The 277541-nt window shown below is 31.3% G+C and overlaps 23 protein-coding genes, 1 long non-coding RNA gene and 1 pseudogene across 40 annotated transcripts; 12 read left to right on the forward strand and 13 right to left on the reverse strand.

Annotated features, from left to right (window-relative positions):
• The first annotated feature begins 8272 nt into the window (after positions 1-8272).
• LOC112716641 (uncharacterized) lies at positions 8273-9215 on the forward strand. Its single transcript, XM_025768592.3, has one exon. The coding sequence runs from the start codon at positions 8378-8380 to the stop codon at positions 9014-9016; it is 639 nt and encodes a 212-aa protein (XP_025624377.1). The 5' UTR covers positions 8273-8377; the 3' UTR covers positions 9017-9215.
• A 4225-nt stretch (positions 9216-13440) lies between these two features.
• On the forward strand, positions 13441-16704 carry LOC112716642 (probable galacturonosyltransferase 9). The gene is made up of 3 exons (XM_025768593.3): positions 13441-14113; positions 14411-15628; positions 16062-16704. Exons 1-3 carry the CDS (start codon positions 13961-13963, stop codon positions 16335-16337), a joined length of 1647 nt encoding a protein of 548 aa, XP_025624378.1. The 5' UTR covers positions 13441-13960; the 3' UTR covers positions 16338-16704.
• A 44-nt stretch (positions 16705-16748) lies between these two features.
• On the forward strand, positions 16749-20150 carry LOC112716643 (cytochrome c-type biogenesis CcmH-like mitochondrial protein). Its single transcript, XM_025768594.3, has 4 exons — positions 16749-17665; positions 18266-18454; positions 19457-19588; positions 19706-20150. Exons 2-4 carry the CDS (start codon positions 18311-18313, stop codon positions 19907-19909), a joined length of 480 nt encoding a protein of 159 aa, XP_025624379.1. The 5' UTR covers positions 16749-17665; positions 18266-18310; the 3' UTR covers positions 19910-20150.
• A 3850-nt stretch (positions 20151-24000) lies between these two features.
• LOC112716644 (plastidic glucose transporter 4) lies at positions 24001-31039 on the forward strand. Its single transcript, XM_025768595.3, has 14 exons — positions 24001-24489; positions 24584-24850; positions 25872-25986; positions 26151-26218; positions 26766-26898; positions 26985-27084; positions 27191-27303; positions 27746-27839; positions 28196-28349; positions 28890-29036; positions 29118-29191; positions 29813-29901; positions 30023-30137; positions 30432-31039. The coding sequence occupies exons 2-14, from the start codon at positions 24589-24591 to the stop codon at positions 30612-30614; spliced, it is 1647 nt and encodes a 548-aa protein (XP_025624380.1). The 5' UTR covers positions 24001-24489; positions 24584-24588; the 3' UTR covers positions 30615-31039.
• Positions 31040-31893: 854 nt separating this feature from the next.
• LOC112716645 (uncharacterized) lies at positions 31894-33947 on the reverse strand. Of its 2 annotated transcripts, none has more exons than XM_025768596.2 (4): positions 33705-33947; positions 33494-33554; positions 33122-33320; positions 31894-32315 (listed from the first exon to the last, which is right to left on the reverse strand). In XM_025768596.2, exons 1-4 carry the CDS (start codon positions 33816-33818, stop codon positions 32273-32275), a joined length of 417 nt encoding a protein of 138 aa, XP_025624381.1. In that variant the 5' UTR covers positions 33819-33947; the 3' UTR covers positions 31894-32272. The 2 variants fall into 2 exon arrangements, with proteins under 2 accessions (XP_025624381.1, XP_072061596.1); XM_072205495.1 differs by having other exon boundaries at positions 33701-33892.
• A 1001-nt stretch (positions 33948-34948) lies between these two features.
• LOC112716647 (6-phosphogluconate dehydrogenase, decarboxylating 2) lies at positions 34949-37462 on the forward strand. Its single transcript, XM_025768597.3, has 2 exons — positions 34949-35307; positions 35899-37462. Exon 2 carries the CDS (start codon positions 35909-35911, stop codon positions 37367-37369), a length of 1461 nt encoding a protein of 486 aa, XP_025624382.1. The 5' UTR covers positions 34949-35307; positions 35899-35908; the 3' UTR covers positions 37370-37462.
• Positions 37463-38342: 880 nt separating this feature from the next.
• LOC112716648 (caffeoylshikimate esterase) lies at positions 38343-45717 on the reverse strand. Of its 2 annotated transcripts, none has more exons than XM_025768598.3 (9): positions 45416-45717; positions 45035-45243; positions 44278-44307; positions 44051-44177; positions 43811-43957; positions 42801-42931; positions 42568-42705; positions 42334-42432; positions 38343-38678 (listed from the first exon to the last, which is right to left on the reverse strand). In XM_025768598.3, the coding sequence occupies exons 1-9, from the start codon at positions 45459-45461 to the stop codon at positions 38457-38459; spliced, it is 1149 nt and encodes a 382-aa protein (XP_025624383.1). In that variant the 5' UTR covers positions 45462-45717; the 3' UTR covers positions 38343-38456. The 2 variants fall into 2 exon arrangements, with proteins under 2 accessions (XP_025624383.1, XP_025624384.1); XM_025768599.3 differs by having other exon boundaries at positions 45323-45417.
• Positions 45718-54666: 8949 nt separating this feature from the next.
• Positions 54667-58087, reverse strand: LOC112716649 (putative calcium-transporting ATPase 13, plasma membrane-type; annotated as a pseudogene).
• Positions 58088-73549: 15462 nt separating this feature from the next.
• On the forward strand, positions 73550-79207 carry LOC112716650 (uncharacterized). Of its 2 annotated transcripts, XM_025768600.3 has the most exons (13): positions 73550-73832; positions 74001-74205; positions 74325-75257; positions 75925-76037; positions 76139-76258; positions 76366-76453; positions 76845-76936; positions 77033-77137; positions 77864-77973; positions 78096-78183; positions 78267-78302; positions 78416-78512; positions 78874-79207. In XM_025768600.3, the coding sequence occupies exons 3-12, from the start codon at positions 74411-74413 to the stop codon at positions 78497-78499; spliced, it is 1683 nt and encodes a 560-aa protein (XP_025624385.1). In that variant the 5' UTR covers positions 73550-73832; positions 74001-74205; positions 74325-74410; the 3' UTR covers positions 78500-78512; positions 78874-79207. The 2 variants fall into 2 exon arrangements, with proteins under 2 accessions (XP_025624385.1, XP_025624386.1); XM_025768601.3 differs by lacking the exon at positions 74001-74205 and having other exon boundaries at positions 73600-73832.
• A 1490-nt stretch (positions 79208-80697) lies between these two features.
• Positions 80698-82317, reverse strand: LOC112717986 (uncharacterized). The gene is made up of 3 exons (XM_025769901.1): positions 81990-82317; positions 81763-81896; positions 80698-80766 (listed from the first exon to the last, which is right to left on the reverse strand). Exons 1-3 carry the CDS (start codon positions 82315-82317, stop codon positions 80698-80700), a joined length of 531 nt encoding a protein of 176 aa, XP_025625686.1.
• Positions 82318-109683: 27366 nt separating this feature from the next.
• On the forward strand, positions 109684-112955 carry LOC112717988 (zinc finger protein CONSTANS-LIKE 2-like). The gene is made up of 3 exons (XM_072205497.1): positions 109684-110433; positions 110913-111133; positions 112302-112955. The coding sequence occupies exons 1-3, from the start codon at positions 109830-109832 to the stop codon at positions 112656-112658; spliced, it is 1182 nt and encodes a 393-aa protein (XP_072061598.1). The 5' UTR covers positions 109684-109829; the 3' UTR covers positions 112659-112955.
• A 9744-nt stretch (positions 112956-122699) lies between these two features.
• LOC112716652 (protein NSP-INTERACTING KINASE 1) lies at positions 122700-127254 on the reverse strand. Its single transcript, XM_025768602.3, has 10 exons — positions 126976-127254; positions 126766-126898; positions 126603-126674; positions 126340-126483; positions 126143-126214; positions 125961-126020; positions 125741-125838; positions 125475-125624; positions 124448-125169; positions 122700-123319 (listed from the first exon to the last, which is right to left on the reverse strand). The coding sequence occupies exons 1-10, from the start codon at positions 127205-127207 to the stop codon at positions 122993-122995; spliced, it is 2010 nt and encodes a 669-aa protein (XP_025624387.1). The 5' UTR covers positions 127208-127254; the 3' UTR covers positions 122700-122992.
• Positions 127255-151433: 24179 nt separating this feature from the next.
• LOC112716653 (uncharacterized) lies at positions 151434-160151 on the forward strand. 9 transcript variants are annotated; one of them, XM_072205498.1, is made up of 12 exons: positions 151437-151909; positions 152910-153056; positions 153403-153671; positions 154239-154321; positions 154403-156620; positions 156760-156871; positions 156993-157075; positions 157539-157783; positions 158463-158549; positions 158646-158745; positions 159274-159484; positions 159580-160151. In XM_072205498.1, the coding sequence occupies exons 3-12, from the start codon at positions 153582-153584 to the stop codon at positions 159750-159752; spliced, it is 3402 nt and encodes a 1133-aa protein (XP_072061599.1). In that variant the 5' UTR covers positions 151437-151909; positions 152910-153056; positions 153403-153581; the 3' UTR covers positions 159753-160151. The 9 variants fall into 9 exon arrangements, 8 of the variants coding, with proteins under 8 accessions (XP_025624390.1, XP_072061599.1, XP_025624388.1 ...); XM_025768609.3 differs by having other exon boundaries at positions 151577-151909; positions 153573-153671; XM_025768605.3 differs by having other exon boundaries at positions 151434-151909; positions 154239-156620.
• Positions 160152-160905: 754 nt separating this feature from the next.
• Positions 160906-166819, forward strand: LOC112716655 (peroxisome biogenesis factor 10). 4 transcript variants are annotated; one of them, XM_025768613.3, is made up of 13 exons: positions 160906-161120; positions 161501-161580; positions 161735-161961; positions 162115-162146; positions 162608-162697; positions 163268-163362; positions 163481-163679; positions 163940-164009; positions 164100-164178; positions 164822-164955; positions 165166-165257; positions 166266-166345; positions 166443-166819. In XM_025768613.3, exons 1-13 carry the CDS (start codon positions 160944-160946, stop codon positions 166543-166545), a joined length of 1458 nt encoding a protein of 485 aa, XP_025624398.1. In that variant the 5' UTR covers positions 160906-160943; the 3' UTR covers positions 166546-166819. The 4 variants fall into 4 exon arrangements, with proteins under 4 accessions (XP_025624398.1, XP_029145641.1, XP_025624399.1 ...); XM_029289808.2 differs by having other exon boundaries at positions 161508-161580; XM_025768614.3 differs by lacking the exon at positions 161501-161580 and having other exon boundaries at positions 161713-161961.
• A 2047-nt stretch (positions 166820-168866) lies between these two features.
• LOC112716656 (uncharacterized) lies at positions 168867-170325 on the reverse strand. The gene is made up of 3 exons (XM_025768616.2): positions 170199-170325; positions 169529-169597; positions 168867-169144 (listed from the first exon to the last, which is right to left on the reverse strand). The coding sequence occupies exons 1-3, from the start codon at positions 170250-170252 to the stop codon at positions 169070-169072; spliced, it is 198 nt and encodes a 65-aa protein (XP_025624401.1). The 5' UTR covers positions 170253-170325; the 3' UTR covers positions 168867-169069.
• An 864-nt stretch (positions 170326-171189) lies between these two features.
• LOC112716657 (beta-glucosidase 12) lies at positions 171190-174614 on the reverse strand. Its single transcript, XM_025768617.3, has 12 exons — positions 174228-174614; positions 173700-173769; positions 173406-173540; positions 173108-173185; positions 172951-173038; positions 172593-172848; positions 172395-172510; positions 172071-172288; positions 171946-171977; positions 171747-171849; positions 171556-171664; positions 171190-171463 (listed from the first exon to the last, which is right to left on the reverse strand). Exons 1-12 carry the CDS (start codon positions 174393-174395, stop codon positions 171289-171291), a joined length of 1548 nt encoding a protein of 515 aa, XP_025624402.1. The 5' UTR covers positions 174396-174614; the 3' UTR covers positions 171190-171288.
• Positions 174615-179512: 4898 nt separating this feature from the next.
• LOC112717990 (cyanogenic beta-glucosidase-like) lies at positions 179513-187182 on the reverse strand. Its single transcript, XM_072205500.1, has 13 exons — positions 186809-187182; positions 185907-185976; positions 184808-184866; positions 184440-184515; positions 184272-184349; positions 183410-183497; positions 183065-183320; positions 181991-182106; positions 180980-181197; positions 180439-180470; positions 180146-180248; positions 179947-180055; positions 179513-179866 (listed from the first exon to the last, which is right to left on the reverse strand). The coding sequence occupies exons 1-13, from the start codon at positions 186983-186985 to the stop codon at positions 179665-179667; spliced, it is 1584 nt and encodes a 527-aa protein (XP_072061601.1). The 5' UTR covers positions 186986-187182; the 3' UTR covers positions 179513-179664.
• A 1736-nt stretch (positions 187183-188918) lies between these two features.
• Positions 188919-193681, reverse strand: LOC112716658 (uncharacterized). Its single transcript, XM_025768618.2, has 9 exons — positions 193473-193681; positions 192286-192505; positions 191961-192162; positions 190789-190959; positions 190592-190708; positions 190236-190433; positions 190099-190158; positions 189917-190015; positions 188919-189418 (listed from the first exon to the last, which is right to left on the reverse strand). Exons 2-9 carry the CDS (start codon positions 192423-192425, stop codon positions 189314-189316), a joined length of 1092 nt encoding a protein of 363 aa, XP_025624403.1. The 5' UTR covers positions 192426-192505; positions 193473-193681; the 3' UTR covers positions 188919-189313.
• Positions 193682-196836: 3155 nt separating this feature from the next.
• On the reverse strand, positions 196837-212522 carry LOC112717991 (uncharacterized). Its single transcript, XM_072205501.1, has 8 exons — positions 212398-212522; positions 212219-212306; positions 202859-205587; positions 202014-202781; positions 200953-201573; positions 199687-200187; positions 198240-198995; positions 196837-197640 (listed from the first exon to the last, which is right to left on the reverse strand). The coding sequence occupies exons 3-8, from the start codon at positions 205580-205582 to the stop codon at positions 196954-196956; spliced, it is 6057 nt and encodes a 2018-aa protein (XP_072061602.1). The 5' UTR covers positions 205583-205587; positions 212219-212306; positions 212398-212522; the 3' UTR covers positions 196837-196953.
• Positions 212523-215149: 2627 nt separating this feature from the next.
• LOC112716660 (omega-amidase, chloroplastic) lies at positions 215150-224821 on the forward strand. Its single transcript, XM_025768619.3, has 11 exons — positions 215150-215401; positions 220796-221113; positions 221189-221305; positions 221629-221853; positions 222082-222175; positions 222443-222517; positions 222743-222821; positions 223235-223250; positions 223965-224045; positions 224382-224464; positions 224556-224821. The coding sequence occupies exons 2-11, from the start codon at positions 220883-220885 to the stop codon at positions 224632-224634; spliced, it is 1080 nt and encodes a 359-aa protein (XP_025624404.1). The 5' UTR covers positions 215150-215401; positions 220796-220882; the 3' UTR covers positions 224635-224821.
• Positions 224822-224907: 86 nt separating this feature from the next.
• Positions 224908-225757, reverse strand: LOC140175908 (uncharacterized). Its single transcript, XR_011866949.1, has 2 exons — positions 225677-225757; positions 224908-225354 (listed from the first exon to the last, which is right to left on the reverse strand). It is a non-coding gene; the product is annotated as an uncharacterized lncRNA (long non-coding RNA).
• A 3779-nt stretch (positions 225758-229536) lies between these two features.
• LOC112716661 (proline dehydrogenase 2, mitochondrial) lies at positions 229537-232807 on the forward strand. The gene is made up of 4 exons (XM_025768620.2): positions 229537-230478; positions 231487-232132; positions 232233-232473; positions 232605-232807. Exons 1-4 carry the CDS (start codon positions 229894-229896, stop codon positions 232642-232644), a joined length of 1512 nt encoding a protein of 503 aa, XP_025624405.1. The 5' UTR covers positions 229537-229893; the 3' UTR covers positions 232645-232807.
• A 19782-nt stretch (positions 232808-252589) lies between these two features.
• Positions 252590-257000, reverse strand: LOC112716662 (probable inactive ATP-dependent zinc metalloprotease FTSHI 3, chloroplastic). Of its 2 annotated transcripts, XM_025768621.3 has the most exons (5): positions 256649-257000; positions 255409-256576; positions 254398-254721; positions 253756-254056; positions 252590-252949 (listed from the first exon to the last, which is right to left on the reverse strand). In XM_025768621.3, the coding sequence occupies exons 2-5, from the start codon at positions 256513-256515 to the stop codon at positions 252747-252749; spliced, it is 1935 nt and encodes a 644-aa protein (XP_025624406.1). In that variant the 5' UTR covers positions 256516-256576; positions 256649-257000; the 3' UTR covers positions 252590-252746. The 2 variants fall into 2 exon arrangements, with proteins under 2 accessions (XP_025624406.1, XP_072061603.1); XM_072205502.1 differs by having other exon boundaries at positions 255409-256990.
• A 5154-nt stretch (positions 257001-262154) lies between these two features.
• LOC112716663 (uncharacterized) lies at positions 262155-265224 on the reverse strand. 2 transcript variants are annotated; one of them, XM_025768622.3, is made up of 5 exons: positions 265022-265224; positions 264516-264691; positions 263947-264045; positions 263689-263840; positions 262155-262769 (listed from the first exon to the last, which is right to left on the reverse strand). In XM_025768622.3, the coding sequence occupies exons 2-5, from the start codon at positions 264684-264686 to the stop codon at positions 262382-262384; spliced, it is 810 nt and encodes a 269-aa protein (XP_025624407.1). In that variant the 5' UTR covers positions 264687-264691; positions 265022-265224; the 3' UTR covers positions 262155-262381. The 2 variants fall into 2 exon arrangements, with proteins under 2 accessions (XP_025624407.1, XP_072061604.1); XM_072205503.1 differs by having other exon boundaries at positions 264809-265123.
• A 7346-nt stretch (positions 265225-272570) lies between these two features.
• Positions 272571-275058, forward strand: LOC112716664 (uncharacterized). Its single transcript, XM_025768624.3, has 2 exons — positions 272571-273037; positions 274159-275058. Exons 1-2 carry the CDS (start codon positions 272721-272723, stop codon positions 275024-275026), a joined length of 1185 nt encoding a protein of 394 aa, XP_025624409.1. The 5' UTR covers positions 272571-272720; the 3' UTR covers positions 275027-275058.
• Positions 275059-277541: the final 2483 nt, after the last annotated feature.

Here is a 277541-nt window from a genome sequence, read left to right on the forward strand (position 1 = left end):
CCTAGAGTCTCTACCCAAGCATTGTGCCATATCGTGACCATAACGTGCACAAGAGTTACAAATTAAATTTAAACTTTCATACTCCACTACATGAGTTACGCCTTCCATAATTATATGCTTGATCACTGGCAGTCCTAAATTTATTTGAACACATACTCGGGCATATCGTCCTCTCTCAGCCAACTTAGTGGCTAAGTCCACTTTGATGGGAACTCCTATTGCAGAAGCAATACGCATCATGGCTTGTTTATGATAGCACCAGATTGAGAGCCCCGAAATCCGAACCCATATAAGTGTAGACCCGAAGGATTCCTCACATGGCCAAAAATCTATATCCCACGGTTTTACAGCAACATAGTGTCCCTCAATCAACCACGGGCCACCAAGCATGACCTTCTCACGATCTTCACCTGCATTGAATTTTACCATGAAGTACCCAAACCCCACATCAAGCAGATCAAAGCCACCTTTGATGCGCCAAACCATCCGAAGCTTGTGTGAAAGAGCTGTGTAACTATAATTTTTATCAAGAACCTTTATCACCAAAGCTTCTCGATAAGGCTCTGCCAAACAAAGCTTGGCTTCTTCAGTGAAGTTTACACATGGAGGTTGGGATCGCCCTGCTTGCCCACCACTGTCGCTATACTATCCCCAGATAGAGATCCTGCAAGTGCAAAAGCTTTCGATTTCTCTGGACCAATGACTTTATCTCTAAAGGAGATCTTTGTAGACTTTGAAAAACCCTCCCGTGAAAAACCCGCCCTGGCACCGGATGCACCCCCACCCATACTCTCCCCTTATCTCTTCCGACGGCATGGCCGCCATCTTCACTGTGTTTCGCCCTCAAACACTCGTTCCCACTCTCTTCTTCTCTCATTCTCTCTGAGTACAGAGTACGTATTCTTTATTTAATTTGTGTTTAGATATACAAAATATGTTTTTTTTATTCAAATTAAATAAATATAAAAATACGTTAATTTTCAAAATATGCGGAAAAAAATACTTTCAAAAATATTTATGGGTCATTTTATAGCCACGGCATTTACTAAATGGATTTGCACTCGGCTCTAAGCATGCTGAACACAAAATGACCTACAAATTAAACTGAGACTATATATTGTTTCTGATTGTAAAAGGAGTACACTAGTGCAGCTAAACAAGTTCTAACAATATAACTTAACAAGTAATAATTCGACAATTAATTTATATAAATATAAATAAAGGAATATTTATGTTTAGATAAAATAAAATAAAAAATCCAAAATTAATATCGAAAAACAAAATCCAAATTTTGGAATTTTAGTAAAAATTTATAAATGTCAGTGACTTCTTAAAATTAATTGAAAATAATATTTTAATTTATTGATATTCAAGAAATCCATCAATGATTTTTTAAAATAATCATTTTAAAAAAAATTCTTATTGTTAGAGATATAATAAAAACAGCTACACATACAAGCTTTTTTAGCATACAAGTTCATATAAGTTGGTTCAAATCCAACAAAAATAACCTTTAGTTTAGATCGTGTGTAAACATGCGTTTTCTCAACTCTTGAATAGCGCAAAAACCATTATGACAAACAGTTCTTCTTCCTCAATTAAAATCTCTCAAAAATCTCTCAAAATCGCCACGAAAAGTGAAGGAAGTTTTGAAGCTGAATTCGAAAAGAATTATGAGAAAATAAAATGAGAAGATGAAGAAGAAGAAGCAATAGAAGATGAAGAAGATGAAGAGGAAGAGTTTTAAATTATATAGAACTTATCAGTACAAAAATATCGAAAATTCTTAAATAATACATATAAATATCCTAGTTTTACACTGGAATTTTTTACTGCAAATATACAAAAATATTTTCTTTAATTTAATGCTGCATTTTTTCTCTTCTTCTTTCTTTTCTTTATTTATTTCTTTCTTTTCTTTATTTCTTTCTTTCTTTTGGTTGAATAAATGTAAATTTATCCTCTTTCAAGTAATTTTGCAGCATTATGTGTTTTTTTTTTTTGCTTTTATTCTTGTTAAGAGAGCAAAACAAGAAGAAACTTGAGAAGGTAAAACAAGAAGGAAAAAATTAAAAAAAAAAAGAAGAAGAAGATGGTGATGATGATGGAGAAAAAGAAGAAGGAACAGCAGAAGATGAGGAGGAAGAAGAGGAAGAGCTTTGAATTGTGCAGAATTTATCAGTACAAAAATAACGAAAATTCTTAAACAATACACATAAATATCTTAGTTTTACACCAAAATTGATGGCAAATACACAAAAATATTTTATTTAATGCTGTATTTTTTTTCTTATTTTTTTCCTTATTTCTTTCTTTTTTTTAGTTGAATGAATGAATGTAAGTTCATCATCTTTCAAGTAATTTTATAGCATTATGTGTTTTTTCTTCTTCTTTGTTTGATTTTTTTGTTTTTATTCTTGTTAAAAGAGTAAAAAAAGAATAAACTTGAGAAAATAAAATAAGAAGAAAAAGATGAATAAGAAAAAAAGAAGAAGAAGATGGTAGGTGATGATGATGAAAAAAGAAGCAGAAGATGAGGAAGATTTTTAAATTATGTAAAACTTATCAGTACACATACACCGAAAATTCTTAACAATACACATAAATATCTTAGTTTTATACCAAAATTTGCTGCAAATACACAAAAACGTTTCCTTTAATGCTATATTTTTTCTTATTTCTTTCTTTCTTTTAGTTGAATGAATGTATGTTTATCATCTTCCAAGTAATTTTGTAGCATTATGTGTTTTTTCTTCTTTTTCTTTGTTTGATTTTATGTTTTGTTTTTATTCTTATTAAGAGAGAAAAATAAGAAGAAACTTGAGAAGGTAAAACAAGAAGAAAACGATGAATAAGAAAAAAAAAGAAGACGATGATGATAATAATGAAAAAGAAAAAGAAGAAACAACAAAAGAGTAGAAGAGAGAGAATAAGAGTTTTGAATTATGTAAAACTTATCATACTATGATATCATAGAGAGTTTCTATGATAAAAAAAAAATTTAGAGTCCGATCATTGTTATTCTTAAAAAGAAAATAGCATAACATAAATAAAAAAAATGTATGCAAAAATTTAAATAAATTTAAAAGAATTTATTATATTAAAGGAGTGTGTTAAAAGATAAAATCATTAATCAAAGGACGTTGACATAGAATTTTTAAGAATTTAAATAATATATCGCTGTAATGCTCAAGTAGTCTTGAGTGTTAAGTCTAGAGTTATACATACATCAAAGATCAAAATAAACAAAAGCTAAGGACAACTCTTTCTTTTTTTTTCCTCTGCTTTGCTTTAGTGTAAAAAGACTTGTCCACATTCAAATTTTTTACATTTAGACGGATCCAGAAATTTTAAGGGACTAAAAATTAAAATATTATGTAATTAAATATAATATTATATATTTAATAATATATATAATCATAATTATTTATTTTTTAATAAAAAAATACTAAAAAGTATTTGTTATATCAAAAGTTATCTTAGTTTTTATAATTTTTTATTTTGGATTTGATAAAATATAAAAATTATCTATTTTTTAATTAATTTACTTTGTTGAGTATTATTATGACAGTAAATTGTATTTTTATATTTCATATCATAAAGATATGTTATAAAATAATATAAATAATTTCTAATAATTTTGTTATATGCATTTAAAATATATTCATGAATAAAATATATAAAATATAATCGTTTTAATAAATCACTTAATATATTATAATTTTAATATCATGAAAAAATAAATAAATTTTAAAATAATTTACTTTTATATATGTACTATAATATATATATATATATATATATATATATATATATATATAAAGATTTTTTAGTTATTATAAATATTAAAGTATTTTTATATGATAATAGATATCTTTTTCAATTTAAGAATTATTATTTGTTTTTTAATTTAATAATTTAATAATTTAATTATTTATATAAGATAATTATTTACTTTATTTTTAAATAAAAAATAAGATTATATTATATATAATAATTTTATATACTTAAAATTATTAATTTTTTTTTAAAAAATTGGAAGACCAAAACCTATACTTGTCCCCTTAAATCCGTCTTGTAGACTACCGCCACCAATTTAATTAAAAGAGAGTGATATCACCACTCTTATAATTATTACAATGCTATTCTTTTTTTGTTTGATTTTTTAAAATTAACTTTTATCATTATTATTTTATTTTTCATAATGAAGAGATTGCGAGAGTAATTTGGGAATAACATATAATAAACAAAAAACAAGTGACAATATCACACTCCTAATTAAAAGATTTTTAAAAAATAACGATATTCATTAGGATGAGCCAAATTGAAGAGGAAATTATAGATTTTGAAAATTCGTGCAATTTAATCATTTGGTGGTGATCATGAGGTGACTCTTTTGTTGTTTGAAGAGGTGTTACTGTCAAAATATTTTACAAATTATTACAACAATCATACACATAATCACAGTAATAAATCATAATCATGCCTCTATTTCATTTAGATGACAAATATGTCACGAAAACAAAAACAGAAGCTAATAGAAGTAAGAGCCATAAATATATTATTTATCTTTGTTGAATGAATAATAATTTCAAATTTAAATATTGGGTATGAAAAAATGATACGGAAAGAATCAAATTATGTAACAATCTCAAGTGTTGGAATAGTATTATCTAAAGTATTAGTCGAAAATTGTTTTTGTTCTCAACTTTTTTGTTGCATACAAAATATTCGTAAGATTTAATTTAATTTTAAAATTATCTTTATTTTAGAGACGAAAATCATATAGACAGAAACAGAAGTAGAGGTAGATTGTGGACAATTTCTTTTTTTCTTCTCTTTTTTTCTTTTTCATTTTTTTCTTCACAGAAGCAGAAATACTCTTTCTCTTATTTTTTCTTTTTTTTTTATTTTATATTTTTTATTATGAATAATTTAATCCAAAATTTTAATATTCAATAAAAATGACGATTTATGTGAAAAAAATATTAGAAACAAAAATAATTTTTGATTTATACCTTAAATACTAAAACCGTAATTAACCTTTATATATATATCATAAGAATTCTCTTCTAAAAGAAAAATCGTACCACTAACTTATTTTCGAAACACCTAATTTTTTTCTTTTTTCTTTTTTAAAAAAAAAGCTATATCACAATTTACCATCTTTTCAGTCATAACTTATTGTATCGTTTTATTAATAATAATCAAAAAAGGTCAATTTTTATTTGTCTGGAAACCATACCATAGAGGATGATGAAACAATGCAATTAATCAGGTGATGTTCTAATGAACATTATATAATTATTTTTATATAAAAAATGTTTTTTTAATTATTAGATAGTAAATTATAGTTGTAAAAACTAAACTGGACTGATTGGTTCGATTGGAAAATCGGTGAATCAAATTTTATATCGATTCGATCTAGTATTTAAACCGTACAAGAAATCGAACCGGTCAAATTCGGTATAAATCGGTGCGAACTGTCAAACTCGGTGAGACGGTCCGACCGAACCGCTTGGGAGTGAAAATATTTTTAAAATGTTTAAGGTAGGGTTCGAGACGGTCCGACCGAACCGCTTGAGAGTGAAAATATTTCTAAAATGCTTAAGGTAGGGTTCGAACCACTGCCCTCAAAAAAAATAAAACACTCCACAACTACAAGACTACTTTGTTTCCTATTGAAATTTTTGTAAATTATAATACATATAGATATTTTCTATCAATTAGTTTATTTTTATTTAATTTATTTTAATTTTAATTATAAACTCACTTATTTTTTTATAATTATATAATATATATTAATATTATTTTTTTAAAAATACTTGTAGTATATAATAGTATAAAAGATATAAACTAATTAATAAATTATTAAAATTTAAAAATAATAGTTATTTTAATATAAAATAAAATAAAAATATTTATGATAGAATAAAAATAATAAAATATTTATTGATCATGTTTCATATTGTTTTAAAATAACTTGATATTTTTAAAATGTTAGTAAAAATATGTATTTTAAATTTTAATTTTAAACTTTTGACTATTTTTTTTATTTACATAGGATCGGATCAACCAGTTCAAGCAGTAACCCAACGATTAAACCAGTGACTCAATAATCTGACCGGTTCAATCACCAGTTCAATTCTGACAACTATATAATAAATTATAAAATTTAATTTTAATATATCATAAAAATATACGATTAAATAAATAAATTATATTTTAAATAAATATTTTTATAAAAAAAAATATTTTTGACATCTTTATTAAAATATATATCATTAATTAAACCTATTTCACTTTTCAGCATATCTGTAAAATAAACACACAGTACATTGCTTGAAGCATTAAGCATTTCTGACACATAATGATTGGCCTGACATGGAGACTAATTAAATATTTAATTAATTAATTTAGATGTTTAATTTTTTTCCCACACTAAAAGCAGTCATTCCCACATCCTAAACAGACTCTGATTAGTACTCAAGTACCTAACCCTTCAAAAAGGAACCAAAAAAAAAAACCTAAGAAGTGATTGCTGATGAAAGATTTGTCTTCTCTATTTTTAACCCCTTATATACATATTATTATTATTAGTAGTAGTAATATTATTATTGTATTTTTGGAGGTCCCATAACAAGTGACCCTTGAGTCATCAAATTCTTAACCTTTCTTTATTTTTCTCTCTTAAATTATGAATTTACAAATGACAATTCCCTTTCACATCCTGCTATTTTTCTTCCTCCAATTTCTTATGTCATTGAAATAATGAATACTGTCCAAAAGATAATCATTTTGGACATACAAAGTGAGGAATTTAAAAAATTTTGACACTAAAATCAAAATGTATATAATATAATAATAAAATATTTTTTATAATAATTTAATATAATGAGTCTAATTTAATAACATAACTGAGATAAATAAATAAAATTATCGTGTACTGCTAAAAAAAATTTCAAATTCTAGTGGAGTATTTATCCCATTAACATAGCAGATGAATTTGTCCATGGACACTAAACATCCTTTCAATTTAATAATATAATGAAAAAAAAACTTGTTGAACTCCAAATTATTTTTTTTCTTGTGCTTGCTTTCAAAGAAACAGTCCTACAATAGTTTTATTAATTATTATATGCTCTCCATGATATGAAATGCCTTTGTATATCTCTAAATGATGTAAGCATAATTTTCTCCAAAATGATTATCCACAAACCCAAGTTGCTCTCCACCTTTGTGTCACTCACTCACTCACTTGTGTGCTATCATCATGTCATTCACACATGACATGTTACATCATAAAGCATGTATGTTATATGTGCACATGCATGCATGGGGAACTATATGTCTTTTGATCTTTATTATTAATTTTTTTAAAATAATTATTAGGTGATCAATATTTGTTTTTATATTTGATATGGACTTTAAGTTAAAATTAGCCAACTCTACATTTTCTCTACTAAAAATATTGTTCTTAGCATTCTCCATTTTTTTAAGGACAAATGATATTTGTATTTTTTTAATATTTTTTAATGATATAAACTATCATTTTCGTTTTTTAACTCTCACTTGTGTTGTTATTGTTTAATTTTATCACTCAAAATATATAAAAAAAATGTAATGAAAAGTGTCACCTAAACATTGCTTTTTTTTTTACTAGACACCATACACTACACATTACACTTTGTTTCTCCTTTTAGTGTTTATAACTTGGTACCCCACGAAAAAAATGAGTTCAATAAAAAAAACATTTTTAAAAGATATTCTTACACAAATATAAATTTATACCGTAAATATAAATTCCACCAACTTTAATTATTCAACACATTCTTATTTAATTTATTTATAGGATCTTATTAATAAATTTAATTTTGATGCGCTGTTAGTGTAAGTAATTTTATATGTGTATTTAATTACGTGACATTACATCAATAAAAATGACTACCTTTTACATTGATTACGTGAATAATCATCCAAAAAAATGAATGCACGACTGAGTGACTATTACACTATGAGTGCATCAAAATTAAGCTTCTTATTAATTATACCTACTTTATTCAACACTATTTTCCAGCATATAAAATTGTAAATATCATCATCATCATCATCTTCATGGCATCCAATCAATAATTATAATCTAAATAATAATAAATAATAACCTTTTAACATACAAAACACCAACAATTTGTTACAACACAGTAGAGCTAAGTAGGTCCAATAATGTACCACATTTTCTCTCCCTATATAATACCTAACCTTCCCACTCTTTCTTTCTCCACAAATTAAATCCCTTCCTTGTTTTCTTCCAAATAAATCCCTTTCATTTTCTCTCATTGCTAAAACTACTCATTATTCAAATCCCTAAATTAAAACCATGCAAGAAGAACCCAGAGAAGTTGTTACAAGCTTCAATTACTTACTCCCAAATAATAATATTAATAACACAAACCCATCTCCATACCCTCTTAACTACACTACAATTCAAAACAATAACAACTACACTCCCACGACAAGATTTTGCAACCAAATATACGCGAATTTCCCAAATTACCCTCACCACCAGCAAATGTTCTCCTCCGACTTCAGTCCTCAGTCGTCCTACTCATACATAAGCATGAGTAGTAATTCGACTTCGGACGAAGCGGAGGAGCAGCAACTGAGCCTCATCAACGAGAGGAAGCACCGGAGGATGATATCGAACCGCGAGTCGGCTCGAAGATCGAGGATGAGAAAGCAAAGGCACCTTGATGAGCTGTGGTCACAAGTGGTTTGGCTGAGGAACGAGAACCACCAGCTGATGGAGAAGCTCAACCATGTCTCGGAGTGCCATGAACAAGTTCTTCAAGAGAATGCTCAGCTCAAAGAAGAAGCTTCCGAGCTTCGACAGATGCTTAGTGACATGAAGATTCATAGCCCTAATCATCTTCCTCCTCCTCCATTATTGGAAGAAGATGTTCCTAATTCTTGCGCCTCAAACCAATCTCTTTCAAGTTCTATGGACCTTGTTGCTTGATTTCATTCACTACCTTCCAATTTGTGACTTCTATAATATCATAGTCACATTGCGATTGTTAATTACTCCTTCGCTCTCATAATCCTAGTTTATAATTAATTTATTTTGCTTTAATTAGATCTTGTATCCAAAATTAAAGTAACTCTCCTTGTGAAATAATAGAGATAATGCTTGTTTTTGCAAAAAATTGCAACACAAATTATACTCCTCCAATTTTAAAATAAGTGCCTTTTTATTTAGATATATTAATTTTTTTAACTAACTCAAAAATGTTAAATTGTCATTAAATCATTATATTAAAAGTTTAATATTTTTCAGATGTAGAGTTCTAATATTATATATTTTATAAAATTATTCATCTCAAAAATTTAAATTAACAAAAAAATATTATAAATAATTATATCTCTATCTATATTGTCAGAGACTTATTTTAAAGTACCAATAATATTGTAGTTTTCATGGTAGTTTTTTTTTTTTTGATTTTCTTCTTTGATTAAACTTCTTGTGGACAGCATGGTATTGAGTTTGAGTATTTAGTAATTTCTAAAAATGGTGTAATCCATAAACATGCTGGTTTAATGGTTAGCAGTACTAAGTTGTTGGTCACTAATAATAATCAGAGTCAGAAACAGCATCATGATTCTCTGGCCCGGAAAACAATGTACAAAGCTCTCATGACCTCATCTTCCAGTAATTAACAGAGAATTGAGGGAAAAATAAATAAATTAAATAAAGGAAAGAGAGAGAGAAAGGAAAAAGAAAAAGGATTCCATAAAGATGATAATAATATCATGTTATAAAGAAAAGGAAAATTATTGTTGTTGAATTGATGTGGCTTTCATTTCAATATCTTCTACACATTTTTTTTCTCACTCTTTTAAATTTTGTTATAGATTAAATTTTCCACTTCTAAATTAAATTAATAATCATTAATGTTGTTTACATATTTAAATAATATTCTTACTTTTAAACACCTCATTTAGAATTGATTAAACTCTCCATGATGACCTTTCAAATACTTTCTTTTCTACTTTTTTCTTTTATTGGAGAAGTTCTCATCAAATTCTAATTTAATTTGTCTTTTCATCCAAATAAATTATTATAATATTGTTACAAAATATACTCATTCTAATAACTTATTTAAAACAGGATAAAATAGTAAAAATAAAAATAGAATTAACTATCAATTTAATATCTAAAAGATTTAATAGCTGATAAAAAGATACTTAAAAATGTTATTGACAAAATAACACTCTCAATGATTTAAAAATATAACAAAAATAATCAATAATTATTATATTTTTGAATGTAGTACAAAAAAACTTTAATATTAACAAACAACTTATTTATTTTATTTAAATTTTTGTGACAACATTTGAATACATATTTAGAAGCAAAATTTGATCTTTAGTTTTTTTTTATTTTCAAAAAATATTATCATTAAAAAACTTTTTTAAAAAATTTATCTGACATAAAATTATCAAATTTTAAAGATAAAAAGATATTATTCTTTTAATAATTATTCCAAAAATTTGCAAAAACATCTTATCTCTAGAATCATTTTTTAGATATAATATTTAATATTTAGTTCTTTTTGTCGCATTTTTAAATTATTTGAGGGACTTATTTGTCGTTAATATTTTTAAAATTTTTTTGTCAACAATATAAACTTTTGGGTATCATTTTAATAATTTACTCAAAAAAAATTATATGATAAACTTTCCATTATATTGATCTCCTTCTCATCTATTTTAAATGTATGAATAAAAAACTTACGTACCATGCCTTTGTGAAAATATCATGCCAAAAGAAATGTATGTGACTGTGAGGAGGAAATAATAAAATCTTTCTTTTCAATAAACTAATAAGATTTAAGTAGTAATTAATTATTCTAGTGGAATTGCATTGTGGGGAGAATTGGACAAGACATAGAGTGATAAAATAAAAGGGAGTCTATAGTGGTCATTAGTTGATGATAGAAAAGTTTCCACAAAAAGAAAAACATTTAGACAAGCCATCCCCTAGAATTCTTAGTACTAATTTATCTTTATACCCCTTTTATTTTAGGAGCTACCTTGACTACATATTATTGGAAAATAACTGCATATTTGATTATTTATTACCTCCCCCATGTAGTTTTGACATTAAAACCAAATTAAAATAATTGGTTTAATTAGAAAAAACAAAATTAACTGTACACAAAAGTATTTTGTTAACTAAATTGGTGAAAAAGTCCATCTTAATTTACAGTTATAAAACACATGAATAATAATAAACATAATTAAAATTTAAATAGTAAAAACTTATCAATCAAATTGAGCCTTAATTACCTCTTTTGAAAATTATATGTAAAAATTACACAATAATATAACAACAACAATAACTACTGTGTATTTTAAATTTATTATATATAAAAAAAAATAATATTGTCATTTCTATCTTCAATAATATAATGTTACTCTTTTTTATAAATTCATACAAATATATAATATAAAAGAATTATGTGTAAAATATTATTATAAAAAATAAAAATGACAATATCATTTTTCATATATACTCCATAATATTTGAACCGACACATTTTATATACTATTTCCCACATCCTAGCTATAGCAAATGCAAAGGTTCATAGTTAGGCGAATAAACTATCACTTTTTATTATGAAAATTTTGAGCATCGACGATTCTAATTATAAAATATGCAAATTAATTCAATACTTATCAAAGGTTTGATTGGTTAGATAAAACTGTTCAAAATATTTGATAAAGTATCAAATAATTTACATAATTTTTTTATTGTTTTATTGAATTAATCCCATCTTTGAAGGATATTGAATTAGTTTATATATATATAATATAATTAAAATTATCAGCCTTAATATCCTCCATAATTATGCGTCCAAAATTCAGATTCTATGTTCTTTATTTGTTTTTCTCCATCTAGACAATGCAAAAACATGCTCTGTGGCATTGCATTATATTATAATATCGTTTAACTCCTTGAGATGACCTCCCCTTGAAACTAAACTTGGTGTTATTGTTGTGGTCATCATCACCTTCTTCTTATTATTCTTCTTATTATTATTATTATTATTTGTCCATAAAAAATAGTCTGTTATTTAAATTAGTCTAAAAAAATTTTTAAACTATATTAATATTTAAAAAATACAACTATAAATTAATTGATCTTTTTATTATTTAAATGATGATATGTTATATTAAGTATTAGGTATTACGTGGCACAAAGATATAATATATTAATATCACGTATTACAAAATAATTGATTGTTACCGTGACTCCGTGAGATATCAACCCAGTTGAGTATCAACTCTTACTATTTTTTTTTCTGGTCTAGAGTACCAACTCTTATTGGTCATTATGTACTCGGACCAGGAGAGAGAGTAGGGTTTTTTACCCAATAGGCTGCAATTTCGGTCCTCACATAGTCACATCCAATGTTGCCATCTGGTTGTTTTTGGTCATTATGTTGACAAATTGCGTTCCGTTATTGTTTTGGAGTGGTAACCCATTGGGCTCTAGCCCAAGTTTGCAAACATAATTATCAATTCCCAAGTTTGAAAAGGGCCGAAAATATAACCAACTTGGGTTGGTCGAGTGATCAGCTCACTTGTCCGCTTAAGTAAGTGTCGAGAGTTTGAATCATGTCTTATGCATGCAACAATTTATTGGCCAGCAGTAAACCCTTAAATAAAGCTCAGATCCGCGACGGATTAATCCTTAACTTGTCGGGTTAGAGGATACCGTACCGTTTAGATAAACAAAAAAAGGGGCCGAAAATATAAATTTTGAGCGCGGTCTCAATTGCTTACAAGTTACAACGGATCAATTTAATACTCCCGTGCTATTGAACCTTAACTCAAGTGGTATATGTTCTCCTTTTTTATTAAGAAATATATTATCTAGTGTAAACTTGAAAAAAAAAAGATATTATGTGTGTGGGTATAGTGTGTGAGTGTGTAATTTAGGATTGGAAATGGTCTAATTCATCGACCCAAAAAAAAAAATAAAAGCCTAAAAAAATTTCAAAAATATCCTTAAATCGTAATAAATAAATGTCGAGAGTTTAAATCTTAATAATTTATTAGTCAACCATAAATTTTTAAATAGGACTGATTAATCTTTGATTTGGCCGAGTGAGAGATACCGGAAGAAAAAAAAACCTAAAAGGTATTTAACCAAGAACAAAAAGTGTCTAAATTCTAAACCCAACTTATCTTCCGTTCTTATGGCACTCACTCAGCGCCATCAAATCTACGGAACCAAATTGATTTTGGAAAATAATTGATTATTATTATTATCACCGACACGGATGAATCAACGTCAAAGGTTTATTGTTCGGGATCAACGCACCAAAAGCAATCTACATAACTAAATAAACTATACTAGATGTATATATGCATAATATATAAATAAATAATTGATTTTTTGTAATAGCACTAACTAAAGAAATATGGAAGAAATAAACCCCAAAGCTAAGTCCCAAACAAATAAATAGGAAAGTCAAAATTAGGAAATAATCCATGATCTCTAACAAGGTATGTGGTTGAGCCAGGAAAAATATTAAATAAAATAATTTATTTGTTTTTGATTAATTTTTTTATTATGAAACATTTTGCAAGTGAAATACCCAGTTTTTGGAAGTAGCAGTCAGAACACACATTCACATTCAGAATCATTACTAACTCCACAAAATCACATAACACACTTCCATTCCCCGCAATTAATGTTGCTACCAAAATTCAACAGAAATAGTTGAGAAGAATTCTTCTAACACACTCACGCAGATTCTTTTCTTCTTCTTCTTCTTCTTCTTTGGATCTGACACTGACAGTGAAATTAACAAATTTTTCTGCGGCATAAGAAGCCTCTTTTCCTTCGATTGATAAAACCTCAAGATCCAAAGAGGGCTCTGTTCCTGATCCAATGGCGGTTGCGGTGAGAGGAACCAGAGGTGGATCTAGCTTCCGAAGCTTCTTCTCCTTCCGGATCTTCATCTCTGCAATGTTCTTTCTCCTCTTCGTTGCAACTCTTTCAGTTCTCTTCACCACCAATCCCTCCACAACACCTGATGAATCTGTAAGTTCCTCTTATGCTTTCTTCATTGGATTTTATGTGTACCAAAAAAAAGGATTTTGATCATATAAAAGCATAATCGACATTTTATGATGTACAAATATTGTGTTTGCTTCATATAGTGCTGTCTGAAAGTTCTTATATATGTGACTGATTTTTTTTTAATCATGAAATTGCCGTATTTGTGTGTTTTATTGAATACTCGAATTGGTGTCTGTGCAGCGTAGTTGAATTGGTAAGTTAATTACATGATGTAAGGATTTAAAATTTGTGTTCCTTTTGTTTATTTTTGTTTTACAGACTCTTCCCACGACTGGTAATGCATATGTGCATAGAACGTTTTTGGCATTGAAATCTGACCCTCTTAGGACCAGAGTGGATTTGATACACCAGCAAGCTAGAGATCACATAACCCTAGTGAATGCCTATGCTGCTTATGCAAGGAAGCTCAAGCTTGACATTTCTAGGCAGTTGAAGATGTTTGATGAATTGGCGCAGAATTTCTCGGATATTTCTTTGAGGCCGACATACCGAGCTTCGCTGTTTGATACGGATGGTCCTATTGATGAGGATGTGTTGAGGCAGTTTGAGAAAGAGGTTAAGGATAGAGTGAAGATTGCACGGATGATGATTGTTGAGGCGAAGGAGAATTATGATAATCAGTTGAAGATTCAGAAGTTGAAGGATACTATATTTGCGGTTCACGAGTCGCTTAACAAGGCCAAGAAGAATGGGGCCTTGGCCAGCTTGATATCTGCCAGATCGGTTCCCAAGAGCTTGCATTGTTTGGCAATGAGATTAATGGGAGAGCAGATTTCTAATCCGGAGAAATATCGGGATGAGGGTCCTAAGCCGGAGTTTGAAGATCCCAGTTTGTATCATTATGCAATATTTTCAGATAATGTGATAGCTGTCTCAGTGGTGGTGAGATCGGTGGTGAAGAATGCAGCAGAGCCATGGAAGCATGTTTTTCATGTAGTATCGAACAGGATGAATGTTGCGGCGATGAAGGTTTGGTTTAAGATGAGGCCAGTAGAAGGAGGAGCATATTTGGAGGTGAAAGCCGTAGAAGAATTCACTTTCTTAAATTCATCATATGTCCCTGTGTTGAAGCAGCGAGACTTAGCAAACATGCAGAAGTCTAATCAAGCTGAAAACACAACAAATGACATGAAAACTAGCAATAAGTACCTGTCCATGTTGGATTACCTTCGGTTTTATTTGCCGGAGATGTACCCTAAATTGCATAAAATCTTACTTTTGGATGATGATGTTGTGGTTCAAAAAGACTTGACAGGTTTGTGGAAGATCGATTTGGATGGGAAAGTGAATGGTGCCGTAGAGATCTGTTTTGGCTCTTTCCACCGATTCTCTCATTACTTAAATTTCTCTCATCCTTCAATCAAGGATAACTTCAATCCAAAAGCTTGTGCTTGGTCCTATGGTGTGAATATATTCAATCTTGATGCTTGGAGGCGTGAAAAATGCACGGATAATTACCATTACTGGCAAAGCATGGTAAATTTCTTCTGCCTTAAGTTATCTGTGCAACTTTTAACTTCTCTAATATGTGCTATTACTTTTTGCTGCTATAGGATTCTATGTCAATACTTTGACAAATACATGGGTTAATGTTTTCAGCTGAAAAAATTCCCTGAACAGTGCTTGAGCTCCCCTTTATACAATACATATGATGCACAAATACTTTTAGTCACATATGCATGCCATATGTATATCGTATATGTATATGTAATCTTGTATCAAATGCTGCTGCCTTAAATTTCTTTAACTTGTGACTAAGTTTTTTCTTTTATAAAATTTCCATATTTTTTCGGTGTATCATATTTGAGACTCGTATTCGTATTTGTCCAACATTGTACAATACTAATAGGTTACTATAACTGTGGTGCTGACTATTGTATTTAAATTTTTGGTCTAAATCTGTCATCAGAATGAGGACCAAACTTTGTGGAAATCAGGGACCCTTGCGCCTGGTTTGATCACCTTCTACTCCACAACCAAGTCATTGGACAAATCCTGGCATGTGCTAGGGCTAGGATACAATCCTAGTATCAGCATGGACGAGATCAACAATGCGGCTGTCATCCATTACAATGGAAACATGAAACCATGGCTCGACATTGCTTTGAATCAATACAAGAATCTCTGGACTAAATATGTTGACAATGACATGGAGTTTGTGCAGATGTGTAATTTTGGCCTGTAATTGAGATCAACACTGCAACAGTGCATTGGTGCTGTTATTATATGATATACTTGAAACCAAGTGTTCATTGTATTGGGGTTATCAAGTTAAATATACCCTTTTCACAGAGAAGTTCTGTGTTGTCATCAAGTTTATATTCTAATGGGAATTCTGTCTGAGAATTTATTGTTCATAGTTTTCAGATGGTAACCAATAATTTTGAATTGGAAAATGTACACGTAGTCACACCCCCTTTCTCTCTTTTCTTCTATAGTTTGGAGCATATTTAGTATTTGTTCAATTGCTGAAGGTAATGTAATGACTATGATTAACTAGAAGATATTACTGTTTTATCCATTAATATACCACTGTATTCTGTTCTTTTTCATGTTTCTGGGCATATATTCTTTTTTTGGTGAAAAGTGTATAATGTTTTTTTTTGTTTGGCTTGGAATTTAGATATTGTTGTCAACCATCTCATGACAGAAATAAAAAGATAGTACAGAGCATAACAGAATACTTACTATTGTTTGTGTGTTGATAACACCAATCGATGTATATAGCTCATTCGAAATGAAGTTAAAAGGGACTTTTCTACTACTTCACTGGATGAGGAATCTGTAAGAGGCTTTCTAATATTCAAGTCAATATGAGAAATGTATTATACCAGGAAAATAATTAAAATAATTTAGAGTTTATCATTTGCTGAGAGATAAAAGATTATTTGTATAGCAATTAGATTATAGATTATAAATGACATTGATATTATTTTTATTTAGTTATTAAAATCCTCGATTATCATGAATAATATCAATGAGTTGTAACTCAAATAGTATAGTCTCTTCGTCATTTTTTAAAAATCTTGGATTTGAATTTCACTCTTAATTTAAAAAAAAAAGTTATCAAAGAGTTATACCTCAGGTAATGTAACCGATCACACACATTTCATTGCAATGAAGAAATTTTCAATGCAGCAAACAAACTCCAACGGCATATGCATCTCAAACCGGACCTTCTGGTCAAACCAGAAACCAAAGCTCGGTCGGTTCAATTAGATGGCAGGACCCTTCAAAGTTCAAACTGAAAACTAGAGTTAGACCGGAGAAACGGTTCAGTAAAACCGGAACCCTAGCCCTCCAAGCTCTCCAGTCTCCACTTCTTCTCCTCACCCCTCTCTCTCCCACTCCTCTTCTCAGTCTCCCGCCGCCGCCGTTCTTCCCTTCCTCCTCCAGCCGCCGTTCTTCCCTTCCTCCTCCAGCCGCCGCGTCCCTATACTTCGCCCTCCGTCGCATCTCGTCACTCCGCCATACGTCGCTTCTCTTTCTTCAGCTGGCGCCGTCCCTTCACTGGTTAGTATTCTTCTTGTTTTTTTTTCTGCTGTTTTTCCCACCGAATCTAGTTGCTTCTGGAAATTTTTGTCCCCTCCTTGCGAATTTTGGATTCCATCGTCACTTCCTTCAAATGTTTCTGTAATTTTTTCTTATGTTGCCTCTGTAGTTCTGTTAATTTAATTTGTTGTTTCTTCTGTGGCTTATGATATTCTTAATTTGGTATGTTAAAGTTTTGTTGTTGTTGTTGTTGTTGATGATGATGATGATGTTATGTTATGAGCTTATTGATTTGATTTGGTATGGTATGGTTGCTGTTGCTAGTCTGAATGGTCCAGTTTCAGAACCTTGGTTTAAACAAGGGTGAATTGAATGAAGAAGATGAACTTTCTGATATTTGCATTAAGGATCAACTCATTACTTCCAATTGAAATAGGATCCATATAGGGAAAAACTCATGCCGTTTGTCAGTAAATGAGAGGCATCTCGAAACATCTCGGGTCGAAATATGGCTTTATAAAAGTGAATTGCAAAGCTCAATATGCTAGCAGTAGTGAATTGCAACTATTTAACACACTAAGTAGATGGGGTATGGTTACTAAGTTTTAACGGATTTTGCAGCTGCATTTTCACATTAATATTACTAGCTTTGTCCGGTAGCTTTGAATGGCGAGTGACGATGATCCAGTGAAGAAGAACCAAATTGTAGAGGCGAGAGCAAGAAGCATCAGTCACAATGTAAGGTGTACAGAGTGTGGGAGTCAATCCATTGAAGAATCTCAAGCAGACGTTGCAATTCTGCTCAGAAAGGTACCTCTACTCTATTGTTTCTTCTAAGTCCCTTACCATTTCAACTTTTTTCTTTGAAAAAAGAAAACAATATTTGATTTGAATGTCCTTTTTATAGTCTAAACAGTTTATTATGAACTTTGTTCAAAAGATACCATTTATTGATGAATGCAGAATGAATGAATTACAACAATAGAATTAGACACACATCATGGTGCAGGAGCATATATGAGTTGTGTTTGTATTGTTTGTTATTTGTAATAGAATAAGTTGGTTTTTCTATCTATTATAAGAAGTTCCACGTTCTCTAGTTTACAAAGATTCTCCCTCCCCAGCTCCCCTACTAGTGTAAATAAACCCATGTACTCTTTTGCTTGACAAATTTAATTGAAATGTGATCCTAACAAACTTCTAAGTTCTAAAAGTCTCCAAAGTTGAAATAATTAGAAAAAGGGAACATGAATTATTAGGATTGAGATGATTTTTTGGTTTCAGGAGACTAAAAATATGTCTCTAAACAAGCCTAATGGCCAAACTTTGTTAATTGTTATGATATTATCTCATCTGATGAGTTATCAATGCTCAATTTGTCTATATTGCTTATGAATGGACTATTTCTGTGTTATGGATATAGTTAATCTTTTTAATTCTTATTTCGGCTTTGTTTCTAATTTTCAAAAAATTTCCCTATCCATGTACGCCTAATAGTGTCTTTAAGAAAATAAACAATTTTGAAACTTCGTATCGAAATACATAAGATCCTTTCATCCCCCTTAATTTTGTTTCCTTCCTTGCCAATTATTCAAACTACTGTCTAAGGGAAGTTAAGGAAATCAAACAGCGTATACCAGGCTGCTTCCTATTAGATTCCTCGAGTTTGAAATAACTGTTTCTGTAACATGTTTCGGAAGATCATTGTCCTTCCATACATTTATGCTGTATAATATAAAATAAACATGCTTGCTAGAAGCCTTAGGAAACAAATTGTTGTGCTATGATGTAAACACCGGAACTATATTGTAGTTAATTCGAGATGAAATTCGGTCCGGAAAGTCTGACAAGGAGATCTACAAGAAACTCGAGGATGATTTTGGCGAGACTGTACTTTATGCACCAAAGTTTGATATGCAAACAGCAGCTTTGTGGTTATCACCGGTAAGAAAAATATTTTCAGATGATGAAAAACACTTGAACTTCTTGATTTAATTTTTAGTTTTTCACGATAATGTAGTTGAATATGTGCTGAGTCCAGAAATGTTTGCTTTCAAATAGGTGCTATTTGCAGGTGCAGCTGCTGGAGTATGGGCTTACAGTAAGCATAGACAAAAGACTAATGTTCATATCATGGCTTTGAATCTTGTTAGAGGCATTCCATTGACTCCAAGAGAGAAGGAAACCATGCTTGATGTTCTTACACCGCCTCCTTCTCAGGTAGCAAGAACTTCTTCGTGGTGGCGGAGATGGCGAGGTCAATGATCCCGTTGATTATATCATCCTGTAATGGCTCTAATCCTTGCTTGGGTAACTTGGTGAATTTTATGGATAGAAAGAAATAAAATATCAAGTTGAAGAGAAAATTTGATGTAATTTATTAAGGTAGAATCAGTAATTCATTTCCAAGACAATGTTATTAGTGGCATTTACATAGACTATGATGTATTGTCAAATATTTTAATAGTGTTTTACTATTAAAAAAGTTATAAGGGGAATTGTAGCACTTTTTTTTTTTTGTTCTTTGCTTTTTATGTTTTTAATAATATTGAAATAAAATCAGGTAAAAGTATAAGACATTATATTCTGAAAAATAAATAACTTTGTGTAACAGATCTATAACAAATTAGAAATAGAGAAGAGTAAAAGAGGAAATGGAGAAGAAAGGTGTTGAGAATGAAAAGATTTTTTAGAAATATATTGAATGAAAAAAAATAATTATTTTATTGGTCATTATATTTTTATTAAATTTGTAATTAATTTTTTATATATTTTTTAATTAAATTTTTATACTGTTTTTAATTTTATAATAATATTTTTTTAAAATAAAAAATATTAAAATTAATTAAATATTTTTTTATAAATTAAAAATATCTATAATTAAGAATCTAATTAAATTTTTGTCTACATATTTTTTTAAAAAAAATATTTTATTAATTTTAATATTTTTAATATAAAAAAGATTTAATTATAAAATTAAAAATTATGTAAAGACTAAAGACTAATTAAAAAATAAAAAAAATAATAGTTATAGTTGACCAGTTGAAAAATGGGGACCAGTACATGTGAATGGTATAGAAAAGAGTCACCAAAAAAAAAAAAAAGAATGGTATAGAAAAGGACAGTAAGGGCAGAGGATCCAATCCAATGTCACGAGTGGCGACATCAAAACGCAACCTCATTCCTTAATTCCATAATATGATCTAATCCACACTTCCCAAGTCACTTACTTCCACTTTCTCTCTTATCTACTTTCATTTTGTTCAAAGCACTCTTGATGATGATGATGATTATATTTTGTGTTCTTTCTTCAAAATAGAAAATTTAAATTTAAGAATAAAGTTAGGAACTAAAAGTATATCAATCAAAATTCAGCTAAATATCTTTGGATAAATTTAAAATTTTTACGAATTAATATATATGGATGTTTCTTCTACTAAGTATTAGAATGTTTCTTTTTCATATTAAATGGATGTTCTTTTATATATTTTTTGAATTTGTAATTGTTAGAAGTGGATAGATTAATGTGAGAAAAAAAAGAAAGGTTTTTATAGGTTTTAATTAGATTTATTTAATCAATTTAAAATTTTTTAAATTTTAAATTTAAAAAATTTAAAATTAATTAATTATTAATATAAATTAATATAATTTTATTTAATTTTTTGCTGATAAGCTTTTGGTTCCTTATACTTTTCCTAAATTTAATTGGCAAAACTTAAAGAGAGTTAAGGATGAGAAAATTCAACACACAATCTTTACTGATTTGGCTTATATTGGTTTAGATCCAATACTTAATAACCTTTAAAATTATTCATTTTACTTTTACCAACTGCAAGATGTTTTTAGTCAAAGCTTTCTCAAATTTCTTTATTTGTTAGTTGTTACCATATTGTCACTTAGACCTTAGCATTCTCAAATATTATTTTCTTAACGTAGCTGATGTACAAAGTGAGTCAGTCCAGTTAAGGTGTCAACTGAGTGTTGTTGTTGTTGTTTTTTTTTTTTATTTACGTTAGTTGACTTTAACAACTCCAGTTTTTAGTTTTAGTTTTAGATTTTAAGTTTCTAAAATTGATTTCTTTTTTATTTTTTCCAAACGTAAGTATATTATTTTAAGAAATAAATCGAAGGTCTTTTAATGTGAGTTTCATAAATCTATAGACTTTTTTAAATAATTGAAAGAAGAATGTTATATAATCAGTAAATAGGGCAATTTACTTATTTAAATAAAATGGACGAATCTTTTACCCAAATGTGCAAAACAGATAGTTGTTACGTGCATGTGCAAAAACCTTATTCTATGTAATCCGTGACAACTAATCACGGATTCTAAAATGCACATAATCTGTGGCTGGCTGGGACGGTTTATGGGGAAATTTTGTTGCATGTAAACCGTGGAAGGTTCCAGCGGTTTATGTAGGGACGTGGAAGGCATAAACCGTGGTAGGCTACCACGGTTTATGAAGAAGGTGCACTGGCCATAAACCCTTGTGGGTTACAACGGTTTATGAAGGTTCAGTTATGGCCAGAAAACCTTGTAGGTTCCCACGATTTACAATGACGGGAATTCTATATATGTGTGGGTCATTCAAGCTCCATAAGAGATCATTCTCACAATGGCAAGTGAGGAAGAGAATTTTCTTGCCTTAGTGCATTGCTCTGAGAAAATTAAAAAAAGCAAAAGCTATGGTGTGAAGTTTACTGACAGAGAACCACTGAGTATTTTTATCAGTTCGTCCATGAGTTTGTCAGATTTGAAGAACAGCATCTTGCAGAAGCTTGGCGTGTTGGGTAGCAAGTGGGTGAAGAAACTATTCTACAAGATTCCCATCGCAGTTGTCTCGACCGGTGTTCAGTATGATACCTTTGCGGTTAAGGCTGATGAAGATATTAGGGTTTTGTTCTATTGTGTAAGGAGTTTTCCAGAGATCAGAATCCATGAGTTGTTCGCGAAGTTGGAGGTTGGTGTCGATAGTTCTGGGGCATCCGCTCCAATTCCTAGCCCTACTGACGCGGGTGGTGCATCTAGTTCGATGCCTGCGGTCAGACCGTATCTTCCGCCAGTTCAATCACATTCATTCGCGGCTGATTTAGAGCGAACGGAGGTTGTTGGTTCTGTACCTTTGGAGAATGCAGCAGTCTTTGAGCCTCCTCACGTTGTGGGTACCGGCGGTGGCCTGTTACCTTATATGGAAGACTTTGGTGGATCTGATCAAGTAGAGAATGCAATGTGTGACGATGACTCTGACCAGGAGCCTGTTGATATCGTAGGTGACAGCGACGATGACACAGGTGCCGATCCACATGCGCAGCATCGGCCTTCAAGTTCAGCAGTACCCTCCACACTTCTCAGCACTACCCTCCACACTTCTCATCGGCCTACCACGCCCCCTTCATAAACCGCTGGAACCTCCCACGGTTTACACGCAACAAAATTTTCCCATAAACCGTCCTAGCCAACCACGGTTTATGTGCATTTCATAAACCGTGGTTGGTTGCCACGGATTACATAGAATAGGGTTTTTGCACATGCACGTAACAACTATCTGTTTTGCACATTTGGGTAAAGGATTCATACATTTTATTTAAATAAGTAAATTATCCCAGTAAATATTATTATTTTTGATCGGTAATAATTTATGTCTATATTTATAAATGTTTTGTACATAATAAATATATAATTTATATTTATATTTATCAGAATTTTACACACATAAATCAATACAATTTGTATATAAATTTTTTAAAATTTACACGCATAAATTAATAAAATTTATTTATTAAAAATAATTTAATATTTATACTGATCAAGTAATAACTAAAAATATTAAAAGTTGCTGGTCCTCAAAAGTTTCTCTAATTAAAAAATAAGATATTGTTTGCTCAATAATTTTATTAATTTTGCAACACTTAGCAAAACATTAAATAACACTCGGTGAAATTTTTGATGTATTATTTTCTATATTATCATAAAAACTTATATCCAAAAAGTTGTTTAACAATACCAATGTGATTATTATTTCACTAGTGTAAAATAATGCCAATAAAGAAACATAATTAGGAAATTAGTTGGACGGGTCTCTGGATCTCTCTTCGAAACGATTAACAAATTCAAAAACTCGATATTAGGTTACCATGCGAAAACGGACTAATAACTTTTAATATTATGGTCTAATATTTAAATTTAAATTTAAATATTTATCTTATCTTATCTTAGTTAAATAAGATAAGATAATTATTACCAATTATATAAAAAGAGTATGATAGTGTCTTTTAATAACTTTTAATAATCTGATTATTGTTTCGAATCACAAATCTCCAATACATTATAGTATTATACAACTCGTATCAAAAATCTCGTAAGTTTCTGATCCATCACACAACCCAAAATATTTATAAAAATTGTAATTTTTCCTTGTATGTCTCATTTAAATTTAAAATTTTTATGTTGATTCCATCCCTTTTTTTTTTCCCAATACCGTCTATAGTTAGAAAAAATAAGGAATAGAGAACATATTTATACTTTAAAATATATATGTCATTATTTTTTTAATAAATATGATGGATACTCCTCTTCATGGTTTTCAGTATTTGGAATGAAGATATAATAATTAGCATATCAAAATAATCATCTAAAAACACTTTAAAGTACACCAAAATTATTATTAATAATAATTAATTCACAATCTTCGCCATTGTTGTATGCGGTCCTTCCGAAGCTCCAATCTTCCATCGAAGAACAGAGCTCAGTCTCTTTCTCTCTGTTTCTTACTTTGTGGAACACAACCCACACTAACAACACAAAAATCTTCCTCACCCTTTCAATCTGCACTCTCTTTCACACGGTAATAATTCATCTCGAGCCATTCTCTTTTTTCTATTAATATATTTAATGTGTATTTTTTGGTTTAATTTTCTGTTTATTGGAATTTTGATCAGTTACCATGCAAGCATCAAGTTTTGCCTTTAAAGGAACCAGTGCCACTATAAGGGTTCAAAAGCAGAATTCTTTGGTGGATTTTGGAAGCTTGAGAAATGGGAGTGGTGTGAGATTTAGAAGAGTATGCATGCCTAATAGTAGTAATTGCTTTGGCTTAAGGCTTGGTTCTGTTACTGTGGAAACTCACCTGGATAGAGCTTCACTTGGTTTTAATCACATGCTTGGGTATCCTGCTAAGACTAGATCACTCAGGGTTCATGCTTCTGGTTTGTATGCTGTTTCTAGTGGCTTTAATTTGTTGGATTTATTGATTATTGTGATTTTTTTATTAACTACATTTACCAAAGATTTGAAATATGATTGAGTCATGTATGGAGGAGCCATGATTTATTTGCTCGATGCCTGCTTTCATGGTGAGATTGTTTGTTTATCATTTTATTGTTGTTTTGTATTGAACATTTGAACTGCAATGTTGTTCTCTGATAATTCTCTGCTTATCTCTGTGTACATGTTATCCGTGTTACTCTCTCTCTCTGTCTCTCTCTCTGTCTCTCTGTCTCTCTGTCTCTGTGTGTGTGTGTGTGTGGGAATGAAATTCTTTTGATAAGTGGTAGGGGGTCATAATGTATGAAGTAAAGCATTGATTTGTTAAATAGGTGGTGAATTTCAATGTGGTTGTAAATTTTTATAGCTAGACAAGTCTATACTCTTTTTTTGGTTAAGGCTGGATACAGGTTATGTGTGTGTGGCTGTAGAGTTTCCTTGTCAAGATCTTGGATGACCTCTTAATGAGGTTGTGGCGTAGGAGATGGAGTGGGAGATAGGTGATGTTAAATTGGGATGGGCACCATTTTTGAGGCTTGAAATCTGCCATGATTTTTGCATGTCTCAGACACGTATCAACTGGTCTGTTAGGAACATTGGTTTTGAAGAATTAATTTTCTTTTGAAAAATATAGGTTTTGAAAGTGTATATTATAGTATCCATTCATCCTTATTATTGTTTTTAGCTCTTGGTGGCTCTCAAAGTCCTGGTGTCATCTCATGATTCATGAATGTGTATCATTTGAATATGCTTACATTGCCCAATGTGCAGTTGCATAGGCATTAATTTATTGAGTTAATTCTGAAAACACTCCTTTTAGTGTTGGAAGTTTCTTTTACATGTCTAATATTTTCAAAGTCTTAGGCCGCTTTCCAAGGTTCAGCAGCTTTCTGTGTGAATCTGGCGCTTCTGGCTTTCTGATATATTAATATGCTCATAATAGTAAGTAAAATTGAGTTGCAGATGGAGGTGTCGAGGATGTTGTCCCCACCGTTCCTCAGGGGAAATCTTCTGGAACTGTTCTGCCCTATGTTGGTGTTGCTTGCCTCGGAGCCATTTTATTTGGTTATCATCTTGGGTATGGATTGCCTCTTTACAGTATCTGTTTATGTTTATAACCATCTAAGTTATGTCAACAATGTTGTGCCTGCAACACATTGTTGGATTCTATTGTTATATCACTGTTTTTCATTAGATAGTATCTTTATGTTGCAAACTTCTAACAATGCCTTGTTTGGGTAGGGTGGTGAATGGTGCTCTAGAATACATGGCAAAGGATCTTGGAATAGTTGAAAATACTGTTTTACAAGGTACATTTTAGTTCTTTTTATATATAGTTTTAAACTACTTTGAAATGTTTATTTTATGAGCAATGAAAAGGGAGTGGATATTGCAACTAACAGTGTCACTCCCAATTTGGGAGATACTACCCTCAATGCAAAGTACATCTATACCTAAAACTTATCAAATTGGAGTGACATTATCAATTTGGGAGTGGTTTTATCCACTCCCCAATGAAAACTGTACATTTCTATGAAAATACCATATATTTACATAAAAGAAAGGAGAATAGTTTCTCCTATTTTTTAACTCTGCTCTTATATTTTTATGTTAGTGTGTGTAGCCATCAAAGTTCTCATATTACTTTCTGTCCATGTTATGACCCTGTTATACAAACAAAATGAAAGGGTGCAGAAACATAAGTAAAAAACGGTTTATTATTTTTGTTAGCATGTGAATTTGTATGCCTCATGTTTTCATCTTTTGGTTATAAAGTATATTAGCTTTGCTTGTATTATTGTATAGTCCCGATAGTAGTTTTCTCTTGATTTTCATGGGTGGAAAATCCTTGAGCAGGTTGGATTGTCAGCACTCTCCTAGCTGGTGCAACTGTTGGTTCCTTTACCGGTGGAACATTGGCTGACAAATTTGGTAGAACTAGGACTTTTCAGTTAGATGCAATCCCACTAGCAATTGGAGCATTTCTTTGGTATGTTAATTGTTCTTTAGGACAAGGTTTTATCTTTTGTATAATGTGCTATGTATCTGATGTTTTGAGCTATGCTATACTTACAGTGCTACAGCCCAAAGTGTTCAGACAATGATCATTGGTCGGTTGCTTGCTGGTATTGGAATTGGGGTCACATCTGCTATTGTACCACTATACATATCTGAGGTTGTGACCTTTGAAATTACTCTTACATTTGTCAACATTTTTAAATGTTTATGTATTTATGTGAGCCTTGTGACAATGTTTACATATATATATATATAATGGGCAGATTTCACCAACAGAAATTCGTGGAGCTCTTGGATCTGTTAATCAACTTTTTATTTGTATTGGGATTCTTCTGGCTCTGGTGGCTGGGTTACCTCTGGCAGGAAACCCTATATGGTATTGAGTTGTTTCATCATAAAGCTTTTTATTTATTTGGGAATTTTTCACCACTACCATTGTGAGCTGTTTATTTCTCCTGATGAATCATATCATTCAGATGCTGTAGCATGTATGTTGGAGATGCAAATTAATGTATTCAGTGTAAATAACTTTGGAAGCAAAATTCTTAGTTCTATTATTTTCTTCTATTCAGTGTGACGACTGGGAAAACTTGTGCCTTTTTTTGAATTGAGAAACAAATAGATTAACAAGACCATCTTTCCTTTGTGATTTTCCTACTGTTCTTTTCCTTTTCAAAGAGAAATCTTCGAGGATGTTTTCAATTTCTTATTTTCAACTTGAGTTAATAGACAAACTTTGATACACAGTCACTTATTGGCAAGTTTTTCTACCTTCTCCAACTGACTCAATTTTATTGGTTTTTTTTTTTTTTTTCCAGGTGGAGGACTATGTTTGGCATTGCAATTGTTCCATCAGTTCTGTTAGCACTTGGAATGGCAATTTCTCCGGAGAGTCCCCGATGGCTTTTTCAGGTTGTCCTGCAATTAAGTGTTATCTTATGTCGTGGCCTCGTGGGAGTAATAAGTTTATCTGACAAATTGCCATTGAAAAAAAAACAGAAGCTGCTGCTTTTGGATCTATCAATGAGTTTTGTCAAGTATTCTACTCGTGAACCTTCCATATAGTTGTTTTAAATATACTAAAGACATTATCAATTGCTTTTTACTATAAAACTGGGTTGGAAAAGTAAGAATTTTGATACTTGTGTTTGGTAATTTTAATTCATCAGAACATGAATATTTTACTCTTTATGATATTTGTTAGTTAAGATTTGATGCAATGAATTTTATGGTAGTTTTTTGAGAAAATTCCATTTATTATTTTACAGCAAGGAAAAATAGCTGAAGCTGAAAAGGCTATCAAAACACTATATGGGAAAGAAAGAGTTGCTGCAGTTATGCGTGACTTAACAGCAGCAACTCAAGGTTCTTCTGAACCTGAAGCAGGGTGGTTTGATCTGTTTAGTAGCAGATATTGGAAAGGTACCAAAAAGCTTATGTTGATGACTAATCTAGTTTTAATAACCCCATTAAAAAAATTCTTTCAATGTCATATAAAGAATTGCTATTATATCATCCCTACTTCAGTTAATTTTATCTGCTTGTTATCATTTGTGCTAAGCTTCATCATTTGAAGGCTTTGTCAAAAATATTCCTTATTTCAAGGGGGTCCATCTAGTCCTATATACATAAACATAATTATTGTGATTTGTGATAATTTTATCTTGAATATGTTTTTTGAAAGCCAATTCTCTTGTTTCGATATAAACCCATAGCATTGTCAGATTTTATAACCCAAGAGACTACCTTTAATGTTCTGACTTCACTGAGGCATGCCCGTTGTACGTAAAATATTTGTGTGAAGTGTGAACTGTGAAGTGTTATATCTTAGTGATAATCATCCAACAGTTTATGTTTTTTCTTTCACTGCTGAATTTCCTTTGGTTTACTCTGGAGTCTGGTGTTGATGAATGCTTTCTTACATAAAATGGTGTTGTAATTCCCTAAAATGTCTTATCTCAGTTGTGAGCGTTGGGGCCGCACTTTTCTTGTTCCAGCAGATGGCTGGAATAAATGCTGTCGTCTATTATTCAACTTCTGTGTTTCGCAGTGCCGGAATCGCTTCTGATGTTGCAGCAAGTGCCCTAGTTGGTGCATCAAATGTTTTTGGTTAGTATTTTTAATATTAGTTAGCTTTGTGCAATATGCATGGCATGATACTTTTTATGATTGATGTTTATTTTGTTGCAGGAACTGCTATTGCTTCCTCCTTGATGGACAAACAAGGAAGGAAAAGTCTCCTTATCACAAGTTTTACTGGGATGGTACTAGTTATTTTCTGCATGCATCCAGACCTAAAGCATAAAAACATAATATATTAACTATAGATTGGTGATATGCTGGAATATCACAAGCTTGAATGTAAAATGTGATTTTCGTGGCCCTAATGCTCTCTGGCTAAACTTTCTTGGGTTAAAAGACATTTCTTGCACTTTTATTGTGTGTGACAATAGGGCTTATATACTTTACCCTTTAAATTACCATGATTAGTTAAAACCCATCTCCTTTTGGCTTTCAACTCAGCCATGATATCCCAAAGGCATGCATGCCAAATTATGGATGTAAGTAGCACTGGGTACATCAGTGTTTCCATAGTACTTTAAATTATCTGAATGCTAATTTTCCTTTTTCTATATATGAATAGTTTTTACCTAGTCTTCGTCTACGTTAACATGCCGATACTATTGGGTTTAAACCATAGGTATCCTCCTATTGGAGGCAATCCTATTTGAGCATTTGGTATCCCATAGGGGGAATGGTTCTCCCAGCACCAATTTTTTTATACCCAAGAGCACTGGTTAAGGGGAAGGTGTATCTTCTATTCCAATTAACCATGTGTCCGTTACTACTGGCTTTACTAATTAACCAATTTTTCTTTCTCACAGGCTGCTTCTATGTTGCTTCTTTCCCTGTCTTTTACTTGGAAGGTCCTTGCGCCATACTCAGGCACACTTGCAGTCCTTGGGACTGTTCTGTAAGTCATTTGAACATCTGAAAGATTTAAACCTCAATTAACATATGGCTATGTCCTATTGTTCTCTCTATAATTTAGTCTTTCCATTTCTGTTGACTCTGCGATCTACGAATTTAACCAGCTATGTCCTATCCTTCTCCCTTGGTGCTGGTCCTGTGCCTGCCTTGCTTCTACCAGAGATATTTGCTTCTAGAATCAGAGCCAAAGCAGTTTCTTTGTCATTAGGCACACACTGGGTGAGTGATTTTGCATAGCAGTCTAAACTCTAATGTTTTACGCGTAACTCCTGTATACATCTTGCTATCATTTTATGTCTACATATTCATATTGATTTGCCTGATACTATAATTGAAGAAACTTACTTAGGAAATAGGTTGATTATTCTACCTCAAAAATTTTGGATCTATTTCTTTCTATGTGATACCCTGATTGGTATGACTTATTTTGCATTTTTATTGTTGTACAGCCTTTCTTGGTTGCCTAAATATTTTTCTGATAACGAAAGTTGGATTATTTTCTTGTCCTATCAGATCTCCAACTTTGTCATCGGCCTCTACTTTTTGAGTGTGGTGAACAAGTTTGGCATCAGCTCTGTTTACTTGGGGTTCTCGGGCGTTTGCATTCTCGCTGTCTTGTACATAGCAGGTAACGTGGTGGAAACAAAGGGTCGATCTTTGGAGGAAATAGAACGTGCCCTCAGTCCGACGAATTGAAAATCTTCCATAAGGTGCATGTGGTCATAATTACAATGCTGCTCATGGAATTGTTTTGCCTTTAGAACTGATGCTAGCTTTCTTTACTCAATGGTCATCATCTTGCCTGGCGAGCCGGTCGGCTGCTAGTAGTTTATTGTTGCCAAGTTTCAGTCGTGAAAATATGGGAATGATATGTGAGCTATGGTCAAGCGTCTGTACTTTGTATCTATTTTGGAACTGAAATTTTGTCTAGAATGTATGTTTGGTAGATATTGTCAAGAACCTTCTCAGTTTCTCGCTTCAATTTATCAGGGTTGAATAAGATTCCTCTAGCCTTTAGAGTTTCCTTTGATGTAATAAGCCATGATGTTGGCACTAATTGTACACTTCTCTTTCTGGAAGCAATAAGTTTAGAGGTTTCTTGGATTTCCAAGTTTATCAAACTCTCAAGTTCAGACCCTGAATCAAGTTTACGTGTTAAATTCAATAATTCAAATTTACCGAAAATCCATAACTTCAGGTAACCTTTTGAGTTAGATAAGAAACTACTCCAACTTTCCCTTTGCATTTGAATGAGGATGTTTTCAAATAAGTCCCTAAGGAATTTCGTATTGGATGATTTTGTCCCTTGAAAAATTTTATTACGTCGAGGTCCTTGAACTTCACAAAAATAAGATATATAAGTTTCTATCTTAGTCAATTCCGTTGTTTTCACTTAGACAAATAAGTCCTCAAAAATGTGATAAAAGGACTTTTATATCTTACTTTTATAAAGTTTAGGAACCTCAATGTAATAATTTTTTTTTGGAAATGAAAACGTCTTATTCAAAATTTCTTAAGGACCTATTTAAGTATATACTCCATTTGAATATATTGATATAAGAATGTACACAAAATAATAGTAACAGATCAAAGAAATAAAAATGATATGCCAAAAGATTGTAGTGTTTGAACTCTGATCAACCAAATAAACCTAAAGTTGCCAAATAGCAATTTAATCTGTAGTCTGAGATCCACTCCACTTGATAAAGGGATTCAGTTAACTAGCTTATACTACTGTTTACCAAGATTTAGCCATCAAGGTATTTTAAAGGTTTACAATTTCTCATTTCAGATTAATCATAAAGCATCTGAATCTGTAGGGGTTGTTAGATTCATCACTCAAGTATCTGAATTTTTGGAGGTATAAAATTTGCACTACAAGTTTTCTATTCCGGTCTCCTTTTATCAAAATTCATCTGACAAACAATCCCTTAGTGGACAATGCTCCTGCACAATGATAATCTAGTAGTATGGATTTTGGAGTAAACAGGTTATGTAAGATTAGCAGAGATGTTGTATAATCCTTTACAGAACTTCAGCATGACATTGATGTGTTCATGGGTACATTATACAATGTCAGATCATATGCTAATATAACTAGTTATAATTCCTTATAAGGTAATTAGCTCTGTCATCTATCTTCTTTACAAGCTATAACGAATCCAGCTTTGTCAACTTATCAAGCCTCCAAACATGAAATTTTGATTTTCCCTTTATCCTACTATTCTGTTTTCTGCATGCACAGCACAACATGAGCACTTACTTACAGGTCTTTTTACCAAATACTCAACCCATGTTTAAATATTTTGAAGAAATTCCATGGAATCCTCCTCACAGCAGTTCCATGGTGATATCTACATGTTGGACTTCCTCTCCCACCTTTCCTTGGTGTCAAGCCTACAAATATCAATAACAGACACCAACTAAGATTCTGAACTGTTCAAGTATCACAAATAAAACTACATGTTCTGAACACAATTATAGCAATTTTTTTTGGTTTGAAACAACCCATAAACACAAACAAAAATTGTCTTTAACGTTTTGTTTGAAATGAGAAACAAAGGCAGAGATAGTGTGTCACTAGACAAAAAATTCTTGTACTTTCTGTATCTCCAAAAAAGAAGAGGTGATGAAGAGTTGAAGACAGAACACTATGACAAAAATTTCGTGTGTTTTCTGACACTCTCCCACGCCACTACCGAACAAAATACAAATGTAATTTGTGTCTCTTTCTCTTAAATCTGATGCTTCTGAATATTGTTTTACAGAAATTAACAGTCACTCAATAACCTGATTTGATTAATATTGGACTACATGAATCTGTTATCTTAATTTGATATGAGAGATTTTTAAGAGTATCAATAATAGAATTATTCCCTAGATTACAGTTAATGCTCACTTTGGTCCTTGTAGGTACACATGTGAATCATTTTGGTTTTTGTAGATTTTGATAGGTCAAAACAGTCCTTATGAGTAACACAAGTTAATTCCTCAAGAGACTCCACTGATTTGACCCACATTTGCTACCTACAGAAACTATTTTGATTTATCAAAATTTAAAGGACCAAAATAACTAGTGGGTGTACCTATTACTAAGTACTAACTCTTAAGGATAAAAAGGGGCAAATTGAAACCAAAGAACTGAATGAGTATTACTAAGTACCAATTAAGCTCAATTAACCAAAGTGGAGTTAGAGTTATACCCCCAATGCAACTTTTGTTTCTTTGGTGCAGAAACCAGAGAGGTATTACTATTATCTTTCGAGTCCTTATCATTTTTTCTGGTAGCAAAAGCATCACATTTCAAGGGGCATGATGATTCTTTGACATCAACTTGTAAATCTTCAGTTCCACTTTTTTGGCTTCTTGAATGATCATTACCTTGAGAAGTCTTAGCATCATCTACAAAACCCAAAGGTGGAAGTTAAAAATAACAGAAAATTCAAAATAAGAGTGAAGGATTAACTATTTTTCGCAAGTTACTAACTAAAATTAATTACTCACAAGTCCCTCTCAATTGAAAATAACTAACAAAACAGCACAACACCATGCACATGAAAAATTACAATAGGAACCTTTCAGTTTCGCTTTGAACTTTGATTTGGACTTCAATTGTAAGCGCTTCTTGTGCAGTTCCTATACCATTTGAAAGCAAATACACTGTAAATATCAATGCAAAGGGAAGAAAAACAACCCAGATCCTAGACCGTTGGAAAACGTCAAATTTTCGCAATGGTTTTCGAATGTTGAAAAATCTCAGAAAAGAAAATTAAAGTGAATACCCACACGAAACTTGGATAGCTGATCTTGGGTGACACCTTTGGCGCTGAAATTGGGTCGCAGGCATGGTGATGATGCGATTGCTGCTTCTCTTCTTCGCTCCTCTTCTTCTTTTTCCATGGCTGCCTCTCTTTGCTCTTCCCGTCTCTATTTGAATTTTCGGTCATGCAGGGTCAAGATTAATATTTTTTACCGTGGAAAAAATAAATAAAACAAAATAAATACATTATGAGATTTCCTTTATTTTTTGGTCAATGACACAAAATAAAAGATTTAAATACAAAAAATATAATATAAACCTTATTTTTCTTTTTTTTTTTGGTTTTTAAAATGATTAAAAATACATAATTAATTAACGAGTGGAAACTTAGGTGCAATCGAGTTTACGTGAAGTTGATACTTGAGAGTCGTTAGATGAGTTGACTGATTTGACTAAATTTTCATCTAACACCTCTCAGATATTAACTTCATGTGAAGTCAACTTCTCCTAAGTTTTCACTTTAATTAACAATATCTGCATGTTTTATACAGATGTAATGATAATTTGGTGTAAAAATAGTTTTATGCGAAGATTTACATTAAGTTGTTTTTTATGAAACTTTTTTATACTATAGATAGAGAAATTTAAATCTGCAATCAATTAACTTTTAAATCACTACATCTATTATTATGATCACTGTAATTACAATTTTTACTATTACGTATTTCCGGAAAGACAATCATAATGGCAAAAAGCTATTTTCAACCAAATGTTAAAATAATTTTATTAAAAAAAAGGTAAAAATATAAAACACAACCATCTTAAATTCTTAATACAGTTTAAGAAAAGTTTTTTTTTCGAGTTATCTTTTTTTAAAAGATCTTATTGAGAAGTAAAAGTAATTTTATGTTTGGATATCTTATGTAAAAAGGTCTTTTTATCTATCAATTATGTTTGAGTATAACAATATAAAAGTACCTTTTTGTTTATTTATTACATGAAAAACATCTTTTTTTTTAAGAAAAAAAGATCTTTTAAAAAAAGATGTAAATTACAGCTTCTCAAAAAAGATCTTTTTTTTATTTTACTAGTACTTTTACTTTTACTACTAGAAATTTGACAAATACGTTAAAAAATAAAAAAAGATCTTTTTTTATTAAAAAAATATCATTTTTTTAACAAAATAATGACGTCCAAACATGCACTAAATCTTTCAACTTTTTGTAACACATGCTGAAGCTAAATAAATCATTCTTAATCGATTGGATTTGCAACTTAAAATAGATTTATGAAAGTTGAGGTTGAATGGAATCAAATGATCATGTTATTCATTTGAGCATCTCCACCAACCTAAATTTGTTGATTGGTCGGACAATTTTGACCCCAGCTTATATAAAAAATTCATAATAATTCATATTTTTCTTCAATCATAATTCATAACTAAGAAAGTGGTTGTTCTTTTCTTTCTTTTTTCCAAAAACGTTGCTTGGTGTAGTTGGTACTCACTCACCTCTTTGTCTTGGCATACCAAATTCACCTCTATTTAATATCTTTCTACTTTCTCATTTTCTCCCACATACACCACACCTTAGATTTTCTCTGATTCTATTCGAATTTCAATAAAACCAGGTTTGCATTAAACCTACTCTTTTTCTTTCTTTTTTTTGTTTTTGTTTTTGTATTTTATGTGCACTTTAGTTAGTATATGATTGATTGATGGTAGAAGTGAGTGATCATGATTCATGAACCTATCTTCTTTAGTTTGTGTTGTGGTTTTCTGAGAAATCTATAAGATAGTGTTGTTGATGATCTGGGTTTTACTTCTAGTTTCTCGCTTATCATGCCATTATTATTAATGATGTTGGATCATTTTTTTTTGTGGTACTAGTTTTCATTTTTGCATGCAGCTCTTTCAACTTGGTTGCTGAATAATTTTTGTAAAGAATTAGAAATATTTGAGAAACAAAAAAAAATTGCAGGACTGTTATTCACATATATGTACAAATTTAAGGAAACAAGTACCTTTTCTGGGGATAAAGTAATCTGTTGTGATTCTTGGAACTAGAAGATTCCTCTTTCTCCATACATATTTATTCTTGGAATATGCTTAATCTATTTACACTTTACAGCTCATGTTCTTCAGAAATTAGAACCTCATGCTGTTTTCTTTCTTCTTTTATGATTCTTTTCTGGAGTGAATTATTAACCATCATTGAACAGGAAACAAAAAATGGCTCCACCGAAGACGAGAATAGGGCTTGCAGGGCTTGCTGTAATGGGGCAAAATCTTGCTCTCAACATAGCTGAGAAGGGCTTTCCCATTTCAGTATACAACAGAACCACATCCAAGGTTGATGAGACTGTGGAACGAGCGAAGCAGGAAGGAAATCTTCCTGTTTACGGCTACCATGACCCCGAATCCTTTGTTCAGTCCATTCAGAAGCCTAGGGTCATAATAATGCTGGTTAAGGCCGGTGCACCCGTGGACCAAACCATTAAGACCCTTTCGGGATACTTGGAGAAAGGGGACTGCATCATTGATGGTGGTAATGAATGGTATGAGAACACTGAGAGAAGAGAGAAAGCTATGGCTGAATTAGGCCTTCTCTACCTTGGGATGGGAGTTTCGGGTGGCGAGGAGGGTGCTCGCAATGGTCCCTCTTTGATGCCTGGTGGTTCCTTTGAGGCCTACAAATACATAGAAGACATTCTTCTCAAAGTGGCAGCTCAAGTCCCCGACAGCGGCCCATGTGTGACATATGTTGGTAAAGGTGGATCCGGTAACTTTGTTAAGATGATCCATAATGGAATTGAATATGGTGATATGCAACTAATCGCCGAGGCTTATGATGTGCTAAAATCCGTCGGGAAGTTATCAAATGAGGAACTACAAAATGTCTTTGCAGAATGGAACAGGGGAGAACTCCTGAGCTTCCTGATTGAAATCACTGCAGATATATTTGGAATTAAGGATGATAAAGGAGATGGATATCTGGTTGACAAGGTTCTCGACAAAACCGGCATGAAAGGAACCGGTAAGTGGACTGTCCAGCAAGCTGCTGAGTTATCAGTTGCTACACCCACGATTGAGGCTTCTTTGGATGCTAGGTTCCTTAGTGGATTGAAGGAGGAAAGAGTTGAAGCTGCAAAGGTGTTCAAATCCGGTGGTTTTGGCGATATCTTGAGTGATCAACCAGTAGACAAGCAGAAGCTGATTGATGATGTTAGGAAGGCTCTTTATGCTGCAAAAATCTGTAGTTATGCACAGGGAATGAATCTGATCCGTGCCAAGAGTATCGAAAAGGGTTGGGATTTGAAGTTGGGTGAACTTGCCAGGATCTGGAAAGGTGGTTGCATCATAAGAGCCATATTCTTGGACAGAATAAAAAAGGCATACGACAGGAATGCTAACCTCGCTAACCTCCTCGTGGATCCGGAGTTTGCGAAGGAGATCATCGATCGCCAATCGGCCTGGCGCAGAGTCGTGTGTCTTGCTATCAACTCGGGCATCAGCACGCCCGGTATGTCTGCTAGTCTTGCTTATTTCGACTCCTACAGAAGAGAGAGATTGCCTGCTAATTTAGTGCAAGCTCAGAGGGACTATTTTGGTGCACATACATACGAAAGGACTGACATTGAGGGATCTTTCCATACCGAGTGGTTCAAGCTTGCCAAACAGTCAAGAAGCTAGATTTCTGGTGCTTGTAATGTAATGTAATGCACTGCTTTGTGCTGAGTTCATCATGAATAATTGAATTGAATTGAAGAAGCACTTTCAATTTCACTTTGTCTATGTTAATTGCTTGGGTGTTGTATGATTTGGTGATCCTTCTTCTGAATGTTTATGATTTGTCCCCGTTGGCTAAAGTCTTTTTAGTTTTCAGGAAATAATTATCTTTTTTCTAATTGGTGTTTTTCACCCCTCCATTAGTGATAATTAGCTAGGTGCAAACTGTTTGGGGTAACAAAAACTTGTAGAGAAAATGACAAATTTGAATTTCTGTTTGGCTTGTGATTTGATTCTCAGCTGTCAACATTCAAAGTTCAAATAGTGAATCTCCTTTGAAATATAATCTGTCATTTCCAAGTTGAAATGATGCTGCATCCCTCCACTTTCAAGTTGTTCATCCCTGACAAATCTAAACACTTCTCTTCCTATACAAATATACTTCAACAACTTTCCAAAACAAACGGGTTGAAGGGTCTCCACCACCAAATCTTAGATAGGATTGTTAGTATGTAATCTATGAAAAGAGAAATTCTTCCATATTTCTAGGAAAATTTTTAATCCCAAAACATTATTAGGACACTGAATACTCTAAACCTCATAAAAAAATAATAGCCATTAATTAATTGTATATTTAAATTATTTTTTTGATTAACAAAATAGAGAGATAACCCGTGTTATTTGTTAACAAAGTATTAATGTTTAAATGGTTGTGTATTAAATTATTCTAATCGTACTCCTATCCCATCTCCTACACAAATATTTGTATTTATGTATAAATACATGTATTATTTAACTTATTTTAATGTATATTTTGTATTTCAATATGTATTCTATATATAAGTAATAATTTGGTGGCTGAAAATTTTTGTGTATGCGTAATATGGTTATATTCACATCAAGCATGGAAAATTGACTAAAATTGTGGCTAACCATAGAGAAGCAATACCAATTTTCTGTTTTATTTCTTTTTCTTAAACAATCTGAACATCATTATTCTTTTGAATTTAAGAGAGAGGAAAATAATCAGTATAAATTAACAAGAGGAGGACTATGTACATTTTGAAGAGTGGTCATCAAGCCAAGAAATGATGTCACCAAAGACCTGATTTATTAGTTCATCAGGCTCTCCCTCAAGAAGAGAATGGTAAGCATCCTTGTAAAGTTTCAGTGTCTTGTCTGAACTTTTTGCTTTCTCAAACAAAGCTTTGCTCACTGATGGATCAGTCACAGTATCATTCTCCCCATGAAGGATTAATATTGGCAAAGAGACCTGTAAATTACAGCCATTAAAGGTGAAGATGAATTAATTTCATTGCAGTGCTCTCAACATGAGTAATTCCCGCATGCTCGTGAAGCACATTTAATGCATGCTTCTGGAGTAATAACAGCCATGCATTCTTATTTTAACTAATATAAATGATAATGAGTGGTTATGGACTTATGGTTACTCCTGAAGAACAAATTAAATGTGCTCGAGGAGCATGCAAGTCTTTAATGCTATTGTATGCGGAAAAGAGGATGGAGAGAATGAAATTTCATATCTAAGCAGAGATTCAGTGGATCTAAGATCATTCTCAGTAATATAGTCTTGATGATCAAATATTAGGATAATAAGGCCCTGTTTGGTAATTGTCTTGTAAAAGAACACTGGGAGGCATACCAGTTTGAAAAAGAATACAGATACAAAATCAGATAGAATGTATATGTCTTGAGACAAAATTTGCCTAATATTTTATTCACCCAAAACTAGAAAAGGTAAAATCAGGGACAAATACACAATTTTTCAATCTTATATTTAAATTTTATATACTGAGACACTAACCAAACAGGAAAGAAAATGTTGTAATCAAGCTTATTGACTCATGTGAGGCTGCTAGCTACAGAGTAAGGGGATTTCATTATTGACTCGTGGACCGATGTAATGGTTAAAAAATTTACATGCAAAAGTACAGTTGGCTCTTATCTAGTGAGACGAAGGATTAAAAAGGAGATTGTTGAGTTGTAAGAAACATGGAAATGAATTCATTTGCCATCTTTCCTTTGACTTTTAGAGCAATTTAAACATGTGATAAGAGTAAATAACCCAAGAAACTAAAGTTTCCTTAGAAGAACCTATATCTATATTCAGCTACTCTAAGAAATCAAAGGGTGTTTTGAATACCTAGTTTAGAATTGCTTCACATTTGTTTCAACCATCTAAGTTTCTTAAATATGATTTTTTGCTACTTGCTACATCTCACTGCCACAAATGCTCAAACTTCTGTTTTTGGTATATCAAGGAAAAATAATCCTACTTTGGACAATTATCTTAAAGCATATTCAAAATGAAACCACCAGATAGAGCATAAATTTCTGTTATGAAATAAAAAAAAGGCGAAGAAGAACAAGAGATAAACTAAGTCAAAATATACAGCAAGAAAGTGAGATCAATTGCCATGACTGTTAAACGTAAAAAATTAATATCAAGATCGTTAGGTAGAACATAGTGAAGAGGATATGAATTGGAGTTAAAAAGACAATACAAATTCAAGTAAAATAAAAAAGCTTGCTTTCTACAGAGTAACTATTGCTTTTAGAAAACAGGTATCAGAGCCTGGCAGCAATTTCCATTGCCATAGATAATAAAAGTCATATTACAAATAGAAACATTTTTATTTGATTACCGGATGAAAGGTGAGGAACAAGGAAGCTTCCTAAGACGGGTAGGAGAAGAGGCAAAGTGGGATGGGAATGGAAGCGCGGAAGAGATGTGGAGGGAGATGGCAGAAGTTATTAGAAGAACAGCAAAAGAAAGTTTTGGTGAATCTAAAGGAATAGGACCAAGAGACAAGGAGTCCTGGTGGTGGAATGCGAGTATACAAGAAAAGATAAAGATAAAAAGGGAATGCTTTAAAGAGTGGTCTTTATGCCGCAATGCAAATAATTGGGAAAAATATAAGGCGGCTAAGAAAGAGACAAAAGTGGCTGTAAGTGAAGCAAGAACAAGAGCATATGAGGGTCTCTACCAGTCTTTGGGCATGAAAGAAGGAGAAAAATGTATATATAGAATCGCAAAGAGCCGGGAAAGAAGAACGAGAGATTTGGATCAGGTTAAGTGCATAAAGGATAAGGATGGAGAGGTGTTGGCTCAAGAGGAGAAGATTAATGAAAGGTGGAAGAGCTACTTCTACGAGTTATTTAATGAGGGACAGAAGACTCTTCCGAGCCTTGGTCGATTATGCACAAGGGAAGAAGATCAAAACTTTGACTACTATCGAAGGATTCAAGACTTCGAGGTAAAAGAAGCTCTAATGCAGATGAAAAATGGCAGGGCAGTAGGACCTGATAATATCTCGATTGAGGTTTGGAAGGGTCTTGGAGGAAAAGGCATCAACTGGTTAACCAAGCTTTTTAATGAGATTTTAAGGTCAAAGAAGATGCCTGATGAGTGGAGAAAGAGCACCTTGGTACCTATCTACAAGAATAATGGGGATATACAAAGTTGCGGAAACTATAGAGGGATTAAGCTTATGAGTCATACTATGAAGTTATGGGAAAGGGTGATAGAACGGAGGTTGAGAAAAGAGACACAAGTAACAGATAACCAATTTGGATTTATGCCAGACAGATCTACCACTGAAGCGATATACCTATTAAGAAGGATGATGGAGAGGTATCGTAGTAATAAAAGGGATCTACACATGGTGTTTATTGATTTGGAAAAAGCGTATGATAGGGTACCAAGGGAGGTCTTATGGAAGGTTTTAGCAAAGAGGAGAGTAAAGATCGCATATATTCGGGCAATTAAATACATGTATGATGGGGCCACAACTAGTGTGAAGACTCAAGGTGGTGTGACAGAGGAATTCCCTATTGGTATAGGATTACACCAAGGATCATCCTTAAGTCCATACATTTTCACATTAGTCTTGGAAGTACTCACAGAGCACATCCAAGAGCCTGTGCCATGGTGCATGCTTTTTGCCGATGATATCGTCCTTATGGGAGAGTCAAGGGAAGACCTAAATAAGAAGTTGGAGTTATGGAGAAAAGCTCTAGAAGTGTATGGTCTGCGCATAAGCCGTAGCAAGACGGAATATATGGAATGTAAGTTCAGTCTGAGAAGGGAAAACTCCAATATAGAGGTGAAAATTTGAGAGAACATCCTACGAAAAGTTAAAAGTTTTAAGTATCTTGGGTGCATCATACAGGATAATGGAGAGATTGAACATGATGTAAATCATAGGATTCAAGCAGGTTGGTCAAAATGGCGGAGTGCATCTGGTTTTATATGCGACAAAAAAGTGCCTTTAAAACTTAAATGTAAATTCTATCGCACCGCTATAAGACCGGCTATGCTGTATGGTACGGAGTGTTGGACGGCTAAAGGGGAGCACAAACATAAGCTAAGTGTGGCAGAGATGAAGATGTTGAGATGGATAAGTGGTCATACGCGATTGGATAAAATAAGGAATGAAGATATAAGGGAGAGAGTTGGAGTAGCACCCATTGTGGAAAAGATGGTTGAATCGCGTCTCAGGTGGTTTGGACATGTGAGAAGAAGACCGATAGAACATCCAGTCAAGAGGGTGGATGAGATGGAAGATGGACAGAGGGCGAAAGGCAGAGGAAGACCTAAGAAGACCATCCATGAGGTGGTCAAACGAGATCTACATGTAAACGGTCTCTCTGTAGACAGGATACATGACAGAGCACAATGGCGTCGTTTGATTCATGTAGCCGACCCCACTTAGTAGGACAAGGCTTGGTTGTTGTTGTATATAACAAGACTCCTAGATCAACATTACTCCAACAAAGTAGGGTTCAAGCATGTCATTTATTTTCAACACTAAATAATTTTTTTCCAAATAGTCTACAAGCTAAGGATAGATTTGTTGAGACACTTAAACAACAAAGGCTAGACTGGTTTGAAAGTTGAAACTTACTTCTTCCAAACGATCGTCTATTTCTTGAGTAGTTCTGAGCATTTCTAAAGCAGTCCACAATCGTGGTTTATCCTTGTATGCAATAACATTATACGCTGTCTGTAGTGACATTAAAAAGGTGTCAAGAGATATTAACACATGTATTATGAAGAGAATTGGACAATAATGGAGTCAAAACTAGGAGCAGAAGGAAAGATGACATTAATAAATTATGCTGAATTGCAACATACAAACCTGTTCTTTCTTTTTCAACTCTCTGAAAGCTGCTTCTGCTAAATCCTTTTGTGGAACTAACTTCCTCTTCGGAAAAACATTGGCCATAGCAATCAACATCTGAGTGACCAACTTTGATGGAACCATGTCGTCTGCAATCTACACAGAGCTTCTGGTCAAAGAGAGATCATAACAAAGAGCACCAGAGCTCACCTAGTTGATTAAGCACTCAATAATAATAATAATAAAATTACTTTACACATAGGTGCAACAAGAACAGCACCATCCCAAGCCTTAGGTTGTTTCAGGTGCATCTTTAGTGCAACAGCACCACCCATTGATTGTCCAAATATGAAGGTACGAAGAGAATGAAACTCTGGATTTTCTGCAAAATAATAAATCAAATCTTTTGAATCAAAACTCTCAGTCTCAATGTTTTTAACTTGTTTCCAGCGTAAAATACATATAACAATAAATTTGCAATTTCATAAATAATGAACTCTCATTATTTCCATGGTAAGGCAAACTGTTTCCAGCAAGATATATTTGAAAAAGTTACGTACATGCCTTTGAACTGAAAATGAAACTATTGAAGAGGCTTATAAGTTTTCTTATTAGAAACACAAATCAAAGTTTACCAGTTCACTATTAATTCCTAGTGATTCAGTTTAGACAACTTCAAACTGACAAATACACTTAAGCTACCGCATGAATTGGAAGACATGGTATAGAAGCTTCAGTCAACTAATAAAGATGAATGAAAAACTTCAACCTGATGAATTCGTTTTCACGAAGCTCAAGAATTTTTCTTGGTCCACTTCAAACACAGGTGAGACCCCAGAACTAGCTCCTCCTTCTCAGACCCTCAATTATAGAAAAAAAGGAATCTAAAGTTCCGGGACTCTAAATTTTCGCATTCACTTTGGACTGTTTGATGCTTTAATTCTAATTATGCTATTGCCTAAGACCGCTGCATGAAATGAACCATTAGTTGGCACTCATTCCTTCTTATATCCTCTTTGAACTTTCTACTATTAAGCATTACTTCATACAGAGTAATTTATAATGATAGAACAGAAGTAAATATTATGCCATTCTAATCACTTTACTCTATCCTAAGTACAAAAACCACCAACCAGGAGACAATGATATCATATTTGATCTACTTTCTGAGGAGAAACTAATGGCATCTCAACAGATTTATGACAGCAAAATTAACACCGACTGAAATTCGAGACAGAGCAGATGGTGAGAATTTAATTACCTTTGATTTTGGAGTAATGTTCAATGACATCGTCAACAAGACCATCAAAACTAGGGATATAGCCATGGAGGCCTTGTGAAAGGCCAAATCCAGGATAATCCATAGCAAAGACTCCATATCCAGCTAATGCTATCTTCCTAGCTATGCCTGAAAATAATTTCATGACACATTTGAGTTGCTAATTCACAGCATTAGTGCACTAGTTAATTGCAGATAAATGTTATAATACCAGGAACATGCCTTCAAAGAAAAAAGTGCAGGTGTCTCCATATCCATGACAGAAAAACACTGTTGCTTTTGGCCTGGATACCTCAGGAAGCCAACTCTTACAGAATATTTCAATGCCCCTTGAATTTACCTCGTATGACTGTTAGATTGCATATCAGATAACCATCAATCATCGGATGACAACAACTAAACATGATAAAGACAACAAGCAATGAATTGTATAAAGCCGTTTTTCTCACCTCTTTCATTTTTAGTCCATCACATGGAGTCTGCAAAATAGAAAATAAAGGAATTAGATTATGGTTTTGATAACTAGTTTAAAAAGATTTTCTAAAAAAAATTCATACAATAAATAAACTCAAAACTTTTAGGCTTTCAAAACAAAAATATATATATTCTACATTTAACACCTTAACAAGGGCCTTTAGCGCAATTAGAAGTAAAATTTAACTAACTTTCGCATGACATGGCACTTTGGATGAGGTGATCACTTCACAAAGATGTTCATACCAAAAGCCAAGATTATGTAAATGACAAAAAGAGTAACGAAAAAAATAAGCAGGCCAAAATACTAGAGCTCCATTAGAGTTACATATATTTATATGTATATGAATGAATATCTAACTACCTAGTACTTCCACTGTCTTAATCATCACAAGTTCATTATAGGGGACGCCACAGTTTCTCTTAAATACCTAAAAAAGTTAGACCTTGGCTAATTCCTTCTCACACTTTAAACCATTAATGGAGTGGCCAAACTGCCACATGATACTGTTACTAGTACCAATCACAAAGTCAATGTTTTTATATCCACCTCAACCAAAACTGTCAAATTGAACCAGATCCCAACTACTCCTGTGCCACCCCCAATTAATACCCTCTCAATAAAAATAAACACACATACACACAAGATTTATTACAAATACCTAACAAGAAACAAATTTTTTTTAACAAAGAAATGATTGGATTCATAAGAAAACAAAAGATAGGGGGTACCTTGAAGAGTATATGGTCAATATTAAGCTGAATATCTTTGAAGGCTTCACGGGCACGTCTTCTAGCGGGTGCTTCATCCATGTTAGAATCTGCAATCTTCTGCAATTTAGCATCAACGCCAGGTAGCTGCTGCTTCATGCTGCAAAATAATAACTTATCCTCTTTCCTCTTCTTTCTCTTCCTCTGGATACCAATTACTTCCTTCAATTCTACACCGTTCCAAACACTTCCGATAAATAAATCGTTAACAGAAAGGGGAAAAAACAAATTAAATCAAATTTGACTCACGGCCTAAAAACGGAAATAAAGTTTTTGGGAATGGAATATTATGGTAATTTATTAAATTAAATTTTGCTTTTTCTTAATTTTCAAAGTACCTACCATTCAATTCCGGAGGGTGGCGAAGCTTCGTGGGAGTGAGAGCCATTTGAATTTAAAAATATTTTATTTATTTTTCTTATTGGTGACAACATGGAAGGAGATTCCAAAAAGGAAGGGAAATCTGAGTGACACGGGAAAAAGAAAATGACAGCGAGAATAATAAAAGAGAAAAGATCAAAACAATAGTACAAATTTCATTTACGTATTTAGTATTTACCACCCCTGAGTTCTTTCATATCTACATTTTGGCCCCTCTAGTTTGAAGAATCACATTTCGTCCCTTGCTTTGCGAAAATAGAATGAAACCCCAAACTCGTATAAATTAGTATTTAAATAAAAAAGTTTGATAAATTGACTTTTTAATCTTTAAGAATATTAAATAAATAATTTAATTTCTTACTTATATTATTTTTAGAAATTTGAGATTAATTTGTATGATATTCTAAAATTAAAAATTAATTTATTAATATTCTTTTTAAAGAATAATTTATCTAATACAATTATCATTGAATACCCATTTGTGATATGAAAATAAAAACAAAATATTAATTACTATTAAATTTATAATTTTAAAAATAAAATAAAAATTAGATCTTCGAAAATATTGACTTTGACTAATTTGTCCTTGAAGAAAAAAAATACTAATTAGGTCCTCTAAGATAGTAAACAATAGACATGTATGTCCTTTTGTCAATAAATAGTACGAAACTAAACTGAATTGTCTATGTATTTCATTATTTACAGTAGTGCATGTCCCGTTACTATCACATGAGTAGGAAAACGATATAATTTTGAACAATAAAGCATTTATTATATTTTGAGTTTTCATATATCCTTGATCAACTGCTCTCTATTTATCATAATCCTATTAAAATAAGTGAAGTTTTGCTGAAAAAATTGTTATCTATATAACTATCTTTTATAAATAGACATATCAGAATAATTACCAGTACATATAAGCATCAATGTTAGGTTTTAGTTGATAAATTGACAGAAGAACATCATGTGTCCTTTTTTTGCTATGCTTGAAGACCAAATTAGTACTTTTTTTTCTTTAGGAACTAATTTGTCTAAAGTCGAAATGTTGAGGGACCATCGTTATTTTACTCTAATTTTAATGATATTAGTTTTGATTCTAAATTTAGGAATAATTAAATTTTAACTTTCTCACCTCCTTAACTTATTCAAACAATTTGACTATCTGATGTTTGAATTAAGGTCCTACTTAGAGGACATTTGTACACAAGTTCAAGAACAAAACAGATAGTGCATTTTTTCCCTTTGCACAAGAGCACATTCGATATATGATGCATTATTCATTGCCAAAGTTCAGATACAGATATGTTTCAGATAGACTTAGTCCTCAACATGTTCTAAATTTCTAATAAATTTAAGTGCACATGTTCCAATAAATATAAATTTGTTCTTCCACATGTTCCATAAACCATGCTTCAGCATGTAACATACTTTGAATGCAAATCAAAGTTAGTTACAACATAGGTAGCATTCATAGCCATGTTTGCATTCAGAACAATGAAAACCAAGCAAAACCAATGCTCTATATTCAGAAAATGATATCCATGACTTTCTGAGCTGCCGCAAACAAAATGTTTTGAGCATTATTCAGCAAAATGTTTTCAGGGGACCTTAAAACCACTCAAATATGAAAGGGAAAGAAGAAGCACCATAACAAAAATCATTGTTTCTCTGTTATTTTTCCATTGATTAAACTTGATGAAGGTGTTGTTGGATTAGCTTCACAATCACAAGTGCAACGATTCAAAGAAGCAATTGGTTCAGCTAAGTAGGAAGGGTTTTCATCCCCTGCCATAATCACAAGAATCTTGGGCTCATTATTATCAATAACTACCTTACTAGGCATTATTGTTCCTTTCATTCCTTCTTCACCCTCAGATGATGAATGTAAAGAAGAAGCAACATGCTTTCTGTGGTAGCAAATAAGGATCACCAATGCCACAGAAATAAGAACAAAAAGAAAAGCTATGCCTCCAAAGAGGTACGGAATTGGAGACCTCCATATATTAATTTCACTTGCTAATGATGCATTTTTTATGTGCTTCATTTTCTTTAATTCTCTCTCTATGAGTGAGTTGTGTACTTTGGTTGGTGCAATTATGAAGTGAGGTCGTGGGAGCTGCAATTTATAGCAAAACTTGAACATGTTTATTTACATAAGTACCCTTTGGCCATTGACGGAAGATTCCTTTTATGCTTGCGCAGATGCTGCATGCGCATGTCAAAAGTATTAATGATTTCTGTATCAAAAGTTGTAAGATGATATAGGCACTAAGAACCTGTATTGTACTATTGTTGCTACATTTCTTTTTAACAAAAGAATAAAGTAAAATTTTAAAAATACTTTTAAATTTTATTTTGCTTTAAATATATCTCTGTTGACAACTAAATTTTCAAAAAAGCTTAAGACAAATTCGGCTGTATAATAACAATGCTTGATAATTACGAGCTAGTGATAAAATTTTGTATTTAACTTGTGTTGAAGGTTGTTTTTGTAGAATTATTGAATTGGTTTTAAGTTTCTTGAAAAATTAACTGTCAAGAATATATTTTTTGGTGACCGGGAATAACATAAAGAAAAAGGACCTAAGAGAAATAGTAGGACTCCTTTCTAATAATAATGTCTAAATTATTAGGGGCAGCAACCACTCCAAATACACATGTTTGTTAGTAGTCTTTGTTAGGTACTAGACAAATGACACAGCAAAATATAGAGATGAAAAATTAGAAATTTGTATAAAATATGGAAACAATTGAATAACTTTCTTTGAGAATTACTACTTCTCTCTCTCACAAGGAGACTACAATAACACTCTCTCTTGACAAAAGGAGAACACACTTCTCTCTATATATATAGAAGAAAACTACTCAAAGAAATATTATGTTATTCTCTTTGGATGACTTGATTTAAATGAATTAAAGAAAAACTCAATTTATAGGTGAGTCTCTTCAATATGAACCATCCGTCAATTAGAGGTATATAATTCTTCTCTTTTTCAACCACTAAAATTCTAAGGTTATAAATTAAGATTGTTTATTACCTCTCATTTATTTAGTTATTATTTATTTATATATTTTCTAAAATTAGCTTTACTAATTTTCACAATCTCCCACTTAAAGCTAATTTTGATAAATTTTCAAAATTCATGTTGCTCATGTATTCCATAGGCCGTATGAGAATCTACACCATTCAAACTTTTCTGTGTTGATTGGTTTTGTCATGGCATCTGCTAGGTTATCTTTAGTGTGAATCTTCTGCATATCAACACTTCCTTCTTCTACTACTTCCCGAACAAAGTGATATTGTACTCCAATGTGTTTTGTTCTTGAATGAAAGGCAGGATTCCTTGCAATGTGCAAGGCACTCTGACTATCACAATACACAGAAATCTTCTGTTGTTTGTGCCCGAGTTCTTCTATCAACCTTTGGATCCAAATAGCTTCCTTGCATGCTTGTGTAGCTGCCATATATTCAGCTTCTGTAGTAGATAAAGCTACAACAGTCTGTAATTTAGATAGCCAGCTCACAGCTCCTCCTGCAAGTGTAAACACATAGCCTGTAGTAGATTTTCGTTTATCAAGATCACCTGCAAAGTCTGAGTCGACATATCCATTGACAATGAATTCTGATCCTCCAAACATAATGCAACATTTGAGGTTCCTTTGATGTATCTCAAGATCCTCTTAACAACATTCCAATGCTCTTTACCCGGATCTGCCATAAATCGACTTACCACCGCAACTGCTTGAGCAATATCTGGCCTTGTACAGATCATGGCATACATAAGGCTTCCCATCGCTGATGCATACGGTACTCGAGACATTTCCATCCTCTCTGCTTCACTACTAGGGCACATACTTGAGGATAATTTGAAATTCATAGGAAGTGGGGTTGAAATTGGCTTACATTCTTGCATATTGAAGCGTTGCAAGATTTTCTTCAAATAATTCTTTTGCGATAGCCAAATCTTCCTATCTTTTTTGTCTCGGTGAATTTGCATCCCTAAAATCTTGTTTGCTGGTCCCAAGTCTTTCATATCAAACTCCCTAGCCAACTGTGCCTTCAATTCTTGGATTTGATCTTTGTTGGGACCTACCACCAACATGTCATCCACATACAACAGTAGAATGATGAAATCATTATCACCAGACCTCTTGTAATAAGTACAATGATCTGAACTAAGTCTGTTGTATCCAAGGCTAATAATGAAAGAATCAAATCTCTTGTACCAACACCTTGGCGCCTGCTTTAGACCGTACAGAGATTTAGTTAACCTGCAAACCAAGTTTTCTTTTCCTTGTTCTTCAAAACCTTCTGGTTGGAGCATATATATCTCTTCTTCAAGTTCTCCATGAAGAAAAGCAGTCTTTACATCTAATTGCTCTAGATGTAAATCAAATGCAGCACACATAGCCAAAACTACTCTAATAGTAGTTAGTCTCACCACCGGAGAAAATATTTCATTGAAGTCAATACCTTCTTTCTGAGCATATCCCTTGACAACCAATCTTGCACGATATCGTTCCACCTGATCATTACTATCTCGTTTGATCTTGTAAACCCATTTGTTACCAATGGCTTTCCGACCTGCTGGAAGTTCAACAAGTTTCCAGGTATGGTTCCTATGTAATGCCTCAATTTCTTCTTGCATTGCTGTCATCCACATAGAAGCGTCTGGATTGCGCATAGCCTCCATAAAAGTTGTTGGCTCTCCATCTTCTGTCAAAAGACAATATGCATCATGGTTTGTCAAAACATAATTTGAGTGCCATGATGGTGTTCTTCTTTGTCGAGTGGATCGATGAACTTCTATGTCATTAGCCTCTGCTTCTTGTTCTTCGTGCTGTGGTTCTGCTTCAGAAAGATCACCTTCTCTGCATTTTTCATCTATTTGAACAGTGGTTATCTCTTTAATAGTGCTGTCATTTTCTTGTTCTTTTTGCAATTCATCTTCTGCAAATATCACATCTCTACTGACAACTACCTTGCGGGCAGTGGAATCCCACAGGCGATACCCCTTAACACCGTCAGCATAACCCAAGAATATACATTTTATAGACTTTGGGTCTAGCTTTGTTCTTTCTTGGGAATTGTACATCACGTACACAGGACAACCAAATATATGTAAAGAAGAATAATTAGGTGGCTTACCTTGCCACATCTCCATTGGTGTCTTTAACCCAATTGCAGTTGATGGTGACCGATTTATCACATAACAGGCGGTTTTAACAGCTTCTGCCCAAAAAGACTTGGCTAAACCTGCAGTTTGCAACATAGCTCGTGCTCTTTCTAGGAGAGTCCTATTCATTCGCTCTGCTACACCATTTTGCTGAGGCGTATATGCAACTGTGAATTGTCGTTGAATACCTGCTTGCTTGCAAAATGTTAGAAAATCACCATCAACATATTCTCCTCCATTATCTGTCCTTAAACACTTGATCTTCTTTCCAGATTCAAGTTCTAACTTTGCTTTGAACTCTTTGAACATCGCAAACACGTCTGACTTTTTCTTGATCGGGTACACCCATAGCCTCCTAGAGTAATCATCAATAAATGATACAAGATATTTTGCTCCTCCTAGGGACATCTCTGGTGATTCCCACACATCAGAATGAATCAACTCCAATATGTGCTTGCTCCGAGCAGTTGATCTATCAAACGTCAATCTATGTTGTTTGCTTGTAACGCAGTGCTTACAAAATGGTAAGTTTACCGATTTGAGCCCGGGAATGAGATTACGTTCTACAAGAATCTTCAAGCCTCGTTCTGACATGTGGCCTAGTTTGCAATGCCATATCATCGTCATTTCTTCTTGGCTTGTTGAAGCAACTGATGCCTCAGCCTCTTGCAAAGTATCTCCCATAAGCATGTATAGATTTGCTGCAATCTTTTCTGCTTTTATTACCACAAGAGCTCCTTTAACAACTTTTAAGATCCCACCTTCAATATGGGTCTTACAACCAAGTTCATCCAATTGCCCAATCGACAACAAATTCTTCTTCAAACCTTTCACGTGTCTTACCCCTTGAAGTGAACGAATAGAACCATCAAACATTTTTATTTTGACAGTACCCATTCCAACAATTTCTAAGGCATGATCGTTTCCCATAAACACAGATCCTTCCAAGACAGGTTCATATGTACAAAACCAATCACGATGAGGAGTCATGTGCCATGTTGCTCCTGAATCAACAATCCAAACATCAGTGAGCTGTTTACTGCCTTTAGAACCAATTGTTGCTTCGCCATACAGGATTTCTCCATCATCAGAGGTACTTGCAACACATCCTTGAGAACTTGATCCTTCTGGAACCTTCTCTATACTCTTCTTATTCCAACAATCTTTCTTGAAGTGCCCTCTCTTACCACAATTGTAGCATTTGACCTGCTTCTTACTTTCTGACTTTGGTCTACTTTGACTCCCACTAAAACCACGCTCCATTAATCTCCCTCTTGTCATCAACAAAGCCTTTGCTTGTTTTGAGCTTTCTAATCTATCTTCCTTATTCTTGCGCCTAGATTCTTCTTCAAGAACCGCAGCAGCCATGTCATCAAAAGAAAGATAATCAGTCAAAACATTATTAGTTAAGTTAATGATAAGCTGATCATATGAATCTGGTAGACTTTGAAGTAAGAGCTCTGCACGTTCGTTTTCCGCTATGGTATATTCCAACGATGAGAGTTGGGAAAATAGCGTATTTAGATTGTTGATGTGATCCGTTGCCGATGTGGATTCACTCATTCGAAGAGTATAAAGTCTTCTCTTCAAGAATATCTTGTTGTGAAGTGACTTGACTTCATATAATTTGGTGAGAGCATCCCAAATTTCCTTTGCTGTCTTTTTCTCTGCTACACTTGATAAAACTGAATCAGCTAGTGCCAAGTGTAAGTTTGCAACAGCATTGTTGTCCATCTCCTTCCATTTTTCATCTGTAATTCCAGTGGGTCTACCTTCAATTGCTGTCACGCAATTGTCTTTTCTCATAATGGCTTTTATCTTCAATTTCCATATGGAAAAATTACTCCCACTGAATTTCGGAATTTCATACTTTGCTGCCATTTTTTTTTTAGACGGTAACTCGCAGCGGAGAAAAAAAAATATATTAATCAGCAACCTTTGGCTCTGATACCACTGTTAGGTACCAGACAAATGACACAGCAAAATATAGAGATGAAAAATTAGAAATTTGTATAAAATATGGAAACAATTGAATAACTTTCTTTGAGAATTACTACTTCTCTCTCTCACAAGGAGACTACAATAACACTCTCTCTTGACAAAAGGAGAACACACTTCTCTCTATATATATAGAAGAAAACTACTCAAAGAAATATTATGTTATTCTCTTTGGATGACTTGATTTAAATGAATTAAAGAAAAACTCAATTTATAGGTGAGTCTCTTCAATATGAACCATCCGTCAATTAGAGGTATATAATTCTTCTCTTTTTCAACCACTAAAATTCTAAGGTTATAAATTAAGATTGTTTATTACCTCTCATTTTATTTAGTTATTATTTATTTATATATTTTCTAAAATTAGCTTTACTAATTTTCACAGTCTTAGCCATTAAATCAGCCACTCTATTTGCTGTGCGCTGAATGAGTACTACCGTAACTGTTCAATTACGCTGGAGCATCTCTTTAATTTTGTCAAGCAGATCAAATTCAGTCCTAATTATGCTGATTGTGTCTCGCGAAACAAGAAGAAACGCATCAAGATTATCAGTTTCACATATAACATCTTTGCACTCGCAATCCCAAGCCATAACAAGCCCTTTTCAAATAGCATGAAGCTTTACAACAGAGAACACTAGAAAGAGGCATACTAGCAGAACAACCTTTTATCCAAATTTTCATACTGTCTCTAATAATACACCCAAAACCAGTTTATTGTTCATTTTCAAAAACGCTTGCATCGCAGTTCACTTTATAGACATTCATCGGAAGTGGTTCCCAGTTATATGTCAAGAATACATTTGATATAAATTAAAAATTTTAGAGATAAAATTAAAACAAAATAAAATTTATGAATATTCTTAAAATTTTTTACAAATTTTAGAATAAAAAATTTACTTTACCTAATAAAATTAAAAAAATGCTAAATTTATGCCAAAGTGTTTATCGGGCATCAAACATAGAAGGTCTCATGACAAATACTTTTTAATGCTATGTGTAAATAAAAAATAAATCACCAAATTATTCATTATGTATCTATATATAAATATATATTACTTAATATTTTAATTTATTTTAATTTATAATTTATATCCATAACTAATTTAGTAGTTGATTTTTTATATACTTGTAACATGGTTAGAATATTCCATCAATTTGGCAAACATGAAAGCCAACGGTATTTAACTATTTGGTTAAAACTAGATGCTATGCATAAAGCAACAGTTTCCCTAACCAAAATATTTGCATATGAATTAACAGATAAGGAAAATGTCATCTGATGAACAGGAGTAAGGTGATTGGAAATAATAGATATCAACCTTTCTCAGTAACTTGTGCAGTTTGTAATTTGCCACGAGGAATTAATAATCTCTTGAGAAGTTGAGAGACGAAACCAAAATATCTTTCGGTTATGTTATGCAACAGAATTGAGAATTACAAGTTGAGGTAGCTTGCAAAATCTCTTTCACCATGTGATCCATGTACCACTTATGCACCCACCATAAGTGGTAGACTGTTCTAATGTTGAGAAACTCTGCTTATGGAATCATATTGTTTAATACCTTTGAGAGGTGTGATTTGCGACTTATTTTTACATTTCTAATACTTTGATCTTACCATGGAACATGTAGTTAAGGCATGGGTGTTTATTTTGTGAACAGAACAATTTTTTTCCTTTGCGTACGATGTGAATATTTTATTCAAACTATTTAAAGTAACGTTACATAATTTAAATTGTTTGTTAAAATTTTTGTTAGAATTTTGAATGATAGAAAATGAATTTTATTTTATTTAGGAAGAAAAAAAATATGGTGACAACGTGTTCCAAAGAGTTATATATCCTAAAAGAAAAAGTATAGGTAGAGAAAATACTAAACAATGTGAACAATAGAGATATGGGATGTTCATTTCACTAGGTTGTTTAAAAAAGTTATTGGTTACCTAGCATAACCATCCTAAGATGAGTTAAATTAAACCATTTTACAACCCATTTATCTAAGCAAATTATTTTGGCGGGCAAAACTGAATAACTGATGCTATGAAATGCCATTTTTTTTAATTAAAGAATCAAATGATATACAAGGAAATCTTTATTTAAAAGAATAAAGAATCTATAATAAAATGAAATAAATAAATAGATATAATGATTTAGTTCTTCTTCATTTCTTGATACTCAGGAAATCAAGAAATGGCTTTTCTGGAACTGGAATCATCTTGACAACCCAACCAATTGGCCAAGAAGCAGCACCAAGAAGAATGCAAAGACCCCATTGCCCCCAATTCAGCCTCTCAGTATCAGCAAACTTCTTCAAAAACTCAACCATCACAACTTGGAGTACCACTGTCACACCAATAATCCCCAAGAACAACTTGCTCCTATGTAACCCCTTAAAAACATTCCTCTTCTCCAATTTCCTTGCATTGAACTCATTAAACACTTGGCACATAACAAAAGTGTTAAAAATCAGAGTGTCATTAACCCCTTTAGTAACACCAAAGATAGACTCACCTCTGAACTGAAGAGTCAACAAAACCGCAATTTGGTACAAAGCTTGTGCCATAAGATTCCTCCACATCACGTTTGTTATGAGAGGTTTTGTTCTCCCAACCGGCGGTTTCTCCATTAACTCCAAAGTAGGCTTTTCCGTTGCAAGTGCCAATGCTCCCAACGTGTCCATGATCAAATTCACCCATAAAAGTTGCACTGCCGTGAGAGGAACTTCGCCGGCCGACACCGCCGCCACGAAGTTTATTGCAAGTGCAGCAACATTCACTGTCAATTGGAACTGTATGAACTTCTGAATGTTGTTATAAACACACCTTCCCCACCTCAAAACCGTTACGACGGAGGCGAAATTGTCGTCTAAAATCACAATATCAGAGCTCTCTTTCGCCACCTCTGTGCCTTGGATCCCCATGGAGAGTCCAATGTCAGCTTCCTTCAGTGCCGGCGCGTCGTTCGTGCCGTCCCCTGTCACGGCAACCACGTGACCTTTCTGTTTTAGGCACTCTACCATCAGGAGCTTGTCGAACGGCGAGGATCTCGCCATCACGCATATTTTGTCCACTTTCTCTAACCTTTCCTCCGGCGTGTAGTTGCGAAACTCCTCGCCTTCCACCACCGCGCCATCCATGTCTTGATTTTGTCTCAGATGCCGCATTCTGTTGCTATTGCTCTTGCAGTGAAAACATTGTCCCCTGTGATCATCTTCACATTTACTCCGGCGTTCTGGCAAGACTCCACCGCCGCCTTCACCCCCGGCCGGCACGGATCCTTGATTCCGACTAGTCCTAGTAGAGTCAATCCATTTTCTTTCACCATAGCTTTCTCCTCTCCGTCTTCAACCTCTATCTCTGAATCTGAAACTTCCGTTTGCGCAAAAGCGATACAGCGAAGACTACTAGCTGCCATTCCTTGAATGATGTTCTCGAATTTCCTCATGATTTCGCTGTCAAGATCTTTCAAAATTCCAGAAGCATCGTAGTACTTTGAACACATTTTCAGTACCATTTCAGCAGCGCCTTTCCAGTGCACATTCACCGTGTTGTCCGATTTCCTTCGCAACAAAACTCCGCTCCGTTTCTTCTTCGAGTTGAAGGTCTCAACCTGAATTATGGAGCATCCTTTCGTCAATTCATCCATCTCCATATCCAACTGCAAAACCGCCCAAGAGAGGATCGCTTTCTCGGTAGGACTACCGGAAAACTCGAAATCGGAACCGGAACCGGACTCGGATTTTGACTTGTGAACGCTACCAGTTGTGTTCAAAGCCACTCCTTCTTGGATCAATTGAAGAACAAAAGGCGCAACCGATGAATACGCATTCTCCAACACAGGTTCTAATCCCATCCAAAACTTTGTGACTCTCATTTCGTTGAGTGTGAGTGTTCCTGTTTTATCTGTGCAAATAGTTGTAGCAGAACCCATAGTCTCACACGCTGAGAGCTTCCTCACCATAGCTTGATCCGCCATCATTTTCTTCATGGAATAAGCCAAAGTCAACGTAACCGCCAACGGCAACCCTTCAGGGATTGCAACAACCACAATGGTGACTGCATCCGCCACAACTCCGACGACAGAGTTCATTATATCACTGAACTTAGTCTTGCTCCCGTTGAACTCTTTCACTCCATTTTCATCTTTTGTGTTCCCCGTGAAGTAACGGATAAGAAGAACAACAAGAACAAGAAAAGCAACTGCCAAACCAACCTTCCCAATTGATGAAGTTAGTTTGTTAAGGCGAGCTTGTAACGGCGTTTCCTCGTTAACGTCGCGGCTAATCGAGCTCATCATTTGACCCCATGTAGTCTTCATTCCAACGGAAGTAACCATCATTTTCGCGTAACCGTCAACCACTTTCGTTCCGGAGAACAAGAACGGATTATGAACCTTTCCAACTTCCACATGGTCGCTCTCCCCAGTCATGCTTGATTCGTCGATTCGCAGCGAGTGTCCGTCGACGAATAGCCCGTCGGCGGGTACTTGATCGCCGATCTTCAAGCAAACAACGTCGCCGACGACGATATCATAGATCGAAACCTGTTGCCGCCTTCCGAGTCTCACCACATCGATTTGTATATCGTTGCTGAGCTGAGACAATTTGTCAAACTGTCTATTCTGTCTGAAATTGCTTATGGAAGAGAGAGAAATGACAATGAACACAGCAAGGAAGATGCTTCCACCGTCGTACCAACCTTCTTTGAGTCCATGCTGCTTGATTCCGAAGCCGAGAGAAAGCGCTGCGCAGCACAAAAGGATGAGAATGGTGACATCTTTGAAAGCTTCCAATACGAAATGAACGAAGCTTTTTGAACGTGGCTTTGGGTAAGTGTTGGAGCCGAATATGTGGCGTCTGCGTGACATGTCTTCTGCATGTTCATCGCCTTTGATGCCATGTTCGGTGTCAGTTTCAAGGGATTTAGCTATGCCTTCAATGCCGCCGTGTTTCTTGAGGGTAGCATGGTCTTTTTCTTTGACGATGGTGGTTAGGGTGGTTTGATCAATTGTGAAGGGTTGTTGCGGATTCAAATCAATGACGGTGAATGATGGAGAAGGATTGACCTTCCTTTGTTTGGTTTTGTTGTTGAGAGTGAAGTGTGACGCCAGGGCTCGAGAACAATATATGACTAAGAAAGCAGAGTGCCATTTTTTCTTGGTGTTTGGTGCGTTGAATAATGACTCAATGCGCTCCATGTTTGTGAGTAAACTCATTTAATTGAAGAATGAAACTATTGTTTCCAATGCTTACTTGTTTAGTGTGTGATGGCTAATGAAATTTGGATCATAAACAATTCGGTTTTATAGATATGTGATAGTAGGACTAAGTTACGAAACGCGTTTCCGCTTTACACTCAATTCATGCACTTTTCGTGAATCTCACACGGGTATTAAGTATTAACCGACGTTTATAACTCATTCATTAATGATTTTGAGTCTTGAGATATGTTTTGGCTTTAAACCAAGTAAGAATTCGATTCTTGTTTAGTTACAACAACAATAACTGCCTGAGCGAGAATGCTGACGAAAACAAACACCTCCTGATGACTCATTTCCAAGCAGATGCAATGGCGTGTTCTTTCTGTGTTTGACCATCTACCGTCACGTACACGTCTTCTTTAAACGAAGATTATGTTTTATATTTTCTTAACCATTAAGCGATTATGAAAAACGAACTATATAGCCGAAGCTTAATCTGTTGCTATGATGTTTATATTACTATGAATTATGAAATACATGTGTGTATATATAATTATATATGCTCTCGGGTTTCTGTTCGACTAAGAATTCCTCTTTAGACTGAACTTGTTGCAACTTGCAAGGCAAATTAGATACCATATAAGGATTACACTCTAAACTAAACGCTTAATTTGTAATATTTGACTACTCTTCTATATGTATTATATTTATACGGGGGACAATGACTTTGTTGAATTAACGTATTTTTTCTATTTATATTTATCACTTCTGTGGATATTAATAACTGTACTCCTTCTTTCACAATAATAATTATTAAAATAATATTTTTAATGTGACTAGCTATTTTTCTTGTTATTTTCTTCGAGGGGAATTTCCAATCAATCCGAAAATTCTAAATAAATTAATGAATTAACGTAGCTACTTTCGGAAGAATATGAATACATGCAAAACTAGATAGAAAATCCATAGAAAATTGACCACATTGTTTTGTTTAAAGGAAAAGTATTTTTTTTTTTTGTCTTAAAGTTTGTCAAAAATTTTAAAAAAATTTAAGTTTTATTTTATTTTAATTTTATCTTAAACTTTTTTTATTTATATTAAATATACTCTCAATAACTAAATGTTTAAAATTAAAACTAATCTAACAATAATACATAAAAATTATATTTAATTTATTTGTATTAAGAGTTGTTCTTATAAAATTATGATTGAATTAATCTTAAATTTTTTAAAAAATTAATCGTCAGGATATATTTAATATAAATAAAAAAATTTTAGAATAAAATTAAAATAAAATAAATTTTTATAGATATTTTTAAAATTTTTATCAAACTTTAATCGGATACTTTGGATAGATATGTAAATTTATTCCTTTTACTTTCCTAGTCTTTTCACTGTTTCTATAACAAAAATTGTACGACAAATTTTTAAAGAGAATTGACAAGTACAAGTGATAAAGACTCAAAACTCAAAACTCAAAACGTATTTAAAAAGTATATGAGCTAATCCTTCTTGTCGCTGCTATGGTTCTTTTGGGAGGCTATTATTGGTGTAGAACCCAACCAAAACTTTAATAATAATAATAATAATAATAATAATAATAAGAGTAAAGTATATTTTTTATTCTTAAAATTTGACAAAAATTTTAAAAATATTTTTAAATTTTATTTTATTTTAATTTTATCTCAAAAATTTTTTATTTGCATAAGATATATCTCTAACGGTTAATTTTTTAAAAATTTTAAGATCAATTCAATAATAATTTTATAAAAAAACTATCAATACAAGTAAATCAAGCATAATTTTCATATATTATTATTAAATTGGTCTTAAATTTCTTAAAAATTTAGCCATCAAAATTATATTTGATGCAAATCAAAAAATTTTGAGACAAAATTAAAACAAAATAAAATTTAAAAATATTTTTAAAATTTTTATCAAATTTTAAAAACAAAAAATATATTTCACCCTAATAATAATAATGATGATGATGTCCCAAAAAAATTATTATTAGCCAGATCATCACATAAAATTATCCATGGCAGTTAGTTGAAGGTTGGAAACAAGTAGTCTCAAGAGAGATCCAACATTCAATTATCTTGACAATATTATGTTATATGTAGGTAAAAAATAAGTAATTTAATTAATTATTTGAATATATTTAAAATATATAATATATATTAAAAAATTGAAAAATATATATTTATATATAAATATATAATTATTTATTTAATAATTAATTTTTTGTAATATATATACCATTTGTTTATATTGACGGGAATAATTTTGACACAGATAGTTAGATAGTCTCAATCGAGTGTTAAATTAATTGATGATACTTTTTATATTGTAATTTAAGAACAAATTCCTTTTAAGTAGTTTGATTCGAAGAATCCATTTGAATTAGTGAAGTGGTGAATTCATTTGTCTATTTAAATAAGTGTTAAAAATTTAAATATTATCTTTTATAAGTAATAATTTATTAACTAAAGAGAAATTCTTAATAAAACTTAGATCTATAACGGATAATCTTTTATTTGTCAGACTCAAAAATACCGTAAACAAAGAAAAAATGTTTGGATTCCAGGTACGGTATGGTACATGGTTACATGGTGAGTGCTAGGGAAACTTCGTAGTAATTAACTAATTATTGATTAAGAAGGAAGGAACGTCGATGGAAAATGAGAATATGAATGCTGGTTGTTAAGTTGCTTTTGTTTTTTCTTTCTTTTTGCTGCTTACTTGCCTTAGCCTTCTCCGGAAAGTAGAGGCGGCAAGAGATGATGATGTTACGAAGAAGGAGCCTCTGCTTTTTTGTGTTTTCTCAGGATTCCGCGTATGTCTACACTTTACTTACTGTTCTAATATCTTCTATTTCTTTTTTTAGTTTAGAGGAAAAAAAAGAAATGGAGAATAACTTTTCTTTAAATATGCTTTTCATATACACCTAAAACTTAAGGTTGGGTCAACAAATATTTCTATAAAGAAATTTAAACTAATTTTTTTAAAAGTTATTATCTTTTTGTTCTTTTAAATAATAGATATTTTCTGAAAATATATAGAAAGTTTTGGATGATAACTATATAAATTATGTATAAATAACAAAAACTGGAAGCGTCCTCAAAAGAAAAAAAAAACAAGAAGAATGCAAATGAGAGAAAGGAAATAAGAATAAATTTTCTGATCTTTTTGGGGTTTTTGGAATACTTGGTTTAGACGTTTTTTTTGTCAGGGTTAAGAAGGTAGGGGTTTTGGGTTAAATGTAGTTGAATATGGTTTGTTCAGTCTTTAGTTTGGGCCTATCTACGATAAGGTAACAACAAAAAAACCACAACAAAAAATATTTATATATTATAATATAATTAAGTTAGGTTGGTCTAGTGATTAGCTCACTAGTATGCTTAAATAACTAAATAAGTATTCCGAGTTTGAATTTAGTTTTGTGCATGTACCAATCCATTAGACAGTGACAAATTCTTAAATAGAGTTCAATACCGCAGAAGAATATCATGAGAAACAAAAAAATATATATTTACTTATAATAAAAATTTAATTATAAATATTATAGTATAAAATTATAAAATTTAAATTAAATAAAATAATCTTGAGATATTTTTTCATAATATCTATTTAACTTTTTTTAAAAATAATGAATAAATTATCTTTTTATGAAATGTTTAGGATCATTAAAAAAAGTTAGTTTGCTTATCATGTCTTGATAAAGACTTCGTTGAAAATTACATCAAGTTTTTTTATACTCTTCACTTTTTCGTGTTCAAAGCATCAAAAGAACATAAATAAAATGAAATTGAAATTGAAATTGAAATGAAAATAAAATGCAAATCCAACAAAATTTATATATAATTGCCTAAACATTAGTCTCTCTAGCAAGTCCAATCAGATCAACGTGCAAAGTGTAAAGTATCATATATAATAGAATAAATGAAACGGAATTACATGAAATGAAATGAGAGCGAATTAGAAAATAAATTAAATTTCCTTGTTAACAAAAGAGCAGAGGAACTTGCAACCAAAAACAATGTGATTGAGTAAGATGGTGAAGTCACCCCGCGATTCAGGGTGTTCTGATTGTTTGTCCAGCACGCTGTGCATCTGCGTTACGGTTCATTCTCTTCAAGCATAATGAGTGAGATTTTGATGTTCCGGTTGGATTGAGTTTGAGTAATTTAAGTTAATCATTATAAGTCAATTTATTTCTTTCAATAATAATGTGACACGTTACAAGAATAATTTACTCTTTAAAATAAAAAAGGTTGAATAGAATTAACTTAACATATAAAAAATTAAGTTAACTATTTATTTTGAAGGAAAAAATCTCTTTTTCACTCACTTTAGTTCATTTTTTGGGTTAAGTATGTATTTAGTTTTTAGAGTAAGGGTTAAAAAAATTTTTCGTCATTAACCTTTTTTTGCTTACAAAATTATTTCTAAGGTTTAATTTAGTTTTAAAAATGTCATTCAGACAAAAATACCCTTCCTCATTCTCTCTTAAAATAAATCAAAAACAAAAACAAAAACACAAGCTAAAGCTGAAGCAACAACAAAACAAGAACAACCAGAAGCAGAAGAACAAGAACAATGAATAATGGAATTAGAAAAAAGAACAACAACAAAAACAACCAGAAATAGAAAAAGAAGAACAATAACAATGGATAATGAAATCAGAAGAATAACAACAACAAAAGATCCAGAAACAGAAGCAACCAAAAACATCAACAAATCCACAAATAAAAAAAATTCAACCATATAATTAACAGAAAAAATAAAAGAATTGGAACCATAAAAAGCACAACGACGAGTGATCGGCGACTGAGCGACGAGGAGGAGTAGAAACGGCAAGTGGCGCGCGACATCCTTTTTTTAGTTAGAGGTATTTTCGGGAATAAAAATTAAAAAATTGGTAAAAAGAACGATTTTAAAATTAAGTTAAATCTTAGAGACGATTTTGTAAGAAAATTTTTTTTTTAACATCTATGTTAGAGATCAAAATTATACTTAATTAACCCTTCATCTTTATCAATATCACTATCACCACAATAGCACACATCACCATCATTGACACTTCCACAAACGACAGCATCTCCGATGTTTTCTTTTTTAAGTAGTAAATCAAATTGCTACTGTTTTATTTTGTAATTTACCAATTATGTTTTACACCATATCAGTATAACCAAAACATCTAAAGGCTATTATTTTTAGGAATGACAATGGATTTTTATAGAAGTGGGATTTTTTTTCGTTTCTGTTTTTGTTTAGTAAAATGTCTTTTATTTATCTTTGCGAGAGAGTCGGATACATACAGATATTCATGGGTATTAAATTTTAAATTTTTTAAAATAAAATGAACACAATTATAATAAAATCTAATACAATTCAAATAAATATATCAAATCAAACATAAATCAACATAATAACCACACATAAAATTTTCAATATATAAATTAAAATGAAATAAATTAGAATTATTAACATAATTTATATATAAGAGTATTTCAATAAATTTTTTTACGAGAATTTTGTTGGTCTCTGTGGAACGGATACTTCAATATCTATTTCGTTCCCATTTATTTGTGGGTTAAATTTCCGTCTTTGTGAAAATTTTACGATCCTGTTAATATTTTTGTTATAGATAATCTTTGCAGATATTGACGAATGTGAATTTCTTTTGTCATCCCTAATATTTCAATTCTTTAATTTATATGTGTGTACGAAAATCACATTGACTTTATAATACAAATTACAAAATCACAATTTAAATTAAAAAAAAAAGAAATTTACATAAAAAAATAATATATGTCCAATACAATTTTTCCACCTTTTGTGTTCTACTTCTTTGGCCGTGTGTTAGATAATTTTTGTCATCAGTATATTTTAAAATAAAATGTGATCAATTTATTCGTTCACCTAAATAAATACGAAGATTTGAATTAATCTTTGTACATATTATAATTCATTATTTATACTAAAATTTAAAAAACTAGCTAGAGTGTAGCCAATTTAGAACTAACTAATTTAAAAATAATTTTTATTTTTAATTTTAAAATTCAAAAAATCAAAATAAATTTTTTTATAATAAACTTATTTTTCAATTAATTGACTCTAAGTTAGCTACACCTAGTTAATTTCCAAAGAGAATCATTGTACTACAGCAATGATGTATAAAGACATCTTCATGTAGCCACGAACCAAGATACTGTGATTTGTGCAATTTTCGCATCGGATTATCCCACACAGGGACAATCTAAATTGCAATCGATGAAAACCTGTTGCTCTAAACGGATTCTTGAGTGTGGCATGTGGACGATGACATAGGCTTGGCCAAGTATGTAGGGTTGCTATCTCCAGCCATTATAACAACAATCTTAGGCTCCGAATCTTCCACTTCCATTCCCGTTGTCTTTGCCGGCGAGGTATTATCGGTAGATGATGAAGAATGTTGTTGATTGTGATAAGAACAAGCTAGAAGCATCAATGCCATTGCAATGAGTCCAAACATGAATGCTAAGCCACCAAACAGGTACGGAGTTGGAGATGAAACGTTTCTCAAACTTGTTGCGCCTCCTCCTGCCGCATCCATTATGGAGTACTTTAATTTCTTGCAAATTGCAATTAAAGACCTCAATTATATGAATTTATTTTATTAAAGAGCATATAATTTTAGTGCTCCGTTGCTTTGCTTTGAGGATGGGTTTTAGTTACTTGTAGCCGTGTTATTGGGATATGGCATAGAAGGAGAAGGGATTTATTTATTTATATATGAATTATTGAATTATAAGGTGACTCACATTTACATTAATGGACCCACTCATGTTGTTTGTTGTTGTTATTCGTTTCTTTGGATAACATAGGCTAATGCTTGAACTCGTCCATAAATAATATATTCTTTCGTGTGTTTTGAAGCATCATATCCCGGGCATCCTCGCCTCTCTTGGAAGTTTCTTCATCATTAGGGTTATCTTTGTATATATATTAAAATCAGTTATCAGTATAAAATATACATTAAAAATTAGAATATAAATATACATTAAAAATAAATTAAATTATATATAAATATATTAGTAACTGATTTTAGTAACTAATTTTAATATATAAATAATTTTTTATGTATATGTTTAAATATATATGAAAAAAATTAACAATTTTAGTTTATATTGGTTATTACTATTTTTGTGGTTAACATTTCAATACCTTTAACTAAATAGTCCAGTATTATATTTTTAGCTAATGTTTTTAAATATTAATAATTAATTATTAATTAAAAAAATTATACTGGTTTGATCTTAGAGCATTGATATATATATTATTTTTGTTCTCTCCTTTTTGCTTTTAATGAAAGTTCTATGTGGCTATCTGTTATTTCATCTTTCACACATGCATTGCATCCCAAAGTCAAAGAAGGCCCCAATCTTGAAACGATTATATAATTTTTATTTTAAGAAAATTGAGAACTATTATAGACTTCTTTGGGAAATAACGTAAATTTGAAATTAGTTATTTTTATTAAAAAATACTTTATAAAAATAAAAAAATAATTATTATATGTTTATGTATATATTATACATATTTCATATATTTTCTAATAACATAATCAACTACCAATAATCAAACTTTTTCTATAATAGAATGATCAAATATTTTGCCACAAAATATTAAAAAAATCAATTTTTTTTCTGGAACATTGAAAATAGTCACAAATAATCATTATTCTATTTTTCTATTTATATATATTATAAATGTAAATAAATCAAGTTTAGTTATAAATATTTTCTTCATCAAAGTGTCTATAAGTCAACGAAAATTAGCAATCATGATATACAAATATCATGTATGCATAGTTAATGCATGGTTAAAACTTTTAAAAAATATTACATGTTTACTTAAAAGAATTACATAATATACAGTTGCGGAGCTTGAAACAAAATTTTGGGACCAGATAGAAGATAATTGTTAAGATATCTTTTATATGGACCCATTTAAGATAAGTTCGTCTAACCCCATCTCTCTAATTTGAGTGATATTGCCTAATTTAAAGCCGTTTTCTAGGGTCTCATTCCAAAGAATTAAGGTCAAACTCATCAGATGCAACTCTTTGAACTTTTAAAAGTTGTATTTCACTTTTTTGTAATTCATTAAAGTAGAAAAACTATCTATATGTGTTGATATTGTAAAAGTTATATATTTTTTATCAATTTATACAAATACAATAATATCAATACTTATTGAATATTCTAATAATTTTTATCGTATAAAAAATTAAATTAAATAAATAGTAAAATATAAAATAATATTAAATTACATAAATAAAAAATACCTAATTTTTTGTATTTAAACTCAAAGGTAGAGAAAATGTTACTTATTGAGTAGAAAATTACGAAATATAAATACATTTAGTTCAGTCCAAATCCAACAAGATTTGAATATTTAGAACTAAAATTTATTGTGCAATAAAAATAAAAAATAAAAATTAAACTTTGATATTTTAAATTATAGTAAAATATTTGAACTAATTAAATTATTTTTTATTTTCTAAAAAATACTACTAATTTTTTAATAAAAATTTAGAAAGCCATAATCCCTTATCTTAACTAAGCTCTGTCCGTGATAATATGCATGTTAATGTTATGATGTTATGTTCAGTTGTTCACTTATCATTTGTGTATTTATCTTTAAGCTGGGCATGCAAAGACAGATATATAATACTATATCCGCTACAAGATGGATCAGTATCTGTATTAATATTGAGGAAATCGTTGAATATCTTCGGTATGCGACTACAATAGGAACTTCGTCCCTTAATTAGTTGCTTGTATAATAAGCTCGATCTCTCTAGCAGATGCTGATCCAAGTCTTTTGCCAACACAAGAAATGTATTTGATATCGTAATATTTGTGTTCTTAAATGATCCATTGCATCATCCACGTAACAACCAACGCCATGCTGGATGTGGAAAGTGGAAACTAAAGAAGGAAATAAATATTTGTTGTATTTTTAAATTATTCAAAAATTATTTTGTCGATAATATTTTTTAGTTCATGTTTAAAAAAGAGATTAAAATTGAGAGACAAAAATTAAAAAGTCTTAGTATTGTGTTTAATTTAAAATAAAAGTAGAGATAAAAATATTTAAAATTACATAAATATCTTTAAATTTAAAATACAACTCTAATCCAAATCTAATTTTATTTTTGTCACTAATCAAATGCAATTGTAACCCAATCCAGTCCCTTTTTTCCTCTCTTCTAAAATTTTAACCGAAAAGGGAAGGAATCCTCCGGTCTTTCCTGCTGTCAATAGCACCGCCAAGGATTCCGAACGAACAAGGTGCATCTGCAAGTCTCCAACGGTTCACAATCGCGCTACCAAGTACTTCTCGAGGTTCGTGTTGTTGCCGCCATTTGCGCGCCTCTAGGTCTACGTAGCCACCATCACTACCGTCTCGGAGCTGTCTCTTTGGTCTCTTCTGTTTTTCTCTGGTCTCCTCTATTTACGGATGCTGTGCAAGTCTGGTAGGTATAAAACGTTGTCATTTTACCTTATTTGAGAAGATGAGAACACAGGGAATAAGAGATGAACTTCGATGGCGACTCACCTACCTAGCGGTGGCTACGACAGCGGCTACGACGGCGGCAACAAAGTGGCTATCCTAGCATTAGCGATGCATAGGCTGCAACTGGAGGTCTTTGAAGAAAGAATGAGAAGATGAAAGAATGATGGGCTAGTAAGAATGAAGTCCTAATTTGATTTATACAAAGGGTAAAGTTAGAATTTCATTCTCCATCTCCAAAAATTTCAGTCTCCTATGTCTCCACTTTTTGAAAGTACTGAAATACTGGAATTTCGGAAACGGAGACTGAAATTTTAGTACCAGTCTCTGGACCAACAACCATAATATTAAGTCTCAATCCCCCAATTTCCGTTCCAATACCTCAAAACAAACGCATTCTGACATATTTTTTTTTTGCAACTAAACCTTTTAGATACTGAATTGATAATTAACTCTTATTTTTCTGTCCAAATCTAAGGTGGTAAACGGTCTGCATCGTTAAAATATGCCAATAAATAAGGTGAATTTGCTTGCTCTACCAAACATGTGGTTGAAAAATTTTACCCCACCTTACAAAATAAAGGTAGGTCTAGGTCAAACAGGATAAATATAGTGGGTAGTGTAAGAATCGGAGATTAACAACCGTTTAAAAATAAAATGAAATAACAATTTATTTGCTCGGAACAAATTTAAAATTTTAAAGGTGAGATTTGAATTCAGTGAATTTTTTTGAGTGAAAAAAATTGCGTAAAAATGCGTACCGGTAAATTAGCTGGCAGTACCGGCTTAAGTCTGTTCGGTACTACATGAGAGTGATAAAACTGTAGAAAAACTTAAGAAAGTATTTAAAATAAAAAATCGGACACTAATCTTAAAAGTTTTAGCCCAAAATTGAACAAAACGAATCTAAAACACTACGCGGTTGGACCGGGCCCAAGTCCAACGTATATAACACACTAAATGAACCCATTTCAGCCACATTAACACTTACAGAGTGAGGGTTGCAGGTGAGTGAGTTGAGAGGAGAAGAAGAAGAAAAATACTATTCACTCTTATCTTTAATTGCTCATAACTTGAGTTACGGTGCTTCGATTTGCATGTCATTTGCAGCCACGCATAGCTCTCGCTGAGCCTGTCATTTTTATCTAACAATTGCTGGTAAGAACTCGAATTTCACACTTCTTTCTTCAGCCCTAAAAGTTTCAAAAATTTGGCTTTACTTGTTGAATAGATTTTGTAATTTTGGTTGTTTATGGGTGATCTAGCATTGGATTATTATTGGATTTTGTCCCAATACTGTCAGATAAGGTAAATTACTTCGAAATTCTTGTGGTTTGGTGTATTTTGAGCCCTATGATTAATGTATGGTAAATTGTATATATGTAGCTTGAATTATTGTGTTTGGGGTGAAGTTGGTGGAATTGGAGTTGGACTTTTGGTGGTGGAGCTTGTCAAACTTATTTGGAGATCGTTTTTCAGTGTTTTGAGTTGCGTGAGAATCGACCAAAGTATGGTTTCGATTTTCTTTATTTAATATGTAATATTTTATGAAACTTAGGCTAGTGGATCCTAGGATAGGATTGAATTGAATGAATGGTTGAATGAATTGTGTTTGTGGTATATGTATTTTGATGAAGATTGAACGTATTGTATGTTTTGGAGCTTGCTTATGATGGTATATTGATAAATAATTATTGTAATGGATTAGAATGGTATGATTGAGGTATGATTGAGGTTTGGATTGGAATTGTTGAGGTTGATGGTTTTAAAGAAGAATTGTTGAAAGAATTGAGAGTATATTTATGGTTTAGATAGTCATATAATTAAGGAATGGTTGAAGAAGGTTTATTATGGCTTTTGGGTTGAATTGAGGTTGTTTGGGCTGTGGAAAACTTGATTTGGCATTGAGAGTTTTAAAAGTTAGAGGTTTTGCAAATTTTTGTATAAACTAATTTTTTTAACTAATTTTGATCAGCTATAATTTGGTCCCAGATCCTCAATATTGATGAAATTTGATTTAAACGAAAGTTGGGTCCGAAAGTTTCGAAGAACAGATGAAAACTATTTTAAACGAAAAAGTTATGCGCGTTCAAAGTTCGGTACAGAAATTTGAATTCCGTAGCGTTTAAAAATTTTCAAGATTTTATGGCATACGTATGCGAACTGTTGCACGCGATGCGGGGACTGGCTGCTGCCAAGCACCCTTATGTATGCGGCACAGGCATGCGTATGCGAAAATGACACTCTTACAAGTATGCGTACGCAGCATGTTGCACTCGACCTGAGTCTCCCTTGCTGTTTTGAGGACTCGCGTACGCAAATGAAGCGTGCGTACGCATGACCCCTGTTTTACTAAAAATTTATCTTCTTGCAATTTCAACTGGTTCTCTAACTTTCTAAACTTCTTTAAATATTGTTTAAGACTCCTAACTAGTAATTAGACTTTGAGGCTAGTGAGGATGGATTGGTAACTTAGACTAGATAATTTCTATTTGAATTTAGAAGACGAAGACTTAGGGTTGCAAAGTTCTGTGGATGGAATGACTTGAGTGGATTGGCAGAGAGTTGAGATGATAATATATTGAGAACTGATGATGAGTTTGAGACTTGGACATGAATGATTGTGATGAGATGAGTAATAATGAACTTGTGCTATGAGCAGTGATCACTGAGATTTATTCTATACTATTGATATATTGAAATTGATGAGTCGTTATGCGCTTGGCAACGACAGTGGTTAATCCTGGTTGTCGAGGTCGCGGCACTGCTGTAAGGAGTAAGGACGATGGTTAATCTTGCTTACGTTGAGATGTGAGGTTTTAGGCTGAGTATTCCGCTCGTATCCTTTCGGGTTTCAAGAGTGTGTCGAGCATTATATCCCTGGATAGTGTGCCGGGTACTATATCCCTGGGGTACCAATTATTCGTGACTGTAAGGCTACATCTCGAGGGGATGTGTCGGGTTAGCAGTTGAAAATCGACAAGTGATATCACGACCAATAGGACAAGCATTTATCATGTGCATCTTCTATATGTTTGTTTGTTTTGCTTAATGCTTACTTGCATCCTGTGCCTAAATGTATAATATACTTACTTGCTTCTTGAAGACTTGCTATAAATGTATACTACTTGTGTTTTACTTGCATGCATTATTTGTATTTTTTCTGCTGAGATTGAGGAGACTTGGTAGGCGGTGGCGATAGGATCTCATGGATGATAGGTTGGTGAAGGTTGTGGGACAGCGGTGTTTATGTTAGTTACAAATTCCTTAAGTTAGTTTGCCCTATTATTGGTTTAAGTTATATATTTCTTTAAGTTTGAATCTTGTATCGGTGTGAAGTTCTAGGATTGTCTTTGGCGTCCCGAAACCTTATATCTTTTCTGTTGGGTACTGTTACCATACTAAGAACCCTTAGTTTTCATACCATATGTTGTTGTTGTTTTTCAAATGCAGGTCGCAACCCATCTCGGTGAGTTTGCGGAACGGTGACGGGGCAGATGATCTCTTTTATCTGTTGGTCTTTTGGTTATTTTGATGTAGTTACAGTCTCTCTTTTGTATATTGCATTAATTGCGTTAGAGGCTTACTTTGAGAGTTAGGATGTTGCTATTTTATTTCAAAAATTCTATTATATTTCTATTTGAGCTAGCTGGCCTAAATTCTGTAGACTGTGACTCGTTTTCTTTTGTATATCATATATATACTTATCTTGATTTCTATATGTATTATGTTATCTCTTGCACCTTTACACCTATAGTTAGTTCGTATGAACATTACGTGCTTTGTATCTCTATTTTTGAGCTTTATTTTTTCATCGGGATTCTAGTATTATTATTTTCTTCTATACATATTAATATATAAGCTTTAGAACTGTCGTAGTACTTTCTTATCTTTTGCTTTACGGCTAGAGATAAAGATTAGAGTGATAGAGTGGTACAGGTAGAGTGATGCTACATGTACACTTGATTTTGGTAACTAAGTCCAACCAAGTTAACCCAACTACAATAAAAATCACTCTAAAAATGAAACGTGTGACACGTGCTCCAATGCTCTATAAGCGCACAATTCAAAGAGCTTGCACTACATATACGAGTATTTCTACACTTTCTGCAGCACACAAATTTTTGAAGTATAACACACACAAATTAGAAAAGTAATATAAACTTAACAATATAACACACAAATTTTTGCACATAAGACACAAATTTTCGAATCATAACACACAAATTTTTGAAGCACAGCACACAAATTTTGCTACAAATTTTGCGACAACAAAATTTATGTGTATATTCTTTTATTGAGTTATGTTACACCGTACCACATCACATGTGTAAATCAAATAAAATGAAATAACACACTCTTTCATTTTCACAGCACACAAGTAATCAAAGCTAATAGCTTGGTAGCTTACACTAATTGACAGATATCATTAAACAAATTCTTGTTTATTATAGCACATAAATATTTAAGCGTATCATATATTTTTGTTTAGCATAGCACACAAATTCACATATATAGCACAAAAATCAGAATCATAGAATAACACTAATTTTTCAAACAACTCAATTAAGAAAACTAAGAACATTATAAATAACCATAATTAAGAAAAAAACAAAAAAAATATACAATAGCACACAAATATCTGAGTATAAAAAAACAACACAAGATAATCGAAATTCGAAGCTAATAGCCTGGTAACTCACACTATTTTGTCAGAAATCATTAAACAAATTCTAGTTCATTACAACACAAATATTTAAACATAGCACATATTTTTGTTCAACATAACATGCAAATTCATACAGATAGCACACAAATATTGAGTATAGAAAAATAATATAAAAGAGCATTTGTACTTTTTCAATTTCACTCAATAAAAAAGATACATTCAATGCACAAAGAAAAAGAAATTAAATAACAACAACAACAAGACGTTGAAAAAGAAAGAAGAAAGAAGGAACATATGGAGGAGGAGAAGGAGGAGGAGGAAAAAGAAGAAGAAGAAGAAGATGGTGGCAGCGGCAGCAGCAACGACGACGATAGTGGTGGTGGCGACGGACAAAGACGAATCCAGAAATCTAAGAGTGGAGAGGTCGAAAATTAAAATTTTATATAATCAGATATAATGTTATATATTTGATAATAAATATAATTATAATTAGATTTTTAATTAAAAAAATTAAAAAATACTTTTAAATAAAAGAATTATCTCAATTTTTATAATTTTTTATATTTTTTTATAATTTTATGTCTAATAAAATATAAAATTATCTATTTTTAAATATTTTGTTAATTAATTTACTTTATTGAGTATTTATGTGACAGTGAATTATATTTTTATGTTTTATATTATTAAAAAATATGATATAAAATAATATAAATTAATTACACTAACAATTTTGTTATGTGAATTTAAAATATATTAAAATATTTTTATATAACAATAAGGATAAAAATTAATTAAAAAATAATAAAAAAATAACTAAATAAAATTAGAAAAAATAATATTATTATAAATAATATTAAATTATTTTTTATATGATTATAGATGTTAAAATTAATTTAAAAAAATATAAAAAAATTCTAAATCAAATAAAAATATATAAAATTTAAACCCTTAATTTATAAATAATATTAAGTAATTTTTTAACATTATTCGTTAATAATATAATAAACTAATAAAGATTTAGATTTGGTAAAATTCTCGCATTATTTAAATAAAAATAAAATATATTTTTTTATTTTTAAAGTTTATCTTTTTTTTTAAATTTTATTTTATTTTAATTTTATCGTAAAAATTTATGATTTGTATATAGTATATTCATGGCGGTTAAATTTTTAAAAAATTTAGAATTAATTCAATAATATTGTTTAATAATTAGAGTCAAAATTTTGTATTTGTTCTACTTATTTATATCGAAGAATATCCTTTTTTTTGGTGATATTAAAAAAAGGTTTGTATATTGTTAAATTAGTCATTAATTTTTAAAAAATTAATTATTAAAAATATATTTAATACAAATAAAAAAATTTAGAATAAAATTTAAATAAAATATAAAACTCACAAATATTTTTAAATTTTTTTAGCAAACTTCATGGTCAAAATTAATACTTTACCTTTTAAATAAATAAAACTTAAAACGACGTTGTTTTAGTGACAGTAATATTTTCTTTTTGGTTTTTACCAAAAGCCCCTTTTTTCTCCTAATCCCCTCTCTCACACAGTCACACTCTATTCCTAAACTCTCAGAAAAACTCTCCGGCCTCCGCTCTTTCTGTGCTCGGCGCCGCCGCTGCTGCTTCTGCTCCTTCCCCTCACGTTCGACGTCGTGTTTGCTAAGTTACTGGTCGGTGGCGATCAGTCTTCGCCTGTTCTTCTCCGCCATTCGCCTCTGCTTCTGCTCCGCCGTTTCTGCCGCTTCCTCTCTCTTTCCTTCGGGTACATTTTCACTCTCCAGCTCCATTATATCTCTTTCAGAATTAGAAATAGCATTTAGTTGTGGCTGTTAGTTTGTTACATGTTTGTCGCTTAGTCTGTTACTCTGTTAGTGTTAGTAATTTGATAATTGATTCTCTGCTATGGCTGTTACTCTGTTGATGATTGTAGGTTGTGGCTACCGAATGATTCTGAGTTGGTTTGAGTGTTGGACATTTTTCAGGATGTCTGAGAATGCACCAGGAAATAGAACTTTTAATTGTTATATCAGAATCTGAACTTAGATTGCTTAATCATGAATTGTTGTAATCTAATTGTGAAGGATTTGAATGCACTGCAGCACAAGAGAACTTCTGTTTTGACTATGTGCTTTGTGGTAACATTGTTAACTTAGACGGCTTATATTTGTGTAAAATTTCTATATGAAATGTTTCTTTCGTAGTACTAATATATATATTTATTTACTTTTTTGTATTTTATAAATATTTAAAACAGGAGGTAAACTCTTATGTTCTACAAGTTGACTCAAGGTGATCTCCGCTAATTTACTTAGAGTTGCAAGTTTGACATCCTTGGGTAGAATGTCTAGTGAGGCAAGCTTAAGGCTTAAGCTCAAGAAAAAGGCTAAGCTAGTTGGAAAAACTTCAAGAAATTCTGGGAGAACTAAAAGAAATGAGGGTTCTTTTGAAGCTAAAAATGGAAATGGTGGATTTACTGGGAAATTGAAGGAAAGGGTGAAGTTCAAAGGAGGTGAAGAAGGATTTGGTGTGAGAAGAAATGTGAGAACTTTGGATTATAGTGGGAAGGACGGTGGAAGGAAGAAGAGAATTTATGGTAAGGAAGAAGAGAAATTAAAAACTAAGGACAGTGGAAGGAAGAAGAGAATTTATGGTAAGGAAGAAGAGAAATTTAAAACTAAGGATAGTGAGGTAGTGGTTGAGAATGGGAAGGTTTTGAATGGCGTAGCAGCATCGAAGAAGAAAGGCTCGTTGAAGAGAGGGAGTGATCGGAAGTTGAAAGATGAAGTTGTTGGACTGAGGAGTTCGACCAATGGGGGGAGGATGTGGGTTCAAGGTAAACAAAGGGACAGTGCCGGGTCTGAAGCAAAGAATTTGAGTCGAAAGGCTATGGGCAAGGAGAGTGTTGTATTGGCTACGAAACTGAAAGGGAATGTGAAGGAGGATGATTATGGTAGTGGTTTATTGAAGAAAAATAGAGAAAAGAAATCTGAAGTGAGCAAGGAGAAAAGCCTAAAGGTTGCATCTCCTCTGAGTTCTGGCAAGAAGAAAGCCCAAGATAAAGCAGGGTTGGAGGGTGATGATGATGCCGAGACACAAGACATTAAGCCAAAGAAGAAGAAAAGGATAATCAAGATTGACCCGAATGATATCTCAAACAAGAGACTAGATGATGGCATTGGTATTGATGGTAGGTAACTTATATTCCTCTCTTTGTATAATATATGCTGTTTGCCTGTTGTTCTTTGTTTTATTTAGATTGCATATTTGCATTAGGATCTCTAAAATTTCCAGTAATATACTGGTGATTAATAAAGGTTTGATAATGATTTTATGTTTCCCTAATGATTTTATGCAACCTCTCCTTTTCCATGAGCATAAATGTCAAACCCAGATTTCCACTACACCCACTTTGTTTTTTTTTTATAGTTTGTACAGTCTTAGTTTTTTTGAAGAACGTGGACATCTATGCCTTCTCCATTGAGGAAAATATTAGGTTTATTACATTTAAACTAAGTATATCCGAGGACTTACACATGAACTAAGAACAACATGCTAGGAATTCAGCGGTGCCAATGAATCAATTATATGTTTGTCCTGAATGAGGTTGAAGGTTGAGACTCCATGCTTAACATCTGCTTTGTGTAGACTGTCTTTGTTTTTGTGTTTCAATCTAGAAGCTACAAAGGAATGATCAAGAAGGTGGAGTTCTATGTTTCTGTTTGGGGCTCAGACCAACTTCCTGTAATATTTGTCTGTGGAACACCCATAATTACTTATTGTTTTTCTCGAATGTGTTTCTATGATTTACATGAGTGCTTTGAGGACTTCCCTTTTGATACCCAAAGTAATTTCAGGAAGTAAAGAAGTGAAGAAAAAAGAATGTGAGGAAGAACATCAGATGTCCAAGAATGCCCAATTCCGTGCGATACAGCCTACCCCTGAAATACTTTCTTTTGTGGAACAAAATGTAATTTGTATGAGTAGGGATATGGTTGTGTTGATTATGTTGTTCATTCATTGTTGCTATGAATGTATTTTGATTGCTTGAACAATGGTTATTATTTGCAGCTTTTGGGGAGGAGACGTTTGATTGACTTAAAAAGGGCAGGCTATAACATAGATCTTTCTGCGCCATTAGACAATATTCCCTTCTCCAGCAGTTCGGAAAGAGAGAGAATTGAAGAAAATGTATGCGACTGCTTAATGCATTTGACATAATATACTTGTAGAATTATTAAAGACACTCATAAGTAGTTTGTTCAACGCTGACATTCGATGCTGATTACCTGCAACAGGCTTTTAGGAATAAATTGGAATTTTTTGCTGCCGCAAAAGCCTCATCATCATTTCCGGCTCCTAATCTGCCAGAGATTGCATTTGCTGGTAGGATTGAGCAAACATCAATTCATCTCTATTTATTTGTCTCTTTGTTTTTCTTGGTTCACTTCTATTATTTTATTGCACTGTTGCATTCAATTGGTTACTAGGTAACTTTTATCTTGTTTCTAGTTCCTTTTCTTATCTGTTTTTATCTTTGCTGTATCTTTGATAAAAAAAACCTTCGACTTTGTAAAGTTGTTTGATGTGCTTATTATTATGTAATTAACTAATTAACTAATTATTATAATAACAACAAAAATTTAACTAAAAGTAATTTGGTTATTCTTATTGAGTGTTGGTGCAATAATAACAAATATTTCAGGGTAGTTCTTAACATAGATGTCTCAAGAGACAAGTACAATGATATTATTTTGATTTATGTTCTTGTTACCAGGAAGGTCAAATGTTGGGAAGTCATCACTTCTTAATGCACTCACTAGACAGTGGGGGGTTGTACGAACGTCAGACAAGCCTGGCCTTACCCAGGTGACTATGCTCTTAAAAGTTGTCATGTATGGCAATTCAAAAGATAGGTATCAAAATTTTGAATATTTTGTTGATCTAATAATGAATTTTATGCAGACAATTAACTTCTTCCAATTGGGAAAGAAGCTTTGTTTAGTTGATTTGCCAGGATATGGATTTGCATATGCAAAAGAAGAAGTCAAAGAAGCTTGGGAAGAGCTTGTAAGTTCACAGATTTTATTTTATCTTTTAGTGTTCATGTCTTAAATCCTCACAAGTGCAATCATACCACACATGCTTGTCTGTTTAGGTCATGGCAGCTAGCATGAGAAATTGATAGAACACTGTTAAGGCAAAACAGAAACAACTCAACAACGAATAGAACTAGAGTAATTTTCTTATTTTAATACTCTGAAGAGATGATCAAAAGCTCCTCAATTCAGGGAAATAAAGAAGAAATGACAAATAGAGATATAGCTGGAATTAGGTAACAAGCTAGAGTATAAAGAAGCTCTAAGCAGTCCAGAACTCAATCCTTTCATAAAACTTAAAATTAAAGTGTACTACCATAAAGGTAACTAGGTACGTCAGATCTGCCCCCTTCTATCTGGGCAATCTGTCCTACTAAGACTCAATTCTTGTTATTTACGGTCGTGACCTCCTATTTTCTCTTTTTTTCTGTCTGTTTTCCTCCAATAAACTTTGTTAAATCCCTTAATTGGCCTTCCTACCATTGGGGTCTTATCAGTGGCCTACCAGTTCATAACTGTTATATTAGTAGGATAAGTAAAATAGACTTATGCGACTGATTTTGTGTGCTCTAAATCTAAACTATAAATGTCTTGCATTCATATGCTGCTTTCAGCTTTACAGTTAAGTGCACCAAGCAGGGTATTGAAATCATGTTTGTCTTTTCCTTGTTATATTAAAAGCACTGGTTAATTGTAGGTGAAGGAGTATGTTTCCACAAGAGTTGGACTCAAACGCGTGTGCCTTTTGATTGACACGAAATGGGGTATGAAGGCAAGAGATTATGAACTGATTGAATTAATGGAAAGGTACAACACACTTGTTCAATTCGTGCCTCACACATAGAAGCATGGCTTAATATGTGTTCATATAACACCAAATGGTACATGTCCATATGCTTAAATTTATTTGATGAGTGATATCAACCCAGATCAAAAACTAAATACCAGATAGTATTAACCAAGACAGACACAGTTTTCCCAATCGATGTGGCACGCCGGGCCACACAAATTGAAGAGGTAATATTCAAAACTATCATTCAGTCTGAAAGTCAATGTTATCCTTTTTGGAGATTGAAAGTTTCTTTTTGGCTTGTCCACAGAGCCTCCTGCAGAACAAGTCTGTAGTTCAGCCTCTGGTAAACTTCTTTCTGCAGATTTCTTCATACTTCTCTCCCCCCCTTTTTTTTTCATATAATATCGTTGGAACTTGGAGGTAAGTTATCTCTTCACTGTCTTTTGTCTATTGCAGATGATGGTAAGCTCAAAATCTGGAGCAGGTATCCGAAGCTTAAGAACAGTTCTTGCCAATATAGCTAGATTTGTCAAAGTATAATACATATCACAAGGTGAATATTTTTATTCTACACACATCATGTTAGGAGAAATTAACGGTTTCTTTTTATTGTTAATGGTTTTCTTAACATGTAGGGCATATGTTAAAATTACAATTAAAAAAGTTTTTATAAAAAAATAAAAATATATAAAGTTTAAGTTTCTAATATATTTATTATGCATTTATTAAAGCAAAAATGTTTAAAAATTTCTACTATATTAATCTTAAGTTAGCTAATGGAAAAATAGAAATTATAGTCCTAAGTGATTAAGAACTTCCTTTAGTGACTTTGGACATTATTATCAGGGGTAAAAGTTAATAATTAAAGCTAGTTGCTCTAATTTGCCATCAGTAACATCTAATTTTGCTTGCAGGCCATGATCTTCTGCTGATGCAGATATTTTAGTCCGAGACTGAGGGGAACCACAAAGGAACAGTTGATTTTTTTTTTACTTTATTTTTTTTTTAGTCTAAGGTGCTGATTTGATTTTCTTCTGATCTCTGGCTAAACCTAATCTTTGTTTTCTGTCGAATGAATTTGTCCAGTCACCTGTCAGAGAATGGTGAGGATGAATTTATCATTTTCAAATTCTGAGAAACGTTTTTGTTCCATAATGTGCATGATTAGAGATTTCAAACTTAGAGAAACAAAATTGTCCAATTCAGATATTGTTGGTGATTAATTTAAAATTTTACTCTTAATCAAAATAACTTCACTAAGCAAAATAGTAATTTACTGCATATGACTAATATGTAAATCACTCCTTTAATTTGAAAATTTAGTTGTTTAAATTTTACATTAATATTCGTGTTTCGCTTTTGCCCTTGTTTTCTCCGTGAACTTTGTTTCTTTTTTCCCCTTATTTTCTTTCCTCTGTAAACCATGCCATCTAGCTTGCACTGTGGTCCTTAAAAATAAATTGCTGCATATTTTTTTTTTATCACTTTGTTGAAAGGAATTTGGTACATGTGAAACAGCGTTCGTAGACACGGAAGGTAGGATAATGTAACGTATCTATAAGGATTGATACGCAACCTTTCGTTATTTCGAGGTCACTTAATATTCACCAACAGTCCAACACAACGTCTGGAGTTTCCGACAACTGCTTGCACCAAAATAATATTGATTCTATTGAGGAAATGTACTTTGATTCCCTTTACGATGGCCTTCACAGTGTTTCCCCTGAAGTTTGAAAATATTATAAATGACAGGAGCAAGTTTTATATCGCATGGAAATTACATTATTGGACAATCTAGTTAACAAGGAAATCAAAAGAAATCATCCGAATATATCGAAGAAAATTGAAAATGTAGTAAAAGAGAAAGAGAAATGAGTCTTTGATATGGAAGGTGAAAATGGTGAAATAGAGAAGAGGAAGATGAAGTCATGAAACTAAACCCTCAGAAAGAGAAATGACTTGGTTTATATTAAGGAGGTCCACTAATTGACTTGGTTTACAAGAAAGGTTCCTTGCGTTGCTTTTCTTGCCCTTCTCTTAGCTTAGCATTGATAAATCACGACCCAGAGCTAGAAATAAAGATGGCAAGAATTCTCGAGACGCCAAGATCTATAATGAGAAATACTGGTTCTTCTAATAAATTAGGTGTTCCTGTGTGGAAGTGAATTCCGGGGTGCTAGTGCTTGAACTTACTTTTTTTGGGAGTGAGAGGAAGGAAGGAACCTCGTCTTCTTGTAAGGACGCGGCGTTGGGCGCTCAAGTTAGTAAGAGTAGAAGATAAATATGAGTTATTCAGAATGAATAACGTACCTCTTTCATGTCAGGAGTGGATATATTTATAGAATTGTTGTGCTACAGACGGTTACTTAGTGAGTCTAATATTGTGGAGCTGTTAGTGGGTGATAACTGCTCTTTAGTGCTCTTCTTTAGAGAGATTTGCGGAGAGATTCCTGTGTTCATCTGAATTGACACGTAGTTATTTGATTTTATAGGATAAATTCGTTAGAAGAGTAAAACATGTACTCTCCATATACTCTTCATATAGTATGTGTGTATTTAGTTTTAACGGGATTCTAATTTATAGTTTTTCCTGAGTCGAATTATAGCTAACCAACAGATCACTAGGCAACTGCAACGGGAGGACAAGAAGCAAGCTTGGTAACAGATTATGTACTAACTACTAAAGATAATAACATTAGAAATAAGTGAAGCAAGGACACCCGATTCGCCGACTTCTTTTAGTTGAATAACTCGGGCAACAACATTTTTTTTGCAGTGCGTAGAGTTTTCGAAGCAGCCGCAAGAGACTAACAGAAGGAATCATGACAAGTCACAAACCAATGTAAGGGATAACAAAAGTAAGATCCGAAATGGCCCAATCCAGAGTACTGCCACATTCGGATGTATGTTTCAAAAAGAGGAAGGCTCTTAGACAGTTTTCAGTATAAAACTCATCTCAGTTTTTATTTATGATCTATTTGTCATAAAAAGTAATTTCACCTCAACTTTTGTGTCATAAACAATAAATAGAAACTCAAAGCATCTTTTTCTTCTCCATTAGGATGAACTAACTTTAGTCCCTATTGTGGTCCTACTTAATTAATTAATTAAAATACTTAAAATTAATGTAATTAATTTTTTTCAATAATATAATTTAAATTTATAAATTTAAAGATAATTCACTATTAAAAGATATTAATATTAAATAAATTCATATATAACAATAATACACAATATATAATTTGGGATTACACTAATTTGTAAAATTACTTAATACAGAAAAAAATATAATTAAGCTCTATAGTTGACGACAAGCATTGTGATTGCCATATGTGTTCAATCAAGTCCTCTTTCAATTGTCTATGCTGCTGTCTATTTCGAAGTTGGGCATTTTTTTGGAGAAATTGATGGTATGGTGGAAAATCTTCTTCTCCCAGCTGAGGTTGTGATAAGCCATTTTCGACATCATCATACTCTAAGCCTTGAGCAAAATTTCCTGCATAAGTGTCTCTTTCATCCTCAACAATCATATTATGCAATATAATACAAGCTCTCATTATGTTGGCAAGCTTCTTCTTTTCCCAAAAGCGAGCTGGACCACGTATAATTGCAAAGCATGTTTGCAACACTCCGAATGCTCGCTCCACATCTTTTCTTTGCCCTTCTTGGTATTGTGCAAATAACTTGCGTTTCTCTCCTTGTGGCTTTGAGATTGATTTGACAAATGTGGCCCATTCAGGATAAATACCATCTGCTAAATAGTATCCCATAGTATAATTATTACCATTAATAGTATAATTTACCTCCGAAACACGGTCATTTAGAATATCATCGAACATTGGAGAACGATCTAACACATTGATATCATTATTTGAACCAGAAACTCCAAAGAACGCATGCCATATCCAAAGGTCTGAAGATACTACAACCTCAAGTACTATGGTTACAATCCCACGATAACCACTCATGTACATACCTTTCCACGCCTTTGGACAATTTTTCTATTGCCAATGCATGCAGTCAATGCTACCCAACATGCCAAGAAAGCCACGACCCTCTGCCATTTGTAGCAGGCGTCGTACGTCATTTGGATTTGGTTTTCGCAAGTATTCGTCCTCGAACGCCGAAATGACAACTTCAACAAATTTTTCCAAGCATTTAATTGTAGTGCTCTCGTCTATGCACACATAATCATCAACAGCATCAGCTGCTACGCCATATGCTAACATCCATATCGCAGCGGTACATTTTTGGAGTGGTGACAAGCCTCTTCTTCCAGCTGCATCAATCCTCTGTTGAAAATACGGATAGACGTTTAAGAGAGCGTCTACTATCCGAAGGAACACATGTCTTCTCATTCAAAATCTCCGTCGAAAAATGTCAGCATTATACACCGGTTTATCTGCAAAGTAATATTGGAAAAGGCAATCATGTCCTGCTTCTCGATCTCTGTTGATCCATCTACAAAGAGTTGGGATAAAGCTTCTATCGATATCTTCTTCTTCTGAATCTTCGAGTAAACACCCATCGATCCAATTATCTATGAGTGTGTTATCTTGCCGTCTTCTTTTGCCATACAAAGCCTCATTAAACATATCATCAAAATTTCTAGCCATATCTAGAAATATAATTTTTAGTTCTCTTTCGAGGTGAGAAACAAGAGTTGAAGTGGAGTTACAGAGTCATTGATAGTTGATATTTGTAAGTGTGTCTGCAATAAGTACCTACTCCTCAATGGCTAGTTTTACAACGGCTACTTAACGGCTAGTTTTGCAATGGTTAGTTTTGCAACGGCTAGTTTTGCAAGGGCTCGTTTTACAACGGCTACTTAATGGTTAGTTTTGCAACGGCTAGTTTTGCAATGGCTAGTTTTGTAACGGTCACTTTCATGAACAATAATGGCACAATAATATAGACTAATTTAAAAAATTACATCAGAAATAAATAAAACAAACTTCATCACATACCAGTAATACGCAATAAAAATAAGAACATACTACATAACTCTACGAATACAAGGAACCATTAAGTAAACCACTTGGCGATTATTTTCTCACATGCAATTTTATGAAGAGCTCATAGTTTTTCACTCATTGTAGACGTATCAGCATTAAGTATTTGCATATCCATTTCCCTTTCCCTTTCCTTGGCCATCCTTTCCATTTCCCTTTCTTTTGCATTTATCTCCATTTCTTTAATATACCTCTGAGTTTTTAATTCTTGTTCTTCCATTTCTTTAATATACCTCTGAGTTTTTAATTCTTGTTCTTTCATTGCCGCTTGAGCTTGTAATTCTTTTTCTTTCATTGCCGCTTGAATTTGTAACTCCTTCTCTTTGATTGCCATAATCTTTGCTCTATGTTCCCTCTCCTCTTCTCTTTTTTTCCCTATCCATTAGTTTCTTTTCTCTAACATTCTTAATATCTTCGATGAGAGATAATTTTTTAACAACCGATGATTTTTTTCGCTAAAATCTTCAGATATTTGTGCTTTTCTCTTACCTTTTCGCTTGCTCTTATTTGATCCTTGTGGGCAAACGGGAGAATCCACACTGGGTTCGTCAGCCAATGGTGTTTCTGGGTTTGATGAGGATGAGTATGCTCCAGTTGCACTAACCTTGGTTCTCTTTGAGCCGTCACTCTGTGTAGGTAGTTGAATTCTCCATTTTTGCTCCAACCTAAGCATGTTTCAATAAGTGAATTTTTGACCATAATTTGTGGAATAAAGTTTATAGGCCAACTCCTTTATATCATCAGCGTTCGAACCACTCCTTATGTTTCGACTAGCTTGATCGTAGCAACCAGCAAATTGTGCAACAGCCTTGTTGATCTTATACCATCGTTTCTTACATGCAACTACCCCCTTGTCATGTCAGAGCAAAATTCTACACAGTAACTATGAATTCAACTCCAAAATATTTTCCCCTTTTGATCGATACCAACTATAGGGTCAGTTGAAACATTTAACCATGCATTGATCAACATCTCATCCTCTTTCTAATGCTAGTGTTGAATACTATCTTGTCTCCGATCTTCAATATCATCATCATTGAGGTCGATAGCATCTAATCCACGAGGGTTGGCAAAATCTGAATATTGCGAATTTGGACTAGATTGTATAGGAGTCTGAGAGGATGGGTTAGAAGAGCCACCAACACCAGATGAGTTATGTCTTGATGCACTGAACTGAGTTAGAAACGGCAAGGAAGTTGGAGTAACATTTTCGATAGAGGGGTTAAATATGGATGAAAATGAAAATGTGGTGTTTGTGAATTTTGATTTTGCGGTTGGAATATAAGAAATTGATTATTATAAGGAGCTTGAAAATTGAAATTAGAAAGATTTTGTGGATTTAGATTTTGAAATGTATTCGGTAGTGTGACGTTTTGATTTGGAACTTGAGAGTTTGAGGTTTGAGATTGTTGGGTATTTAGAATTTGAGAAAAGTTTTGTAAGTAATTGAAGAAAGAGTTGAGTTGGTTTGGATCAATTTTTCCGAACAAAAAATAATATTAGCAGAACTTTGATTTCGTAAACTTGGAAGAAGATGAAGAAGAGTAGTAGAAAGTGTGAAAATAGAAGTGTATCTAAGTGGTATATATAGAGTAGCAAAATATTAATTTATTAATAATAACGGTAACATAGTAACGGCTAGTTTCCAACGGCTAATTTTGCAACGACTAATTTAATATAATAATATAAATAATATTCAACATTAATTATGACATAAATAATTAATATAAATTATTAATTAAATAAAAATTTAATTATTTAATCTAATTAATTATTTTAATTATTAATAAATTAATTACGATTTATTTATTATAATTATTACTAAATTAATTATTATTCAATTATTTAATATAATTATTTATTATTATATAATTATTTAATATAATTAATTAAAATTTTATATAATTATTTATTTAAATAATAACTTGCCATTTGACAAGTTATTATTGGCCATTTCAAAGTTCCTGAGGGCCTGATTCCTCTTAAAAATCGTGTGGGACTTTCTTCTCTTTTTCTCCAACGGTTAGGATCTCTTTTTGTCAGAAAAAATAGAATTAACACTCATGCATTGGAGTTGTTCTTAGATGGAAAGCTGCTTTGGGTCTCATCCATATTGTTTTTCATAACTAAGAAAACAAAAGGCTATATAAGTATAACATTTTAGATTATGACCACCTTTTGGCCTTTATTTCGGTGCCTCAAAGTAAGCTTCTTTGTGACAAGCCAAAGGGAAGTTCAAGATGAAATTGCAAACTAACCTCCTCATATTCCAACAAGAATAACTTGAATTACAAAATTTTAAATGAGGTAATTTTAGTGTCATTAAAAAATAGGTTTCTAAAACTTTTCAACTATAGGTACAACCCTTTTTAATTAAAAATGGATAAATTTATATGCTTATTAAAATAGCTAACGTCTTAGACTAAGATAAAAAGATAAATTAAAGAATTAGGTGATGAGTGTGTTTTCTAGATTTATGGTATTTTTTTACTTGAAAAATTTTTTTACGTTGACTCCAGAGAACCTTAAATCAGAACATTTATGAAATTACAAATTGAAGTTAAATAATACATGCCAAGTATCTAAACACTCTTTTCACTGCAAGCAAGTGCTCTTGACATAGTTGAGACATGAACTGACGTAACTTATTCATCGAAAAGCTAATATCAGGTCGTAAAATGGTTGCATACTGCAATCCCCTCTAATGGAGTGAGATAGGGTTGGATTTTTAAAGGGGGTGCCAGCATTCGGTTGCCCCTTCTTCGTTCTTCTTTTTTCTTTTCCTGTATGCATGTGTTGTATTTAAATTTTAAAAAGTGAATGGTAGTTAGGGTAAAAGGGTTAGGGTCAGGACACTCATTACTTAATTAATAAATCCTAATTTCACGAGTTTTATAGTATGTGCAAAAAAATAACATATATTAATATTAATATATAAGAAGAATTACATCACTGATCATTCCGTGCATCGCACAAATTTCACCCTAGTTGATGATAATTACTAAACAACTATACATTGATTGCAAGTTGTTTAAGGTGAATCCAAGGTGATTTTTCGTGTACTTCTTACCTCGATTAAGGTCGTGTTTAATTTTGGAGTCCACGTAAAAAATCTTTTTCAAGTAAAGAAAAATATCGTAAGCTTAGAAAGCACACTCATCACAATGAGATGGTGTGTAATGCAATAGGTGTTACGGAATTGGAAGAGGTCGAAGAAGAACCTAACCCAAAAGCGAGAGATTTTATCATCTGTTAAAAGTTACTGCAAAATCTTTGTACATCCAAGAAGTAATCTTATATCTTTTTAAGACAAATTTAAAGCTTGACCACTATTTTTCTCATTTTAATTTGCATAACAGTGTTACTCGATCTATCATTATCTAAAATCAATTAATTCCACCTTTCCTAATAAATTTGTTATGGTATATACATATCATAGTGATTTTCCTAATTTTTTAACAATTTATTTTCGATGTCTCAAGCAAGATCAACCTTTCCTCTATTATTATAAACTCTTTTAGTTAAAACATCATGAATTGATGAGCTTATTCTTGAGATGATAGATTGTCTGATAATGGTGTTTGTGATGAGTTTGGTTTCAACCATCCTTGTCTTTTATGTTTTCGCTCCTTTGCATTCCGAAAGTAAGTTAAAATTTTGAAAGCAGGACACCATTTCAGAAATCCAGTTTCCAGTTAAGCATCACACTAGTTGGCACCACGATTAAGTGTGTGTTTGGATTTACGCTGGGCAAACTAGAGTTTGAATAGAATTGATTTTAGATAGAAGTGAGTTTGTGTCAACATGATTTATGTTTGGTAATTTTTACTAAAATTGATTTTGATAAAATAAATATTGTTTGGATAATATTAGTTAAAATCACTTCTAGATAAATAATTAATTAATTACTAAAAAAATATAATATTAAATTATATATTATTTTTTAATATATTTAATTTTTTTATATTTTTTAGTATTTTTTATATAGTATTTTTTTATAGTACTCTATTTTAGTATATTATAATTTTTTATTATTATAATAAAAATTAATATTTATTTATGAAATTAAAAATAACATATAAAAATTGACAACTTTTTAAATATTTTTTTTATAGTAAAAATTAATATTTATTTATTAAATTAAAAATAATATATAAAATAACATATTTTAGTACTCTTTTTAAGTATTCTTAATAATCTTATTTTATTATTATTTTAGACTCTAATTTTTACAAGTTATATTTTTATTATTATTTATAATTAATTTTTTATTTAATTTATCATTTCTAATAAGAACAATAATACGTATTATAAAAAATTAAAATAGTAAACAGTGCACAAAAATTAGAATAATTATTTTAATATTCTCAGTATTTATTTAGAAAAAATTATGAAAAAATTAATAATAACTAGCAATAAACCTAAACGTTGGATGAGTAAACGTAGAAGCTATAATTTCTTGCTTCTAGTGAACAAGCTTTTGGGATGCAGAATCACGTTGGCATTCAAAGAAGAAAAGTTGCCAAACATAAAAAAATAGCGTTCAAAACATTGAAATGTACTTTTATCCTCTTCAACGTGTTTCACAAACACACCCTAAATGTGAACCCCATATTCCCTTTTCACAAGCAAGATGAGCAAGCAAAGCTATAGTCATAATTGTTTTGCAAGCCCCATTTCATCGGCCAAAGTTCCATTCACTCTCTGCATTTTCAAATCTTTTACTCTTGTTCTTTGCATTCTCAATTTTTTTTTTGTTTTTTTCAGTGTTTTCGTTTTCTAAAATCAAACATTGAGAGAAATAACCATTGATTTTTTTCATTTATTTTCATAAAATAATCACTAATGCAAGAGCATATCATCAGAGCAAGGTTTGAGAGGAAGCACAAGTGCTTTGTGAGTATGACCTCTAGTATCACCATGGAGCATGTTGAGTCTCAAAGGGGAAGGAATGATATTCCTTCTCAATGGGAGGCAAGAAAACACATTCTTCAAGTGAGCCTAGAAGTAAGGACTTTAACTTCTTAAAAGAGAGAATTTCTATGTTGAAGAACATTCTATCCTCTATGGATGAGCGCTTACAAAGAATAGAACATGACAAGGAAACCCTTGAGACTCACGTATTGGGAGAACTAGATGCTTTCAAAGAAAGCATGCTCCAAATCAAAGAGAAGCTTGAGAATTTCTTGAAGCTATCTGAGAAAGTTCGAGGAGGCAAAATCTCGACCAACCATTATAAGAGAAACGACAAAGATTGATCTCCCAACGGCAAAGGAGTTCAAGGGCATGAGGGACGCTCGAGAGGTGGAGAACTTCCTATGACAAATGGAGAAGTGGAGAACTTTCTATGACAAATGGAGAGGTATTTTGAAGGCTAAGGGGTGGTCAAAGAAGCAATAAAAGTACGCACTGCAGCTCTTTACCTTTCTGATAATGCTACTTTGTGGTGGAGGAGTAAGTACGTAGATATGGATTACAACATAGCCACATGAAAAGATTTCAAAAGAAAGTTGAAAAGACAATTTTTTTCGAGAATGTGATCTATGAAGCAAGAAAGAAGTTGAGGGAGTTGAAGTACAAGAGTACGATTAGCGACTATGTAAAGGAGTTCACTACTCTCACGCTTTAAATCCCCAATTTAGCATCAGAGGATGCATTGTTCTTCTTCATTGATGGACTCCAACCTTGGGCAAAGCAAGAACTACAAAGAAGGAATGTTAAGAATGTCGATGAGTCCATCGTGGTGGCCGAATAACTCCCTGAGTATCATAGGGGAGACTCTAAACCCAAGTCTTCCTCTAAACCTAGTTCTACTAAAGGTGGGAGAGACAAGGAGAAAAGTTTCTAAACCAAGAAAGAAGGAAAATACTCTTCAAAGAAAGAGTACGATGAAAAGAAGAAGGCTTTTGTGCCCAAAGGAGGATGCTTCATGTGCAAGGAACCACACCAAATAAAGGAATGTCCCAAGCTAGGAACTCTGGCATCTATCGTTGAGGAACAAGAGGCCCAAACTCAAGTAAATGAGTGTGTTTGATCTATCCAACTCATGAATAATGTGAAGGGCAAAGAGGCAAGCACCGCAGAAAAAAAAGGGTTGATGTATGTCAAAGCCTTTATCAATGAAAAATCCATCATGACTATGATCGATACTGGTGCTACACACAACTTTATCATGCCTGATGAAGTAAAGAGGCTTGGGTTGAAGATCACAGAAAAGAATAGCTGGTTCAAACCGTGAATACCAAGGGTGAACCCCTTAAGGGAGTGGCAAAAGGGGTTGAAATGACTCTTGGTTCTTGAAAGGGCCTTGTGAATTTCTCAGTAGCACCCATGGATGATTTCAAAATAGTCATAGGGATCGATTTGCAAAGGAAGGCAAATATAATACCTATGTTATACTACGATATAGTATGTGTCATGGAGAAAGGGTTTCCATGCATGGTCCCTACAATCTCTAAAGTTGGAGGACCACTGATGCTCTTTGCTATACAACTCAAGAAAGGGTTCAAGAAGGGAGAGATTACATATTTGGATCTATTACAAGAGGAGTCAACATCTGAAAGGGAAGACGTTCCTCCTGAAATCAAGAAAGTCCTTGAAGAAAATAAGGATGTGATACCTCCTGAATTGCCAAAACAACTACCACTTAGGAGGAAGGTGGACCACAAGATTGAATTGGAGTAAGGAGTAAAGCCGCCTGCCTCAGCACCTTATAGGATGGCATCGCCAAAACTTGAGGAGTTAAAGAAGCAACTCAAGGATTTGCTAGATGCTAGATTCATCCGTCCATCAAAAGCACCTTATGGTGCACTAGTCTTGTTCCAAAAGAAGCATGATGGTTCGTTGAGACTATGTATTGACTATCGAGCACTTAACAATGTAACCATCAATAACAAATATACCCATTCTTTTGATAGCCGATTTGTTTGATCAACTTGGTAGAGCCAAGTGGTTCTCAAAACTGGATTTAAGGTCAGGATATCACCAAGTGAGAATTGCTGATGGTGATGATCCTCAGACCGCGTGTGTCACGATGTATGGATCGTATGAGAGGTTGGTGATGCGTTTTGGCTTGAACAATGCTCCTGCGAGCTTCTGTACCTTGATGAACGAGATCTTTCGACCTTACCTTGATCAGTTTGTAGTGGTCTACTTAGATGATATTGTTGTCTAGAGCAATACTTTGGAAGAACATGTGGAACACTTACGAACCGTGTTAAAGATCTTATGAGAGAATAACCTATATGTGAAGAATGAAAAGTGTTCCTTTGCAAGGGACAAAGTCTACTTTTTGGGACACATAATTAAAGATGAAACTCTCTGTATGGATCAAGGAAAGGTGAAAGCTATCAAAGAATGGGAGCCGCCAAATAAGGTATCTGAATTGAGATCATTTCTTGAGTTGGCTAATTACTATCGGAGGTTTATCAAGGGATACTCCGCCAAGGCTGCACCATTAACTGATCTTCTCAAGAAGAATCACTCTTGGGAATGGTCAAAGAAGTGTCAAAAGACCTTTGATGAGTTGAAGGCTGCTATCACAAAAGGACCAGTACTAGCACTGCCCAACTACTCAAAGGTGTTTGAAGTCCACACCGATGCATCTAACTACGCTATTGAAGGGGTTATGATGCAAGAAGGACATCATATTGCCTTTGAGAGTTGCAAGTTGAATGATACAGAGAGGCGATACATCGTTCAAGAGAAGGAGATGACCGTAGTGGTGCATTGTCTAAGAACTTGGCGTCACTACTTGCTTGGTTCATACTTCATCGTCAAGACAGACAATGTGGCTACAAGCTACTTCCAAACTCGGAAGAAATTAAGCCCCAAACAAGCTAGGTGGCAAGATTTCTTAGCTGAGTTTGATTTCGAATTTGAATACAATTTCAGGCAAGACTAATGTAGTAGCCGATGCGTTGGGTCGCAGGGCTGAGTTGGTAGCCATTTCCATGGTCGAAGGAGATATTGTGCATACCATCAAAGAAGGGTTGCATCATGATCCATTATCCAAGAAGTTGGTGGAGTTGGCCAGAGAAGATAAGACCAAAAGATTTTGGCTAGAAGACGACATTCTCTACACTAAAGGGAGAAGACTATACGTCCCTAAATGAAAAAATCTAAGAAAAAATTAGTGAGAGAATGCCACGACACCAAGTGGGCTGGTCACCAAGGTCAGCAAAGGACCTTGCCTCTCATTGAATCTTCTTATTATTGGCCTCAAATGAGAGATGAAGTGGAGAGTTATGTGAAGACTTGTCATGTGTGCCAACAAGATAAGATTGAAAACAAGACACCAAGTGGATTGTTGGAACCTCTGCCTCCATCAGAGTGACCGTGAGAAAGTGTCTCTCTAAATTTTATCTATGCCTTACCGAAGTCTGAGGGGTTTTGATTTATTCTCGTGGTAGTGGATCGATTTTCAAAGTATGCTATTTTTATACATGCCCCTACTGACTGCACTGCAGAGGAAGCAGCACGACTATTCTTCAAGAATGTGGTGAAATACTGGGGATTGCCTAAGAGCATCATTAGTGATCGAGATCCACTCTTCATAGGACGACTACGGACAGAGCTGTTCAAATTTCTTGGGTCGGAGCTCATTTTTCAACAAGCTTCCATCCTCAAACCAATGGATATACTGAAAGTGTGAATGCCTTACTCGAGTGTTACTTTAAGCATTTTGTAAGTGCTAATACGAAGGATTGGACAAAATTCCTCGACATTGCTCAGTTCTCATATAATTTGCAAAGGAGAGAGTCCACAGGGAAAAGTCCATTTGCGATTGTGACCAGACAACAGCCACTTACACCACACTCTCTTTTTTCCTCTTACTCAGGGAAGAGCCTTGGAGTTTATCTTATGATTAAGTCATGAAAAGAACAAGAAAATGTCACTCATTCTTACCTCAACAGAGCTGCAAAGAGGATGAAGAAATGGGCAGATAAGAAGAGGAGGCATGCAAGCTATCAAGTGGGAGATAAGATAATGATTAAACTTCTTCCACAATAATTCAAAACCTTTTGCAAGGTTCATAAGGGCCTAATCCGCAAATACGAAGGGCCATTTGAGATCATTGGACGTGTTGGAAAGGTTACTTACAAAATACAACACCCTCCCTCTATGAAGATCCACCCAGTATTCCTTGTGAGTATGCTTAAACCATATCATGAAGGACCAAGATGAACCAAGTAGAGGTGACTCGAGTCGTGCTCTGCCTGTGATGATTAGATCCTTTGATAAAGAAATCAAAGAGATCTTAGCCAATCGTGTCGTGCGACGAAGAGTAGTACCATCAAGTATCCAATACTTGATCAAGTGGAAAGGACTCTCGATAACCGAAGCTAGCTAGGAAGCTCATGAAGATCTGTGGCAATTCCAAGAACACCTAGAACGCTATCATGAACAGAATACGACGAGGACGTCTACGCATTTGGTGGGGGAGAATGTCACGATAAATTTTAGAAAGTTAAATTTAACAGTGTTTGTATAGTTTTCTGTAGTTTTGAGAATGCTCTAAATGGTTCCGAAACATTCTAAAATGTCCTAGAAGGTTCTGGAATATCCTAGAAGGTCATAGAGTATTTTAGAAGAGTGTACATGTATATAGAACTATGAAGAGTAGTATGGAATAATCTAGAAGTATTTAGAAAGTTGTGATATGATGGATATTTGTAATGAAGGTTCTAGATGATTAATCTAGACTGTTGATTAGATTTAATCCTAACTATCCATTGAGGAGGTGGATGGCTATAAATAGGAGGTGAGAGTTAGAGTTTGTGTGTGAGTCATGTGTGAGTCATTTGTAACAAATACTTGAGTAATAAAGTGTTCTTTCCACCAAAGTTCACTTTCTCTTGTGTTCTTAGCTTTCTTGCTAAGTGTTGAGGGTTAGGCTGATTTGGTCTTAACTCAAGAGGTTGAGTAAGTTCGAGTGTCGGCACGGTAGTGTTGGAGTGTGTCCAAAGCCGTGACAATATTCTCAAAATTGGAGAACATATCACGAAAAATATAATATAACTACTTTTGATTTTCATGGACTAAAAATGTTTTTCCTTATCTGATGGCAGAGGACAACAAAGGATTATTCTGTATTATTTTCTTCTATTCTTAGAGACTCCAATGTATGATAAAACAATTAACTCATATCAATTTCTCAAAAAATGAGAAGGATCCTTCTATATCTAGTAGACACGACAAAAACATTCTTTTGCACATTTTCTATTTCATTAAAAAATGCAATCAATCTCAATTTTATTAGGAATAAGAATTTTATGTGAATCTTTATATAAAAAGTTGAGAAAACAACCTTTTTATTGGACAGAAAACATGTATAAGATAGTTCGAAAAACTAAGACTATAGTTAAAGAGATCCCTTGTCTAAGTATATTAGACCCTAAGGTAAGTCTAATTGTCGAGATGGATATCGCTATCCAAAAAGAAAGCTACTGATTACAGATGTCTAAGAGTAAAAATATAAATTTCGGAGACAAAAATATTAGATATTTTCATCAAAAAGCAAATAGTAAAAGAAAAAAGAATAAGATCACGACACTAAAGAATGATGAAGGGGTCTGGATTGAGGACGCAGAGATGTTAAAAAAATATGGGATGGAATACTTCAAAACCCTACTCTAATAATGAAGTTTACCCAAAGAACTTTCTTGAAAGGAAGGTTAATATCCGATAATATTCTAATAGCTCACGAATGTATGCGAATTATCTTAAGTAAAAAAGATCAGGTTTGATAAATGAAATGGCGTGTTGGGACTCTCGGGGTGGTCAGTCCCGGAAAGCCGCACTCGTAATTTGTTAATAGTTTTCAAACAAAAAAATTTTAACATAAAGTACAAGTAGTTTGAAAAAAAATGATCTCAGTCAAAATCCTTTGTCGTTGTTCCGTGTTGACGATAAGGAGAAATAGTATCCCTTTTTTCATATGTCATGATAGCATAAGTAGGCTTACAAGATTAAAATAAAGTAAACAAAAATGAACACAAAGTGTATTCTACACTAGAATTTATATAAATTAAAATTTTCGGTGAAAATGGAAATTAAATATATTTTTCTCGTGTACTTCTCACCCCGATTCATCGTGAAAATAGAGACTTTTGCTTACGTCAAAGATAAGATCTCAAAAAAATTGCTTCATTGAAAGAGGTCTTTTCTCTCGACCAGTGGGCACAAGATTAAAATTTATTTTTCAAGACATGTGATTTTTGATGAAACAGATTTTTCAATATTTCTGTCTTTGACAATAAAATTATAGCTGCAGATACCGTCATTTCTAATGATCTATCCACTCTCACTTTTAACATTTTACCACCACCTCAGAACTCTCTATGCAGCGCCGTAGAAGGGAGTTGGCGGTGGTTGGCTGGCGATAGCATTGATGGCGATGGTGATTTGATGGTGGCAGAAGCGGAGTGGGAGAAAAGTGGTGTTAAACTAATCGTTACTTTTATAGTTTTATTGATGGATAATTTATATATATTCGTGTATAAAAATTAAAAGTTAAATTATTTTGTTACAAGTTATTACAGGTTTTGATGATTGATAAATTTTTAGGTTGATATTTAATATTTAGATTTTTTTTACGGAAATATTTGGTAACCAAAGAAAATCAGTCAAAAACAATCATAACTTGCCTTATTTAGCATTCTTGTTGTTTTTTTTGTTTCCTTAGCATTATCCTTTTTTATTTAACTTTTAAATTTGTATTTTGATAAGATCACATAAATTTAGTTGATGATATTTCACATAGTATTTTAGCCAGTTTCCTCGCCGCCTCCAAAAGATAACTAATTGTGGTGGCTGTACAACCTGAGCATTTACAGATGAGCCAGTTTAATGCTTTAAATCAATCTTAGTTCAAAGTAGAGGAACTTTCTCAAATAATAATCACTTAATAACTAAGATGAAAAAAAATCTTAGAGAAATTAAAGAGTGATCCAATTAAGACTAACACAAAGCATGTGTGTATATATACATAGATAGAGAAAGAGACAAAAAGAAAAGATCTTGAATTTGAAGATGGTGATCCTCCAAAGAAAGGTTCCAAAGATAGGTTGCGAGATTTGTGGCTTCATCAGCTGAATTGAGAGAGTAACCTGAAAGTGAAATACCTTAATTACTCGTCACTATTTATTTCTATTATTACCTTTTTTGTGATTCCACATTTGTATGCGTATGTATATGCAATCCTAATTCTAGTTTCATAATTTATTTTCTTAATACACTCACTCAGCTATCTCTCCCCTCAATCGGATATTTGCACAAAAAACTCAATACTCACAGTGTCTCACCGCACATTTTTTATCCTCTCATTCACATCTGTGCTACTCTTCAGTTTACTGTTGGCTGTTTTATCGTAACGCTCTTCATTATTCTATTGGTTTTTAAATTAGTTGGTTTTTTTAAAAAATTTAATGCTTCAACTTGGTTTCTTAAAAAAAATCAACACGAGTCAAATTAATCATTCTTGTAACTATTTGATAATATTACGATAAAGTTGGAAGTTCCATGAAAAATGAAAATTGCATTTTTTATGATAGAAAAAAAAAATAAAAAAAGGATTAAAGTTATCATATGCAATGGATACTTTTTTTTTTTTTCAAAATATAATTATAATTTTCACTCTTCTCCAAACATCACTCTTCACTAATCTTTAAAATGGACAAAAACAAACATTGTGAAGAGAACATACTTGACTTCTCATACTAAATCATGATGGATATATTTTGAATTTATCTAGGAGAAACAAAAAATTTGCTGTTGGAAGATATCTACTTCATGATAATTATAAAATAGTGCTTTTATTATATGAATTTGTATGTACAGGATCTAAATTAATGGCAGTAGTGGATGGACTGAAAATTATAGTTCATGGCAATGGTAAATGGGCTGAAAATTATAGTTTAGTGCGTGTTAGAGGAAGCACTAGGACCATTGTGAGTCCTTGATTTTTAAAACAACAGAACAACAATTTTTGTAGTGACAATTAGATCATCACAAGTTTAATGGAAACTCAACTTTAAGAAAATAAATTCTAACAATTTTATCCAATAGATTAGACACATTTGAAAAAACTAATCCAAAAGACTTCACTTTCATCTAAAGATCAAAAAAATATTGCAAATTCAAATAATCGTACTAGAAGTATTAGAAGTGAATAAGAGTGTTTTTTGTATGTAGTGAATAATAATAAAATTCTTATTTACAATAATCTTGATATTAATGTCAAAAAGATGATTGTATAGTTAGTATTTGATGTTTTAATGTGTATGATAGAGTAGATAAAAGTAAAAAATCAATAAAAATGTGAGTCATGTATGTTTTATTTTTATTTTTGCTATTCTTATTACAACTCTCTCTTTTCAACTATAAAAAAAAAAACTAAAAAAATTCCCTAACTATTTATGTGCAGTCTTCATGTGACACATCAAGAATGTGATACTAAAAGTTTTCTCATATGTCAACTAATGTTAATGGAACGAACAACTTAACTGACGCAAGTATGTTTTAGAGACTAAATTAAATCATTGAAATTTTTTAAAGATTAAATTAACTTTTAAAATTAAACATTTTAAAAAAATTAAACACCAAGAAAAGGGAATTTCTATTATATAAGGTTAGCAACATACTCTTCACTCAAAGTTGGCATTCCACTTTATATATAACATAGTACATTTAAGATGGGTTGAGTACTGAAATTGTCCCTAAGGTAAGTGGCGAAAATCAAATTCGTCTCCGACGTTTTTTTGCTATTAAAATCATCCTGAACGTTCAGAAACACTTTAAAATCATCCTTCGCTGCTTAAAACAAATATTTTGGACAGTTTTGCCCTTGTAGCCGTTAAGTGTCTGTTGCAGCTTTTAATGAATAAAATAAATTTATTTGTTTATTTATATATTTATATTAAATGGTGGTTTGGGGCGGGTTGGGGTGGGATTAAATCAGAGCTGTAATCCCTAACCAAAGAAGCAGTGCAGGAGATAGGGCTTGCGGAGGTTAGTGAAGCCATGGCTGCCGAGAGCTCACGGTCGTGTCAGAGTAGATCATCTGCTCTGAAAAGGGAGTTTGTGTGTCGGCATGGGGAGAGACCCGTGCTTAGAGTTTCTGGAACGAGGAACAACCCTGGGCGACGATTTTGGGAGTGTGTCTACTATGAGGTCAGTGATTTAAGTTTCTGTAGGTGGGTGATGGCAATGTGTTGTTCGTTCTGGGTGTTGGGAATAATACACCATTCCCCCTTGAGAAAACACCTTTGACAGAGAAATAAAATAGACACAATCACAACACAAGAATTTAACGTGGAAACTCCAATTACCGGAGAAAAAACCACGGCCATTGTCAAATGACAACCAGAGAATATCACTATGTGAAAATTGTTACAACACATAGACTTCTTTCTCTCACCGGCACCCCAGTACACCCACACTCTCTCAAAGCAAATATCTAACTACACCTCACAACACTCTCTAATCAAAGAGTACAGAGGAAAAGAAAAATCAGATACAAGCTTAAAATGTTTCTGACTGGTGCAAAAACAAATGGAGAACTTAGCCTCATATTTATAGCCTAGGCCACCCACTCCATTTGCTATCCTAAGCAATGTGGGACTAATTCAACCAAATCCTAACAATCTCCACCTTGATTGAAATAGTCACACATCTTCAGCTTCCATTGTCAACACCGACAATTCTTTGCTGCCATTGTCTATACCGACAATCATAGTTCATAGAACTATCATACTCCACCATGAAAGTATACTCACTTGGAATTAGACCACTCCAAGCATTTCGCCTTGGTACAGATCGAAACCTTGCTGAAAATTCATGGTGCAACTTCCAAATTGGCTTTTCCTGGAAGTTCTTCAGCCATCGACCTAACTCCGCCACACACCTTGCATCTCAACGCCAACCAATGCCCGTGTGCAATTGTGGACCCGATTGCCACAACTTATCCTTATCCATGGCAGTGCGGTAATACCATGAGGATACTTCTTGTCTTCTAGAGAACATCATCTTCTCTCATAGAGAGAGCAACCAGAGATCTTCTCCTTCAACGCCTTGTGCAAACCTGATTGTATCAACACATCCTTGACTTGTACTTGCCACAAGCCAAAATTGATTCTTCCATCAAATTTCTCTATTGCAAGCTTCACAGCACTTGAATATCCTGACATTGTTGCAACCGTATACTGGAATAGTATAACTCAACTGTAGACCGTGCACTAGGAAGAGTCCCCAGGAAAGAGAGGTGGGTCACAATGGACACACTTAAATACCAAGTCTTTCCTTAGCCAGAACCTTTTCCAAACTGCACTCTCACAGTGTCACACTGCCTTCCAGCAACAACAACAGCAACCAAAGATCAACCTCAAGCCACAGGACAAAATTCTTTTCTGATGTGGAAGGTCAGACTAGACTGCAACCACAGAGCATACTAAGAATAAATCCCACCGAACCGAATCTCTGATACCACTTGTTGGGAATAATACACCATTCTCCCTTGAGAAAACACCTTTGACAGAGAAATAAAATAGACACAATCACAACACAAGAATTTAACGTGGAAACTCCAATTACCGGAGAAAAAACCACGGCCGTTGTCAAATGACAACCAGAGAATATCACTATGTGAAAATTGTTACAACACATAGACTTCTTTCTCTCACCGGCACCCCAGTACACCCACACTCTCTCAAAGCAAATATCTAACTACACCTCACAACACTCTCTAATCAAAGAGTACAGAGGAAAAGAAAAATCAGATACAAGCTTAAAGTGTTTCTGACTGGTGCAAAAACAAATGGAGAACTTAGCCTCATATTTATAGCCTAGGCCACCCACTCCATTTGCTATCCTAAGCAATGTGGGACTAATTCAACCAAATCCTAACACTGGGCACTGACTCTAGTGGGTTGCTGCAGATCCAAGAGGAGTATGATTTCTTCCGATGGGCAGACCCAGAAGCAGACAGTGACGATCCTCATGTTGCAAGGATGAAGAGGAAAGTTGCGGCCATGAAAGCAAAAGTGAGGGACGTTGAGCGGAAGTTCAAGGTTGCTGCAGTGTTGGGGATTTTTGGGTGGGCAGTCCTATTTTGCTTCTTGTGGCAGATTTGGTTTAGTCAGAGACAGGGGGTAGCATGTGTGATGCCATTGAAGTATGGTTAATGAAATTAGGGGAGAATTTATGATGCAGTTTGGATTTGTTTGATTGGGTCTGAGTAATGTAAATTGAGTGTTACTGAGTGTTGAATGAACATGTGGGTTTGGTTGAGGGTTTAGGTGATTAACTATGTGAGTGAAATGATGTCCCTGTAATTTGACAATTAATTGGAGAATAATTTTTTCATGTTAGCCTGCAATTTTTGATTGATGAGTTGTGTTAATGAACTTTACAGCATATGAACCTAAAGGTGGAAATTGATTAAACAGAAGCAGAATAATACTAGCCAGAACACAATTATGGGTAATTGATTAATAAGCATAGTAATATAACACCAAAAGGTGGAAACTTCCGTCACCATGATTTCCATTACATGGACACAGAACAAAATATAGTCTGTAGGCTAAGGAAACAACAACAAAAGCTGGATTCCTAGGATATCCAGAAACATAGAGCAAGACTGTTGCTCACTAAGAAAGTATCACAAACCACTAAATATAAGTTTCAAACAAACCAAAACAAGTGTCACACACATTGAGTCTACTCAATCAAAAGTACATTAATAACAGCACAGAACACAAATCTTCACAATAGTCTAAAGTTTTCCCCAAAGTCTTGGAGGAAGTTTTGCCATGAGTCTCAGCTTTCTTGGAGAAACATGAAGTGGAAATTTGTGGCTGAAGGAGACAGTCCTGGCTGCTTGGCTGGAGCTGGCTGCACCCATCTTCTTTGGTGCTGGTGGTTGCTGTGTCTTGCTTCTGGTGGGCTTTGTCTTGGGCCTAGTTGAGGATGATATGGGCCTGGACCCAGATTGGGTTGAGTTGGGCTTGGATGTTGTGGTGGTTGGTTGGGGCTGAGATGATGATCTAGACCTGGTGGACCTCCTCAGACCCCCACTTTCAGATTGCATAACAGGCTGTGATGAAGCCTTAGAACTGGTTATGGGTCTGCTGGATGAAGCCTTCCTCCCACCTCTGGTTTTCTTCCTACCAAAAACTTTCTACACTGCAGGAAGCTCTTCTTACAAGCAGCTAGACACACACATACCCTTTGAAAGATGCAATAATTGTTTAACCTCTGGTGCTGGTCCTCAACCTCGAAATCAGGGGACCGCTGGACCTTGAGTGTGACTGATGACCTTGGATTAGCCCGTAGCAGCTCCGAGCAGTAGTCAACAATCCTTTTATACTGCTTTTGGTAAGCTCCCTGAATCTCCTCCAATGCAGCTTGTCTGGACCTAGCTGCCATCAAAGTTGTCACTGTCAAATTCCATTTCCTTTGTGCCTTGTTGACCAGATCCTTTATCTTTACCTTAGGGTTACCTTGCACTTTCTTCCTAAAAACCCTACTCAGCCAACCAGTATGGAGTATCCCTACCATATGTGACTGGCCACAAGTATGCTTAAGATTCATTGACCTGAGCTGCCAAGTCTCTTCTTCACTCATTTTTGCTGTGTACAACCAAAACGGACACCCCTTTTGACAAACAGCCCTCACTCTCACCAAGTCCAGCTTCGCATACCTAAGTCCCCTTCTTGTTTGCACTGCATAAGCTGTCACAGTGTCCTTGAATTCCTCCCTTGAAGCATATACAGTTCCAACTTTCCATTTGTAAGTTGTCATGTCTTTCACATCCCTATGTATTGGATACCGACTAGCTTCATGGTTATCATCATCCTCACTGTCCTCTTTCTTCGAACCACCACCAACTTCATATTCCAAATCAACTTCATCACTATTGAACCCTTCCTCATCACTGAAATCACCTCTTGATACCCCTTTTTCCTTTATCAACCCGATTACCATCAGTCCCACCTCCTACTTCATCAAATCCACTCTCATCATCGTACTCCTCTTCACTGTCTATAAACACAACATCATCTGCACTGTCAACCTCATCAGCAGATGAAATGAAATCCTCATCATCGCTATCCTCGTCACTGTTCGATTTGCCCTGCTCCTCAACATACTTATCTCCCTCATCAACCTTCTCCACATTGTCCATTTCTCCCTCCTGACCCAGTTCACCCTGAAATATCACCAACTGCTTCTCATTATGTACCTCTTCATCATTGCCCCTCTCCACCTCCTGATTATGTTCACTCTGGCCTCCAACATCAAGAAACCCTACCTCAGGAAAATCTTCAGCATCATCAATCTTATGGACCACATAGAGCTCAACATGACCACTATTCCCCGCTATTTTACACGTCTCAATGGCATCTCTGTCTCCCTCAAATAACTTCAGATCCTTCTCTAACCATTCAGAATTTGGGTCCTTATACCAAAAACCTGAAATCTTTTTCTTTGTGTATCCAAACTGTCCTACCTCAGCATATGCCTCAAAAAGAGACCAGCAATCCATATCGATATCTTCGATCACTGTCCTTTCTCCACCTATATACTCCAATGTACCATTGTCATATCCAAATCTACCACCATGGTAGACACTCAGGTTAAAGGTTCCCATCACCTAAACCCTGCAAACAAAAATCGCACCCAAATCCCATTTGTAAACTAACGAATACCCATGAGTGATTATGTAGTCCAAGCTCAAAAAAACCGAAACAAATGCGGCACACATACCTGATTCGAGATGGCTGACACGAGAATGAGCTCCTCTCCCACTCTTTCCCACGCAATGCAAATGCAGTGACGATTCTACTTCAAGGGAGCTATCACTCTGTTAGGGCATCATTGAAAGTGAAGGATCAATTTTCCTTGGGTTAACGTTACTAAGAGAAGGAACATCTTTCGCGGGAATATAACCCCAAGCGTCAATTGGGCCAGGGGCAAAATTGGAATTAAAATTTTTTTAATGCGATTGAGGATGATTTTAAAGTGTTTCTGAACATTCGGGATGATTTTAATAGCAAAAAAACGTTGGGGACGAATTTAATTTTCGCCACTTACCTTAGGGACGATTTCAGTACTTAACCTCATTTAAGAATATTTAATTATGATAAGATTACGTATAAAATATCAAGCATGAAAAATAAGAAAAAAGAAAAGCTAGGCGTACGATCATTTTTAATCAAATTTTAAACTAAGTGACAAAAAAAATTAGAAATTTTATTTTTTGTTTTTATTATTTTTCTTTGTTTAATATAGAAATTAACAAAATAACACAAACTATTACAAAAATAAAGTAAAAACTATACAAAAAATAATGCAAAAATTTAGTCGAAACAACACAAAAACTTCAACAAAAATTTATGTATTTTATTTTATTTTTTTTTCTCTTAAACAAACTACCTTTTGGATAAATGTTATGTGACTTTTTCACTAAAGATATTGGTTTTTTAGCATCTCTATTTTCAAATATTTCTTCAAAATATTTTTTCTCAATTTCTTTCTCTTATTCATGTGTCTATAACCTTGATTGTCACCTCTACTATTACCTAATTCAAATTCAAAAATCAAATCTCTCAAAAGTTCTAATTTTCAATTTTGCCAAGTTCAAGAGAAAGAAGAAAACAATATGCTGGAAGAAGAAAATGGAGAAAGAAGAAGTGGTGGTGCCCTTACTTTTTTGTGACTTAGCTAGTATTTACTATTTAGTCATGTAACACAACTCATCAAACAATACCTTAATTCGCATTGGATCTAAGTATCTAACCGTAGCAGGAGTAAAAAGAAAGTATACGAGTTTAAGAGCCATTCTTGTCATTTCAATATCAAGGGGGGAGTAATGAGAATTTTGTCAACACTATTGCATTCAAATTTTTTGTTTCCTTAAATTCCAAACCTAATATAACGTAATTTTTCTAAGAATAAGACCTTTGGACTTCTTAAGATTCTCATTTTGATTTTTAACTTTGAAATTACAAAAATACTCTTCAAAAATCGTATATATACACAAAAAAAAATTGGACTTTAAACTAATTCGAGTTAGTAATTGAGTTGAATATGTAATTAGTCCGATCAAATTTAGTCAAATCAAATGAGTGAATCGATTGAATGCTATAGTATTTCAGACTTTGTTAAATATTAAGCTATTATTTTATTTAGTGTATGTAGTCTATTTTTAAATATATTATATAGGTTTTATTTTTAAATATTTAATTAATTAATTTTAATTGAAGTGGTTCCATTGTGATTTACTAGTTGAATAATTAACCCAATCATATTGTATATATAAAATATGATTATAACAATTAATAATATGTAGAGAAGATATACATGATATATGGAGGGAATGAAATTTTTTTACTTTTTAGTTGATAATGTTATCTTTTATTATATATCATTTTATTATCATTATCGATTATAAAAATTACAATATCAATATCTTATCATCATTAGGGTTGACAATAAATAAAGTAAGATAAGATTTATATTTTACTCTAATTTTATCTTTGAATTTTTTTTAAATTTTATTTAATTTGTAGGTTGAGAATTTTTCAACTTTAATTTTATTCGCATTTTAAAATGATACACTTAATTTTACCTATAACAAATCTTTTTTTTAATTAAACACAATATTTAGTTATTTTATAGTTTATAAATATACTAATAAAATAAAAAAATAACAAAATCATAACAAAAAAAATGAATTCAATTTCCATTAACTTGATTATATATATATATGGGACACGCTACACATCCATGTAACCATGTAATCAAGTTGGCCCAAGCCCAAATAGAGTCACACGCATTAATGGCGAGTGAAGACACGCGCCCGAAAATCCTTCGTTACTTCGCACTCATTATGAAAAAATGTTACTTTTTCCTCAACACAAAACCGCTCATTCTTTTCGAATCTCTTTCAAAATCACTCAAACTTCAATCACGTTCTCTGCGAAAACCATTACTGGAGAATAATCGCGAGAAGATTTGGCAAGAAACAACCAGAAACGAACGAAAACAGCAATAAAGATTCACCTTCCTCCTCCTCCTCATTCTCCTCCTTCTTTTTCGTGTTCCTTCTTCTTCACGTGTTTTCTCCTTATCTTCATTCTTTTGTTGTTATTGCTGCTGTATTTTTTTGTCTTTTTCTCTTTCACTCCTTGGTGAAAAAGCAGTGGAAGTTAAGGAGGAAGAGTTTTGAATTGTGCAGAACAGAAATAAACCGAAATGGCCAACTCAACTGAACCGAATATTATTCATGTGCTGAATAAAACGTCATAAACATTTAATCATCAAGAAAAATATTTCTACATGCACAAGGACTCAATTGAACACACTAACAATCAAGTAAATCAAAATGAGCAACTCCACTAAAGCGAGCAACATTCATGTGCTGAGTAAAACGTCGTAAACATTCAATCATCAAGAATAGCATTTTTCCATGCAAAAGAAGTTAACTGAACACATAACAATCAGGTGAATCGAAATGGTCAACACCACTGAACCGAACACCAATCATGTGCTGAATAAAACATGATAAGCATTCAATCAGTAAGAAAAATATTTCTGCATGCACAAGGACTCAACTGAATACATTAACAATCAAGTGAATTAAAATGAGCAACTCCACTTAACTGAGCAAAATGTTGGTGTTGATTATAACGAAAGAAGAAGAACCTACATGCGCAAATTTAAAAGAAGAAGGAGGAGGAGGACGAGGAGGAGAAATCAGGGGCGATGCTTAGTTCAGACAAGGGGGGCCATGACCCCCCCAAACTTTTATTAAATTAGTAATACTTCTTCAAAAAATAAAAAATAGTTCAATTGGCTCAAATACTTTACTATGACTGTCACAAAAAAATACTTTACTATGACTTAAAATACTAAAGTTCAATCTTCATCTCTTGCTTTTATTGCACAATAATTTTTAGTTTTAAACATTCAAAACATGTTGGATTTGGATTGAACTGAGTGTATTCGTATTTCACAACTCTCTATTCAATAAGCAACACTCATTCTACTTTTGAGTTCAAATATAAAAAATTAGGTATTTTTTATTTATGTAATTTAATATTATTTTATATTTTACTGTTAATTTAATTTAATTTTTTATATGATAAAAAATATTAGAATATTCAATAAGTATTGATATTATTTTATTTATATAAATTGATAAAAAAATTTCAATAAATATTATAAATTTTAATATTTGTCCTTCTAAATTCTTTTTTACATATTTTACAGGATATATATTCAAATTTTTATATAAAATAATCATAAAAAATCAGAATTGATGCATTTTTTAAGAGGAATGCTAATATTCAAGAAGGAAAACATATAACTTTTACAATATTAACACGTGTAGATAGTTCTTCTACTTTAATGAATCACAAAAAAAGTGAGATACAACCTTCAAAAGTTTAAAGAGTTGCATTTGATAAATTTAACCTTAACTTTTTGGAACAAGACCTTGGAAAACGGCTTTAAATTTGACAATATCACCCAAATTAGAGAGATGAGGTTAGACAAACTTATCTTAAATGGGATCCATATCAAAAGCATCTTGACAATTATCTTCTATTTGGCCCCCAAAATTTTGTTTCAAGTTCCGCCACTGCTGGAGAAATACTATTCTTGTTGATTGAAAGTTGATCACCATTTATTCACCACATAAACATTTTTCGGTTCGATAGTCTTTGTGGTTTTGATTCACCAGGTGAATGTTGTTCGGTTCGGTAGCCTCCTTTTACTTTGTTCAGTGTTTAAGATTATTGTGATAGCATACAGCAATCATTTCCTAACTGTCTCAATGTAATAATTTCATTCAACTTATTTGAATTTGAATCATTCATTATTTCCATTTAGAAGTGTAGATTGAAGAAGAAAACGAAGAAGAAGAAGAACGACGGAGCTTATTATGTTGAATTTAATGTATATCAATAATAAAAAATGTGAGCAGAGAAGAAAAACGCGAACAGAGAAGAACGACGAATTTTATTTAATTGAAGAAGAAGAATAAGGAAAACGCAAGAAGAGAACAAGATTTACGTTGAGAAAGGTTTATCACGTAACAAAAGATTTATGTTATATACGTTATATGAGGCGCGTGTATAACAAACGCATAAAGAGGTTGAGGAGGCGTGTCTAATTGAAGTTAGTTAGATAGTTTGGATGAAAAAATTATATGAATGTAGAGCTTATATATATAGTAATTTTAATTACATAATAAAATACGTCAAGAGTGCAAATTAATTGGATAGAATTAGGCCTAAATCCGTAACTTAATTTACTTTGCTTTTGAGTTTTAAGCCTATCCTACTTAACGAATTGAATTGAATACTCTCGCATATAGAGTTAGTATTGTCGTCCCTAATCATCCCGCTGAGCCGCATGTAAGTTGTAACGAATCAACGGCTGTGGACCCGAAGTGACACGTGGCTCCAAAATGTGTAATCAATATATTATGAACAAAAGCCAAAAGGGTTTCACACTTTCCCATCTCTTTAATGATTCCAAAAGCCAAAGAGGAACAAGCTTGGTCCTACCAAGACGATACTCTTATTATACTACACTAGTAGTAGAAAACTAGAAATGATCAAATTAGGAAGAAGTTGAATTTTGAATAAAATAAACTGATAATTTTAAAAAATAACACTTAATTAAATTGGTCTAAAAAAATTAGATTGGATACTTGGATTTTTATTATATTTTTATTTTTTAAAAATATATAAAAATTATTCTTGTTGAACAAATTAATTACTCTATCTCTTTTGTTTAAAATTTTAACATGCGTGTTAAAAAAATAAACTTTTAATAAATTTTATTATTAACAATTAAATCTTACAAAAAGATAAATTAAATAATTCTCTTTTAAAATGCTGTAGAAATTAATTTGTTTATTAATAATTTTAAAATTATTTAAAAAATAAAAATTTATTAAAACTAAAATATTCGATCTAAATTTTTTTATATTAATTTACTGAATAAAAATTTATTAATTCTAATATTTTTGGCATGACAATATCTTAATTATAAAATTTAAAATAGTGCAAAAATTTAATTAAAATTTTTTAAATTACAAATTTAGTAAAATGGTAGAGATTAAAAAAATAATTTAATTTTAATTATTTTGATATAAAAAATTTAAATAGATAAAGTGAACTTAACTTGTGAAAAGCGAAAATACTTAATAAAGTTAGTAAATTAGTCCCCATCAAATCTGTGATAAATAATCTTTCAGTTTATTACCTTAACTTATATAAGATGCTCAACATTGTGGTAGAGAAGTTAATTTTTTTGCAAAGAATTTTTATGAAATAAGGAGGATGGCAATTATGGATTACCATTGGTAAAGTGGGATATTGTCCAAACCCCGGAAAAATTAGAAAGTATGGAAATGGGTGATGTAATCATTTAGAAAACAACTCTCTTGTTCAAGTAGTGGTGGGAATTTTAAAAAAAATTGTCCATTATAAAAAAAAAATTATATACTCATGTAATGATTTGAATCCAAACATTGTTCTTTCTTGTCAGCCCGTGCCAAAAAATGAGGCTCCTAGAAAGATATATGCCAGTTACAGATAAAAGAACAACATGTGAGAGACAATATGATTAGAGGATTATCTTTGGAGGTAGGAAATGGTAGAAAAATTTGCTTTTGGAAAGATAATTGGCTATCATGTGGTATGCTGAAATTAGTCTTTCCAGGACTTTTTTTACTTTCAAATCAAAGCGGATTGATAATAGGAGATTGTGGGTTTTATGATGGGTTAGAGTAGATATGCCATTTTTAATGGAGAAGACAATTATTCCAATGGGAGTTGGAGTTAGCTAATCAACTCCATAGAATCCTTCAGTCAATCATATTAACACATGGAAGAGAGGACCGATTAGTTTTGCAGGATGAACTATTACCGAATGATATTTCAAGTTATAGTTTTACTAGTTGTATTTGAAAGGGTTTGGTTCCACCACGAATTAAGTTGTCACCTGGTTTGTATTAGTGAGAAGAGTCAATACTAAAGAGAGATTATGTAAATTTGGTGTCATTGATCAAAATGATAGTATTTGTATTTTATGTAAATAGAATACCGAGAATGATTACCACTTATTTATTGATTGTGAGCTTACTTGGCAAGTGTGGTGTGCTTAGTTGTGTGCCTATAATAAACCATGGTGTATTATAGGTTCAATTAAATAACATTTTGAGAGTTGGACAGGTGTATCTGTAAGAAAAAAAAGTAGAAGAGAGGAGGAAATAACACGCAGATATATCCTGGTTCAGTTACTAGGTACAATGTAGCCTACATTCAGTTTTCATCACAACAACGATGGAATTTCACTATCTCTTTTTCAAGATTACAAATACCAATGTTTTCTTAGGATCTACCCAATCCTATCTGGGACAACTCCAAATTCTAAACTCAATCTGAATTTGACTAGACCTCAATCTAGCTTTCAATAGAAAAGTGCTAACCCAACTTGTAAGAAAATCCCTACAAGATCATGACACAAAATATAAAGATGTACAAAGAACCTCTGAGACATCTTATGACTTTTTCTCACTGTTTAACTCGCTGTCTTTTACCTCTTATTGGTTTTTTCTTACAAACCTCACCATGACGTGCTTCTGACCCAAGATAGCTTCACGTTCTCCATTGTTGCTTCTTCTATGCTTGAAGTTTTTTTCTTGATTTCTCGGTGAAACATTAAAGAGGAAAGAAACTTTTTATTTTACCTTGACCAAGATAGATTTGTTTCTTGACCGAAGCCCTCCTTTTTTCTTTGATTTAGCAAAATTTCATTTGCCTTTTTTTACAACCTATTTCTTGTATGTGTATTTCATTTCCGTCTTTCTTCTTCTTGAATGAATGATGTGATCGAAGTAAGAGAGAGAAGAGAGAAGAGAGAATAATTTTCAGTAAAACTTTTCCATAAATTAAATCAAATTTATTTTCAAGTTCCAGTTACCAAAAATGATTAGCTTTGCAAAGTGAGACCTTTGATTTTGTGATTACCGTATGGGCTCTTGACGGTTTTAGGCCATTTTGATTTTCTTCCTTTTTAATGTTCAACTACTAATTTTTGAATCAATTTGGTATTAGACTGGACTTATTTTGTGGTCAAATTGGGCTTGTAATAACTGGGCCAAGAGAAAAATTAATTTTTTTCTTTGCACACAAACCAAATTCATTAAACCAACAATTGAAAATATTTTAACAATGTTTGATCATCATATTAATTTTCTAAACTTAACACAAGAGTAGAGTGATATTTGATCTTTTAAATTATTGATAATATTATCTAAAGTGATTAAAAATTAATTTATTTTATCTATCTAATATTTTTGCGTTGATACTCCACTTTGATGTGTTGAATTTTTTATTTCAAAAAAATTTATTTTATTAAAAATATACAAAAACAACCTGTATAAATATATAAATAATGTGCGGGCTAATTTCTAATTTCCACGGACATTTGTTGGCATTCTAGTTGGAGCAAAGCTTACATTGATTCGATTCATTTATTTTACACAACTCAAACTTCAAATATTAGCAAATAAGCACAACTCCACAAGATAGTGCGAAGAACTTTTGTGGACCAATAATCACCCGCCACGTGGCCACCCGGATTCTTCCTCACCACTATTTGGTTCACTACTCCCCTCACTCATCACTCGTCACTCAACACTCAACTCAACTTCCTTTCCCCAAAAACTCTCTCCTTTCCCTACCTTCCTTCAAATTTCTAGCAACCCAAAAAACCAAAGACAACGCGCTCCGTAACTAACTAACTTGCTGAAAACGCACACAAAAACAGTTACAACAGAAAACATGATGAGGGAAGGAACAAACATCAATATTGGCGGGAGTTGCAGCTCCACCAACAACTGGTCACGTGCCTGCGACACGTGCCGCTCTGCACCCTGCGTGGTGTACTGCCGCGCGGACTCTGCCTATCTCTGCTCCGCATGTGACGACAGAGTCCACGCGGCAAACAGGGTGGCGTCGAGGCACGAGCGCGTGTGGGTCTGCGAGGCCTGCGAGCGTGCTCCGGCAGCCTTCCTCTGCAAAGCCGACGCCGCCTCTCTCTGCTCCTCCTGCGACTCCGACATCCACTCCGCCAACCCCCTTGCCGGCCGCCACCACCGCGTCCCCATTCTCCCCATCTCAGGCTGCTCCTCGCTCATCCGAGAAGGAGAACAAAAAGAAGGAGAACCAGAAAGAGAAAATGATCACGTGTTTGAAATTGAAGGTACAATTAATAATCAGAATTATAACCATGGATGTGAAATGGAGGATGAGGAGTGTGAGGGTGATGATGAGGCTGAAGCTGCTTCGTGGTTGTTGCCGCATCCTGTGAGGATGGGTGGTAACGATGAGAGTGATGGGTTCTTGTTTTGTGGTGGCGACGGTGACGGCGATGGTGATGAGTACTGTTGGGAATAAGACACAATTCCCCCTTGAGAAAACACCTTTGACAGAGAAATAAAATAGACACAATCACAACACAAGAATTTAACGTGGAAACTCCAATTACCGGAGAAAAAACCACGGCCGTTGTCAAATGACAACCAGAGAATATCACTATGTGAAAATTGTTACAACACATAGACTTCTTTCTCTCACCGGCACCCCAGTACACCCACACTCTTTCAAAGCAAATATCTAACTACACCTCACAACACTCTCTAATCAAAGAGTACAGAGGAAAAGAAAAATCAGATACAAGCTTAAAGTGTTTCTGACTGGTGCAAAAACAAATGAAGAACTTAGCCTCATATTTATAGCCTAGGCCACCCACTCCATTTGCTATCCTAAGCAATGTAGGACTAATTCAACCAAATCCTAACAAGTACTTGGAGTTTGTGGATTGTGATGACGATAATAATAATAATAATAATAATAATAATAATAATAATAATAATAATAATAATAATAATAATAATAATAATAATAACCAGTTTAGTTGTCTTGATCATGATCAAGATCAAGATATGCTGCATAACTATGGCGGCGATCATAATCAGGGAAACAACCATGACAGCGTGGTTCCGGTTCAGATGCAACAGTGTTTCGAGTTTGACTCCTCTAAAGTTGGTGCTGGATTCAGTTACAATGGTTCTCTTAGTCAAAGTGTAAGTATATTTATACCAAAATTAGTATATATTAAAATATAAAATATATATTAAAAATAAATATAACTGATTTTGATAATTGATTTTAGTATATAAATAACATTTTGATATTTATCACTGTTTATTACGTAATTTTTTCTAATTTTTTTAGTTAAAATTCGTTACTTTACCTTTTCAAAGAATGAGTGTCTAAAAGGTGTAATGTCTAATTTTTCACTTAAAACTATTTAGTTCAAATATAGTTCTATTCTTATTTTTGTAGTAGTCTTAGCAATTTTTACTTGATTGATTAAAGAAACTTTTAACTTCAAAGTTTAAACAAATATATACTATATACATGTATGATTAAATTGAATTCAGGTTTATTATCTAACAAGCTTTCATTCTTTTTCATTCTTACACAAGGATTGAGATGTTGTAGAAATATATGATGTTGTGTCATAAAATGAATTCTATTTTTTATTCAATTATTGCAACGTTGTAGAAATATATTTGAAGTTCTATGATTAGGTACTTTATCTTATGTAGCATATATCTATCTCTACAACGCTTCACTAAAGGGTTGAAGCTTACTGGCTAGAATGTGCAATTTAGTACTTTTCCTCTTTCAGACATGGAAATTAAATGATAATATATAATTTTATATGTTCATGTCCTTGATAGTTGTACTTTGATTTTGCCTTTGTAGAGATAAATTACTTTATTTCTGTTTCTGGAAACACAAAAGGGCAACTTAACTATTTTTGTCCCCTCTATCTTATTAAAAAAAAAAAAAGTAAGAATAAATTCTTTCACCAAGTTTTGTATATGGGAATTGGGAAAGTTAACTAGGAATCCAAAATAAGGGTTATCCAAATATTGTAAAATCTAGATGTGGCTACCATAAAAGAATGCTACCCAAAAAAGGATGTTTTTATCTATTTCATTTGAACATAAATTTTTTTGTTTAAAAAAAATCCAATTTTTAAATTTGTATACTATCTGAATCATGTTCTTAAAATTATAAAAAATATTGTATACATACAAAAATCAACTACCATATATTTATGTATAAAAACAATATTTATAAATTTTTAATGTGTATTTTAACATGTGTTTTATAGAAGTGAGTGATTTAGCAGTTAATTTCATTGAATTGTGATCTCATAAACTTATTATAAAATTTCAGGTTTCAATGTCATCCATGGAAGTTGGAGTTGTACCAGAATCAACGTTGAGTGATGTGTCAATCTCACATTCAAAGCCACAAATAGGAACAAGTGAGCAATTTCCTCCAATGCCTATGCCTTCATCACTTCTAACTCCAATGGACAGAGTAGCCAGAGTTCTAAGATACAAAGAGAAAAAGAAAACAAGAAAGTTTGAGAAGAAAATAAGATATGAATCAAGAAAGGCCTATGCAGAAACCAGGCCACGTATTAAGGGTCGTTTTGCAAAGAGAACAGATGTAGAAGCTGAAGTTGATCAAATGTTATCATCAACCCTAATGTCAGAAGCTGGATATGGCATTGTTCCTTCCTTCTGAAGAAATCTGCTATGTTGGATATTGTTTTTGAGATAGTAGACGCGAAAATTAGTTTGATCTTAGAGACAGAGACACATAGATATAAAATTTGGTATTTTCTGTATTTTTTAAAAGTGAAAACAGAAAATATTCATCTTTATCTTTTTGTCTCTGTATATCTATCTCAAAAAAATCTTGAAAAAGAAAAATAGAAGGCACAACTGATATATTTTTATGTAGTCCAAATAAGTTCGGACAAGTTATATTTTTCAGTTCTATACTCATGTTTATAAATATGATATCCTTATATTAATTTTGCCAACACTTTCTTCTGAACAAAATTTCATGTTCTTTTGCTCTGTATATAAAAAAAAAAATAATAGGACTTCATCCAATTTTCCCATGTTATTTTTGCATTTTTCAATTTTTATTGTATTTTTGAAAATAAAATATTTTATATTTGGTCATCTTTTATTATTAATCCACTTTATGGTTGAGTTTCTTTGATCAATTTTAGTTCACACTTTGAGTTCCACTTTGAAGTTGAAGGACAATTTCTTTTTTTTTTTTTTTTTGGCTTGAATTATAGAGAACATAAACATTTATCTTCTAGTGTAGAAGCACAATACTAGTTTTGTCTAAAATAGGACAACAGAGGCTTTAGTAGGAAAATGTGATTCAACAGATTAGGTTATTACAATTTTTTTTCTAATTAAGTGTTTAGAGTTTATTAATACTCGTCTTAGGTATGGAAGAATTCTAAAATTGTGAATTAGATATCTTACCCATCAAGTGCCTCTAAATTAAAGAATTAGTCGCTATAAAAAAATTACAACAATGGCTTTTATTTTGTATGCTTAATTCAGCATTCTCAATTATGAATAGATATAAAAAGTAATATTACATCCATTACAACATTAACATATTATTATTATTTTATTGGCTTCTTTATCTACTTGCATCATTCTCCCTTCTTTAGTGTGGTATATTATAGGGATGTACATAAAATAATTAAATTATGGTTAATCCATTAAACAATTATAACCACATTTTAGTTAACTAATTTAATAAAAAAAATTTAAAAATTATATCTATATTATTAAAAAATGGTTAATCAAAACTAAATTTAAAAAATTAATTTTTAACTGATTAACAAAAATTAAAATCAAATTTTATGTTGTGTTTAAATTGGTTAACCGATTTTTTTTTTACAAAACTGGATTTTAAATTTTTTTTGAAAATTCTACTTTTTTTGTGTAAACAACCGTTTTTTTAAATCGATTTTTTTTAAATTGGTTTTTATTTTATAACCGATTAAAAATCGATTTTTAAATTTTCTAACCAGTTAATAACCAATTTTATCATATAAAATTAATTTAATTAATTAACCAAATTATAATTTTAATTAACTCAAAAACAGATTTAGTTTTTTATTTAACCAAATTATATACCGCCCTAATATATTACCTAGTAATTTAGAATAATCTAGAATCAACTTCGTTAGGTTAAGAAACAAATTTATTCACTCACTATTTTGTTAAATTTTTTTTTACTCATTTTACTTTTTTTTTTCTCTCTCAACATCATAATCCACGGCCACCCACCAGTTCACCACCACTATACCAATTGTCGTTGTTGTCGACTAGTCACTTGCTGTCAATCATACTAAATACTAAACTCTAAATTCTAAATCTTAAATCTTAAATAATATTATAAATCTTTTAAAAGTTAGAGTGAAGGTTAAAAAGATAATTTTATAATAAAAAATTAATTAATATTCACTACGTATTTTCCAAAGATATATTTGAATGTGGACGATACATTTTAAAATTTGAGAAAATTTAAAATTTTGGGCCATCTAAATACTTTAGTTTACTCTTAACATAGAATTCAATAATATAGTTAAATCAAGCAATGGAGAAGAGGGAGAAGTGCAGAGAGATAAAATACTTGATAATAAAAATATTTATCCGTAAAACCCTAATAATTAAACTTCAATTAGTTAGCCTTTGCTAGAGACTATGTTAATTAGGTCAAAGCTTTTCATATTTCACTGAAGTGAATAAATGGGCATGCCCTTATTGATGATGAGGAATATAATATGTCACGCATAAAATGAGTAAGTAAACTACAAGGAATTATTATTTGGGCATCTTCATTATTAGTACTACTGGATGGTGGAATACATGATTGATGAGTTTGACAAAAAAGAATCAATTGAACCTCCACAACCTGATGATAAGAAAGTTATATGAACTAAATGGTATATGCCATGGATATGGTTGAAAATGCCAAAGGAAAAAAAAAAGATTTCTATGAACTTTTGTTTTTGTGGAATTGAATATTATTTCACAAAAAAGAGTACACTTTCTAGTGGAAGGTAGATGAAGCTGTAGAGAGAAGTCAAACATGTCATGCTTTGTACATACATATATGATGATATGATACATGTTGTAATGTTAGAGTTGACCCTCTTTTGTTTATTGAGATCGAGAGTTATATCGATTTAGTTTTGAGAACTCAATTACTTTAATTTAGTCTCTAAATTTAAAAAAAATGTACCACATTCAGCATATTTTTCATCACCGAAATTTAATATAGTGAGTGACGTGGCTTAGTACGGGGTGAAAATAAGTCAGGTCAGGCCAGGCCGTCTGCCTGTTATTCAGCCTAGTCTAACCGGAAGCTTGTTAAAAGGCTTGTTAATTTTTTTATAAAAATAAAAATATTATTTAAAAAATTTTTTAATAAAAATATTTATATGTAACATGTCATATATTTAATATTTATAAAAAATTTTAAATTTTTAACGTATTTAAAATATACAAAAATATTTATAATAAAATATAATAGATTTAAAATATCTCATAATTTTATTATAATAAATAATTATTTATATATTTAATTATATTTTAACAGGTCTAAGCAGGTCTGACAGGTCAATTAAGACTAATTAATGAACATGAATTTAGCCTATTAACGTATCAAGACTTTTAAAAGAGTCTGAATTTGTGCCTATTTTATAATAGACTAGATCAAATCAAACACAAATTAAATTTCAGACTTCTAATAGACCACCTAACCTTTTTTCTACCCCTATAACTTAGTCCTTACCTCGTCAATCTAGAGGACTAAATTAGAACAATTGATAATGTGATGTATATGATGAAGATGCAAAGAAATTCATTATTAGCACTTTTAATTTGTCACTTTAGATTTATGGTAGGCATGGCATGGGAATATTAGAATGATCTATATCTGAAGTGCAATTCGTTACAAGTTTATTGGCAGTGACCATTTTTCTCCCACTCGGCACAAGATTCATATTTCATGGTTGCAAATTAGGTATCAACCACAGCTAATTAAGGAGTTGGAACTTGGAATATTCTTAATTATTTTTCTTTGTATATACATATTGTACACTTATTTACTACAAATTATTACTCCGTCGAATTTAAATAGTTACTATATTTAACAATAAATATCTTAGTCTTAGAGAGAGAAAAAAAACATTCGATTTTAAGTTGTTAGGAACAGAAGAAGTGAATAATAAAATATTATAAAAGGATATTAAATTTCATAAGAGTAGTGAATTTTATAATACATGAGGCCATTTAATAGTATAATAATGCTCTAGAGTCTTTTTTAAGAGTTCGTATCGTTTAATAAAGGATTATGTTAGGTAATTAATGATTTTTTGAATAATATGAATAATTATGAATAAAATAAAAATATATTATATCTCTAAATTATTTATCTAAATTTTAATATTAGAATAATTATCCATATATCTAGTAAAATGAATATTCAATATATCTATTATTCACATTATTTAGTATTTTTATTGTCTACTTATATTTTTTCTTTAATAAAACATAAAAAAACTAATCGAACGTTTTATAGTAGAATAATAAAATTGATTATGAATTCAATTTTGGTGTTATCAGTGTAAAGAAGTATTAAATGTGCATCTAATTATATAATTTTAATTCATTAAAAAATAATTATTTTTTATATTAATTACGTAAATAATTATCTAAAAAAATAAATATAATCAGATAACGTATGTTTTTATACCGTTTAGTACATCAAAATTAAATTCGTTTATTACAGTAAAATTGTAGGATTCAATCTTCTCAATTGAGTTTAAGGTACTTTATCAGCTCAAACGTATTTTTTAAAAACATAATTAGGCTACAAAATATTCAATCTTAAATTATCATTATTTTATCAGATGTTTTATTTAACATTTATTAACAGTAGAGATATGCACTGCAACCTTGTATGTATATCCCTAGAAATATGAAATCCTTGTCAAAGATATTCGAAAAGTGTAAAGTGTGGGTCATATAGTGGTCCTAAAAGGTAAAAAGCGATGCACTTTTTAACTTTATGGAAGGCATGAGATACAACTAAGTAGAACAAATCATTCATGAGGTTATTGCTTTATACCCATTGTGTGAATGTGATAGAGAGAATGGTATTTTTAAATCTGGAAAAGTGTGGAAGAAAAACACTCTAGCTTGCACTTTTCGCTTTGAATTTCAGGTTTGTAGTGGTTACGAATATTGTGATGATCTATATCTGTAACGTTATTTGCTACATTTTAATGCTTGGAGTAACCATTATCCCTCCCCCACAAAGACCAACATTCTTATCTCTTGGCTCCAAAGTTTGCTTATTAAACACCAATATTAACTTCAATTTTCTACTAAGATTGAATCATCAGATTTCATGCAATAATGCAAACTCTTTTGATGCCATGTGTTTTTTTTTTCTTTTACCCATCATTCACTCATCTTATATATGTCATCTAACCAATTTGGATTGGTCTCGTCTGCTTAATTAAGTGTCAGATGTTCGAATTCTGTCTTGTGCATGCAATAATTCGTTAATCAGCAACAGATTTTTAAATAGAAATCAGATCTACAACGAATTACTCCTTGACTTGTCGAATCAGGAAATACCGTGGACAACAAAAATAAAATCTTATATATGTCATCTTAGGTCCTAACATACATAACTTTGGTTATTACATATGAATATTGTTTTCGTAGTAAAATTTGAATTACATCTTTCTTTAGTCCGATGTAGAATATACAACAATAACAACAACAACAACAAATAAAATCTTATCTCATAAAGTAGAATCAATTACTGAATCAAATGATACCATTAAATTAAATTTTATTATGCATATATCATGTCTACGATAAAACTGAATTTTTATATCTAGATTTTTTTTAATCACCATATATATAATTTTTTAGGTTTTTTTTTTTTACTTTTAATTCGTGTCTATTTTTTATCTCTCTACTTTTTCAATTAGACGTTCTGTCGATCTTCTTCTTGCGTAACTAAATTATCTAAAAGATTTCACTATCTTTTTAACAATAGACCATACTCTAACTTTCTGGCTTATGTCTATATAAATATCTCCTCAAGTCAGATATGGGTTGCAAAAAAATCCTGGCATAGAACATGCTCTAGCAAATGTACTGTGCTTAATATATGTAGTGAATATGGATTTTAGGAGAATGTCCTATAAATTAGGAGAGAATTTAGTCTTTAATTTAGGGAGAATCCTTTGCTATGATTCCTCCTGATTTTATCTTCAAAATCTATGCGGGTGTAATATCTAATATGCTTAATTAAACGAAATATTTGCACTATTTTGTGCTTCAACATTAGCAGAATTAAATAGCTTTCCTTTGAGGTTGAAAATACAAGAGAATATAAATAAGTTAAAGTTTGTTTGTTCGGAAAGAACAAAAAAGGTACAGGGTGGGGTCCTCAAAAGCGCTTGCAATAAGAACAAATAAGAAAGAAAAGTGGTTCACTTCCATGCACTTTCCACTTTAAATTTCTGGTTGTGATAATGGTCTAGGAACATTAGAATAATCATAATCTGCAATGCCATTGGTTACATGTGTTGCTCTGGAACATTCACATTTCATGGCTGCAAAATAAGTGTACGGATATCCACAAAAGGGTTTTTGAATATGTTCTTTCTTCATGTCTTTATATTGCTAAACTGCACAGATACTTCCATAGTTGAGTAACTCATATGATCACTATTTTAGAATTGTGGTATACAAATAACTGATGAGAGACCAAAAAAGAAAAAAAAATTACCTACTAATTAATAATTATGATCTAATATATTGTTATATAGTAAAAGGTAAAAATTTAGATACAGTTAACTTCATGTGAAGTTAATAGTTAAGAGTCCTCAAATAATTTGATAGGTTTCACTAAATTATCATCTAACGGCTATCAGCTATCAACTTCATATGAAATTAAGTGCACCTGAATTTCTACCGTAATAAAATCAACTTGAGTTTAACCTAGTCAGGTAATCACTTTTCTATTTAAATAAGTATTAAAAGTTTGTATATACAGAATTTATTGACTAATGGTATCTCTTAAACAGAATTCAAATTTGTGGAGATTAATCTTTAATAACATATGGTGTTTGAAATTTTTTTATAATATAAACTTTGGAAAAAGTTTGGGAACCAAAATTTTTCAGCCATTAACCAAAACTTTCCATAATTTACTTCATTTATATCATTTAATATCAGTTTTATTTTTTATTCCACTCTCTTATCATTCTACTTATCATCGTTCTTATCAAATCTATTTATTAATGATATTAATTATAAAATCATATCCCTTATTAGGTATTATTGTAATCAATACTTAATATTCTTTTTTATAATTTGATTTATATATATAAATACAATAAAGATTAATAATAATTATATTTAAAAACGATAATTATAATATCAATTACATTAAATAATTGTAATTAATTTTTTGTCCGTTATGATATTTATCATCAATTATTGGATATATGAAACATGAAACCTATCCTAATATATACTTTATATTAATTCAATCATATTCATTCAAAAATCACAAGAATAACACCATTGCAAGCACAATAGTGTATAAGCCAAGAAATTTTACAAGAAATTGTTTTTAACTAGTTTTGATGAGGTATGGTAATAAACCGATTTTTTTTTGTGTTTTTATGTGTATCTATAATTATATTGTACTACTATATTCATACACATAACATTCATACGTTTATATACATAACATCCATAATTACATACAACTAACATCTAAAAATTAAATTCATGTTTGTTAGATATTACAACCATACACGTATCATTTTTTAGTTATTGCATAAGTAACTATTAAGTTAACACAGATATTTTTAAATTTTATTATAATTTAATTTAAAAAAATGTCAAATTCTTAAATTAATTTATTCAATTGATAAATTTACTCATAACATCCATAAATTTATCCACATAACATCTATAATTTCATATTAATAACATCCATAATTTATACTCATAATATTCATAATTTCATACATATGATGTCTATAATTAATAAATTTTTATAATTAATATTATCAAATTTTAAACTATACATCTTATTGTATTCTTCAAATTATCTCATATGTGCACTAGTAGGTCGTGATTTTAATTATTTTAATATTTTTTTAATATCCATATGTATGCTTATTTATTGATTTTAATATGACGAGTTAATAATTATTTTTAAAAAAATATTTTTAAATTTTTGTTTATATTTTATATTTTATTTTTTTTAATAGTCTATATGTAAAATATAAGTTGTATAGTAGAAGTTGTTAAAATTTTTTAATTATTTAACTTTCATAATTTTTGCAGAGAATTATTGCATTTAATGGATAATAATGTGATTGAGAGATGTTAGAGATTTGATTTGAGAGAAACTGAAATTGATTTTAGAAGAACATTAATGACTCTAAATATGCGGCAAAATGATAAGTGATAAGGAGGATAAGTGATAAGCAAGTGACATACACTTTCTTAATTATTTTTTGGCTATCTAGCATTACCTATGAATTATTAATAATTTGATTCTATCGGTTGATGTTAATGTGTACTAGATACATTAAATTAAAAGAAAAGATAAAAATACAAATATAGTTTTTTCTTTGTGTGTTTTATACAGTTTCTTATTAATTAACAAAATTATAAAAAAAAAAGAAACTCTATCAAAGATAATTACGATGAAAATCATAGTATTTAAAATTTTGTTTAACGTTCCACCTAAGTTAATTTTAACATGTCAGACAGAAAAAAAAAACTATAAAAAACCAAAAAAGAAGTTATATTTTGTCTAAAATTTAAACACAATTTCTAATTGAGAGATAATATTCTCCATATTAATATTGTGTTTGAGTATTGAGTAAAAAAGTGTGGTGAGTCAGAGTGGTCCAAAAACGTGGGTGCACTTTTAACTTTTATGAAAGGTGAGATACTAGTTGATCATGGTTAAGTTTCGACAGAAACTATTTTAGTGGAATTTCTTGTCGCATTATCCGGTTGATACCCTTGGACAGTTACTTGCACTCTCACAAAATAAAATATATATATCTTTTTCTTCAATTTTTTTTGTTATTTCAAATGATAAATAAGGAGTTGGTTAAATAAAGGATAATTAATATACTTTAATATACTAAGATCTGGTTTTTTAAAGTAAATTATTTTTTAAAATTATAGTAATTATATTTGGTAAATTAAAATAAAACTGATTTTTAATAAATACAAGTTATAAAAATTGTGTTTGATAAAATTGTTTTTAACATTTAAAATAACTTTAATAGAACTAAATATAATAAAGTGAAAATGAATGATATAGATATGTATCAACACAAAATTATATTAAATTTTTTAACATAAAAAAAAGTACAAACTAACTTTTCAAAGTTTAATGCGAGTTAAATCTCAATTTAGTGAAATTTAGTCTGATGTTTAAAATGATCCCTATAATTTCGTTGGCTCCAATTAGAACTCCAAAATTTATAATTGTGGTTCCAACTTGTCCCTACGATCATCTCCGTCACTAAAATGCTGATTTGATGCAATTACATGATATGGTGGACACTATTTAAACGACGGCGCATTGGTTTCGCGCCCAAACCCTTTGGAAACCATGTCGTTTCATTTTTTTTGTGAGTTAAAACTCTCTTTCTTTCCACTACGACGATCATAAGTTGCCAAACATCAAGAAAACCCTTACACTACGTGATTTCCAAAGGATTTGCGCGCGAAACCAATGCACCGTCGTTTAAGTAGTGTCCACCATGTCATACAATTGCACTAGATTAGCATTCCGGTGACGGAGATGATCGCACAGGCAAACTGAAGCCGCAATTGTAAATTTGGGGGTTCTAATTGGTGTTAACGAAATTATGGAGTCATTTTAAGTATCAGGCCAAATTGAGCTTTAACTCGCTAAATGCACAAACATATTATCGATTTAATTTATCAAATACAAAGTGAGATATTTTCTATATTTTAAAGAAACAATTATCTCTCCAAAATATTTTATCAAATTAGCCAGGTTTAGAAGAAGTGCTAAGAAACTAGAACACACATAATAAATTTGAGAAATGTTAGATCACCAAATCATTTTTTTTCCCCCCACAAAAAAATATCAGTTTCTAGCATTCTCAATAAATTTGCTTGTACCCACTACCCACCAGCCATCCCACATTTTGTTGGTTTGAATAATATCTAACATTGATAGAAAATTTTATTAGAGTTTAGCTAAGATATACCTTAAGAAAAAATTATTAATTAAAAAAATATAAAAAATATACAAGAAAATTATTAATTAAAAAATATAAAAAATATACAAAATTTAAATTTTCAACGTATTTATTAAAATAATAAATTTTAATATTTTTATTGATGATAACCTTAAGTTCTTAACATTTACTCTAACTAAACTCTTAAAATATATTTGTTGTATTGGCCTAGTTTTTACATTTTTTGTTATCCATATTAGTACCTAGTAAAAAAATTAAAAATTGAGAAATTAATCAATGTTAAATTTTTTATTTTCATCATGTATAAGCCTATTATTTGATTAAAAAATTATTAAAGTTTTATTTTTTTTTTATCAAATAAATAACAACCCCTCCTATTACCCATATGCTCGTCATTAATACATGTTAAATTCGATTAATAGATTTAATTACAACATCAAATATGTTGAAAACTTGAAAGTAGTTCATTAATCAATCAATCAATTAAAATTACAACATCAAGCTTTACTGAATGCCTAGTAATACAAAATTTGCACTGCAATTAACATGCAACAATCTTCACTGTACAATTTCTCTAAAATAACAAAGAAAAAAATAGTCATTTCCAAGTTTAAACACTTCTATCATTCATCTAATCTTAGGGGGATTTTAAACAAAGTCAACTAACTATCATATCACCTCCAACTTCATATGATTTCTTTATAAAAAAAAATAAAACATTAAACAGAAAAAATTCTCATCTTGGGCCAGAAAGCTCCATAGCTTGGGCCAACAAAGAAGAGTCATCAGTGAGATCAGAGTAACGATCTGAATAAGAGAACTCATGGGCTTTGTTGGGCTTTGTTGTGTCATGGGCACTTAGTGAGGCTTCCCATTTCTCTGCAAGCCCATCACCTTCAAGCATGCGCACAACCTCAGACATCTTGGGCCTGTGGGCCGGAAGATATTGTGTGCACAATAGAGCTACCTTTACAATTTCCTCAAGCTCAATCCTGTCATAGTTGTTCTTTAGATCCTTGTCTACAAGTAATTCAAGCTTCTTCTCCTTGTGAATTTTGCTTACCTGAATCAATGTCAACAATATATATATATATATATATATATATATATATATATATATATATATATATATATATATATATATATATATATAAGGGATTTTTTTTATTTACAAAGAGTAGTTTTGGTGTGTTATTATTGATAACAATCTTTTTACTAAAGAAGAAATATCAAAGATTTTAAAAAATAGGTAAAAATAGTATTTTTCGCCCTTGATTTTACAGTGATAAATTTATATTTAAATGAGTACATAAAATATAGAGTAAAGTGACAAATAAATTTTTGAGAACTTATATTTCAAACAGATTAGTCTCTAAAAAAAATACAAATTAAGTCTTTTAGGATAACAAACGTGAACAAGTTAGTTCAAATAAAGGCCTTTTACCCTAATCATAGGAGCTAATTTGAAGATAACCTAATTAGGTAACGTTTGGTAGAGAGACAGAGACTGAAAGACTGGGAATGAGAGACAAAGATTCAGAGACAGAGACCGAAAGACTAGGAATGAGAGACAAAGATTCAGAGACAGAGACTGAAATAAATCTCGGTATTCTATTTGGTGCAAAATAGAAGACAGAAATTGAAACAAGAATAAAGTTCTAATTTAATTTGTACAAAGGGTAAAATTGGAATTAATTAATTAAAATGAGGGTATTTTAGGTATAAAATGTTATTAAAGTTTCAATCTCCGTCTCTAAAAATTTCAGTTCCTTGTGTTCTTAATTTTTGGAGATACTTTAATATTGAATACATAGATAGAAATTTTAGTACCAGTCTCTGAACCAACAAACATGATAATGGGTCTCAGTTTTTCCGTCTCTGTCCCAGTACCTCAAAACAAACGCTACTTTAGTTCTTTTTTCAGCACTAATCTGTTCGAAGTATAAATTTTTAAGGGTTTATTTGTCACTTTACTAAAAAATATAATTACAAGTATTTTTCGCAAATAAAATAATAAATTTTTTAACACAATAATGCTATCTATCCAAGTCTTTTTTGTTAATCAAGTCTAACTAAATTGATCTAACATAACAAAAATTAATTATAGTTAACATTATTCTAAGTTTTATTGTTTAACTTGATTTAACTTGATTCATTAAAAGACTTGGAATAAAGAAAGAAAGAAACTCACCCAATCAAGCATAGCACCTTTTTGGTTAGCAGCCTTGCCAAACTCCAAAGCCCTCAAGCCAGTGATCAATTCAAGAAGGAGAATGCCAAATCCAAAGACATCAGTTTTGTCAGAGGACTGGCCTGTGGAGAGATATTCAGGTGCAATGTGGCCCACAGTACCCCTGACAGCAGTTGTGACATGTGTGTCTTTGTGATCCAAAAGCTTTGCCAACCCAAAATCGCCAACAACTGCCTCACAATACTCATCAAGTAATATGTTTGCAGCTTTCACATCCCTGTGGATTATTTTTGGATCACACTGCTCATGAAGGTACAGCAGTCCTCTTCCTGCTCCTAATGCTATTTGCTTCCTTGTTCCCCACTCCAATGTTGGCTTTCCTTTCAGACGTGTAGCAACACTCCCATTGCACATGTAGGGATAAACCAAGAGCCTTTCTGTTGCTGTAACACAGAATCCATAAAGTTTAAGGAGGTTTCTGTGCACTGCCAAGCTGATCATTTCAACTTCTGTCTGAAACTGAATCTCCCCTCCAATTGCATTCCCATCTTTTAGCCTCTTCACAGCTACAACACTCCCATCTTGAAGTCTTCCTTTGTACACATTTCCAAAACCACCCTTTCCCAGTATGTTCTTGTTGCTGAAGTTGTTTGTAGCATTCTCAAGTTCTCTTAATTGGAACCTCTTCAGGTTTCCAAGGTACACTTCTTCATGGTGCCGGTCTGTAACATCAAATAATCACATCAAGGGGCAAGTATATTTGGACCAAATTCGTTAATCCGTGTTGTTAGATATATAATTATTCATATACTTCTAACTAGTATTAGAATTATGCATAATTCATGCTTCAAGTCCATAACAATAGACTCTTGTGTGAGATTATGAGCTGTATCAGGTACAAATTTACGATTTAATTTCAATGCACTATCAATGCGAAGCTTTCTTATACTGATATCCAATCAGATATTGCTCTACCACCTAAACAAAAGTAGTTAACTTCAACTAAAAAATTTCTTATGGCATGTACCTTTGACATCAAAGAATGCCTGCTTATTGCGCTTGTGCCTCCACCATATAACAAGTCCAAAGACAAGAGCTATAAAGGAGAGGCATCCAAGACTTAAGCCGAAAGCGATGGCGATTTTGTGAGTTTTCTGTGTGCCTGATAGTGAAGCACCTATGGAAGCAAAGACATTGCTGTTAACATGAATCCAAAGACTATGCAAAGGGTATGGCTATAGCATTCAACTTTAATTTACAAGAATCAAATAAGCAATTCTGAAAGTATCTTACTCTGAGTAGTGTTTAAGTCCATGGACATAGGCATCAGTGTCATTCCATGGCAGTTTGTTTCTTTTGCTGTTGTGCATACAAGGGGGTTTCCAACAATGCTGAAACAACATAAAGAGCCGAAGAATTTGAAGTTAACAACTATGTTACGTGTACACCAAAATAGAAATTTAATAAATTTGTTTTGGTGCATGCTAGAGAAAGAAACAAAAGATTCATATACCTGAATGATTTGGCCAAAATTCTTGGTACAGATCCACTTAGATTATTGTAGGACAAGTCACTGAATTGATTATCACAAAAACAACAACTCAACTTAAGAAGAAAAGGAAAAAAGAATGTACCATTTAATGAAGTAAAATAAAAAAATAATACTAATAATAATAAAAGGTTCATGGAAATTACAGAAAAGAAAGCTGAGCCATGTTAGCCACTGACACAGGACACTCCCCAGAAAAACTGTTATTATTAAGCCTCCTGAAACCATTTTAATAATTATTATTTAGACAAATCAGCTAATTTTGTAACTTACAAAAAAAAATAAAGAAAATAAAATAAAGCATTTAAAGCCTGAAATAATGATAGGTCTCATAAATGCTTACAAGTACTGAAGTGTTCTGAGATGACCAAGAGATTGAGGAATTTCCCCATTAAATAAGTTATTGGAGAGATCAAGTGTTTGAAGCATGGAAAGTTTGCCTAGCTCTGAAGGGATTGGTCCAGTTATGTTATTATTTTGCAGCACACTGAAAAAGACCCAACTTTGCATTAAATAGCAGTAATAAATAAATAAATAATAAACACAAGAATCATCAAAATCACACATTTTGAAGAGTATAGTGTTTTTTTTTTTTTTTTAACTTACACACTCTGAAGGTTTGTTAGGTTTCCAATGCTTGGTGATAGAGTACCAGATAAATTCTGACTTGGAATTCCTCTGCACCAAAACCAAACCAAGTAAACATACCCCATTTTTTGAAGTTCAAATATAGTGAGTAAAAATGGAGTCTTTTTATGAAGAAACTCACAAGCTAATGACAAAGCTCTGAGGAGAACATGTGACCATGTTCCAGCTACATGGATCAACTGCATCTCCATCCCAATTGTCCAAAATGCCATGAGGGTCCACTAGAGAAGCTTTTATGGCCATTAAAGCTTGCACTACATTAAAGAGTGTTTAGAGTTATTTTGAAAGCTTGAAAAGCAAACCATATTTGATTATTGTTTATGCTTTATACCTTCAAAGTTGATTCCTTTGGGAGAAAGTAAAGCATGTGCAGATCTCAGAAGACAGAAGAATGCCACAAGAAGAAGTGTAGATTCTGCAGTTCTTGAGAACCCCATTGATCTCAAAAGTAAAGTGAGTTGTTTCAAAATGAGAAAGAAGGAGAATTGAAGAGTTGAAGGGAGAATGAGAATCCCATTGATGAACAATCTTGTGTCAGGTGAGGCCCAAGAGGAAAAAGACATTCATGCTTTTGAATAATATAAAGGTAACTTAGCAACATGCCTGTGTCATTGAATCAGTTTTCTTTCTTTTTTTTTATATTATTATTATCAGGATAATACGTTCATGGCCTTAAAAACCAACCAATTATAACTAAGATTTTAAGAAAATAATAGTTTCTTCAATATCTATATAGTTTTTTTTTTAACAATTATCATTTTTGCCCCGCACTTGATTAGTAATAATTTGCACTCATATTTATAGATATTTTACGCACAAGAAGCATATAATTTGTATTTATATTTACTAAAATTTTGCATATAAAAATAAATACAGTTTGTACTCATGTGTTTCAAATTTTACACGTATAAATCAGTAAAATTTATTTGATAAAAATAATTTAGTGTTTGTACTAGTAAAATAACGATGGAAATTACTAAAAATTGTTGACTCAAAAAGTTTTCCTTTTTTTTAAGTTTTGAGTTTGATATTTATTGTTAGCAAATATTAATACATAAATGTAGTGTGTTAACTTGAGATTTGTCGGTATTTAACATGTCATGTTATTAAAAATAAAAATCTTATTAAGACTTTCATTTTATCACCCTTAAATTTTGACATTTTTTTTTTCTATCTTACGATTATATTGGCTATGTTCTTTACCCTCAAACCCTGTAATTTTTTAAATATGGAAATAATAGTATCCAATAATGCAAGGAGATAATGGGAAATTGAGTGTTGTGTGTGGTTAATGAATAATGATTCACATGAGGAGAAAGCGAAAAGAGGTACTTGACAATAATTTACGCATACCACAGCAAAACAAAACCGAAAGAAACAAAAATATATGAAGAAAAGGTCACTAAAGCACGGGAGATATCATTTGATTTTACTATCCAATACATACTATTAAAAATACATTACTAAGTTGGGTTACTAACGAGCTATAGTTCAAATGATATAATTTTTTCATATTTATTTAGAGATTGCGAATTTAAATTTTTACATTTTTGAAAAAAAAAATTAAGTTGGGTTGGTCTATACTAGCAGTTAATTCATTTAAATAAGTATCAAAAATTCTGTCTTGTACATGCAGTAATTTATTAACTAACAACAAATTCTTAAATAAAACTCTAATTCACAATGAATTAATCTTTAATTGGACAAGTTAAAGAAATACGTGCATGTTATGTTGTTTATGGTGACATGGTAATTATATGTAAAATTTAAAAAACATCGTTAAAATTAAAGTTATAATTTTTATTATGTAACAATATTTTTTAAAGTGATAGATAAAAAAATTATTGAAATATAAAAATGTAGAATTTTAATTTTAATAATATTTTAAATGTAGTTAATTATTAGACTGCGTTTGTTTTTTAGAACATGATAAGACAAAATATTAAGAACAAGACAAAATTTAATGTTCTTATATTCTGTTTGATAATAAAGTAGAACAAATCATGAAAATTTAACTTTTTTTTATTTTTTTTATTTAAAAAATTTGAAAAAAAAAATATAATAATAAAAAGTATGATTATGAAAAATTAATAAAAATAATAAAAAAATAAAAAATAAATTATATCTTTTGTTAATATTTCTGTGTTAGACAAAAAATATACTAGTTTAGTGTCTCTGAACATAATATTCTTATTCATATGTCATCTACTAAACACGATTTTATATCTCAATATTCATATTTCAGTATCCCGTCTTTATAAATAAACGTAGCCTTAACTTATAATCACGGAAATCACAGGCATGGTTGGCTTTATCTTAAAAAGATATACGAATCATATTATAATAAAAGATGTTTTTCAATAAAAAAAAAAAACAAAGATGTCATATGTAATGTATTTTTTATTCAAAAATTTAACTATAATTTTCATTTTTCGCCATACTTTATTTTTAAAAAATAGTAATAACAAGGTACAGTATAATTGAGTATAAACCACCATGCTTTTATTTACTCCAAAACCCTTTCTGATATTTTATTCGGTTTTGTTGAAAAACTCAAAAAGCTTAAGCCATAAGTTGGTGAGTTTATGCATGAGATGGATTATGCTCTCAAGCTTGGAATTGTGAAGAATCCAACATTCCCTGAGTTTGGCCATTCGGTAAAATTCCAAACCACAATATTTTTTTAGTACAAAGTATTAAGAATGTCAGAATCTCAAGAAGGAGGTGTTGAGATTGATGATGGATTTGGTCACCCACTAATCCATTATAACATGCCATATGAGCTGCTCCATTATTGGAATTATAAGACTTAGTTCTAACTAGTATATAAAATAATATTTGCAACGTTTTGTGCCTAAAATCTAGAGTTAAGATTTTGTTTCTTCTTTCTTTTTAATTTGCAAGTGTACTTAGACTTATTTAATAATAATTTTGTCAAGTTTAATTTTGATACACTAATAGTATAAAATATTTTACACAATGGTGTAATTATATTCGTTCTTTTAAATAACTATTCACGTGGTCAATGTAAAAAAGTAGTTGTATTACGTAATTGGATACAAGTGTAAAATTATTTTACATATCAAAACTAAATTCTAATTTTTCCTTTCTCAAAGATTAATACAAAAAATTGACATAATAAGGATAGAGAGATGAAAATATTATATTTTCATGGGTAAAATATATTTTTTGTCTCTAAAATTTGGTAAAAATTTAAAAATATCTTTAAGTTTTCGATTGGCATCAATTATTCGATTGATCTTAAATTTTTTGAAAATTTTGCTGTGAGAGATATATTTGATGCAAATAAAAAAAATTTGGGACAAAATAAAACTTAGAGATATTTTTAAAACTTTTACCTAACTTTAAAAATAAAAAATATACTTTACCATATCTTTATTATTAAAACATTTTATCATGGAAATTAAAGCGGTAAAAATGCCTTAAAATGGATATATTATTGGAAATTTTTTTTAAAATGGCAGTAAAAGTTTTTTCAGACTCCGTTAAGTCTTCTTATCTTTTTTTTCCCCCTTTTTCTTTTTCTTTTTTTGATGGTGAAAAGCATTTTGTTTTTTATCATTTCATAATTCAAAATGCCTTTCTCTTTTTCCTATTTTTTTGTTTCTTTTTGTAGGATGTGAACAGCAGGCCTTTTAGATTGAAATTACATAACCAGTTTTTTTCATGAGGAGCAAAATGCAAATGAAAAATAGTTTTCAAAACAAACCTAAGCTATTAAGAGAAAAAAATTAGAAAAACAAAACAAAATTATCTCTTAATATGGTTTGGAGAACGAACTTTTCTAAGGAAGACAATATTTTTACAATGCAAAGAAGAAAGAATAAATGAAAGGAAATGTTCAGCAACCCATTGGCCAGCGGCAAACCCTTAAATGGAGCTCAGTACCGCGACGGATTAGTCTTTGACCTGTCGGGTTGGGGGATACCGTGGGAAACCAAAAAAAAAAAAAAATGAAAGGAAATGTTAGTGTATGGGTGCACTATAATGATAACATCAAATAACATACACATAAAGGTGTAATATTTATGTATGATAATCGAGTTTTATTTGTTGTCATTCTTTGTAATTTTTAGTTTTACTATGTCTTTTGTATTTTGTAGTTTGTAGAGTTCCAAAGCAAACTTTGCCATGCAAAATTACACAAAAAATTTTAATTTTTAAACTCATTTTTAAAAGATTATTTATTTTTTAAATTAATTCTCAAAAAATTTATTATTTATATTAGTCTCTCATAATACATTTACCAACTCAACAATTAAATATGTACATCTCAAAATTCTACATTTTGATTAAAAGAATTATCTTTTATTTTAAAATAATTATCGTTTTATTTTGTAGATTCATAAAAAAATTAATATATGTAAATGACTTTTAAATATATTATTTTTTTCAATAAATTCAAAAAAGTGAAAATGACGATTAATTTAAAATAGAGAGAATAATTTGATTTTTTTTTTTATAGTATCTCCCAACCTGTATGGCAGGTTAAGGACTAATTCGTCGCAGTACCGAACTCTATTTAAGGATTTGTTGCAAGGTAGAATTTGAACTTCCAACACTTGTTTAAGCGGACTAACGAGCTAACCACTAGACCAATCTAATTTGGTTATAATTTGATTGTTATAACCGAATAATTGGCATGATGATAATACATCATGTGTGTGTTTTTTTCAGATTTCAAAAAACACTATAGGCTAGACAACCAACACTATGGGGCCATTTTGGTTTAATCCTCAGCAGACAGTCATACCCTAAATTTTGTTCAAAAAGGGTAACAAATTTTTAAAAGCAAAAGCTGCCACTCCTCTTCTTCTTAGACCCACAACTAGTTTTCACTCAATCATGTTTCCTTCTTTTTGCTACTGATTATAACTTATTTATTTATAATCAAATTCCCCTTATTATAACAATAGATTCTAAGCCATTAGTGCTAATTATTTTTGTTAATTATGACCGAATATTTGATATATTACTTGTATATGAGATGAAAAGGGTGAATTATTCAATAGTGATTGTAATTGTAGGTAAAGAGATATTGTTAGTCATAATTTTATGACGGTACAATGCAATAAAAATCGTTACTAACGATTTGTTTAAAATAATAAAAAATTAGTAAATAAAATTGTTAATCATAATTTTTACTTAAAAAGAAATTATAAAATATCTATCACAATTTTCTTTTTTTTTTCTACGATCTCCATATTAACCAAACAATTAGTATTCTATCAAAAGTTTATTTTAAAATTCAACAAAAGACGCATGCTCAATTATAAGAGAGATAAATTTGGGCTGCTTTGATTCTTCAAAATCGAAAAAGAATACATAGTTTTTGAGTTAGAAAGATATCAATAATACTTAATTAGTTTTAAAAAAAAGCTCAATATAATAATATAAAGTATAAACTAAATTGTCAATGAGTCTTAATTCAAATGATATATGTTTTTTTTTAATTAAGAGATCTCAAATAAAATAGGATAATTCTTCCTTTATGGTGCTAGTTTTGAGACAAAATCAAATTGATTATATATATAGAGATGGTATTTAAAATATTAAAAATAAATCGTAAATAGACAAATAAAAAAAGTGTAAATAGTTCCGCTCATCAAATTAATTAAAGACATTAACATATTTTCATTAGTTTATTTTATATATTCAAATCCATATATATATATATTTTTGTGACATTCAAATTCATATATACGTTTATAAAATTATTTTTATGTAAAGCATACATATTAGACATTAGACTGTGTTTGATGATTGTCTCAAAAAAAATAAAGATATAGACACAAAAATATAAAAATACACGAATATAAATATACACAAATTTTACAGTATATTTGATAATAATAATCATAATATACAAGATACATTTATCTAATTCAAAAATTAATTTTACTATAAAATCAGAACAACTTTAACATCACTACCATTATTATCACTACCATCATTATCAATTTCTACCACCATTATTATTGTTACTGATTTTTTTATTTTATTTCAAATAAATAAAAAATTAACAACTCCAATTCAAATATCATTTAAACAATTCAAATTGAAAAAAAAAAAAAAAAAAAAAAAAAGACACAAACAGATCTATATATGAGGGAGGGTGAGAGTTTGTTGACGCATTGAAAGTGAGACAAATAATGGGAAAAATAACGGAGATAACAAAAGGAGATGCGGAGGCAAAAGACAATGTTGGACGATTTTCTTCGTGCTCGGAGTTACGGCAGCGTTCGACACAAGCAATTTTCTTTGTGTTTGCGATTATAGCGACATTAGATCTACAATAATAGTCGACCACTCCAGTCACCAACACTATTTTTTATCACTAGACGAAGATAGAGATAAAAGAGATAGATGAAATGAAGGCGATGTTGTTGGAGACGGTGGTGCCAGAGAGAAAAAAAGAGAATAAACACAAAGTGCTTTAGAAGTGTAGCTACTTAATATATTTAGGATGATAGAGAATGAGAATGAAACAAATTTGGAAAGGAAGAGTTGAGATGTAATAAAAAAGTGCTTAAGAAGCGTAGCTACTTGATATAAAAAAAATATATTTTTAAAAAAATTAATCGGACTTTAAATACGGAGCTCTATTTTTCTTATTTATCAGTTTGTTTAATATCTCGACGAGTTATAAGATGCTTGCTTCAGTTCACCTAATTACTCTACGAACTAAAAATTTGTATGCAGTTCGTTGATTAGCTTAATTATAAAAAGCTTCTTCTCCTCTTTGAATTTTAATTTCTAGCTTCTCTCTCTAAGATTCTCTCAATTTTCTCTTTCAACTTTCTCAATTCCCTCTCACCCTTGAGGTTAGTTTTGTTTGTCTTTGTTCTTGTTTTTGTTTAATATTTATGTTATATTTATTTATTTATTCAATTTATATAATGTATTATTTGAATAATTAGATTAGTATTATATAAAAATAATAATTAATTGTTATAAAAATAAATATTTAGACATAGTTAAATTATGTAAATAGTTAAATTAGTGTTATGTGAATTGTTAGACTAGTGTTACATAGAAATAGTTATTAGTTATTATAGGAATAAATATTTTAAAATTGATAATAATATATAGAATAGTTTTTAATTATTATAAAAATAAATATTTTTAGTGTAGGTTATAATATATAGAAATAAATATTTACAATATAATTATTTGTGATTTGGAGCAGGATTTGCATATTATTAGCATTTAAATAATGTTATAGTAATATTATTTGAATAATTAGATTAGTATTATGTAAAAATAATTATTAATTATTATAGAAATGAATACTTAAGAATAGTTAGATTAGTATTATGTGAATAATTACATTAATATTATGTAAAAATAGTTATTAATTGTTATAGGAATAAATATTTTAGAATATCTTATAATTTTAGAGTTAATAGTAATATATAGAATAATTTTTAATTATTGTAGAAGTAAATATTTTTAAAATAGATCACAATATATATAGATATAGATATTTACAATAGAATTGTTTGTGATTTTATTTTAAATTTAAAGTGTATTTAGAGTAATATTTGCATATTATTAGCATTAGTATTATGTGTTCTTTATTAAGTATAATAATAAATTATTAATTTTGACGATTTGGACATGTATAAATAAATTATGTATTCACGAGATTATTTTTTATATTTTTTAAGTTTTATATAGATTGTACGGATGGAGCAAAATTTGTAGAGAGGTTATGAACAAAATTTGTTGAGAGGTTATGAACAGAACATGTATAAATTAGATAGGAATAATCATATTGTCAGAGAACTTTGACATATGGTATAAAATTTAAATTATGCATTCAATGTGTATAAAAATTATATTTTTAGTAGTCGGAGTTTTATATGATTTTGTTTATCTTTTTAGGGTGGTAGAATCTTACGTACTAAAAAAAAATACTAACATGCCCCCAACAAACTAGCAAGGCCATTCTTTACACAAGCTAGCTTCAGTCATGTACCTACATGCTTGACTAGGATCATGACTGGTGCAAGTGTCTGCTTTGATCAAGAGGTGGCGTTTGGAGTCACATACTTTTCATTTGTTCTGTGGGAGATGACGATCATCTTGGAGGATGTAACTTACAAGTTAGGATTTTGGATAGAAAGAAATTCTATTAGTAGCTATATGATAAGATGGAAGATATTATCTAGTGAACGTAGCATAGAAAATTTATGTATGCAGTTACTAGGAGCTATACCGAAACTTGTTGACAGACAGAATTAGAGTAAGTAGGTCATTAATCTATCATGATTTCGGGCGAAAGTGTACCATGATTTGGAGAGGATTCCATGGAAGAGCGATATATGTAGTACACTCAAGCGTATATCATGCAGATTATAGGAGGAGGTATGTTGTTTTCGGATGCGTCAGACTGAGTCCATATAAGGTGGATGTGGCTCCCACTTTTAGAGAATCTTAATCAGTGTGGCTAGATGTCTTAGGATTCTGCTGTTCTAGCCTTTCTCTACCATCAAATGTGTCAAGCCACACATAGTAGGCAGCAAAACTTGGTAACTGTGATGCTCTGTTCCTTTTTTGGCATATCATTACATTATTCTATGTCAACTCCAAGAATTTGATGAGTGGAAATTTTCCTTGACTCAAAGGTATTTAGTCTTTATTATTTATTTTGTCATTCTCAACTCTTCCGATTAAGAATGCGTAATTTATGAGAACTAATAGGATTTGCAGATGGTTGGGATACGAGCCCGTTAGGAATCGTAAGGAGACTAGACTGAGGACCTGGAGACGGATTCTCAATAGTATTAGAATTACCGACATAAGTAATCTATATATTTGGACTTAAGTACAAATGTGTTCGTAAGTAATTGTCTTGTCATATATTTTACAATGTGTGGAACTTGTACATGTTGATTGGATTCTTTATGATGACCCACTCATCCAGCACATCGTTTCGGATAGCGTATTACAGGATGAGGGTACATGGAATGTTGTGTACCCTCTACTATGCTTTTGATTGTCGAGTAGCACCAGATGGACCATGTAGTTAGAGAGTTCGGTTCAGATCAGCATATTCCTACATCACCACTCAACATCAATGTGATGCACGGTCATGATAGTAGCTGAGGCAAAGGGGAGTGGTACCCAAAGTTCTTGCAGGGTTTCCTTCTTCTCTCCCTCTACTACTACAAATACAATAGACAATTTATTTGAATTTTTATCTTGGGTGACAGCCATAAGCAAGATGCCTCCATATTTACCATGCAAGTGAGTACCATCAATAGAGATAAACAGTTTACAATTCTTGAAAGTATCAACACATAAGTTCGTTTAATACTGCATATATAACTAAAGGCAACATAATGACACATACATGGTAAGTACAACTACATTGCAAATAGCCTCCTAGGAAGTTTATTGTACGAATCCTTCCAATTTCCGTATATTCAAGCGATTACCTTCTATTTTGCAAGCCAAACTTTTCTATAGGATGCTTTATAGTTAAAGTGGGTTTTAACAAATCCTTGCAAAACCCTTATGCTAATGGTTGGATCGGCTTTTATCATTAAGAAGATCACTTGAGCTATCATTTTCGAGTCCAACCTTTGATGATCTTGTTTAATTGATGTTTTCATAAGAATGAGGATCATTGTATTTTCTCATCTCCCATTTTTTCTACATTTAATGATAGAAAATGCGTATGCTCCATTGACAACCCATTTTAAACTGAGTGCACTAAACTGAATACTTCACATGGCCATTTGCTAATATTTTATATCTACAGTCCTCTTGATGCTATACATTTTTATTGCCATAAGAACTTTCTCTTTATTCTCAAACTGTTGCCCAACTACGAACTCATTAATTGGATCATCATCGAGACCTCCCTGATCAGTATACCAATCTTGGTTCATTGCATCCAGATTCAACGTAGTAAAGTGAGGGAGATGATCATATGGCTGGAAAATATCAGGCTGAGTCAGTACGAATTGCGAGTTTGTAAAGTAGTTTCTCAATATCCTCCTCCTCATCATCATTATTAGGTATATCAATCAGTTCAACTTCTACCTTCTCACTATTGGATACAGGATTAATTAGATATAGATTGATCATTGGACCTCCAACTGCAAAGCTCTCGTGGCTTTCAACATCTGCTTGCCACATGTCTTCTGGTGGTATATTCAAATCTTCATGCTTCAACCCATCATTACTATCTTTAGGTGGCATGTTTAGATCAACCATCAATCTCCTAATGTTTCTTCTTTCAACCCCACCTAACTGGGTGTCATTACTATAGTTGTCAGAATCAAACCGATCAAGTTATTGATTTACTAGTTGAACCGGTTGACTCAGTTCCACATAAATATAAAAATATAAAACAATAAAAAACTTAAAATTAAAATTTTAAATACATATTTTCACTAATATTTAAGAATAATCATGTCTCAAATTCTAAAAATAAATAATATAAAAATAAACATAAATTTTGTCAGTACTGCTATAATAATATCTTAATTTTAACACAATAAGAGTAACAAACATATTAGTACATCACATAATTAATTCACAAAGCCTATCATCTAACCATAATATCAATATATCTCAACATTAACATCAAAATAGATAACCTTAATCACAACACTAGCATTGAAATAGATCAAGCAGATTAATAAATTTATAGTAAAATTTATATTTATATTAATAATGGTACATATTAAAATATAATTAATTCAAAAAATAGAGAATACAAAATTAAATTAAATTAGATATCTATAAAATTATTTAATTGAATGTTTACTATGTAATTAGTTTTTCGTCATATATAATAATAACAAACATCATGGCTGCAACCATGAGGTTTCAAGTTCAAACCTTATCCTTATTATTTTGGAAAAAATTCCGGTGTTACTAGACCGGTCTGGTTGGATTAGTTTTTGTCAATTCTCATTGATTTTAATCGATTTTTGTTGCTTCTTATCGATTTACATCGGTTTTTATTTTTGAATGGTCTAAAAAGTAAATCGAATCGGTTTGAAATTCGATTCATCGATTTTTTGATCGAATCGATCGATCTAATTTGGTTTTTACAACTATGGTAATCACTAATATATGAAAAATTCTCCTCACATAGATCAAGCAGATAAATAAATAATTCCAAAATATAGATTCTAAAAAATTAATTGTACCAATCCCTGATTAATTTTGTTCGGCACAACTTATGATGCATAGATATTGAAAAAAATATTATTTTAATTTTAGCAATATTTTTTAAAATTTTAAAGTTACATAACTACATACAGTAATATAGTTATACTAAAATTACATAAATATATAATCAGTTTTTATATTTTATGTACAAATTAAAAAAGAACAAAAGATCATTTTCAAGAGTTAGAACTTACAAAGTGAACAAAGAATGTACAGAAATTGAGGACCCAATATAAAGTGATAACAGCTAAGAGGGTTAAATGAAACTGAAGGAACTCAAGGAAGGGACACAACAACAATTACATTTGTTGTAGTGTTTCTTAGCACTCAGTTTGTGTGTATTATTTCCCTTTGTCTCTTCTTGTACAAAGGCCACCCTACTTTTCCCGTAGCCACTCTCGGACAAAAGTTGCCCTGTGCGAGAAGGCACTTGCAATTCACACGTGGCATGGCATATTGTAATTGGAAACTTGATAAATTTTTGAAATGCAACTCCCTCTAGTTTTAGCAAGGCAGGTCCATTAGTTAGCATTTGATTTAAGGTAGAAAAACTGATGTTGGAACTAAAATTTAGTATTATATTTATTGGTTTGAGATTATAATGAAAATTTTAATTTTTTTAATATTTTTAAAAATTAGAGACATAGATCACTAAAATTTTTTGAGAATTTTTTTTCTCTACGATGTGTTACCTGCTGGGCCGCCGTGGGAAGCTGTCGATCACGAGAGAAATTTTGAAGAGAAATCAAGTAAGAGAACATAAGATGATAAGACATTACATCTAACTTAAAATCTTAAGATAATAAGTTAATAGGTCTCTCATCTTATAAACTCCTCACTCTTCCTTATTTTTTTTAGGAAAAACTACCAAAAGTACCCATGAAGTTTACGAATGCTGACAAAAGTACCCATAAACTAAGGAAATTAACGCTGTACCCATGAAAGATTGATTCCGTATGACAAAAGTATTCAAATCCTAAATTTTTGTTGATTTTTTAATAAAATTTCTAAACTACCCTACACTCAACCTCAACTCACTTTTTCAACCTTTCATAACCCAATCTACACCAACCCTTGCCATAGAGTCCGAAACTACTCCCACAACAAACCAGACCGAAATCAATGGTAGTGGTGGTGGTGGAGGATCGGACCTCAGCGGATTCACTCATAAGTTTACAATCCATATCCAAACCAAATATATCAAACACCAAAAAATACTCAACATATAAAAATTTTCAAATTCATTCATCCAATTTCAATTCACTTTAGCAAACCTAGAAGTAGAAACAGCCATCAACCATAAAAAATCAACAAATCCATTCATCAAATTTAAAATTTATTTCAGCAAAAATTAGAAGTAGAAGTAGCCATAAACCTGATCTTCTGTAAATCAATCTCAGCCTTCATAAAAAATAGAAGCAGATTTAAAAAAATAGAACAATATCATTTTAGTAGTAACTAAATCAATTTCTGAAAAGAAGAAAAATGAAATAAAAAACGTTAAAAAAAAAGAAATACCTTTTCTTTGCTTGTAACATCGTTAGTGGCAGAACCTCCATCCACAGCGCCACCTCCCTTTCTTCTTTGATTTCTCTTTACCGAACCCTCTTCCTGCATGCAAGAGCACCACGACCTCTCTCTCTTCTCAGGCGTGCGACGATGGTATTCTCCTCTGCTGGGTCAGGCGCGCCACGATGACGTTCTCCTCGGCTGCAACAGGTGCTCCATGACGATATTCTCCTCAGGTTGGGTCACAGACGCACGATGAAGGTGTTGTAGTCACCTTAAGAGTGAAAGGGAGAAGGCTCTGTGAGCATTTTTGAGAGAGGGATAAGTGAGGAGAGAGGAAGATGTGAGAAGAGAGAGAGTGACGGTAGAATGGGATAAGAGTGGGGTAGTTTGGAAATTTTATTAAAAAATCAATAAAAATTTAGGATTTGGATACTTTTGTCATATGAAATTCATCTTTCATGGGTATAGTGTTAATTTCCTTAGTTTATGGGTACTTTTGTCAGCGTTCATAAACTTCATGGGTACTTTTGGTAGTTTTTTTTTTTTTTTATTTGAGACTAATTTCATACACTTCTCACATTTGCAACATTAATACTACGGACTAAGAGCCTCTCGCAGTACACTGTATTCGTCCAATATTTTACCTTCCAAACAAATCTCATCACCGACACCACCATCCCACCAATATAGTCTCGCTTGTCTCCACAACCTCTTCAAGAGGAACAGCCAAAAGCACAGGGAAAGGGGTTCAATGGCACATAGAATGACGACACAGGGGTGGACTCGACGGTGTAGAGAACGACGACGCAGGGACAAAGCTGCCGAAACAGACGGAGACAGCTTTTGTTGGAGGGGCTGGAAGCCAGGAGGTCAAAGTAAGTGTTGCGACAGGAGAGAGAGCTTCGTCGGAAGGAGTGTTAGGAGAAGACAACGGTGAATAGAAGGAGGTGGAAGAGGGATGAGGGAGTCGGAGGGTGCCCGAGGAGGAGGAGGAGTTTATTTTATTTTTTAATTTTTATTTAATAAAGATAATTAAATAATTTTGTTTGTTTAATTAAATCAAATATGATATTAAAATATAATTCAGTTCTATACATAATACTTAAGTCTTTGTCTCTTAATCTCTTTTTTCCGAACGCTATCTTAAGATCTGAGTAGTTTAAGGGTTAAACATATTATTAAAAACCTGCAAAATAGGAAATAAATTTTTAGAATTTAAAAAAAAAATAAACTGGTTAAACATGATTCGGTTATTTTAATTGATGAAACTCATTTAATATCTCACTTTATCGACTTAACTTTACTTGTTTATTTAACATAATTTAATAAATCAATTCGATATATTTATTAAAATATTATTATAGTTGTCAGTAGTTGGAAATTAAGTCAGTAATAGCTAGTAGTAAGTAGATAGATATTTATAAAGTTAGTTGAAAATATCTTTATAAATAGCATACCTTTTGTATCATGTAAAACAACTTCAATACAACCACTTCATATATAATATTATCTTCTTATTCTGCTCTCTCTCCCAGAAATTCAACATGGTATCAGAGTCATGGTATCCTCCTTGAAGAGGATAAGCCATTAGTTTTACGGTAAAAAATACCATACTTTTTTCTTTAAACCCAAATAATCAGTCTCCATTATCTTCTTCCTTTCTAATGGTAGAATCATCTTCTACCGTAGCACAAAATCGCACTAACCCTTTCCATTCTAGTGAAAATCCAACCTTTGTCACCGACTCTGTTCCTTCTCCTCTAAACTGATGATCTTCTGTTTTCAAATAGCTGGTGTTGTCTTGGTTATATAATTTTCTCTCTCTTTCTATTACCCGAAATTAAATCAAAGTTTGTTGTCATTATCACTTTTTCTTCTTTTCTCTTCTCTTTGTCTTTTTTTTTTCCCTTTCTCCTTCTTCTTTGGTAAAAAAAAACCACCTCCTGTCTGTACATTTTCTTCCTCTCTTTATCTATCTATTCACGATCGTCGCGGCGTCCTGACGTATCCTTTATTCTCTCTTCTTTTTCTTTCTTCGTTGCCTCACTCTCAAACACAGAACGAGGGAAGTAGTCTTGTTTCTTCCTCTCTTTATCTATCAGTTCAAAATAGGTCGTCGCAGCGTCCCCGACGTCTCCTCTCCTTTTTTTCTGAGTTCAACAGGTCAAAAATCACTTGCCGCCACCAAAGGCGTCTTCTTCCTATACGTCACCGCATCGCACGCATTGTTTCCTCTGCGTCACTGCATCGCACGCATCTTCTTCCTCTGCGTCACCGCATTGCACGCATCGTCTCTTATGTGTCACTGCACAGCCGCTCACAGAAGCCTGTTCCTCCTTCTGTCATGACCAAATTGCAGCCCACACTGCACCGCTATTTTTTTTGTCTTCTCCGCGCCACACGCCTCTTTCTCAACTATCTCATCGAAATTTATCCAAGTTGAGGATTATTGAGCATATTAAAATATTATTATAGTTGTTAGTAGTTGGGAATTAAATCAGTAATAGCTAGTAGTTAGTAGATGAATATTTATGAAACTAGTTGAAAATATCTATAACAATATATAAAGCCAATACAGAGAGTTGACCATGACTTTGGTGTCCAATTTTTTTGGACTATATTAACCCTACAATAAACTATTTAATAAAGCAAATTATAAGGACAAAATAGACATAAAATTTGTTTTAAAAAATCTAATAACTTCCCACTAAAATAAAAACAGTTTTGTTACTTCTATTAACTTCCCACTAAAATGAAAACAGTTTTGTTACTTCTATAAATATAACAACGCATCTTCCATTGCCTCCATCCACTGCAGTTTGGATTTTACTTTTCTATATTTTTTTTGCTGTTCTGTTCTTCTCCTTTCTTCAACACTCTCGCCTCCATCCTCTTCCATTGCATTCATCCATTGCAGTTGCAAATTTCATTGAGTTACTACTTTTACGCATAACATTCACTTATATCTCTTCTCTTTAGTTTACTTATCTAATTTATATTTTCAGTCATTTCTATGCTTTTTTAATTTATTCCCAACTTTTGACGTATGAAAATAGTACTGTATCTCCTTTTATTTTTATCAATTTAATGTAAAAAAAATAAATTTTTTTGTCTTATCAATTTGATGCAGAAAGAAAACAGTTTCTTTTTATTTGATATCTGTTTTTATTTTTTTATATGTCTTTGACTATTAATGATTGAATGAAAAGTTTCATAAATACTTTGTTAATTATTTTTAAATGCTTTGTAATAATTTTTTTTTAATTTTCTAAAATATTGATTATGTAGAGTATTATGTTCGAAATTTGAATACATAAATATTTACTTTAAAACTAAATTAAATTATTAATTTTGACTACCACAATATTATTTTTTATTAATTATTAGTTTGACAGATAACACAATAAATGTAGCAATATAAAAACTTTGTTAATTGATTTTTCAAATAATTTGGCGACCTAAAATAAGAATTTTGTTAATTGATTTTATTAATTTCTTTTTTATTTTTAATCTATTTTACATTAGATAATATTATTTTTTATTAATTATTAGATTGACATATAACATTTAAATGTGGCAAGATAAGAACTATGGTATACATTTTTTATTGTTTCAACCTTTATGATTATTTTCTTATCTTTATTTTTCTATTTCATGAGCCATGTAAGTTTTAATTTATTATTTTTTCTATATATATATATATATATATATATATATATATATATATATATATATATATTATACGTCTAACAACAATATATAAAGCCAATACAGAGAGTTGACTATGATTTTGGTGAGCCATGTAAGTTTTAATTTATTATTTTTTCTATATATATATATATATATATATATATTATACGTCTAACAACAATATATAAAGCCAATACAGAGAGTTGACTATGATTTTGGTGTCCAATTTTTTGGACTATATTAATCCTACAATAAACTATTTTGGAAACTAAATTATAATGACAAAATAGACATAAAATTTATTTTGAAAAATCCAATAACTTCCCACTAAAATGACAGTTTTAAAAAATGTAAGACAGTCTGTAAATTGCTAATAAATAAAAAGAAAATGGACTGGTATGAATATCAATATCTTCACATTCTTCATCATCTTCATGCTTTGTTTAATTCTATGTTAGTTTTAGTTTATATAGTTTGTTCTATCAATATCTTCATGCTTTGTTAGTTTTAGTTTATATCGTTTGTTCTGTCATTGTCTTCATTCTTTATCATGTTCATATTTTGTTTAATCTTATATTAATTTTAATTTATATCATTTTCTGTATTTTTCTTGCTATTCTATTATTCTCCTTTCTTCAACACTCTCGCCTTCGTCTTCTTTCATTGCCTTCGTCAACTGCAGTTGTTAATTTCATTTAGTCTTACAGCGGTCACTATTTTCACATATAACATCCACTTATATCTTTTCTTCTCTTTAGTTTATTTATCTAATCTATATTTTCAATCATTTATCTGCTTTTTTAATTTATTCTCAACTTTTGACATATGAAAATACTACTATGTCTTTTTTTTTATAAATTTAATGTAGAAAGAAATATTTTTTTTGTCTTATCAATTTGATGCAAATACTACTATGTCTTTTTTTTATAAATTTAATGTAGAAAGAAATATTTTTTTTGTCTTATCAATTTGATGCAGAAACAAAACAGTTTCTTTTTATTTGATATGTGTTTTATGTTTTTTATATGTCCTTACCTATCAGTAATTGAATGAAAGAGTTCTATAAATATTTTGTTAACTTATTTTTTTTAAATTACTTTGTAATAATATTTTTTTAATTTTTTAAATATTGATTATGTAGAGTATTATGTTCAAAATTTGAATACATAAATATTTATTTTGAAAATAAATTAAATTATTAATTTTGTCTACCACAATATTATTTATTTTACATATTGGCTAAGTTATTTGATTGACATATATATAGGACGCAAGAAAATTCGCACCCATCAAAGATTCGTTAAAAACATTAATATGTTAATTTTTTAAACTATCTAAGCTATTAATTATGTAGAGTACTGGATTTGATATTTAATTATATAGAGTACTATTGTTGACATTTATTAATTTTCTAAATTGTATTGCAAAAAAATTAGTTAATTTTATATTTTTTATTTATCACATAATTAACATATAAAAGATAACAAAAAGCCTACACCTATCTGTAGAATGAAAATTTCTCACACATATTTTGTTAACTTCTTTTTTTTTATTTGTATTCTATTTTACATTGGATAATATTATTTTTATTAATTATTAGTTCGACATATAACACAACAAATGTAGCAATATAAAAACTTTGTTAATTAATTTTTTAGAATTTTGTTAATTGATTTTGTTAATCTCTTTTTATTTTTAATCTATTTTACATTAGATAATATTATTTTTTATTAATTATTAGATTTACATATAATAACATTTAAATGTGACAAAATAAAAATTATGTTATACATTTTTTATTATTTCAACCTTTATAATTATTTTCTTCTCTTTATTTGTCTAACTCATGAGCCATGTAATGTAAGTTTTAATTTATTATTTTGTAAACCATTTTATTTTAATAGATTTTTTAATTAATTTATTTTATTGTATTTTTCTTTTACTTTAAAAACTTTAAGGGTCTAATGATCTTCCGTTTAAACGATTCTAATTATACGATCAAGAAGTAGTTTAAGAGAATAGGTTTGAATTTTGGTAATTTATTAAGTCTAACCTTTATACAAAAAGTTAAAAATATTCTGAAGTCTGAACTTAAAAAACTATTTAATAATAAAATTGAGTTTGTTCAAGATCGGAGAGAGAGAAAGAAAAAGTTAAAATTTTTTAACTAATTACAAAAATTCACTACCATCAAAGCTATTAAATTTGAGTATATTAAGTGAGGATTAATAAGAAGCAAACCAGAACCATAAATCTAAAAGTTTTTTTATCTCTCTTTATATAGTGTTTCACTTTAAGTAACTATTTTAAACAAAATAATAAAAAGATTCGCATTAGATTATGAAAGTTAATCTCATCCTTATAATACAATGGCATTATTTCAAAACATGTAAAATAAAATAATAAAGTACACTTAAATTAATGTGCACAATAAAATAAATGTAAAACTTAGATAATAGCAGTCAAATATGAATAGCAATGGTTGTCTTTTTGTCCCAATGTACTATATTAAATTGCGACTTAAATTTATAATTATTAGTTTAAAAACTTACAATTATGTATTTTTTTTATTATTTTAGTTAAAAGTAATATATTTTGATATTGTTTTTTAGGATTATTGACATCAAATTTTGATAATTTGAAAAAAAAATTTAAATACTTTATGTCTTACTTCTTTTAACAAAACTTCAACAACTCATAAAAGTTAACAGAATAGATAGTTATAAATCAAAGTGATAGACAAAATTAAAAGTTGCGATAATAATACGTGGTGATAATTAATTACGGTCGGGTGAAGAGAAGGTGGAAGGAGAAGAAAAAAAATGAGAAAGGAGAACAAGGTAATATAATAATGGCGATGAGACCATGACAAGTATGTGTATAAAGAATAATAATAAGAAAAAAAAAGTGTTTGATATAGTAAAGGGATATAATAAAAATATAAAATAATAATTTTGAAAAATAACAAAATTAAAGATAATTTAAAAAAATTAAATATAAAATTAAAAAGAAAAATAAAATATTTTTTATCAATTAGAAATATGCATGAAGATAAATAGTGTTTTAAATATAAATTTTTATCTTGACTTCAAATTAAATACTATTAAAAAATAAATAACTAAACTTAATACCGTTTATAAATAGTTAATTTGTAAATAATGCTTTTAAATTTTTATTTTGATTTTGTTACCTATAATAACAACATACTAAATTTGTTTAATATCTTATTTAATTTAAATTTATAAATTTTATACGTTTTAAAAATTAATTTGATAATTTGGATAAAAATTTTAAATGCTTTATTTCTTACTTCTTTTAGCAAAATTTCAACAACTCATAAAAGTTAATATAATAGATGGTTATAAATCGAAGTGATAGACAAGATTAAAAGTTGCGATAATAATACTTGGTAATAATTAATTACGGTCGGGTGAAGAGAAGGTGGAAGGAGAAGGAAAAAATGAGAAAGGAAAGCAAGGAAATATAATAATGGTGATGAGACAATGACAAGTATGTGTTTAGAGAGAGATAGTAAGAGAAAGAATAGTGTTTAATATAGTAAGGGGATATAATAAAAATATAAATTAAAAATTTTAAAAAAATAATGAGATTAAAAAAATCTAAAAATTAAATATAAAATTTAAAAAAATAAAATGTTTTTTAACAATTGGAAATATGCACGAAGATAAAGAGTCTTTTGAATATAAATTTTTATCTCGGTCTCAAATTAAATACTATTAAAAATAAATAATTAAACTTAATAACGTTTATAAATATTAAATTTGTAAATAATATTTTTAAATTTATATTTTGATTTTGTTACACATAATTTTTAATTGAATAATATTGAAGCGGTTATATAATTATTTTTATGGTCAATAAATCTGACAGTTTTTCAAAACTCGAAAAGTTATTAATAAGAAGATGTATAATGAATTATGAATGATTTTTTCTAAATACACAATTTTTATATACTCTCCTATTTTTTTTTATTAATTATTCTTACAGTTTGATATTTAAAACGAAAAAAATAAGCATTCATATTTCTTCTATCTTTCACTATTTATAAAAAAATGAAGGCCTCTTCATATTTAGATTCATATTTTGACCTACCACTTAAAAATTAAAATATATGAAGACAAATATGAATATTCATGACATTTAAGTAAAAATTATTTTTTGTAAATAACTAACATATATTTTGGTTTATGTATACTCTTTTTAAATTAGGATAATGTTATTATCATTTTTTAAATTATATTTTTTCTGATAATATATATACCTCTCTATTGCGAGCTTTTATAATTTAATATTTAAAGATTTTTTATAGAAATTTTAATTTTAATAAAATATGATATAAATAAGATCACATCAATATTAAAATAAAAAAATACTTATCTAATAAATTTAAAGAGAAAATAATATATTAACAAAAAAATAAAATTAATTTCTTAAAAATAATAGAAAAGCGGCTGAACAGGTACAACAGTGCTCGCTAGTCTTTATAAATAGCATGATTTTTGTATCATGTAAAATAATTTCAACACAATAACTTTATATATAATATTATCTTCTTATTCTGTTCTCTCTCAGAAATTCAACAATATTTAAACCATTTTGACACCCTGTTTTTACTATCAGGCTCCAAAATGAATATTTCCTATGAACATGCAAATTTTTTTGTTGCTTTTTGGCGTTATTCCATGAAATACCATATATTATATGTTGACCCCATAACCTTGAAATTATGTTTTTTTTTCCCTTCTACCCAATTTGTTTTGTTCGCTCCTCAAGCATATGATGCAGCAATAAAGAGATGAAGCACTGTTTCAAAATTTGCGTTTTTTTTTTTTTTTTTTTAAATTTTAACTCCTTGTCATTCAAGAAAGACGAGAAGAGTTTAAGATGGTAAACATTTTCTAGAATTTTGTTTAAATTCAAATTCATAGCTGTTAATAGAACAACAATAGATATTCTATATTTCTTATTAACATGAGCCTATTTTTTATTTATTTTTTCTTTTTATCGATATAATTCCAATCTTTCTCAAACTATTTAACCAACTAAAAAATACAGAACAGGCTAAACATTTAAAATCCCCACGAAAAAAGATACGTCTAACTTCCACCATTTGACCCGCAGATTTTGGTGAGACAAATTTGGCGAATCAATTAGCCAAAACATTATAATATTAATGAAAAATACCGATAACCATCCGATGTAAAAAAAATTAGCCACTGTGCCTACATGATATTTTCTTTAAGGATTAATAGGTAGCCCAACCCAATACTCCAGTTTCTAAAATACCCCTAAAATTGGGGAATAAATTCTTTTAAGTGAAAAAAAAAATAGATGGTGTTCAATGTTTGACTTTTTTTTTTGTTATTTTTTTTTATTTAACCTTAGTTCTATTTATAAAATTAAAAATGATAAATCAAATTTTATTTTTTAAATGTTAAAAAAATAGAAAGAATCTATTTCTCTAAAATTGTAGCTTCCGTATTTTTAAATGCGTATTACTATTGCTTGATGTGGCCCCCTCCCTTCGTATTTCTTCAGAGTTTAGAGGTTGAGGCTCCCTAAACCTTAGCATAGCCGCACCACTGCTATCTGTGCACCAGCATCTCAGGAACTTGGTGTCAGCGACTCCGTCTATCCTAGGTCCACTAGCCAATCTCGCCGCCTAGCTACCTCACCCCGCAACTCATCATTTCTGTCTTTTGAGCGATGAACAATGATTCAGTAACCAACACCATGCTATCTTGTGTGCTTCGGTCCCTTTATGCATGAACTATTAAGGGTAACCGCCAAGAATGCACTTAGATTAATTTTATTATTGGCAAAAATAATTTCAAATTATTTGATAACTGACAAAATTATATATTCACAAACTGAAAGATCCTGCATTAACAGAAAAGAAGTGATATGACAAAAAAAATTCTTATGTAAAAAGTGAGACTAATATTAGTAAGACGCTTTTTTTTAACGGAGCAAGTATTTGATTATACACATTTTTTTGTATATTTTTAAATTATTTGAAAATATTTTTATTGATAAAAAAATTAAGAATATTTTTGTTCGTGCTAAGATAATTCTATTTTATTGCTTTGATTCCTTATATTTTCTTAGTAAATATAAGGATAAGATTATTTTAAAAAAAATCATAATAAATTTAATATGTAAAAGTACATGGGAAAATTTATTATTAAATATTATTATCTTATTTTAAACTCTTAATCAAATACAAATAAATTTATTATATTATTATATTAAAAAAAGTCTAAAATATAAAATAAAAAATTTAATTATTCTATTTGTCTTTATAGTTTTATTAAATTTGTAATTAGATCTTTATATTTTTACTTTTTAATTGAGTTTTTTTATTGTTTTTAATTTTATAATTATATCAAAAACGTTAAAATTAACAGAATATTCCTCCAAAAAATATATAATAAAAAATTTAATTATATTCTTAATTGTGGATATTTTCAATTTATAAAGCGTTAACTCTAATATTTCTTATATCTAATTACAAAATAAAAAAACCATAAAAATCTAATTAAAATAAATATATATAAAAATTTAATAAAATAATAGAAACTAATAAAATAATTAAATCAATTAAAAAAAGTCAAAGCAAAACTAAATAAAACTTTGGTCCAAAGATTTTGAAGGGGCCAGTGTCTCCTTGGCTACTATGTAGCTCTGTCCCCTGAAAATGATGAATCGCTCTATAACTCCATGTTTCCATCGATGCTATAATTCTGGCTTCTACCCATCGTGTAGGCATGAAGTTTGATTATAATATGTTATAAAGTGTGAAAAATCAAAACAAAAACAGAACAAAGGTTTATATTGGTAACAACGCTGTAATTTATATTAGTAATTTTTTTATTTATTAATCAAGGTAATCAATCAAATTACAACTCAGAGCATCTGCCCTAATCCATGCACTAATAAAGTATGCATTAGCTAATGTTTTTTTTTTTTTAAATCACACCCAAAAAAAAATAGCAATGCAATATAACTTTTCGAAATTGTGATTTATTATCAATCTATAGTATAGTGATTTACAAAAGAACGGTAATTTTATTTTTTCCAACATGTTCAAAAAATAAGCTCAAAATCCTTAATCATTTCTTAGAAACTACATCAACTATAGGATTAAAACCAATTTAAATATTTAATAGTTGCTCTGTTTTTTTTTTTTGTTATGTTATTCTATTTCTAATTTGTTATAAAATGTCACTTTTGTTGATTATTGGGCCGTACAACTAACTCATAGAATGGCGCCGGCAGAACAGAGAAGAGGTAGGCAGTTGGAAGCAAAACGGTGGCGACAGAGGAGGAGAAGCAGCAGCATGCGGCAGAGGAAACACTGGTGGCTCCAACGGCGTCCTCATCCTTCTCTTTAAATTTATTAAATTATTTAACAATTTTTATTATATTAAGTTATTTAAGAATTTTAAATTTTACACGATTCTTATTTTTACAAAAATGTAATCAGGTTAAAATAATAATTAAAAATTGTTAAATAATTAATTATATTAGATATAGAAAAAAATAAATTATTAAAATCATTCACTAAAATAAAATACATATTAAAATAAATTAAATTACATATCTATTTATACATAAATAGATAATAATTAATTTAATATAAAAATAATATTTTTGTTAAGTAAATTTAGAACTTGTTAAGACGAGTCATTAAATAAATTTTTTTAAATAATTTTAATTTTTTTAAAAAATAAAAAAATTTATATTTATATATTTTATATAAAATTAATTTTTTATTTATCAATTATACTTGGGAGCAATTATATAAAATTTTTTATTTATTATGTTTTAAAAAAATATTTTTTACCCCTTAATAACATCTAGCACACATTTAATGCATTTAACTAGAAATTCTATAATGCATATAAACATTTGAATGGAGTTTTTATGAAGAAATGAGATAGTAGATAAGGACATAAGGTGGTAGATTAATTATTTTTAAACGATAAATAAATTTTTGATATTTTAATTTAAAGATAAATATAATTTTTTTATTATTTAAAATATGAGATATCTAAATCTTTTCGAAAAATTTATTTATTTTCATATATTTAAAGAAAAACTTAAATATTTTAAGTTTTAAAAAATAATAAATATTTTTATATTTTTAATTAATCTAATACTTATTTGTCTTTAAATTAAGAAATTAAAAATTTATTTATTTTTTTCTCATTTTTAATTTTTTTTTAGTTTCTCACAGTATTTTTTATTTGCTTAAATAAACGAGTAATTAACGGTAATTAATTCGTGATTTTATCACTTTACCTATTGCTTTACGTTACTTATATTCATAGACATTGTATCTAATTATCTATTAGCCATGTATGTATCATTTTCAAGTAGCCCCTTTTCCCACACCCTAAAGTTTGGTTAAAAAAACTAACCCTACTCTCGTTACTCACTCACCCACTCACTCACTCACTCACTCACACACACTCAGTCACTCACAAAAACTCACTCACAGCTTTGTCACTCTCACCTCACGCCATTGTCACTCCTCGCACCTCGCCGTCGCCGTTTGCGTATGGTTCGCCACTTTGGCCTCTCGTCACCTCTGTTCGCCTGTGATCACAGGTAATGTGTTCACCAAACCCTCTATTGCTCCCACCAACGTTAGTTCCGTCTTTGATATAGATCAAACAACCACCGCTGTGCCAATTCCGAACACGATGATCGTCGCTTCCGCCTCCTCTGCTTGGAGATATTCTCACTACCGGTGATCACTCTGAGTTCGGCATTCCTCCCTCTGCATCATTTCTTTCAGCTCGACGTGCCTTCCAACACAGCCGGTAAATTTTTTCATGAACTCTTACGGTTTCCGATGTTTTTTGAATTTTAATTAATCTATTTTTTGGTAATTTTTATTTAGGGTTTGCAATGTTCCCTAATTTTAATTTGAGTTACAGTTTTGTCCTAATTTTAAATTTATGATCAAAGTAATACTTCGTTTGTGTTGAGTCTTGTTTGAGTTGGTTACTTGGTTGAGTCATTGAATTGTGTTTTGAATTTTGTCAAACATTGGTAAGGAATGTTGGTGACGAGTTGTATTCTGAGTTCTGGAAGTTTTGATATTTTCAATTGTTCATTTCTTTGTAACTGTTTGTTGTTTGTTGTCTTTTCTGTTCTTTAGTGAATTTCTGAACTCAATTTTTTTTTCGGTTCATATATTCAGTGCGTGGTTAGTTTCTAGAGATAGTACATTCTGGAGAACTCAGCAATGCAAATATATCACTGAGACTTTATTGTATATATTTTATAGTTTCTTTAAATTTATTTTCCCATCATTCGAACTTGCAAATAGTTTTTTTCTTATTATTGTTATTATTATTATTATTATTGTTGTTGTTGTTGTTGTTGTGCCTTCTATTTTCATAGATATATAATGTGAAGATATTTGATATTGTTGTTGTTGTTGTTGTGCCTTTTATTTTCATAGATATATAATGTAAAGATATTTGATATTCCTGTCTTACTTTTATTTCTTTATATTTCTTTCAAATTTTTTTTCTTTTGGGCTTAATTATTTGGGTATGGTAGTTTCTTCTGCAGTGCATTTGAATTATCTTAATCTTAATGATATATGTTGATTGTTAATAGGGTGCAATCCTTTGATCCATGTAGCCGATCCTATCTAAGTGGGATAAGGCTTTCTTGTTGTTATTGATTGAAACTTTCATATGCATTAGTCATGCTCTTTTTCTTTTTCTCTCTTTCCCCCTCCCCCCCCCTTCCGTATGCATCTTTGTTTAATATGATTGATTTAGTCTAGAATTTTGAATGTTAACTCAGTGGAGGCTATACTGCTTGGTTCCCAACAGTCAACACTATCTGGGGATGCTTGGCACAAACTTTTCTAATACAAACCTCTCTTGTTAGTTGTCACCCATATGGGAGGAGGAAATTTAAGTCTTCAAGATGAGAATAATAAACAAAGAAGTAAGGAATAATTTGATTCTCAATTTTGTTGTGATGTTCTTATTATTTCTTATCAAAGATATACATTATGCTTTCTGTAGGATGTGAAAGCAAGAGTGACTCAAATTTTGTTGTTTTTGGTCGGCATAAACTCTTATATCCAATCTGCATTGTGATTATGTATCTTGGCATTAGTGCATGTCTTTGCAAGCTAAAATTTATAATTTTATTTCACTATCTATGAAAATCTTGCTAAAAGTCCCCCAACCCCTCTCTTTGTTGGCCGAATACAACATGAGCTATATATTAAATCTGTTTTTGACTGCAAAATCTTTTTTTATGATGAAAAGCTTATGTTTTCATGCAGGGAAACACAGAACTGGGTTTCGTTCTTGTTCTTTTTTTCCCCCTTGCCGTTTTGTACCCGTTTTATTTATCTTTCTTTTGTGATTTTTTTTTTTGTGTTCTTGGCTTATTGCCAAAATGTTCTTTTTATGTCATACGAGACTCTGAATAGCAACAACATTGTATGATCAGTCTCCAACAATGGCGGTTGATGTCGTGAAGTGTAATTACATCAGAAAACGCAAAAGAGCATCATTGAAGCAAAAACTTCTTCTTAATGAGAGAGTTGAGGTAATTATGATGAATTCCTTTTTTCCCCAATAAAAACATAATCTTTTCTGTATTTGAGTACCTGATGTCATGATGTTCTCTATTGTCTGTTTTTCCTTTTTTCCCTCTTAATGGAATTGCACTTTTTTTTTCGGTATATATGTTTCTGTTATTTTGTTATGTTAGTTTCACACTTTTCTGTTTCTTTTTCTTTGTATTATGTGTTTAATGATTTTGTATCCTGTTTCTTAGTTTGATTTCCATGAGGGTTTATCACAGAACGTTTTACTTATACCTTGGATTTGTTTGTTTGGTTTCAATGTAACTGAATATATCCATTCTGCATTCTGTTGAAATCTTAGTCATTCGTGCAAGTACAAAATTTTGGCACTGTTCATGGTTGACTCACCTTATTGGAGTCAAGTCATCACATTCATTCCCTTATTATCACTTATTCATTTTCCTTTTCAAAAATCATTTTGTGATGATAAATTTTGAAAATTTGGCTTCTGAAACTCTGTCCAAAATATTCAAAATCTTAATTAATTAATCATTCTAATTTCTTTTGATTTTATTATCTTTTTTCAGGTAAGGAGTGTGGAAGATGGGTTTATGGGGTCATGGCACCCAGGTACAGTTATACATTGTGGCAAACAAAAGCGTCATGTGAGGTATGACAATGTATTGGAAGATGATGGATCAAGCCATGTTGTTGATGTGGTTGCTGTTTCACCTGTTGTGGATGGTGTTAGTGTTTCAGATTCTAATGTTGAGCGTGGCTACATTAGGCCAATGCCTCCGATGTTTGAATTTGGTGGATGGGACCTCCCATTTGGACTTTGTGTCGACGTAAGTTACCAAGAAGCATGGTGGGAAGGTGTTATCTTTGATCACTGCAATGGAATGGATGAGAGGAGGGTGTTCTTCCCTGATTTGGGTGATGAGATGAAAATTGGGATCCATCATTTGAGGATGACTCATGATTGGGATGAATTTGCCGATGATTGGAAGCCAAGGGGGAACTGGGTTTTTCTTGAATTGGTAGAGGAGTGTGAGAGGTTGTCCTATGTTGCTGTCTCAGTGAAGCAGATTTGGTATGATGTGAGGGTTAGGAAGGAGTTTGAGAACCTTATTAGGGATTGGACTTGTGATGAGAAGGAATTGTGGAGAGATCTTGTTCTGGAGGTAGCTGGTGACTACTATGCTCTCACATTGCAAGACATTTTGCCCGCATTAAAAATTGATTTCTTGGAAGAAACTCCAAGAACTGAGTTAGTTGAGACTACTGCTATTGCTGATAGTGATGATGTTCCCGCTATTGCATTTGGTTCTTGCACAGGAATAACTGATGTCTCTGAGAAGAAAGGTGACTCCGCGAATCTAATGGATTGTGATCAAAACACTGGTAGCATCGATCATATTCAAGAGGAAAACAATATAGATACTTTGAATACTGGGGCCTTTGACGAGCAAAATATGGCAGAGTTAAATGTGAATGTACCTGAGGAGGAAGATGTGAGGTCAAGAGAACCGATATCTTCAATTCAGCAAATATTTCCTGAAGATCAAAAGGAAACTTCCAGCCATAGACATGTTCGTTCATCTGTGCTTTGGAAACCTTTGGTGCTGTCAGAAGTTGAATTCTGTCCTGAGGTTATTAAGCAATACACACTTGGATGTGAGAGCAAGAGGGTTAGGGAACTCTTGAAGACAAAAGTGAGAAAACATCTTGCTTATATTGGATGGACAATTGAGGTGACTGAAGACAGGTATTTTGCTGGGCGATACAGATACAGATACAAGCCACCTGGTGAACAAGGCACAAAAGTTTACACTTCAATTGCCAAAGCTTGTAGATATATTAAGCAAAATGAACCTCTGGTGTCCCAAAATGACCCGGGTAGGATGACTGATATGGTTGATAGTAGCATTCTACATCTTCTTTCTGATCAATCGCGTAGCAATCGGGTTGATGATGCTTATAATTCTATGGTGGCGTCTTCCTCTTCTGCGAAAGTTGTAGTTGAACCTGAATTTTGTCCAGAAGCTGTTGTGAAATATTACTTGCATGCATTAGAGAATCGCCATGCTGAGAAAAGGAAATGGAACTTGAAAGCAAAACAACATCTGTTAGCAGAAGGATGGGTTTTTGACTATCCAACTGAGAAACGGAGGAGAACATTGTACAAGTCTCCGAAAAATCAGACTTTGGGAACACTTCAAGGTGCTTGTAGGCTATACATTAAAGAAAGTATTCCCAAATGGACAATTTCCAGCATGAGACCTATGCATCTCTCTGTTGGTAACGAAGAAAGTGTTCATACTGATGATCTATTATGTTGTGTCTCACAATTGGTTCAAAGGGAACCTGAATTACACAATGGTTTGCCAGTGAGTACTTCAAAAGGGAATGGGAATGAAAACAATCCTCGCTCGAAGAATTCAAAGAATAGCTCCCGAAAGCGCCATAGGAATGGAGTACCTACACGGGTGCTAAGATCAAGCAAAAGGGTGCAGAAAGTGCTTGCCCCTGGATTCTTACACCAAAAACCTCAAAATATTTTGTCTTGGTTAATAGATAACAACATCTTTTCGGCAAAGTGTAAGGTCTATTTCAGGGAAAAACGTGGCAAGAATTCAATCAAGGCTGAGGGGCGCATAGGTCGTGATGGAATCAAGTGTTGCTGTTGTCAAGAGATGTACAGTCTTTGTGGCTTTGCTAATCATGCTGGTTCCAATAGTAACCACAGACCTTCTGCTAGTATCTTCTTGAAAGATGGTCGCTCGCTACTGGATTGCCAGATTCAAGTAATGCATGAAAAAACGAAGGAGGAGAAAACGGAGAAACAATCAAATGATCTTTGTCGAGGCGAAAACGACAACATTTGTTCTGTGTGTCAATATGGGGGTGAACTTATCTTGTGTGATCAATGTCCTTCTGCATTTCATATTAGTTGTCTAGGTTTAGAGGTAAGTTACCGTTTTTCATTCTCAAGCATGCAAATATCTAGTGCTATCTTGTTGCTATATTCCTTTCCCATCTTTTTTCTTGTGATTATTTAGTTCAGTACTTCTATACCAATAAGCTGGCTTCATTCTGCATGTATAGGTAATTCCTGGTGGTGACTGGTTTTGTCCATCATGTCGATGTGGAATTTGCAGCCAAATGAAGGGGGATGAGGGCAAACAATTTCTTAATTGCATTCAATGTGAACGTAAATGTGAGCTTATATGTTTATTTACTTCAATGTTCCACACATACATGTATGTCTTTTTTTTTTACTTTGTTAGTGTGCAAACAACATAATTTTTTATCTTATTGTGTTTGTTATTCCTTTACAGATCATCTTGAGTGCTTGAGAAATAGAACAGTAGATAAATTAAGACGTATGGCAAAATGGTTCTGTGGAAACAAATGTGAACAGGTATATTTTATGCTCCCCCTTCTCTTTTCTTCCCTTTATTAAGCAAAAAAATTAATTGTATTTTGCTTGAAGTATTGGTAGTTCTGCTTTGTCTATCGCCAAATTGATTGTTCTTTCTGTTTTCTTGTATTTATTATGATTCAACATTTCCAGGGAGCATTGCTTTACCATTTTATGTTGATACTAACTTACAGTATTATCAAAAACAATTCCACATGAGATTTTATGGAGTTAATGCTTCCTTCTAATATAGGGATCAGATCTTATTTTCTTATGCACTAATTCAGGTCATGCCTGCTTTCATATATGGATCAATAGATCTAGCTAGTCAACAATGGATGCTTTTATAGATGATAGTCAAGTTAAAGACGCAAGTAATTTTTAATGTTAGATTATATTCTGCAAGATATTCTTTTCAGACATTGGTTTCACTATACACTTTCTTCTGTCTATTTTTTCACAGATATACACCAGCCTGCATAAACTATTAGGAAAACCAATTTCAGTGGATGCAGACAATCTAACTTGGACATTGATCAAGTCTGTTGACTCTGAGAATTGTGATGTTGGTTCTGCTAAAGACAAATACATGGCAGAGAATTACAGCAAACTCAATATTGCACTTTCTGTGATGCATGAATGCTTTGAGCCCCTACAGAACCCTTCCTCTAGCAGAGATCTCATGGAAGATGTCATATTCAGCAGATGGTCAGAAAAAAAATCTTTTCCAATTCCTGTTCATCCTAATTTATTAGGATTCCTTGCACATGGATGTTTGTGTTGAATCAGAAAATCTGCTAATATGTGTAACCTTCCGTAAATCATAACAAAAGATGTAGCTCCTTTTCGTAAATTTGATATATTATAAGCTTTTTCTCTTTCATATATGATTAGTGCAAAATATGCAGGTCTAGATTTACCATTCAGGATAAGTTCACTGTATTTTCATTAATACATTTATACATATATCCTAAATAACAATTATCCTGGGGTAACTTAAAAGTTCTAAAATGTTGAAAGTTTTTGGTCTTCCTGATTTCAGCAATCCTTATGTTCTATCTTATTGTGGAAAATTACAACTATGGATGGCATAATGAATACGAGTTAATTCTTGAAGAGTTTTGAACTGCAAGTATTTGTGTAATGGTTGTCAGGGAATTGATATTAGATAATCTTGGTAGGAGATTCCTAATTATTACATTGTTTTTTGTTTCTTCATTTAGAATGAGGGGTTAACATGAATATTTTAGTTCCTTGCATTCATCCCTTTTCGCACTGACAAATTTGTTCAGAAGTTAATGTTTATATCTGTTTCTTAAGTTTTGCCACAATTTATTCATGTATTCTCTTGAAAAATGCCTGATGTATGCGCTTTGAAAATTTTCAGGTCTCAGCTTAATAGAACGAATTTCCAGGGTTTCTACACTGTACTTCTTGAAAGAAATGAAGAACTGATAAGCGTGGCAACTTTTAGGTGATCGTAGGATGGGCTTTTTCTAATTTTCAAGTAATATAGGGTGTGTTTTTGCTTCATTTTTTTAATCATTTTACCTTGCATTTTAATTGTTAGGGTGTATGGAGAGAAGGTCGCAGAAGTACCACTTGTAGGTACCAGATTTCAGTACCGTCGACTTGGAATGTGTCGCATTTTAATGAATGAACTTGAAAAGGTAACCTCATATATATGAATTTACTCTTTTCCTTATTTTCCATAAAGTATGCAAGCAAAACTATTACCAAGTTTGATCCAATTTTATTAATTTTCACATATACGGTATATTAGCTTGTCATCATTACAGATTCCACCCTGCTTCATTAGCATGAATAGGGTACATAAAGAGGAAGAATAACAATCTACAAGAAGTCACAACCGTACAAAATTTTATTCTTTTCTATAATCAACTTCAACTTATCCTACCCTTTGTTTCCAAGATAAGTTTTTTTTCTCTTTCAATATTTCAGTTCATTCGTAATAGAAATTAATGTAAAACCACCAAGTCTGTCATAGATTGTGAGTTATGTAAAATAGAAAGAATTATTTGCATCTATTATCTGTATTATTTAAAGTCATTAACTCTATTTTTCTCATTTTTTTTCTATTATGATAATAATCATTTTATTTCAGATTCCATATTTTGGTCATCTTTTGCTTCTTTTTTTTCCCCTCCAGTTTTTTACCTTAAGTTTTCTTCCCTCAGATGCTCACACAGCTAGGGGTGGAGAGGCTAGTTTTGCCTGCTGTTCCTGGTGTGCTCGAGACATGGACGAAATCTTTTGGCTTTGACCAGATGACAGAATTCCAAAGATCAGAGTTTCTGGACTACACTTTCCTAGATTTTCAAGGAGCCATCATGTGCCAAAAGCTATTGGGAAAGGAGAGTCAATCTCCGGATTCAGTTATAACAAGAGGTTTGTAACTCGTTACAATATCTTGTTACTGTAAATGAGATGACTATGTACATTTCTCAACAACTGAATTATAACTTTGGTGATTCATATTACAGAGATCCAGCCAGCATCAGTCTCTGTTAAATGTAAAATTGATTTTGAAAAGTTCAGTTCTGGATCTGATGAAGTATACCAAGGAGAGGAAACTGATGAAAGTAGAATGACAGATGTACAAATGGTGGAGTACGTCTCGCCGTTGTCGACGATTAAACAAGAAAACAAATCTTAATAAAGGGGTTGTGAGAAGTTGTAGTGATAGAAGATTTGATGGGGATGGGTGGAATGGGGAAATAAATAAGTAGCATTTTGCAATTAGCATGCATGTTTTATAGAGTTGTAGCTGCACAATTCTTTTTGAGGTCTTCAACTGAAGTTCATCATGTGTTTTTGGGATTCTTTTTCAGGGGAGAAATAAATACATTTAGTTTTCACTTTTCATAACATGTTTACAAATTATTGAAAGTTTAGTTAGTTAGGCCTGGACACAGTTACTAGTTTATTGTTTGATTTTGTCATGAGATTTTGTATACAAGTATGGCAAACTGAGCAAATATGCCGACTTTGGAAAATGGTTGTAATTTTGAGGCATGAGTAATTTGGTATTAGAATCCAAAGATAATTGTGTTCATTTGTGTGACGACAATTTTGAGAATTTCACCTATAGCAAATGATTCTAAGACTGAGGAGAAATATGAAGCCTTGTGATTTTATCAGCACTGCTTTTAAAAAAATTATATCACTTTAGAAAAGGATTTATTTCTTTTATAAATTCATCCAAATAACCTATTAACCTCTATATATATTGAAATGCTTTTTATTTTTACTAAAAAAGTTATCCAAACATACTAAAAATGAATGAAAAAGAAATTGTTTTAAGAGTAATATCTCAAAATTAGTCTCTAAGAAATTTTTTGTCGGACATTTTAGCACTCAGTAAATTTTAATTATCAAATTTGTCTCTAAAATTTTAGTTTGATAGATAAAACATTAGATTGTTTGTCTATATAAATAGAGTGATATGAGAATTTTAAATATCATTAAAAATTGTTATTATTTTATTAGATAATGACATATACTAATTTGTGTATTCTTTTTATCAAAATTAGATGTAAGGATTAATATATCTAATAAAAAAAGGTTTAACAATTGATTTGGTGATTAAAATTTATTTAAAATTAAATTATTCGATTAAAATTTTGTTGTGATTGACTAAATTGTCTTCAAAAAATATATTTTACTAATTTATTTATACGTGTAAAATTTGAAAAATATAAATGTAAATTGTATTAATTTATATGTATAAATTTTGGTTTATAAATATAAATTATATATTTTTTGTGTATAAATTCCTATAAATATAAATATGAGTAGAAATGATTAGCAACAAAATCCCGATTCAAAATCTTTTTTTAACATATGAATGGCACACTTCCAAAGTCCCGAACCGAAGACACACTCGTTTGCGTACTGCTTCTGCCTCAGTTCCTTCCTCTGCAACCACCTCTCCAGTCCTCTCTCTCTTTCTCTCTCACTCTGCTTCACGTCTCCCTGCCGCCAGCACCTCTCTTCCGCTGTCACCGTCGCCATCTTCCTGCAGGTAGGCCGTCGGATTATATAAAACATGATTTTTTTAATTTGTTGATTTTAATTGTCATAATTTCCTAAATGGTTTAGCTAGGGAATCAAGATAAATTTACAGGAAAGATGAATTTTGGCCCAAACAACAAAGAAAATTTGATTTCCTATCATTTTTCACTCCTCGAGTATAATAATGGTGTATATATATATATGCTAGCAGCTGCAGAATTAGTATGGTGATTCCTCTGCTATTATGCTTTGGTTGTTCCAAGTATCTGTACTGTACTGCATAGTAATGTCTATATAGTTTTTATGGTTTTGGCCTTAGTATGTGACTATAAAATGTGAATATGTGAACTTTGAATTCTTTTGATTCTTTATTTTATGGTTTTGGTGTAGGATTCAGACTACAAGGACAGTTTAAGTTCTACACTGGATACCAATATCTTGATAAATTATAATCATCCTAATTTTTTTAGGTATATCATGAAATGTCAAGGTTTCGGGGTTGAGTAAAATATAGGGCCCTGGTTCGCCTGGCCATGAACACCTCTAGCTCACACATACACACACAACTTTGTAATTTGCAATTTGATATAGAAAAGAAACAGATTTGGTTTCTGGAATTTTTAGGCTTTGCTGTAAGAAAGAAGGGAAGGAACAATTAATCATGGGTTGGGGTCACATTGGAAGAAATGGCGGTGATGAAGCTGGTCCTAGCAGCACCGTCCCCACAACCACCGAGCCACGGCGGTTCCCACTGGCTGCTCAGCCGGAGATGATGCGTGCTGCTGAGAAGGACGAGCAGTATGCCTCTTTCGTCTATGAAGCCTGCCGCGACGCCTTCCGGCACCTCTTTGGTCCTCTCTCTCTCTCTCTCTCTCTCTCTCTCTCTATATATATATATATATATATATATATATATCCAATTATTCTTTCTTCTTGTATTCTTTAACTTTTATATATATAACTTGCAATTGTAATGAAGTTTTACTTAATATATCATATTATAGGTACAAGGGTTGCTGTTGCTTATCAAAACGAGGTTTGTTCATTGCTATACTTCTGTAATGGTTTTGTGATTTTTGTTTTTGAGAGAATTTGCTTATTAAAACTGCATAATGTAAGAAGTACTCTCACGTTCAAAGTGTGACAAAGAAATACACTTCAATTTGTTGAGTTCAATGCCATAGCTTTAATGCAGTGTGATGCTTTTGTGGAGGCTACTGAATTATTGGCCATTTCTATGTGGATTATTAAGGAGGAGTTTAATTCCTATGCATGCATGTAACTATTTTACACTGAAGAGATTGGATGCAGAAGTTTATTGTGGGGACACTTGATTGGATGTCTGTTTTAAAAGTTCTTACACTGAAGATATTGGATGCAGAAATTTATTGTGGCGACACTTGATTGGATGTCTGTTTTAAAAGTTCTCTTACATTGAAACTGCAGAGAAGCTGGACTCGATTGAGTTGTTCTTATCAGAGTGTGATTGTTTTGCAGACAAAACTCTTGGGACAAATGTTGTACTATGTTCTCACAACAGGATCAGGGCAGCAGACACTTGGGGAGGAGTACTGCGACATCACTCAGGTTTCACTATATTTCATCTTCATTCTTTATGCTCACTTTTATTTTTTTTTTAAATGTGTCTTTTCCATTAAGAGTGTGGCTCTCTTACACACAGATCACAATAGTTTTATTTTAAAAATTCTATTTTGATGCAATGTCACTCTAATACTTTTTTATATCATAATAATAAGCGATAGTCATATCATCGGAAAATAATTTAGCCTTTTAAGAATTACATCAATTAAGTCGTATAGAATGGAAATATGATTTATTTTTAGTGTATATCACTTTAACAGTGTATTGAAGTCAAACGCTTTTTGTATTCTATTTTGTTATTACAACATCTATATTTGGTTCAGATTGGAATAGAATTTAGAATATCATCATGTGTTGGAGGACCATGACTTTAGGAATAGGCAGACACCTAGTTCGGAATTGGAAATGTCTTTGTGATGCGCTTTTTTTTTTGTTCTATTGGATTGGAAGTATTTTTTTTCTCCTAGTTGTTTGTTTGTTTTGGGGCTGAATTTTATAGCTGTTTTGGTGAACTTCCTTGCTGTTCTGAATTTGGAGAGTTGTTTGTTTTTTCAGGTTGCTGGTCCTTATGGGCTGCCTCCTACCCCTGCAAGGCGTACTCTTTTCATTGTATACCAGACAGCGATTCCTTATATTGCAGATCGTATTAGGTTGGTTATTGTCCATTTCTCCTAATTTTGGATTAACCCATCGAGTTCTTTGATTATCAACCGTGAAAGAGCCATCTGTGTCTCAAGTTTTGTGATGACTTGACTGTTTATTTGACAGTTCACGAATTGCTTCCGGTGGCATTGCCCTCGCTGATTCAGAGTTTGCGGAGAGTTATGGTGATAGTGCTATCAGGAGCAGTAATTCACAGGATTCTGTGGCTAGTCCTTCAACATCAGGACAACATAGTACAACTCTTTCAAGATTGAAGCAAAAACTGAGTGGTTTTTGGTTGCATGTGGTTCAGCAATGGCCTGCGGTATATTTATCCTCAGACAATAATTTTTGTAAAACTGTTACAGTTATATACTGTTCTACTATTTGTTCTCCCTTCAAAATTGCATGAGAAGTCAGAACTCACAATTTTAAATTATATTTGGCTGATCCTTGTATGAAACCCTCATTATTCTCTTCTTTTGTTGGAGCTGTATGTTTGCATAATCTCACAAAGTTTGAACTGGCTTTGTCTAAAAGAATATTTTGCTTTTAATGAGTCAAGTTTTTATACCCTGCCACCAGATGCTCCCTTTTGTACGTGAATTGATACAGCTGGTTCTTCGTGCTAATCTAATGCTGTTCTACTTTGAAGGTGATCCTTTGCTCAATAGGCTAATTGAGGTGATAAAGTTTCTAAAAGGAACTTCTCTACATTTATTCCATTTTCCCCTATTTTTTGCAGGCCTTTATTATCATATATCCAAGCGTGCTGCAGGCATTCGTTATGTTTTCATTGGAAAACCATCAAATCAAAGACCCAGGTATTGGTCTTTTGAAATTCCAAATTTTGAAAAAATGTGTCGACAATGGGGGATTTGCTCTCAAAATTCTCCATATTATCCTTTCTTATCGTTTTAGCTTTTTATTTAGACCTTTTTTTTTCTTTTTTTGGGATTGATGGAAAGTGATGCAATGGAATTGTATAGGATGAAGTCCATTCCATCCATACTCCCCCCCCCCCCCCCCCCAACACACACACACACACCCTACCTCCTCACCCAAATAATTTTTAGCAGCAATGAGATTGGATACAAATACAATGGACTGAGGGCATATAATGTAAAATCTAATGTTCCTTTTATTTCCATTGAATTTCTATGCAATAGGATGAAAGTTCCATGTTGATCTTTAGACGGTGGAACAGAACATTATATTTTTTCATTCCCTCCATATCATTCAATCAGTAATTCTTTGGTTAGGTGACCTCCTGAAATTGCTTTGTAAAAGCTGTTTATGCACATTATAATTATTATTGTTCTTCCTGATATGCTTTCTTGCAAAAAATAGATGTTGCCCAAGTTTATCTATTATTTCCTATCAATCATTGTAGTAAGCAAAGTATGTTTCTTCCATAGAGGATTTATTTTGAGCACCTGTCTTTTCTTTGATTGCACTTTGGTGCAGATACCAAATACTAGGAGTATTTCTGCTGATTCAACTTTGTGTAATAGCTGCGGAACGGCTACGTCGAAGAAATTTATCTTCAATTGCTGGCTCAGTTCATCAGGCATCCTTTGCAACCCAACAGAGATCAGCAGGTCATAGTTTTTTCTTGATTAATTTTTTCCTTTGATTTTTCATTCTCTCTTTTTTTTTTTCTTCTCCTCTTAATTTTCTATTTCTACTGATGCTCTTATGCGTTACAACAATTTTTTGCTATTTCAATTTATTGCTATTTCTGTCCAAAAATTAAAAGAACTTTTGTTATTTGTTCTTATCATAACTTGACCCCCTTTATCGTATAATAGGACATGGTTTGCCTGTTCTGAATGAAGAAGGTAATCTGGCATCTCTAGATACTGACGAAGGAGGTTGGGTCTTTGATTCTTCATCTTCTGAGGTACAATTCTCACATCAAGTTATCCTATATATATTCCTTGTAATATACACTTCTAAAATATACAAAGGGAAAATAGGGTGTAAGGTAATAAAATGTGACCTTTCTTGGTACAATTAAGGTAAACGAAGAGAATAAAATGGGGAGCTATCTAGTGCAACCCTTGCAGCATCAACTAGGATTTTGATATTCCGAGCTGCTAGAAATATCGCTCCGCACCATGTAGTGAACATGTAGGTCCATGCCAGGTTTCATAATTAGTCAGCACAGAACTCTCTTAAAGACATGCTTTGCATAATACTCCCAGTCGTTGCCATAGCAAACTCTGAATATGGTTAGTAACAAACCTCTATATAGATGGCATTGATACAGGTCACCATTAGCAAGTTTAATCACTTCCATGGAACAATCAACAGAGTGCCGATTTTACATCCTGCCATCGAAAATAACTTCGAGCCAAATTTAATAGCAAAAGGAAATACCGGGAAACCACCTATATCTGAGCTCTATGCCAAGACTACATGGATATGCTTTTACTGGTTTTGTTCCTTAAAGAACTAGAACATGTACAATATGATTCGCGTGGTTATAATGCAGTCAATGATGGTTTGTTGTCACTGTGGATCCTATTTTGGTTTAATATTGTTAATAGGGAACTCACAGAAAGCCTATTTTCTATTAAGAAAGATATGATCTACTAGAGTGAACTTAATAAGACACTGACCTTCTGAGATTTGGAAATAAAAAATTCTATATGTACATAAAAATTCAGTTACCAAATCAGCCATTATGTATTTGTATATAAATGCATCTGTTGTTTCATACACTTTTAGTGTGTATTTTGTATTCTAATATGTATTTTATATAAGTGGCTGGTTTAGTGGCTAATTTTTGGCATATACGTAACATGATTAGAGTGAAATTCATCATGATTTCCCTCTATATCCATGTTACATTTACCTTCTAAATCGGCATCAATTGTATTTTGATGAATCCTCATCTGTTTTACAGTATGGAACTAGCAAATGCACTCTTTGCCTAAGTAATCGTCAACATCCAACAGCTACATCCTGTGGCCATGTATTTTGCTGGTATTGTGTCATCTTGCATTATTTTTTCTCTTCACATTCCCCCCATTTCCTTTCACTGAACTTCCTCTTGTGTTTTGATGTGATCTCGTTCATGTAGGAACTGTATCACAGAATGGTGCAATGAAAAGCCAGAATGTCCTCTTTGCCGCACCCCAATAACACATTCAAGTCTAGTTTGTGTGTATCATTCAGACTTCTAGAGTATGCATTTCTTCAGCTGCAATCTCTTGTATAAAAGAGAGAGGATATATCATGAAAGGCAACATTTTTCTTGTCTTGAATCTTGCAAGGATTTTATTTATTTATTTATTTATTTATTATGATGTCATTACAAGGGATACTTGGATGTTCCTAGAGTATGTTTATGTTTAATTAATTGAAACATTTACAACCACTCAATTTATGTGGTTTTTGTATAACTACTAAGTACTAACATTAAAATGAAAATATATGGTGGTTTATGTTTGTAGAGAATTTATTACGTGCGGGAGTCATACAAATATATTTCTGAGTTATCTCGTTACTAAGGCTGCGTTTGGAAGAGAGACAAAGACTGAAAAATAGAGACTAAATTAAATTTCTGAATTGTGTTTGGTGTAAAATATACTAGACTAAGTTATGTCTCAGCGTTATGTTTGGTTTAAGATAAATATAGAAATTAAAGGATATATTTAAAATTTGAAAAGTTAAATAAAAGTATTTTGAAAAAAAAATGTTATTAAAGTTTTAGTTTACGTTTGTAAAAATTTTAGTCTTTTTCTACTTTTTTAAAGTACTGAAGAAGTTGAAATTTTGTGTTTCAAAACTGAAATTTTGTGTCTCCAAATTAAAATTTTAGTTCGTCTTTAGTTACCAAACATAATATTTAATTCTAATCTCCTACTTTCGGTTCCAGTCCTTAAAAACAAAGGTAATCTTTATGGATATTGATAACTCATTTTTTTGGTAAACGTCATACTTTTAACTCTATTGATTACAGATTAATATTTGATGGATGGATATTTTAACCATTAATGGCAATATATAAAATTTGATGAGATTATGATTACTGATATGCTGATTTCTTGTTTTAATTTATATATAAAGTTTAATCAAGATATATTGATAATATAAAAGTTTTTATTTAGATGGGCCCGTGAAAATCCTATAACCTAAGAACCGAGAAGTTCTTACTTGCAAAACTCTCTTCGTGCTATTAACAAACAAAAAAACGCCAATGAGCCATAGTTTACAGGGTATTTTGCCCCCTCTCCATTTTAAATGTCTCAAATTCGAGTCCTATCAGCTGCAACCAAGAAGAAAAATTGGTAAGTATATGAGAAGTGTATGAGTGTGTATTGTGTACCTAAAATTTGGGGTTGTCCAATTCACCGACAAAAAAAAAAAAATCTTATCATGTCAACTTTATACTTATTTATTAATATTTTATTTTTTTACAAATAAAATCTAAAAATTTTATCCTTTAAACCTAATAAATATCGCATGAGAAACATTTACCATTTGTACCATTTTAAGAAATATTTATATAACATAAGAGTATACTCACATTATTTATTTGATTTTAAGTGATCTTTAATGAAATTTTAAGTTATTATATTATTTGTTTTGTTTCCTAGGGTATCCTCTGACACTTGCTTAAACGGACGAGTGAGTTGACCACTCGACCAACTCAAATTGATTAATTATTATATTAATTAGATTGATGAACTATGAGTGTGATTCATGTTAATTACTCAGCTAAAGCTTTAGCTTTACATCACCCAAAGTCATAGGCAAAAATTTAAAAATTAAAATAATTTACTATTATTTATTCAAATTAAAATTTAAAATAATTTACTATATTAGAAAAAACTAACCATAGTTGTTAACTAGAAATTATCTCCTATACTCCAACTTTTTCATTCCTAACTATATATAATGATCACTCATGTTATGAAGTCATAAAAATAATAGTTAACGATTATTAAATGGTTTGATATGCTTGAAGAAACTACTTAACATATGCTCGCATTATAACTTTTTCACATTCAGATTTTTTCAGATGAATAATTACCAAATATATATGCCTTCACTCCTCATAGCTTTGAGATCGAATATTCTTTTTCCAAATTTCTAATTTACACCGGCATATATTTTTCCTCCATTTGTTTTACCTACTTATAAATTTCGTTCATTGCAGGGCTCATACCCTTTGGAACCTTCGATCTTGTTAATGGCAATAATGGACAATTTGATATGCGCTTATCCTACTAATTAACATCACATTGGACCTTTTTGCCTAATCTGGAGAAGTTTTTTAATTCTGAATTTAATATTATTATTTAGTTATCAATATTTAAAAGTATAGGATAAAGTATGTTTTTATATCAGTTTAATTTCTATGCATGCATGTAACTCTTTTACACCAAAAATGTTGGATGCAGAATTTTATTGTGATAATATCTGATTATATGTCAATTTTAAAATTATTTTTATACTGACAGTGCAAAAAAGTATATTATGTTGTGCGACATCACTTAGGTTTCACTAAAATTCAAGATAATTCATTAATAATGAAGAGTGAGAACTACATGAGTAGAGAGAGTTCTCTTGTTGTGTGACAAAGATCAAAAGAGTGTTAAACATAAAATTCCTAAAACAACTAAAAAAAAAAAGAAAAAATAAAATCATAAACCAATAAATTTTTTTTTTTGGTCATGAACCAATAATAAATAGCATCTGAATTTATTTGTTCATCCCAGTTGCATCCTTCACAGCTTCAGCAGCTCCTTGGGCCTTTGCCTTCATCTGCTGGCCAGCCTTCAAAAAATAAAAGAGCATATTTACTCCCAACAAGAAAAAAAAAAAACAGAAAAATGTTTTTATTGTTTTAACTATTTTCAAATAAAATTTTAAAAAGAAAAAATATAAAAATTAAAAAATCGTTTCTCAAACCAAACAAATATTAAATCAATGATGATAATCACTAATTAAAAAAAAATTAATTTTACCATTCTTTTAAATAACCATTCACGCTGTTAATATAAAAAGTAATTATTTTTGTTAATATGATATGATGTGATTTGATATATGTATAAAACGGTTTTATAGTCAAAATTAAATTGTTAAAAAATAGTGACAATCTTTCATCCATGTATATATATTTCAACTCATATATATTGTCAAATTTAAAATGAGTAGAACCTCTTGCATGGATTCCTTAGCAGACTGAGCAGAATCGGAAGCCCTGTCTATCATGTTCTCACACTTTTCCTGTATGTAATACAAAAGATCTAAGAGTGAAAAACAATAATTTTGATAGAATTAGTACTAGTGGTCCAACACAAAGTTTAGTAATTTTTCAAGAATATGTATATATATAAAATCAATTTGATAAATAATACAATCAATTCTATAAATAATATAATAAATTAAATTTATATTTATAATTAAAATACAAATAAAAGTATAAAAATACAGTGGTAGAAAGATTTGTATTTATAAAAAATTGATTATACTATTATAAAAATATTTCATTATTATTCTGTGAAAATTTTGATTATTTACTAGTTAATTACTTTATTAAAAAATGTAAAATATATAAATATTTATCCATACACAACAATAATATGTGTGTGTGACAAGTGATTTTTAGCTTTTATAAAAAAAATTTGTTGACTATAGTATCCTCCCGTCGGATAGGTTGCAGATCTGAGTTCTATTTAAGCGTCTGTCGTTAGTCAATAAATTACTGTATGGACAAAGTGGAATTTGAACTCCCGACATTTGTTTAAACAGACAAATAAGCTAATAACTCGACCAACCCAAGTTAATTTTTTTTATAAGATTAATTAAAAGAGAAAAATAAAATAACCTGAGCTTGGCCCTTGGCCTGTCCAGCATTGAAAGCTGCCCTGTTGGAGTCCATAATTCCTTCAACAATATATAAATTAATTAACAATCAAGTGAAATTGGAAAGCAAGAATTGTATGAGTTGAGATGAAGGTAATAATATTCTGCATTTGGTATTTATAGAGGGTTTTCATTGGCTAACTGAACTTCACTTACCCCACTTTCGAGGGTACACGTGGCATCACACCATTTTCTTTTAGAGACTCTTGTATTTGTTCATATGGCTAGATCGGTTGACCAGAATCTATGTGAAGGAGAACCTGCTATTTTAAGGATACATAATTTTCTGGCCACAAACAAAACTAGTATTCATTATTGACCAATATATTACAACCATTGTTTTGTATTACTAACTCCATAGTATTCTCATCTAATATATCTTTCATAGATTAATTGATGGTAACAATAATAATTCATCACACATTAATTGTGTTGGTTGACTTTTCACCGTTAAAAAGAGAAATAGATCCTTGACCTTTTGGTTTATGGACATTTAAATTTTTAAAGATTTGAAAATATATTTAAGTTATTGACTTTCTCAAAATCTGGACATATCAATTTTTTGGTCTAATTTGTCTCATTTTAAAAATTCTTCCACGTGCATCCGTATATCGGCCAGTACAACGGAAGTCATGCTTGATTTTTTAGTTGGGTTTGACAGATCCAAGTGAACAGAAGTATCGATTTGTCTAGGTTTTGAGAATGTCAGAGACTTAAATATATTTTTAAATTTTCGAGAACTTAAATGTCTGTGGGTCAAAAAATAAAAAATCTATTTGTCATTTTCTCTAAATTTTATTCAACAGAGACTTACTTATTTTATTTAATTATGGATCTGCAATTTTTTTCTGAATATATGTATAAATATGAATTGTTTTGTTTTGTTGGATTTGTATTAATCTAAAAGCTTTCCTTTAAGTCTTACTTTATTAATAGACAATAGGGAACGAAAATAAACTAGAAAATAGATAAACATAAATGAAAGCAATGATGATATCATTAAAGTTTTACATTGCATCACATCATTTATTCAAGGTGAACACAAAAACAGTCTAATAATATCTTTTGAGGAAGCTTTTGAACCATTTTGCAGAAAGCTTATTATATCTCTTCTGACCATTTTTGTAATCCACATAATTTAGTCCAAATCTCACAGTGTAACCTGCACTCCATTCAAAGTTGTCCAGCAATGACCATGCAAAGTATCCTTTCACATTTGCACCATCCCTTACAAATCAAAATGTTAAAGTTTAACAGATACTTCAAAAAGAAAGAAAAGATTGAATAAATATATATAATGAGAAGCAATAATAACTTACTTAATAGCATGTTGAAGATAAAAGAGATGACGATAATAAAAATCAACTCTGAAGGTATCTAAAAGTGCCTCCTCAAGTGACAATGTTGGATCATTGTACTCATCAATACCTACAATTTCAACTCTGCTATGATTCATAGAACAAATTAAAACATGTAATGCAATAATGTTATAATGTAACTTTATTTTTACCGTTTTCTGTGATATAAATCAAGGGGTTGTTGTACTTTTTCTTGGTGTGAATCAATAGTTCTCGAATTCCTTTTGGATAAACATATAACCAAGTTGAAGCAGCCTGCACATAAATATGATCATGTCAATCTTATGTTACAGAAAACAAAACATATAATAAGTTACAAATTAAATTTGATTTTGCTACACATATACATACCCTTGGACCTATAGGAACACCATTGCGTTCAGCTGCCATTATTATAAAAAAAATTTACACCCCATTAGTAAAGTCTAACATATATATATTGAGATTAATTGAAAGATAAAGAAAAGTGTCTTTACTTGCAAAATTGACATGAGAATCAGTGGCATAATTTGGTTTTGCAGACAATAGTTTAGGTGCATTGGAAGCATAGTTGGTGGTATAATAGTTCAATCCAATGAAATCATATGAATGTATGAGTTGCTTAGATTGCTCTTTAGAGAACTTAGGCAATCTACTTCCAACTATAGATTTCATGCTTTCTGGATAATCTCCTCTTGTCAAAGGTTCCATAAACCTATATAAAATAACAAATAACTCTTTTACTTAGATTCTAAGAAAAAAATCAATAATTTAAAAGCAGCGGTATTAGTATTAGTATTAGTATTAGGATTAGTACTTACCATCCATACATAAAGTCAAGTGATCTTTCAGCAGCAGTTATATCAAGTGGACTATTTGAAAATGGCATAAACCAATGAGACACCAAGGTTATGCCTATGGAGCCTTTTTGAGATGCCTGCATTTGTCAAACAGAATATATCTTTCGAATATGGCGAAAATTTGATAATTGTTTCAAACTTGTAAGGCTAAAAATGAACCTGATATTTGGTCTTGTAGAGTTGCACAGCAGCTGCATGAGCAAGAAGTTCATGGTGTGCAACCACATAAGGTTCTGTTCCTGAATCGCCACCGGTGCAGTTTCGGTTCAACCATTTGGAACATCTACCTGGTGCCTTCACACCAGTTGCATAGCCACCTTGGCTATAAGTATATGGTTGATTAAAAGTTATCCAATGTTTCACTTTGTCTCCAAATGCTTTGAAGCAAACATCCACATAATCTTGATAATCATTTCTAGAATAATAATGATGATTAGTCATATTATGAGTCAAATAAATCTGCATAGTATATAGTATCTTTGATTCTTTGTGAATGTTGAAACTTTACAGTACTCACACAATGTGAGGACTTAAGAAGCCACCATACTCATCCTCCAAAGCTTGTGGAAGATCCCAATGGAAAAGAGTAACAAATGGTTTTATGCCTGCAAAAGAGAAAGAAAATTGTTAGGGAAAATTAAAAAGAAGTTGGATGGAATTATTTTGATGATGACCTTTAGAGAGTAGCTCATTGAAGAGGCTGTTGTAATGATCAATTCCTTGTTGGTTTATGCCTCCACTAAGCTTTCCTTCTGTGAAATGCTTAATCAATGCAAAAGAGTAATTAATTACTAATTAATTAACTAACTAACTAAATAAATGTCAGGTATTTATTAATTAGTAAAAACTAAAAACTCAGGTGCAGTTAACTTCATGTAAAGTTAAAGTTAAATGATTTGACAGGTTTGACTAAATTATCATCTAACGACTCTGAACTATCAACTTCACATGAAGTTAACTGCGACGACTCACTTGGGAGTATCCTAGGCCAAGAAATGGATAATCTGTAAGCATCTAGATTCAAATCCTTCATGATCCCAACATCTTCCTTATAGTGGTGATATTGATCATTTGCAACATCTCCATTGCTTCTATCTTCTATCTTTTCTGCATGTTGTTTCCACAGTAAAATTAATTATATACTTAGTAAAGTAATTAAATATGTAAAATTACAGAATATTATACATGTAACCTTGTCCTTTTTCACTGAATAGGAAAGAAAAAATCTAGTAATGAATAGAGAGAGAAACAGAGTTGTTAAATTACCTGGATATTTATGGGTGAAGGTATCCCAAATACTTAAGCCTTTACCACCTTCAAAAGCAGCACCTTCATACTGTAAAATATAACGTTATTATTATTATTATTAATTTATTATGAGTAACTTTTTTTTTTTTGGTTTACCCAAACGGTATCCCCCAACCCGATAGGTTAAGAACTAATCCGTCGCGGATCTGAGCTCCATTTAAGGGTCTGCCGCTGGCCAATGAATTGTTGCATGCACAAGGCGGGGTTTGAACTCCCAACACTTGCTTAAGCGGACGAGTGAACTGACCACTCGACCAATCCAAGTTGGTTTATTTTGAGTAACTTAATTGGACAACATTACTTGTAATTTAGAACATTTTAGACTATTGTTTTTGGAGGAATTTAATTTCTTGTTGGGAAAAGGCATAATATAAAGATAGCTAGCTTAAGTATTGAACCATAGCTACACATTTCAATAAATTACAAAAATGATGTGACTTGGCATTATTTGAGTTAACTAAATATGAATTTTGATCCCATAAGAACCTGGTAGGATGCAGATGAAGCTCCAAAGATGAAACCTGGTGGGAAGCTGCTTCTGTTGAGTGAAGAAACATCAAGAATGGGGGAAACCGGTGGAGCTACTTTTGCAGTAGAAGATGAAGTGGTTAAAAGAGCAAAGAAGACAACAAGTAAAACGTTGTCCAATTCCATAACTATGTATGTGTGTGATTATTAAGGTTCTACCTTTATATAATCAATAATGGAAGTGGTGGATCACCCTCGCTACTAACCGGAAGTGGATCAAGTCGTCTCATGAACTAATTTGAGTTGGACTTGTTAATAGCTTGATAAACTAAATTTATGAACTGGTGAAATGAACTTCAGCTTAAAATTAAGATAATAAATTAAATGAGCCCAGAAGCTTAACTTATTAATTTGTGAGTAGACTCAATTATATATATATAATATTAAAAATATAAATTAAATATATATAGGATATGCGTATTAATATTAATATATATATATATATATAATAGTAACATATAATTTTATATATATTAATATTTTTAATTATTTAAAATTTTATAGTCATTTTTTATATATAATTTTGATACAAAAAATAAATAATAAATTTATAATTGATAAATAGATAATATATAAAATTAATTTTTTAATATTTTTAATATATATATAAGTTATAATTTAATGATATAAAATTATAAATTATGTTATTATTTGAGCTAGTTCATAAACTCGAATTAACTTTTAAATTTTTATTGAATCAAATTTAAAGTTGATTTAACACAACTCACTTCGATCCTGCTAGTTATATTCACATCATCTTAGTGACCTCAAAACTAAAAACAGGTCTTATAAAAAAAAAGCACAAATATATATATAGTAAAGTAAAAAATACAATAATCCACTTTTATACTTCAATTCCATACACACAGAGATTTATATAATTTACATTAAACTATATTTAATTCATCTATTATCAAGTGAGAAAAGCCTTAAGACAATGTAGTATAACTAATTGAATTAGTTAATCATTATAATTGAATTATCTCATGTTGTTAAGGATTAGTGCCCCACGTTATCATAAAAAATCCTTAAAAAGCCAAACAAATTGCTCCAGCTGTTCGTTCAGCTTGATCACATTTTTGGAACTTGGAAGAGTACCAGGGTCTATATATATATATATATATATATATATATATATATATATATAATTTATGTGATTCACGCTGCTTGGAGAATCTTTTAATACTGTATTAGATGTCAGACTTATGTAATTCACGTTTACTTTGATTTGGTGCACTTTTATATATTCTGTTTTATCCTTCGAGTTATTAGTGAAGTTGAAATTATTCATTCATAACCAAATAAAGGAGAATGGAGATGTTCTTCCATGGATACAATTTTAACACTTCTACACTTTTAGATACTTACGTTTAAAAATGTGAAACTTATCAAATTTATTTAAGATATACTTTAATATTATTATTTTTGTGAGTATATATGTATATAAATAGTTAGAATTTCATTCATGTAATGGTATTATGTGGTGATGGACTTGTGGTAACCCACATCTACATAATGTTGGAAAATATCAATCTACATATGTTCACCATGTGTAAATTTTGCTAAAATTAGAAAATAATTAGTCAACAAATTAAATTTTAATAAAAAAAATTAAAAATAAAAATCTTATATTAAAATAGGATAGAGCCCTTTAAAACAAAAATTTTGACATTAATTTCAAAAAATTTGACCCAAGATTAGATTGAATGGATCGAATAGATTGAACCGAGTCCAAACCGAATCCGTGAACCCAACTGGACCCATCACTTAAATGGGCAGAAGCTCATCTCCTTCCCCGTTCAGTAAAGAAGCACGCTGAACAGCCAAGGAGAGAGGAGAGCTTCCAAACCCTCATCACAACATCAATCCACCATAACTTTTTTATCCGAACTCCGATCGCCGCAACGTTTGCGACCACGTATCCACCGCATTGAGCTCTACGATTTTATCGGATCAATTTTATAGGTAATTTTCAATCTCACCCCAGTCTCTCTATTCTTCAATTTTTGAATTAAAGAGAATCCATGTTGAGATTTTGTTTAATTTGGTATTCTGAGTTCAATTTAGCTTGTGGAACTTGACGGATTTAGTTCGTTTAGTCTGTGGGTACGGTGAGAGTCCTAAATCCTAGTTATTTTTTGTTTGGATTATGTTGGATATTGAATTGTTGGGTATATGTATGTATATATATGTGTTAGGTGTATGAATGCATGATATGGAGACCTTGGAATCATTGGAAGCTTAATTTGAGAGCTTGGTGGAGTTAGAGTTGAATCTTGGTGATTGAAGCATTGCCTCTTTTGCCTTGTGGATTGCCTTGGTTAATACGTTTAAATCGGCCAAGGTATGATTTAGGTTTCGCGTATATAATATATAATGTCGTGTGAAAACTTAGGTTAGAGAATCATAGGATAAGCTGGAATGATTATGTGTATTGGATGTTTAGTAATAATGATATGGTTTGAGCATGTGTGGTGTTCATTTGGTTTTGTTGGTATTGGAATGATGAATGATGATGTGATGATGTTTGAAGAACTTGTGATCATGGCAATATGTGTATATAGGTTGGTATGTTGATGTTTGTTGATAAACTTGTGAAATTTAGGTTGAAGTGAGATGTTATTGAATTGAGAAATGGTAGGATTGTGGAGATTATTGTCATATTATCAAAAGTGTGTTATATTGATGATTATAGGTATGATGAGTTGGGTTAGAAAGAGTTTTAAAGAGAAAATGAGGTTTTGAGATTTTTGTGAAATTTAGTTTTTGGCCGAATTTCGGCGACCCATAACTTGCCTTTCAGACCTTCAAATGATTTCAAACTTGTTCCGTATGAAAATTGGGTCCGTGAAGTTTATGCCGTTCAAAAAACAAAGGAAAAATTATTTAAAACAAAAAAGTTATGCGCGTCGAAAGTTTGAGATTTAAAATGGTAAATTTGCAGGTTTCAGATTTAGTAAAATTTTTGGTAAAACGTACGCCCACGTGTACACGTAGCCCACGCGTACGCGTGACATGAGATTTTTGCGTACGTGTAACACCCTTCGCATATGGTAGCTTCTGCATCCCACGTATGCTTGCGCGTATGAGCCTATGCGTGCGTGTCTTGGCCTAAATGCGTACCGACGCGTACACGTGGTCCTATTTTCTACAAAACTAGATTTTGAGTTTTTAAATCGAATTTCAAACTTCTAAACTTCTATTTTCATCCTTTTAGTCTCAAATCATAGTATGAAGTCTAGTATTAGGATGGAAATAGGAAGTTGAGATAACTTGGGGGTGAAGTAAAGTAAGAAAAGTGGTGAAACAAATATGGAAATGAGTATAAGTGGAGTATATATGATATTATGGCATGTATGATATGATTTTGCAAAGATTATAATGGTTATGAATATTATTGTGGCATTATATACTCATTTGATCTGAGATACGAGTTTTCCTAGGTAAAGTATCGTGGCCTGCCACCACGTGTTCCAGGTCGACACTCGATACTCTGTTGACCCTACGACGTAAGATGTGACCGGGCACTCTAAATTCCCGGGAAAGTTGACCCCCATTGAGCAATTTTATATATATTTGAGAAAAAGTTATGCATAGACTCTTGAGGATGCGCGTCGGGGGACAATCCATGGTTTAGCAAACCGGACTTGTCAGGTTGGCTTGATAACCGACAGATGAGCCTCATCAGCCATAGGACAGACATATATCATGTGCATTCTGTTTGTTTTGTCTGCTATGCATTACTTGAGGTTGCCTAATTGGATATATATTATGCTAACTGTTATACTTGTTACTTTCACTACCTGCCTTCTACTTGTACTTGAACTTGTCTGTTTGTTTGTCTGTGAAATATCATTGGAGATGGAGAAACGAGGAAAGGTGACAGGTTTAGTGTTAAGGTTAGGTTTAAGTTGAGTTTGGAACTCCTTAGAACACCTACCCCCTTTATGGTTTCTGTTTAATAAATTAAGTTCTTTAATCTGAGTGTCGGTATTCTAGGATTGCCTCTAGCATTCTCAAGACCTTATATATTATGTGCGTGAACCATGCTGAGAATCACCGGTTCTCACCCTATATTGTGTTGTTGTTTTTCAGATGCAAGTCGAGAAGCACCTCGCTAGGTGTCTGAGCTTTTGAAGCAGAGTGGTTCCTGGGTTCTTTTGTTGTTTGTTTATGTATATATGTACTTAGTTTTCTCTCCAAGAAACTTGTTTATTTTGTCCCTCTTAGAGGTTTAAGGAGAGTTAGGGTTTAAGTTATGTATTTTGGGTTTTTGGGATATGTATATATATGTAAATATTTTCTAGCCAGCCTTAGCTTCGCAAGCTGAGTTAGGAGCTTGATATTCTGTACTTTTGATCCTCCATCCCACCTTTCTATTTAGTTACACCTATGATCTCTAGGTTTCTTAGCACGCAAGTAATCTCATTTTCTGAATGTTGCGCTTTTTATTTTACGATTTTGTTTTACCTGTTTTCTAAGGCTCCTCATATATTACTCTTTTTCAGATACTATTATATATATATATATATATATATATATATATATATATATATATATATATATATATTGTTTTAGAGGTCGTAATACCACACCACCTCTGTTTTACGGCTTAAGCGTAAAATTTTATGTGATAGGGTATTACAGCATGTATACTTTAAATTAACCAATAATATATATTAAAATATAAATACACATTAAAAATAAGGTTAAATACGATTCTAATTTCTAAGATATAGGTCGAAAATTTTTTTATTTCCAACTTTTTTTACATACAAAATTGTCTCTAAGGTTTAAAACCAAGTCTTAAAATCGTTTTTTTTACTTAAATATTAAAATTTTGGACCAAATTACCTATAATAAAAAAATTATAAAATAAAAAATAATAAAAAGTGAATGTTTCTGGTATTTTTTATTATATCCATATATATAAATTCATGGTTAAAATTTCTTCCTCCGTTTTGGTGAACTAAAAATCAAAATTATTTATTTTTGCCAATTGAATGAAGAGTGATCAACAACAGCTTATATCAAAGAATGTTATATCTATAGCTATAGTTTCAAAATATATATATTGAATAGGAGGATCTTACTCAATGGATTGTCGTACTAATAATTGCTTTACTTTGTAGGCTTTGAAGTTTTACTTGTATCGTTAGTTTGTACCCATTTGTCTTTTATATGTGCATTTTAGCTTAATCTTTTTTTAATTAAAAGTTTAATTCCGTCTATATACACTACTGTTAGAATGTTTGTTTATTGGAATATCATACTAATTGCATTACAACAACAACAATAATAATAAATAAACAAATTAAAAAGATACATCTACATATCACTAGAATTATGATATATAGTCATTCAAGATTTTACATAATATTGTTTATTAGAATCACTAGAATTGTAATGTTAATGTAAGTCTAGTATTATATTTTGTGAGAAAGTTCTTGAACCATTTTGCAGACAGTTTATAATATCTTTTCGAACCATTGTTATAATCCACAAAAATTGATCCAAATCTTGATGTGTATCCTGAATTCCATTCAAAGTTGTCAAATAATGACCATGCAAAATATCCTTTTACATTTACGCCATCCCTAAAAAAAAATTTGAAAAAAAATTAGAGAATTTTAAAAGGAAATTAATAAACTATATATATGTATAAGAAGCCACTAACCTTATTGCAGAGTTGACATAAAATAGATGATCACGATAATAATTAATTCTAAAAGTATCATTAAGAGCTTCTTCAAGTGATAGTGTTGGATCATTGAACTCATCTACTCCTATAAATTAATTAAGTGACCAAAGCAATTAAGAATAAAAAAAAGATAATTTTTTAAAGTAACAGAAATATGAGGTTTTTTTTATCTTACCGTTTTCAGTGATATAAATCAAAGGGTTGTTATATTTTTCCTTGGTGTAAAGTAATAGTTGTTGAATTCCTTTTGGATATACATATAACCATTTGGAAGCAGCCTACAAAAATTATAAATATATATATATATATATATATATATATATATATATATATATATATATATATATATATATATATATATATATATATATATATATATATAATGCTAGGTATAATAATAAAAGATAATAAATAATATGTAGCTTTTTTCAATTATTTTATGCAACTATAACTATATACAATACACACCCTTGGCCCTATGGGAACTCCATTGCGTTCAGCTGCCATTAAAAAAAAAATTAAAGAAAAAAAATAAGGAGTGACATTAATAACGATAATGATAGGAAAACAAAAAAAATTAAAATTTCTTTTATTTAATTTTTATTAATTATTATAATAATTAATAAAAATTAAATAAATAAATAATTAATTAATAAAAAATAAATAAAATAAATTTTAATTAATTTTGGATAATTTATTTTTGTTATAAAATATTTTGGCATTAGTAAACTGCACATATATGGTAAGTTATGATGCATAGACACTGACACACTAGACAAGATACGACACGAGATACGTTGACATGCTGACACATGAATTTTAAGTATGTCCGAAAAAGAATTTTTTATTTTTTATTAAGATACGGTTAGATACGACAGATACATGTGTCAGACGAGTGTCGATAAATATCATGTTCAAAATGTGTCCGACACACAGATATAACAACTCAACAAAGTATCCTTAATTCATACTTGGTAAGTAATTAGATATGAAAAAAATATTTGCTTACTTGTAAGATTGGCATGAGAATCAGTGATGAAATTGGGTTTGGCATTTGTGAGGTCAAGTGAGTAAGCAGCATAGTAAGTGGTATAATAATTTATCCCAATAAAATCATATGAACCTTTGACTATTTTAACTTCCTCTGCTGAGAATTTAGGCAATCTACTCCCAACTAAGGATTTCATGCTTTCAGGATAATCCCCTTTTGTTAATGGTTCTATAAACCTGTAGTATATAGTAGGGGTGGCCATTAAAAAATAAAATAAAATAAAATGTGGTTAATCAATTAAAAAATCATAACCATATTTTGATTAACTAATTTAATAAAATAATTTTAAAAATTATATCCATATTTTTTAAAATTGGTTAACCAAAACTGAATGTAAAAGAATCGATTTTTAACTGATTAACTAAAACTAAAATCAAATTTTAAAAAATTTTAATTTCAATTTTTTAGATTAAAAATTTAATTTTAATTTTTTTTTTAGAAAATTGGTTTTTATCCAAAAAACCAGTTTTATTTTCTAAAACCAATTTTTTTAATTATTCAAAAACTAGTTATTTTTTTAAAAATTGGTTTTATTTTTATAACTAGTTTTAAAATTTTATAACTCGTTAATAACTAATTTTATCATATAAAACTAATTTAATTAATTAATCTAGATTAAATTTTTTGTTAACTAAAAAACAAATTTAATTTTTGGATTACCCAAATTATATACAGCCCTAGTATATAACAATATTTGCTTAAGAACAACCTAAGATAGAGAAATAAAAAGCACCCATATTTGTTTATTTATTCAGAACCCACCCTCTTTTTAGAGGCTTAGTAGGGACAAACAGGCTTGGTAATAAATTTATGAACCAATTAATAAGTATATTAACTTAATTAAACCAATAAATGAACTAATCACTAAATACATGATAGTAATTACTAAATTCAATTCAATTCAAATAATTATTGGCTCTAGAAAATGATTAAATTTTCCATGTAAAGTTGATTAATGAGTATATTTACCATCCGAACATAAAATCAATTGCTCTCTGGGCAGCATCTTGGTCAAGTGTGCTATTTGAAGTTGGCAGAAACCAATTAGACACCAAAGTTATTCCTATCACACCCTTTTGAGATTCCTGGTAATAATAATACCATACAATTATTTATTTTAAAAATTTAGACTAATAAAAAGATATAATTAAATTTCTAACGCGTTCTTTTATAAAAGGGCCTATTTTTTTAATTTATATCAATTTTTTGGATAATTTTTTTATTTGTCTTATATTATAAAATTTTTTAGACAAACAAAAACCAAACTTATAAATATTTTGATGATAGAAACATTGATATCGTATTATAAAATTAGGGTGATATATAAATAGTTATAATTATAACAAATAATTATTATTCCATCTTAACTGGTTGAATAATAAATCAGCGGTGATGATATATAATCAAATTATTTTAGTAACCAAGTTATTAGTCCAATAAGTTATTACCATAATAATAAAAATCAATCGAAGAAAAGAAGGAGACGCATAAGAAGAAGGAGAAAAACACCTTAGTTAAATTTGTTTACAAAAATAACTTGTTCATATATGGTTTTTTTTAAAGATATTTTTTAATAATTAAAATTTAATATATATAATTAATTAAATCATATTTTTTGTTAAAATTAGATTAGATAAATTGATTTAGCTGAAAAATCGATAAATCAAACATTGAACTGATCTAAATTAATATTTTGTTTTATAAAAAATGATTATAATAATTCTATTATAGAAAATGACATATATATATATATATATTAATTTTAAAAATTCTAAATCCTAATCTTATATGACGACACAGAAAGAAGAAAAGCGTTAAGATTTAGAGTTCTCAAAATTAATAATAATAATAATATAATAATAATAATATTTTAATAATTTTTTATAATAAAAATATTATAATTATTTTTTATAAAAATATTAATTTAGATTAGTTCAAGGTGTAATTTATCAATTTTTAAACGTATTTATCTAAATGACTTTCAATTAAATTTGTTCACAAAAATAACTTGATTACCTATGGTTTCTCTATATAATGGAGTACCTGATATTTTGTCTTGTAGAGTTGCACAGCAGAAGCATGAGAAAGAAGTTGATAATGTGAAACCAAATAGGGTTCAGTAGCAGAATCACCAGCACCACAATTTGGATTCACCCATTTTGAACATCTCCCAGGTGCATACATACCCCTTGCATACCCACCTTGGCTATATGACCATGGTTCATTCAATGTTATCCAATGTTTCACTCTATCTCCAAATTCCTTAAAGCAAACCTCAGCATATTCTCGAAAATCATCTCTATAAACAAATTATAATAATTATATCATAGCTTACTTTATTATTTTGGGTGAAAATTATTTTATTTTTTAATTATATATAGCACTTACACAATGTTAGGACTTAAGAAGCCACCATACTCGTCTTCCAATGCCTGGGGAAGATCCCAATGAAAAAGAGTTACAAATGGTTTTAGACCTGCACAAATATAATTTCATTGAGATTATTATTCATAGATATATATTGATCGTTACAAAAATAAAAAAATGTAAGGATGCATGTGTAAAACTTTGGGTATAATAATTAAAACAGTTAAAAAAATCAAATATTTGTTAATTTTGTCTTTAAAAAATGGTTTGATAATCTGTCGGTCCCTATAATTTTATTGAATTTTCAATTAAATTTCTATACTTTTTTTTTTAAATTAAGTTCCTATACCATATCAGATTTTGTAACTAAGTCTTTATTGTGACAAAAACGTTGAAATTAATGGAATATTTTGTTAAATTATATAGAATATTCAGTCAAGTATTAGGCATAGTCGTTTTGCTTAACAGAATATTATGTTAATTGCCGCGTTTTTATCACGGTAAAGATTTAATTAATTACAAAATCTAATATGGTATAGAGACTCAATCAAAAAGAAAAAAGAAAATATAGACACCTAATTGAAAATTCAATAAAACTATAAAGATTACAGAGTAATTAGATGTGACAAATTGATTCCTAAAAAATATAATGACGATGAATCAAATTAGTTCTTCTACTACTTAAATGATAGTATATTGTAAAATGATTATTTCACATATTATTATGTAAGTGATGAAAAAATTAATTTAATTCATAATTTTATTTTTTAAAGACCAATTAAAAATATTTAATATTTTAAAAACTAAATTAATACACATTATTATTTAATCTTTGAGTAAAGGACTATTTTGATATTAACACTAAAACTATGCTTTTTCTAACCATTTGATAGTAACTCATCAATGAGATTGTTGTAATATTTGATTCCTTCTTGATTTATGCCTCCACTAAGCTTTCCTTCTGTTCACATCAAATTTATTTAAAATAGTTAATAACATGAAAGATCTAATGAAGCCAAATGAAACTAGCTAACCATTTATTATGACTTACTTGGGAGTATTCTCGACCAAGAGATAGGGAATCTATAAGCATCTAAATTCATATCCTTCATTATCCCAATATCTTCCTGTGTATATATGGACAAGAATCAATTTTTTTAATGAAATAATAATAATCAAGGAAAAAATAAACCTATATATATATATATATATATATATATATGTAGGAATTAATAATGTGAAGATTTTCTTTTTACTCTATATTTATATATATCATAGTGTTTTACTTTATATATATGTTGCAATCGATATTCATCACTATTATTTTAATGTGGATTTTTATTTTTTTATTTATTTTCTTGAATATTCTCCTTAATTAATTTTGCTGTTATTTGGAATTTAATATATTATATTTCATACCTTGTAGTGGTGATATTCATCAATTGCAACATCTCCATTGCTTCTATCTTTTATCCTTTCTGTGTGTTGCATGTAATAATGGTCAGATATGATATTATAATTAAGGGTCCTACTCCACTACTATAATAATAAATGAAAAATATAAGTAACTAATAATATTTTTGAATAATGTATAAATTTAATTAGTAGTATTAAATTAGGTTGTAATGTATTTTTATTTAATTGGTGATTATTTATATTGTTCAAGATAATCATTATTTATCTAGCACTTCTCAATAATAAATTCATAATTAAGACTCTAAGAAACAGTTTACTAATTATATAAACAAATTAAATATTTTAAATTACGAGATGAGCTATTATTATAAATCTGAAAAAATCATTTTTCAAAAATTTTTAATACTATTAGTATATTTTTTACCACAGTATCTTTTAATTCAATAGAACTAATTTATCATAAATTTAGATTCTATTTAAGAATTTGTGATTAATCAATAAATTACTTAGTTATTTAAGTGGACTAACGAGATAACTAATTAATTTAGACCAAGTTTGTTAAAATGCTGTTTCTTGTGTCAATTTTAAAAGTAAACATAATTAGTTTAGGGGTCAACAGATTTGGTAGTTTTTAGTTATCAATTAGTCATTAATAATGTTTTTAATAGTATGAGATTTCATCTAATGATGTAGAATCATCCAATTTCTTTTTAATGGTTAAGTGTTGGCCAAAATTTAATAAAAGTATTATCCCTAACACTTCTTTTTTTTATATTAAAGTAAAAATAAAATTGAAAATAATGGTGTCTGGTCTTTTTTACTTTTAAAAAAAGAAATGATTTTCCCATTAAAAAAGATGAAACGCATATTGAAAGTGTTGGCCATTAAGATGACATGTATAAGAAATGGATCTTCTCAATTTTTTTTAACAATTAAGAGATTAAAATGTAAATTTTTATTATTAATTTTATAAATAGAACTCAAAATAAATATAAAAAAGAATAATAAAAAATTAAAAGTTACACTTTACACGCCCTTAATTTTTTTTTTTAACAATTGAAAGTATCTATTTTCGACATGGATATGGTACTATGGTAGTTACCTGGATATTTGTGGGTGTAGGTATCCCATATGCTCTCTCCTCTTCCTCCTTCCTTTGCTGCACCTTCATACTGTATTTCTTATATGCATAGTTAGCTACATACCCTTCTTTAAACAAATAGCTAAAGAATACTAAAAATTTAAATTTTTGAAATAAGTAATTTTTATAAAGTATAATAAAAATTTTGGAATCTAATCATTACTATTCTTAAAAGAAAAAAAAATAAGACACTAAAAAATTGAATAAAAGAATTTATGCATAATTAAGGTTCAAATCTAGTTGAAGAAATATATTACAAATATAATAATAAATTTAAAACAATTTCAAACAATTTACTCGCTCACACACACATATTATATATATATATATATATATATATATATATATATATATATATATATATATATATATATAGTGATATTTCAGCTAATATTTGTACATGAAAATAACTATTATAACAATTGTCCTGTGAATAATCCGCTCAGCTAGAGCTCTCAGCTTTCGTTATTAGGAAGTAGTTTAGAGAAGTAATTAATATTTTAATTAACTAAGTGAAAGGTAGTTACACATATACCGTATATTAATAATGTTTGAGAAATAATAAAAAATTAGTTCAAATAACTTAAAATTGTGTTAATTAATATTTATTAATTATTATTAAAATAATTAAATAATTTTAAATATAATAAATATATAATTACGAATGTTGCATATACGAAATTATGGATGTTATGTTATATAAAATAATTTTAAATATTTTTTTCTTAATATTATTATACATATACATATATATATATATATATATATATATATATATATATATATATATATATATATATATATATATATATATATATATATATATATATATGCATTATGCATGGTAATGGGTAGATTTATACCTGATAGGATGAGGAAGCAGTTCCAAAGATGAAATCTTTTGGAAAAGAGGATCGGTTCAGAGAAGAAACATCAAGAATTGGGGAAGCTTCTTTATTTGCAGAAGAAGAAGTGATAATAAGAGCAAAGAAGAAGAGAGAGACAAGTACCAAAATGCCCTTCTTATTGTTGGATTCCATAATTTCTTAGCTTCCAATTGAATATTGTATTGCGAATTTGTCATCCTTTTTATAACAAAAAACACGTAACGTTTATTAGGCTTTTAGTTTCTTTTGCTTATTATTAGTCATCCATATTGATCCACCTGTTATAGCTTAGTCGTAGCTGTATATTATAACTAATAATTTGGATATCAAAGCTGCTATGTAATTTAATATCATAACCAATAAAAGAACTTTATATCTGTTATTACTGAATATCATAACCCATAAATGGTTATAACACATGTTTAGCTTATAAAATAACATGAACAAAAAAAAAAATGTTCTAATTTCTAAATTCATTTCTTAATCTTGTACTAACTACTTCAAACACTAATTTAAATATTGAATCGGAATGTCTTTTATAGATACATACACTTTTTATTATGCTTTATCTAAAATATAACTCACAATATCTGAAAATTACAAGTAATTATTTAAAAATGGATAAACTATACAAAAAAGTCATTTCTCCACACAAGAACAATTATTTTATTTCAACAATGAGAGGATACAAACAGTCCAAAATTCAGAACAAAAGTAACAAAAAAAGTGGGGGTATCCCAATAAAATCAGCTAAGTGATGAATAATTAGACATAAACTTGCTTAAGGAAAAAGAAAGTGCCGAGAAGTTAGGGTTGTGAGATTCTGCTATTTTGTCTAAAGGAATAGAAAATCTTCGAAGCTGCCTCCAAGTTTTCCTCTGGTGTCGCCTTCTTTCTCTCAAACACCCAAAGATTTCTAGCAATCCAATTCTGCTAGTAGATAATAGCTGTGAAACTGAGCTTGTCCTCTCTTTGTCGCTCTATTGCCTAACGTTTACCATCAATCTCAGTCACCATTAATGGAAGTGACCGTATGGTTGAGAAGGAAGGAATCTGACCAAAGAACTTTTTTCTCAAACGCTTCTCGTCTTCGCGCAAATAACAAGACAATGATTAATTAATTCACGGTTATTGCAGCAACAAGTACATTCTGAACATTGAAGAAGCAAATCTGAACAATTATATTTTTTATAACTATCAAAGTTAAAAAAATTATCAAAATTTCAAAATATTTAGATTAATTTAAGAAGAAAGATAATATTTTTTTTATAATGTTTAAAATTATATCCATAAAAAATTACTACAATTAACGTTTATTATATTCATTTATAATGTTATATTAAATTTTATAAAAAATAATGCAAAGTTATTTTAAAATTTGCTTTCATGCTTTGTGTGCTTTGAAGTTTTATACTATGTGTATAGTTGGTTTGTACCTAATTGTATGTCTAATTAATTGTTTAAATGTGTATGTTTAGTTTAATCTTCTGTGCATTAAAAGTTTAATTCCGTTTATATACATTATCATAATGTAAGTCAATATCCATTTGTACAGGGAGACTTTCCGGCGTAGAAAATAACCTCATGGCACTATTTCATCTCTATAGCTATATAGTCTCTAGATAGTAATAGGAGGATCTTAATCTTATTTGATTATCATACTAATTGCGTTACAACAACAAAAGTAATAATTAATTAATTAATTAATTAAAAAGATACATATACATATAGTGACACGATAACGTAAAACAATTTTTAAAAAAAAATTACATACCAACAATTATGATATATAATCATTCAAAGTTTACATAAGATTGTTTATTGGAATCACTAGAATTGTAATATAAGTCTAATATGCACACACTTATTATTATTATTATTATTGTTCTTCATTCTCTTACCTTCCTCCCATAACTAAGATCTAAATTACATAATTTTTGAAACTGCAACGGTACCCTAACTTTTTTAATGTTAATGTTTGATCATAATTATATGTTGAGCAACATTAATGTGCTCCAGAAAGCATTTTTATAGTACTTCAAACATTGCATGACAAATTTGTATGTTACCATTTTGACAAACATCATGAAAAAAAAGAAAAGAATTTCATAAATATTAAATTCCAACTTCACACTATCAACATCAGAATCCATCTCCTTTTACAACGAGACACAACTACTATTACAATTTCAACTTTGTAGAGCTGAAACAAAACTAGGAAAGCGATTCATATCAGTGAAAAGATAGACAATAGACTTCCATATTGGAAGCTCCATAACACTAACACTGAACACTGAAAATGATAAACATCTGATACACATATATATGTACATAGTTTGTAACATATGGTTACAACATAGAATGATTCTTGTCATTCGCTTAGTTCCCAGAATGCAAGGGAAACCTCATGGGCAGTATTACCTTCCAAATAATTTTCAGTTCAATTCTATCCCTTCCACTTATATTCTCGCATCGGTTGCTCTATAGGCGTTGAACCGTTTGCTCTTCTGTAAGTTCTCGGGATTGAGTAATCTTTCCATTCTTCTTCTCATACTCTTGTCTCAGTTCCTCTAAACGCCTCGATATCTGATTGAAAAAAAGGAAAGAAGCTTGAAGTCAAAACATTATGCATCATGGTGTCAATCAAGATACTGAAATTTCTCGATATATTACTAGGTCGACATGGAAACTGCCAAATTAAGAATGTTAGTCAAGAAAAGAAAAACTAGGTTTCATATGGTAAAATCTTCTGTGCTTGGAATGTTTCAAGAACTATGTGGAGACAATAATTTTGACGTATACATTGAACCTAATTTGTTATTTTGGAACAAGACCGACTTTTGAGCTCGTATCAATATTATGATTTTGATGTGAGAAGTGAAACCAGTATATAAGAAATTAAACAGAAACAAACAGTGTAATGTGCAATTTTAAAGTAACTTTGACAAATGCATGTAGAAGTTGACAAGTGAAGCAATTGATTATCTCCTGCTATAAGTCCAAGATAATGAAAGAAAACATGCATATTTGAGTCAGAACAGCAGGAAAAGTGAACAAACCAAAATGCAAAGAAGGAATGAGAACCTTTATTGAATAAGCCAGAGGCAATAATATATCTGGATTCATTGCATCCTGAGGGAAGTTCTTCAAGGCATGTATCAGTTTCTCAAAAGGCAATTTAACCTGACAAACGGATTAACTGAACTATGAGCTAAAATTTGCTTTGATTCATAAAAACACAAATCACAAGGTCGTGTGACACTCACCAAGTCGTCATGGCAGTACTTTAGTAGGGCCAACCCAACTTTGAAAACAATTTTAACACCCTGGATGGATGAGATTTCCGTCAGTGTAGATCATTTTTCCCATCAATAAATAGTTTTTGTAAAGGCAAGCTGCATACCTCAAAGAGAAAAACATCCCAAATTCGAAGAGCCAAATGAAATGGAAAAGAATATGAAAATACGGTTATGAACCACTGGCTAGCATACATGCTAGGATTTATCATTTCTTGGGCAAAATGTTCTCCCAACTTCGGTAGATGCTCTTGGACCAAGTGTTCAAACTGGAAAAGGTATTGTTGTACCAGAGGCAATCCTGTCTGCATTTAAAATAACAGCAACCATGTTGATTAGAGACATCTTGTCGAGGAGTTCATGGTAACAACTACGTAAATATACATCTAGTACTTTCCTTATGGCTTATAGAAAACTTCATAAAGACTGTGAGCAAGACACACATTCAGAACAAAATATTTACCAGATACAACCCCTCCATTGGGGCATGAACAGCTCCTTTCAGCAATGCCACCAACAACCAAAACGCATCCTCCTCGCTCATATAGAGAAGTAAAAGACCTGCTAAAAACCCCATCCCCTGGATTTTTTAAGATGATCAATATTATGAATTTACTTTTGGAACAAGCAGAAAATGAGCAATGGGTTAATATTCAATACCTGAACATATCCTACATCTCTGTCAAAGACAGAATAAGCTTTTAGAACATTGTAAAGTGAACGTTGCCCAGGTCCATGCCTTTGTTGGAAGAATACATGTGAGGGGAAGGTCCGAGAAATGTCTCGAATTATATCCAGTTCTGAGGCGGATGTCTCATATATGACTAGTTGCTGCAATAAGCATACTGTCGTGTTAATATGATTTCAAAAAGAAAAAGAGTAAATCTCATTATAGAAAGGATCAGTCTCCATTTTTGATTGCTTTATTTCATACTTCAGGTAGATAACTATTAGAATATCTCTGAATAAATTAGCTAGGATACTACAGGATCAGTATGGTTTTGTTTTCTTTGTGTGACCTCAAGATTACGACTTGAAGCAATGGAACCAACCACTAATGCTTGAATTAGGTTAGGTTAGGTTACCTACACTACACCCTTTAGCTGTGGCCTTCCCCCGGAACCTGTATAACACAAGATGCTTAGCACCAGACTGCCTTTTATTATAGGATCAGTTACAATATCATAGAATCTGGTATGTACGGCAGTTAATTGTGTATATCGTGTACTTGTGTATAGATTCTCTTTTCATGCTATAAACTGCTTTGTGGCCAAGACAGGCAGAATTCTTATGTCTTTCTCTCCTCTCACATTCAACAGTAACCTATATATACTAGCAAAATATACGAAGTCACCATTTCTTCCTATGATAAAATAAAAATGAAAATAGGTTGGGCAGGTTTAGGGTTTAGGCAGGTTGGTGGGATAAATGACTGTAAGTTCAGCTTCATTAGAAATGTGACATAATTAGGATTCAGAATTATAAAAAGAAAGCATCTGAAGAATATTCCAAATATACTTCACTGAATTATGAATCTTCAACTCTATTGGAAACAATATATAGAATCACATTTTGTAAACTCAATATTCATATTAAATTGCCTGGAGTTCCTAGGTGGCTTCTTCACAATGGCTTTCCCATAGAAAACCTGCCATATCCAAGGGGTGATGGTGGTAGAAGTGTAACAACAAATGGAGAAACAATGGAGGCACTCTTCAATTCATATTAATTGGATTAATAGAGAAATATAACAAGACAACATTTTGACAAGCAGAGATGGTACTGCACAATACAGTACAACAACTTTTCATTGAATAAATTAACTCGATTACCTCATAAACTCCAGGATTCATCAGCAACAGGTCTCTACTTCCAGATATCAACTGCCAAACAAGGCCCCTTAAGCAATCAGGAATTCCTTTTCTTATACGCCTTTTAACAACATGAGGCTTTTTTCTAAGATAATGTTTCCAGTCGCTTCCACCAACCCCAATCATCTTCCTCCATTTTCTAACTCTTCTGTCCTCCCTAATTCTGATGAAAGATAAATGACAGCAGAGGTAAAATCCTTAGCCATGTTGATGCTGATTCATGCTTACATTAAAACCAAAAAGAAAGAACATAAGTAAAAAGGATTATGGGAAAAAAACAAGCTACCTTTCAAATTGAGCTGATCTACTCTTCACTAAACCATCAGAAGTACTCGCATCTGGCCTTACAAGAAACCCGAATCTATCCAATGACCTGGGCGAAGAAATTGTTGCTGCCTCATGGTCATCTAATCTTTTCTTTTCCATTCAAAAACGATAAATGTGCTCTCTCAAATGAAAAGTAAAACGATATCACTCGCTTAACTAAACATTGTGACGAAGAAAACCTGAAAATAAAGGCAAAAAACATGATGCCATTTTTTTTCACCAAATATATTGGCAGACAAATAATGAACTTGCACGCAAATCCATTTTCCTGTATTTTCTTTTAAAGTAAATAACTTAAACTTCACATATGGAATAATCAGAATAAACCTAAGCTTTGAAATTCATGGTAACAGAGTAAAGGAAAAAAAATTGCAATTAAATGAGTGAAAAGCAGGCTTGGAATTTGCCGATAATGAGAAGGTTCCAAACAAGTTAGATACACCCTAATTAGCTAGCTATTCCAATAGTATCTCTAATAGTACTTAGTAGCATACAATATTATAATTTACTTTTTTTTTTTCATGTCAAGAAAACATTACAGTTTGCTAAGTTCCCACATTAGAAAGATAGCAACCATTGGAACTGTACGTCTAAAAATTAATACCTAACAAGAAAGAAAATGTAGCTAAAAACAACAAAAACAATATGACTGAACTGAAAATTTCTTTTCTTTTCTTTTCTTTTTCCTTTATTTATTTTATCATTCATTCTTCATTCAATTATAAGCATAAGAATTAATCTCCCAATTTCTAAATTGAGTAACATGATGTGTTCCCGGAGACTTTTAATTTCCTCTCATGGTATAAAGTATAAACTTCAGTTTTCCAATTCAACTTTAAACATAAGCACTAAAAGCACTAAAAAAATAGGGAAACTAACAATTACATTTGTTCAGACTTTTAGCTCAAACGATTTCATTCACCACACAATTACATTTATTCTACACCAAGTCAGAAAGCTAATTGCTTTAAATCAGGCAGAAAAGAACAAAAATTCTGCGGTAATTCAGTCCAATGAGAAAAACCATCAAAGCTAGGGCACGAAAACGAGAAGACAAATGAGGCACCCAAATCCTAAAGCATTGTGAATAAATAATACACAGAATCAATACAAATAAAAGATTCGAAAAGAAGAAGAAGAACAAACCGTTGTAATGCTTCGAATTACTGGAAAGATTGAAGTTTTGCAGAGAAAAGGGAAATGTGAGAGAGAGAAGTAAAAAAAAGAAGATGAAAAGCAACAACTTTCAGAAATAGGAAATGGTTGTGTGCGTTGGTTTCGATCAACTGACTCTATCATCATTTCTCAGTGTCCCTTTATAAATAAATAAATAAAACACTGTTATTACAGCTTTCATTCTTTTCAATATAAATTTGCATTTTTATTCCTAAACTTAGGAAAATATTAGGGTAAATACTCTGAGCATTTATTTTCAGGTGAAATTTATAATTAAAAATTAAAATAAATTATTATTTATATTCATAAAAAATACAAATGTTACAAATGTATTCATATAAGAATAAAACGACAATTTTAACGACGGAAGATAACAACGTCCGAGTACTCTTGGCACAGGAAAGTTATCTTCCGTGATTATAATTGTCATTTTATTCTTATATAGGTACATTTATTAGCATCTGTATTTTTATGAATACAAATGATAATTTATTCTTAAAAATTATTAGATGATAATTTAATTAAATTTATTAAATTATTTAATATTTTTTAAATATAGATTTTATATAAATATAATTATATCTAAATTTTTATCAAATATTTTGCATAAATAATAAACAATTTTTTTATATGAAATTTGTAAGAATTTTTTGTTGACATTCTTGTATTGGTTTTTAATATTTATAAAGTATTTTTTAATTTTACAATATTACAAAAAATCAAATACTAATTTATTAAATTATTTTTACTAAAAACTATTATATCGTTAGATACTAATTTAAAATATTATTCTTACTTTTATTATTTTATATACATTGCAGGCTTCTAAACGCGCAAAACAAAAAAATTTCTGAGAAGTTAGTGATAATACTGACAACTAACAATATTACTAATTAAAAATCATTAAATGTTTAACTGATATGAACTTTTTTTAATTAAAAAAGTTGCTCTATTTATTAGTGTATTAATTTTTTTATTTAAATAAAATAAATTAATTATTTATTCAAATAAATCGATCTGCAAAATTTTATATTTTTTTTTGTTTTCACTGTCAGTGATAGTGTCAACATAATTTTTTTTCATCAGCAAAATTGTAACTGAATATTTAAAAAAATTATAAATTGATTTATTTAAATAAATAATTAATTTATTTTATTTAAATAAAAAAAACTAATTTTAGTTTACCCAAATACTAAGCTGGTAAGTAGTTTCTTTCATCTTCCAGTTGGAAAATTTATTTGTTTTAAATTATTATATGCAGTTACTTACACGTCGTGCAAGCAGCTCATTTTTCCTTCTTTTAAAAATCTAAAATCAAACATGCATTTAAAAAGGTGAGAATATTGAATAAATGATTAAATAAAAATCTATTTTTTTTAATAGTTTTGCTTTTGCATATCAATGAAGTAGAGATGTTTATGGTACTGGAAAAATTAATATATGTCAAAAGCCTTCATTAAAATTGAAGTTGACTGTTTAAAAAATTATTTTTTTTTTCTGCAAGTTATTAAAATTGAAGTTACCATGTCATTTATATATATTTTTTTAGTAAATAGTTTATGATTAAATTTAAAACAAGTTAAAGTAAGGTATATGTTATCCATTCTTAAAGTAGTAGATACCCAAATCCACCTACATAGTGAAATGCATGCCTCAAGTCTTCAACCCGTTCCTTAAAGTATATGCTTGATCAAATTTTACTCTTAGGATTCACATATTTTTTTTTTTTGTAAATTCTATATTTTATATAAGATTTGTAGAGGAATAAGCAGAGAAGAAGTAAAACAAAGGGAAAACAAAATAATAGCTTGTATTAGTGTGTGTCTTTTACTACAAAGTACTGATATATATATATATATCTTCATTACTCTTATGTTGTAGAGTAAATTGGTAACTTAATTCATGATGGATGTTTTCCATTTTAATAGAATAAACTGGTAATTTAGAGTTTTTTCTTTTCTTTTTAGGTCTTACATTACACACTTTAAGAAAAGTTTTATTGTTCCTCTTTTGGGATTTGAACTCTAATGCAGTTTGATAATAGACTTACAACATACAAATGTTTCATCTGCTCCAAATTTGAATTGTCTCGTAATTTAGAACTACATTCTTATTCTTTTTTTTTTTGTATTTTGATTCTCTTTTGGGCTTCGACCCTTTACTTTACCAAAAAAAGGTACTATTTTATTTTTTTAAATTTGGATCAAGCACTTGAGGTCTTAGCTGAATAGGTAAATTAAATGCTTCTTAATATATTGTATTGGAATTTTGTTTTTAACGTTTTAAATGCTCTTATATTTTATTTCTGTTCTAAAAAATTTTAAATAGAATTAATGTTGTCTCACAATTAAATTTAACATAAATAGTTAACGTAGATGTTAACAATGTTATTAGTTAAATCATATTTTTTTTCTTTCGTGTATTAGATAAGTTTTTTGTAGTATTTTTTCTTCTCATTTTTTTTACAAAATTTTAAATCCTAATAATTAATTATTAAAGTTCCAAAATAAAAAAACTTTTTACATTAGTGATTATTAATAAATTAATTTTATTTACATATTAAAACATAATATTATTGAATTAAATAAAACGGTGAATGAATGAGAAACGGCCATTTAAATTTTAATAAAACATTAATCTACGGCCATTTGAGCAACTAACGAGTAAGAAGAGGGAGAAAAGGATTGGGAGAATTGATTTTTCTGGGTGGGTTAGGTTAAACAAGAATAATGAGTTAGGATAAAGAACAAGAACAAATACAAATAATAGATTTGTTTGAAATTGAAATTATTTTTAAGGTTAATTGATTTTTTTTCTTTTTTAAAATAATTTGATGATTTGAATTTTATTTTAGTTGTTATTGAAAAAGAATATTTCTGTGATAGAAATAAAAAGGATTATTTAGTTATTTAACAAAAATATTTAAAAGGATATATTTGTCTTTTTAAAATTATTAATGAGGGCATTTTTGTATATACAGTAATATAATATTTTTTAAAAAATAAATAAAAAATAAATATTGATGTAGATAAATATAATCTAGATAGCAAATTTTTATTTGTCCACTTTTTATCTCGTACTGATACGTATAAATTAATAGTCGTACCGTAACAATCATCTTTAATTAAACATACAAAATCAAAAAATAAATATCAAACTTGAATAAAATAAAAAAATTAATTAAACTTATAAAAGTCTCTTAATTAAGAGCATGCATCAACTCACTTGTTACAATCTTCTTTTCTCAAATTATATATAAAATTTAATTTAGCTCTCTTTAAAATTTTTATTTGTCTTTGTTAATTGTAATTTTTTTTTGTCTCCATAAAAGTTAATCTAGCTCTGCTCCTTATTCCAATGAATCTGCTTGAAGGACTTACCGACAAATAAATTAAAAAAGAAATTAATTTATAACATCTAAAGATTAATAATACTAGCACTTACACAAGCTTCAATTTTGGAAAGTTTTGGTTATTCCTTTGCAACAAGCTTCAATTTTGGGGCATTCTTTGATAATTATGTCATGGCAGGATGGTAACTCAAAATGATAAGAACTTGAACAAAAGCACCCAAGGCTTGGAAGTTGATAAAGAGTTAACCATTGCAATGATGGGAATTCAATAATCTTCACATTGTGGATTGATTCTTCATCACTGATTATTTTCTCCAACTCCTCACATTCATGTACTGAAAACTCTTGGAGTTGAGAAAGGCCTCTAGCTATGGAAGGAGAAAGCAGGCTTTTCAAACCGCCACAAAATCCAATCTTTAGCTTTCTAAGATTTCCAAAGGTTAAGATTCTTCCATGGTTTTCTCTCCATATGTGCATCAACTTGGGAAGAGCATAAAGATGTAGCTCTTGCATGTTATAATTGTAAAATGTTTTGGTGCAACAATAACCTTCATCATCATCATCGTCATCACCATTTGATTTTGATTCAAAGATCTCAACAATTGAACCACATTCTCGTACCTTAAGTTGTTTTATGTGTTGGAACCTATGAAACATGTTGAATGGAACACAATGCAACAGTGTTTCACTATCTTCAACAAACAGCTCTGTTTGACTTCTTAAGTAATCAAGGAGATGATGATCTTGCTCTATGAATCTGCTTCTCTCTAAGGTTTGTTGTGGAACCTATCAAATATATGCTTCTTATTAGTATAAACTCAATCAATATTATTGGTATTATTTTTAAGGTGAAAACTCAGGTGCGATCAGTTTCATGTGAAAGTTGATAGTTACTATTAAATAATTTTACTAAATTATTATCTAACTATTCTTATTTATCAATTTCACATGAAGTTAACTGTACCTAAATTTTTACCTATTTTTAATTATAACATCACTTCTTATTTTCGGTTATAATTAATTTAAAAAATTTTAGAATACTAAATAACTATTTTTTTCAGTTATTTTTTAAAAATTATTTTATTTATCTTAAATTTTAAACTCTAAATCATAAACTTTTAATTCTAAACCTAAATTATCAACTTAAACACTAAAGTTGACTAATTAAAAGTTGATTTTTCATAATTTTTCAAAATAAAAATATTCTAATATATGCATTTCTGGATTCAAATAAAAAATAAATAAAAAAAACTATGTTTTTACTTTTTATTATAGAAAACATGCTGCTAGCTTAAAATAATAAAAAAAATCTTTGCTTTGTCTTAATAAAAAAAAAATACCATTTTACCTAAATAAACTTCCACAATGAAAATGCAAGTACCTACCTTGAAGTTCTTATTAGCACAATGGATGGTGGCATTAAGGTCAACCATCAAGTCAACATACTCATATGAACCTTTATATATCTGAAGAAGCTTTGGTGTTTTAACATCTCCATAGCAAAAGCTTGTCATATTTGGACATTTTTCAATCACCATTTCTTCACAAGAAGGAAGTTCAATATCTAAGTTTCTTTGGGAGGAAAAACACTTGAAGTTAGTAAGATGACGAAGCTCCAACTTATTCAACAATGGAAATACAATAATCTTGTCCTCATTTGATGATGATGATGATGATGACTCTTCAATTATCTCCTCCATCATGTGGCAATTATGTACTCTTAGGTGCCAAAGTTGCACTAGGCTTTTGGCCATGGATGGAGAAAACAAGCTACACAAACTGCCACAATGTTCAACTTTGAGTACTCTTAGCTTTTTGAATCCCAAAACACCACCATGAAATCTCCATATGTGGGTCAACTTTGGAAGATGTTGCAAGCTCATTGATTGTAACTCATAGTTTGTGACTTCTTTTTTGTTCATCATTATTATTCCTTGTGATTCAAACACCTCTACTAGTGAATCACAATCTTTAATTGTGAGTTGATTTAGGTTTTGAAAGAGGTGCATCACATTGGAGGGAACAAGATTTAGAAGCCTTTGAAAACCTTCAATAGTCAACTCCTTTTCTTTGGTCAAGTATCTTAGTGCCCATGAATGTTGCTTGATCCATCTAAGTGTTTCTGAGGATTGAAATGTCAACTGAAACCATGAATAATACACTTGAGTAAATTAAACTATACATATCATGATAAAAAAAAGTGAAAACTCATGTAAAGTCGATTTCACGTGAAGTTGATATCTGAGAGCCGTTAGATGATTTGATTGATTTGACTAAATTTTCATCCTATGACTCTCAAGTATCAATTTTATGTGAAGTCGACTTCATCTGAGTTTTCACCTAAAAAAAATTAGAATATATCATCATATAACCAATTAATAAACATAATTTGAATGTTTATTCTAACCAAGAGATTATTATGTGAAGAATCATGTACATGTGTTATATGTACATAAAAAGAAAATTAAAATGATGTAGATTCTATATGCATGCAAATGATATATTTAAACAAGAATTTCTCCTCCTTTTTTTGTTGAAATACTTCTCATATTATTTGAATAAATTCATTTGGAAAAAGCTTTTCATTTTAATATTTTTTTTTTTAAATTTTGTGAAAATCAAAGTAAAAATTAAAAAACTATATTTTCCCTTTTACTGTCCTGCTTTATTTTTTTCAGTTCTAAAACTGTGAAAATAGAAAACATTAAAAATAAAAATAAAAATAGAAATCCAATGGACTCTTAGAATATATAGCTTTAGTGTTTTAAATTTTAAAAAGAATTTATGTTGCACACAAGATCATATATGAATTATAAGAATAATTATACTTACCATTCCTTTACATAGTGGCATAGTAGCATTTAGATCTCCCATCCATATGTTCTTGGCAACATTTCCAATTTCCATGGTTACTTTATCCAACTTTGGAGTGTATGAAGACCCACATGAAAATATCTCCATCATGTGGCAATTTTTTAAGAATACTTCATGTAATAATGGAAAATCAAAGTCATAAGAACCCTTGCAAAAGGCCTTGAGCTTTGGTAGATTTTCAAGTTTTAGATGCTGCAAGTTGTGAAACACAAACTTATTACTTATTACACTCATCACTTTATTAGTGTCTTCAAAAGATACTATTTCTTCTATGTCTCCACAGCCACATATCTCTAGAACTTGCAAATGAACAAGGCTTTTTGAAGTTGAAGGAGAGAACAAGCAACTCATTTTGTTGCATCCCATTATTGCTATGTGTCTTAGGTTTGGAAATTGGAACCCATTTATGAGTGGAGCATCAAGCCTTGTGTTTCTTTCTTCCTCACTACTACTTGCTCTCTACAAAACAAATTATATATTTTATTTTTTTAAAATCAAGCAAATAAATGGTAATATAATTCAAATATTTTAAAAAAATTGAATGTAAAAAATATATTATTTTCAATTAGTAATTTTTTGTTATTATTATATGAAAAATACTAAAAAACCAATTTTTTTATCAATATTAATAATATTTTTAGTCATAATAAATTTTAGGTTAAATTACATAGTTGGTTCCTACACTTTCAGTGAAATTGGAAATTGGTCCTTACACTTTAAAAATTTGTAATTGGGTCTCTAAAGAAAATTAAAATTTGTAATTTAGTCTCCACCAGTCAAAAAATGTTGATTTTACAGAATATTCTCAGAATATTCTGTTAAAATAAAAAAATATGTTGAGAATATTCTGTTAAATTAAATATTTTTTGAACGACGGGGACTAAATTGTAAATTTTAATTTTCTTTAAAAACTCACTTATAAACTTTTAAAATGTAGGAACCAATTTACAATTTCACTGAAAGCGTAGGACAACCGTGTAATTTAACCTAAATTTTATTATTCATATACCATTACTCGTATTATATTACTAAGAGTTTATTGGCTTTTCACTTAAATAAGTAGAGTAAGGTAATCAACCACATGCATCATCTCAAAGTTATTTTTTATGATAAAAAATTAAATTAAAAAAATTAGTTTGAAGCTATTAACAGAGAAAGCATATAAAATAATTGATTTAAGTGGATTAATTGATTACTTGTTACATAAAGTTGGTAAATAGTTACCTCATGATCTTGTTTGAAATACTCATTCCCATGGCCATTCTCCAAAAATGTATTATTGCAAAAGCTTATAACATTTGGTAAATGGGTCAGTGTAAGAGACTGTAATTGAGCAAATGAGGTGATGATGAAACTATTTATCTTCCCTTCTTCCACTTTACTAATCACAACTTCAAGCATGCTACAATTGATGACGCTAATTCTCTTCAATGATGGCCATTCTAAATAATCAACACAAATCTCATGCTCTTCACTTTGGAATAATTGCTCAACAACCTTACAGTTTGATACTTTTATTTCTTGTAACTTGACAAGAAGCTTTGCTATGGAATATGAGCATATATATCTCAATCTATGACAACCTTCTAAACTTAAGAGAGTGATGTTATTGAATGCAATGACACCTAAAGGGCTTGATGGTAATTGCATTGTCATAAGTTTCACCAAACAATTGACAACAATGGTATTATTAGAATCTTCACTTTGTTTAAGGTGAAACAAGACATCTAGGGAATCCCATCCTTTTATTATAACATGTTCCAAAATTGGCATTGGAGATCCTCCCATTTCATTGAAGAAATTGATTTCCTTAGCATCAACAACACCTTCCTCCATTTTCAAAGCCTGCAAACACAGCTGTAAATTAGGGATATTATTATGTAACTAATAATAATACATTTTATTAGGAGACTAGAATGGTATTTTTCAGACCGACAAGACAAGGACTAATCCATCTTGAATCAGAGCTCCATCTAAAGGTCTATACTGCATATAGAAGGCGCGATTTGAACCCCCTAACATTTGCTTAAGCAGACGAGTGAACTAACTACTAGACCAACTCAACTCGGTTAGGAGGCTAGAATATATAAAATAAAGGATAATGGGAGGATAGGTGGACAAAATTATCAAGATGGATAAATAATAGAGTTTTAATAATATAAGTTGTCATCACTAATTTTTCTACTATTTTATTTTTCAAGTCAGAAAAAATATTGGCAATATATAACTAAAGTAAGGAATTGATGATGATTACAGTGAGCATAAAAGAAAATTACTTATAGTACCTTTGCCTTTGAATTGGAAACTAACAATTCCTTTGTGCCTCCAAAACAACATTGAAGAAACCTCAGACTAGGAGAATCTTCCATAGAAGTAGTAGTTCCAACATCATGGGATGTTATTGAATTGGATATGACATTGAAATTCTCTTCTTGTACACATACATTAGATGCCTTGAGCAAGGGGCAACCATCAATGCATAAAGACTTCATAGCTGGCCACAATATCATGTAAGAATTTGGACCAAAATTCACAAGCTGTGGAAGATCCTTAAGTGTTAAAGATTCCAACTGAACAAACACAAGGGTTTCCACATGTTGGCCTTGTTCATTCCCAACAAATTTCTCTAGGGACATGCAACTTTGTATCACCAATTTCTCAAGTTGAGTAAGAGCTCTTACAATGCTGGGAGTAAATATATATTTCAAAGAATCACAGTTTGCAACTTTGATTGATTTCAGTTTATGAAAGCCTTGAATGTTGCTTGGAACAGAACCCCAAATGTGGTTTAGATTATTAAGCCATGATAACTCTAGCTCTTTTAGTTGAGCAAAAAATGCAGCATTATCCACATGTTGATCTTCTAATTGTGATGGTTTCATATCAAAAACTATGTTTAATGATGAACATGCCCGTAGCAAAATTTTCTCTAACTTTGGAAACAATTGCAATGAATTAGATTCAAAAAGTGCAGAACCAATGAACATATCTTCACCCAAAAACTCTTGATCATGTTCAATAAAGTTTTCAAGTAATGTATTGGATTCTTGAACCTGCTAAAATATTATTTGGATTAGAAGGTGCATGAAATATGTTAATTAAAAAGGACAAAAATAAAACATACACTAACCTTATAAGGTGAATGGTGCTGATGCATAATACTAGTTTTGATGAATGCAGTCAAATTTGGAAGTTCTTGCAGCTTCAATTCCACCAAATTAGAAAACACAATAATTGAGTCATCAACTTTGATTGTATTGATTGAAACAATGCATTCTATTCCATGGCTTTCAACCACATGCAAGCATTGAAGTTTGGCCAAACTAGTAGTTCTCCTTGGAAACAATAATGTGAAGATGGTCTTCAAACTTTTACAATATTCTATTTTAAGAACTTGTAGGCTTCCAAAGCATTGGCATGCACTAACTTCAACCTTTTGACACAAATGATGGGCCACATGACATATTATTGCTTTTAAATTCTCCAAATTCCTCAAAGAAATTGATTGAACTTGTGGAAAAACACAATGATCATCACATGAATCTGCAGCATACTCTAAATTGTTGCAGGACTCAATGATCAGATTTTTCAGAAGTGGAAATCCCTCTTCATCTAAATCTGATATGACACATTTTAAGTTCTTGATATCATCTAAGCTGAGAATTTCAACTCTTTGAAGAAAATGTTGAATGGTCACACTCTTCTTGATGTAACTGTAATATGTGTTATTTAATGTCAGCACATTTGGGTGTAGGTATCCCCTAGGAACAAGACCATGGGAAATGGTAGATGAATCTCCCACATAGACCCAAAATCTTACAATGTTTTTGAAGATTAAGTCTTTGGGAAGAAATTCATCTACCATAATAAATGCAAACTCAAGAACTTTTAGCTGATGAGATAAGCATTGCAACTCAAAGAGGATATGATTAGATTCCTTTGAAGGAAAATTTCTTACTCTAAGATAGAGTTCCTCTAGCCTAGATAAGCTTGCCAAAACAGTAGCAGAAATTTGAATAAGATGATTGCATTCAGTTAAATCCAACAATCTTAGCAAAGTTAGTTGCCCAATTTCTAATGGCAATACCTTGATACTTGATTTAGCAAAGCTTAGAATCTCCAATTTCATGAGTTTCTGGCCAATTATCGATATGTCTCCAACATTGCAAGCTTCTAATCTTAGAGTGTGGATGTTGTCCAAAGCTGAAAGTGTAGAAGGCATAGATTGAATCAACACATTTTGCAGACTCAGTACCATGAGTTTGTTCATGCCTTGGAAGAAATTCTCTGGAACAGATTCCTTTCCCTTTGATGATACTTGTAAAAGCTTCAGCTTTTGACAATTTGAAACATGAAGAAGTTCTGTTTTCTTCTCAAAGATTAGTGAGATTGCACTGCTATAACAATCCAAATGATGATGATATTTTGCTGCAATAGAGGCAATAGTATCGCGAACAACATCATGCATTTTAACACACTCTTCCACATTGCTATCCAACAGCATGAAGCATTCTTTTAGTCTATCGACGATTGTATGCACCCGGTTTCTAACTTTCCACAAAGCATCAATGCCTTTGAACATTCCTAATCCCACACCATGTCTGAATAGGACTTCAATGGGAATGTCAAAGTCTTCTGGTAATAAGGAACAGAGGAAAAGGAAGAACTTTTCTTCACCACCAAGAAAGTTGTAACTTAGCTCAATGCAAGAAAAGACACTAGTCTGCATTTCAGGAAAAGATTCTACTGTTGAATTCCTCAGTTGCTCCAATGCATCCTCCCAAGCATGCTTCTCTTTATTTGCCAATGCTTTCGCTATTGTTACAATCGCAATAGGCAATCCCCTGCATTGGTTTGCAATTTCTTTTGCTATGTCATGGATGTCAGGTTTCTCTGCAAGATTAACTCCAATAGTCTCATTGAAAAGATCCCAGCTTTCGTCTCGGGACAAGACAGAAACTGTGAAATTCCTTTGACTCTTCATCTTGATGCACACATCTTGGATTCTTGAAGTGAATAAGATCTTGCAACTTGTGGAAGGAATGCCAATTGATTCAAAATCAAGGTCTGTCCAAACATCATCTAGCACTATCAGAACACTATCAATATTCTTCAATCGATCATGCAGTTGAAGTGCTCTTCCTTGATCAGTTTCCTTGTCAAGCTTCAATCCAATGGCATCAGCAATCTGACCTTGGATCTTCCTGCAATCTGGAGTTTGAGACACCACTGCCATGACAACCTCATCAAAAGACTTATCTGCCTCTAAAATCTTGATCACTTCTTTCACAAAAGTTGTTTTTCCAACACCCCCCATTCCACATATGCTAATTCTATTCACATCTTCATCTTTCAATTTATCTATGACCTCACACATGATTGATTCTCTTGTTTGGAAGCTCTTAATAGAAGTACCATTCAAGAATCTTGATCCAAGTCTTGGTGGGGGTTTAGGGTAAGATATGATTTCAAATTTCTCTTCCTTGAGCCTTATAATATCATTGGATAATTTTTTGGCTCTCTTGCTCAATGAATAACATGACACCAAATTCAGATACTTGTTTTTCACTTGTTCATCATCTTCATAGAATCCTTGTAATTCATTCTCAATTGTGTCTACCTTGCAAAGCCAATCTTCAACATTAGATGCAATTTGATGTGAATTCCTTTTATCTGCATCCACAGTTGCTTGCACTCCAAGTTTCTTGCCTTCCAATTCCTTCCTCTGGCTCTCCAAATTCTTCACATTTCTTTTGTAGCGGATTATGTATGCAAATTGGTTTGTGATTGGTGCTACTAATGACTCCCCAAGTTTTGTCACAACTCCAGTTGCTAATGCCACAAGAAATTCCATTGTCTCTTTTTTCAGAAGAAAACCAAAATGGTAGTAATATATTAGTGTTAGATTGAAAATAAAACTAGAAATATATGGCATGTGATATGATGAATTATGAATACCATTGTTATTGTTGAGTTTAATTTTACACAGTCGTACAACCACATCCGTTATTTTAGATGACCATTTACATGTTCAACATGAAAGATAATTATTTTTACTGATGTGACATTACGTAATTTGATGCACATATAAAATTACTGATGAGTTTGAAAAATTCTAATTTAAATTAGTGATGATCAAACATTATCAATGTGATTAATTGAAAAATTATTAGTTGCTTTTAATTTACAAATGTTGATTTAAATAATTTTGCTATGCAGAATTTTAATTGGGCCAAAAATAAAGAAAATTTACAACAAGCCCAATTTGATTAAAAATATTCAGCATTCATACAAATGGTTTTAATCATTGTGGCTGAATTGATTTGGACCAGTCTGAATTATTGTAAGCCCAATGTGCTTATAATCACTCAACCTTATTCAAAATGTGTTATATTAAGTGGTTGAAACAATTTGTGTTTAATTGGGCTAGATCCATGTTAAACTAAGTCCAAAATTGAATTGCTTGCTGGAGGCAAGCTTGCATGATCCAAAACCATTAAGCAAAGAAAGCAAAATTTTATTACCTCCAACGGATCTTATCTTTTACCATGTGGTGGAATTCAAATTTCATTAAAGTGAAGTTAATACATACTTTAGAACAATGAGAGAGAAATTGATTTGATGGTAATCATCAATGCTACACGCTACTCAGCAAAGGGAAGTAAAAACAAGTCATTTTAATTAGTTTATTCAAACACTTTTAATTGCTTTTCTTCCTACTCTCTCTTCTCTCTCTATTTGCTTCTCACTTTCGGTCAAATCACAGCAGCAACCATGGAAGCTAAAGCTAGCCACCGAAGAGAAGAAGAAGCACGCTACAAGACTATCACAATGATGGCAAGAAAAAGAAAACATAAAGTATGTAGTGGCTAAGATCTTCAACCATGGTAAGATTTGGTGAAGAGATCTTGCCTTCTCCATACCAAAAATGGATGATGAAGATTTCGGTCAGAGGAAGATCTCAGGGATGGCTCGACTCTGCTTTTGAGTTCACTCATCGCAGAAGGTAGCTAGGGTGGCTACGTGAAGGAGGAATCAAAAGTAGAGCAGGAGGAGTTGTCATGCATCATGAAGCATCAAGGGCTAGGAGTCCCTCTTTGGAATGCAAGCAAGGAGGGATGGCTCGAATTGGTGCTTATTAGTGACCAAGGAAGAACCAGAGGTAATTGCATGTTGGTTATTGCATTCGGTTACTTCTCCTCTCTTTCTGGTCGAACCGGTTTTCTTGAAGAAGAAGAAGTTTAGCTTGATTTGTTTGGTTTCAACCGTGGAGGCTTCTTCCTATAAGTAAGGGAGAACAGCCAGGGCTTGAAGTAAGGAGTGAGAGTGCAAGGCACAGAGTTCTCATAGCTACCTAAGCTAATATATGTTGTTCTCCTTCAATGTATTCTGTTTTGTAATTTTCTATTTAATTTTGTCATGTCTTGAGTTTCATGGAAAAAAGACAAACAGTGAAGTTTGTATGAAAAAGTCATAGAGCGGAAAAAGACAGAGAGTGCAAAATTAAAAGAAAAACTCATAGATGTCCTTAGAGTTCCTTTGTACATCTGTGTTGTGTTTCATGATTTTGTGGGAATCCCCTTGTAAGTTGGGTTAACACTTTACAGTTGAAAGCTTGGCAGTGACCAAGTCAAGTTCAGGATTGGGTTTAGAATTCTGGACTTGTCCCATATAGGAAGGGTAGTTCCTAGGGAGAATTGGTGCTTGTAATCAAGAATGATTATAGTAAAAGTTCATCATCTTTGTGATGGAGACTGGATGTAATTTTCTTTCTCTTCTACTCATTTTCTGTTTTTGCTGCACAGGAGATAAAACCATAAAATATCTCGTGCCAAGTGATGAGACAAAAAAAAAGTCTTGTGGCTAGGGACGAGACAAAAATAAAAAAGTCTCCAGAAGTTGTTTCAAAGACCAGCAAGTGTTCAGAAGTGAAAAAAGAGGCTAAGATTTAACCCTCCCCCCTTCTCTTAGCCACTGAAAACTATCAATTGGTATCAGAGCTTGGTCTCAAAGAAATCAAGCTTTGCAGCTTGGAGAAAAGATCCAGATGGCAGAAAGCAGTGGCTCAAATCTGGTGTCTTACAACCTTACAGAAGGACAGTCAAGCAACAGACCTCCTCTTTTCAATAAAAAAAACTATACCTATTGGAATGAGAGAATGAAGATCTTTGTGCAAGCAGTGGATTACAGACTATGAAAAATTATCCTGGAAGGTCCTCAATTCCCAACCACCACAAGTGCTGAAGGAATAGTCTCTCTCAAACCCCGAAGCAAGCTGGACTGAAGAAGACAGAAAGAAGGTAGAACTCAATGCCAAGGCTGTCAACTTACTCAATTGTGCTATCAGTTTCGAGGAATACTGACGGGTATCACGATGCACAACGGCAAAGGAAATATGGGACAAAATTCAAATCACCCATAAAGGTACCACAATAGTGAAGAAAACCCGGATAGATATGTTAAACAGAGAGTATGAAATGTTTGCAATGACCGAAGGAGAATCTATTGATGAACTGTTCGAACGCTTCAACATCATCATTGTTGGCTTAGATGCTATGGGAATAACGTATCCTGATTCTGTGCTAGTGAGGAGAGTTCTAAGATGTCTTACAAAAGAGTGGGAAACAAAAGCTTTGATCATTTCTAAGAGCAGTAGTTTAGATTCCATGACATATGATGATTTGAGAGGAAACTTACTTGCTTTTGAAAATACTTATTTAAAAAAGGATTAAAAAAAAGAAAGGAATTGCTTTTACATCTGTGACTAACCCCCTGGATGATGAATCCAGTGATAATTCTTCTGAAAATGAATTTGTGTTGTTTGCCAAAAAATTCAGAAAAATGATGAAGTCCAAGGAGAGAGGCAAAGGAAGCAGCTTTAGGAAACAAAGAAAGGATCTCAGCAAGGTTACATGCTACAACTGTAAAGAAACCGGGCATTTCAAGTCAGATTGCCCTAAGTTGAAGAAAGAAGAGAAGCCAAAAAGAGGAAAGAAAAAGGGGCTGATGGCATCATGGGAGGACTTGGAAAATGACTCAGATAGTGATGAAGAGTCCGAGACCAAGTCACAACTATGTCTCATGGTAGATAACATTGAACATGTAATCTTCCACAACCCTAACACTGAAGATCTCCATCTTATGATAGACCACATTTCTGAAAAAATTAGATGTTTCCTACTTGATAACCAAGATCTTGAACAACAAATCACCATTCTTAAGGCAGAAAATGGTTTTCTCAAAGACAAGCTAAGGGAGGCCGAAACTGCCTGTGACCTTGTTGAAGAAAACAAGCAGTTAAAAGCCCAACTTAAAAGATGTGAAGGTGACCATTCTATTGTTGCATATGTACTTTAAAGAAAATGAAGAGTTGCTGAAAAAGATTAAAAATATTGAAAATGACTTAGCCAAATTTACACAAAGTTCTGAAAATTTAAATCAAATTTTGGCTAGTCAAAGACCTCTTTTTGATAAAGCAAGCTTGGAGTTTTACAAAAAATTCAAAACTGTTGAGAAACCTTTCTCTGAAAATGTAGCTTCATCTTCTAATGACACAAGGTTTCAAAACCCAACCTACTTTAACAAAACAACAACTCTAAGATTTTGTAGATTATGCAACCGAAATGGCCACTTTCCCATTCAATATTTTTTTGGTGAAAGGATGATTGGTGATAAAATTTACAAAGTTATTTTTTATTATAATGGACTAGGACAAAAGAGATAGTTTAATGTGAAATGATCCAAGAAGATTTGGATACCTAAAGTCACTTGAGTTTGTTTTATAGGTGTGTCTAGCATCCAAACAGAAGAAAAATATGTGGTACATGTATCATTTCAACTTGGTTAATTAATTTTTTTTTTGTTGGTTACCTAACTTGGTTAATTAATTTTATTAGGCTAAAATTAAACACACAACTAAGCTCTTTAGGAGTGGATTGTTTTGTGGAAATATAAATAATTTTCATTTTCACATTTTTGTATTTTTAAAAACATGATAGGTTTGTCAAAGAAAATTTTGTTTCCAATTACAAAAAAAACAATGAAAATATGTTTAGTTGGCCAATTCTTAAGATTATCACAAGAAAGAAAAATAAAAGTGTTGCGCCTAAAATATAGGCCAAGACCCAATTAGAATAGTTTTATTAGTAATTGATTTACTATAAATAGAGATAGTAAAAATATAATAGGGGAAAGGAATTAAGTAATTTATATCTTTTTCTTTTTTGAAATTCCATCAATGAAATTATCTTTCTTTTAATTCTCTCTAAATTTCCCCTGTTTGATTAATTCTTTTCCTATTCAATTTTTTTCACAACAAAAAGCAGTGATTTTTTAGCTGGAAATATTTTCAACACTTAAAACAATTGTTTGGAAACAAGAAAATATGATTCTAGTTTCGTGCAGTTTTTGCTAGAAATATTTTTACCAAAGACAATTTTGGAGTTTTTTTTATATCATTTTATTGAAAATGAAAATAAAAATACCCCAACCCAACAGCCTTGAAGATTAATAGGGCCCTTTCTTTACTTCTTACATATTTTTGTCAATTAAGAATAAAATATTTGTCCTTAGTACTTTGGTTATGTATTTAGATTTTAGTATTAACCTTAAGTATTGAGTAAAAAATAATCCTTATATCTATAATAAAATATAAAATAAAAATGTTGCCTAAATTTCCAGGTGAAATATTTTAATCATTCTCCAAAAGAAATGTTGTATAAAGTTATAAGTAAAGAGAATGGAAATCAATTGGTATAAATTAATTAGTGTATATATAAAAAAATAAAAATAAATCATTTTTAAAATTAAATTTATAAATTAAATAAATTAGTTTTCAATAATTATAATATTAGTTAAGAATGGAAATCAAGTCAAATTATTTTATGGTACAAGTTGAAGGCTTAGTTATTCATTTCATTTATGTACAAGTTGGAGGGTTGTGCAAAGTTCAATTCTCCAAACCCAAGCTTTGAACTAAAATAATTAAGAAAATTATGTGGAAAAATATTTTTTTATTTTAAAACTTTTTTATCAGTTTGTTTGGAGATATAATTTTTGCGTCTTATGCTCATCATATAATTTTTTACCAAACTAATATGGCTAAATAAGTGAAATAAATTTCATGTTTATTATTGAAAATTTGGGAACTAATCTGATAAGTATACTGTAATTAAATACCAACTCAAAAAGCATTGTTACAAGACACTTATTCAAATGAAGATACTAAAAATATTTTTTTATAAAAAATTTTTGTGTTAAAAGTATATTTTATTTGTTTAGTCATATTTTAAAAAAAATAATATTTTTATAGCACATATAATTTATAATCTAATAATAAAAAAAACATCTTTATATAAAAATAGTTGTAAAATTTTCATAACAATATCTACCTCATCACAATTGCCTAGTTAGTATATATTATCCGGGGCTTCAATAAGATTTTATTATTTAATTGTTATTCATTTGTTAATGATAACATTATCGCTATAATATAGTAATGTTACATTGTTACATGTTCCAAAAAGATATGCTAGCTAACTTGAGTGAGAAGTGTTTGCAGTATGATTTGGATTGGATTTTTTTTTAATTAAATCTAATCCAAATCAATTTTAAGTGATTTGGATTAAATTAAATTTATAATTTTATAAATTAAAAAAATTATACTTAACAAATTTTAATATTAAATTTTAATTAATCAACAATAACATAACAAATATTAATATATTAAAAAACTAATAATAACATAACAGCAGCAACAAAGCCTTGTCCCACTAAGTGGGGTCGGCTACATGAATCAAACGACGCCATTGTGCTCTTTAAGAAATAAAATTATAAATTAATTAGAATAAATAAATAAATTTCATTTTAAATATAAAATATTTATTAAATAATAATATATCAATAATATAAAAATTTATAATAAATTAAATATATTATAAATTAAATTATAAATATAATAATAAAATAATAATATTATAATATATGGTGCAGTTTGAATTGAATTGGATTGGTTATGAGGAGTAAATCTGAAATCTAATTTAAACCATAAAATTTATAAAAATAAAATCTAATCAAATCTAAATTAATACAATTTTAATCGATGTTGAATTTAAATTAGAATAAATGAACAATTTAATTTAAAACGGTTTGAATTTAAACACCTTATTTGTGATAGTTCAGTGCAAAATAAAGTTTATGAATATAGTAACAATCAATCATGATTTAAGGTTAATGCTAGCTCACTGTGATATAGTCGTAATTTTCATAAGCAACTAGTTCGTATAATTGTCCAAGCAATAGTATTTATATACTATTATTGTTCGGCTACATCATAGATCATAGTAGGGCAGAGTAGGGTAGGTATATAGCATGCTCCAAACTTTTGAAGATATTATAGGGCAGAGTAGGGTAGGTATTAATATTCTACAATAATAAAGTAACATAAAATTAAAGAAGATAAACATGGAATTATCAAATGAATGTTTCTTACCAATAGTTATTAAGAAACTGCAGCAGGCCAGGCAACCAAAACGCTTCTCTGATATGTTCAATAATCTCAACGCTTTTAAGACTATAAGCTGGAAATTAAAGACCACACAATATAATACACAATTATTATAAGATATGAACAATAATTAGTGATAGATATAAAAATAATTATGATCATACCGTAGGCAAGTAGAGTTATACGCCGATTGCTTGCACTATGTGTAGATGGAGAAATGCAGCCATCAATGAATATAGAAGAGTGTTCTATGTAGAAAGAGCCAATAATAATAATACTAATAAAATAAGGTGGATACTACCATGAAGATTTTACTATTGTCTTCATATGAAGATACTTCTTTTTTACCATTAGATGATAAAATGTATGGTTTGATTTTGATGTGTTGCAAAAGTGTTATTTTTTTTAAAGTGTGGCTAAACAAACAAAGTACACTTTTAACACAAGAATCTTCATAAAAAGATGTTTTTAGCATCTTCATTTGAGTAGTTGCCATAAAATAATTCAGGATTTCTTGTACGGTTGGCAAAGCGAGTATTTTGTCAACTTATCGTATCTAATAATGATTATATGTATCTTCTTTTAATTTTCTTATGCGAGAATAATCAAGTCAAAAGAGGAAGGAAATTACTGAGCAAGATCCAGGAACGAATAACGAAACCAAAAAAGCTCAAAACGACAAAATAACGTTCAGGAATGAAGAAGAAAGCGAGTTAGTTATACATCGATTATTATATTAATTGTATATTAAAATTAATTATTAAAATTAGTTATTAATATAAAATAAATTAAACAATATATGTATACAGTGACTAATTTTAGCGATTAATTTTAGTATATAAATAATTTTTTAATAACTAAATTATAAAGTTTAGTTATCAATGTGAATATGTAATAACCAATGCAATAAATCTACTGATTAATATAAGCATATAAGATATACAATTACTGTTAAAATATCTTTTTTTATTTTTATTTTGTAAAATAAAAAATAATAACCAAACTAATAATTTTTTAAAAATTTTCACTTAGCTTGTACTATATATTTTCATTATCTCCTTAGCAAATTTTAAAACACAGAAAATATTAAAAATTAAAATACAAATTAAAGAGGCTGTTTCTTAGTACTTTATTATTCAATGCAACCAAGTCTACCCTAAACTTCCAGGCTGGTTGGGTTTTAATTAAGGTAAACATTTCTTAAGGTTTAGATCTTAAGCCACCTTTTAGGGTGAAAGAGGATACCATATATTATTCTAATATTTTTTCAACTTCTAATATATTACATGTATTGCACATATATATTGTGTATTTTGAATTCCAACGTATATATTTTTGTACGATAGATACTATTATAAAGATTTTATAATTATCTTTAAGATATATCTTTTTTATTATTAGATAATAAATTGAAGAGTTTGATTTAATATAATATTAAAATATTATTTTTTTTAAAGTGTGGCCAAACAAATAAAATATATTTTTAATACAAGATTTTTTATAAAAAAAAATTTTAACATCTTTATTTAAATAGGTGTTTTTTTGTATTGGAACATAACTGGTTAATAGCGAGCAATTTGGATTGGTGGGTATTAAAACTTATATTCTTGCATGCATGTCTGATTAAATCTGGCAAAGAAAGTAAATCTATGCGTGCACTTAGCTTATTTGTTTTTCTGCCTAGCTATCTTAATTTTGTTTCAATTGTCTATGTTGTATATATATACTTGGCATTTTCCCCACCAGAGTTTGAAGTAGAAAAGTGTGCGAGGACTCTCCAAATTTGTCCAAGTCACATGCATGTTTCATGGCAAATTTTGAAACACGAGTAAATTACCAATTTTGCTACTCTATTTTTTTTTGACAAAAATATCATTTAAATATTAATAAATATTACAAAAACATCTAACTATAAAAAAAGAGTAAGTGTCTAATATTTTAAAATTGACTCAATGTTGTTCTATTGTTAGAGATTTGTTAATAAAATTGACTGCAGGACAAAATTGATACGCTTTTAAAACATTATGAACTTAAATAGAATGAATACGTTGGGGACAAAAACGATACATAGAAATAAATTTTAATTTAATTGAATAATTATGTACCGTAAAAAATTGATATTATTGAATGATAAAATTAAAATTTATTAATTTTATGTATCATTTTTGTCCTCAACATTTTCGTCATATTTAAGTCTCTAACATTTTAAAATCGTCTCAATTTTGTCTCGCCGTCAATTCTGTTAACAGATTTCTAAGGACAACATTGAGTTAATTTTGAAACGTTATGAATTTAAATAGGACGATTTAAACGTTAGAGACAACTTTAGAATTTAACCCAAATGTTGAAGACAAAAACGATACTTTACTCTAAAAAAATTATTCTATTAACAAAATTAGCAATTTTCTTGATGAATTGATGATTAATCTTAACACTTTTTTTTTCATCTAAGATAGAAAATTTTATTGAAATGAAAAGATTAGATCCAAATATGAGCCTCATACATCATCAGTATCTATGGGATACCCACCAAACTTCTCATGTCTTAACATAACCTCAAATGCACATACAATTAAGACAAAAAACAGAAACAACTTTTCTCTTACCTTTTTCTTACCTTTTCCTTCTTCAAAAATCTTCTTTTAGCTTCCATGCTTCTTTAACGATCTGCACAGGGAGCTCCACCTTACCTTAAAAAATGTGAACATTTTTATTTTTCTATATGTGCCATAAAAGGTAGGCTGCTTGCAAAAACTTCTTTTTTTTTTCATATCTCTAAAGTCTGAAATTTTTAATTAGGGCCAACCATCATTTTCATGGGTCATTGTCTTGGTTCAAGTTGGGAATTGTGAGTCCAGAGTGAGGACTGAGGATAATTGATCAAACAGTGTAAAGTATTTTCGTCATTTTAAGAATATCGACTGCATATGGGTGAGATCGAAGAGATTTTTTGGTTCAATCTCTGTCTAACTGAAAATCATTCATGCATCATTTTTCATAGAAAATTTTTTACTTTAGCTTGGCACTTCAATTTCCAAATGAAAGACCATAATTTCTTTTGGTGACATCATTCCGGGAGTAGTTTTATTGGGGAGTGAAGAAAATGGAAAGCTAGAGCATATTCGGAAGAGACTAAGTACTAACTGTGTTTCTCCTTTCTCCAAATAGGTATATCTTCATCTCCATCTATCTGTGTCTGCATGATTATTTGATATTATTATATGCTGAAATTATCTGAAAGTAGTTATTGATTCCACTGTCCATTAGCTATAAACAATTGAGAGACCTAAATTAATTTCGAGTTAGGATTGGGGGTTGCTAAAAGTGATTGGTGGGTAGTAATTTTTAATCTAATGATCTTCTGTGATTCTAATTCGGTGTCCTCTGCCAATCTTTCAAAAAATCCTTTTTTTCCAGTATCTTTTGCCCTTCCAACAAACTTCTCTAATCTTAGGAGGGGTTTTTGTCTGTCTCTGCGTTTAAGAAACTTGAGTGCCTGAAGTATTTGGTCTTGTAAACTTTGAACATCAGAGGATTAGGTTTAGTTAGCAGTTGTCATCCTTGTTTTCTCAACATAGTTAAATTAAAAACTTTCAAGTCTTTGAAGTTTAGGCCTTCTTGATTTTTCGGTCTGCAAATAATGCTCCAATTCACCTAATGCATCCTTCTCTTCGCATCCTTTTGTCCCCACCAAAATTGCATAATCATTCTCTGGATTTCTTTCATAAGGGTCTCTGGTAGCTTGAAATTAAACAACTTAGAGTGTAGATAAAAACTTCCGTAGCTACAGCCTTAATAAGTACTTCTCTTTCACTAGCTGAAAAGTATAGATATTTTCTAATGTTGTAACTTCTTTACCACCTTGTCTTTGATGAAATTAAAAATTGACTTTTTTAATTTGTGAATAACTGCTGAAAGATCCAGGTACTTGTCTTGGTTCCTAATATGAGGAATCTACAAAATGCCAAATAGATATTCTCTAGTAACCATTGGAGTGTTATGGCTAAAGAAAACTCAAGATTTATCCAAATTCACCACTTGTGCACTTAGTTGACTACATTAAGTAGATTAACATAGTCCTTCTACGAAGTCTTGCTAAATAAAATAGAATCATCAGGAAAAAATAAATGACCGATAGTAAGTCACTTGCGATTGAGTTTCAAATCCACAATTTCGTGTCTCTGTTCTCCTCTAGCAGATATGAGAGTTTTTCTACGCAAAGCAAAAATAGATAAGGGAAGAGGAGATAATCTTGACGAAACCCTTTACATAGTTTGAAAAAATTATGTGCCTTTAGTGGGCCTAGTATTTCCGGCACTTGCAAAATCAAAATGATTCAAAACAATGAGTAAGAAAAATCTAACAATTTACAAATCAAATACTCGAATAAACTCTATTAATTGGACAAATTCTTCACTAACCTTCCATATTAATAAAATATGAGACTATTGTCACACATTCCTTCATTCAATTTATTTATTTTTTACTAAATCTTATTTTTTTCATTATAATCCACACAAAATTTCATTTCACTTTATTATATGCTTTACTTATATTCAATTTTAACGTTAAGTCTTGATAACCATAATGTTTATTCTTAATCTTTAACACTTGGTGATTTGGGAATCTAAGAAAAAATAAGATTTTTAAAGTTAAGAATGAAATAAAAACCAAATAGAATTACATATAATGAATACCACGTTGGCAAATTTATTTGCCATCTCAGTCCATTTAATTAAGAGAATAGACTTTTTTTTTTGACAGTTGAGTATTTTTATAAGGTTTATCAATATTTAAGTGATATTTTATTGTTAACAAAAGTGAATATCATTTTTGTTAGCATTTTGATCATTCATAAGTAAAATTATAATTTACTCTTTGAAAAACTATATAAGAATTAATGAATTATGCTTCCCGATTAATTTATGCTATAGTTAACCTGAAGCATGTGTGAGAAAATTTTGTTCTAATTAAAGGGGTTGAGTTAAATTTTGGAATACCACATAAATTCATTTCTAAAATGTTAAAACAGCAATTCATATGAAAAATGACAATTATAACTATAACTATAAAATATAAGTTATACAAGTAACAAGTTTTAATAGAAATCAATAACCTAATATTAATATTACAAGGTATTGATATGTTTAAAAGTATCATTGATATAAAAAAAATTGGATTAATTTCTGCATACAAGCATTTTACGCTTACAAGTTTTACAAGTTTGAAAATAATGAAATTTCTAATAAACGCGCTGCTTATGTTAGGTGCCTTTTTAACAGACTTTTAAATCAATCCAAATCAATTAACGCAAATATATAACTTCTATTTTTCAAAAGATTTCGTTTCCTTTTTCGAGTTTCTTGTCGAATTTGTTCGATCTCTTTCGTGCGTTCTCTCTTTGCCTTTTCATTCGTTGTTTTACTTGCGTTTATCACTAGTTTCATCTTCGTCATTTACGTGCGATTCTCTCTCTATATTCTTGCTTCGTTTTTTTTATTTTCATGGTTTCTGAAATCAAGCTTTGAAATCTTTTTGAAGATAATGGAACTTCAGAAATACACCCAAACGATTACAGAAATACACCCAAACGATTAGAGAAATACACCAAAAGGATTACAGAAATACATCCAAAGGATTTAAGAAATACACCTAAAATTCTTTGAAGTACACCTTACCACAATATCAGGGGGAGACAGTATATTTCTTTTTGAAATCTTTTAATGTTTTGCTGGTTAAGGATGAGGCACATAGCAGAGATAATCTAGAAAAAAAACTTGAAGAACAGTAAAACAGTACCTTGAATAATGTTTCTTCATTTTTTCTAGTGATTTTTTATGGAGATTTATATCTTTTCTTCTTGATTTCTTCTACTCTTCGCGAGGAGTTGGAACGTTTCTTCAGAATCGTAGTTTGTTTCGAATGTCGCTTGAATCTTGACGGTTTGCATTGAGGAAGAAGAGAAAGAGTGCGGCATAATGAACGTGTTATGGAAAAACGCAACAGGTGATTAAGACGCGTGCGTTGGACGCTCAATTCTAAAGGAGTAGTGCGCGTATTTTTTTTTCTTGGACTTGGACCAACTTGTATAACTTGTAAGCCAAAAAGACTTGTATGTGTAGCGGGCCCCAAAAAAATTACCTAGCTAGAAGTAATTATTCACATCAATATAATAATTAATCATTAATGTGATATATATTGTCAAAAAATTGAGTGTCAAATCTCAAATTATGTATATAAAAAATAGTATAAAAAATTACTTATTATTTTATTCACAAATATTTAAAAATGGATAAATTGATGAAAAATAAAATTAACGTTATATTCGTTAAAAATAGGTTCTGATTCATAGAATCTATAGTTCTTGTTTTTTTTTTTTAAAAAAAACTTTTATTCATAAAACGCGATACAATACTTATAAATTGCGATAAAAGCATCAGATCTACATCTAAAGTAGAAGATAAATATTCTATATGTTTGATGAAAGCAAAAACCTGAGAATGGTAAATTGATTTTTAGATTAGTATCGCAGGAGGCAGCAACATAGCTAAGAAAAAGGAATTGATAGTGAATCTTACTTGACAGAACTGGAAAGTTAGAAACAAGTTGATATTCGAGTAGTGAAAAAAGACTCCATAGATGTGCTTTAAAGAAGCTCAAAGGACATTAAGTGAGAGACTAAGAAGTAACAAATCCCTAAATTTGTGTAACGTGTATTAGATAGAATAGGTTTTCTATCTTTTGGTGGAACTTTTTTTTCTTTTGTGTGTAGTTCAATTGGATATTTTTTATTATTAATGAAAATTTAACTACTTTTGAAAAAAAAAAATCCTATATGTTGAGCTATAAATTGAGAGGAGGGACAACATTCGATTACAAAGAGTTTTAATAAGTAAAAATAGAGCTAAAATTGAATTTCTTTTCTTTTCAAATTCACACAAATGTGTTGTAATACAATAAGAAAATTCTTCCTCGACTCCAAATACATCTTATCCCTTTTTAAATTTGCAAAGAGTTTCATAGTTAATTTACGAGTAAATGGTCAAATTGGTCACTGAAAAATCACGCGATCTCTAATTTGGTCATCGAAAATTTTTTTAATCAAATCCATCCCCAAAAGATTCCAGTTTAGTCACGTTAGTCATTCCATTACTTTCTACATTGATAGCGTTAATAGAAACTGACGTGTCACATTAAGAATTAAAACGACATCGTTTTTAAGGGTGAAGGGCAATGATTGAAACTACGTCGTTTTGATCTCTCTCACTTAAATTCATTTACAGTCACACACAAGACCCTGTTTCTCTTACAAGAGTCTCCCTTTCACTCCCTTTTTCACGTCGCTGAGAATATGAAGAAGTCTTCATCCTTGTCGTCAATTGAAGCATTCGGCGCAGCATCCCTGTTTCTCTCACAAGACTCTCCCTCTCACTTTATTTTCGATATTGCTGAGGAGAAACGAAGAAGTCTTCATCATCATCGCCAATTAAAGCATCCAGTGCGACGTCTCTGTTTCACTTCATTTTCGACGTCGTTGGGGAGAAGACAAACAAACCTTCATCATCGTCACCGATTGAAGTATCCGACATAATATGTTTGCAAGTTTGCTATTGAGGAATGGCTTCAGCGCAGTGATTGAAGACATGACCGACGGGGACGATCATTTTTGTCGTTGTTTACGGTTTTATTTTGCTTTAGTTACTAACCTTGTTAGAATTATGCCATTGATAAAATTTGCTTCTTGTTAGTATTTTTTGTTGGAATTGAAACTGATTATGGGGTTGGGATTTCGCTCTTTGTTAATTCATGAAAGTTGATTAAGGTTTTGTTTTTTTGAATATTAAAGGAGTATTGGTTACCAATTTCTCTTATCATTGTTTATGTTTAGTGTTTATTTTGTTGTTTGGTTTTGGGATTCGCATTTTCTTTATGAAATTCGATTTTGTGGAAATGAAATTTTTTAATTTATTTTTTTTGTTATTAAATTTTTTTTAGGATTGTGTCATTGTTAAATTCTATTTTTTGTTGGTGTTTTTTGGCTGAAATTGAAAATTATTTTTAGAATTAGAGATTTGTTCTAGTTGATTAAATATTTTCAATAGTTCAAAGTTGATTAGTTCCACCACCGCGACCTCCATCTTCACCAACCATCGTGCCGATATCAAATATTGTCGTTTGAACCACTACCACTACACTCCATAGGAAGGGATATATAAGCAATATTTTAGGATTAGGGTTTGTTATTTAGGGACTAATTTGACCAAATTTCATAAAGATATTATGCTGGCTGCCAATGAGGATGTAGAGGGGTATGCCGACATGTAACTTAACCTGCTATGTCAGTTTTCTTTAACGCCGTCAATGTAGAAAGTGACTGAAAAGACTTACAGGACTAAGCTGAAATCTTTTAATGATGAATTTGATTAAAAAAATCTTTTGAAAATTAAATTAAAGATTAGGTGATTTTTGAAGGATTAATTTGACCATTTACTCATTAATTTATCTATTTTATACCTTTTTAAATGGAAGTACGAAACGACGTCGTTGGTGTTGTGTCCACAGTCCACCTAGCTTCAAAGTTGGAAGATGAGATTGACGATGGAGAAAGCAAGGGTTTGGATTCGCAGAAGAGAATAATAATAATAATTGATGATCAGAAACAGGTTGATAATGAAAGCATTAGCATCATTATCATCATCAACACTCTCACTACGTTGCTGCAGCTACAACAACAAGTCTTCACTCAATCTCAACTCTCTCTTCTTCGCTCGCCGCAGATTCCACTCTTCGCCGCCGATTTCAATGGCTTCTGCTTCCGTCAACAACGAACGTGCCCGTGCTCCACCCGCCATTCCCTTGCCCCCTCCCCCTCTCTCCAAGGCAACTTCACTTTTCTCTCTCTCTCTCTCTCTCTCTCTCTCTTCACTTCACTCACTCACTTGTTTCTCCTTTCAGTTCAAGATCGGGCTGTGCCAGCTGTCTGTAACCGCCGACAAGGAGAAGAACATCGCCCACGCCCGCCAAGCCATTCAAGACGCCGCCTCTAAGGGTGCTCAGCTTGTTCTCCTCCCAGTCAGTTCCTCCTTCCCGGATACGGATTATCTTGTTTGAATTGAACTCTAAATAATTAACTTATCGCATTTTTTTCTACTCTTATAGAACTACAAAAGTTCGAGAAATACTTGTATAATCTTACTATCTTAGTTATATTTAAGGTGAATTTCAAAAACTTATTTATGTCTAAAATTTAATGTATTCATTATTAGGCCTATCACCCGATAATGCATGACAGCGGTACTTTACCCTCCAGTTTTTGAGTAATTGCCTTTCGAATTTTATTCTCTTCCTTCAATTTTGCTCAATCATATTGTGTGTTTGTTGTGGTGTTGTCTCAGGAAATTTGGAACAGTCCTTATTCCAATGACAGTTTCCCTGTGTATGCTGAGGATATTGATGCCGGTGGCGATGCCTCTCCTTCTACTGCCATGCTCTCTGATCTCGCCCGTCTCCTCAAGATCACCATTATTGGTGGTTCTATACCTGAACGTTCCGGGGGAAACTTGTATAATACATGTTGCGTATTCGGCACTGATGGAAAGCTTAAAGCCAAGCACCGCAAGGTTGGGTCATCTACAATGTTGGGATGTGCATAGGGATCTTGTTCTTAATGCTTGGTTCACATGAATTTGTGCTTTGGATGTTTGATGTTCTTGTGCCTCCCAAAATAATTCAATCCTTTTTTCTTTTGGATATTTGACTTTCATAATTGATCTTGATGGTGGTGGTACTTGAACTATTTTCTTGCATTTGCTTTGTTGTGCAAATTTTGACATGCTGGCATAATGCAGATACACCTTTTCGACATGGACATTCCCGGGAAGATTACCTTTATGGAGTCAAAAACTCTTACTGCTGGGGAGACTCCAACAATTGTAGACACAGGTCTAATATATCCTCTGGTTACGTATCTAAGCACATTTTCTCTGGTTCTACCTCCATCATAACGTCGCAGTCTTTATTGCTATTTTGTTTGTCATTATGTAGATAAGAAATTCATGTTCAGAGCCTGAACCTTATAATAATATTGACTATGGTGGAGAAGTATAGTTGTTAACTCGTTATCTTGGTTCTGTTCAATTAACCTCTAGGATGTTTGCTTGCAATGAAATTTGTCCACAAAGCTGTAACAAAGTTACTTGATTCGTGCAGAGGTTGGGCGCATTGGCATAGGCATCTGTTATGATATACGTTTTCCTGAACTAGCAATGATATATGCAGCAAGAGGTCTGTCATTTCCATTATTTTGCTTGATACCAATTATTTCTTCTTGACTTGCAATTGGTTGTCAATGATTTGACTTCTCCAAGAGTTTTTTTTTTCAATGCTTTCTAAGGCTTTTTAGCATATCGAATTGTCAATTTTGTTTGCTTGGGGAAGAGAGCGAGTGGAAATTTCTCCTCTTGTTCCTAAGTTTGCGGATATTTTTACAGTATCAACTTTTGATTTTAGGAGCTCACTTGCTATGCTATCCTGGGGCATTTAATATGACAACTGGGCCGTTGCATTGGGAGCTATTGCAAAGGGCAAGGTAGGTGGCTCTTTTATTTAACTTTTACTTTATAGTTGCTGTAACTATCTAGCATGTTATTCATTAGTGAAAAATGTGTAATCCAGTTACTGTCTTGAAGCAACTTCCTCAATAAACATGACTGTTCAATGCTATTTTTAACCCTGGCTAATTTTATTAGATTGAACTAATATTTTAATGAACCATATATATCATTTGTAATTGAAATCATAGACAAACATCACCTTTGACCCCGGTAATAACTAGAAAATACTTAATAGTTAGAACTTTATGCAAGAGGCATGCCTCTCACATTATTTTTTGTCTTCAAACTCTTCCTTGTCTGTGGCACTGCAAACATTCTTAACTCATTTATTAATTAAGTAGCGTCTTATTTTTATTCTGTTGTTAATCTATGATTTTTTTTTCCTCAGGGCTACAGATAATCAGGTAATGACCCCTCATTTGAAACTTCGGCAGAGTTTTACTTCAAGTATATTTTAAGTTAAAGTATGTTAAATATGAAAATCATCAATTGTTTTGATAGCTGCACCAAATAAGGATCTTAGTAGCTTTAAGTTGGGAGAAATTCACACTATGAGTAAGTAATCAGTCAAATTCTTCTAATAAGAAAAACTGCAAGATCCTTAACCTCTATACGAGGATGAATGTGTGATGAGTTTTAGAAAGCTGATGCTGCTTTACATTGCTAATCCGATATTGCTACCTAGATTGATTGTCTAGAGATGAGCAATGTGTCGGGGAAACTTCAACATCCTTTTGCATCCTAAAAGGAAGTAACAGAATAATATAGGATTTGAGTGAAATGATTTGTCTCACCTTTTCAATTTTGTTTGTGTGTGTGTGTGTAGATTGGTGTTACTATTTTATTGTTGCATTTGGTGGATTGATGCCTGTTGATTGTACTATTAAACCAGGTTACAGGTTTTTTTTTTTGTATTTATGCCTATCACATTTTGAATGAACCCCTCCTCCTCTTTCCTCTTTTCCCTCTTCTTCCTTCTCCTTCTTCTCCTCCTCCTCCTCCAAAGATCAAGTTCCTTATATCCATTCCTTTGGACTTTAAGACTTATAGACCTATTTATTTATGAGTATTTTGGAAGGAGACTAGTGAATCCTTAACTTCAAATTCGTTACATACAGTTATATGTGGCAACCTGTTCACCTGCTCGGGATACTGGATCTGGTTATGTAGCTTGGGGCCACTCCACTCTTGTTGGACCAGTAAGTGGATCTTTTATGTTAAGCTTTCTTTGGATAGAGCCAAAAAACATGTTCTGATTTGGAAGCTGGTATTAGCATATTTTAAGAGAAAAACTACATTTTTGTCCCTGAAACATGGAAAGTGTAATAAATTCTTCCCTAAATTAGAAAATCAATACAATTTACAGCTTCATTGATCAAAGAACCTATAGTTCTGATGTATATCTAGCTTTATTTGATCTTTGAGTTTCAAATACCAGCGGAAATATCTTTCCTTAAAAATTATCAACAAAGATTCTAAACCATATTTGAGTGTATATTATTATTGTACTTACATGGAACATGTAAATGTGACAGTGGGGGGAAGTTCTGGCTACTACAGAACATGAGGAAGCAATCATCATAGGAGAAATTGATTATTCAATATTAGAGCAGAGAAGGTTTTCTTTTCTTCACACTACACACGTGTCTTGCACAAGTTGCAGCCATAATCATGATTAATATGTCTGATGTTGTGATTTAATTATTCAGGACACATCTTCCTGTGACTAAGCAGCGACGAGGTGATCTATACCAATTGGTGGATTTTCAAAGGCTGAATAGCCATTAATGGCGCAGGACTTTGTATGATTGGGAGATATACATGTCTTATTTGAAGCTTTTGTGTAGCATCAACAACCATCTCTCTTGTTTTGGTTAATCATACCCTATTTATTGCTATGTGTGAATGCTCAAACCTTAAAGAAAAGGGATGAAATAAAGGAATGTAATAAACAACTGTGAGGCGTTGATAGAAACAAGAGAGTAAACTGCAGAAAAGGCACAAAGGATATATTATATGTCATTAATGAAAATAAATCACCACGAGAATCCATCTCATAAAAAATTTTCAGGTTAATATATGATCTGATTTAAAACAGATATATGAAAGGAGAGAATCAAGCAAGTAATCAAAAGCTTGAGTTTTTATTTCCAAATATAATCCATACCGATTGATTACTGCACACTTTCTCTCACATTCTATTGTTATAGCAAAACAACCATAAACATTATTCTGTCACCATATCCGGCACACTTTTTTGAGAATTCCTCACCCACTCCTTACAGAGTCTCTGTTGTTACCATCGAATTCTGCCATTCTACCAGTTCCTTCAACTGGTCCTTCACTGTCTCCGGCAACAACACCTCCAGCGCTTTCTCCAACGGTTCATTCTCCAGCTCCTACTCCCAGCCATCAGAACCATACTTTAACACTAGCACCGGCTCCGGTGGCTCATTCTCCGTCTCTAAAGAGTTGTCGCACCAGGTGCAGAATAGAATGTTCCACCACCTGCACCAGTTGCAGCGCCACATGCAGAAGAGAGTACAGTTTCAGGATGTTTGGGTGCTTATTGTTGTGAAAGTTTGTGATTTGAAAAAGAAGCTATGGTGGTGGAGTTAAGGTTAAAGATATGGTAAAAATAATTTGTTGAGGTTAAAGATATGGTGAAAATAATTTGAAAATTTTATTAAAAGTCAACAAAAAAAATTAGAATTTAGGTATTTTTTTGCACATTAAACTTCTTTTTCATAAGTATAACATTAGTTTTGTTGTTTGATAAGGTTTTTTTGTCAGCATTTATAAAATTAGTAGATAGAAATAGTTGTTTTACCTTTATTATATTTTAGGAACAGGTTGTGTAGCCCCTGCCCATCTGCTTCTTGCCTTAGGCAATCTACAACTAGAACTCCAGAAGGGGGAGTTGTGGTTGGCGTATTACTTCTTTTTTTAATGGTTATTTTTTTCACAGTGATTGTGCCCACTAGTTTTTGACAATGCTGAGAACATCACACGGGCCTACAGATAGGCCTAAAACAACCAAACACTATATTCAGAAAAAAATCAGGGGACTTTTTTCCCAGACCGAAAAAAGAAAGAAAAGAGAAAAAAGGCCCCTGAGGGATTGTATTTCTTGAATTATTGGCAATTCCCAAGTCCAAAAAAAAAATATTGGCAATTTCGTCTCAAATATAATAATAAAAAAAATTATATTAAATATATATTAAAATTAATTATTAATATAAAATATATGTTAAAATATAAAATACATATTAAAAATGTGTTAAATTATATATATATATATATATATATATATATTATAATTAATTTTAATAACTGATTTTGATGTGTAAATAATATTTTTTTAATAAAAATTTGAGAGGCTTATTTTTCTTTGAGCTGGAATTATAATTCCGATAGTTGTCTTATGTTGTTATTTCTTGCTTATCTTTTTTGTATTAAATAAGATCAATGTGAGTAAATGTAAGGTATCCGGTTTGAAAGTACAGTGTCTGCAAACTTGCTTGATCTATATGTACAAATTTTTATCTTATTATTATTATTATTATTATTTTCTTAATGTTCTTGTCATTTGTACTTTTTTATCTTTGATCAATGAATTCAGCTCTTTAGTCCGAAACAAGTCTTTTTCAAAGGAAAATATTAAATAAATAATTTTTATGAATTTTATTTTAATAAATAATATAAAGAAGTATTATATGTGCATTTAATTATATGAATGTAATTTTGGTGCACTGTTAGTGTAAAATAATTTTACATATGCATCTAATTATATAATGTTACATCAGTAAAAATAATTACCTTTTTCATTGACCGCGTAAATAGTTATTTAGAAAAACAAATATAATTGCACGACTGTATTTATACTGTCAGTGTATCAAAATTAAACTCTAATTATATACCGTTATATAAGCAAAAATAGTCTTTTTTTACCGTCAATATGTGAATAGTCATCTAAAAATAGATATGATGATTAAACAACTATATAAAATAATTTAAAAAATGTTGTGTATAAAAATCACTTACCAAATTAGTTACCATGTTATTTCATCGATAAATCTCTCAAATCATAAATAAAATTAAGCATGTAAATAATATAATATAAATATTATTAAAAAGACTTAACATATAAATGTTATGATAAATTAATTTGTATAAAATAAAAATTATAAAAACTTAAATAAATAGGAATAAAATAAAAAAATACAAGAGATAGAGTACAATAATAAATACTAGTATTTTATAGTTTATAAAAAAAATAAAAAAATATTACGGAATAGAAGAGTACGTGATAAAAAATAATAAAATTATCTTTTAACATAAATGATTTTTTACAATAAATTAAATAAGTTATAAAATAAAAAATAAGTAAAATAAAAAAAGGAATGACATTGTATTTTTTTTCTTCAAAAAGTTAGAAAAATATCCACGACCATATGATAATGAACATATAACAGATAATATATTCCAAGAAAATACTAATAGAAATATTTGATTTAATATTAAAATAAAAATATAAACCATGATAAAAACCTAAAATTTAAAATCAAGAGAAAAATATTTTGCAACTATTCAAATATTAACATGACAATAAGTCAAACCAAATAACATATATTATATAATAAATTAATTATAATTATTTGACTCAATAAAATATGTTAGATACTTAAAAATATCTTATAAATATGTCATATAACAATCATAATATTTTAAAAAATCATTAATTAAAATACATAAGACCAAAAAATTAGTACAAATTAAAATAAAATTAATTTATTTATTGCAGTCAAATCAAATAATCAATATACTTGGTTAGATAGAGTTAATGTGATCAAATAAATTATTAATTAATTAACACATTTAAATAAAACCAAATAAAATAAATCAAAATATACTTTAAAAACATGTCATATCAACTTCACAAAAAGAAAGGGCTAATAAATAGTACTAACCAACGAAATAATCATATTTATTACAACCATAAAAAAGGTAATTAAAACAAATTATACTAAGCTATATGGAGCACTTGAGAACATTAAAGGAGATATAAATATAATTAAAAAGAAACTATCTCATCATGAATGACTCCTCCATCTAAAACTGTTATTTTCCATCTCAAAAGTTCAAAAAAGAGTTTGACATTTTGCATAGACCCAGAATCTCAGAGATTCTATTGACCGTACCATTCAAATTAACTTGAACAAAACCATTCAGAATCTTGTCTTTCTATTTATAGCTTACAATAACACATAACCGATAACGATAACTATTAACTAATAGTCTAAAACTCACAATCTAGATGTAATTATTTTAATTATTTATTTTTCTTGGTGGATCTTGTTTCTTTGAATTCAAATAAAAAAACATGTCATAATAAGATAGAAGCCGGGCTTAGGTGACGGCAAGAATCACGATCCATCTCGAAATAAAGAATTTAAAGACTTTTATGGTTGTAACGTAGAAGGTTACGTGGATCCACGCATGCATTCATAGCCTTGAATTCTTGAATTGGATCCCACCGACCCAAGTATCCAACTCATGTATGCGTGGAATTGGACAACACACGTTACATAATTGATAATTGGTAAAAATGGTGGTCTTCTTGTAATTAAAACACACTGCCTCAGATTCAAGACTCATCCCCACGCGTCAACGTAGCACCTACCACTAATTCTTATCTAATCCCCCAAAATTTCTCATGTCTCAACACATTTTTTGCCTCCTTTTACCCATTCCCATTCCCATTCCCATTCCTTAACACTTAACTACAGGTTTTTACACCTCAATGCATACTCATTACTCAACATCACTCCCTTTTTCATACTTTACTTAATATGGTTATGACGGTTATGATGCAACAATTTAAGGTGTGTTTCCAAAATAATACTACATCCTTCATAACTTTAGTATAATTATTTAAGTAAGTCCCTAAAATACCATGAGTTTAATTTTAGGCCTAATTTAGTAAATTTTTTATTTTTTAAAAGTAGCGTGTAAATCCTAACTTTTAAAAAATAATTTTTTTTAAAATTATAATATGTATGTTCAATAAATTAAATTAAATTAAAAATAATTTTTAATAAGTACAATTAATAATAATTGTATTTAATTAATGACTTTTAACATTTTAAACTACTATAAAGTATAAAAATTAAATTTAAACATTAATTAATATATGAAGTTGTATTAAATTTTTTAATTTTGATAAGTACAAATTAATTTTAAAAAATTATCGTTTAAGTATTTTTAAAAATACTCTTAATTTTAAAAAACTGTAAGCACAATCATATAAATTTTTTATTTTATTAAACATAAAACAAAATACTTATACTTTTAAAAAGCACAAACATTTATTTAAAAAACTTCACTAAACTAAGTCTTATATATTGAAAATGTCTTATAAAACGTTCACTGTTTTTTATAGCTATTTTGTGGTTAATATAAAAAGTTATTATTTATACTAACGTAATATTATATAATTGAATATACGTAAAAAATTATTTTATATTGATAATATAATAAAATTAAATTAAAAAATAAACTGATTTATTATACACCAAACATGATTGGTTAAAAAAAATATTTGCAAAAAAGTAAGTTTTACATACACTATTGCGAAATTACACATACAGTTTTGAAATTAGAAAGCGACCCGTTTAAAAGTATAGAATTAGAAAAGAGTCCAATGAATAAAAGAAAAACTAAGAGAAAGGACTTAGCCAAAATTAAAAAAAGAGAATTAAAACAAATTGACCACTCTAATCTCTAATCTAATCTAATCTTATCCCACACCAGCATGCACAACACTTGCCCAATGTTGTGCTGTACTTTTCCTTCCTTGACCTAACAATTGGCGCCTATAAATCCCCCTCTTACTTCACTCACAAAAACATCACATTTACATTCACATAGAGAGAGAGAAAAAAAAAAAAAAAAAACTACCAAGAACTCACACTGTCTGTCACATAGACGTGTTCAGTTCTTGGAAAAGAAACGAAGAAAGAAACAAAGAATTTATTTAACCGTTTGATGGCAACTAGGGTTATCCCATCAAGGATCCTAAGGAAAATCCGTTACAACAGAGCCACAACCACAACGGCCACAGCCACAAAACCGCTCGCCGCAACGCCAGTTTTCGAAGGGACCGAGCACAAGCCGCCGTCTTCAGCTGCCTCCGCCGCAACTATCGCGGCTCCCTCGTCGGTCGACACCGATTACATACCGAGGAGGACGTTGGATTTGGAGGACACAGAGAAGCTCTTCTCGTCGGTGTCTACATGGCGGCTGCTGCGTTCGTCGGCGGTTTTACACGCGACTGCGGTGGGGCCCATGGTTGACGTGGGAATGCGGGTGATGCGATCGAGGTTTGTTGAGAGGGAAGGGTTGGTTAAGGATGCGGTTATGGGAGCGGTTAGGGAGACGTTCTTTGAGCACTTCTGCGCCGGCGAAGATGCCGCCGAGGCTGGGAGGAAGATAAGGTCGCTGAATGAGGCGGGTTTAAGAGGGATGCTTGTTTATGGCGTTGAAGATGCGCACGATAACCATGGCTGTAACCGTAACCTTAACGGCTTCCTTCACACTGTTGATGTTAGCAGATCCCTTCCCATGTCTTCTGTAAGTTATTTTCTCTTTCTTTTAATTTTATTTTCTGGCTTTGAATTTTTGTCACGATTTTCTTTATCTTAAATAAATCATAATTAATTCGTTTTTGACGAGGAAACAAATAGTTTGATTTTGATACTTAACAGTTATTTGTTACTTTTTTATTTTATTCAAAATATTGTCTGGCTTTTATAATGGAGTCATGTCAATAGAGTTTTCTTAATTATTAGTGTTTCACAGGAATTTGTTAAAAATATAAAAATAAAATTATTTTTACAAAAAAAAAATTATATACTCAGTTTTCATTAATTTAAAAATAAATTAATTATTTTTTAGCTAATTTTAGTAGATATAAATAATATTTTTGAAATGCTAAATCATATTAATTTTAGCATTTAAAGCACTAACTTCACGCATGGAAATTTGCGTTTTTAATTACTAACTGGAAACTTTGAAATTTTAATTTTAATTTTAATTTGGATTTATAGATCTCTTTGAATTCATTTCGGTTTCATTTTGCATGTTAAGTTGTTAACTATCGTGTGACACTTAGCACTGTGGATGGGCATCATGCGATGTGGATCCATGCAAATTTTCCAATAGGACATGTGGGGCACGGGTTTGGTATTCTGTATTCGGGTCGGGTTGGGAGTCCGGATTTCGGGCCCGGGTTGGGGGTAGTTACGGTGCAGCGTGCCTTGTTTGGTTGTGTGTCAGCAAATGAAATTGCAAGTGGGTGTGATTGTGACACCATGCAATGGTACACAACAATTTTGGAAAATGCCAGTTAAGGGTTAAGGTTAATGCTAGCTAGCTTCTTGTCTTGTTTCTTCATCCGTGAGTGGTACTGTCCTTTTGCTTGGTCCCACCCAACACAAGGACATTGAGCTCTGCCAATTTGGCACTATTCAAATTGGAATCTGTTCTAATTTGATTTGATTCTGTCATGTCACGTTGCTACAAATGTATATATTGCATTCTTAAAATTATTTCTTAATTGATCATTTTTTATTTTAATAGGTGAGTTTTGTGATTGTGAAAATCACTGCAATTTGTCCCATGAGCCTGCTAGAGAGAATCAGTGACCTTCTAAGATGGCAACAGAAAGATCCTTCATTCAATTTGCCATGGAAGCGAGATTCCTTGCCAATTTTCGCTGAATCAAGCCCTTTGTACCACACTCAGAAGAAACCAGAGCCACTTACCCTTGAAGAGGAGCGTGGTCTTGAACTTGCAACCCAGAGACTTGTTGAACTCTGCCAGAAATGTGTCCAGGCCAATATTCCTCTCTTGGTTGATGCCGAACACACCACGGTTCAGCCGGCGATCGATTACTTCACGTATTCCTCTGCCATTGTTCATAACAAGGATGACAATCCCATCGTGTTCGGAACAATTCAGACTTACTTGAAAGACTCCAAGGAGAGGCTCTTGCTGGCATTGAAGGCAGCAGACAAAATGGGAGTCCCAATGGGGTTCAAATTGGTGAGGGGTGCTTACATGTCCATGGAGAGCAAGATAGCTGAATCTTTCGGCTTCAAATCGCCCATTCATGACACCATTGAGGACACACACAAGTGTTTCAATGATTGCTCCTCTTTTCTTCTGGAGAAGGTTGCCGATGGTCCTGGATCACTTGTTCTTGCAACACATAATGTTGAATCAGGTACTTCAATTGAATATTTTAACTTTTAAATAAGTCTTTACTTGTAAGAAAAGACACATGAATAGTTATATCTCTAACGCATTATTTGCAATGTTATTAGGCAAATTGGCTGCCGCGAAAGCGCACGAATTAGGGATGGGAAAAGTGCACCACAAGCTGGAATTTGCGCAGCTCTGTGGAATGTCGGAGTCGCTTTCATTTGGTTTGAGCAATGCAGGGTTTCAGGTTAGCAAGTACTTGCCATTCGGGCCGGTGGACAAGGTCATGCCTTACCTCTTGAGAAGGGCTGAAGAAAATAGAGGGCTCTTGGCTGCTTCAGGTTTTGATAGGCAACTCATGAGGTACATTGAAATTTTCAACCATAGATACTTATCATTCGAAAAGTTGTCTTCTGATAAACCCGATAGTTAAGAAACAGTTAGATGATATTATTTTTTTAAGTGACAATAATCATTGTTTTTTTGTGTAACAGAAAGGAGATTGGTAGGAGGCTAAAAGCTGCTGTTTTTTAGAGACGTTTAGTGTCATTCAATTCTGTGGGATGGGAACGGAATTCACTAAACATTGTACAAATTAGAGAGTTCTGTTTTTCTGAGAGAATTGTATTTACACATTCACTGCCTATGGTTTCGCTTCACAAGTTGAAATTTCAAATAATATCATCACTGTTTAATATACTACTGTTCCTTACATTTTTTCTCTTCTTTCATTTTTAAGATAATAAAAGTCATAGATGAATGATAAAATTGATGGGGACATGTATGTAACATTATGCGGATATTGCGCTATCAGAAAATGCAAGTGGGTTAATGTTTAAGGCCTATCACAGAACAAATATTAGGTGATGAATGATCTCTTTTCTAACTAATATTAAAATTTAATATAACAAATATGTTTATGATGATGAAACCTAACTTGTTCTTAACTGAAAACGTTTAAAATGTTTGAAAATATCCTGTGACTCTAATTGTAAAAATTATAATTGGTGTAATGTCAAATAAAGTAGAATAATATATCTGTTAGAATATAAAATATCAATTTCGCTATGGAAGTGTCTGTCTTTATATATATTTTTCGAATATCTTTTTATACATGTGTTTAAAATATAATAATTAATTATTATTAACAATAAATTAGTAAATAATATATTGACATCTTATATTTTTCATAAAATATATTTATACATAAATTTATAATAATTAATCTAATAGTTAATTTTTAACATACACCTCATATTTTTAAAAACAAAACCAAACATGATTAATTTCGAATAGAAAGATAAGCAAGTCTGCCACAAGCACTGATTTTCGTTTGCTTTTAACGATGGTTTTTTTTTTTTTTTTTATGAAAATGAGATGACTGATATACTAAATATTATAATTTTTGATATTTTTTAATATTATAAAAGGTACATAAATTAGAGAGTCTAATTTTTGTATCTTAAATTTTTTAAATTTTTTAAAATAGAAATTAGATGATCTGATTTTAGAAATTAAAAGATTCGATTTTTGTATCATAAAAATTGGATAGTCTAATTTTTGTATCTCTTAAAAATAAAAAAATCAAAAAATTTGCAATTTCTTTATCCCAAATTAAAAAACGGTGTCGCATTTAAAATTAATACTTTAACCATCCATAATCTAACAAAATTTAACAAAATACTATTGTCAACCCATATCAAAAATAAAAATATTTATTTAATGATAAGCACTGAATAAATCTCTCACAAATTAGCAATACATGTAGGTTTCAGTGTTTCACTACTATACTAGAATGAATTGAACTATAGCCAATGAATTTTAGCATGAAAAACAAGTCGCACATTATTCTGTTAGAATTTATTTCTGATTTGAGCAAATTAAACATATCTTAAATTTGGTAATGTTGGTGGTCCCAATATAAAATGTGGTAGCTAGCTTTCTTCCATAAATTCTCAAATGGGAGTAAAATATTTGAATAGGTGGGGCGTGAACACTGAACACGAATCTCCATACCATGAAGCTTCCAGATTTCATGCATAGTCAGTGCTGATGAAGCAACTCTATTATTTTCTTCACAAAATCTTTACAAACGTTTTCTTTTTCTTAAAAGAATAAATAAATTAAAATAAAGCAAAAGGATAGGACAAATAAACGTGACAAATCCACAGGTTCAAAGTAATGCAGTCATTGTTAATTACATATAACATTTCTATAAGGGAAAAAAAATAGATGTAATAAGTATTTTTTTAGTTAATAATCAAATCGTTCTTAAAAGATATTTCAATTTCTAATTTTGTTCTTAAAAAAATAAATTACTCAATTTATCCCTGAAAGATAACGAACTTGGTCGTGTTAATCCTTCCATCATCCTCTTCTGCTTTTATAGGAAAATTTTTTATAAGACATTCTATCAGACATCTTATATGCATCATTCTATCAGACATCTTATATGCATCATACTTAACTCATTAGACCTTATCTTATAGTGAAATCCTAAGACTTTAGACAAAGAAAAATTTTTTGCATATTCTTTTAGCATGGTATGATAAAGTATACCGAACTTGTTATGATCGTCGACGATGTCAAAGACATATGAGACTTCAGAGATGCTGTTGTGCTTGCAGAACAAGTGCTAGTGGTAGAAGTCATTCTCGAGGACAAGGAAAAAGAATTGGCAGAGTTCGGTGAGAGAGTTGCAGATCCCTAAGAGTCGAAGAAATCGCCTAGCCACAAGTGATGAGAAGAGCAAGCATCCGAATAAATGGCGCGGAGTGTGGCACGATATCCAATAAGAAAAGAGCAAGCATCAGAATGGAATTTTGAGCGCTGTGGTGATGAAGGCCAGTGGGACGGTGCTGCGGTGGTTATGGAGTTTCAGAGAAGAATGACATCTGATCCATGGTTATTCAACTGCACCTTCACCTTCATCACATGCCTAATATAAAGGAATTACAATGCGTAGAAGTGAAGCGAAGACGGGACAACTTTGAAGGTCGCACCAGCGTCATCAGCGACAGTAGCAGAGTCATCGGTGGCAGAAGCAGAGTCAACAGCAGCGGGAACAGAGGCTCAAGAAACTCTGTTCGGTTGCAGAGTGTGGTGGTGAGGCAGAGGAGTTGCTCCACACAAGAGAGGGAGACTCAGAAAATGTGAGATAATAAAGAGAGGCAAAAAGTGTGATTTCATTATTTTAAATTGATATATATACACTTAATGTGAGTCACACATTTGATAATTGCCTGACTGAATTCCTTACACTACTCTAACTAATTCTGATGTTAATTTACTAAATGGGACAGCTTGTTATACATGCTGCCAAACTATCGATCTACTCTACTATAATCTGGCTACATCCCCCCGCAAGTTGGGGGTGTAAAAATTAATCAGACCCAACTTGACTTCACAAGACAAGAAAGGATTAGGTGCTAGAGGCTTAGTCAAAATATTAGCAACCTGATTTGCTAATGAAACAGGGAGCAGTTTCAAAGTGCCTTCTTGGACCTTCTCTCTCACAGTGTGGCAGTCAATCTCGATGTGTTTTGTTCATTTGTGAAACACAGGATTGGCTGCGATATGTAGTGCAGACTGGTTGTCACAGAACAGGGTAATTGGCTTCAGAGGTGTTGCGCAAAAATCTCGACGAAGGAAAGAAAGCCAGATACCTTCACATATGGCGAGCGCCATTGGTCGATACCCCGCTTCCGCAGAGGAGCGCGCAACAGTTTGCTGTTTCTTGCATCGCCATGACACCAGGGACTTGCTAAGAAAAAAACAAAATCCAGACACAGACCGGTGAGTATCGGGACAAGCTCCCCAATATGAGTCAGAGAATGCTGTCAAGTTGAGGTGGTCTGAAGCTAAGAATAGAACACCTTTGACTGGAGTACCTTTGAGATACCTCAAGACATGGAGTGCTGCCTTGAAGTGGGTATCAGTTGCACAGTCCAGGTATTAACTTATCTTACTTACTGCAAAACATATGTTCGGACGAGTATTTGTCAAATAGATCAGCCGCCCAATCAGTCTTCTGTATGCAGAAACATTCTGCAATTGATTCCCTAACAACTTTGACAATTTTGTGGTGTAATCCATAGGTGTGGTGACTTATTTTGCATCTTGTAGTCCAAATTCCTCAAGAAAGTCCAATGTGTATTTTCTTTGATACATTGCTATGTCTCTGTGGCTTCTAGCGAACTCGAGCCCTAAGAAGAATTTTAATTCCCCAAGATCCTTGATTTTAAACTTGTCATCAAGCAAGTATTTCACTCTCTCAATCTCTCTAAGATCATTCCCGCCTAAAACCAAGTCGTCCACGTACACAAGGATGCAAGTGAATGATGCAGCTGTGGACTTAGTAAACAAACAACTATCGACCTTGGACTGAGAGTAACCAAACTGAATGAGCACGCAACATAATTTCTGGTGCCATTGGCGGTTGGTTTGTTTGAGGCCATACAAAGGGCATTGTAGTTTGCAGACAGAACCAGGTGGGACTTAAAGACCTAAGGGTGGCTTCATGTACACTTCTTCGAGTAAGTCACCGTGTAAGAACGCAGTATTGACATCGAGCTAATGCACAAATTAGTTTCTAGTTGAAGCAATGGTGAGCAAGACTCTCAAAGTAGTTAGCTTAATCACAAGACTAAACATATCGAAAAAATCGAACCCAGCAATTTAGGTGAATCTCTTTGCTACCAAACTGGCTTTATATCGCTCAACTTCACCATTAGACTTAAATTTAGCCTTAAAGACCTATTTATAACTGATCGCTTTCTTTCTTTTGGACAAACTATCGATCTACTCTACTATAATCTGGTTACAGAGTCATCGACAGTCAACGGAAGCAGAATCGTCGGCAACGACAGAACCGACTGTAACCGAGATAGTAACGACAGAGCCGTTGTTAGGGAAGAAAAATTCGCACAATGTTTCACCATGAAAGAGTAAGAGAAGACGATCATCAATCTGATAGAAAACTATTTTTTCGAATTTGAACTTGACTTGGTTTCATGCCTTGACCCAAAAAATATGTAATTTAACATAATCAATTTATTTTTAATATATATTTATATTTTAACCTGTATTTTATATTAATTACTTATTTTAGTAACTGATTTTGATATATACATAAAATAATCGATTATATAATAATAATTAGTCATGTCCCCGTCAGTACAGTAAAATGGTTACCTCTTAATTAATAAATTAAATGGTTAAACTTCACATCATCATCATTCGCATGAAAATGCAATTTATCTCTTTTCACGTGTCTACTTCACTCTTTTCACATTGATTAATAAATGGTGAGAATATTCTTATCATCATTTTCATGCATTTGCTGTGACCTTCATTTTGGGAAACGATTGTTCCCCCACTTGATATATATTAACCAATAATAATTCTTCATTTTAAAAAAACATGTCACGTCCACTTCCCCCTTCAATTGCATGCTTATCACACATTGAACTTTCAGAATAGAAAAATAATATAAGCGATGCACCAAAATATAATAAATTATTAAAAATGTTATTATAAAAGCTGTTTTGTTTGTATGTTATATGTGAAACAATGTATTTATTTACTATCGAACAAGATTAAAAAAAAATTAGATTAATAAAAAATTTTAGGACTTATTTGAATAAATTTTTAAAAAAATAAAAATAATTTTATGTTTAGATATTTTATATAAAATATTTTTTTATTTATTAATTATATTTAGATATAACAATATAAAAATATTTATTTATTTATTTAATATGTTAAAAACTTTTTTTAGTAAAAAAAGACCTTTTATAAAAATATGTAAATTATAACTTTTAAAAAAGAGATTTTTTTAGTATTTTTATTTTTATTATTAATTTTTTTAAACATATTAAAAAATAAAAATAAAAATTTTTACTAATTTTTTTTAATATCTGAATGACACTCAAACAAATTCTTATACATACTATATATTTTTATTAAATTAAAAAAAATAAATTTTTTTACAAGGAATATGGACTTTGGACTTTGGAAATTTCTTGAAGACTAATATAAGAAGAATTTTATTGTTAAAAAATTAAATTTTCAACATTGACCGTTCGTGGCTTTGAAAAAAGATGTTCTAATAAATGAGACATCAATTTAGTAAGATCAAAGGAGATAAGGCAACACGTATAATTGTCACAAAAAGTCTAAGTCGAAAGTGATTCCACGCCGAAAAGTATAAAAATAAATAAATAAATAAAACACCTAGCATACACTCAAAATGAATATGTCAAAAAAATTTTTTTTCCATTATTCGATTCCATCCACAAAAATATAAAACACCGTTGTAATAATTCAACGGAGAAAATTAAGGGTGGAGCTAAGTCCAAGGTTCAGATTCCATCGCCCACAATTTCTGAATAGATTCCGTTGATTGAGATTCCCACAACTCCAAAATCAATGCACATCCACACAACCCTATGAAATTACTGCAATGAAAACATGTGGTACGGTGATTCTCATGGTCATGGGAATCCAAGATTCTTGGAAAATTTCAATTTAAGTGTTTAGTGTCAGAGTATTCTAATTATGCCTAAATATATATATAATAAAAATATGTATTTTTTATTAAATAAATATATCTTATTTCATTATGTTATTCTCTGATTGAAATATATTGTTTATGGGATTTATATACAGTTATACACACACATGTTTAACAAGATAATGTATAAAAAAGAGTAGGAACATAAACAATAATATCATTTTAAAGTTCTATTTTGAACAAAAGGTCTCATAAGGTCAGAGGCGGCATTGGTTCATGCCTTTCTCATATCCAAGCTTCCTGGCATGAACTGCTTTATTAATATATAATAACAATTTATTGTTTTTAATATTGGTATTTATTATTAGTTTATGTTATCGTCTAAATATAATTAATGTGAGTTTGGTTTATTAATTTTATAATCAATGGTTTTTTTGGTTGTAAGTTTAACTTATTATTTCCAGAAAGAGAAAATAAAAATCAAATCAAGTACCACAACTGACAATTCTAATTATTAATTACTTCCAGAAAACGAAGGCTTAAACATCGTGTAAGTATAAAAAGTTATTGTGTAAAACAAAAAATCAACCACTAAATTATTTATTATGTATTTATATATAAATTTATATATTATTTAATTTATTTTTAAGGTGTATTTTATTTAACTCTTTTGTTTTTCGACAGTTTGATATTAGTTTTTGTTTTATTAATGTTTTTAAATTTTAAAGTAAAAATAATAATACTTATAATACTGATGTGAAATACAATTAATTGATTAGAACAATTGCACTAACTTGCTTTTGAAACACATGAGAATTTCTCATGGTTAAAGGTATTTTTCATGACACATATTAGATTTTTTGAATTATTTTGTATTTAATTTGTTTTGAAAATAAAATCATTAAATAATTTTATTAAAGAAAAATTGCTAATGATTCTTTTAGATGTATCCGAATAACAATAATAATAAAAATCCAAGATGATGTAATAGTTGATAGTGCATGAAGATCCAATGCGGGTTCTTTTAGAAGTTTATTCTATCTATGTGCATAAACAAATCATTAATTAAATAAATCATTATATACATTATTTAATATATTTTTAATATATATTTTATATTTTAAAATATATTTTTTTACAAATAATTGAACAAAATCTCATGCCTTAAGTTGTTCAAACTGTAATGTTGATAGTGATGAGTTTGAAAAACTCCAAATTAATATTTGTGATAAACAAACATTATTGAAATAATCAATTACAAAATTATTAATATGATTTTCATTAAATATGTGTTAATTAATAATTTTGTGATGCAGGTTTTAATATTGGGCCGAAAAACAAATTTCTGGTGCAAGCCCAATCACATTCGGCCTTTAGTTTTGATAATATATGATGAATATGGCTGAATTGATTTTTTATGTTACTTGGGCCAACTTAATCCAAGTCCAAGCTGAAAATGCTTTCCTATTTGTTTTATGCATGATCCAAAAATTTATCAGAAAAGCAAATGTTACTAATTGGGTCAGATTAAATTTTGTTGCTACCAAGCCCAATATTAATTTTGATAAATATTTCCAAGTTTGGTCCGAAACCAAATTAAAAAGAAAGCAAGTTGGCTCCATGCTTTCAACGGATTCCATTTCTTGTTAAGGGATGGATTTCAAAACTTAATTTGCTGGCATTGGAAACATGAGAGAGAATTTGACATTGATTTGATTGAAGGCATCATTGCTACACGCCACTCTAAGGGAAGTAAAAGCAATTTTTACCAATTAATTGGTTTAACTCATTTAATTGCTTTTCTTCCAAGATTGTTTATTCTCTCTCATCTCTTTCCTTCTTCTCCTTCGGTCATTGTCCAGGAAACAATGGAAGCTATGTTCAGCAACCAAAAGAAAGAAGAAAATGCATGCTTCAAGACCATCAAACTAATGATGGCAAGAAAACATAACAAAAGAAAAGTATGCTGTGGCTGATATTATCACCAAAAGTGGTAAGATTTGGTGAGGTAATCTCGGATCCTTCATACTCAAAAAGAAAGAAGGAGATTCGGCCAGCAAGGAGGAGATTCTTGGAGGCATGGCATGTCTCTGATTCTGCTCAACCACCATAGGAAGTAGCTAGAGTGGCGAAGTGATGGAAGAGACAGAGATTGGAGCAGATGAAGCCATCATCATCATGAAGCATCAAGGGCCAGAAATCCATCTTGGAGAGCAAGCCAAGGATGGAGCGCTCGGATTGATGAAGAGTGAATGACCAAGGAAGAACTAGAGGTATTTGCATGTTGGGTTATGCATGAGTTACCTCTTCTCTCTCTGTGGCTGAACCGGATTTGTTTTTGAAGGAAAAAAGTTTAAGCTTGGTTTTGTTTCAACTGTGAAGGCTTCTCTTCTCTATAAAAGGAGTGAACAGTCACGGTTTGATTCATGGAAAGAAAGTGAAAGTGCAAGGCACAGAAGTCTCATAGCTACCTAAGCTTACAGATTTTCTTCTCCTTCAATGTATTCTGTTTTGTAATTTTTCTGTTTAATTTTGTCATGTCTCGAGTCTCATGGAAAAAGACAAACAGTGAGGTTGTATAAAAAAGCCATAGAGCGGAAAAAGGCAGATAGTGCAAAATTAAAAGAAAAAGCCATAGATGTCCTTAGAGTTCCTTTGTTCATCTATGTTGTGTTTCATGATTCTGTGGGAATCCCCTTGTAAGTTGGGTTAGCACTTTATAATTTGTAATATGGATGATTATAGTGAAATTCCATCATTGTTGTGATGGAGACTGGATGTAGGCTGCATTGCACTTAGCAGTTGAACCAGGATATATCTGGGTGTAATCTTCTCTCTCTACTTCTTCATTTCTGTTTCTGCTGTACAGGAGCTAAAATAAAAAATGTCTCGTGCCAAGTGACGAGACAAAAGTAAAAAGTCTCGTGGCTAGGGATGAGACAAAAACAGAAAAGTCTCCTCAAAGACCAAAAAGTGTAATCAAGAAAAAGGGGGCTAAGATTCAACCCCCCTTCTCTTAGCCACTGAAACCATAAGATAGTTTGATGAAGTATAAGAGATTAAGAGAGAAAAAAAAGTTATTCTCATTGTTCAAGAGAATGAAAAATCTCCTTAAGAATATATGTTGAGTTATTATACTTTATATACTATGTACTCCTTATGTACTCTCACAAAAAAAATTATAACAAATAAGCCTAAATCTAATATTGATAAAAAAAATAATTTAGGTAACACCCTCCTACAAGCAAGAATTGTATAAATCTAACAAGCATAACTTGAAAACATTAGTAAGGAAAGGACCAGGTGACAGAGCTTTGGTAAGAAAATCAACAAGTTGCTAGACAAATGCTTTTAGGGGTGGCAAACGGGTCTAAACCCGTTGGGCCGGCCCGCGTAACCCGTCGGGTCGGCTCGCACAACCTGCCAAAAAGACGAGCCGTGCTAAAAAATTGGGATAGCCAAAGAACCAAAGCCGGTCTAACCCGCACCGCTTAAACCGCGGATTTTGGTGGGGCAGGACGGGCTTCTTTACCGGGATTAGTTCTTTTGTAACAGGTATTTTTATAATTTTTTTTTGCCAAAATCCAACTTCTCCCAACCTAACTTACAAGAGTATGAAGATGAAAATTGAGTATTTTGGATTATATTTATGTTGTTTTGGAGATAATATTTATAATTATGTTTTGGACTATGTTTATTTTTTTGGAGAGAATATTTATAATTATGTTTTAGATGAAAATTTAGTTTATAATTATGTTTATTAGATATTTATAATTACAAAGATTTTCATGTTTGTGAATATAAAAAATATAATTTTTTTTATGCCTTTAGAAATTATAAAAGTAATATGGTTGTGAAATTATATATATATTATTTAGTGGTTAATAGTTAAAAAAAAGAGGAGTTTTAGTGGGTTTAGCCCGCCATCTCGCAAGCCCGTAGTCAGGGCGGGGTGGGATTCTAAGACCGCCTCACTAGGCGAGGCGAGGTGGGCCAACCCACCAAAAGGCGGGCTTCTGCCGGAGCGGGCTTCCCCGATTGCCATCCTAGTAGTCCATTTCAATGTGTTTAGTTCTTTCATGAAAGATGAGATTATGGCAATGTGAATGGATGACTGGTTATCACAGAATAGAGTGATAGACTTTTGAAACGACAAACCAATAAAATCTTTTAAGAAAGATAACCAACTAACTTCACAAGTGGCAACAACAAGAGACTTATATTCAGCTTCTGCAGAGGACTTGGCAACTACGGTTTGCTTTTTATTCTTCCAGCTAACAAGAGAGTTTCTAAGCATGAAGTAATAACCGAAAACAGAAGGATGAGTATCGGTACAGGTAGCTCAGTCAGCATCGGCAAATTCGGTGAGATGCAAATTAGAAGTAAAGAAGAAGAATATACCAGTTGCAGGTCTGGCCTTTAAATATCGGAGTACGCAGAAGTGGTTGCACAGTCCAAAAACTTACTCAAATGTCCCACACCATAAGAGATATCGGATCTGGTATTTGTGAGGTAAAGGAGTCGGCCGATGAGCTGTGTGTAAAATGGTACTGGATTCCTTCAAAAGTTTCTGACTATAATTAAAAGGAGTGGAGCGAGGCTTGCAATATAGATAACAAGAATTCTTGAGAAGGTCCAAGACGTATTTCCGCTGATAAATGTGAATTCCAGAGTTATAGCGTCCTACTTCCATTTTCAAGAAGTACTTGAGATCACCAAGATCCTTTATTTTGAATTTGTCATCTAAAATTTGCTTGGTGGTATTGATTTCGCCAATGTCATTCCCAATTAAAACCAAGCCATCAACATGTACTATAATGACAGTGAAGCTTTCGGATTGTTTTGAGTGAATGATCATAAAAAGACTACTTATAACTAGCATTGACAAGAGTATGAGTGAGATTAATGTTCCATTGTTTGCTTTGCTTGCTTAAGCCCATATAGACGCTCTTGCAATTTACAAACCAAACTTGACACGGCCAAACCAAGTGGTATCTTCATATAATTTTTTTGTCCAAATCTTCGTGAAGGAAGACGTGTTCAGCTGTTTCAAATGCTATTTCTTTACCACTGCTAATGCTAACATTACTCATAGGTTAGTCATTTTGACAACTGGACTAAAAGTATCACCATAATCTATTCCTTGCACTTGAGTGAATCCTTTTGCGACTAGCCTCGCTTTGTGTCTCTCTATGGTGCCATCGAGATTGAATTTTATCCGAAAAATCCATTTGCTATCCACAGCCTTCTTTCCTTTTGGAAATTGAGTGAGACACCAAGTTCTGTCCTAATCTAGAGCTGTCAATTTATCTTATATTACTTTTCTCCAACATTCATGTGCGGCCGTTTTCTCATCAGTGTTAGATTCTGAATTTGAGGTGATGGCTAGAGAAAGTGACTTATATTTTGGATTTAGTTAATCATATGACAAGTGTTGTGAGATAGGATATAAAGAGTTAGAGTTGGCAAAGTTGATAAAGTAAGCTGCGTGGGTTATAGAGATTGTTGCTGATTTGGTTACAGGGAGAGAATCCGATGGTGTGACCTTCGGGGAACGCCACCATTTCTTCAACAGAGAATCCTCTCTTTGTGAAGATCTCGATGATTTGAGACATTGGCATTGTTGGCTTAGGGAGGTTGCCGTCGACGTTGGAGGATCTGGACACGCGGCCGGTCGTGACAGCCGAGGTGGACGGGGTAGTAAGGGCTGTCGGCCATGGTGACGAGGTCGCAGGTGGCGATGTCAGCGCAGGAAACACAACTGTGTTTGGATAGGCGAGGTCGAAAGCGGTTTTGGCCCGGACGATGGCATCGATGCTGTAGCTGGGGGAGGAAGAGGTTGACTTCGTTGTCGTGCTCGACTTTGTTGAAGGAGGTGGATGAAATGAGGACGGAGGCATCGCAGCCGTTAGGGAGGCAGCTGTGGAGGAAAAGGCGGATAGTGGCACCGGCGGTGGTGGGACTGGCGATCTGCTTGTTGCTTTGCATGCTCACCGCACCATGAAAAAATCTAATGCTTGAAGTTGTTCGAGCTGTGGTTTGATGAACCAGAAGAGATTAAGAGAGAAAAAAAGTTATTCTTATTATTGAAGAAAGTGAAAAATCTCCTTATAAATATCTGTTGAGTTATTACACTTTATATACTATGTATTCTTTATGTACTCTCACTAAAAAAAATTATAATAAATAAGTCTATATCTATTATTGATAAAAAATAATTTAAATAACAATCTGGAAACTGTACAAGGAAGCGTTCTGGGCCATAGTGGAGATAGTCGGGCTGCTGGACGGGCTGAGGGAAGTCGCGGAGGTTCCGGACTGGGGCAGGGGAACTATGATAAAGAGGAAGACGCAAGCGACTCTCAGTGCCTAGAGGATCAGTTGTTGGAAAATAAATTGACCTGGGAGCTGGCAAAGGAATTAGGTACTGTGCTGTACAATGAAGAAGATGACATAATGGCAATTCTCCAGGCACAAAATGAAGAAATAGCACATAGGAGAAAATTGGTGAAACAAAAGACGAAGATGAGACGATTCAGACCCAAAAACAAAAAGCAGGTGTGTACTAATAGTTCTAAATGACTTTCAGTTCTTGAAATGTTAAGGAGTTACGGGGGGACGGAAAAATGAGAATGTTGAAGGATTTAAAAAATAAACATAAACTGAGTATGGTAGGCTTGATTGAGACTAAACGACAGACTGTGACGAAGTTTGATGTTGGAAAGCTATGTGGGTATGATGGGGCTGGATGGGAATATGTAGGATCAGATGGTGCATCCGGTGGCCTCTTGATGATTTGGGATGATTTGTTTTTTAAATTGAATAACTGCTATAAGGGGGAAAGGTGGTAATGTGTGGAAGGTGTCTTACTAAGAAACAATTTCAGCTATGCTTTTTTCTTGGTCTATGGTGCACATAGTAGAGAGGAGAAGAGCCGTGTGTGGGAGGAGTTGAGCTACATTGCTGGGCTGTGTCAGGTCCTTTGCTGTTTCATGAAGGACTTTAATGAGATAGTGAATGTGGAAGAACGGAAAGACACTGTGAGCCTACCTCTTTCTACTAAAGAATTCAAGATTTGGATTCAAGACATGCATTTAGTGGATCTGCCGCTTACAGATCGCAAGTTTACGTGGTTCCGAGGTCGCTCTTGTAGTCGTATTGATAGAGCTATGGTTAATATAGAATGGTTAGAGGAGTTCCCTGAGACCCGTTTGAGAGGCGGCCCTAGGGGCCTGTCAGATCATTGTCCGATTATTGTGGATGATAAAATGATGCGGCGTGGTCCTAGGCCTTTTCGAAGTCTTGATTCGTGGTTTACTCATGAAGGTTTTCTTAGTATGGTTAAGGAGGAATGGAGGAGTTTAGGGGAGATGCAGTTTCCAGATAAATTGAAGGCATTAACGGATCTGCGGGAAGGTGGCACAAGGCAAACTTTATTGGGATGGTCTAGAAGATCTTGCAACTGGAAGAAGAGATCAAAAAGGTTGATGATTTGGTAAGCAATGGAGTGTATGATGGAACTATTGAGGCTAGAAGGAAGGCGTTTGTTACTTGCTGTGAGAAGTGGTACGCGAGGAAAGAAATCCACTGGAAGCAAATGTCTCGATCTCGGCACGCAAATGAAATGAACAGGAACATAAGGTACTTCCACAATATAGCATCGGCAAGAAGGAGGAATAATCGAGTTGATGCTTTGATAGTGAATGGCAGACTGGTAAGAAACCAAGCTAGAATTAAAATAGCTATTAGAGATTTCAATAAGGATCTGTACTACCAGGAGGACGCTCCTTTGCTGGGTTTCAGAGATGGTCTAGTGGAAATGATTGATGAGGAAGAATCTAGGACTTTAGAAGTATTGCCATCGGCTAAAGAAATAGGGAGGCAGTATGAGATTGTGAGTCATCTAAGGCACCAGGCTGTGATGAGTACAACATGAATTTCATTAAGAGGTGCTGAAATGATATTGGGGCTGAATTTACGGCAGTTGTGATGGGATTTTTTCAAACGTCGAGGTTACCAACAGACTCCAACATTGCATGGGTTGCGCTGGCTCCTAAGTTCCTTGGTGCGAAGGAGATTAAAGACCTCAGACCTATTAGCATGGTTGGCTGTGTATACAAGGTTGTTTCGAAGGTGTTAGTTAAGAGGATGCGAGCAATGATGCCAGGGTTGGCAGGGGAGACTCAGAGTGCTTTTGTGAAGGGTAGGAAAATTCATGATGGGGCTCTTATAGCGTGTAAAACAGTGCACTGGCATAAAAGGAGAAAAAAAGGCAGCCATTATCAAGTTAGACTTCCAAAAGGCATATGACAGAGTCAGATGGATCTTTGTTGATATTGTGCTGCAAAAGATGGGCTTTGGGCACAGGTGGCGAGTGTGGGTTATGGAGTGTGTGACCACAGCTTCTATGTCGGTCTTAATCAACGGCTCGACATCAAAACCTTTTAAAATGCAAAGGGGCTTGAGGCAAGGTGACCCGCTATCTCCATTATTGTTTGTGTTGGTTGTGGATGTTCTGCATCGAATGGTTGGTGAGGCAGTTAGGAACGGACGGATTTCTTCCTTGGTGGTTGGGCGAGATCGGTGGAGCTATCACACCTCTAGTTTGCTGATGACACTATCCTATTCTGCCCACCAGAAGAGGAGACTATGAAGAATTACAAGCGGCACCTGCGATGGTTTGAGTTGATGTCAGGGCTCAGTATCAACTTCGAAAAATTCAGTTTGATCCCTATCAACTGTGAAGAGCAGTGGATACAAAGAATGTGTGGGATGTGGGGTTGTAAGGAAGATACTCTCCCGGTTAAATACCTTGGAGTCCCCCTAGGAGCTAATCCGAGGCTGGTCAAGACCTGGAAGCCTATCATTTATAAGGTGGAAGAGAAACTAAGCCTTTGGAAAGCTAAGGTGCTAAGCAAAGAAGGAAAGTTGGTGCTCATTAAATCCGTTTTGAACAGCTTGCCGGTTTATTATTTGAGCTTATATAAGATGCCGCAGGCCGTTGCTAAGAAGTTAATTTTCATGCAGAGAAGATTCCTATGGAGTAAGGAGGATGGGAGGAATGGGATGGCTTTGGTGAGATGGGAGGTGGTGCAGGCCCCTAAGAAGCTAGGAGGATTGGGGATTGGAGATGCAATGATTAGAAACACTGCACTGTTGCTTAAGTGGTGGTGGCGTTTTGCTAAGGAGGAGTGCCCGTTGTGGAAGAAGGTGGTCTGCTCCTGTAATGTTTTAAGGCCGAATGAGTTACTGTCCACTCAAGCTCTGCCTTCCAGAGGAGGCCCATGGAAGGATATCTGCCATTTACAAATTAAGGAGCAACATATCAGGGATAAGATGATTACAGGACTGGCTATGGAGCTTGGTGATGGACAGCGGACTCGGTTTTGGGAGGATGTTTGGTTACAAAGTGGCTCCTTGAAAGATCGGTTTCCCAGGCTCTTCTCTATTTCAAACCAATGTGGGTCGGCTGTAGGGGATTGTGGGTTTTGGGATGGGTTAGAGTGGATGTGGAACTTCCAATGGAGACGAGAGCTGTTTCAGTTAGAATTAGACATACTGAGTCAGCTACATGAGGCGTTGAGACCGGTCAAGTTAGTGATCAATAGGGAGGATAGAGTTGTATGGAAATATGATAGACTTGGTATTTTTTCGACTAACTCATTTGTGGAGGTGCTACAAGAAGGAATGTTTCCAGAAGATGTAACCAGCTACAGTTTCACGAAGTCCATCTGGAAAGGCTTGGTTCCACCAAGAGTAGAGTTATTTGTTTGGTTTTCCTCATAGGCAGGGTGAACACTAAGGAGCGGCTTAGTCGGTTCGGGATCATTAGCCAGGATGATAAGAGTTGTGTCTTTTGTTCTAAGGAGGTTGAGCAGGTCCATCACTTGTTCCTTGGCTATGATTTTGCTTGGTAGGTGTGGAGTGCATGGCTATCTATCTTTGGCCGACCCTGGTCTATTCCGGGGTTGATGAAGGATCATTTCCTAAGTTGGACAGATGAGCCGCGTAGAAAAGAGGATCAGAAGCAACGTACGAGGTGCTTCTGTGCAATCATTTGGCACATTTGGTTGGAAAGGAATAGGAGGATATTCCAGAACCAAAGCAGAGGCGTAGATGACAACATCCACATGACCATGCTTAGCTGTGACGAGTGGAGAGGTGCCCAGTCCTAATGTTGTTGATGGCTATGCCGGAGATGACATGATAAATTCCTTCTTTGGCTCGTAATATTTTTTTTAGGTGTTGTTTGAGTACTTGTGCTGTATGGTACTACATGCTCCACCTTAATGTGTTGAGCTCCTTTGTTTTAAAAAAAATTAATTTAATAATTAATTTTAAATATACACTAAGTATTTGTTTCTTAATGAGTGTTTGAGCATCCACTAATCAACCATGAATTAACATTTACCGTGAACAAATAATACTTCATTATATATAATGGAGTTTTGTTCCAAATGGTTATGTAATTAATTTCATTTGTTATTATACATCTATATCAATATATCATATCTTGTAAGATAGTCCATATATATATAAGAAGTTTTTTACTGGCCAAGGTTACAATGATTAAAAATGATCAAGATTTAACTGTCTTATAAATAAATGATATATGAAAAAGAACATATAAATTTTGATGGGACTGATTGTTATAAATAATAGTAATTATTGCAGGACAAAAAAAAAAATATCATAACCAAAATTATGTGTACATTTTATAGTCTTTTGTGTTAAAAAAAAGCTCTATTAATCATTTTTGAGTGAATAATATCCAAAATTAAAAATCTATTATAATGATAGGTCAACAAAATTTCGTAAATTATTAATAAATAACGATAATTTAAGAAAAAAAGAAAAATAACAAAATCATGGGACATTTATATAAATTTTTGTTATTAATGTATTTATAGCATGAATTATATTAGAGAATAAATTTATAAAATGTTTAAATTTTATAACAAAATATTATTTTAATAAAAATAACTATTAAACATTATATAATGAAGAAGGATACAGACGAATATTGTTCACGGTCGCATTGTATTTTTATGTTTTTGGTAAAAGGCATTGTATTCTTTAAATGAAGAAGGATACAGACGAATATATATTAAAAAAGGTGAGCAAGTGATACACGAGAGTAATTCTCAACAAAAACAAAAAGAAGTACTCGATCAGAATAATAACAAAGTTTAATTTCAGGTAGTTTTCTCTTATCAATTCGATTTTTGGTCCTTTGTGAAGGAATAATTATAGAGAATTAGTAGCTGTGAGCTGTCACGCATGCCTTTCCCTATGTTTCAAGGAAGTCACAAATTTCATTTTTGCAACATATGTACATTCTGCTTGCTTAGAAATAGATAACATTTGAGAGTATTTTAACCAGGATTCTTAGATGCAATTGTGATAATATGCAAATTTTTTTCTTTTGATTTAATTTTCTACGGTGGCAGGCCAAGAATTAGTTGCGGATCTAATGAATTATTTTATATTTATACAAAATAAAATTTAAATTTCAACATTTATTTATACGAATAAGTAAAATTAACAATTTGACCAATTTAAATTAATTAATTATATGCAAATTAACCGAAAAATAAAGAATGCAGAAGTATGAGATAAGGTAATTAAGAGTAACGCCTATTACCAAAAAAATGTGTAATCTCGTCTTAATAAGTTATTTGGACATATGAAAGGAATAAATAGTCAACAATAAAATTGAAAGATAGATATTTAGAGGCTATGAAATACTTACGTTTTATTGAGTTGTTGTATTTATGTGTCAAATATATTTTGGATATGATATTCATTTACACTTATTTACACTTATTTGATACGGTGTCTGTGTCCATCTGTGTCTTTATAAAAAAAAATTTAGACATGTTTGGACACATCTAAATATTATCACATATCAGCATGTTTAACTTTATTCTTAATATATATTTTTAAAATAAATTTAAAAATAGTATATATTATTATTTATTAAATTTTTTTAAATACTTTATATAATTAAAATAAAATATTAAAAATAATTAAAAAATTAATTTATGTTTTCATATTAATAATATATCCAAGTATCATTATTATTTTTCTAAAAAATAGATCATATTTTATATATACGTGTCTTTATATGTTATAAAATTTTAAAATTTGTATGTCGATATAGTCCGTGTTCATATCAATATTTGTACATCACAAATTAATGATAAAAAAAGAAGTTAGAATGACGTGGTCAAGAGATATTTAAGCACGAATAATGGTAATACATGAAACATTTTTGTTTTAGTGAGAAACAGGTGCCGACATTACTTTTAAGATTTATTTGATTGTTTCTTAAGTTCATGATCAATATGCATCCAAACTAATCTAAATTTGTTTGATAGTTAATTCACTAATTTACTTAAATAAATATTGATTCGAATATAGAATAATCTATTAGTCAATGTGCATCCTACGCAACAATTGTATACCTGTAATATTTAATCCAAAATAAAATAGCATACTTGAATTTCTAACAAACTGACTTGTCATTAATTGGAAAATTGGTTTAATTAAGTCCAAATTTTTCTACTTAGCCTTTCTTATAAACAACTAAAAGTGAAATCAGTGAAATAAATCAATCGTAAGTTAAGTTCGAAAATTTCTTATAAATCTTTTGTTGTTTTCTTTTGTATTAATTGATCATTACACTTTGACTGTCCAATTTAAAATTAGTGTTACAATGTTTGCATTATCTTTTATTTTTGGAAGATTATGCACAACACTAGTGAGGGCATAGTTTGCACCAAATTTATTTTTTTTTTTGTGTCTATAGTTTGCACCAAATTCGTGTCGGAACTTAGGTATGTGTCATAAAATCCTAGTCCTATATAATCGAATTTGTGAAATCCTTTAATTATTCTTTTAATTATGTTGTTGTAAAATATTTGATTATTCTAGTATAGCTGATTACTTGATTGAGATAATGTGTCAGATAATATATCTAAATGATTAAATGGTCAAATTCGTCTTTTAAGAGATCACTCATTTTTTAAATTGGTTTTTGAAAAAAAATTTTAATCAAATTCATCATTCAAAAATTTTAAATTAGTCACATTAGTCCTGTCATCACTTCTATTAATGATGGCGTCAAAATTTGCTAATATGATATATTAAGTGACACCATAGCACACATTTAGCACTTGACATTCTTAATTAGCTAATAACTTAATAAGTTCACGAACTTGAATAAAAAAATCTTTCAAAGACTAATTTAGAGAACGAGTAATTGTTTAGAGACGAATTTGACTATTTACTCATATTTAAATACACAATTATATTATATATATGATGACTATTTTTTTCTATTTATAAAGCATTTTTATATTTAATGTGTATCCAATGTCACATAAAATATGGACTCTAAACATGGCCAGAACACTACCGATGTGAGTAAAGAGGAGGGAAAGGTTTCAGAACATTCAAGAACAACAAATTGGACAATATAGCATCAGTCACTCATTAATAGAAGATTTATTTATAAACTCATGCTTGATTGTGATTTTTAAACCCCAAAAGAAGAGTCACCTTTTCGGCTCACATATTTCATATTTGTATATTTTTTAAAAATATCTCATTAATCAAATAAAAGGTTTAAATCATAAATCACCATTTTTTTTAGAATTAAACAGGTTACCTTGTTTTTTTTTTTACCCGTACCATGAGAATTCAAACGAATACATGACAGCTAGCTTGAAATAACTTGTAGTGCTTTGTAGCTTGATAAGCACATGACAGATAAGAGTAGTGATATATACCCTTCTTAATTATAATTTGTTAATTACTTCTTTTGGTCCCAAATTGCTGTCACTAAAAAATAAATTAGGATCATATATGGGTTAACAAAAAGCTGCTACACCACGGCATTTTACATAAATGAAGTTGGGTCTAGAAAAGAATTAGCAAAGTTAGGTTATAAAAGGAGAAAGGTGGTGTCAATGTTGGCCAAAACTTTAATGCTATGAGAAATTGTCTCTAGCCACAAAAATAGGGTACAATTTTAGGCAATTGATGCTTTAATTTCTGTTGTTGTTGTTGTAGGTAGAAGATAAATTAAAGTGCATTTGAGAGGTAAAGATAACATTATTCATGAGCTCAATGATTGATAACCTAGTGGTCCTTGTAGGTCATCCTGTCTCTTATCACTTCTTCCCATCAATGATGGCATCCAAGGGAAGAGCTTAACCAACTCCTTGCTTAGTTTATTTGACCTAAGTTGCTTATCATTGATTCCAAACTTTGCTCTTTCAATTGCTTCCATTATATCCTCCCTTGCCACACCTTCACTACCTGCAAAGTGCAAAACGTGTAACTTATGAATTATTGAGACACCTTTGAAGCATGGATACCACCATGGACATGGACCCTTTCAAGATTTCTATGATGGTATTCAAGCATTTACAAATGACAAACTACCATTATCACTACCATCAATATTCAAGCACCAATATTGGTGTTTCTGAACCCATTGACACCATGTCTAAGTCATGTTTCAAGTGTCTATGAAGTAGAAACAGAAAACATAAGTGTTAAATGCAGGTACATATATGGCATGTGTTGTAGTTGCCTTTGAGTATCAAACACTAACGTGCTGGACACACAGAGACCTCGTTTTGGTGTATCCGCACTTCATGGCTGGTCATTGACCTGATGACCTAAGCCTTCATACTTATGCACCACGGAGTGGATTGGACTGAGTCAATTCGGGTCGGCTAAATTTTGTTGTAAGCAAAGCCAACCCAACTTGAAGTAATTTGATTGGATTTTATTTTAACCCAAACCCGACACAACCCGAACAGACCAACCACCAAGACTTAGCCCTCTTTCTTGAAAGTAATTAAATATATTTGACGTGAGGGCAGAAAGAATACTCAAGGATGAGGACAACCAATGCAGAGGCAGATAGAGTGGATATTTTAGTTGGAAGATAATGTGCAACTAAAACTAATTTATACAGAATTAGGTGGGAAAATACATTATATCCCACTGTATACTTTAAATAATAAAAAAAAAGAGATACAATTTAGTGAGGCATTGTGATGGTAACTTGTGAATGCAATATCGACTTGAATGTAAAACCACAAATTGATCTTTACCTCTACGGGCAGCAAGCAAAGCAGCTTCATTGACGATGTTTGCCAGGTCAGCACCTACAAAGCCAGCAGTAAGAGAAGCGATTAAATGACAAATGATGTTTGTGTCCTCCTCTAAGGGAACACCTCTTAGATGTACAGCCAATATCTTTCTCCTTCCTTCCTCATCAGGCTCCCCGACATATACTTTTCGCGAGAAACGACCAGGGCGACATAGGGCTGGATCCAAAGCTTCCGGGCGATTAGTTGCTGCAATGACAACCACTCTCATCTCAGATTCAAATCCATCCATTTCTGTGAGCAACTATACATACAGAAAACAAGAAAGGTTAGCTTAGAGAACATCATAAACTCTTCACAGTGATAATTATGCTAATTGTCTAACCAAAATTCCAATTAACATATGAAATCCTTGTATTTCTAGTATCGACTATAAATTAATACTATGAAATAATTGATGAAGCAGTTGGACTGGAACATTTTTAAAATGAGCTGTTCGTTTAACAAAAAAGGGCAATCTTGAAAAATAATTGATAACAATTCACCTGCAGAAATCCTACTTTTCTAATATCTGACGCAGTAACTCTGTAAGTCAGAACCACTTTTGAATTGTTTGTTGACACGAAATAAGTGTAGTAAACTTACTTGGTTTAGTGTTTGGTCACGTTCATCGTTGAAACTTCTTCCGCGCCTGCCTCCAACGGCATCAAGCTCATCTATGAATATGATTGATGGTGCAAATTTCCTTGCTGCATTAAAAAGGTCTCTGATTCTAGCTGCTCCTCTCCCAACAAACAATTCCACAAACTCACTGGCAGATACGGTGAAAAAGGGTACACCTGCTTCCCCCGCCACAGCACGTGCAAGTAATGTTTTCCCTGTTCCAGGGGGGCCTACCAGCAACACACCTCGAGGTAATTTTGCCCCTACCTTTTGGTAGTTTATATCCCCTTGCAAACATGAAACTATCTACAAACAAGGGAATGCATTAATAAATGGAAAACTACAAAGTTGATTAACATTGGGATGCAAAGAGGATTACTTTCATGGAGGATGTGTAATGAAAAGACAGACATCATATGCTTACAAAGTTGATCAACATTAGCCATTATTTATCTGATTTTTAAAGAATTTGTGTCAACCTGTGGTCACAACCAGAATACTGTCACAACTTGTGTATCATAAACCATAATGTTAGTGGCACTTTCTTAGCTCCTTATACTAAAACGTTATGCTCTTGTACCATGTTGTAGTTAAAAATTCTAATAATACTATACAGTTTATACTGCCAAATCAGTTAGCTTGTGTGAGATCCTCCAACATAATGATTAGTGTTTCTTCTTGGTATGTTATCAACAGAGAAGAATATTTCAGGCAAAAGAAAATTAAAATTGGAAAACTAATAACAAAAAGAAAACAGACTATGATTGACTCTTGTATTACTCGCATAAATGCATCTAATGACCAATTAGGTACACTAGAAACTAGAAAATAAAAGATAAGCGACTGATAAATGTACAACTGATATAGGGGGAAAAGTGACGTCATCAGCTACACTTATTTGTCAACCAAACTAGCAAGACAGCAAAATATAATTTTATAATGCTAACCGATAAATGCATAATGATTGTAAACATTATAGTATGAGATAATTACCTCCATGAGCTCTACTTTTGCAGAATCAACTCCTTCAACATCATCAAATCCAACTGTCTGGCCGTTAGGTTTCTGCTTCCTAGCTGGACTATTAGCAGCAGAAAGCTGACGGTATAGAAGCCACATCATTGGAATCAACGGTATCCACAGTGTAATCACGGTTATCAAAGTATTCCTCATTGACATTAACACAGATTGAGGGGCAGAACTATATGAAACTCCTTTTTCTCTCATTAAACTAAGAAGGAATTTTTCATCACGGTCAATTTTTCTTGTGGAATACTGCCACTCAGGAACTGAAGCCCGAGCCTTCGAAAATTTCCCTAATATATTCAATGCTGGGGTTTTGCCAGCGCTTGAAGCTCCCTCACTTGGAGGCTTATCTACATCCCTGTCAACTGAAACATCAGCAACTTGCAATTCATTTCCAGAAACCTGATCATTTTCAACAACTGGATTGTTCATGTTGTAATATATGCGCCGGGACCCCTCTTCCAGCAACACTTTCGCAACATACCCACTCTGAAGGCTTGTAATCAAGTCAGAATACGGTACGGTTTTCACCGGAGGAAGCGCAGTCAACTTCAAAAACAGGAAACAAAGGCTGAAAACAATAGAAACCGAGGCAGAAAATGCCACGGTTCTAATATTCTTACGGACAAAGATTCCCACCTCATTCAAAAAGGACTTAATGGATGCCCTCCTCATTCTCATAGCCAATAACCTTAACCTCGGCCGCAACCTCAACGAAAATCTCTTCTTCAACCTATTACTATCTCCTTTACCATAGTGTGACTTTCTCTCAACCCTGCTTCTACTACTCACAAGTGGCTCAATTTTATTGTTACCGGAAAAACCATGTTGAGAATTGCAACAATAAGGAAACTTCAGTGAGGCATTTCGACATCTTCTATCATCATAATAATACTTCAATTTCGGGTTCCAAACCAAATTATGTTGAAATTTGTATGACTGATTAAATCTAAACCCCGGAGAAGGAAAAACAAATGAACTAGTGCACAAACCTCCACAAACCCCAAAATATCTTCTTTGAGCTATATCAACAAATGATCCAGTATTGAAAGAAGAAAAGGAAAAAGAAGCCATGCTCTCTTTCACAATTGATGCTCTACACAGCCATATAATCAATCTTCAAGTTCCCGACAAACTGCATTACTCCAAAAAAATTTTGAGCTTCAAAAACACTAGGAGGCAGAGAATTTCATGGGAATTTTAGTACCTGATCTCATATCATGTTGTGCGTCAAACGAGAAATTGAATTGTAAGTTGTGAATTGCAAGGTACTGTAAACCGGACCGGATATTAAACCGCTCAGGCTACCGGACAGCGCCGGAGACGGCGGCGTACAAGGACGTCACTTACGGAGAGGGGTTTCCGCTTGAGGAACGTGCAGGCGCCGAAGAAAACAGAAACGGTGCGAGCAGGGAAAACAGAGGAGAAAGTGGTGAAGCAGTGAGGGGTTTCCGCTTCAGGCTAAGGTTTCGTTTTTTTTTTTTTTTCTTTTCTTTTTTGGATATGGATTGGAGTGTTTTCGAAGGAGATTGGATATAATCAAAATTTCGATCTAATTCGCATTAAATAATTTATTACATTGGATCTAAATCACATTTTTTATATTTGAATTTAATTGGCATATTTGTAGATCGAATACCAGTTGTATGCACAAGATAAAAATATATTAAAAAATTTATTTTTATTAAAAAAATTAATAAAATTTATTTTTTATTATAATAAAACTCTTTTTTATTTTTTTAAATATGATTACTCATACAGTGTAAGTGTCATACAATATTAAATAAACCAACTTTTCTTAAACAACAAAAATAAAATAATATAAGATATATAAATAATAATTATTAATTAAAATAAAATATAAATACAATATATATTTTTTATTTATGAAATAAATACTAAATCGGTATTTAAAATATTCTAGCAATAACAAAACGGTATTTGACTTTATAATTAACAAAATGATACTTAAATAATTTTAAAATTTAATATCGTGCTTGCTGAAGCACGTCTCTAGTGAGAATGATGTTGAGCTAACCACCATTTTTTGTTGATATAACAACCTTCTTAAACTAATTACTTACCTATAATTAGTAATTAAATTAAATAAATTCATAGGTAGAAAATTTCTAATTCGCACTAAGTTTATCCTAATTTTATAGGACTAATCTACATTTACTACTATTTGCTGTGATTAATTATCTTATTTTTCACTCAAGAATTAAACTCAAAGATCACATAAAATGAGAGACGTTGCTCTTAAAATCAGTCTAGGTGCCAAGGTTAACAAATCAACGTGAGAACCATTGTTGATTGGAGAGCTTCGAGTAAAAAGCCTTGCAAAGAGCATCATCGTGACACCGTTGATGATGCCATTGACGAGGTAAGTTTCGCTTCTTTTCATTGTTGTAACTTGTGATAGTGACTGAGTAATGGTTATTTAGAGCAATGGTTATTTTGCCTTTAAACTTACTATAAGATTGATGAATTAAGTTTTTGTGTTTGTTCTGTTAAGGAACCAACACTTTACCTTTGATTTATTCTTTCTATGTTTCTTTTGTCAATTTTCAGAAAGATCGTTTTGTCTCATTTATGTATCATCACATGGGTTTTTGGCAAAAGAATAGAAAGGGTAATATGAGATATAATAGGGTTTAGTAACTGAAATACATAAGGTGAATATCGAAACATGTAATTTATTTTTTGTTGAGGGCTTATTTGGTTTTGATGGATGAACATCTTTAGTTATTTTTTTATTATTTTTTTAAATAAAGTTAGTGAGTTTCTTATTTTAATTGAGATGTTTTATGCTTTAATCAATGATTCTTGGAGTTGCTTTGTGTTTTGATATGTTTAGGAAGTTGTTGAAAGATTTTAAGTAAAATTAAAGGAGGAAAAACAAAAAAGGAGAAGGACAACCAAGAAGTCACTGGGAGAACCAAGAAAGGTGCCATGCAAAAGGAAGCAACATCCCAAGGATCAAGAAGGGACCAAGAATTGAAGACAAGTGCAGAGAAAATTTGTGGATGCTGTCATCCTGACTTCTTCATACTCGAGTGACCATTACTTGAATTATAAAGGTCTAAATGAAACGGTTTTAACGGTGTTGAAAAGCCAACTTCCAGAACTTTCTAAAAATATATAATTGTCTATATTGGACGTTCCGTTTGAGCCACGAACAACCTTCATCTTTGAGTTCGAAACTTCAGCGCGAAGAAGCCCAGCATGGAACGTGACCCACGTGGGCCACGCCCTCCACGCACCAAAACACCCGCTGGAAGTACTCCACAAAGGTGTCGGACGTCCCTACACACCCAGCCATTCTTGCCACGCCTAAAAGACGTCCAAAACACCCCCCAAAACACTCCTACACACCATACAACACTCCAAACTCCATATAAGCATGGTGTGCCACATCCCCCACACCCATGCATGCCTTGCCACACTTGCCTCACCACCTTCACTTTCCCTTCATCACTAACGTGAGACGTCCCTCACGCCATTTTTCACTCTCTTCACCAATGTGAAACGTGGGTTACGCCCCCTCTCCACACCCAAGCTTCCAGGCATGAAGACGTCAAACGTGCCTCACACCCAAGCCTTCATCCTTTACCAACGTGGGACGTTGCCCATGCCACCTCCATGTATGAAGCTCCACGTCCCATGTTGAAGACCCCCGTCCCGTGTTAGACCAAAGGCCAGCAGCCCCATCTCCCTTTCCATGTAAAGACATCGCATGTGGCCTTCCTCACGTCCCTCATTGGGCAAAAGGCCAGCAGCTCCATCCTCCATGCTTGCGAAGACATCACACGTGACCTTCCCACGTCCCACGTCCCACGTTGGGCCAAGCTCTAATAGCCCCACCTCCAAGTCCTCGAGCACGTGGGACGTTGCACACACCAGGGATACACCTAGCCTCCTATCTTCAAGGGCGTGGGACCTCCCTCACTTGACCCACATCTTTGAGAGCAACACCAACCCCTGGAAGGTATCCATCAAGAAGGCCACAAGCCCATGATTTTAATAAAGCGACACATCAAGTTCTGAATTTTAATTACAAGGAAGATCACTAGTTAATTAAGAGACATTAGAAAAGATTTGATTAGGATTTGATTTGATTTTTTTATTTAATTTGAATTTGAATTTTAGGTTTTAAATAAAGACTTTGTCACGAACAGGGACATTACGTAACACATTACACCATACTTTAGAATCCTATTTTTAACTCCACCGTGAGCAACTAATCTCATTTATGAAGGTTAGGAGCTTTATTCATTTTTTATAAATTATTAATCTAAGTGTTTTACTATTTGAGGTTTGTACTTTAATCTATTCATGACTGAGTCTTCACTTCATATGCACAAAATATTGATTTTTACCTTTCACATAGGACATCGCAAAAATCATCTATCAGGTTGCTAGTTGTCTTTGACTTCAACGGAACCGCTGGGAGGCGACAAAAGCACGTTCCATCATAGGTTTTACTCACAAGCTCTGATATACCATCCACTTCGAAAGCTTCTATTGATGGGTTGTTTTTCCCCATACCAGATTTCCCATGACCTGTGGATGAATTCATGTTTCAATCTGCAAAATTTGGACAAAGCAAGCTCGAAAGTCCCAATTTAGGGTTCAGGACAATGTTAGTGTGAATTAGGAATTTTTCACCTATGAATTGATTTAATTGGTAATTACAGGTAAGTAATTAGTTTAAGTAGGTTGCCATATCAGCAAAAAACGGTGGCTAGTTCAATATCATTCTCACCGGAGATCTGCTCCGACAAATATGAGGACATGCTTGTCAAATTTTAAAATCATTCAGGTACCATTTTATTAATAATAAAAGTCAGATACTATTTTGTCAGCACTAGAATCTTTCGAATACGATTTGATATTTATCTCTTTATTTATTATTTAGCGCAAATCTGCAAATATATAGATCGGATCCATATATATTGAATATATTGATGTGATATCTATAATCCGATTCGATAAGAGTGCGAATCAAATACGGATAAATACCACGAATTTGCAGATACGATTAATTCATGAATACACCTAGTATAAAGTTGAATGTCATTATCCTCTATGTCTTCCTTCATTCCTTTACCCACTGTCCACTATGTTTGAATTTCTCTCAAAATTCAATCAATGCCATTGTCCATTATAAATTTTCACTTCCAAAGCTTTTGGCTTCAACGCTCCAAATTAATTATCTTCTACTATATCTCACGGTAAGATATTTCATTATCATCACTATAAAATCACTTTTATATTAATGATCAATAGTATGGATGAGGATTAGTCTCACATTAGAGACCTCCATAGTTTATGTCTTACTGTTTTGAGTTGCATTTGGCGTCTTTTCACTTTAATAAATGAATATATACAACATATTGAAAGTTTAAAAAAGACGAATATTTTATTTAGGACTAGAAATATAAATAATAAAGAGTAAATACCCTATTCGGCTCTTAATCTTTTTTCCGTGAGACATAGCGCACCTTAATCATTCTTCAACCTCAAACAGACCTACACTCATTAAAAAAAATAGACAAATCAACCCTTGCTATCAGACAGCAAAAGGTTGTCGCTGATGTGTCAGGTAACAGTGTTACGTGTCACCTCCAAATAGTTGCAGGACTAAAAACCCCTTCTCAAATTTCCAACCTTACGCCTTTGTTTTTTCCTTTGGATAATGCACTCCTTTGTTTCTTTTCTTAAGTCTTCCTTCATTCACTCACTCATTTTCAATTTCTTTTACACAAACACCACTGAGCTTCTATTTCTTATTAATGGCGGACACCATTGAGCTTTGATTCTTTCATTAATGGCGGATTTCACTGTCACCCTTTTCACAACCACTAAACCTCATTCTCCATTCACTTCAAGGATCCACTATTCAAAATCTTCTACCACCATCACCATAAAAGATAAATCTAAAATATCTAATAATCCATAGAAGTTTCAAGCAGGTAAAATTTAGAAACCATCTATATAATATATCACGTCATACGCATAAAAATTCAAATTTCCATTTGTTGAATAACAAAAAATGAATCTAGAAATTGGAAATGAAGAAGAAGCTAAGGGCTTTGGGTTTTCCGATGAGATTGACGTCGGTGGAGGTGGCTTTGAAGAGGATTGGAGGAGGTGTTGGCGCCGTTGAGGGAGACGCTGGTAGAGATGTTGAGGCACGACATCATTTCTCTCTTTGTTCTCTACTGCTTACCAGTGAACTGAACAAGTGAAGGGGGTTTTTAGTCGCTGCGATCATTTGGATGTGACACGTGACACTGTTATCTGACACGTCAGCGGCAACCTTTTGTCATTCGGTAACAGGAGTTGATTTGTCAATTTTTTTCAATGAGTGAAGATCTGGTTGGGGGTTTGGGGGTTTAAGAATGATTAAGATGCCCTATATCTAAAAAAAAAATGGTCAAGACCAAATAGGGTATTTACCCAATAAAAAACATTTATAACCACCGTGCTCATTTTTTGCTCGTATCTCTCGACTCTCTATTTCTGTTCACAAACTAAATCACATTGCACCTTTTGCTGTTTTTTATGGTAAAGTTGCTTAGACACATGGAAAGCTCTAAGCCAAATAGAACAGAACAATGTATGATATTGGCTGATTAGATGAAAAGTGAAAAAGGTTTACAACTACAAAATCAAACTTCATAGTGGTTTCACAATGGCATACATAATAATTTTATAAAAGAATGATGTTTCAAATTTCTATTGATAAGTACCAAAAGAATAAGCATAAATGTGGAGAAGAGAAGGCCTGTAATTATGCATTTCTGTTAAGGTTTAATCCCCAACCAAAACAAACAATGGGGAAACAAAAAAGCCCATATATTACAATTCTCCAGCATCGACAACCAAAGAATATTATCACTAAGAATTGCTTCTAAGTACAGTGAATCTATTCCCACTACAAAAGCCAGTTGATTGTAATGTTGCCAAGCCATGTGAACAATGGAAACTGGACCAAAGCAATAAACAGCAAGAGATAGTGGTGTCTGCTTGAATCATAACTTCTCACCTCTGCGAAAAGGACTCTCTTCATTGTTTTCACCAAGAATACTCCCATGCATAAGCAGGTCCATGGCATCAAAAAGTAGTAAGAGTAACCCAATATTATTCTTCCAAGAACGGCCAAACATATACCAGTGAAAGTATAACCAGCATATGCTATAATGTCTAGCAGTGGCGCTTCCCCACTGCCCAACGAAAGTAATGTTACTTTTAGCAGTGAAGCTTGCATAAACCAACCAAGCAATCCCTTGATGAATAACAAGTTCAAAGCTTCTGGACTAAACCTGGATATACATATTATACAGTACCATTAAGAAACTTTGAGCAAACATGGAGAGAAGCTAGAGAGTGAACAAAAATGAGTTATACAGACAACTAAATTCTCAGTGTAACAAATCAGAGCACAATCGTGAAAAAATTCTAAATAAAAATCATGAAAATAGAATTCACAATCTCTGTAACATCTAAGAAGCTCAAGACTTCTAATGCTTCCAATTAAGTTCTTACAGAATGTTAGACTGAAACATATTAATAAATTTTCGACTTTGGAGAAAAACAATTTTAGTACTTCAAACATTACTGGAAGAAGGGAAAAAAGAGTCATGACACCTGGAAACTACAACACATTAGACACTGATATACCGAAGTTATTTGCAATGAAGAAATTTTCTAATGTTAAGCACTTTCAATATAACTTAGAGCATCATCTGTTTCATTGCACCACCACATAAGAGGTATTGTAATTCCTTACCCGCCACATTATACCACACAACACACAGATCCTTTTCACATAATCATTTACCAACACTTTAAAATAGAGCAATTCTGTTTCATAATACATGGTTGATACATTAAAGCCTAAAGGAGGGAAGTAGATTGATCATTTAAAATTATCCCTATCTACAATAGCACATCAGACATTAGCTGATATTTTGGTAAAATTGGTTCTGAAAATGCAACCTCCGGAACTGCTGTCATAGCATAACCACGAAAGTTTAATGTAAAAACAATGCATCTTAAGCTATGCTTGCACTTTTCTTCCTTATGCAACATAGAGAAAATAATTGCAATATAAAAGACATGATATTTTACACAATCAGGTAATATAGCATCATAGTTAATCCAAACTTGATACTAATAGAGCATGCCATTACTGAATACTCTAGCATGAAAATGAAAGCAAGGAAGAGAAGATTCACGTACTTTCCATGAAGACCCAATGAGAGGCCCGCGAGAACAACATAGGTACCGAATGCCATTAATGGAATGTATAGATCTGGTGCGTTTATGTCATAAATTGGTGGTTTATAGGACAGCCTGCCACCAACTGGTTCAGTAATTCTAGTCCAATGACCCTGAATAAGGAAAAGGAAACAACAGTATAACCATCATGTACATGAAATAGGATAATAAAATGGAAACCAAAGGAAAGATGCAGGAGGGAGTGACATTACTGCTTACCCGATGCAGGAATGGAAACAAAACCACCTTCAATTTGTTCTTGACATAATGGTCATTAACTTGAAAGTAGTATTGAGGGTCAGAAAAATATCGACTTATCTGCCATTTAATAAAGAAGCTTAATCAAAATACATAAACATTGAATCCACATCTTTAGAGAATATCTATACTTAAAGTAAGCAGAGATAGAAAATCAAGGTATATAATGCTATTTATTTATTTATTTTTGGTTTATCCTTTAAATCTGAAAGTGAGAAAATAAGCCACATATGAAATAGATTGTAAAAGCAAATAAAAAAGAATCTCAAACATTCATTAAAGTATGAAACTAAACTGAGAACTCTACACACTAAAGTGCCAATTACACATCAACTCTGAAAATCAACAGATAAGCACTACAGACATTAGATCAACCACTTAGAGATGATACATGATCAAATGATTAAGCTTCAACAACATCATGTTTAGCTAAATGTAGTTTCTTCCCATCATAATGTTGAAATCATGTCCACAAACATCTAGTAAAATAAATTCTTTGCAAAGAACAATGGTAGAAGAATGAAACTTACATTGCTCTGGACATACTCAGAACTTGATCCTAATATTTTCCCTCCATAAGCACCCAATCCACCTCGAATGAGTCCTGAGCCAGCAACATTGAATGCACTCCCAAAAGGATTAGGTTGCGAACTCGCCGGAGGCTGCGGTATTCCGGGTTGCGGTCCAACATTATTGTACATTCTTGCTGCAATTACCACAACAAAACAATAAGCACCATAAATCATTTCCACATATTTCATATTGCATAGTAATAAACATTCTTACAAAAACCGATCACAAGGATTCAAAAAAATAACATTACATGCAACTAATTGATTCGGTTATAGAGAACGATAAGTACGAAGGACTCAACAGAACCAAAGCTCGTAAAACCCTATTTCACCAAAAATAAAGAGCGAAATGAACGTAGATTCGAGATCCATCAGAGAAGCAATAGAAATTTACGGATCGCATGTAAATTAGAAAACAACGTAATCTGTCATTCGAAGAGTTGTGAAGAAGGAGGAGGAGGAACCTGGTAGTAGATTGGTGAGATGGAAAAAATGGCGCCGGAAACAACGAGAAGAAGAAGAAGAAGAAGGAGTGTGAGTTGGGCGAAGCAGATCTGATCTGAGATAAGGGAACTGAGAGAGATGAGCCTTCTTTGTAACTGCTACTCACACCATACGCAAATTCAATGTTTTTTCTTTTTCTTTTTTTTTTTCAAATAATATCACAAATTGGTCGGTAACAGTTTTTTTTATTAAATAAATTAGTTTGTAATAAAAGTTTCTGATAAATTAATCTTTAACTAGTATTTTTATTCGTAACAAAATTATGAAAATATAAATCTTTTAAAATTATGTCGATTTTGTTCTGATATTATAGATTATGACACAAAAAAATTTATAGAATTAAATTACTTTTACAAAAAAATTATTGGAGATAAAAGTTTCTATCGACTAAGAAGATTAGAGTCTCTCTAGATTAAAAAATCAAATAATATAATTTTTAGTTATTATTTGTATGTGAAAGAATTTAATTTTTTATTAATAATTAATTTTAATATTCATTTCTAAAATTTAAAAGAATTTATCATGTATATTTTTATATTTATTTAGGTATTAAGTCTGTTACACAAATAGAAATAATTAATTTTTATGCTTAATATTTAAAAATAAAATTTTTTTCTCTCTACGTATATAAAAATATAATTAGATATTAGCACAAAAAAATTATATTGATAGTTATAAAATTAATTCAATTTTTTTTTAAAACAATTGAATTTTGATTCTAACCGTTAATCACAACATTAGTATTTTCTCCAAATTATATGTAATAAGTATTTGAAGGAAGAGAAGTAAAAATATATATTAAGAAGATAAGCAATAAAAATTCAAAATTAAATAAAAAAATATGCATATAATAATATTATTATAATTTTTCTTTGAATTATATTATCTTATTAATTTTATTTTTTTAGAATATAAAAGTAGATAAAAATAGAGAATGAGAGAAAATAGAGAGAAAGATAAAGAAGAAGAATGAGAAGAGTTTGTTAATTTTGAAAAGAAAATTTTATTTTAATTGTAATAAAAAATATTTGGTGATACATTTTAATTTGTTAATTTATTATTATAAAATATAAATTATAAATTATATATGGAGTGAAGAAAAAAATAGAGAAAAATGGAAAAAGAGAAAGGTAAATAAGAGAACGTATAAAGGGAGTTTATTAATTTTGAAAAAAAATATTTTTTCAAAAATATTTTCTCTCAATTTTAATAAAAAAGTGTTATGCGACATATTTTGGTTATTAAATTAGTTAATAATATGTAATATATAATATATAATATAGTTATATTTCAATTTCAATTTTAATATTTTAATTTAATTTAAATACAATTAGAGAATGTCATATTACATATTTTAATTGTTAAATTTGTAATTAGTCATTGATAATAATATATACGAGAGATAGAATGAGAGAGATAGAGAAAAGATTTTATTTTAATTAGAATAAAAGAGTGACATGTGGTATATTTTGATTGTAAAATTAGTAATATATAATAGATAATAAATTTTTTAAATATTAGATTAATTAATTTTAAATAAAATAAAAAGCATACTAATTAATGTTTTAAGCAAACAAATTATGTGTAAGCAAAAATATGTAGTTACTTTATATTTTTGTTTCCAATATTTGTGTTTTAAAGGTGAGAGACAAATTTTTTTAAACAAAATTATTATGTATACACTAATATCAATCATTAAAATCGAACAATGAATTAGATAAATGTTGATAAATCTTTCAAAAATTCAATCCAATAATTTTGTGGAGTTATTTGGAGGTTTAAAGGTACAATCTACGGTTTATATCAATGTTAAATTTGAAGTCCACCCATAACCCATTATCTTCTTGATGAACGTAAAGAGTATGTGGAACTCTTCAAATTTAATAGACTAGTAAAGTGGTAGAAAATACAACGTTCCCTTCAAAGAAAGAAAAAACTATATAAAATTGGGCTCTTATCTATAACAATATATAATGGCAATACATGAGTTTAGTGTCCAAATTTTTTTTTCAGTATTACCCTCTCTAATTAACTTCTCCACTTAATATCAGTTATCTTTAAAAAACTGCCATTACTCTACTTGGCCACTTGACGTACCTGTCACCTCTTGACAGGGTATTATGGTTATTAATTGTTCCCTTAAAAAATTTACGCTATTAATTTAATATTTGAATTTTTTGTATCGTTCTTAATTCTTTACTTAAAAAATTTACACTATTAATTTAATATTTGAATTTTTTTATTATGGTACTATTTTAATGTACTCTAAATTTTTATTATGTATTTATAATTTTGATAAAAATCATTCTTAAAAGAAATATTAATCTTATTTTTTAATTTTTTTTGTCCAGATAATATTAAATTATTTATATTAAAAGATTTACGAAATTCAAAAAATATTATTTATATGTTAAAAATCTGTTTTTAGATATTCAAGTATTAGAATTGGTCCAAATAATATTGGTTAGTTGTGTATATATATTCCATTAGTTTGTTAATTTTATCTTTTGAATTATTTTTTATTATTGTACTATTTTAATGTACTCTAATTTTTTATTGTGTATTTATAATTTTAAAAATAATCATTAGAAGAAATATTAATTTTATCTCTTAAATTTTTTAGCTTTGGCAATATTAACTAATTTATATTAAAATATTTAGATAATTCCAAAACTATTATTTATACTATAACAAAATAACAATATACAAAAAAAAATATGGGAGTTTGATGTTCAATTTTTTTTATTCAGTGAATTCTACTTGACAGTTGTTGTATAAAATATTTATTTAAAAATATTAGTAATTTTTTATTTAATTTATACGGTAAATAATAATATTTTATGTAATTTTATTTTATTTAGTATCAAATAAATTTAGATTTGAATTTTCTTTTATTCTTTTCGAATTGAAATAGTCCCATTGTATGATTGACAACTTTGATTTCTATTATAATAACTATTTTTTCTATTATTTTCTATTTACTATTTTTTTTATTTTTGTCATAATAACTTTTTTTATCTATACCAATATATAATGGGATAGAAAAGTTTGGTATCCAATTCCTTCTCCCTATCTTATCCCTGTTTCTTTTTTATTTTTGTTACACATTAAATTTAATATAACAAACTGTTACCACGTCCTCAATTTTTTATTTTTTTATAAAAGAATTTATCTCACGACAAAGTATTAAATTGATTCATTTTCAACCCACGACATATTTTAAAACTGATTTACTTCCAATAAAAAACTGCTCCCACTATGTACTCAATTTAAAAATTGAAACCCCAACAGAATTAAATACTTTTTCACTTTCAATTTTGGTCTCACAAACCTTTTTGATTCTCTATATTTTGCTATCTTTTTGACAAATAGAACTGAAAACTTCACAAAATCAACAATCAACGTCGACCCACTTGAACAGAATATGCTAGGCGAAGAAGACAACATGATCGAAGAACAAAGACAGCAACACCTAGCTAGAGGACGTGCAACTTATCCGTAGATGATTCGACAAGGAAAACAAGTTGCTATATCAACTGACTCCAATTCCAACTCCAATGCCAAACGCAGGTAGAGGTACTCGATTAACTACAAACATAGGAGTAACCCAATTGACTACAATTAAACAAATGACCAGAGCTACCACCCATTATCAATTTGATACAGGTAACACGATAACTAATTTTCTTTGTTATGAATTCAATTACAATATATAATGTACTTTCTAATGTTGCCCTTAATGATAGAGATTCTCCCGTACATGCGTCTTTTACTTTAAATAAAAAAACTTTCACCGTTAACAGCAACACATGTTATTCTATCTTATTTTCATTCTGTTTCACTAATAGTTGTAGGAATCGTAACCTCTTCTTCAATTCTTTATTCCAATAATTTATCCATTTAATTAATTTTATCCGTTTTTAATTTTTCTTACTTCTCTTTCCAAGTCTGAATGTGTTTCTCTGTATGTAACAATTATTTGGATGAATTTTTGTAATTTTCTGAACTAGATAATGACTATGCCAAATGTTGATTTTCGACGCCATGTATGAAAGGAGGAAAAAAATAATTAGGGGTGATAAATAATTTTTTATAAATCTTATCGTTTTATTTTGGGTATATTCTTTATGTGAATACTTTATACCAAGTTTGATCTCATTATTCAATTTTTAGTGCTTCTCCTCTTGCCATGAGGTGCACTCTTCTATATTATTACTGTTGTCATCATTCTCATTCCCTGAATATCGTGATTGTATCGCTTCCATCTTTTCCTCGCTTTCATTTACTACAATTGCAAATTTTATAACATTTTATTGTTGATATTAATTTCACGCATAACTTTCACCTTCATTTTCCTTTCTTTTCAGTTTACTTACCAAACTGTATTCATTCTTATATATTTTTAATCTATCTTTCACATACAAAATTTCTCTCATCAATTTAATTTAAAAAAATGATTATTTTTTTATCTGATATTTATTTTTTAATTTTTTTGACATGTATATACCTATCAATAATGAATCGAAGAACTCTCATAAATTATTTTGTTAACTCATTCTTATATATTTTTAATCTGTCTTTCACATACAAAGTGATGAAAAAAAATGAGAGCTGCCATAATGGTATTATAGTAATTGATTGCGGAAAAAAATAAAATAAGACAACATAATAGTGACGGTGAGACGATAATAATTATCTATGTAAAAAGAATGATAAGAAAAAATGATAGTGTATAATATGATGATATGATATAATCAAAATAAAAATTAATAATTTTAAAATAATAATAAAATTAAAAATAATTAAAGATGTTTAATATAAGATTAAAAAAAAATTTTATCTATTTGAATTATACAAAAAGATAATAACATTTTTCTGATTCAAAAAGAGTATATATAAACCAAAATACATATTAGTTATTTATAAAAGATAATTTTTACTTAAATGTCAGATAAAAGTACTATTATTTTAATATTAAATTGAAAAAATATATTTTTTTATCTATTAAAATTATGGATGGAGATAAAAAATATTTTGGATATAAATTTTTAAATTTGCTTCTAATTAAATAGGATTGAAAAAATAAATAAATTTAATAATATTTATAAATAACTAATCTTTAAATAATATCAATAAATTTTTATATTAATTTTATTACACATAATAGCAAATTAATATTTTTTAATCTTATTTTTTAATTTAAATTTATTTTTTAATATTTTACATGTTAAATCATTTAAGATATTTTATTTTTTTATAATTTATTTTTAATTATTATTAAATTTATAATTTTAAAATAAAAATATAAAATTAATTTTTAAAACTCAATAGAAAAGCGGCTGAACAGGCACGATAGTGCCTGGTGAGCCGCTAGTATTGATGAACGGGGATGTTTTTTTTTTAGATGATTTGTTCATATCATCAAAATGTGGCTCTAATTATATAGCAAAGAAAGGAGTTTGATATCTCTAATTCTCTATGATAAGTTTAAAATTGAAAATATCATTAGACACATTATTTTTAAAAAATAAATCCTCTCAATTATTAAAAAAAATTAAAAGTATAAAATATAATTTATAATTTTTTATTATTTTCTTTCTCATATTTATTTTTTATTATATTTATAAAATTAATAATAAAAAATTACATTTTATCCTTTCAATTGTTAAAAAAATGAAAAGAATCTATTTTCGAATTTTTGTGTATTATTCAACAAATTCTTGGAATTATTAAAGAGGGGAAAGGGAAGAGAAGATGATTTGGAAAGTTGACAGTCCACTAAAATTCATGAAGCTTCACTAAATAGAGTAGACAGTGGTGCTGCTTTATCCTTTTTGGCAATCCAAATCATGCTACTTTCACTATCTATTTTAAATTTCTAATAAGATAACAACTAAATAATTTAACAAATAATTACATATTCTTGTGTTTGTATCTGGGTAATTATCCTCAAGCTTCAAGGATTTAAGCAATTTTTGTTGCATTCGGTATTATATTGTGGAAATTACATTTTTTAAATAATAGTAACATGAAAATATTAGATAAACAAATTATTTTTTAACTAAATCTAACAAAGTATTTTTAGATATATTTTTTTTTATCTACAGCATACACGCGTTTAATTTCAATTTCAGCATCTTCTTTCTTTTAAATTAGTTGGATTTGATTATCAGAAATATTTGTACACGTAGTGTCACCGATATCGATAATAATAATAATAATAATTTATATAAAGTTGTTAGCTGATAATTGTGAGATGATTTAATATGTTTGATAAAAAAAAATATATAAAACTAAGAAGTTACTAACAAAAAAATTAAACAAAATCATATTAATTTATATTAATAATTAATTTTAAGTTTTTTAAATTTAAAATTTAAAAAATTTAAAATCAATTAAGTAAACTTAATTAAAATCTATAAAAGTTTTCCTCTTTTCTCTCACACACACAGACATCTCTCTTACCGTCAGGCCTTCTCCACCTCTCCATTGCGATCCACTCCTCTTCTATCACCGACATCTGACTCGTTGGATTCACCACCGTCGACAAAAACCGCTTCCCTTTCACGAACCAGATCGAATTTGATGTTATATTCATATTTTTTTTTGTTCTTTGTGTTTTTCTGGGAGTTTCTTGACTGTTATGATCTAGTTCCCTTTTATGGAATGCGTCCCTTTTGTGTTTGGACACACTCTTTTCTTATTAAAAAAAAAACATCTGTAATTATTAATCTCTTTGGAGATTTGAAATGAAGGGAGAAGAGAGTTTTGTTTCCTCTATCTTTTCCTTCTAATCCAAAAAAATAGACAAAAATTTTCAAGTGGCCTTTTATTTGATCTTTGCCATGTGCTAATTGGTATTTATTATTTGCTGCATTATTGAAACACAGGAGTTAAACACTGTCGAGTGCCGAGGATTTCATCACATTGTATGAAGAGATTCTACTTTGTACATAATCGTTTTGGAATATTAGGTGTTGTTTTGATGATTAAAAAGACTGCAAATTACACACTTGCTCTTAGTCAAAAGGAGTCTTTGAAAAATTATAGAAATATAAAAAAATATTATAATACTTAACAAAAGAAATATCCAGTTATATTTTAGCAAAAATAATTAAATATCTATAAAATTTAAAAAAAATATATGAAATTCTTAAAGAAATAGAGACATTCACATTTGCAAAAAAATTCGAAAAATATATAAAAGAACATCCATTTAATATGAAAAAGAAATATTCTAATATTTAGCAGAAGAAACATCCATATATATTAAGATTTTGGATTCACCCAAAAATATTTGACTAGTTTTTGGCTAATATCTTTTTGGTTCTCTAGCATTGCTCTTGATTAAATTATTATCTAATGACAATTGCATGTGAATTTTTTTAAAAAAATATTAATAATAATAAGTAACGAAAATAAAGTGGACATAAACAATTGAAAGTAAAAGCAGAGTAGTGCTTTTTTCCTTTAAATTCTCTTTAATCCTTTACCAATTAAAGCGTATAGAGTGTAGTATCTCCATTAGCACCATGAAAGTGTGGCTCGTTTCTACTTTAATTTAATACGTCCTCTCATTTTCACATAACTTCATTAAGAAGCAACTGAATCTGATAAATCCCACACATATTTTTGTTCTTTCTAGCACACTGAATAAAGATGTATGTGACTAGACCTTTGTCTATGTACAGAAGATCACCAAGTACTCTTGAAGTGGCAACACCAGATGCTCCATATTCCGGTTATTTAGTGATCACCGACGAGGAAGCGGAGGCGGAGGACGCGTGTTGTTGGCGGCTATGCCGGCGGAAGAATGTTAAGAGACTGCCCTTCCCTCAGGACAAGATCTTCAGAGTGAGTCACTCATCAGAGTATCAGCAAACTTCAGACACTAAGGTTTGGTTTGTGCCTGTGCCTAATCACCCGCTTTCTTCCAACCGTTACTATATCATTAGAGCTAGAGGAAGATACAAAGGGTACGTTTTATCATCTTGTTTTCTTCAATCTTCATATGAATATATATATATATATATATATATATATATATATATATATATATATATATATATATATATATATAGGGCAATGCTAGGAAGCAGCAACTTTTTTAATATTTTGTAACTATCAATTGGCCATCAATAGTATTTTTAATGGTGTGAGATTACATCTAATGATGAGAAATTATTTACTTTTTTTTACGGTTAAGTGCTGGCCAGAAAACACAAAAATTACCGACCCTCTAGACTTTTCCTATATATATATATATATATATATGGTCTTTCTAGTCTTTAATTTGGCTGCTAAAAAATGAAATCATTTATACAAAAACTTAAGTCCATAAGGTAGCCTTTATTTTAAGGTATTGGAATGGAGATTGAAACTGGAATCTAATATTATGTTTTTTAGTTTAAAAATTAGTACTAAAATTTAGTCTTTGTCTCTAAAATTTCAGTATTTCAATACCTCTAACAAATGGAGGCGGAAACTGAAATTTTTGAAAACGGAGACTGAAATTTTAATAATATTTTATATCTAAAATATTTTAAATAATTAATTCTAACTTTATTCTTAGTGTAAATTAAATTAGAGTTTTATTCTTATTTCAATCTCTGTTCTTCACTTTACACCAAACACAATACTAAAACTTATTTCAGTCTCTCAATTTGTCTCTCTTTCAAACGCTATATATCTAACAAGCAACCATGTCTATATGGATTTTGCGTGAATTTTATATAATTTTTTTCGTTTTATTTATTTTATGTTGAAATTTTTGTTTTGAGTTTAATAAAAGATTGAATTTTAAAATTTTTTTGTTATAAAAACTCAGATATCATGTTATTATACCGTGTTAGGTACGTATTAAAAATTAATCTGTATAAATATAAATACATATTACAAATGAATTAAATAATACATCTAATTATATATAAATACATAATAATTAATTTAATAGTTAATTGTTTGTGTACATGTAATATTTTTTAAAATTATTTGTTCGGCTTAAACTTATAAGAAGAAACAATTATATATCTAATATGGTTGTAATATATGGTTGAATTTTATAGTGATAATGTTGGAAAATGTTATGATATTGTAGGAAAGCTTGTAAATGCTCAAGAGAGGGTGACATTATCCGTTGCTGCTTCAGTGATCTCTTGAATGACCAAAAACCAAAGCCTTTCAACTTAAAAGACTTGTATCAAATCTTCAAGATTCATAATCACCACACCGGCGGATTCTTCGCTAAGTCGATCACGCCGGACGGCATACCTCCCACATTCCTAAGAAAGAAAGGTTGGAGACTCCGAATCTCCGGCTCATACCGATCTTGCCGGCTAAGCGAAGCGCTAGGCGTCGACGCCCCCCTCAGAGAACAGCTTCCTGATTTTAACTTTACAGTTTCAAGAAAACGCTCGCCTCCGGTGATAGTTGGAAAATGGTACTGTCCATTTATATTTGTAAGAGAAGGCAAGAGGGTGAAGAAACAAATGAACAAGTCCTTGTTTTATGTGATGACGTTGGAGCAAAAATGGGAAGAGATTTACTCTTGTGGAAGTGATGAAATAAGTGAAGAGGGTAATGTGGTAATTGTGAATGCATATGTGGAAAGAGAGGTTGCTTTAGTTTCAGGAATGGAAGCTACAAAGCATTCAAGAAGTGATTGTAACAGCATGTTTTGGTTTAGAGCGGTTAATCCATATAATAGGAGAAGGGTGAGTGTGGGGTTGAGTTCAGCAATAATTGAGAACATGAGGTGGGTTCAAGAGGCTGGAGGGTGGGTTAATGGGAATGGGAGAGAGAGGGTTGTGAGAGTGAGAGAAGAAGTGAAGAGTGAAAGTTATGAATGGCAAAGGTTTGCTTGTTATGTTTTGGTGGAGAGTTTTTGTCTTAGGACATTAGAAGGGAGGTTAGTCATTAGATATGATTTTAGGCATACACATAAGATCAAATATAAATGGGAATAAATCAACTTAAAGCTGGTCGAATCTTCAACTTATTCATCATCTGTTTAAGTAAATATTGGAATTTTAAATTCTGTATTGTATATATAGCAATCCATTAATCAAAAATAAATTTTTAAATAGAATTCAAATTCACGACAAATTATTTCTTAATCTGTCAAGTTAAGAAATAATGTTAAATAACAAAAAAATATAAATGGGAATAAGAATGGCCAAAACAATATTATGTTGTACCCAATAAAAAAATTAAAGATTTTAAATTTATCTTTAATTGGATTCAAATTGTAATTTTTAGTTGAGTATTTAAATGGAAATATTTTCATATAAAAATAATTCAATATATTTGTTAAAGCAATTTTATATAACACATTTACATATTAACTCCATATAAACTATCATCTTTTTGAAAAACATGTTTTTATTTGAATAACTATTATTTTTTATTGTTATAAAAATGTTTTTAATAAAGGATTTAAGTGAGGAGATATGTCTCAATCTAAATAAATTATGAAAAACATCCAAACAAGTTCAAAATTCTTAAGTGTAGAATAAAATAGAACGATACTACATATTTAAGTTTTTTGGCAATTTAATTTAATTAAATTAATTTAAGTTTAACAAAAACTAGCTTTATTATTAGCGCGTGAGAACACACTACCTTTTCATATCTTCCACTTCTTTTTCGCATTCTTCTTCTTTTTCTTTGTATTTTTTTTCTTCTTTTTTATTCTTTTATTATTTTGCTATTGCTGCATTTGTTTTGTTTTCCTCCTCTTTTTTTGTGATTTTTGCAGCATTATGTATATCTTCTTTTTCTTTAGTTGATTTTTTTTATTCTTGTTACGAGAATAAAACAAAAGAATTATAAGAAGTTGAAAAAAAAAAGGTGATGGTGATAACGAAAAAGAAAGCAAAAATGAGTTTTGAGTTATGCATAATTTATCAAAAAATAACACCAAATTTTTTTTGCCATGACATAGAAATTTCTTAATTTTAACACCGAAATTTCTTAATTATGACACTAAGAGTGTGAAATAAAAATAATAAGAATGTAAAAGAAGAAGAGGCGGAGAAGGAGAAGTTTTAAAATGTTGTTTAGTTGAATGAATGTATGTTTACTCTTATTGAAATGAATTGTTGCCATAAACAAAACTAGTACTAAAATTTTATAATTTTAACATTGAAATTTTGTTATAAAATATAGAAATCTCTTCTTTAATACTATATTTTTTTTGCGTCTTATTCTTTTTTCTTTTAAGAGTATTGCTTCTCTTGAATGAACAATGTTTGTACTATATTACAATTTTATTTAGTTGAATGAATGTAGGTTTACACTTATTGGATTAAATTTTTGCCATAAACAAAAATAGTACCAAAATTTCTTAATTTTAACACCAAAATTTTGCTACAAAAACATAGATTAATTTTGTCTTTAATGTTACATTTTTTTTTGTTCTTATTCTTCTTTCTTTTTCTTCTTCTTTTATTCTTACTTATTCTTTTAGGATTATTGATTCTCATATTAGACTTGAATGCATGTTTATTGGATTAAAATATTACACGTGCAACAAAAAATAATAAAAGAAAAAAAAGAACATTGTAACGATAATGATGATGACGATGATGATGGAAATAAAAAAAGAGAAGAATAAATTCAAATAAAAAGAAAGAAGGAGGAAGAAGAAGAAGTGACTGCAGTATAAATAACAACAACAACAATAATAAAAGAAAAAAAATGAAAAAAAGTATGTGTGAATATAAAAAAAGTTATATAATTTTATTGGATTTAGTCTGATAAATCACTTAATTGTAAAGTATTTTTAAATAAAATATATTATGAATTATGATTAATAAAAATATTTTTATTTATAAAAATTTCTAAATGTTTACTAAAATTTAAATATTACGAAAAATGAGAATTTGAGCCTCGACTACAAATCTTTCCCAAAAAAAATGGCCCATTGGGCTGAAATTTATGAAAGTGGTCATGCGCTCTCTTTAATATGTTTGTAGGGTTGTTTACTGATACAAATTTACAATCTGATTGATACCCTTTTTTTAGGGTGTATGTCATTCGGTCTAGTCTGAAGATTTGATTTGGATTTGAATATTTTAAAAATTAATTTGGTGTGATTTTATCAAATTTAAAGTTGGATAAAAAATTTAGAAATAGACTCTCTTATTATTTAAAATTGATTTCGGATCAAAACAAACACAATTTCACTTAATTCCATATGCATTTAAAAGAGGCAAAAAAAAGTATATATGCTTTAAATTAATTTTAATATTATATTATATTAATTATAAATTTATTGTTTTATTTTTAATCACACTTGTCGAATTAAAAAATAGATCAAAGAAGTATGAAATTAAAATTTATGGACAAATTCAAGTTCAAATATGGATATTAACTTCTCAATAATAAATATGCTTTTTTCTTCTCTATAAATAAGTGCATCATAATTTTTTGACATAAAATTTATAAAGACCCCGATTTCACTGGTCTAGATCCAGTTTT

The sequence above is a fragment of the Arachis hypogaea genome, chromosome 10 (assembly GCF_003086295.3).
Source record: "Arachis hypogaea cultivar Tifrunner chromosome 10, arahy.Tifrunner.gnm2.J5K5, whole genome shotgun sequence".
NCBI classification, from domain to species: domain Eukaryota; kingdom Viridiplantae; phylum Streptophyta; class Magnoliopsida; order Fabales; family Fabaceae; genus Arachis; species Arachis hypogaea.

What these genes read in the sequence shown, in the direction of transcription:
- LOC112716641 (XM_025768592.3), top strand. Translation starts at nt 8,378, where the DNA reads ATGCAAGAAGAACCCAGAGAAGTTGTTACAAGCTTCAATTACTTACTC.
- LOC112716642 (XM_025768593.3), top strand. Translation starts at nt 13,961, where the DNA reads ATGGCGGTTGCGGTGAGAGGAACCAGAGGTGGATCTAGCTTCCGAAGC. An exon ending in CCACAACACCTGATGAATCT is followed by an intron (nt 14,114 to 14,410) that starts GTAAGTTCCTCT and finishes TTTGTTTTACAG; the next exon opens with ACTCTTCCCACGACTGGTAA. An exon ending in ACCATTACTGGCAAAGCATG is followed by an intron (nt 15,629 to 16,061) that starts GTAAATTTCTTC and finishes ATCTGTCATCAG; the next exon opens with AATGAGGACCAAACTTTGTG.
- LOC112716643 (XM_025768594.3), top strand. Translation starts at nt 18,311, where the DNA reads ATGGCGAGTGACGATGATCCAGTGAAGAAGAACCAAATTGTAGAGGCG. An exon ending in TTGCAATTCTGCTCAGAAAG is followed by an intron (nt 18,455 to 19,456) that starts GTACCTCTACTC and finishes ACTATATTGTAG; the next exon opens with TTAATTCGAGATGAAATTCG. An exon ending in CAGCTTTGTGGTTATCACCG is followed by an intron (nt 19,589 to 19,705) that starts GTAAGAAAAATA and finishes GCTTTCAAATAG; the next exon opens with GTGCTATTTGCAGGTGCAGC.
- LOC112716644 (XM_025768595.3), top strand. Translation starts at nt 24,589, where the DNA reads ATGCAAGCATCAAGTTTTGCCTTTAAAGGAACCAGTGCCACTATAAGG. An exon ending in ACTCAGGGTTCATGCTTCTG is followed by an intron (nt 24,851 to 25,871) that starts GTTTGTATGCTG and finishes ATTGAGTTGCAG; the next exon opens with ATGGAGGTGTCGAGGATGTT. An exon ending in TAGTAGCAGATATTGGAAAG is followed by an intron (nt 28,350 to 28,889) that starts GTACCAAAAAGC and finishes GTCTTATCTCAG; the next exon opens with TTGTGAGCGTTGGGGCCGCA.
- LOC112716645 (XM_072205495.1), bottom strand. Translation starts at nt 33,865, where the DNA reads ATGACCGAAAATTCAAATAGAGACGGGAAGAGCAAAGAGAGGCAGCCA. An exon ending in GTTCAAAGCGAAACTGAAAG is followed by an intron (nt 33,321 to 33,493) that starts GTTCCTATTGTA and finishes TGGGTTTTGTAG; the next exon opens with ATGATGCTAAGACTTCTCAA. An exon ending in AAACAAAAGTTGCATTGGGG is followed by an intron (nt 32,316 to 33,121) that starts GTATAACTCTAA and finishes TGATATTTGTAG; the next exon opens with GCTTGACACCAAGGAAAGGT.
- LOC112716647 (XM_025768597.3), top strand. Translation starts at nt 35,909, where the DNA reads ATGGCTCCACCGAAGACGAGAATAGGGCTTGCAGGGCTTGCTGTAATG.
- LOC112716648 (XM_025768598.3), bottom strand. Translation starts at nt 45,461, where the DNA reads ATGGCTCTCACTCCCACGAAGCTTCGCCACCCTCCGGAATTGAATG. An exon ending in ATGGACTAAAAATGAAAGAG is followed by an intron (nt 44,178 to 44,277) that starts GTGAGAAAAACG and finishes GCAATCTAACAG; the next exon opens with TCATACGAGGTAAATTCAAG. An exon ending in TAGACGATCGTTTGGAAGAA is followed by an intron (nt 38,679 to 42,333) that starts GTAAGTTTCAAC and finishes TGTAATTTACAG; the next exon opens with GTCTCTTTGCCAATATTAAT.
- LOC112716650 (XM_025768600.3), top strand. Translation starts at nt 74,411, where the DNA reads ATGTCTAGTGAGGCAAGCTTAAGGCTTAAGCTCAAGAAAAAGGCTAAG. An exon ending in CTGATTGAATTAATGGAAAG is followed by an intron (nt 77,974 to 78,095) that starts GTACAACACACT and finishes ATATCAACCCAG; the next exon opens with ATCAAAAACTAAATACCAGA. An exon ending in GGGCCACACAAATTGAAGAG is followed by an intron (nt 78,184 to 78,266) that starts GTAATATTCAAA and finishes GCTTGTCCACAG; the next exon opens with AGCCTCCTGCAGAACAAGTC.
- LOC112717986 (XM_025769901.1), bottom strand. Translation starts at nt 82,317, where the DNA reads ATGAGAAGACATGTGTTCCTTCGGATAGTAGACGCTCTCTTAAACGTC. An exon ending in TGGCTTTCTTGGCATGTTGG is followed by an intron (nt 81,897 to 81,989) that starts GTAGCATTGACT and finishes TTGTAACCATAG; the next exon opens with TACTTGAGGTTGTAGTATCT. An exon ending in TAAATGACCGTGTTTCGGAG is followed by an intron (nt 80,767 to 81,762) that starts GTAAATTATACT and finishes TCCTTCTGTTAG; the next exon opens with TCTCTTGCGGCTGCTTCGAA.
- LOC112717988 (XM_072205497.1), top strand. Translation starts at nt 109,830, where the DNA reads ATGATGAGGGAAGGAACAAACATCAATATTGGCGGGAGTTGCAGCTCC. An exon ending in CGGCGATGGTGATGAGTACT is followed by an intron (nt 110,434 to 110,912) that starts GTTGGGAATAAG and finishes ATAATAATAATA; the next exon opens with ATAATAATAATAATAATAAT. An exon ending in ATGGTTCTCTTAGTCAAAGT is followed by an intron (nt 111,134 to 112,301) that starts GTAAGTATATTT and finishes ATAAAATTTCAG; the next exon opens with GTTTCAATGTCATCCATGGA.
- LOC112716652 (XM_025768602.3), bottom strand. Translation starts at nt 127,207, where the DNA reads ATGTCTTTTTCCTCTTGGGCCTCACCTGACACAAGATTGTTCATCAAT. An exon ending in CAAAGGAATCAACTTTGAAG is followed by an intron (nt 126,899 to 126,975) that starts GTATAAAGCATA and finishes TCTTTAATGTAG; the next exon opens with TGCAAGCTTTAATGGCCATA. An exon ending in CTCAGAACACTTCAGTACTT is followed by an intron (nt 126,215 to 126,339) that starts GTAAGCATTTAT and finishes AAATGGTTTCAG; the next exon opens with GAGGCTTAATAATAACAGTT.
- LOC112716653 (XM_025768603.3), top strand. Translation starts at nt 153,036, where the DNA reads ATGAGAATAATAAACAAAGAA. An exon ending in TGAGAATAATAAACAAAGAA is followed by an intron (nt 153,057 to 153,572) that starts GTAAGGAATAAT and finishes TTGTATGATCAG; the next exon opens with TCTCCAACAATGGCGGTTGA. An exon ending in GTGGAAACAAATGTGAACAG is followed by an intron (nt 157,076 to 157,538) that starts GTATATTTTATG and finishes ATTTTTTCACAG; the next exon opens with ATATACACCAGCCTGCATAA.
- LOC112716655 (XM_025768613.3), top strand. Translation starts at nt 160,944, where the DNA reads ATGGCACACTTCCAAAGTCCCGAACCGAAGACACACTCGTTTGCGTAC. An exon ending in CCGTCGCCATCTTCCTGCAG is followed by an intron (nt 161,121 to 161,500) that starts GTAGGCCGTCGG and finishes GTTTTGGTGTAG; the next exon opens with GATTCAGACTACAAGGACAG. An exon ending in TGTGGCCATGTATTTTGCTG is followed by an intron (nt 166,346 to 166,442) that starts GTATTGTGTCAT and finishes TCGTTCATGTAG; the next exon opens with GAACTGTATCACAGAATGGT.
- LOC112716656 (XM_025768616.2), bottom strand. Translation starts at nt 170,252, where the DNA reads ATGGACTCCAACAGGGCAGCTTTCAATGCTGGACAGGCCAAGGGCCAA. An exon ending in AGGCCAAGGGCCAAGCTCAG is followed by an intron (nt 169,598 to 170,198) that starts GTTATTTTATTT and finishes TATTACATACAG; the next exon opens with GAAAAGTGTGAGAACATGAT. An exon ending in CTAAGGAATCCATGCAAGAG is followed by an intron (nt 169,145 to 169,528) that starts GTTCTACTCATT and finishes TATTTTTTGAAG; the next exon opens with GCTGGCCAGCAGATGAAGGC.
- LOC112716657 (XM_025768617.3), bottom strand. Translation starts at nt 174,395, where the DNA reads ATGGAATTGGACAACGTTTTACTTGTTGTCTTCTTTGCTCTTTTAACC. An exon ending in CTTCACCCATAAATATCCAG is followed by an intron (nt 173,541 to 173,699) that starts GTAATTTAACAA and finishes AACAACATGCAG; the next exon opens with AAAAGATAGAAGATAGAAGC. An exon ending in CTTGACTTTATGTATGGATG is followed by an intron (nt 172,289 to 172,394) that starts GTAAGTACTAAT and finishes TATTTTATATAG; the next exon opens with GTTTATGGAACCTTTGACAA.
- LOC112717990 (XM_072205500.1), bottom strand. Translation starts at nt 186,985, where the DNA reads ATGGAATCCAACAATAAGAAGGGCATTTTGGTACTTGTCTCTCTCTTC. An exon ending in TTGGTCGAGAATACTCCCAA is followed by an intron (nt 184,350 to 184,439) that starts GTAAGTCATAAT and finishes TGATGTGAACAG; the next exon opens with AAGGAAAGCTTAGTGGAGGC. An exon ending in GATTTATATCACTGAAAACG is followed by an intron (nt 180,056 to 180,145) that starts GTAAGATAAAAA and finishes ATTAATTTATAG; the next exon opens with GAGTAGATGAGTTCAATGAT.
- LOC112716658 (XM_025768618.2), bottom strand. Translation starts at nt 192,425, where the DNA reads ATGGAAAAGAAAAGATTAGATGACCATGAGGCAGCAACAATTTCTTCG. An exon ending in CAATGGAGGGGTTGTATCTG is followed by an intron (nt 190,434 to 190,591) that starts GTAAATATTTTG and finishes TTTTAAATGCAG; the next exon opens with ACAGGATTGCCTCTGGTACA. An exon ending in CTCTGGCTTATTCAATAAAG is followed by an intron (nt 189,419 to 189,916) that starts GTTCTCATTCCT and finishes TTTTTCAATCAG; the next exon opens with ATATCGAGGCGTTTAGAGGA.
- LOC112717991 (XM_072205501.1), bottom strand. Translation starts at nt 205,582, where the DNA reads ATGGAATTTCTTGTGGCATTAGCAACTGGAGTTGTGACAAAACTTGGG. An exon ending in AGCACCATTCACCTTATAAG is followed by an intron (nt 202,782 to 202,858) that starts GTTAGTGTATGT and finishes ATATTTTAGCAG; the next exon opens with GTTCAAGAATCCAATACATT. An exon ending in GTGCTAATAAGAACTTCAAG is followed by an intron (nt 197,641 to 198,239) that starts GTAGGTACTTGC and finishes TATATTTGATAG; the next exon opens with GTTCCACAACAAACCTTAGA.
- LOC112716660 (XM_025768619.3), top strand. Translation starts at nt 220,883, where the DNA reads ATGATCAGAAACAGGTTGATAATGAAAGCATTAGCATCATTATCATCA. An exon ending in CCCCTCCCCCTCTCTCCAAG is followed by an intron (nt 221,114 to 221,188) that starts GCAACTTCACTT and finishes TTCTCCTTTCAG; the next exon opens with TTCAAGATCGGGCTGTGCCA. An exon ending in TCAATATTAGAGCAGAGAAG is followed by an intron (nt 224,465 to 224,555) that starts GTTTTCTTTTCT and finishes TTAATTATTCAG; the next exon opens with GACACATCTTCCTGTGACTA.
- LOC112716661 (XM_025768620.2), top strand. Translation starts at nt 229,894, where the DNA reads ATGGCAACTAGGGTTATCCCATCAAGGATCCTAAGGAAAATCCGTTAC. An exon ending in AACACATAATGTTGAATCAG is followed by an intron (nt 232,133 to 232,232) that starts GTACTTCAATTG and finishes CAATGTTATTAG; the next exon opens with GCAAATTGGCTGCCGCGAAA. An exon ending in TTTGATAGGCAACTCATGAG is followed by an intron (nt 232,474 to 232,604) that starts GTACATTGAAAT and finishes TTTGTGTAACAG; the next exon opens with AAAGGAGATTGGTAGGAGGC.
- LOC112716662 (XM_025768621.3), bottom strand. Translation starts at nt 256,515, where the DNA reads ATGGCTTCTTTTTCCTTTTCTTCTTTCAATACTGGATCATTTGTTGAT. An exon ending in GTGACCAAACACTAAACCAA is followed by an intron (nt 254,057 to 254,397) that starts GTAAGTTTACTA and finishes CTGTATGTATAG; the next exon opens with TTGCTCACAGAAATGGATGG. An exon ending in TTTGCTTGCTGCCCGTAGAG is followed by an intron (nt 252,950 to 253,755) that starts GTAAAGATCAAT and finishes TGCACTTTGCAG; the next exon opens with GTAGTGAAGGTGTGGCAAGG.
- LOC112716663 (XM_025768622.3), bottom strand. Translation starts at nt 264,686, where the DNA reads ATGTACAATAATGTTGGACCGCAACCCGGAATACCGCAGCCTCCGGCG. An exon ending in CTGAGTATGTCCAGAGCAAT is followed by an intron (nt 264,046 to 264,515) that starts GTAAGTTTCATT and finishes ATTAAATGGCAG; the next exon opens with ATAAGTCGATATTTTTCTGA. An exon ending in TGTTTCCATTCCTGCATCGG is followed by an intron (nt 263,841 to 263,946) that starts GTAAGCAGTAAT and finishes TTCCTTATTCAG; the next exon opens with GGTCATTGGACTAGAATTAC.
- LOC112716664 (XM_025768624.3), top strand. Translation starts at nt 272,721, where the DNA reads ATGTATGTGACTAGACCTTTGTCTATGTACAGAAGATCACCAAGTACT. An exon ending in GCTAGAGGAAGATACAAAGG is followed by an intron (nt 273,038 to 274,158) that starts GTACGTTTTATC and finishes ATGATATTGTAG; the next exon opens with GAAAGCTTGTAAATGCTCAA.